At 29.5% G+C, this 288358-nt stretch overlaps 5 protein-coding genes across 10 annotated transcripts; 2 read left to right on the forward strand and 3 right to left on the reverse strand.

Annotated features, from left to right (window-relative positions):
• Nucleotides 1-617: 617 nt before the first annotated feature.
• Nucleotides 618-28564, reverse strand: LOC129955062 (nurim homolog). The gene is made up of 4 exons (XM_056068196.1): nt 28302-28564; nt 22539-22702; nt 10234-10404; nt 618-3942 (listed from the first exon to the last, which is right to left on the reverse strand). The coding sequence occupies exons 1-4, from the start codon at nt 28450-28452 to the stop codon at nt 3685-3687; spliced, it is 744 nt and encodes a 247-aa protein (XP_055924171.1). The 5' UTR covers nt 28453-28564; the 3' UTR covers nt 618-3684.
• A 264-nt stretch (nt 28565-28828) lies between these two features.
• LOC129954800 (U4/U6.U5 tri-snRNP-associated protein 2-like) lies at nt 28829-91481 on the forward strand. 2 transcript variants are annotated; one of them, XM_056068175.1, is made up of 14 exons: nt 28829-28993; nt 39502-39556; nt 42409-42503; nt 48369-48505; nt 48587-48683; nt 52609-52664; nt 60699-60924; nt 64066-64211; nt 68951-68996; nt 75405-75628; nt 78694-78755; nt 80892-81027; nt 88233-88319; nt 91343-91481. In XM_056068175.1, the coding sequence occupies exons 1-14, from the start codon at nt 28915-28917 to the stop codon at nt 91391-91393; spliced, it is 1497 nt and encodes a 498-aa protein (XP_055924150.1). In that variant the 5' UTR covers nt 28829-28914; the 3' UTR covers nt 91394-91481. The 2 variants fall into 2 exon arrangements, with proteins under 2 accessions (XP_055924150.1, XP_055924159.1); XM_056068184.1 differs by having other exon boundaries at nt 28895-28986.
• A 1591-nt stretch (nt 91482-93072) lies between these two features.
• Nucleotides 93073-159530, reverse strand: LOC129962708 (male-specific lethal 3 homolog). 3 transcript variants are annotated; one of them, XR_008783942.1, is made up of 12 exons: nt 159258-159530; nt 144509-144591; nt 141550-141645; nt 132390-132525; nt 131509-131601; nt 124091-124233; nt 122616-122756; nt 118443-118648; nt 110553-110951; nt 103459-103543; nt 99004-99134; nt 93073-93527 (listed from the first exon to the last, which is right to left on the reverse strand). XR_008783942.1 is itself a non-coding variant. In XM_056076657.1 (12 exons), exons 1-11 carry the CDS (start codon nt 159360-159362, stop codon nt 99065-99067), a joined length of 1557 nt encoding a protein of 518 aa, XP_055932632.1. In that variant the 5' UTR covers nt 159363-159530; the 3' UTR covers nt 93073-93527; nt 99016-99064. The 3 variants fall into 3 exon arrangements, 2 of the variants coding, with proteins under 2 accessions (XP_055932632.1, XP_055932619.1); XM_056076657.1 differs by having other exon boundaries at nt 99016-99134; XM_056076644.1 differs by having other exon boundaries at nt 99034-99134; nt 159258-159529.
• Nucleotides 159531-164526: 4996 nt separating this feature from the next.
• LOC129962281 (uncharacterized) lies at nt 164527-169032 on the reverse strand. Its single transcript, XM_056076030.1, has 2 exons — nt 168873-169032; nt 164527-165434 (listed from the first exon to the last, which is right to left on the reverse strand). The coding sequence occupies exons 1-2, from the start codon at nt 169030-169032 to the stop codon at nt 164527-164529; spliced, it is 1068 nt and encodes a 355-aa protein (XP_055932005.1).
• A 5200-nt stretch (nt 169033-174232) lies between these two features.
• LOC129963884 (kinesin heavy chain-like) lies at nt 174233-269711 on the forward strand. Of its 3 annotated transcripts, none has more exons than XR_008784038.1 (27): nt 174233-174459; nt 174539-174765; nt 185994-186081; nt 186945-187018; nt 190913-191017; nt 192626-192674; nt 195624-195679; nt 197049-197136; nt 217824-217948; nt 220850-220954; nt 226737-226885; nt 228539-228687; nt 230271-230533; nt 232110-232316; nt 234122-234367; nt 238431-238526; nt 238956-239073; nt 242225-242399; nt 247215-247316; nt 248703-248763; nt 248976-249155; nt 249920-250056; nt 252345-252424; nt 252520-252586; nt 258630-258665; nt 262539-262592; nt 267554-269711. XR_008784038.1 is itself a non-coding variant. In XM_056078481.1 (25 exons), exons 1-24 carry the CDS (start codon nt 174622-174624, stop codon nt 262564-262566), a joined length of 2892 nt encoding a protein of 963 aa, XP_055934456.1. In that variant the 5' UTR covers nt 174233-174621; the 3' UTR covers nt 262567-262592; nt 267554-269711. The 3 variants fall into 3 exon arrangements, 1 of the variants encoding a protein (XP_055934456.1); XR_008784039.1 differs by having other exon boundaries at nt 174543-174765; XM_056078481.1 differs by lacking the exon at nt 258630-258665 and having other exon boundaries at nt 174233-174765.
• Nucleotides 269712-288358: the final 18647 nt, after the last annotated feature.

Genomic DNA, 288358 nt, shown 5'->3' on the forward strand with positions numbered 1-288358 from the left:
TTCACAGAGCAAAGGATATGGATAAAAAATAATTTATTAGAACAATTATTGACATAAATTACATAAAATATAATTATTTACTTTATTTAGACTATTTTAACACATGTATTTCTGTTTGATTAGTGTACAATCCAGCAAAGAGGTTCATATACATAGAATTACTCTTGACTCATGAAGTTTAATGGGGATATATCAAGCAGTGACACCAAGTCGAGTAAGATCTGCCTTTGACAAGACAGTACGATAACCTCAAAGCCACACATGCGAATTTATTGGCATTGGATCGTCAGTCTTTATGCATGACATGTCGAGAGCAAAGCGACGTTAAAAGAATTTCTTTCAAATGAAAATCCTCAACATACCCACAACTTAATATGGAAGAAAATATTAGGTTAAGACCAGATTTCACCAAGGTAAAACTGAGAGAAGTTCAAAAATACAAGTAATGATAGATAAATTGTAAAATGAATATAGCAGATTGTTCCGAATAACGTATTAAATTAAGTACATCCATGATCTTCTTTACTTTTATTTAAATGACCAGTTCATATGGAGATAAAATTGAAAAATATACCTATGTAATCAGTATTTAATTCGTATCAAAATATTTTTTCAAAAAAAAAAAAAAAAAAAAAAAAAAAACCACGATTTTGCAAAAAACTACCGAGGTATGCTCGGTCTCTCCGGTACTAATTATTATTTCTACTTTTAGGAACAATCTAAATTTGGTTTAGAAAAATTCTTTAACACTTGATTTGATAAATTTCACTTCATTTAATGAACATGAGTTTAATTCTATTATTGTAAAATATCATTGAATCGTCAAGTTTAATGAAAAGTTTACAATCGTTTGTTTCGGCTATTGCGAAATTTAAATGATAATGTGAACATTTGTTTCCAATACCACTTTATTTGGGATTGAGCTCTTAATGCTCATTTTTCTAATATTTCTCGTAGTACCAATAGTACAAGGGGTGTTCAAAGGAAAAGGTACGAAACGTCGTAACATCGTAACCGCTAATATATTTGTCTATGCCGCTATGGGAGAACGTAGCAAGACATCTAGGGATGCGATTAGCGTCTCCGGCGTAGATCGGAGTCCACGCGGACGGCCGTATGCGCAGGAGAAAGTAGGGGCTCTTATAAAGAGCGCCCCTAATTGACGTGGCAGTGCATGTGAAGACAGGATGGCGTTCTCATTGTAAAATTCGACGATTGAGCAGCGCGGCGTTATTCTGACTGAGGAAGGTGTTACATCGGCCACTATTCATCGCCGGATGGTCATCGTATAAGGGGAAGACTGTGTGTCAGACAAGTCAGTGAGAAAAATGGAGTGTCCGTTTTCGGGCAGGACGCAAGAGTTTCGTTGATGATCCGAGACCAGGCCAGGAAAACAGTCACCACGGCCGATCTCATAGACAAGGTGGACGACCTAGTGAGAAGTGATCGGCGTGTCATATTGCGAATGTTGGCGGTGAAGGTGGATGTCAGCGTTGGAACAGGGTGGACAACTGTTTACGACAGGTTGCGTTATCGGAAAGTGAGCGCGCAATGGGTTCCAAAGCAGCTGACCGACCAGCACAAAGAAATGTGCATGGGTCTATCATTTCAACATTTGTTTCGGTATCATGAAGACCTCGCTTTCCTGGTGCGGATCGTCACATGTAATGAGAGCTGGTGCCGTCAATACGAGCCAGAGACAAAACCGGACAGCATGAAGTGGTAGCATACATCGTCACCTCCCACTAAAAACTTCAAAGCCGTGGCGTCAGCAGGCAAGGTGTTGCTCACCATCGTTTTCGATGGCTAAGGTCCGCTACTTGTTGAATTCCCCGAGCACAGAAGAAGCATTAACTCCAATACATACTGTGAGACACTTAAAACTACGCAGGTCCATCAAGAACAAAAGATCGGGGCTACTCACGGAAGGTGTGGTTCTGCTTCATGATAACGCGCGTCCACACATCGCCACGGTCACTTACGCGTAACTGGCCAAGTTCAATTGGAAGCAGCTCAACCCTCCACCCTACAGCTCGGACATGTCGCCCGGAAACTTTCAAGTGTTTGGTCCCCTGAAAAAACATCTGAAAGAGAAGTGCTTCAACTATGACGGCGAACTCAAGGACGTTGTGAATAACTATCTTGTCACGGTAGCAGGAATTCTGGAACAAGGAATCCTTCGGCTCCTTAATCAATGGGATCGTTGTGCTTAGGCCTATAGCGTCTACTTTGAATAAAGTCTTCATTTATACTCACAATGTCGTTTCGTACCTTTTCATTTGAACATCCTTGTATTACTGCAGATTACTACTACTACGACTGAGCTGATTTGAATTAATTATTGTGTGGAACCAAACTGTACTTGTTCGCTAAATCATCACACCTAAAATTAAAGGAATGCTTTTCGATTAAAAATTCGAAAATTAAAGGAATGCTTGGTACATTCAGTATTTCGTATCGTTCCTTCACTCATGCATTTTAGTTGCCTATTATCGAAGAAAAGGAAGCGTTATCTTAATAGGTGTTGGTTCCTTCCCTCCCTCTTTCTTACATACATACTTGAGAAGGGGTAAACAAAGCTTTATTAGTATGCGTTAGCTTTTTTTTTGGAGGGAGAGGGGAAGAGGAATGTTTTCTTTACATTTCTCAAGAAAATTAAGCACTTTTCTAAAGGCATTTCCCCGCCCAAATTAAGCACATTAAAAATAGTTTTCAAATTTAAGCACTTTTCATACATATCTTGTATAACCAATGGGCATATCTAATTCTCATTTTTCTATTAGATGAATCGTAATAAAGAGATGCGCTCTACAGACATTACAGAGCTCCCTTTGAAGGGCACATCTCGATTTTTAAAAAAATATTTTGCTGAGGAAATAATTAAAGTTTTCAGCAACCATTAATCACGGAGAACCAATAGGTCGCCAAAGGTGGCTAGTTAAAATACAATCTTCTCAAAACCTCAGGATCACAACTCCTCTTTTTTGGGTATAGTACGAGGGGTGCACGTTATTTAAATTCGTATAAGAGATTAGAATATGGGATTTAAATTTCTTAACAGAAAAACTAAAAATGCGATCTTTTCTAATATAACTCAGAGAACTATCCGCAAGGTATGAAGAAATTCTGTTCAAAACAGTTGAAGCACATTATACAAAGCAGTTACTATGTTCTAATAAAAATGCTAAATTATACTTAACATGAAACGAATGATGGTTGGAGGGGAGGGGGCAATAAAGAATCATAAAATTCTTATGTTAAAGGTTCTCAAAAAGAAACGAGATCAAAAATGGACCCAATATTGTAAGGAAATTTCAAATGCAGTATGGTAAAATAAAAATACTGTTATTACTCTGTGCTATTATTTTATTAGATTTTTCAAACATGAAATAATTATATGGCACTGTTCTATTTCCACCATGTTTCGATGATATCATTTTCGGCTAGTAATCAACTGGTTATAAACATTTAGTAAGAAAGACAACAGGCATTACACTACAGCCAATATTTGCAGGCACTTAACTATATGGATATCCATATCCTCATTTTGAAGCAATTTCATCACTCCATGTGAGGTCCCAACGGAATTCAAAAGATACTTCATATCTTTACGTTCCCAAACAATCAAATGTTGAGAAAAATTGGACCCAACAGAGCTCTACAGTGCATGCACGGACGTGTACATCAGCTGAGATCCCTCTCCTTGCGCTGGAGCATCCTCCGCTGATAACAGTAGTCCACGTCATCCACCCGAGTGCCCAGCAGCATATACAGGAGGAAAGCGTAAGCAAGCAGGAGCCGGTCCATTTGCATCAAGGGGTGGAAGAACAGCAGAACGACAAGAGCGGAGAAACTGGGGTGACGCATGTGGGAATACATGCGGCGCAGGCCTTCCGACTTCAAACTTAGCGGATCTGGCCAGCCCTGGAGACTGTAGATCACCTAGATAGAATTTAACAGCTTATTAATCTCAAAGAAAAGTAAGGACTCATTATTGCAATTATGTCTTTCACATTGAAAGTGGTAAAACATAAATGTGCTTTAAATTTTTATCGACAATTAGTCATTTTTGGCGACCCGTTGGTTCATCGAAATTATCGTTTGCTATTAATTCCAATTAAATTTCTGATGCATATCTTGACATTGATGCTTTCCTCCGTCTTTTTAAGCATAAAAAATACACTCACACTCATAGAAATTAAAATCAAGTATCGATTTATTTTTAAATAATTTAGAATATTTCATATTTTGATTCCACTAATTTTTTTTTTTTAGTCATCAGTTTTACAATAATGAATGTAATTGCACAAAAAAGTAATATCTAGCAGGTATTGCAAATTCTTCCACAGACGAGCACTTCTCCTTCCAACTTGCCTCAGCAGTATTGAATAGGCTCTTGCGAGCAGAAGAGACTGTCTGTTTGTAGCATTCAATTTATTACCATGTTGCAATATATATAAATTATAAATATTTTATTTAAAAGTAACTCACAAGTAATTTAATAATTAGGCTAAACTTTGATATACAGTCATTTGGCGCTTTGCGAGGTTGGCAATTTCTCGGTGGCGATTTGTTTGGGATTACACTGCCACATTTTTATTTTATATTTTACTACTGTTTGTTTATTGTATTTCTTATTTCCTGTTCATTTCCCTTGATTTCTCCCTGCTTCACAGCGAGTTCGCAAATTGTACAGACTAAGTCTATGACAAAGGATACCGACGTGCTCTGACTGGTTTAAGCCTTGGCATCTTTTTGTCTTTGCAAAACATTGCCATGCCGAAATATATTTTTATAAAAATAAATAAAATTTGTGAATCCCCCCCCCCGTATTTTTTATGGTTTTCATGTAATATTAATCTGGAACACATATATAGCAGAAAAGATCAAATTCTGAAACCTAAATTCAGGAAATATAAAAATTACAATTTATTAAAAATATTTTTTGTGTGTGTTTCTTCTTAATATTATTTTGATATAACTAAAAAAAATTAGCAACGAAATCACGTATTCCGTTAAAGTTTACATATTTATACGTTTTGGGCATTAAGTAATCATCTCCCCACATGTAGTTGATGGGAACTATCTGAATTCTTTTGTATGGATGTAGTAGACTATCTGAATTCTTTTTACTGGATTACTAATTTACTTCCTACTAATGCTAAAATATCGCCGTTAAGACGAATTTATTTCATTGAATTTAAAGTCAAGACCACAAATTTTATACAAGACTTAAAAAAAAAAAAAAAAAAAAACTAAATTGTTTTTATTAGTTAAACATTTTATGTCAGCTGAGATCACAAATAAATAATTTTTAAGGCCTTAATTTCATGATTGCTATTCAATGAATCTAATTAACAAAGCAGCAAATATGATTTTTTTTACTACTTTTATTATAATAAAAGTCTTATCTTAAAATTGATATAATTTTTTTAAAATAATTTTCATAGTTTATTTATTCTATACTAATTAAACTGTTAAGAATTGTGAATTACTCACTTTGTGATTTATAGTCGCTTTCTTTTGCTGCATCAAGATAAACATTTTATTATTTCGCATTGAAAAATATTTTAAGAGTAGTGCAATAAATATTGTATATATAATATATATATATATATATGTAATAATATAATAAATATGGTATTTTAGTAGATCTAAGAGACTGTAAACATATAAATTATCACTGGATATTCATAACTTAAATAAACAAAAAAGAAAAGGCGAGAAAAATATATGATTGAGGAAAATACGAGTGTCATGATTTAGTTCTTTTGAACTGAGTCAATAAAATGATGATTTAAACCTGTAAATTATTTTTACATACATTTTGCTTCGATATACATTACTTATTTCTTTTTCTATTGTACTGGTGAATCTCGTAAAATGAGTATTTGCATACCGAAGAATGGTTCATTTTAACAGAATAAATTATTTGTTTATGAATAATAATCTTGAACAGATATTAAAAATATTTTTATGATCATGTTCTTTAAAACTGTGCAAGTGAAAGTTAATTAGTTGATTTTATATATATTACACACACACACACACACACACACACACACACACACACACACACACACACACACACACACACACACACACACACACACACACACACACACACACACACACACATGCATTATATTCCATTTTTGTATATGTAATTTACAAAACATATTGAAATACTTTGCATATAAGAGATAGTCTCCGAATCTCTTATTATTGTTTTTCTCCCTTTTATTAAATTCTTTATAATTTCATAATAAATTGCTTTATATTTCAAAAAATGCTCGATCCTTGCTTAAAGAATATTTACATTGCCAAATTCTGTCAGATATGTCATAAGATAGGCCTTGCACTGGATGTTTTTATTCAGCTCTCAAAGATCAACACAAACTCGTATACCTCCTTGTTTTCTTACACTATAACCCTTTGGAGTACATCATCCAGAAGCTTTTTCTGTTGGATTTCGTCAGCTTCTTTTGAAAACCAGCTTTCAAAGGAATCCAGGGGTGTTTGTGGGACCCCAAAAAATCCCCTGAAACTTTTACGGACTTACTACCGACATTTTGGAGTTTCGAGAAGGGGGGGGGGAGAGAAATGAAAAATTACAATTATGAAGTATTGAATGACCTAATTATAAAAGTTCAATGAATTACTTTTTTTGCAAAATTAAGACCTTTGAACCCAGGTCACGTGATCGCACATCTGGTCGAACGAAGTCTCTCCCTTTTTTTTCTGCCGCGCCTACTTGCCGAAAAGAATCCAGAAGAGAATGTCCGAGAACCGGGGGAATGAGTCATAACTCGCAATAAGGAAAGAACAAAAAAGAAGTTTTTTCCCCCTTTTCACGCATTATCACTGCCTTTGGAGAAAGAAAGGAAAAGTTTTCACCACACACACTGACCTTGCGTTTTCTGCTTTCAAAGCAAACAAAATTACCCAGATCAAAATAAATAATTCATTATTATTCCTACTTCCTTTTGAACGACAATCCCCGGAATTTCCGGGTATCGAAGTTTAAAATCCCCGGAATTCCGGGGTTTCCCCGGAGCACAAACACCCCTGAAGGAATGTGTACTGTCCTAGGAGCATGACTGCAAAAGGTTTGACATTTTCTTTTAGTTTAATCTTGAAAGGTTTCTCAATTTTTCCAATTCCTGTGAAAGGTTAGGGAAATTCCAATTTTGCATTAAGTTTTAGTTTAATTTCATAGTTTGTGCCATTAATTTTATTTTTTAGAAGCTTTCCAATTCAAAAATCATTCATACATAAATACATGTATAAATTTCAAAATACATAAATATTTACTGCAAAATGTTGTATAACAAATTAGTATTAAATTGTTCCAGAACCTTTAATTTCCCCCCATCTAGATCAAAAAGTTGCTTATTAGATGTCTTTAATTTCTTATTGCACCAAATTGACCGGATATCTTCAGAGAAAGTACAGAAATATCAGTACCAATATTAATTTTGGATTAAGTGCAATATTTTCATTTCTTTTTTGAAGAATGGAAGCCTCACACTTTTTAGATATAATAACATGCTTTCGTCTATGACACATTGAATTTTACATTCAATCTGCATACTCTTGGAATAAAACCTTTTTTCCATGTATAAAAGACTGCCTTTTTGGTTGGGCATTGTTCTTTGGGATGCATTTTGCTATTTCCACACTATTTCTGTTTTGGAACAATTATCTCTATATTTACTAATATTTTATTCCCATTTCTATTTTTCCATATTTCTCTTATAGAACAGACATTCTGTTTATCTTTTTCGAAAATTTCTTGTCTGTTATTTTATTTGCAGAATTCGGCATCTTACTATCAGATAAATGGTTGCTGCTTTTTAATTGTTTCAGTTTGTCTGGGGATTTAATTGCTTTTGCCAGTGCGAGATTAGTCTCAAGCTATAATTTTCACTATACTCTTACCGTGTATGAAACAAGCAATATTACAAATAGCTTCATTGAGAAAATTTAATGGGAAAGTATAGTTCTGTGCTAAATTATAGAATGCAGTAGTATATTCTTCATCATCTTCTTGCATCTATTTGTTGAATTTATTATAGTCCCAAATTGAACATACTTCATATGCCAATATAAATTCAACATACAACAACAACTTCAGTTTTGTAGCAATAAAGCAATTTTTAAATTTGGCTTTAAGGATTTCGTAGGAGTCAACTTGTTCGCTTCAAATCGAAAGAGCTAAATATTTCTTCGAATTCTAATCCAAGCCTATATAAAAGAGAATCCATCTGTTTAGGATCCAAAGCCCATATCGAATTTTATCATGCAACAAATTCTTACTATACATGGGAAATATAGCTATGTTAGCTTTCCATTGTTGTCACGATTTTCAAGATAATTTTTATTTAAAATACAACAGGATGCGAGGTTAAATTTTATAAGAATTTTTATATATGATGAAGATAAAAGCACAGTGTCTGCGACTCAATACTTTATGTAATCGTAACAGAAGAACAAACTTGATGTATAATAATTACATATATTACAGAACTGCTTTACAATCTTCTTCCTGTTAAGACTTTTATAATAAAGGGTCAGCAGTGGAAACTACGACTGAGTATTTTGCTATGCACCAATTCAGAAGGGATTGAAAACATCATTGGTTCTTATAAAATCTTTAAGGGGGGGGGAAAAAATCTACAATTGCAAATTTCAAGTTATCATATGAGTTAGTTCATGTAACATTATTATTTTTTAAGTCATCATTTTATAATATATATATGATAATTTTTTTAAACTTTCATTTTCTATTTTTCTAGCTGGCAAACAAAGTTTGGGAGTTCAAACAATTTTAAGATGGGGAAAGAAAATAAAAGAAAAAACATTGTTTTTCTAAATATCAACGTTTGTGTAATCTGAACGTCTCGCGATTGTTTCAAACTGGTTAATGACCTAATTAATTAAGACAATTTGTAAGAATTCGGAGAAGGAATAATTTGGAAATCAAGTTGTAACTTTAGTTGGCGATAAATCACCAAATGAGACAACCTTCTGCATTATTTTCTAATAACTCTATGAGCGAAAAATCGATGCCTTAAAAGCGATAAATTTGTTGCCTGCGCAATTTGAGGCTTCAAAAACCTCAAACCAAAACAACATTTTCTCACACGATAAAAAAAAAAAGGTGTTTTAAGAATGTGTAAAGCTTTGTTACTGGAAAAGTCTCAAACAAAAAAAATTCTCAGATGACAAGACAATTTTTGAAAACTACTGTCACAAGTTAGCCAGACAAATGTGATCACAGAAACATAAGATTGCTTTGATTATTGATCAATACACCGTCCATATTGTAGATTTACAATCACAAAGTATACGAGTCGAATTTTCTCCAGCCAATTGCACAAGCAGAAGTTAACCTTGTGATTTGGGGATTATGATTACGACTGTTTAAACCAACTTCTAAAAAATACTAAGTATAAAATCTAAAGGCATTAAAAAGTTGATAAATGTATTAGAAACCCTTCATATCATTTTCAAATGGAAGAGAGTTGGGAGAAAATGCATCTCTCATAAAAGGAAGTTTTCAGATATTAAGATGATTATGAATTTGAGACTGGAAATTCTAATGAAAGGATAGAGTTCTTTCCCATTCCAGATGACTTTGAAGATTATGTAACTTGTGACATATACAAATGTCTTTATATTAGAAATTCCAAATCCCAATGATTCGATAGACACAGAATCGAATAATTTGGGTCTAATTACTCAAATTATTAATTAATTACCCCTTGAATCATTATTCAAGATAGATTGAGAAACATGAATTTTTGGTGCAAAAGAAGCCATTCATGTTCAGTGAATGTTCTTTTCTTTCCTTTTGCAAAAATTCATATGCATTAAAAATGCAACTGTTGATAAAAACAAGATGCAGAGTAAAATAAACAATCTCTTAAAAAATAAATAAAAATAAAAAACTTACATCCAAATCATATGAAGAAATAAATAAAAATTAGTTTTTAAAATATTGTCAATGTTCTGTTTTCGTCATACCCCGATTTAGTGTTTTCCCATATATATCCTTTGAATGACAAATTGTGGTTATCTGTATAGCTGTTTATTTAATAACTGTAAAGCAGAAATCGAATTGACTCTAGGTCCCCATGGAAAAGCCAACCAGTCCCATTTCCATTCCATCATGAGTTTCTGATAAGGCATAGATACTAATACATTACAAGAATATATCAAAAGAATTACCTGTCTGGCTCCCAACAATTCTGTGATGTCCATGACATAGCAGCCACCATATATGAAAAGCCATGCTATACAGTGGACAGCTGTAAAAATCCACCATGCAACAGGGTGAGCACTTGTTGAGACTTCCCACACCACCCATTCAGATGTGGGATGCCATAGTTGCATCAATACCTGGTAAAAATCATCAGATTTTAAAGCAATTTTATTGCTGGTGAAATCTAACATTATTAAATTCAGAGCATCAAACTTTTTGCATACAAGCAGATTAATATAGGGCATTTGAAAATTGCAACAATACGATTCACAATTAAAAAGCGTATTGTCAGAAGGGCAAAAAACTCACAAAACACAGACTTAATATTGTCATTATATGTTTTATCTTGAACTGCAAGTGAAAACATAAATCAAAGCACATCAATAATGATTTCTTTTCCCAGAAAATGACACATTTAATCCTCATTTTTATAATAATATCCCTCTTCCTGATTTTACAACATGAATATATCCAGAAGAAGCCATATTTATGATCAATTTATTGCATTCCAAAATATAGCTTGTGAGAATTTAAAAAGGAAGATATTTTATAAGGACATGCACATGGGGCTGCAAATGTACTGACTCAACAAAACACATATATGTTGACGGTAGTTAACTCTTCTGGTGCCTATTTATTTAAAACATTTTTTCATTTAGAACACATTAAGTATTTTGAGTATGTAAAGTCAGTAAATTTTATGCAAGAATTCAATTATTATTCATAATCTCTATTCTTATACAAGATATTGAGATAACTAAAAGCAATTAGTATTATAAAAAATAAACCAAATAACTGCATGATGTTCTGATATTCATAAATATACACAATAGGATTTAAAAAAACTTTTATTAGGAGAGAAAAAAAAAAAAAAAAAAACCGAGTACATTCATATAGCTAAAAAATTTTCTTGAAAAATTTAGATGAGAAAAACATGTTAATACCCTTTCTTTTATAATAAATACACATTTTTACTTAAAAGAATTTCCTCCTAACAGAGGTAGCTATAACAGTTGCTGTAATCTCACTGATTAGGATTTCATTTAACACAATAACTCTTGATTTCTCTTTATTTCATCTCTTTACTTTCCTATCTTATACAATCATCTCGTGCATAATTGACATTAATAAGCTTGTTATTAATAACGAAAAAGAAGTACAACAACTCCACAAGTTTCAAAGATCTTATATCGCTCTCAGAACAAATGACATACATCTGTATTTGAGTTGCATTCTGTTCAATGCCGAACATGTGTTTTGCTTTGGAATCTCCTCAGAACCGATTTTAGGAGCAAAATTATTTTTATTAGATGACATTATTAATCCATATTTTTATCAAGAGATTATTACAGCAGATAATTTCTTTGCAATTTCCTTTGGCAATAGCCTTTTCCTTGAACTTAATTATTTGTCACTTTTTTTTTTTTTTGCTAAAAGCTTCTGTTTTGTAGTTCCTTGCTGAATTCATGTTCACTTTATCTTTAAAATAGTTCTTTTTATTCATCTGAACTGCAGGTTTTCTTTTGAGACATAAATTCATACTTAGTTTGAATGGCATTAATTACTGCTATAAGGCGAGGACACAAGTTGGAAAATTGATTTCAGGATGGGATTTTGTTTGGAGTATACAGTTAGGATATTCATCATTAAATTTTTAAAGAGCAATAGTCAGCTAATCGAAGAAAACATACCACAACCTTTGAGCATTGCCTATATACTAGTAATCTGCAATCTTAGCTGAGTGTTGGGGCAACACAATTGATACAGCTTTAGTTTTCCAGCCACGAGGCCAGTGTTTTATTCTGGGCTTCTTTTTTAAATTTCTTTTTAAAAATTATTTCAAATTAATATTTTGCAGATACTCTTAAGTAAATACATTTTTCTTTTTTTATACATATGTATATATACACATGTTCACTAATCTAATCACTGAATTACAATTTAAATTTTTTAAAAATCAATCATAAACTTATATGCGTTTGTAAAAATATATAAAAATTATTTAAATTGTATTAATAATTTATAAACATTTCAATTAAATAAATAACTAGTTTTGATATTACTTATTTTAATTCCTAATATCACAAATTTTCAATTTAATGTTATTAATCTTTTTATGCAAAATAATGTTCATTTGCATGGTATTTGTATTACAATTACAATTAAATTTTTCAATATTAAAATATTTATAAATATAACTTTAAAGATGATAAATAATTGAAATATTATTTTAATCTTAAAATAGCAAAAATTTTTAATTTTCTGATTTTAATAAAGTTAGTTTTAGTTCTAACTCAAAGAAACCGTATTTATGTTAAAAATTAAAGAGAGCAGTTGATAATTTATTAAATATGTCAGCAAAAGTTCCATATATTAAAATCGAAAACAGATGTTAAGTTATCGAAAGTGCAGACAGATGGTCCAAAACTGTTAATAACATGACACTGTATGCAAATTTATTGTACTTTTATATCATGATAACATGTACCAAAAACTTTCTGACGAAAGACAAATATTTTTCAATGTGAATGAAATTTGTTATCCAAAAGATCCATTTAATGTTGCTTTAGAAAGCAATCATTAATCATCAATTGAGCAAAATATTTAAATGTGTTTTCTTTCCAATGATTCTCCAATAAATACCATAATAAAATCAGTAATAAAGTAAAAGAAATAATAAATGTAACGATGCTCAAAAGTAATACATTTCAAGAAATCTTGTGTAATTTTTTTTATGTTGTCAATAATTATAATTAATATTATCACCATTTAAATTATATTTATAATGATTTTTCTGCTGAAAAATTTAATTATATTTAAAGTATTAGATGAATGAACATTCATATTGGATCAAAAAAAAAAGTAACATATTTGATACTATGCATATATTATTAAAACTATATGTAACTTGATTTAAATAATTTTTTAAAAAACAAGTTTATGCCTATAAAAGTGAATAGCACATTAATTGAACTTACCGATAAATTGATAATTTAAATAATTTTGAACATTTAAAAAAAGCACATCTAAATTTATAATTATTCGTCATTTAAAAATTAAATTCTAATTCAAGAATTAGGATACTAAATGTATATTTTTTTGTATAAAAAATGAAAATCATATAAATTAAAATTATCTTTAAAATGTTAATTTAAGATATTTTTGAAAAAGAAAAAACACTGGAACAAACCCCCGGTCTTGCGGATGAAAACACTACCAATTGTGCTGTCAAGACAGTCAGCAATGGATTCAAATTACTAATATATTAGCTATGCTCAAAATTATATTATATATATATACCAAGAAATATATTTTCATAGGTAACATTCCTTGTGTTATATAGATTGTTGTAATACAGAAAACTTGTTTACTGATGCAAGACCCATTTAGGATTAAACTGCATTAAACTATGACAAGATTTAAACACTTACTTTAAGGCTTATTTAAAAATAATACAATTTGACAGGATCTATCAATATCAGTACAGTCTGCCAAAAAAAAAAAAAAAAAAAAAAAAAATAGTCGCAAGCTAAGTATGATTCAAAATCATTCTAATTGATAGAACAGATTTCACAAAGCAAAAACACACAATAGTACAATAAATTAACCAAAAACTTTAGCAATTGATATCCTTCAATAAACCAATGTATTGAAATATAAATTGGGAAACAACATTGTAATACCATTAACATTGCATGCATTATCAATATTAAAAGGATGTCGCTAGAGTCTATCAATGGTAATACTTACATGAAGTAGCTACGAATTGGCTTTATAATTCAGTCAAATATAGGGCAGAAGTGTGTAATTTTTCTTTGGCAGATAAATGTGTGTCAAGAATATATTACTAAACATGATCAGCAGGACAAGAGTTTTCTTTTACTTGGTAACTTTATTGATTCCATTAAAATATTTTTTTATCATTTAGAGCATTTTTTTTTAACTAAAAGTATCTGTCTGCTTCCAAATGATTTAGAAATTAGCTACTAGAAAATGATTAGATTGATCATCAAACGTATTTGATCACATCCGAGATGTATTTTCAGATATATTATTTTAAAATTACATAAAAGCATTTATACTTAAGTAATAAGTAACAGGAATCTTAAATTCTTTCAAACCTCATTAAAAACGCTAAATTATTAATTTCTACAGTTTCACTTCTTGAAGTATGGTATACTATTTTCGAAACTACAAAAAAAAACTAAAAGTGTAAATAAATGCTTTTTCGACATTCCTCATTTCAAAAAGAGTACATTCTATTTAATTCTGATCATGAAAAAGTATTCAAAGTTATTTATAAACCAAAATTTCTGCTTAATATCAAAAAATAAATGAGATTTTTGAAATGGGAATTTTTCACGTATTTTTCCTGCTGTTACATGCAGCGAAACCCATACTGTCTATAACAATATTTGCCTTTGGTCCTGGTGAAATTTGTATTTAACAAGCTTATTTGAATTTATATTTTGAATCAATATCCTACGAAAATAATTTTTTAGCCGGACCTGTCTACAATAATTTTTCTTCTCAAGAAAGCTGATAACAAAGATAACTTGTGCCTTTTCGTGGAAAATGACACTCAATCCTTTGAAATGCGAGATAACAAAAGAACAGTATTTACCTTTGTGTCTATCTGCGAATCTCTTGCAGTCAAAGGATGAGGGGAGGCAGAAAGAGTAATGACTGGAAAGTGCAGAGGTTTTTGTTGTCAGGGAATGTACATGCATACAGAACTGAGACTATAATTCCTTAAAATATCAATTCTTTGTAATTTCTCTTTTCTCCATTGTTGATCTAATCTATGTCAGTTGGATATGGATATCAAGTTTGCCTTTTGAGTTTATTTGTAAGGAAGCTTAGTCTATGGGAATCACCATTGTAAGAGAATTGTATGTTTACTATGTATACGGAACTTCTTTTACATGTGGAATTTGTCTAGCTTGTTTTACAAAGGGGATTGTGGAAGGAGGGGGGATCTTTCGAAATATAACTCTTCATTGCCTTTTTCATTCATAAATTAGATACCACTCATTTTGGTCTCTAATCTATAAATGGAAAAGGTATTTCTTCATAGATTAGATACCAAACCATTCATAGATTAGATTCCAACTTTTCTTGCAATTTGATTCAGGATGATGGTCTGGTTTAATTCCTTAATGGTCGTACTTGCGAGTTTCATAAGTTTGACCATTAATTGGTTAAACAGGACCATTAAAACTATAAACACTGAATTACTGCTTCTCAAAGTTGAAAGCTAAAATTAAATCATCTAAAGACATTATAATTTACTTCAAAAACTTCTCTTAATATAGAAACACTTCTATTGCTCCTTGGATTCATAATTATATTCATAAAACAGAGCATTTCCAAAGCAGAATAAATAACCTAATTAAGTTATGAAGGGGGAAAAAAACAAATTAAAGCATTAGGATTTGAAGAAGAGTTAAAAATAATTTTGAAAATTGATTGAGGACTAAAGAATACTGAATGCTGATAAGAACATGGGATCTTGTAGATGATGATAGCTACTTTTGAGAAAAAGAAATGATACTTTTGATACCCTGAAAAGAATTGGATAACAAACGAAAAACTAGTTATTTCTATCAGCTGTCAGATGAAACAATGCCCTTTTAGCAAGAAAACTATAAAGGCAGTAAGAACTTGAAATAGAGGAGAGTTTTATTAAGTACTAGAATTGGTAAATTGTAGCCATAGGGAGTAGAAACTACACAAAGCCATAAAGCTTTAAAAATGCCAAAAGTTACCAGTTGATTACAAGATTAATGAGAAAGCTTGAATGACAAAGGAAATCTTCACCATTGGCTACTTAATATTGATAAAAAGATTTAAAAAAAAGAAAAGGAAAGCTTATATTGTTACAGCTTTACGCCGATAGATGACATATCTGTCGAGTAAGAAGTTTTTGTTAATTCTTTTTTGTATCTTAACGTTTAGAGTGTGTAAGAACGATTCTGTGACCTAGACGTGGCACTCAATTGTGAGAGGTGTCCTAATCTGTAACAGTCTACCTGAAGGGGCAAAAAAAAAATATGCCAAAAATAAAATGGTGTTCACCAGAAAGAAATGAGTTTTATTTGAAGAGAATTACACATAACAATTGACAACTCCATATCTCATAACACTGCAATAGATTTGTAAAACATAAGTATTTTATATTCCATCAAACATTACATTGATACTTCAGCCATTAGATTTAGGCACCACTAAGTACTTTATGGGATACTATCAGAGATCAAGATAAGAGTGTTGTTAATAATTTGCATAAAAAGCTCCCAAATCTGTACGCAGCTCATGTAAAAAATAAACAAAGTCTTCCAAAATCAGAATTTTCCCGATATGCAATGCCATTTGCATCAAAATGTAAACAAATATGTGTCTATGTTGCCACAGTGCGTGTAATATAATGGTTAAGACACTGGCTTAGCAACTAGGAGACCCAAGTTTGATCCTGGGCTAGCATTTTTTTTCCAGATTAATTTTAAAAATTATAAACAGTTTTAATTAATCTGTCTTCTATTTCTTTATACAAAAATAACTATTTATTCTCCAAATTAGTGGAATATAATCTAAATTTTAAAAGAAAAATTATAAGTAAGAGTGTATTTTTTTTAAATATTCAGAATTACTTAATATGATATTAATTTTCAAATGGAAAAATAATTATATTTTCTCTTAATTTTCCCTAAATTATAATTTTAAAAAAGTTCAAGATGTAAAAGCATTTTCATTTTAAAAAAATATTTAAATAAAATTACAGATATCTTTAATTAATATGTAACTCATTTATCAATCAAAAATAAATGTTTAAAAACTTTTATTTTTAAGCAGGAAATATAATAACAAATATAACTTAAATTATGATAAATGTTACTTAAATTATTGGCATCATAAAAATATTTAATTAATTTTTTATTACATATAAGAAACAGAATGGTAATTATTGTAAAAACATTTCAAACAAAAAAGATATATTCTTTGGCAAAATTCATAAATAATGATTATCCCACAAGAGAAACCTTAAAAGAATTGATTAAAAAAAAATTCATTTACCTTAAAAAAAAAATTTGTTTTTCTTCAGAAAATCAGGCAGTGCACAAAGCATATCATATTGTTACGAAATTTCCCGGGGTTCATTTGGATAGTGGGAGTTATATGGTGTGAAGAACGCTCAATCACCAGGCGGCAGTAGAAAATAAAACAACGACGTTTATTTACACGAAGACACACAGGATAGCACAAAGACGACAACTATATACAGCACAGAAGACGATTATCTTCAGCCGAGACGAGCAGCGTACAAGACTTTCTACTGCAGACAGTAGCGCACAGCTTAGTTCAGTACTAGTTTCACTCCGTCGCTGCTCCGCTTATCCCTGGAAGGCCACTTCTTTACCGTCGATTCCGACTACTCAATTCACCACCACTTCTCTTGTTGAGAGGGATTACGGCTCATTGGGGCCGCAGGCCCCACCATCCGTAAATCTAATAAGAAATAAAACTTTGGGGTGAATAAAAATGTTCTTATTAGTTCAAGGTACTAATAGATGATGAGAGATTATTAAGATGACACCACAGGAGCGAGGCCAGGAGAAGGGAGCACTGGTTTTCGGGGTTCAGATTAGTAGCCAGGAGCCAATGAGGTGCAGGATACTGGGAGAAACTTGTCAGGACCAATCAGGAGACGGCGAGGTTAAGGGAGGCGTAACAGCGCTGCAAGAGAGAAGAGCTGGGTGATTATTCTAACAGAGCATTAATTAAGATGAGTTTCTTATCTTCTTTTGTCTTAGCCACTTTGATCTTTTTCGCTGCATTGAGAAGGCCAGGAAATTCCGCCAGCATAGACTTGATTTCTCTTAGTGAATCCAAGAGATCTTGAACAGGCATGTTTTCAGGGGTGGTTGGGTTTCCTTGTTTGGGTGGGTCAGGAGCGATCAATTGATGATTACTGAACTTGTTTTTTGCAGCATCTGCGTAGGATTTTCTTATCTCCGGATTAATTTTGATCACTGGGTAGGATTTGCATCCACACCAAGAGGCAAGGTGTCCAGCTTGGTGGCAGTTGATACAGACAGGTTCTTCTATCTTTTCTTTTATGTCACATCTATTTGTAGGGTGCTTGCCGTTGCATTTGATGCATCTGGGGGTGCATTTACAGTTTCTTGCACTATGATAAAAACCAGCACAGTTGTAGCACATCGTGGCTTTGTTTCTTTTTCTGTAGGTTTCAACTCTGATCTTTAGAAAAGCTACTGATTTCAGGTTGTAGATATATTGAACAGATTTAGTCCTTTTTCGTTCAACCATGAAAATTGGGTAGAGGGTTTTCTCACGATAATTTCTCAGCTGGGAGATTCTTAATGGGTGGAAGTTCCTTTCTCTAAGTTCTTCATTGATTACACTACTTTCCATGTTGACTGGGAGACCCTTGATGATGATTTTAAGTGGGCGGTCTTCAAAAGATTCAGAGAGAACATATTCTTGATTCTTTTCATCTAGGAGGGTGAGAATCTTATCTCTTTCATCTTTGGCATATGGCGAGATTTGGATATAGTTATTTCTGAAGGTGTTGATGGTTCTTGGGAATTGTCGGCAGATTTCTTGCAGTATAATGCTGTAGTTTTCAGATATTTTCAGATTGATGGCTGGGATTTTTGACTTTTGGGGATCTTCAGAGTGTGTGATTTCTTGCTTTTTATCGTCTTCCAATAGGGCGTATTTGTTCGCAGTCTCAATATCGGGTTTATTAGTTGTAGAGAGAGTTCTCTTCGCTGTTTTCCTTGGAGATACTGGTATGAAGTCGTTGACATTCATATCTTCATCGGGTTGTGTGGCATCTGTGTTCTTCTGTGGTGTTTTTTCGGGTGATGAGTCCACAGAAACAACGGATTTGGTGGTTGGTCTAGGAGCAGGCTGGTCTGGGTCATTCCTTGGTCCTTGATGTTGATTTACTGTCAAGATTCGGAGCTTTTCGTAGAGTTTATTAAGCTCTTGTTGGGCGTTTTTCTCCAGGGGGGCCAGTTCCCGGCTGTTGGGGTCCTTTCTTATTATATAGCGGACTTCTGTTACTTTCTTCTTCCCATAAAATATAGCATCTTTGCATCTCTTTATTTCGTTGCTTTTGGTAATTGGATTCAATTCACCACCACTCCCTGGCAGCTGCAGCTCCTTTTATAGGCCTCAGGAGGCGGGGCTAGGAGCCTCTGAACCAATTAGGAACGTTTTAGGCGTATGTCGGTTCCTAATGGACGGATCGGGAAAATTCTAGACGTTTCGGGTATAATCTATTTTGGCGCCAAAGTCGCCAAGCTCTGGGACCTCATATGGAACCAACTATGCTGGAAAGCCGCATCACAGATTCGTAACATTGTCCCCCTCCTAAGGACTGCACGTCCCGGGCAGTCCCACTTCAATCCAACAGCTGGCATAGGCTTCCGAATGACGTGATGATGATGCTTTAGGCGATTTCCGGTCTTTCGAGGATGACATCATTCACTAATTTGGCGGCGACTAACGATCCATCCGAACCTTCTCAATGCTTTTGACACGGACCTCTTCGTCGTTTCGGATGGTACACCCAGATTTGATTTCTCTTCTTAAAATGCAATGTGTCCCATGGAGCGAAACGCTGGATCGTAGTAGAGGCTTCCGGAATGAATTCTTGCCAGGCTGGTCGGTTGGTCACTTTAAACTTCTTCCATCGAACTAATCGTATATCAGGATGATACAACAGTGCCTTCTGAAGTCCACTTGAATGCCAGGTATTCACCTTCGTCGCCAAAGCTTCCGCGGGAATATCTCCACCTATTCCCGGCCCATTCTCGACACTTGAGAATTGTCCGCAGCTCTTCATACCGGATCTTCTGAAGAGGACATCTGCCTTTACGGGAAGGGCTCTTCTGCAACGACACAACTTGACCGGATATACAGGCGATTCCTTGGCACCTACTTGCACGACACTCCTTGGAGAATCCACAACAAAGCCGAATTCTTGGAGGAAATCGAGGCCGTGACAAGCAGCCACGCAGTCTTCTTCCGTGTCACTATGCCAGGAGATACCAAGAGGCTTGCAGAGAGGTAGTCCCTTCAATCTTTGGGACGAATCCAATCCAAACAGGGTCGCGTCAACTCTTGCATCCATAGGCATCGAGCACGGGTCGCCACCAATAGACCTGTCCGAAGAAAGTCCATCTTCTCCATCTCCAAGCGCTTGCACTTTCGGTTCCACTTCAGGGGACTCATTCGGAGAAGACTGTTTCAGTTCCGCAATTTTTTGACATTCTCCCTGTTCGCTCCTCTCTTCATTAAACCTCGGCTCATCCTCCGGATGGCTAAGCTCCCTTTCGGCGACACCGGTCTCCATTCGATCCTCAGTCTTTTCCTCCGCTTGGCTCTCACTGCTTCCTTCCATTTCTTCTGTGATAACTTGGATGTCTTCAGTTTTGTTAACTTTATCTTCTAAAATTTCTTTCCACGACGAAAGGTCTTTCTTCAATTCCCTCTTCATGGCTCCGTATCCGGTTTTCATTTCTTCCGTGAAGGCTTCCATTCCTTGCAAAAGTTTCTTTTGTCCGACTATCAGTTCTTCTTGTCCGGCTTTCAGTTCTTCCATAGATTTCTTCATCTCAGCCAACAGAGCCAGTAACTCACCATTGCCGCTATCGCCATCGTAGCCTGAGATCTCGTCTTCACCATACACTGTTGACCACTACCCCACTTCTGACACCAAATGTTACGAAATTTCTCGGGGTTCGTTTGGATAGTGGGAGTTATATGGTGTGAAGATCGCTCAATCACCAGGCGGCTTAGTTCAGTACTAGCTTCACTCCGTCGCTGCTCCGCTTATCTCTGGAAGGCCACTTCTTTACCGTCGATTCCGACTACTCAATTCACCACCACTCCCCGGCAGCTGCAGCTCTTTTTATAGGTCTCAGGAGGTGGGGCTAGGAGCCTCTCAACCAATCAGGAACGTTCGAGGCGTATTTCGGTTCCTAATGGACGGATCGGGAAAATTCGATGTTTTGGGTATAATTTATTTTGGCGCCAAAGTCGTTGTCAAGTTTATCGCCAAGCTCTGAGACCTCATATGGAACCAACTATGCTGGAAAGCCGCATCACAGACTCGTAACAATATGTTATTAAAAATTTTGAACCATCTGCCTATACATTCTATAACTTAAACACCTGCTTTCTACTTTTTTCCCCCCTTCATTACTAACATTTTGAATGTTTGTAGATATAATTTTATTTATTTCAGACCCAAAAAATTTAAAACTTAATGCTTTTAAGATAAAAATAGTATTTTGAAATATTTTTAAGTAAAATTATAATTATTTTAACACTTAAAAATTAAATTATAGTTATAATTCAAGAATAATATACATAAACATAATTATTTTTCTTTTAAAAAATAAGTTATAACTTATGTATTAAGAGAAAATACATTTATTTTTTAAAAATAATTTATAAAAATGAGTATTATATTAACTAAAAACATTTTTAAATTGTTAATTAAATTTCTTCTAAAAATTAAATTGTAATCTACAAATTAGGAAAATAAATATTTATTTTTCAATAAAAAATGAAAACATTAATTAAAACTGCTTGTAGATTAAATTAATTTGAAATAATTAAAAAAAAAAAAAAAGCAAAAAATGCTAGCTCAGGATTGAACATGGGTCTACTACTTTCTACGCTAGTGTCTTAACCGCTATAGTATTCGTACCTCGGCATCGGTGACACATTATTAGTATATAAGCTATGCAGAAAGTCTGTGGGCCATTTTTTATACTTATAATGTATACTACCTTCATACTAAATCTCATCTCAAACTGAATTTTCAACCTTGTTCCATCCCCTTGTAAGTAATAAGAATAGTAAGTAATAAAGAATGAAATTCTAAAATTTAAACTGCTATCATATAAAAAGTACCAAGAAAAGATTCTTTATTTAATATTATTGTTCTACAGTACAGTAAAAAACGAATAAAAATCCAACGGTGTGAAAGATTAATAGAAAAAGGTGACATTTGTTGTAAATAATGTCTCACTTTTTGAGGAATAATTATGTTTAAAAAGCATACCATTTAGAGATGTTTCAAATATAATGAGATGTAATATTTAGGAAGGAAGCAGAAGTCTGGTCATCTTATGCTACTATGAAATTTCCAGATTTATAGAGTAATTTGTATTTATTGTTGGTTAGTAAAGCCAAGGCATTTATCTGAATAAAATGAAGACAACCTGATTACCTGTAAAGCAAAACAAGAGCCCAAATTGTAAAGTAATCTCTCAAAAACTTGTAGACCTTTGCCATTCAAAAACTGTTTTACTGATTCATGGCTCTGGAGAGAATGTTGCAGTATGAAAAATCCTGCTAAGCATATGTTTGTCAGAATTTGAAGCCATAAGGATTCTAAAAACATATTTAAAAATAAAAATATAGTTGATGAAATATATAGTTTATTAGTAGGTATTTTAAGATTTTGACAGCATTTCAATAATAATAAAAACCACAACAAACAAAAATTTGTCATAACTTCAAACTATTAATGTAGTAAGCATATTCTCATAAATACATATAAAAGATATAAGATACATATTTTTAAATCTTATCATTATTGGAAAAAAAAAACAAAAACTGAGCATGTCTTGCTATATTTTTACAAAATTATTTTTTTAATTATTGAAAAAGATAATTAACTTTGTATCACTATTTCAGGTCAACAAATATATTTTTTATTACTAAATAGTCAGTTCATTACATAGTGGAGGACATTTTGTTGATAATGGCTTTCTCTCAATTATTCAAGCATTAGGTGCTAACTACATTTATCAACAACTGGAAATGTGGAATTTCTGAAGAAAATGAATGGTTCATGAAATTTTCAGAATTAGAATAATAACCATGTTTATAAAGCAATATTAATTATTTTTTACTCAGCATCGCAGTCAACTAAAAAAGCACAGGCAATTCAGCAAATAAAAATTAAAAAAAAAATTTTTTTTTTGCAATATAACATTTGACAACAAACAAAAATGAATAATTTTAATAATAAAATAAAAGCTTTATCTATAAAATATTTGCAGATAAATTTGAATTATTTGTTACTCAGATATATTAAAATGTCTGAAAAATGGTGCTTTCAAAGTTTCTACAGTGCCATAATTCCGTACAAACTTACTTAAAACTAAGAAGAACATCAGACTTGGAGGGGAAAAAACACAAGTAGCTTAAAAATACAAAACTTCTTAAAGAATAATAAATAAGCAATTCTAGTATCATATCAGAATAAAATGAAAGAAACTTAAAGGAATTTTTTAAACCATTTAATGTGTAGCATCCTATTTAGAGAACTACATTTAACTTCTGTTAACTTAATTAAATTCATTCCAAAGGTTTTTTTTTGCTTCACTTAAGAAATAGTTTGAAACAAGTACTTTTAAATTACTAAGCAATTTCAGCAAAATTTTGAAGTAAAAAAATATTTTAATATTTTGAAATTTATTTCGAAGTTAATTGATGGAATTCTAAAGCAATCAGGTGAAGGTGGTGAGGTCAATATTTTACTGCAATTTAACCATTTTTAAAAAGAATTTTAAATCAATTAAATAATTTTTCTAAAAAAATTAAAAATCTTTTTTTACTTCCTAACAGAATTTTATTTAAAAACACTAAATCAAAGTAAATGTTAACATAATTTGAAATAAATTTATTGCCTATATCAATCTTACATTGTGTATTAAAAAGTTAAATAGCATCAGTAAGTGCACTCATTAAATAAGATCACAGCAGACTTAGATATAAAACCATTAATTCATCATTAATCTTCCTTGAATTTGTAGTGACCAAAGAGAAAATAATGTTCTATACTCTATTTCACCCTAACTTGGCAGTATTGTAAAAGGCAGACAGTGTGACTCTCCGCGTTGAGAAAGAGTTCCCCATCAATTTTGACTTTAAAATAGCTAAAATGCTCAGATATTTATCAAATATCATAAATTACAGAAATCCTTTTTTTATCAGTATGTATTTAAAATTTTTCTCAAGTTGGAAGTGCTTATTTGTTAAGTATTTTGTAAATAAAGCAAACGAATAAAACCAAAAGAATGTCATAATGAATTTCACTTTGGCTAGAACCGGTCTTCAAGGTCAAATATTTGGCGCGCTTTTCTTGTATGTTTCCGCCAAATTTGCTTTATTCGCTTTGCAACCGTTATTATCATTACTCGTACTTTTTTAATTCTCGCTTTTTTTACCAGCTGATATTTTTGATACTGTTAATCATATTAGTAGTTATTAGTTTTGATTGTTGAATATTTATTCAATTCGTCATTTCTATTCACTTTTAATATGTCTGAAAAAGTATTATCACCGACTACGCTATAAGTACCTACAAGACAACAAAACAAACCAACAAAAAGTGCAGCACGCAGAAACATATTAAATGTTTATTCTTGATTCCAAGAAGAAAATCCTCAAGATTTTATCAATCAAATTGTCGATAAAGTTTCGCATCTTACAGGTGTTTCACAAAGAACAATTTTCCGTTTGAAAAAAAATAAAAAAAAAATAAATAAAAATAAAGGCATGAATAAAGAAATTAAAAATATGCTGATTTTACATTATCCTGTATTTGACGAAAAATCCATTCATTTTTTTCGTAGAAGTGAGATCCCAACATTAGATAAAGTTTTAAAAGATGTAAACGATAATACAGATATCTTTTCGAAAAACATTAGCCGAACTACACTTTACAGAATATGGAAAAACGATGAAACGAAATGAAATAACTTTAATGATTTATTAAAATAATGTATCAATAATATTGAACAAAATAAGGAAAAAATTAATTATCTGATTTAAAATGATAATATAATAAAGTTAATAAATATGTACTATTTGGCGAAAAATTTGCGGGATAAAGTTCCGCCAGCGATCTGCATTTCTAGTAACTTTATACTTTAAAGTAACCCAGTTCCCCTCGCAACGACTGTGATTCGGCATGCCTAGAATATACACTACTGCCAAGTTAGGGTAAAATAGAGTATAGCTAAAATTTTGTTTCAAAAATTTTTGATTAGCATTTTAAGTAATACTATTTTCAAACATCTAGATTTGCTTTTTCCTTCCCAAGAAAAAAATATAAATAAATTAGAATTCATAATAGTTTCTAATTGATTGTTTTGGATTATATGTAAACAGTATGCTTGTGCTACATAATCATGGAATGCTACAACTTTTAATCATTTGCAGTTGATTCGCCACAATCAGCTGTAACTTAATTTCCATACTGTGTATAATATCTACATAATTTAGATATTTTTCAAATCTGAATCATTTAATAATTAGTTAATAAATTACTTTTAAATTACAGATATTCTCTAAATAATTAAGACTTTCAAATACCAAATCCATTTTATCATCCGATTGAAAATCTGTGAATTTATTTTGATTGCCAGTGGAAAATTTGCATTTCAAATACAATTTCACTTTCCCTTTCTTTACTTTGAATGAAATAGACTTGCAAATCATAACTGAAATCAAGTTTTGATGTCTTGTCACATTATCAATAAGACTAATATTCTGTTTTCATTCATACTGGATCTTATGTAAATTTTAATCATCTTTAATACATGAAATCAAAATAAAAATTAACCCTTGCAATTCATAAATTTTAGAGAGCCATACAGGCCAATTTTTTTAAAAAGATGCATGTAAAAACTTAAATTTAAAAGATTTATTTAATTAGACAAATTAAAGAATTGGATTCAAAACAAACTGCATCAAAATTTATTGCAATACTTATTTCTTTTCTAGATATCTAGATTTTTTCAACATTAAAAATTATATAAGTTGGTAAATTTAAAGTTCTTTCACATAATAAAATTAATATAACTAATAAAATGGTCAAATCAGAATTTAAAAGTTAGCAAGCATTTAATAAAATAAAAGTAATAGGAAAATAATAACTTTAGCTAACTCTCTTTCCGAGTTTTTTCTGTAATTTACCAGATATGAAAAAAAGTGAAAGTATTTCTTATGTAAATTTCAATCAACTAAAAACAGAAATACTACTCTTTCTCCTGATTATTTGTCATTAAAAAACATCAAAAATCAGTTCCATAAAACTGTAAACATGATCAAACAAACATCATGAAATACATAATAAAAAAAAAGATGCAAATCTACTCGTTCAAAAGTTGCAATGTACAAGTTGTTGCACTTGTTTGCAAACTGACAACTAACAACTATCATAATATCAAATTAACAACAAGAGTTATTCTTGAATATCTTTTCATTTGCACAACAAATCATACTGATCTAAAATCTTATTTTTATAATGATCATTTTTTTTCATCTCTGAAATATGCATATTAACAAATGTTAGTAAAAAAAATAATTGATGGAAATAAGAGCAGCTCAGCTACAAAATATTTAACAGAGCTGACATCTTTCTTAATAAGAATTTGTTAATTTAAAAACAGGCATTTTTTGTTTATAATAAAAAATAAACTTTCCTAGTCTACATAAATGTTAAACTATCAGCATTCCAGAGTTTTAATATCCTCTTTTGTATGATATCCATTATATTAATTTTTAAATAATGTATTTCCTCTAAAAAATTAAAGAATAATATCACATCTTAAAAATCCAGATTTGAAAAATAAAAATTCATGACATATCTAGTTCATAAACAGACAAGCTTATGTTTAATATGCGAATTATATTTATTGAAAAGCAATATATGAGAAATTGAGACTGCATTACACAGAAATATTTCTTAAGAACAGAATATACTCAATGAAGAGCTAAATACAGGTCTTCAATCAGTTCAGAAAAATAATACAACCAAATTTAAAATACAGGTTACAACATATTCATAATATTAAACAGCATTATTTTTACATTATCTGTAAGTAACATAGTAAAAATATTTAATAACACTTTTATGCTGATAAAATAATCTTTATTCTTAATCTGTAAAATTTGTATGTTATTTAACAACACTCATTCATTTCAGTTCAGTTCATTTTAAATGTACTATAAGCATCACATGAAATGGAACCAAAGTAATCTTTACAGAACATCATTTTATGTAAAAGTTAATAGATATAGTTTCATTTTAAAAAAATACTCAGCCAGAATATTAACTGGACTTCATAAACTGTAGTTCACAGACCCCAAAGCAATTTGCTTAAAATAATACTGAAGTCAGATAAGTTTTAAACAGAATTTCAAATTTTATAATTTCTTTCCCTCTCTCTCTCTATATATATATATATGTGTGTGTGTGTGTGTGTATGTGTATAAATGAATATTCATTTGTTTGAAACATATATAATGTCTCGCCTTTTGACAGAAATGAACAAAATTTGGAAGAGTACAGAATGTACTTTTTATGTCTCTCTGCTATTGTTTCTAAATATACCAAACATAATTTTACACCATCTTAAAAATCTGCTTTTCTGTGATGTAAATTTCATTTCTATACACTTATTTCTTTAATTTTAATCAAAATTAATTTAAATACAATTTATAACAAAACCTTTTTATTATAGTTTTAATATAAATCAAATAATTGCTATTTAAATTCGGATTGAATTCTAAATTAAGAAGTTAAATACAAGAATTCAAAGATTGGACAATGTAAAATAGAGGCAGTATTTTCGGGTACAGAAGCAAGACAAAAATAATCTTTCATTTTTTGATTCATAATATTTACAGCTGAATCCATTTTCATCTACAATAATTAATGTTGCATTTACTTTTAACTTTCAATTTTGGAATTGAGATTATTATTTATTTCAGAATATAAAAATCATTAAAAAACAATTTCGGTACTTGGATATTTACAGATCCTAGTTTACCCCGAAGCTGTAAAAAAACAAGTAATATAATTTCAAACTGATCAAACTTTATAATAGATATTAATAAAACATATTTGAAACAAAGCACTAATAAAAATTTAAAAAGTTCTGAAATGTTCATGTTATAAGAAAATTAATATTACCCAAATTTCCAAGATATACAAACGGCGGGTATCGGTTCTGTTTCAATGGAGAATGAGAAGATAGAAATAAAACTAACTGACCTAATGTAAAAATACAACAACACAAAACAGTAATACACATTAAAATAGCCGTAGTATCTTTAAAAGACATGTCTGCAATTGTTTGCGTAAGTTTGCATTCCTGAAATTTGTATAAGACCACCCACAAAGTACGAAAGAGAAAGCCCGCCGATGAACATTCACGTTGATTGATTGATTGAAATGGAATGAGAATACGATTTTTGGCAACAAAGGTCGTTATCCCCTATACCAACTTCGTTTTCACTCATTTCTGTAGACAAGACAAACTGCAATTTTGAGTGTGTTTTTTTTTGCAATCGAGTATAGCAAGTTTCACTCAATCGTTCTCGAATGAAAATAGCTAGATCCACGCAGTACTTCTCCTGCCGAACATTTTCAGATAATAACAATTGGATCAGTTCGCTCACTTAGATCTGTTTGTTTCGACTCGTTCCTCCTCTGTACATTCACTATAACTGTGGGTTTCTTTCTCATCTGTTTTTGTTTGTATTAAGAGGCTCAATTTTTTAAACACTTCTAATTTGTATTAAGTATGTCTGAATCCGTCAGTGTTGAACCTTTGAAACGTAAATCTTTAGAAGAAATTGCTCCTGCTTCTAAAAAGGTTAATCGTAAGTTACTTGCAACATTTATATAATATATAGTACTTCGTTAAATATTTTGAAATGGACAAAACAATGCTTTGATTTAACTAAATTCTCAACAGAATTTTTTTATTTATTAGTGCTTTGTACACCGTTTGTTTATAATGGTTCGTTTAAAAGGAGTATACATGCGTAAATATTTGTAATCCGCTTATAATTCTTTCTTATTTTTTCTTGATTGACACACATTTTAGATGTTTGCTCATGAAATTGCTGTATTTCTTTTTCTTTAGATTCTTTAATTGCTGTTGTTGAGATTTCTTTTGGAGATTTTCAGCATAACGATCTTTCTGTATCATTAATCTTTCATAAGGCATGAATATATATATAATATAGTTTTTTTATGAAATCAAATGTTGATTACTTGTAGTCTCCTTGGGACCTTTAAAGTATGCAGATAAATGAGACATTCGTCTTCAGTTGCCCATCTGTACGTGCATATACTTGCGATTGTGTTTTAATAGATTGTCACATCAAAACTCACTTAAAAAACTTTCTTTCTCGTTTATATATTTTATACCATACCTTCAAAAAAAAAATTGTTTATAGATTAGTCAAACACACAGTCTCAGCTATTTAATTCATGTATTTTTTTTTTGCTTTTTAAACAGTTTGTTTTTATATGTTCATTGAGGTCAAAAATAGTGCTTACAATATTGAAAAATTTTTGAATTCATACATGTACACTTCAATAATGTCTGTAAACAAATATTCTACACTTTTATTCAATTTTTGGCTTTTCAAAGTAGCTACAGGTATATTTTTATTTAGTTTAAAAAGGAAATTACTTTCATTTTAATTTTTTCAAATTGTAGTTCATGATTTTAGATATATCTTAAAGAATGTCCCGTGCATCACATTAAAACTGCTATAAGTTTTACTAGCAGTACTAATTTTTTTTTCAGACAGAAATAATTTCTAATCTACTTTGTACTTTTAAGAAGAAAAAAAATTCTATTATGAAAACAAATTCACATTAATAATATTTCAAAATATAAGCATTTTAAATTTGTCCCGTGCATCACACATCCTTTCCTGTGCATTGTTCATGTTAAAATAAGTATTTAAAAAAGGGAAAAAATAAAAGACATTCAGAAATTTTTAGTGTTTACATATTTTTTTATGTTAAATGATAAAAAAAAAGGTTTTTAAAAAATACAATTTAATTGATTGTTGTTACAAAAACATACATCATCTGTCTTTAATATAAATCTGCAAAACTGTAGTATCCTTGTAAATTTACATTTTCAGGAGCTTTTATCTTTTATACTATGTTATTCTGTGTGTAGAACAGTTTGTCTTCATGTTTAGGCCATTTTCAATATGCACCATTTGTGCTCTTTGTCATCACAGATACTTCAGTTTCTGCACCTATAATTTGAATTACCAGTCCAGGGTATTCTTTACCATCATAATTTACCAAGATCCAGTTTCCTATCTCTATGTTGGTATCACTATGAGATTGTTCATGCATAATTGGGTTAGCTGCATTTAGGAAGAGGGATAGTCCATCATTTCGTGTGTATTTCATTCCGTGTCACTTTAAAATGTTCAAAATAGGCACAGCATTAATCCATACATCATTATTTCGTGGAATATTTCTTTCTTCAACAAATAAAACTTTTGTTGCAGGCATTAAAACTTTTACCAGGTAGTAAAAATCAGAAGCAGATTGTACAATGTCAGAAGATGTTTGCTCGCTCATAACTTTTTGACGAACAAGTGATTTTGCTCTTCCCCCTATACCGTCTACAACACCCTTCCCATGGAAAGTGGCAAAATATTTCCAGCTAAATTCTGGTATTTAAGGCTAAGTTCTTGTAGAAAAAGAGCCATAAATTTATTCTTGAATTCAGAGGATGGACCATCTGTCCAAATCACTTCTTCCAGTCGTTTATTTTCATCTGAATCGGGTTCCAGTTCAGAATAAAGCAACTGAACAAATGCTCTGACTGTATTTTTTTCTTTTTTGCATCGGAACAAATTAAAAATGTTGAGCAAATATCCTGAGAGAATGCAGCTGTTGTGAATAAAGTCACAGTTGTTTCTAGACCAAAGAGCGCTTTGAATTTCATTCTGATATTCACAGCTGTAATTCATAGTGAAGTCTAGCTGAAGAACTCTTACATTAGGGTTTCTTTTATTATTCTGAAATTCTTCATTTTGAATTCATCTAATATTTAAGTGGGAAGTAAACAAAGAAAATGTTTCTTTTAAGCTTGACACAACTTCACCAATGCAGCTTTCTTTCACGTTACATCTTAACTTGCCTCCTTCATTTTTCTCCCAATATTTCCATATAACTGTATTTTCATCTGGTTCACTGATTTCAATCTTTTCTCCATGAGAACAATCACTACAAAGACCTTGCCAACAGTGAGAATTCCTAGTATTATTACATAACACTTCATCCAAAAATGTTTCAGAGTCATATGTTATACATTATTAGTATCTCACCTGTCATATATTCTCTAAATATATTGAGAAATGTTATAAATCTCAGGTGTGTGCAAACAAATCACACTTGTCCCATGCATCACAGCCAAAAAATCAACATAAACTATTAATTAAATTTTATATTTACTTAATATTGAGTACCACATCAACCTACTGATTGTTCTTTCATTAAAATAAAATTATAGTCAGTAAATCCAAGAAACATCACAAATACATATTAATACCAGTACGATCAGAAATTCTGATTTTTTGTGAATCCCGTGCATCACGCATGCATTTTAATTTTTTTGTTTGCATAATTTTTAAATGTAGAAAAAAAATTGCATATCATTTTGAAGTGCAAGTTAAGGGCTTGTACCTCATAATTTTCAAAACATTGAATTACCTTAATTTCAGTAAAATTTATTGATTTAAACACATGTCACACATTAAACACATGTTATTGATTTAAACACATCAATAAATTTAAACACATAAAATTTATTGATTAAATGTCCCGTTCATCACGTAAGAATCGCCCTCATACTGTTTTAATAATTTAGTTAATACAATCTTTATTTGACTTGAAAGTGTATTTCTGGTAATTTTTTCTAGAAATGAGATATGATAACGAAGAAATGATAAACATTTACTGAAAAAACCATAAGTATTATAATTTTATTACTTAAGTAAAGGAAGAATTGAATGGGTTTACTAAATGAGCATGTTGCTAAAATACATTTGGTGGCAGTCAAAATACAATAAAAATCCTTTGAATTTTTTTTTTTTTTTTTTTTTTTTTTTTTTTTTTGCAAGGTTAACTTGTTGTGGGTGAAACATTGACAAAGACATTTGTGGTAGTAGAATTCTGGTTTATCATTTTTTATCACTTGAAAGTGAAAAAAAGGACCTGAGAGTGACTCTTTAAATTGATTCCACTAAAAGATATGCCAACCTTGTGAAAGCACCTAGAACAAACCAATAGAATTTATATAATACATCTGTACCATATCATGTCAATTCTCAGATGTAAATTTATATATTACATTTGTAGTTCTTCTTTATATTTAAATATTTTGAAATATAAAGAAGAAGAAATATTTATAGAAGAATCATATAAATGCAGAACTGATTGTCAGAATACTTTTATTCAAATTCATGTGAAAGTACTGAACTTTTATATTACTATATATATATTATAAAATTTCTATCATATAATTAAAGTTGCTTAATGCCATTTTTTTTGTTTATTTATCTATTAATTTTTTTATTTGTGTGGAAAAAATTTGCAATTTGGGAGATAATTGGGCTTAATAATAAAGCATAAAATAATTGTGCTTAACAAAGTATTTATATTTCTAAGTCATTTTTACACAAGGATGAATTGCTTTGCCTAATTCTTCTATATTAGCTTTTATTTCACTGTTTCTGTTATTTAATAAAATCTATTAGATTAATTCTAAATATTATGTCATTGAAATAGTTATTAAATTCTTATTAATTTAAACTTGTTTTGAAGCTGTAAGAATAAATTAAAATTATTTTTATTTTCTTCTACAAGCAATTTCATTGATTCTTAAAAAAAAAAAAAAAAAAAAAAAAAAAATCAAAACTAAGAATTTTGAAGGAATGGGAAGAAAATAAACTGTTTGTTTTTTCTCATTTTTGCTTAAAAATAGAACCCTCAAAGTATTAATTATCTTATTACTAACATATTATTAAACATTCTTTCATTGTATTCAATCACCAGTTTAAATAAATAAATACTTTATCTAAAATATCACTGCCAAAGCTGATTTTGTGATTCCAAACAATAAAGGCTGATGAAGCTTTTTTTCCCCCCGCTTCTTCTTCTTGTGCAGTTATTTTTTAATCTTGCATATTGTTGATGACTTATGTTAAATATTTTTGAAAATTTGATACACATATATTTTTTAACTATATGATTAATGCAATTACCTATATATATGAATGACTATATCACATTCATTTTTATGTTCTTTGACAACTGTAAACTGACTTGCTGTGTAACTAAGTAAATAATATATTTGTTTTTTAGTAAACCAAAATTATCTGAAATCTGAAAAATGTTTGCTTTTTTCTATTTATTATTTAAAACACGTAGTTGGATTCAACCGCTTATTCTGGAATGGTACTGTTGAGCCATTTTGATCCTTTCCATTCAAATTAAAATTCTTCCATTTCTAGGAGAGAGGCAACCTACTACTACATGCTATCTATAGATCTTGAGACATTTGAGGCCCATATACTATCTGCTGTTTTCAATTCAGTTGGTAATTTTCAAAATAGTGTGTATCAAAGTGACTCCATATTTGCTATAGAAGATGTAGGTTGTAGAAAATATCCAACTTTTCCTTCCAGTATTGGGTTCAAGGAATCAATTTTATTCATTATGTAACCTATATTACAATTAAGGATATATATTCTGCTGATTACATTTTTGATATAAATTTTTAATTGTTAAAATATATAAATTTAGAAGGTTTTGTCTCGGGAAAAAATACTGAAAAAGAGAATATGATCGATCCCTTTACAGCTTGAAGGGTTGTTATCTTTTGACCAACAGGATAACTGTTTGATAATTGACTTTCACTTACAAATTTTTATCAATATTTGTAAAATTTATATTCACTAATCTTTTCTCTTCAGTGAGCAGTTAAATTTTTTTAAAAAAAATTTTAATAAAAGATTTATTTCTCTTAGGAATTTGGCTATTTATTTAATATCTAGTTATGTGATGATTTTAATTTTGTTAATTTTTATATAATACAATAAAGCTTTTAGATTACATAATATGTTATTCTGCTACACTTAATGTTTTCTGTAATATCTGTGAGTGTTATTTCTTCTATCAAAATTTGAAAATTTATTTTTGAATTTGAAATACTTGAAGAACAGTTCTGGAAATAGGGTACTTGTGTATTAATTGCATGCTATCTGTGAGCATTAGTTATGAAAGTGTAATGTGCAATCTTTGATGATTAATCTTCAGTATGCAGTTAAAATACAAATAGATTGTATTTGCATTTTGTAAACATGCTTTTATATTAATATTATGTAGATGTCATTTCTTCATTACTATACCTTACCTATAAATTTATATTAAAAATTGTTATTCTTTGAATTTTATTTGTAAAATAAAAAAATAAAAAATACAGCCTCATAATAGTTTGTACTCAAATTTGTATGAAAACACATGTTCATATTTTAAGAAATAAAGATACTTTTTATTTAGTTAAAAATGTCGATGCTTCAGAATGAATTGATTATTAGAATAGTATAATAGAATTCTTGGATAATATGACCAACCCATGCTGTGTGGAAAACAGAGACAGTGCACAAATTGCAAAATGAATGACGTATGATTTTATTCCCAGTTAAAGAGTCAGTGAAATTGTCCTATTTTAGAATTCCTTTTGGATCATAGTGGATGGTATTTTTGAATCTAATGAACACATAGTTATTAAAAAAAATGCTCCTGTGTATTAACTTTATGCTATGAGTGAATTCATCAAATTTTGCTGATGAAAGGTTTTATTTGCATGCTATTTTCGATGATTAATTGCTAGCATCTTTCCATACTTGAAAAATCTATATGTTAAAGTAGCAAAAGAAAGTCTCAACCTTCTTTTTGTTCCCATAAATGCAATAATTATATAGTTAAATTCAACTCCAACCCATAACTTTTTGGTTCCAATTTAAGGTATTCTTGTACTAAAAATATTATCTAAAGAATTATTTGGAACTGAGCTAAATTTATTGATTTAATTGAGAAGTCTATGATTTCAAATAAGATAAAATTTGGCTCTGTGAAAAATGCCTTTTATTTATTTCTTCTGTAAACTATGTAATATTTCATGAATGGACATAGCAGTTTTGCAATTTCTTTCAGGTTTTGGATTTTTTTAATGGATATATTTAGAATGACTAAATTTTCTGCCAAAACTAAATTTTCCTTTAATAACAAGCACTAACTGTGTAAAATATTTTTATGATTTTTAGGAACTTATAATAAAAAAATTACTGAGACACAAACATCTGATAGGTAAAAGTAGAGAAATTCTTTAAGAAAAAAAGATACTAAATTATAGTTTATTTCTGTATCTTTACATATGTTATTTACTTTTTATTTAAATTGCCACTGTTAAATATCAACATTTTTTTTTTTTTTTTTTTTTGTTGCTTGATTAGAATATTTAATTTCAATTCAGTGAACATAAAATGTCATTCCGAAAATGTGTGTATTTATACAAATTTGCATTCATGTATTCTAAAATTAAATTCATGCCATTTTTATTGTTATTTAAAAGATGAGCATTTGGTATACTTGAGCTTTTATGATTTTAGATATCTCAAGTTAAATCTGCTTTATTTTAAATACTGAAGAAATGGTTAGTCATTTTTTTAATCTTTTGAACTCCCCATTTCTTGTTGCCATAATTAATGCACTCTGCTTCATTAAATGCAGAAGTTTTAACCATGAGATAAAAACAAAAAGCAATTTTATAATAATGAGTGCCACATTTTAATATAGATGGATGCAAGATAAATAATGATTGATTCTGTAAAAATTGTTATAGGATTGGTGGCAACCACAGCTATTATTTTTCTTGTGTAGCAAATGGGTTAAATTAGAAGTTAAAAAGAATGTTATTTGTCTGTGTTTAAAGAAAAGTAAAGTAAGAAACCTCCTGTCTGAATCATTATAGAATCTGTTTGAAAAATTTTTTCCTTTATTTTCTTCACAACATAAATATATTATATATGATATAATTTCAAATTAGTTATGGTCTTAAAATAATTTTCTAATTGATTTAACTCCATCTTCATTGTAATTTTAACTTCAGAATTGAAAATACTTTTAATTTTCCCTTGGAATCAAAACACTGAGGTCTGCAAATTTCTTCTGAAACTTTATGTGATCAAAATCCTTTCTCATGCTTATTCTTTTTTGCTTTTTGCTTATCTACTCAGTTTGTCTGTTTGCTTTTACCATGGCCTTGATAAAGAAATTTTGACAAAAGCTGAAAATTGGATTATATCTAGGAAATTCTAATAAAAAGCATTAAAACATTCATCTGTTTTGTTTTTTTTTTTTCAATTTAAATTTTGCATATATATAGGAGAGAAAAAATGACTGCCACGTTTATAAAAAAAAAATAATCAAAATGTTAACTGGAATATTTCATTATTTTGTAACACTTCAATTTTGTCTTTTATGTTTTTTTAAGTTTGCACAAGTTTCTGTACCTCACTAGCTGTGAAAAAAATTTGAATGTAACATCTTTCCTCTTTGAAATTTTGAAGAGAATATTCAAACATAAATAAAGGCTATATATATATATATAATATGTATGTATCCTGCTATATGTTCTTATTATTATCTAACAAAATTCTAAATAAAGCATTTTCATAAAAGGTATTATAGTATCAATATCAAATGCAAATATCAAAGTAAACATTAGTATTAAAGGTTGGCACTAGTACAGTAAGAGTTGGTACCAATATAAGAAGTTTATGTAGTAGTATCAAAATGTTATAGTAATCACCAGTAAATCATAAACTAAGTATCAGGTTTGGTATGTATCAGTGATCTTTGATTCATCAAAAGTGAATATTTATGTTTAAAAAAAAGAATTCAAATCTAGGAATCCAAATTGAATCTAGAACTTTGGAGTATAAAATTGTATGAAGAAACATCTTGAAAAATTTAGTGAACTCAATAGTCATAGGAATTAAATTTTAAAATTGTATTCACATAATAATTTTATTGTTGAAATTTATTAAAAAATGTCACCAATCTCTAGAGAGAAAAATACACCAATACACATTCCCAACTTTTCGTTTATGATAGGTAATATGGGTATCATAATCAATTATTTGCAATCTTTCTAGGGTATTAGCATTGGACTGGTGTCACTAGATAACATTCACACATCCACTGTTTTACCATCCTGATCATACTATCCTTGTCTGGAAAAAATGACTGAGAAGTTTTATTGTGGCTGTCTGTACAAATTAAAATTACATTTCCTTTTACAGTCTAGTCTTGTTTTTTAAAAGCAACTGTTTGCCGAAAGCTGCAACACTCATTTTTGCATCTTTGTTTCATACTTTCTCTTGGTCTTAAAACAATATATAATATATGTATTACAATTTGTTTTAAACCATATACATAATTTACACAAATATTTTGCAAGATCATAGAAAGAGAGCTTTGTATTCTGATACATAATTTAATGGACTATTATTCATCACTACTTCATATTCACATATAAAACACAGTTTGTGATAAATTAAAGAAGAATATCCTATGTTTTTTTTTTTTTCAATAAATCTTTAAGGATGACAAGTAATATTAATTCAATATTTCATACCATAGTGGAATTAAGATGGATTTGCAGATGGATGAATATACCAATGAATATGGTTCTACAAACTCCTCTTGAATTTTAATCTAATCTAATAATCTTAGAGAAATATTCAGTACATTGAGATTTTGCCATTGTCAGAATATATGAGAGATACCTGTCCTCTTTATGCAATAAATCTTTACGTAGCTGGAATCAAAACACTTTTGCTTAGAGATGGTATCAATTATAAATGTATAATCCAGAACACAAGTGAAATGGACATTGTAGCTGAATTAAATTCCCATATTTGAAAAATAGCTTAAATTTTGGTTTTATCTTGAGAAAGAGATTGAAAAGGAATTTTTAAATTTTGACTTTTGCTTTATATTACAGATGAAGACATAATAATGGAAAGAGTATTTCTTGATAACTGAAGACTATTTACAACAATCTAAATATTTAAAGCAATAAGGAAAACAAGTGAACTAGACCTAACCACTAGAGCAACTTTGAGTTATCAACCTCAATAACTGGGCTGATTTAGCTGATTTGACAATTTTGCCACTTTGAAGGATAGCTAATCAGAATGCTCTCTATATATTATGCAACTATAATTTTAAATATTAAACTTATAATATAGTTTTACTTATAATATTGTAATTATAGGTAAAAGTTTTTTTTATGCTTTTGTTGTGATAAAATGTTGATTGAACTGGCTAAATTAGTCTGGTTTATATTAATTGCCTTTTCTGGCTATAGTAATATTGTTAATAAAGTCATGTCGATAAATTTAATGAAGTACATCTTATAAAAACAAAAGAGAGTTCAAATTGAAATTAATATTGCTTTTTGGTAGAATATTCTGTTAGATTAACTATGCTTGCAAAGTGGGAAAATAATGGTAAATTCTTTCCCATTTTTGTGGTGCGAGATCTGTCTAAGTTTCATTCTGCAACTTCTGTTGAAAATAAAAGCCGAGGGGACAAATGACATTTGATAACTTATCTAGGTGTCATTAATTTTCATATGTAATAAAACATAGTGAAATAAGTACAGAAATTGTGTCTGGATGCTGATTCATTGGTTTTGCCAATTGCTGTATTATTTTAAGCATCATAATTTTTATATCCTGTCTCACTGCAGATCTAAATTTTATACCTTATGTCTGTTTATTATATGCTAAGTAGGCATAAAAAATTATCTAATTCTTAAAAAATAAATAAACCTCAAATGTTTTTATTTTTATATTTCAGTCTTCTTTTTATCTGGAGAAAAAAATGGTATTAATTCTGTAAACTGTTTTGATTTATTTTGACTGTGAATATGGTAACTCAACAAAATGCTTGAAGGATAGTAGCTTGACTTATTATGGAAATTATAGATTTCTCTTATCCTCTTTACTTATCTATGATGCATTATATGAAATATGCTGGATTTGGGATGCAGGAAAGAAAATGAAAGATAAAACATTTGCAGTTTTTATTTTAAAGAATGGAGAGAAAACTAAAGCTTTATTTTAAAAGAAAGAAATATTTTAAAATTTTGTTTTTCTGCAATCTAAAATTAAAATAGTCATTATTTTGTTATTCATTATATAATCAATCTTGGCCATATTTATTAAAGTTTCAGCACTTTTATATTGTTCATATATTTTTCTCTTTTTAGAAAATAATCCAAAAGATAAAAGCAGGAATTGTCCTTATTTAGATACTATCAACAGGTAATTTTTATTATAAGTTTACTTTTACTTTTATAGATTCTTCTACTTTTTATAATCATTTTTTTTAGTTACAAATAATATGAGGATGTATATTTAATACAATATAATATGAATAATAGTTTTTTTTTCCAATTTGTTAGCTATTGAAACTCTCAGCAATAGCTGATTACCAAATATTCACATTGAATAGTCGCTGTTATAATAATAAAATAGTACTATGATGATAATAATGGAATCCCAGCTGCTGAGTGTTATTTTTTTCAATGCGCAAATTGACTCTTAATCAAGCGTCTTTAATTTAAAAATTCTCAAAGATAAAAAAAAAAAAAAAAAAAAAAAACATTTTAAATGTGTGCAGGATGAAAAATCTGAAAAAAAAAAGGGGCACATTTTTTTTTTTTTTTTTTTTAATTTCATTTGTACAGCTAAAAAAACTGTGATGGTAAATTTAGGATTTTTGATTGTTGGAATCATTTTTCTAGTTTTCCTTTCAGGAAGAAATCTTTTTCACATTTCAGTAGTGGCCATAGATTAATGACATTGATTCTAATGCTTAAAGAAAATATTCTTTTTCTGGAAAAAAATATTTGCTTTTAGAAATAAGTATTAAGAGTACTCGAATAGAGGACTTTTGTTGTTGTGTAACCTTGTGGGCAATATCTTGTCTCATCATTTTTAAGAAAATAATCACTTTATCGCAAAAGTTAGAAAATTGATGCTTGGTTCCTTTTATAATAAAGAACCTTTGGAACAGTTAGAAAGAGTTGTATGTTCAATTATACAGCCATGTTTTGCTGTGCACAGGCCATTGAAAATGAATGCAAAAACAAATTTTTGAAAGGATGGTGCTACTCTAGGACCCTTTAGCACATCTGTTATATCTTGTGTACATATCATTAATTCTTCCTGGGTTCTTTTTGAAGTAGTTACATTTCGTAAAAAAAGAAACAAAACAAAAAAAAAAATCAAGAATTGCAATTCTAAGAATCACAATTTAAAAACATCAAGTTTTGCTTAAGCTGTGTTTATTTACTTAGTGGTCTCTATACTAGTTTGAAATGCATAATATGATTAATGTTTTATTAAATTAGATACCTCAAACAACACCTAGTTCACCAGGAATGTTATATTTGAATTTAAGTAAATTGTTTTTTATAACTTCATGTTTATGATTCCGTCAAAATGTCTGAGATTAAACTCGTCTTATTTTAATTATCTTGCATAAGTTCCACGTTCATTGCATACATGAACTTTTCTAATAGACACCGGTCAAATAATATCATGGTACTATTAAAAATGTAGTTATCTAATTCATCTGTCTTTTAAATTTTGCAATATTGGAACTTCACTTTTTCTATTATCTTATAAACAACTTTAGCTTTGAATAATGGAAGAAAAGCATGCAATTAAATATTTGAAATAATGAAAATAGTTTGAATTTCAAGGCAACAATGTAATTTATTGTTGGAAGGTAGACGGAAAAAATCATTTCAAAAATACTAAAATTCAGCAAAAATTTGCCAGACTGTTAAATTGGCATCATTAAAAAGAGAGTATTTTAAATTTCGAAATGATATAAAAATGCCCTTTTTTGTGATAACATTTTCAAAATTTATTATGGAACAGTGCCAAAACCCAACTTAATTAAATTAATAATTGAAGATTAAATTAATTGAATAGCTTTTAGGTTCATCTGCACACCCTCCAAGGTATGTATATGCCAAATTTGGTAGCTATAGCTCAAATGATCTGACTTGTTGAGCATCAGTACACACACACACTCATACTTTCATTTTTATTATTAAAATACATAAAGCTTATTTTAGAAATAAAATAGTTTGTATATAGTCTTTTTCTTCATATTTTACTCAAACATATAACAAATTAAGACATTCTAAGAGAGAAATTGGGAGATTTTAATGGATTTAATATTAATCAAAAGAGGTTTTAATAATCATTTTATTTATTTGTCTGAGCTACCATTTACAGCATTCCATTAAACCTTGTATAATACTTTTAAAATTATCAAAAAATTACAAAAGTTGCTTCAGCGAATTTTAAAAATTGTTTAGTCCAACTAACTTCCTAATTTTATTTTAAAATAAAACTGCAGATAATAATAATAATAATGAAAATGTTATTGTAGTATCTTATATAAAAGTATTTTCACATTAAAAATAGGTTTTTAAAAAAATTGTTTAAATGTATTGGTATTCTGTTAACTGCTAATATTAATGTTAACTACTGAATACATATATATTTCCTTTGATATAGTTTACACCACATGCTACCAGTAATTGATTTGATATGGAAATTTATAATTTTTTTTACAAATTCTTCAAATTTTGATTCTGAATACAAATATAAGGATTTTAGTGAATCTTTATTTAGATTTTTTTTGAAAAAAAGTTTATCAATGAAAATTATGCATTGATAGAAAAGGCTTCAAATGAACACTAGATAATAGCCATTATGCTTTTAAAAAAATTCAAAAATATTTAACATTTGTTTAGTACAAATTATTATAAACTATTTGTACTCAGACAATAATTTGAAAGGTATAAGAACTACATTTAAATGAAATAGAAATGGTATTCTTATATTTAATTTATGTGAAACATTTCTACATTTGAAGTTCTGATGTTGCACTAATTTTAATGGATATATAATATTGTATAATAACGTTGAAATTATATTTGAAAATATTTTTATTTTGAGGCATATCAACTAAAAATTTAAAATCAGTGATAGAAAATTTTGTGCATGAATAACATTATTTTTTTATTGCAAAAAAGAAATTATCAAAATGTAACAGAATTTTTTTTAACCCTAATATTTTATAATGATTTCAGGAATGTACTGGATTTTGATTTTGAAAAACTTTGTTCCGTCTCTATCTCTCGGATCAACGTATATGCTTGTTTAGTTTGTGGAAAATATTTTCAAGGTATATGTATTGTTTGTTTTTTTACTTTTTAAAAAAATTATTAAAACTTAATGAATAAACTAAAAATAATTTTCTTTTTACAATTTACAGTAGGGAAAAAATGTTCGATTTCAATTAAGTCGGGAACATTGAATAAAAGAATAAATAACACTTAACATTTATAAAAATTTTAAAACAATTTTTATGAAAATAGTGTTGTATTGTAAAGAAAGAATAACAAATCAAATTAATTAACCGATAAAGATTGCAATGATGTGTTGTAAAAAATGTTACAATTGGAAAAATAAAACATTAGCTGAGGTATAACATATACTTTGTGTGTGTCTAGATGTTATCACTTCAATTGAAATTGTTTTCTTTTTAATTTATCATCTAGAAAAGTAGTTATTACAGTAGACTTTTGATTTTTTTGCACAGCTAAAAAAATTGAACAGCTAAAAAATATTAAATTGTGTAAATTTGGTAGAAACTAAGCATGAAATTTAAGTTATTCTGAGTATTTCAAAATTGAATGAATTTTTAGTGTACTATTTATGATTTTATATTTCCTTTCTATTAAGTTAGACATTATAAAACTTATCTCAGAATGTATACAATATTCTCTTATATTAAGAAAACAGAAAATGCGAATAAAAACAAATTTTGGTATTAAACAAGGTTATTTGTTGGTATTGATGGGTAGAAAATGAACGTTTCTTAAATTCCAAAAAATTTTGCCTTCTCATTACATGGTTTGTGCCCTTCCATCAAATTAGGTTGGATAGTACAAAGTGTATTCAGTTTGTGAAAGCTACAAGTCTTTGTCAATTAGGACACCATCAAAATAACGAGCAATAAGAGCTTTTTATTTGTTTGTAAATTTTGCATTTGTTTGCAGTTAAGATAATATGTCTGATTATTATCTGATCCAAAGAGCTAAAATAAATTATTGGGACATTTTTTTTTTCATTTTTTATTTAATTATTCTGATCAATAATAGTGTCATCAAAATGGTAGTTAGCTGAAAAATTTTCAAATTTAATATTATTTATGCCTTGTTTTGAAGTAACCAGCTGGCGGTTTTGTAGTAATCTTACAATTTTGAACCATAGTCAGATGATGAGCTGGCATCTCTTCCCACAAAAACAGTGTGGAGCACTTATCAGATATAGCAGGCACCAGGGTACATATTTAATGGTATTTCAAGCCTTGAACTCCCTTTCCTTATTGTGAGGAGATCCAGGTTTAAAGAATTCATCTTACCATAAATTTTCATCAGCATCAAATGACCATTGGATTATGATCTGACAGTATGACAAAATCTAATCATCAAATTATTTTTAAAAAATGAAAAGAAAAAAAAATAATTTAATAATATATAATTTATTTAGTATATATATTTAAGAATTTAAATATTTAATAATATAAATAATAATTTTTTTAGATTTTTTTTTATTTTGTGTATTAAGTGCATCTTGATGTCTTTATCTATCTTTAATAGAGGTATTAATTCTTTGTGAGGTAGTACAACAATATCTGTCTTGCCTTTTTCAAGATTTTTTAAAAGTTTTTGTCATTTTACAGCTCAAACTTATTTTGATGGATATTTGAATGTTTTTTATGTATAAAAAATTACAGTACCTCTGAAAATTAATTAAAATATTTTTGAAATAGTCGTTATTCCTTATTATGTGATGCATAATTATACCTTCTCCAAAGATGGCATCATTGCTATGACTCCGAAGTTGTCTGGCACCTATGCCTTTATTTGTGTTTTCTTTTTTGTTGCGACCTTGAATGTTCGAGGTAAGAGGCAGAGAGAGCTGAAGCGATGCTATTGAATGCATGCAGAAATAAACAGATTTTGTTGAAATTCATTATCTGTTGAGAATCATTTGTGAAAATTTATAGAACCAACAAATAAAGTTAATCAATCCTTTTTGATAATCAGATTCTTTTTTTATTTGTAATGTAATCAGGGTTGTCATGGCAATGGGAAAATACAGGGAATTTTAAGTTATTTTTAATTCTTTTTTTTTTTTTCCTCCACATATAAAAAAATTCCCATCTTGGAACCAAAAATGAAACAACTGTATAATCGCAGAAACTCTCACCTTTTTTACTTGTTCCCCATTTTTTTCTGTATAGATTAATTTTGATTTCAGACACAGTTGTTCTCTTTCCATGAGGTTCTCGAATTGCAACTAATGAGGATCATGAGACTGCTGTAACTGCGTGAGAGAATAAAATATCTTTGGCTTATACTTATTCAGTGTAGATTAGAGATTTTTTTTAAACGATGAGCTTCTCAAAATCCATATTTAATACAGATATATAAAAATATGAATTTTGTCTTTGCTGAATGAGTTAGAAAAGTTTCATAAAAACACTTTTAAGAAAATAAATATGGGAAAACAGGTGCATATTAGTCATGCCAAAGGAGGAAAACCTACAAAATTGCATGCTAATTCAAAAAATCATAATTTATATTGGACTTCGTACATAAAAATACTGGAGAAGAGAACATGTAAAAGTCCGAAAATGAGCCGATTTCGAACTTTTTAGTGCAAGAACGAACATTTAAAGCTGTACTCTTATATGTTCAATGATAATGAAATAACCAAAAAGTGTACTTTAGGATGTTCAAAAATGTTCACTATTTGTTACAGATTAGCACCAATCCCTTAAAAAATCTTTAAAGAATAAAAAATTTGTAATATGCTTTGAACCGCATTTCACAAAAATACCAAATAGATTTTATTGTATGATGCTTATGTGAATAAATTAATACGATCTTCACTAGATATTGGAATACAATATTTTTAAAGCATACTACTGCTCAAGAATTGTTTGAGAATTTTAAAGACACTGTATCAAATTTGGACTACAGTTACTTTTGCAAATTAATATGTTTGGACCAAATGTAAATTAAAAAATTTTTTAACATTTCAAAGAAGTACTTCTGAGCGAAAATGACTAAAATTTTAGATCTAGGTACTTATGGACTACACATAATCCATTGAGCGTTTCAGTATGAACGTAAATCTACTGAATGGAAAGTAGATATTATTCTAAGAGCAATGTATAGAATATTTTTATTTTATTATTATGGCTAAAGAAATAGCTGATAATGACATAAATGAAGTAATAATCTTCTTTCTTGATATTTTTATGGAAAATAAAGTTTCTTTTAGCAAAGGAAATTGTTGAAATTCAAAGAATATAAAGCTAAAGCACTTTTTCAGCAAGCCAGAAATTTTTCATTACTATCAAAATCTAATGGCTAAGGAAAGTTTGTTATCAAGAAAATCAAACAAATTGGACACTTTTGAAAAAAACTTCTAAAATGAAAAAAATATTTTGTAACTTTCTCCTCCTCACCATGTAGTGATCTGAAATGTTAATGAAGTAATGATATAATAACTTTTCTTATTACTAGTTGTAGTGTAATGAAATAATTTCAGATATGCAATCAAATTGCTTTAATAAATTCTTACTAACAGAATGCATAAAAAACATTTTAAGTGATTTAGTTTCATTGTTGAAATACATTTATCAATTATTCAATGGTATTTTACATTGAAGAGCCAGAAAAACTGGTATAGTAGGTCATATGCAAATAATGGAGATGTTCAACCAATCAGCGTAACACGATGCGGTCGACAGTGCCATACATAAGACAACGAGTATCTGAGGAGGTTATTGCAATGATTCTTGCTGTTAAAATAGCATGTTATCGAACTTTAAATGATTTTCAGTGGGGACTAATCATCGGCGCATGAGAGATGGGGCACCACATTTTCGAAGTAGCTATGAAATTTGAATTTTCGTGCACGACCATTTCAAGGGTCTACTACGAATATCCGGTTTACGGTTAAACTTCAAATCTCCAACAGCGGTGCAGGAAAAAGACTGACAAAACAGGATCATCAACGGTTGAAAAGAATCGTTACACGAGATCGATGTTCGACACTTCCTCAAATTACTTCGGATTTGAATGCAGGCCCATCAACAAGTGTCAGCGTACGCACTGTGCAACGTATTTTAATTAATATGGGCTTTCACAACCACAGGCCATCTAGTGTACAATTGTTGGCTCAATGGTACAAAGCTCTACGCCTTGCCTGGACTTGCCAACACCATCATTGGACTCTTAATGATTAGAGAAACATTGTGTGGTCTGAAGAGTCATTTTTCCAATTGTAGCGGGAGGATGACCATATACGGATGGGGAGAAAACCCCATGGATCCCTCATGCCTACAAGGAACTGTTCAAGACGGTGGAGGCTCTGTGATGGCATGGGGTTTGTGCAGTTGGCATACAATGGGGCCGTTGATACGTCTAGACTCGACCATGACAGGTCAGTGGTACGTTAACATCTTTTTTGACCACCTGCATCCATTCATGTCCTATGTGCATTCCAAAGAACGTGAACAATTCCAACAGGATAATGCGCCATCCCACAGGTCTACAGTAGCTACCGAGTGGCTTGAGGAGTACTTTTCTGAATTTCGCTTCCTCTCTTGGCCACCTAATTCCCCTGGTATGAACATTGTCGAGTATATTTTGCAATGTGCTGTCCTTAGAGATCTCCACCACCTCGCAATCCCATGGGATTGTAGACTGCCTTGCAGTAATTGTGGTGTGAACGGTCTACAAAATATCTTCACAAATTAGTTGACTCTATGCCACACTGTGTAGCGACACTTTTGCATGCTCATGGGGGCTATACAGGATATTAGATTGGTGTACCAGTTTTTTTGGCACTTCAGTGTATATTTAAAATTGTATACTTACTTATTTAATATATAACTCGTTTATTTTGTTGCATGTAATTGTATAATCGAATTTTTTTTTTAATTCTTATTTTTCCCGGATAATATATTGAACCTGATAAAATATTGAACAATGAAACTGATGAATAGGTTCGAAAGCATGTAAAGAAATTCTTTTATATGGTGGAATAACTACCTGAAATAGAAATAAAAGTCAAAGAAGATTTATTGTTGATAATATTGATGTAACAGGTGACCATAGAGTTTCAAAAATTTCTGACGCTCAGTTGAATCACAGGATGAGGTTCTCCATATAAAAATAATAGAGGAAAATGAAGCCCATCTTGTGTTTTTACATCAAGTCATTACAAGCATAGGAAAACGTATCATTTCTCCAGAGATACTGGCAAAACAAAATCTCACAAAGAGGCTAATATCTTCAAAATTAAATGCTTCAACTGTAAGCAGAAGGATAATCACAAAGCAACACAGTACAATAGCTAAAGATATTCCACTAACAAGAAAAGAAAGACAAGATTCTAAACTAAAAAACATTAATCTGCTGATAGCTGGTAAGCACAAAATGGAATAGTTATTTGACCGATACACTGCTTGCATCTAGTCAAGAGGAGTGATGATACCCAACATTTTAGTAGAATGAATGCATATTCATCACCCCCCAAAACAGTGACAGTAACATGTAAATTTGGCTTACAATGGAACAGCAGATGTGAAAGGCTGTGGTTAACTAAGCCGATGTAAACAACAGCAGAATGATGAAAGGTTAGTGGAGTATGTTAGACTTTGATTGGGGCCTTCATTTACATCCCTTGGTATATGTTTATTTTTGTAATAGTAGAAAGATCTGTCAGTAGAATAAGCATGTGAAATGTGATCGTTAAGATGGGGATGGGTTAAGTAGAGTTAAATAAAATAGATCTTGGGCTTTTGCTTGATAATCAGATTTTTAATGTCATTTAGATTATCATAGAAGTTTTGAGATAGTTTAATAATAAATTCCTATATTAGTAGTATTTTGAGAGCTTGTTTTTTATTTCAACACTGCAATAATTCATAGAGTTTTATTTTCTAAAATTTCAACTCTTTCAGGACGAGGACCAAACACTCATGCTTATATGCACAGTGTCCAGGCAGGACACCATGTATTTCTTAATCTACAGACACTGCGATTCTACTGCATTCCTGACAATTATGAAATCATTGATTCCTCTCTTGACGATATCACGGTAATGCATTTTAAAATCGCAATTAGAAAATCAACCTTGAATGTTTGTTCTCTTTGTCATATTTGTGCTTGTGTTTTGCAGTATGTGCTGAAACCAACTTTTACTAAAGAAGAAATCGCTGCTCTGGACCAGAATGATAAACTCTCTCGAGCTTATAATGGAATGACATATATGCCAGGTAAAATCTATATAAAACTTTTATTTAGATATTGTTATGAGATGATAGATACTGCCTCAAAATATATCTTTGAACTTCATACATATACTTTCATTTACTGATATGCAGGTCTATATTCGAAAATGGTGTTTACAAGATTAGATAAATCAGTGACATTTAAGAGGGGAAGGGTATTTTTGTCTATGGTAAAAAATGCTTCTTAAAATTGCTAATATGTCATTTTAATTGAATTATGGAATGGTCTTTCAATCTATCTACAGCTGTATTTTTCGGAACCTCAGCCATCTTACGGTTGTATGGACATTTAAACTATTTAACCCAGAATCCAATATTTTGATTCTGACATTTCTGATATACTATTTTTAGTTGGATACCTCCCTTCTTTTTTAAAATCATATTTCCATTTTTAAAATACAATACAATAGAATATACTATTAGATTTTAACTATTCATGCCATTTTTAGTTCCTTGTTTAATTCTTAGTCTTAAAATTGAAATAAAATCATAAGTATTTTTTAGATTTTCAATTTTGGCACAATTTATCTTGTAACAGCAACTTGCCTTGAATAATAATGCACACATCCTGTTTTACACTTAAGTATTGCTATTTAGTTATCCTTTAATTCTTGAGAATTTTATTTAACAACCATTATATCATTTTCATAGTAATGGTCTACTTATTAATATCCTTACGAACCTTCTACATTTTAAGAGAAATTCCTAATCTGTGTGCCATGTCAATCAGTCAACAATTGATTGTTCAGTTCTGTGTCCTTTTATAAAGGATAATTATATGCAATAAATTACAAATAGAATATTACTGTACATTCATGTAAGTTTTAAGCAATTTAAATTGTTTCCTGTAGTTTATATTTTCTTGTATTTTGCATCATTATTCCTCTGGCCCTTTGAAATGTTTAAAAAAGGAGTAATATTGTATTACTATATTATTCCAAATATTAATATAGTGAAATAATTAAAATAGCATCAATAAATTTTCTGGGGAAAATTTATAAGAGTTATTTACAGTCCAAATCATAGTGATCCAGAAGTTTTAGAGATGTTTTGTGAAATCTTTAATTAATGAAGGGGAAAGGGAGAAACAGAAGCAAAATTTTGTACAAATTACAAAATTTGTATTGCATGAAATATATCAGTTAATGAAATATTATTGAATAAAATAGCAAAGCAATGTCATTAGATATTTACAAAATATTATCTATTTACAAAATATTATTTAAAAGATGAAACAAAAACTTACAAATATTATTTTCTGTTTTTCGTATGTTTGTGTTAAAATATTTTTAAAAATTCTTAAAAATGATTTTAAGTATCGTTTGATGGAAACTTGAAAATGCAAACCAATAGCATAGTGTTATTTATGTTTCTAGAGAATTAGCATCTTACTTTTATTTTTCAGCTGCTTCAAAATCTTTTTAATTTAAACTTGTTGTATTAATATTAATTGATAAACTAATCCAAAATTTATGATTCTGTTAAACAATATTCCACAAAAGTATTATTTAATTCTTTTATATGTACATTATATAAAAGAATTAATTTCACATTCTTATTTTCTCTTTTTATTGTTATTAATAATGGTTAACATAATATATATTCATACCTAAGAGGTCGAAAATGTCCATCTCAGAGTGATTTTTCTGAATTTTTAATTAATTCAAAATCAAGCGAAATTTCGATGTTTTTCCGCTATAACTTCCGAAAATATTACAGCACAAAATTGATTTTTTGCATCATATTGAAGTTTAAAAAGTTATCTTTTCAATGATACTAATGTTTTAATCTATAAATTAAATTTCCATTTTAATGAATTTTTAAAAATTAATTTAAGCATATTTTTTAACAATTCATTTTGCACAAAATAAAAAAAAAAAAAAAAAGATTAATCTGCATGAGCATGGCATTAGCTTTTATCAACATGTTGCCATCACATTTACAAAAGCTTTGATTAAAAAAATAAGTTAATTACTACTTCAAATTAAGATAGAAAAATGTAATTTTCAGCGTGTGACTGTAAATAGAATGAATAGGAAATAAGATATTTTCTAAAAAAATAAATGCAAGGTAAAGGTTTTCATGATCGTTTGCAATATCTATATTATTAATTCTATAAATCAGCTTCATTTAAGGTAAACATGATTTAATATGTATAGGATATCCATTTAAATCCAGGTGCAATGATTAATTTGTAAATCTTTAGTAATAGACTTGCATATTGTTTAGTACTGTTAGAATGATCTGAATGAAAATAAAATTTAACCTACAAGAGCATGCTAAGAATGTATTAATGCGCTTTCGTACTTTGACAAAAACTCAAACTGAATGATTAAAGTAACTCTTATTGCAAACTAAACTGAGGAAAGTGTGATGTTCAGCACTTGTTTAAATGAAAGCGTAATATTATGGAATAAATATAAAATGTGATATTTTCCACATAATTCCATGACAGCTGATTGAAAATTAGAGAAATATATAGTACAATGAACAAATTATCATAAGGCTTCTATAATAATATGAGTTATGTGACTATCGATATTTTAAGTTTAAATATATTTTGCTGAAGAAGTTGTTAAGAGAGCAAGATACATAATTATTTAATTGAAAATTTTAGAAAACTTTACTCCTAGTGAATCAGCTGACCGCCAAAGGTGGCTAGTTAGCAGTAAGGAACAATTGACTTCATCTTTGCGGTAATTATTAATTGTACACATCTCAACTCTGTATACTGCTAAGGTACTTTTGAGGAATGTAGAATAAAGATAGAAGAAACAGAAAAACCTTATTAAAAACTGTTGCAGGACCTTCAATTACTACAGCCTGAAAATGTACAGGAATGACTAGCATCATTCAATGAAATCCTTGTCGAAGAGTGCAATATTTTGCAGAAAGAAGAACTAGTGCCAGTGTTTAAACTGAACCAATATCAAATGGTGGTATACCTTCTTTAAAGAGCACCCTTCAGACTTTTTTAAAATGTGACTCTTTATAGTGCAAAGATTAAAAGTGCAATTAAACCTAAACACTAATATATTTTGGAATTGATATGATTTAAACATTACAAATAATTTTACAATGGCCATTATATATTGACTGCCCTTGCATATAGAGTGTTTTTTTTTTAAAAAAAAAACAGGTTAGAAAACTAATTTTATAAAATCAGTTCAAATATCTTATGCTAAACTTGTACGCATTATTTTCTCTATTCTAATTTTAATAATTCATATCAGATCCAGATAATAAACCAAAATGGTTGTTACTGTTGAACTTTCCATAGATTAGTGAAATGCAAATTAAAAGGAATTTCTATTTATATTATGCTTTTTAAAAATATAAAATATGTATAAATCCATCAAAAAGGTATATATATTTATATAGTAGAGGCTCTTATGTGTAAGAAAGTTAGAAGGGAAAAAAGAAAAAGCAAGGTTACCTAATGAGATGAAAGAAAGTAATCATTATATGTTGACTGCCCTTACATATAGATTGTGTAAAAAAAAGGGGGGGGGGGGGGGGTAGAAAACAAATTTTATAAAATCAGTTCAAATACCTTATCCCAAACTTGTGTGCATAATTTTCTCTATTCTAAATGGTTATTACTGTGGAAATTTTCATACATAAGTGAAATGCAAATTAAAAGGGACTTCTATTTATATTATGCTTTTAAAAGTATAAAATGTGTATAAATCCATTAAAAAGGAATATATATAATGGTAGAGGTTCTTATGTTAGGGAAGTAGGAAAGTTGGAGGGGAAAAAAAAAGGTTTAACTAATGAGATGAAAGAAAATGTGATTATTAAAATGTTATATCCTTTTATATGCTTTGTCCTTTTATATTCTTTTAAAATAAAAGGATTCAATTTACTTTTGCATTTCATTTCAATGTCTTCTTTTTTTTACTTTCAGGAATTGTTGGTTTGAACAATATAAAAGCTAATGATTACTGTAATGTGATTTTACAGGTAAGATTTTGGAATTGAATTAATTTTTTTTATATTGCAAAATACTTAAAATCGGTTTAAATAAATGCTTTTAATTTATTGATTCATAGAATTGATAAGTTTGCATAAATAAAATGAAGCTTTTTTAAAAAGTTTGTAATTTTATTTTAAGTTAAAACTGAAATATTTTTATGTTTGAAATAACAATTTTTATAGTGAAATAAATCATATTTTGAATGATTTTTAAAATTATATGAAGATTTGCATTAAATATTGCAGTAAATTTTTATCTTTATCTATACTCACAATAAAGCTCAATGTGTGTATGTGTTGGCGCTCTGCAGGCCAGATCGTTTAACCTACAGTTACCAAATTTGGCACATATGTGCCTTAGAGGGCGGAAATGTGCACTTTAGAACGATTTTTAAAATTTTTTAAATTAGAATTTTAATTAATTAAAAATTAAGCGAAAATTCGGTGGTTTTTTTCGAGATTACTTCTGAAAATATTATCGATAAAAAGAATTTTTACATCAAGTTAAATTTAAAAAAATTATCTTTTTAATAATGCCAACATTTTAACCCATAAATTAAGTTTTTTTTTTTTTTTTTTTTTTTGCACAAAATAAAATTAAAATTTAACCTGCACGAGCATGTTAGGCGTTCATGGAAAAAAAAAATAGCTTTTATCAATGAGTTGCCATTATATTGACAAAAGTTCAAATTAAAAAATAAAGTTAAATACTATCATCGATTCAATATTTACAGCGGAAACCTTGGCACTTTGTCAAGCTCTGGATAAACTTTCAGTTACAAAAAAAAATCTGCTTTTGTTGACAGACAGCTATTCGGCCCTTCAAGCTTTAAAATGCCTTACAATCAAATCTCTAAAAGTCATTCACAGGTTAGCTGGCAAAATTCAAGCCAGGAGAAAATTAAATCAGAGAATATGTTTGGTGTGGTCTCCAGGGCATTCACAGATACATTGGAATGAAAAGATGGACATACTCGCAAAAATGATCACGGAGTCGCACACATTGCTGGAGTGGATTGCTTCAGAGGATTTAATTTCTCATTATCAGGAAACCTCACTACAAAAAAAACGAATCATATTCTTAAAAATAGCGAATATCAAAATTTTATTAGTGATGTTCCCACCATGTTTTCCCTTAATCCATGGCTCAAAAATAGAAAAAAAAGATATCATAACTGCACGTCTTTTAACCCGGACACAGTTATCCTCACTGCCATGTTTGTAATTATGAGAATAAAACTGAACATATCATTTTTTTTTTTTTTTTTTTTTTTTTTTTTGTTTGTTTTGTTTCAAATACGCAACTCTTAGGTCAAATCTTTTTGCAAAGCTTAATATTGATCTCAATCTTGTTCTTCATTCAAAATGTTTATTCAAAAAGCGATTTCTAATAAGCAGTGTCTTCGGCATTCTTCTCTAATCTCTGAAGTCTTTTAACATCTATGAATGAACTCTTTTGGCATTAGGGGATAACGGTCTTTGTTGCCAAAAAATGCGCTCCATTGATCCAAATGAGATAAAATTTGAACTATAGATTATTAAGATGATGCGCTTTACATTTATTAAATAAGAAAAAATTAGTACAAAAATTCTTCGGTAAGTGGCGTTGTAATACACATAAGACCATTTTATATGGTTTATAATTTTTAAATAAAGTAAAATTAAAATTGCTCAATATGTCCTCCTTTATTTCCAACAATATGCTCTAATTGGTGAACTATATTTTCTATAGATGACCGGAGTGAGTCTACCGGAATAATAAGAATATGGCATCGAATTTGTCCTTCAGGTCTGATAGAGAGGATGGCCTTTGAATAGCCTTTGTCCTTCAAATAGCCCCACAACCAAAAAGTCGTAAGGGGTAATGTCCGGGAAGCGAAGAGGCCATGCTGTTGGGAAATAACGGCTGATAACTCGTGCTTCTGTGAAATGCTGTATTAACAATCGCTTTACACGACGATCAATATGAAGTGGTGTACCATCCTGCATGAAAATAAGGTCTTGAAAGCATCCATGTTGTAAAAGAGTTGGAATTACAAAATCCCTCAGCATATTATAGTACCGTTGTCCTGTGACGGTACATTTGAAGTTATCTTTTCAAAGAAATACGTCCCAACGATAAAAGTAGCTGTAAAACCACACAATACTTTCACTTTTTCAAGATACAAGGGTTGATCCTGGATAACATGAGTGTTTTCCTATGCCCAAATTCGACAGTTATGCATGTTATCTTAGCCAAAAGTGGTGCTCATCACTCCACAGAATGTTCCATGGCCTAGTTGTGTCAACCACCATTAGAGCAAGGAACTGAAGTGCAAAAGTTTAACTGACCTCTAAGTCCCCGTCCTGCAGCAAGTGTGCAGACTTGATTTTGTGTGGATAAAAATGCAAAATCTGCCGTACGATTTTTCATACAATTGAATACGGCATATCCAGAATACGGGAAACAACTGGCAAACTCACACTATTATGCGGCGACTGATTGCTAACTTCAACGAGCGAGGTCGCAACATTTTCGACACTGGAAGATGGGATATTTTTTTTTTTCGTCCTCTACCTGGAAGAATGCCATGTTGCCCAGTTTTTTCAAATTTCTGCATTATCTTGCATAGGGTACCGGGAGACATTCGACCTCTTCGTATTTGCTTCATACGACGAAATTCCTTTCGAACTGCAACGGAGTTTTGTTGGTTCTGGTAGAACAATTTAACCAGTAGCGCTTTTTCTTGCAACATAGGCATGACGAACAGAGAAGAAACTAACGTTCGTGCTGAATCCGTCTTCTTTTTATCCAAAGAAAAATGGTAATAGGCATGCGCTGTAACGCAAATTATGTTTCATATTTTCAATATATGCAAATAAATGCCATTTGTATTACAGCGCCATCTATTGGTAAATTTCTGTACTATTTTTTTTTTCATTAATAAATATAAAGCACGTCATCTGAATAATCTGTAGTTCAAATTTTATCTTATTTGGACCAATAGAACGCATTTTAGAGCCCTCTAAAGTGGGTAACTTATTCCAATGAAATCCACTTTTCCATAAATTTGATATTCCAGCTTTATTTACAAATAATAATAACACTTTCATCGTCAATTTTTTTTCTGAAGATTTTACTTGTGGTACCTTACCCATTAAGGTTTATCCAAGTTTCTACAACCGGAAAACCTGATGATAAGACTTTTCTTTTACCAGTCAAATTTTTCCCATGACATTAGCTCCAATAAAAATATTGATGATTTCCTAATTGTCACAATATCAGTTAGATTATTCCCGTTTCCTTCGATCTCTTTTAACCAGGGACCTTTAAAAACTGATTTAATATTTTCACAAATGGTAGACTAATCCAGAACTTTAAAATTATGGCTAAAATTGCCGTATACATTTCTTAATTTCACTTTATAGCAATTCTATTTGAACTCGTTAGTACTAACTTTATTATAAAGAGAATGCACTATTTTTTCCACAGTGTAAAGTTAGTATAATTTTTCTTCAGTTACACTTTTCAAAATATTAGACGTGCGATGTAGAATCAAAAAGTAACCTCACAATTTCCTGTTTACTATCAGATGTCAGTTGAGCTTTCAGTTTAATGAAATATATTTGTACTGTGTTTATTAAAATTGGTCATATTAACATCATTTTCTGCAGGTTTTTCTTTCTTTTTCCTCTTCATACATTTTTTTTTTCAAATCAAGGAGACTATACATCAAAAAGAATTATTTTTAAAGCATACCCTATACTTTAAAAATACTCGGCATTTCTTAACTACATGAAATGGAGAAAAACATGCAAAGCAGCATCGTTTTTCTTTGAATAGTATTTTGTCTCTCCAATAATTTCATTTTCTGAGCTTTAAAGCAATCTGAACTTGAGTGTTTGCTGTCACGTCTCTATTTGACATGGTCATTAATAAGCCTATAATTGTAAGTACTCTATTTCTCAAATTTTCCGAACTATATTGCTTCTTTTTCAAAGGTTTATACTCTTGGCCCTTTCCTAAACCAAACTGGTTTCAATCAAGCATTTCTTTCTTTCTCCTCCCTTTTTTTTCAGAAATTGCGTCAAATTATTCAACTTTTCTTTCATGTCAGTATTAGAAATCCAAGCCTTTAAAAAAATCAGCTGGGAAACAAGATTCAAAAGACTCAGATTTATCTTTGGTTATACCTAAAATTTCTAATGCATGCAATTAAGATTCGAATTTATAATACAGCAAAGTTAATGAACACTTTTCCTTAATTTGTTCAGAAATGATTAATTTTAGCTACTACCATATATTTCTATAAAAGCATCTTGCCAAACACTATTGCAAACTTAGACTTTTGATAGTTAGTGCCAGTTGATTGAAAACTCACTTCCCTTGCATCAGAACCAAAAACTGGAATGTATGTTTCAATTAAATATTGAAATTTATTTTCTAAGCCGCTATTCTCATTTTTATGAATCCATTCCAAACGACTTCAATGTGCAGGCAAATCTTTAATTTCATCGTCAAATTGTCTAAATTCCAATCTAGGCTACATAAACTTTCTCTTAGAATTATTTAAATCTGCAGTAGAATTAAAAGAAAAAATAATTCACTCTTATTTTTAGATTCTTTTTCAGCTTCAAATTTTAGCCTGTCAATTTTTGTTTTATCTTCTTTTTCAGCTTCTTGTAATTTTTGCTCTGAAAAAATATTTCCTAAAAGATCTTGTATTCTTTACTGTTCAAAATAAGATCCTTTAATCTTATTATTGTATTACTTGTTAATGCATCTCCAATTTCAGATGCAACATATATCGATTCTTCTTTTTTTAAATCTTTTACTGCTTGAAACATCTTGATTTTTCACAAATGTCCTGTCACAGAAGCTAAGATTAGTTATGCAGCTGATGTGAATTTTTAAATAATGTGTAATTTTTGTACTTTCTAAATTGAAAAATAATTCCAACAAAAATATATTTAAACTAATATATTACATTTTAGAATACAACTACTGGTTGCCATCAACAAAAAGAAACACCTAAAAATATTTTATAACTAATGTTGCCATCCTAAAAATGTATAAATAAAAATAATAATACGTTTTCAACGGAAATTTAAATTTGCTACAGTAAAAGTTTAAAATTATCTGAGATCTGTAATAAATAAGTGTTATTATTATACAATAAGTTGCTTGCTAATGCTTTCAGTATTTAGAAATAGTAGTAATGTAATAGAATGTGCCCATGATTACAAAAATAGTCCAATGGATAAATCATTTCTCTTAAATGTAAGTGAATTTGAAATTGTGTGATAGTGTTATTTCCCACATAATGATGGGGGAGAAGAACTTTTTTAAAAACTGAAATCAAAGTTTATCACATAATGCACCTCCTTAACAATTTGCAAAGTATACAAGCATAGCCAAATACTATATGTTCAGTTATAGTGCAGCTCTCCCTGTCCTTTTCAATGTAGAAATTCATTTGCTATTTAATTTTACCCATCTTATTTAATCCGTCAACAATTTAAAGCTTTTTTTTTTTTTTTTCCGTAGAGAGTTTTCAGTCTTTAGGGAAGAATTGTATGGGAGAGGAAATCTTAACCAATTTTGCTATAGATGGGGAAACACAAATTACATTTTATCATGTGAGAACATGATGTTGTTTTGGTTAAGGGGTTTTGAAACTCGAAGTCGCGTAGGCAATAAATAAAGCATAAACGGCAATTTTCATTTTCAAGTTTTGGAGCTCTCGTAAATTGGTTAATGATTTAAATTAATTAAGACAAATAATGACTTAAAAATAATAATGTTCTCGCGTAATAACTTGAAATTTGCGATCGTAGATTTCATTTTTTTTTTTTTTAATGTTTATTTCTCCTTGTAGATTGAGGGGAAGAGGGTTCTACAGCGGAGAAACAAAGTTTAAAATGTTTTTAACTTACAAAATCATTTTTCACAGGTGCAATATTTCGAATAAATATTCGAAAATATGATAACAATGAAAAAATTTATTAATATTATGCTATCAAATTTGGTTTGTAAATATTTAAAAGTATTCCCCCTTTATATGTATTTGTTTAACTTATCATTGCATGATTTTTTTAAAAATTATTATTCCATTGTTTCTGCATTAATCTCTCAAGAGTAAGCAGCGTAGGAGAAATAATTTAGATATTTAAGTTTTAATTATAGTTTTTATTTAAAATTAGCTGGTAAATAATTTTGGAAATATCGTTTGAAATTTGAAATAGTTAGCTTGTTTAATTAGGAATGATAGAAAGAGCGGCATTTATTCTCTTGTCGACAATGAATATATTCATTGAAACTGAATGATATATAAAGGAGAAGTATAAGAAATAAATAATATTTATTATATATATATTTTTTTCACTTTATTTTTCAAGTATTTTAAGGTAGACAATATTTTTTGTTTTTGTTTAACGTATTCAACTAAAAAAATATTCTTGGCTGTCCGGCTTGTGAGTGTACAACATACAACTAGCCACGTGAATAACGTGAATTTTCTAGATTCAATCCGCACTTGAAGTGATTGGCCTTGTCCCTTGTTCATGGTCATCAAGAATGCTAGTCGAATGGGGAATTGCGGCCTTTTGAAATCAAAAGGCATTTCGGTTGGAATAATGGGAATGCGTGGAATGAGCACATCTTCTTCATTCGACTTTCTGGTAAGAATAGTTACTTCGATTCTTGTTGTATGTTGCTCTTCTGATTTCGATGAGCGTGATTAGTTAGCACATAAATGTTGCGTTTCGATTTTTCCCTCATGTTGGGCTTGAGATTCTGAAGCACGTGAATTTGTAATTCATTCACAGCTTCGTTGCTCGCTTATCGTTTTTCGTCATCTGACCGCTGTACAAAATTACGAGGTCCGTCCCAAAATAGACCTGGTGTTGCTTCAGACGGGGCGTTAATATAACCAAACGAAACTCGCTTATCGTTTCTCGTTTATTTGACAAGCTTGAATTCGCTTATTTGCAAATGCTGTGCTGGTAGATCTACTAAGTGACGAACGTTTGGAGAAATGAGGCAAAGCTCATGAACATTTTATCCCTGGTCTTATATAACATGAGATATCGATAGGGAAAATATTTCTTGATGGTGCTTAAATACAATGAGATTTTGATAAGGATTTTTGCTACACGCGCCGACCCAAGCAGGGGAAACACAGGGATCTTTTTTAAAAGAATGTGTTTACTGGACAATTTTCTATCCCTTCACGCGGAGCGTGGGAACCGCTGACAAAAGCATTTTCACAGAACTTTTGTTGCATTAATTAAATAGAAAAGTGAAAATGGGATCAGGAAATAAGAGAATATTTTAGAATGAAGTTACCATTTGCTAAAGTAAGATAAAAATTTGAGAATTAATTTGGATTTAAATTAAAGTTTAAAATATCATTACATAATAATTTTATTTTGTTTGATATATGTGCGATTAATTTCGAATGACGTGTGCCGCTTACTGTTTGTCTTTTGTCAATTTTAAAATAATATTGAATATTAGAAACGCATGAAACAATTTATTTGTACATTTTATTGCATCCAAAATAAATGCTAATAGTTCTACTATCCTATAACTTTTGCACAAGTGCAAGCAATAACTTGGCAAAGTTTTATAGCGATATGTTAAATAGTATGGCAGCACATAAAATACAAACAAAAATTCAGTTTTATATATTAGATTAAATAAAAATTGGTAATTGATTAAATTCCTTTATTAAAAGTTTACTGACATCAGGCTAAAAAAATTGATTATTGGTATTAATAATTAAATTATTCAAAATTAATTTTTAAAAGTATAAAAATATAAATTATAGCTATTTTGAAATCTGTTATTATTTAATGTGGTGTTAGAAGTTACAGTATCCTTATGATTAGAATACATAGGCTGGTGCGACAAATACTATTCAAGTAGTAATCATAGCAATAATCACTCTGATTGATGATCAACTTCTGTAATTACAGAATTACAGAAGTTGATCATCAATTAATTACAATTTAATTACACTTTTTCTTGTCTTATTAAAGGCTCTGTCACATGTTCCGCCTCTCCGAAATTTTTTCTTGAGAGAGGAGAATTACATGTCCATAAAGAGACCGCCTGGAGACACTCTCTTCCTATTGGTACAGAGATTCGGTGAACTACTTCGTAAACTGTGGAATCCACGGAACTTCAAGGCCCATGTAAGTCCTCATGAGATGCTGCAGGCTGTTGTGCTTTGCAGTAAGAAGATGTTTCAGATCACAGAGCAAGGTAATTATTTCTGAAATGGGAAAATGTAAAAAAAGTAGATGTTTGAAAGCATTGAATTATAGTTTAGGGCAATTGAAATTGATGATAAATAAAATGCTTGAATTATTAGGGTTGCCACACCACCAGAAGAACCGGAAAAGCAAAGGAAATTTAAATATCGACTAAAAAAAACTGGGAAAATTCAGGGAAATTTGAAAATTTTCATTAAAACATGGAAAATACAAGAAATTTTAAGTTTCTTATTTACTTTTTTTTTTCCATCTAAAAACTGTCGACTGCATTCAAAAAGGTGATTGAGCATTTCCCAAATGTTTGCTGAAGTCCTTATAATGCTTAATTAAAACTGCATTGATTTACTTTTACTTTAAATCTGAGGTAAATATTCTGGGAACTGTTTAAATGTTTGTTTCATATGTAGAGTTTATTATTCAGGGCATTGATGTAGGAATTTAATTGTATTAAAATGAAATGTCGTATTTAGGACTATTTAACTACAATACATCTATTGAAACCCCCTCCATCTTTCGATTTCCCAGTGCAATAATTAATTGGTTTGTGTCAGTGCAGGTCATTTAAAATATTTTCTGATTACATATGGCTGCGACTTTTTTGGAAGCTAGGTGAACTAAACAGAATTCAAACACAAAGTAGGAGGAAGCATAAAGCCTTGTCTGAGTTTATAATTATTCTTCCATATATTTCTCCATGGTCTCATGGATAACATCCAAGCTGTTACCAGTTTCACTATTTTGTCGAGCATTTTCATAGAGAATTTTCCACATAATAATGGAATTGAAATTCATTTAAAGTTTCAGGCAAAAGAAGTATTAGGGCAGTCTTTGGCATATCCACCTAAAATGAAAATAGAAAAAAAGGCTAGTTATAAATTTCATAACTTGGCCATCCATTTTTGGTTCATTTTATATATTTAAATTTTAATCTAATTATGAACATTCAAATTTGCCATAATGTCCCATGCAAATCCAAGGTGGACACGATCGCTTCCGATCATTCTCCTAGGACTACGTATAAATTTCAACTCTACACCAGCTGAACTACTTTATGGCGAAAACATCAGACTACCATGTGATTTTTTTGAAAATACAAGATATGAACCTCAGTCTGAGTTTATCAGAACGCTAAAAAAACTCTTAAATAAACTAAGCCCTGCCCCTTTTACAAACCAATCAAAGAAAAAGCCATTCATTTTTCGAGACTTGAAAACTTGTTCACACCTCTTCGTAAAAACCGACAGCGTTCAACGTAGTCTTCAACCACCTTACCAAGGACCATATGAGGTGCTAAACAGAACTGACAAAAATGTCACCATCAAAATGAAGGATAAAGAAGTCAACGTGTCAATCGATAGAATAAAACCCTGTTTTTTGGATAACTCTGACGATGACGTAGCAATTTATCATGCCAATAGGGAAATTTCCCAAATAATGCAATAATTTCTTACGACCACATGTTTTGTCATTCGCTTCGCTTGGCAACTTGGTTCGCGTTTGGTTCACAATTGGCGACATTTGCGCCCGGCTAACGGAAAAATACCTAAAAATCTGTTCATTTTTTCCCTCTGTCTGTTGGTAAGATATTAATTTTAAACATGGATATTTCTTTCAAACAATGAAATTGAATTTTATTTCTATTGCTCATATGGATGCTTTCAGTGTAATGGAAATTCGGGCTCAGATGCAATTAAAACGGAATATTCAATGTTCTTGAAAATTTCTTTCCAGAAACGAATCAAATTTCTTACAAATTTCATATTTTTTATGTGTAAAATATCAATCGAATTTAGACATAGACTGTAATTTAACGGATGATTTTAAAATGTTACAAAAATTTTTAAAAGAAAAATACTATTACTGATGTTTAGAAAATATCTAAATCTTACACATCTAAACATGGAAAAAGACCTTTTACAGAAAATGTTAAATATCACCTGATATAATCATGATATATTAATCAAAATATATAATCCAAATAATTTTGCCACTGGAAATCTATTCATGATATCGAAAATAGGTGTTGCTGTAGGAAATTTCAAAGTTTGTACAACTTTAAAATATGTGGATTTTCTCTAATAATATTTTAAGCATATCATTTAGCATACATTGCTAGTTTTAAAACAGTATTTTTAGTTTTCATATATGATGACTGACAGCAGAGTAAAGCTGGGTGACTCACTTTTCTCCACCCATGGCTACTCAGTGGACTACATATAGGAGTTTTTGTATTTTAGGTACTATTTTTTGTAATTAGTTGTATATTTTTATCAACATTTCAATCTGACATGTTTGAAATTAAGGAGATTCTGTTGTTTCTTTATATATATTATGATGCATATAGCACAAATTGAAATTAAAGCATAATACAACAAAGTTTTTGATATTGAGGGTTCCATAAATTTAACATTTTGGTAACAGTTTTTCACATGAAATTTTTTCATAATTTATTTTTTATATCTTGTTTCATAGTTAGAATATGAAATTTCCAAAAGACATAACCTTTTCCAAGTGTTAGCAAGACTTGCTAAGCTTGTAGCTGTCTTTTACTTCCTTGGTGGATGTGAAGTGTCAATTTCGTATCCATCAATTATCAATTCATTTACCCATCTCCATCACTGTAATTTTTTTTCATATCAAATAAGCTCATTGATGTAACCATTGATATACAAACTTGACAAGGTGTAATTGAATCCATTTCTGGCATTCTTTCTGTTTATATATGATAAAAAGTAGACTAATTTATATCATTTTTTTTCTGAATTTTTATACTGCTTTATGAAATTGAATCCATTTCTGGCATTCTTTCTGTTTATATATGATAAAAAGTAGACTAGTTTATATTATTTTTTTCCGAATTTTTATACTGCTTTATGAAATTGAATCCATTTCTGGCATTCTTTCTGTTTATATATGATAAAAAGTAGACTAATTTATATTATTTTTTTTCTGAATTTTTATACTGCTTTATGAATGTGGAATATCCCAGCGACACAAGAAAAATAAGGAATTTTAGTTGAAGTATTTTGAAAGTGACACAGAATCTCACCTGATATCTTTGCTTCAAAATAATGACATGCTTTTGGTGTTTTTAATGCTTATTAAAATTGCAAGTTCTTTCTTTTCTCAGGGGACCCTATTGCATTTCTGTCTTGGTTCCTTAATAGCTTGCATTCTGCTCTGAATGGGACAAAGAAGCCAAACAGCAGCATAGTTTATAAAACTTTTCAAGGTGCTCTCAGGATATACACACGAACATTGTTGCCTATTGATGCAGTGAGTATTGGCTGATTTTAATTTTTCTTCTCTGAAGGTATCAGTGTGTTTACGCTTCTCATTATTAGAAGGGTTTTGTAGAAATTAAGTACAAACTGAGAGTTGAATAAAAATAGGGCTGAAATAGTTTGTAGTAGGCAAATTGCACAAATTTGTAAAAGTACAAAGTTTGTATCATGAAGAAAATTCGACAGAAAAAGTTGTTCTCCTTCCACAAATATATATATTTTTTCGATAACTCTCTATGTGTATATGCAAAGTGTTACATAAAATATTAGCACACTGTACCTTTTGAGAGTATTTATTTTTAATGGCCTATTTAGATGTCAATAACTTGTTGCTGTTGTGTGAAATTTAATTAATTAATATTTGAAAAAAAACTGTATTAACATCAAGTGTCATCTACCAGAAGTTTAAAAAAATGTATTTGAATTTGAGTGGATGAATAAAAGTATTTTATTAACGATTGAAAATTTGAACAAGATATATAAATATATATATATATAGGGAGTGTATGAACTAATAGTAGGAATTGAATAATAATAATAATTTTTATCAACATGTTACCATAATGCCATTAAAAGTTTTAGATATTAATTTTCACAGCAAATTAAACTGAGGAACGTTTTTAGCATGTATCTGTATAAATATGAAACAATAATATAAACATCTAGTAAAATAGATGCAAAAATAAGATTTCCGTGACTTTTAAAATACCTGATATATAATTCAATAAGCCAGAGTTATTTCAGGCACATTTGGTTTAATAGGATGATATTAGTATGAGTTATATGACTATCAAATTTGAAATTTAGAAACATTTTGCTAAAGAAGAAAAACATTTTGCTAATACCAACTTACATAAAATATTTTATTCAAAATTTTAGCGACCATTAATCCCGGCAAACCAACTGTTCGTCAAAAAATAACTAGTCTTTATTATAAATAAAGGTAACCATATTGATGTAAATCTAGACACGAATTGGGAGAAAGTTTCATTGGTATTACGTTTAACTTTTCAAGACAAAGTTTCGGTGACGGTTTATGCCCTTTCATTAGTGATTGATAATTTTTAAATTCTTCCTTATTTAGATTAACCAATAAATTTGACACTCTTTCTCCTAATAAAAGGGCCTTTAAAAGTCTTTTTTAAACTTCAGATGGTGGTGGAGATGGAATCATTCGTAGGTATTTTAAATGCTAATAATTTAACTGTTTTATCAGTTTCATCCAGTTGCTTTGTTCGTGGAATTTTATCACCATTCTGAATTGCACCCGAATTTTTCGAGGATAATTCCAATTCAAGACGGAAGTTTTTCAAAGGAATAATTTTTCTTTCTCCAGTTGTAAATTATATTCTTCTCTTTTTTCCTAACTTTTGTTTCTGCTTCTTTTCTATTCTCTTAGGTACGATGGCATCTAGTAATTCTTCCGCCAAATCTTCATTATAGCTTTTTAGCTATAGATATATATCCTCTGCCAAAAAAGACTGCTTTTTTGCTTTTAACGTGAAAGGGCATCTTTGAAACACAAATTCTAATCGGAAACGCAGTTTAAATCTCTGGAGAAATGTCTGCGATATTGTTATTGTCAAAAATGTAAAAATAATTTATATGGTCCATTGAATGTTATGACTAAGAAATAGATTTTAATAGTACAATTACCATATAAAAACTGATAGAAAAAACATCAGCATCTTTCATATGCTTTACTAATCAAATTCTTAATAATGATTTTTGAACAATGAATGAATGAATTTCTTAACAGTGAAGAATTTTTGCTACCCATTTTTTTTAAAAACAATAATATTTTATTTATTACACATCAAACTTATGAACAATGCTGCAAAACAGAGACTGTCTAAAAAAAAGGGGGGGGGGAGAAGCAAAAAAAAAAAAAAAAAAAAATCATATTATGTTAATCTACTTCCGTTTCCTTCATGGGATGGAAGTGAATTTTTTAAAATATATTCTCATCACAACTGAAAATGTACTATAAAAGCTAGGCATGAATCATAAGGACATTTGATTGTTGATAATATAATTTTTCTTTCTCACCGATCGAAATGAGACCCGCTTCCTTTGCTCTGCGACTCTCAGTCTTAGTGAGAGATTCTTCGTTTTCTGTTGGAATTTAATTTACTGATTTAATTACGAGAAGAAAACGAGAATCCACTAAGAAACATGAACCATTGTGAAAAAGTGCTGGGCATTTCAGACGAATTTTCGCTAATCATAGATTGCTAAGACCACTTCCTTCGGTAGTTGACCACAAGTAAATGGAATTTCGATGGCATATTTGAATCTTCGACCCACCGCTGCAACAATTTATCTTTTAATTATAACGTTTTTGTGAATGTGTGACCGGAGAAAAGGAATAGTGATTTTAATCGCAAGATTATTTATTTGCACATTTGGCCAATGGAGCACATCTCTATACCGCATATAAATACAAATGAATAAATAAATATCAGATGATCTTCGCCGCTCCTTACTCTCTCACTCCCTTCCTCTCTGCTTGGCCACTAGTTTTTTCACCGCCTTACAGGGCCTGTATTACACTGGTGTAAGAAATTAAGAGAATTTTCATATTTGATGTACGATCTCCAGAACTACTGGACAGATTTTAATAAAATTTGGTGTGAACATAGGTTGAAACAATGCAAACAAAATAAACATTCAACAGTTATAATAGACACACATGTTTGTGCGTAACACTCATGGAAGTCTGAAGGTCTGAAACAGCGGTTGCAGAATACACAAAAGAAATGGGTTAATAAGGGGTATGGTCCCCTCTTATAGCTATACACGCCTTGCAACGTGATGTCATACTGGAAATAAGGCAGTTTATCAGTACATGTGGTAATTGGTCCCACTCATTCACCAACGTTGTTTTCAGTTCCTGGATGGTTTTCGGAGGGGATTTACGAGTTGCAATTGCCCTCCCCAAAGCGTCCCAGACATGCTCTATAGAGTTGAGGTCTGGAGACCTTGCTGGCCAATCCATCCGGTGAATATCCTCACTCTCAAGAAATTCGTCGACCAGAAGAGCTCTATGTGGCCCCGCGTTATCGTCCATTAAGATGAACTCGGGGCCCACTGCACCCCGGAAAAGGCGAACATATTGCTCCAAGACCTTATCCCTATACTTCACAACAGTCACAGAGCCTCTGTCAAAAACGTGGATAGGTGTGCGGCCATCTAACATGATGCCTGCCCAGACCATTACACCGCCATAACTGTCGATTTCGCTGACATTGGAAGGTAGGTAGCGGGTCCCTGGCTCTCTCCATATGAAAATACGGCGAGAATCGGTGTTTAGGCTAAAACGGGACTCGTCGGTGAACAGAGCGGTTGCTCATTGCTCCCTACTCCAATCACTACGTTGCCTGCACCATGCTAATCGGACTCTCCTGTTCGTAGACGTGAGCGGGACGCAATCAGCCGGTCTTCTGGCAAACAATCCTCTCTCATTCAGTCTCTTGGAACAATTCACCATTGATACACGGGTTCCTGTGGCTGCATACAGGTCCCGAGAGAGCTGAGAAGCCGCAGCCCCACAGTTACGCCTCTCTAAAATGGATAAATGGCGATCTTCTCTGGCCGTCGTGGCTCTTTGACGACCTTTCCCAGACTTTCTCTCGATGGATCCAGTATCCTGGGATTGTTTCCATAGCTTACACACGATGCTGGGCGTTAAAGGAAACTCTCTGCATATCTGGACTTGTGATTGGCCTGCCTCTAACCTGCAAACAATTCACCACCTCATACCATCATCTAAACGTTGGTGGTTACTTATTTTTACTGTTCCGACCGATTGCTGCAAAATAACAGCAAGAAATTCGCTGATGTGTGCTAGCGAACGAAATTCGTCTTCCCTCCACGTGTTTATAAAGCCTGTTTTTCTGCTGGTTCCTCCTACACACACGTGTACGCTTACGTATTTGTCGTACAACATTTGCATTTTTATCTAGAAGCCGTGGTTTTTTTCTTCAGTTCAGTTCATTTCTTGCAATTCGCTAAAGTATGCAAATTCTCTTAATTTCTTACACCAGTGTATTTTATGCGTAGGCAGTCTGGTCAGTCCATCACTAGTTTAGAGTGCTACAATTTCTTTGTGTAGTGTTCCGATCTATCTTTTTCCGCTTTCGGAAATTGGGAGTAGAGAAAAATGTGCTGTGGGTGCTAAAAAGCGACAACTGGATACGAAGTATGCATTGGGAAAAATGATTGACGCATTTTAACGCAGAGGAGAGGTATTTACAATTGTATGATTCTTTTTGGTTGTTAGCCGCCGAGAGCTACAACGTTTTGCACCATCTTTGTGTTTATATCCATATCATGCCGTCTACATGTTAAGTATCCTCAATAAACTTGCTGTGAATACTGGAAGTTTTTATTTCGCAAATACTAGGCAACATCTTGTTTATAAAAATGATGAATTTATTGAAATTATTTTTAATGTGATTGAAGATTTACTAAAACTTATTTATTGTAAAATGAATCCTTAGTGATATTTTTAATTTAAAAATTGAAGAATTTTCCCTCTCATTTTCAAAATCAGGTTTTCTTAGTTCGAATTTTTAAATAAATTATATTTCCTTCCCCTGTTGCATGCTCCTACAAGCATTTTTAGCTGCATGAATGATGAACTTCGATTGTAAATTGTATAATGAAATCTCATTTTTGTTGTGTTTGGTTTGTGACATGAAAAAAAAAAAAAAATCCTTTCTTCTTCAGACAGAAGAGGAAAAGCAACAACTCTTGATGAATGAAGAATATCAAGGTAAGTTTTATCACCTTAATAAATATTTCTATATAAGGCACATGTAGAATGTGGAGCATTTGTATATGCAAAATGATAGACAATTTTCATGTCAGTTTGTATGCACTGAGTGTAAAAAAGTTGTTGAAACAGAATCTTTGTTTTTTTTGGTGCCAATAAGTTCTCACCAATCCCTCGTAAAAAAATACTTATGAAAATCGAATATAAGTTTTTAGAATTAGAAATTGTACCATGTTAAAACAGCTGATCATGTCTTTTTGATCACAATTAAACAAATATATATATATATATATCAAAGATCATTCAAATCATTTAAAATAGAGACACATACATGTTTTCTAACACATGATTTTTTAAAAAAATTACTGAATATAAATAAAAATTCTTCAAATCGTGTACTGATATAACTGTTGGGAAATTTTAAGAAAATGTATAATCCAATTTCTGCTTCCTACTTGATATATTCTGTCATCATCATTCACTGCAGTTTAAAGGGTACATAGCGTCCTGAAAAGTGCTTAAATTTGAACATCATTTTTAAGCATCTAAAAAGGGCTTAATTTTTTTAAAAAGGTCCTTAAACAGTGCTTAATTTTATCTAGAAATTCAGAGAAAACTTTTTGAGTGGTACCAGTGCGTATTAAGATGCAATTTAATATCTTTTTTCCCCACTCCCACTTTCTTCAATAATTTGCACTACTGTTTATTGAAATACCAAGAAGGCTATCCCCAAGGGGCAGTACAAAATGCGTATGACATACTTGTTGCAACTTCGAAAAGCATTCGTACTAAAGTAGGATTGGAGAAGTATTTGTTTTAGTTAAGTCTCATAAATGTATGTTTATTCTTTTTATGTATTGTTAAAGAAAATTCGCAGATTCATCCTGCAGATTCATTCGCAGATTCGCAGATTCATGGAATAGAAGCTGTTCTAAAAACAACCATAGTGAAGCTTTTTTTAGTTTGTTACACATTCGATCATTGTTCTTGTTAATATTTCGTTTTGGAACAATCTCTTGTACAACCACAAAGATTCTTACTCACTGTGATGTATAATTGTGTTAGTCAACTATCTGAAATATGAGTATGATAAAATTTTAATGTAAAGCTGTAATGTTGTCTGTTTTTATTTTTAGCTTCATGAATTTGTTTTCATTATTTATGAAAACAAGGACTTATTAAAGCATTTTACTTTTTTCATAAAATACATATTCTCATTTTTCTGTAATTTTTTTAAAAGTTAAAATAACATTATTATTATGCATATAGGTTTAAAAACAGGTTTTTATGAAATCATCAGGCCTTTTGAAAATAGCTTGTATTTAACTTCAGAAGTAAAAAGCGATAAGACAGTTTTCATATAACCTGACCATTTCTATGTTACTATTCTTTTCCATTTAAAAAGAGACTGAAAAACACATTTAAAATATAGCTTTGTCCGATCCTCAATTTCATGGCAGTTTTGCCAATCTTATGATGGTAGCCATTATGGGGTGTTTTAGTTCTTATTTTTATATGGCTGCAAATAAAATTACTAAATGTAGTGAATTAATGCAGAAGAAAATTTACACTTACTATCCCAGCCGTGTTGAGTCTTGTTTGTTGTTGTATTTATAAAAATGAAATATGAAATGTTTGGTCATGCTGTGCTTCTACATTAATATCAACATTTTCAGAATGATGTATCCATCTAAATGAATTGTTAATTTTAAGGAATGTTGAAAGAGATCAGAGATTTTTACTATTCATCTTATAAAAGTTGGCTTAGTTTTTTTGGTAGTGATAGTTTTTTTTTTTTTCATTTTTATGTTGTTGTCAAAATTAAGGGGGCGTCATTTGCTTTACAATAGAAGATGGTGTGCAAATATAGAAATAAATTTTAGAATTTAAAGAATGTACATTTTAAAAAGGAGTTCTTTTTAAATAAAAACTTTGCATAATTATAAAATATAAACCATCCTTTCTTTAGAAAAATGCAGGTTTACGTATGCATACATGTGCAAAGGTGTTTAATTTTTTTAAATCTAAAGTATTTAAAATATGCTTAAAAGTACTTATTTTTGCAGCAATTTCTTACTACACAGCCAGTTATGTCAACTGAATTATAATATTTAAATTTTAAATTGATGTTTGTGATGTGTGCTATAGTAATAAATTTATCATTTACTCTAAAAATGGATATTGAACTGTAATCTTGCTCATATGTTGCAGTCAAAATAAAATGGTAGCAGTTACTGGGATTGCTTTGAAATGCATAACAGTGTTTTGATTCTTTAAGGGTCAAAAACCAATAGCTAAAAAAGAATAGAAATCTAAGGAACGATCTAAGAAAAATTAAAATCATTGAGTGAAAGAAACAATTGAATATCACTGCCTGTTGCGCATGGATTCTCTTGTCGTCAAATGGGTAAATACCAAAAATTTAATTTGAGACAAAAACACGAAACAACATTGCTCCTGTGTTTCTTTAACAGGAATTCCTGTGAAAGAAAAATTTGGGTTTGTCAGTGCCAAACCAAAACTAAGCGAAGCGTCTAAATTATGTAGTGAAAGTAAAAATTTGAAGGACTTTTGTTATTTTGAATTGCATTAGAATTTTGTATAATTTAATTAAGAGTGATGATTTTGATATTTTTTAAAGATTTCATTTTGATTACTATTTCGAAAGTATTTATTTTTTTATTGTACATATATGAATAATTTAGTTTAGATTTTGAAAGGTCACTTTCATGTTTATTTTATTAATAAAGCACGCTAGTGTTGTATGAAAATGTAAGTACTTTCAAATCAGTAAGATATTGCAGGCCAGTGCAGTTACATTAACGAAAGAAATCTAAATATATCATCAATCTCTTAGCATGCCAGTGCATTGTGAAATTAAAATATTCCTACATCAGTACATATAAAATTTTTGTGGATATAAATATATCTTGAATGAAAAAAATTACATTGAGTTTTATTAGCTGTGTATATGTATGAATATTTTAACAAAATATTTGTGTATTACAAATGGGTTATACAAGAAAAGAATAATGCATCACATATGTTATAAGTATGTCAACGCTTATTGAAAATATTGGTTTGTTTGTTTTTACAAATGTATTTTCATAAAAGTGCTAACTTTATATAGCCATATAAAAAAAAATCACACTGACTTCATGGATTCCAATCATATAAATAATTCCTTTTTCAGTACAAGTAATGAATATTACAAGTTTTTATTATTATTACACATCCTCCAATAGCTACAGAATTCCCGTCGTTGCTACGAAAATTAGGTGAAAACCAGAGAGTTACGGTTGTGTGGTGAAAAGCTACAAAAAACGCCAGAAATACCCTCTTAGCAAATCATTAACAGCAATGCTGATGGTTAATAGAATAGATTTTTTAGCTTGGTTTAAAAAAGAAGAAAGGCAGAATCTTGTTCCTGTATGTTTTCAAAGGTCTTGTAGCGTGAATCCGCAATCTTCGACGAAGCGAGTAACAACTCAACTCCGGATTGAAACAACAACAACTTAAAAAAACTTGAAAAACGGAACAGCGTTGTGATCAGCAGCTGAAAAGATACTGAACTGTTTACTTTCGGAAATGCAGTCATTTAAACTTAATATGTATATAGAATAGCTTGTCTTGTCGTAGAAATAAATGTTATAGTTATTTTTTCAAGGAGAGTAGTTTTTTTCAATCACAGTAAAAGAACCCGTGTACCATAGGCGAGTACACGACAGGTCTTGTGACATGCACGGGACAGCGAAAACATGCTCAAAAATTTTGTGGTACCTAAATGCAACAGCGTCTATATCTTGATTCAATTACCTTTACGCAAGATGCAGCCCCACCGTGCTTTAGACTCTGTATACAACAGTTTCTTCGGTAACATTTTACTAATGATAGAGTAATTATTCGTGTGTTTCCGAAAACCTGATCATCTCGTTCTTCATATCTTAATCTTTGTAATTTTTGGTAATCTTTTTATCGAGAATGTCTGGTGACCGTGGCAGATTTGATTAACAGTATGATTCTACATGCGAGGAGCATCTCAATCGACCATCCGCAGTTAAACAAGCTATCCACAGAAGGCTTATTTTACATCTTGAAGAAAGGAACCGTGTTGAGCAGTTTCACCTGCATCGATAAGGTCCTTGTGAAGGAATGTTTGATACATTGGAATAAAATGTGCATTGTGTGTCTTTCCAGCATATTTTGTTTTGTACAGCATTGACTGTCGGTGCTTCTGGATCTAATTGGGAATTAAAGAGCCTCTTCAAGAAAGAAAGGCCCAAGAATAAATGTGGCTATGAATCCACACCAGACTATAACTTTCGATGATTGAAGTGGAATCTCTTGGAAGGTACAAGAGTTTTCCATGTCCCAAATACGACAGTTATGGGTGTTGACTGTTCCACTTCCAATGTGCTTCATCGCTCCATGGAATCTGCCATGGTCACGATGTATTCATTTCAACTCTAGCCAGAAATGTCAGTGCTAAGGTTGGTCATTTCTCCCAATCGGTGAGCAGCTACTTCTGATTGTAATGAATTTGTACGGGTAAAAATGCACCATTTTTCTCAATACGTTCCGCACTATACTGTAGGGAACTCCCATGTGCCGTAACACTGCACGTACACACTACTACAGCCTACAACGTTATCCATTGATTGTTCAACAATAGTGATGGCAATATCTTCAACGACATCTGAACAAGTCGATTTGCTTCCTCGACCCGGATGAACTCTTAAGATCTTCAATTTTCACGAATCGAGGGATCATTCTCCTGAGAGTTTGTGGAAGTAATGGTCCTTTGCGAAAATTCTTAAGTCGACAACTGCAGCATTTTAATTGTTTTCATAAAACAACTTCACAAGAAAAGCACATTCTAGCAGCGTGACAGCCATTGCTGATAGGAATGACATTTTCCCAATTTTAACCTCTCTCTCTTTTCCCAGAACAATAGCTGCAGATGAAGGGTTTATGCAAACTTTTGTGCTTATAGTGCGAAATTGCAGTTACAATGACAGTTTCAGTTTGTGATTATTTGTGTCTTTTCAGCATATTTTCTGTTGTGCAGGGCCACCTATCGGTGTTTCTGGATCTAATATTTTTTCCTCGTCATCCTTTCTCCATGTCTAGAATTTATGTTCAGTACTTTTGGAGTCTTTACACTGAGCATTTCGGTGTATAGAGAACTAAGAGTAGGGGTGTTTTAATTTTGGCGACTTTGTCACTCTTATATAAAACAATGTGATGTAAAACAAAGCGCATCTCCTTTTTTGTCAAAATCTATTGCATCTCATCGGACTGCACTGCACTTCTACCAATGTTTTTTCCAGTAATCGAAATTTGCCTCTTAATTCGTTTTCATTAAACATCTTTAAAGATCGAAGCTAATTTTCGTAATTGTTGAATATATTTTGTCAAAAATCAGTGATAAATGTTCAATGAGAAGGTTCACGTTGAAATAAGATTTTTTTTACTCTCCATCCAATTGACAGGAATTCATATTTTACAACACCACAATTACAAGAGAAAACAGTCAACATTACTTTGATTATTGAGGGACTTTGACGTGATCTTTCCGGTCTTGCTTTAACTTTCCATCGCCATTCACTTGATTGTTAAGCTGTTTCTATATCAAAAGCATAAATCGAAGTTTCATCAACTGTAATAATGCGTTTTTGAAAGAATTGCCTTAAGAAAGCATTGTTTTTGGAACAGATTTCATAGAAAACTCGAGAAACGACGTTTTGCAATTCTAAATAATCTTTTAAAATTGCTTCACAGGAACTTGTTCAGTATTGTGTCTTATTGTTTCTTACTGTCTCTTTCAGTAATGTCATTGTTATCACTATTAATCAAAGTGGATAGTCTATTAGAGCGCGGAACATCCACGTCGAATTCTCTTCCTTTTTTCAAACTTTCATACCAACTGTTATTTTTAATCAACAGTCGTCCGTAAAAACTTTTTGCCATACTATAAATGCTTTTGTGAGGCAATTTCGTTGCGGAAATGAAATTTAGCATATATTCTTTCTCAATAACATTCACCATTTCGGAAAATCAACAACTTAAAAATTTTTCTTGTTGAGAGCAAATTTTATTTTCAAATGATAAAATGAATTCTAAGTCTTGTCAGATGTTTTTAGAAGTCTAGTATATATTTCATAAATATGTGTAGACGATATCTAATGTGGATGTAATTTGAATGAAGTCGGAAGATGCATTTTTAATGAAGTTCTTTAATTACAGTGATCAAAAACTTTTAGCTATTTTTTGATCACTCCTTTTTTTTTAACCTGTTTTAATTTGAATGCGAATATTTAGCAGTATTCAAGAATTAGTCCGTGAAAATCTATTACTATTTTTTTTAAAATGTTCTTTTAAATTTCTCTTGTGTTTCTTTTTTCATAGAAAAAGTAGAAGATACGACTTTTCTGTACCTGACCTTGGATTTACCCCCTCCTCCACTATTCAAGGATGAGCTGACAGAAAACATCATCCCACAGGTCCCCCTGATTAACATCTTAGCCAAATTCAATGGCATCAGTGAGAAAGAGTACAAAACTTACAAGGACTCCAAAATGAAGAGATTTGAAATTACACGACTGCCACCTTACCTCATCCTTTTCATAAAGGTGAGTTATTTCTCATAGAAAAAGAGAAAGTATGGCGATTGTCAAATAAATGTTTTTAGATTTTAATAAATTTTCCTAAGTCTGAAGAAAAGAAACTTTTTGTGGAATCATGGTTCTATGAACACACAATTTAGTGATTGTCTGGAAAAAGTGCTTTATTTTTTGAAGAAATGCAAAATGAATTTTTAGACATTGAATACGATAGATCGAAAGCTTAGTCATAAAGTTTTGTTTCAAGGGAGAAAACCGATAAGAGGAAAGAAATCGGTGAGATCCAGGGATTTTAAGACATACCATTTTTCCGCGCCCTCTTCCTTCAACAGTGAATACTACCATGCACTGAATATTCCCAAAGAGGCAGTACGAAATGCGCCTAATTTGCGCTGGAAGAATAAATGGCGTCCCAGCCATAAAGCTTTTTTTTCTTTGTTTCTAATCTTTGCCAATTAAAGTAATTAGTACTTGGGCATGGTATTATATTTTCACTCTCTCAATTCATTTTTATAAAATGGCGTAATTGCACTAATGTTTTTGCAGCCGACCCATCTGGTGACCGCGTCGCATGGCTTTGCCCGTTTTGTGTATGCCCGGCAGCATCAGGAATTTTCTGCAAACTGCCGGTAAAATAAACAGATATCAAAAGACTGGCGAACCTGAGGACCAGAATAATCGTGTATCCGTTCCAAAAACCTGTGTCTTCCAGAATCGCTGCTCATCGTAATTTTAAAAAACATTATATTTTCAAGAATTTTATTATGGATCGGAATAGTGATAGTGTTTTTGAATCTATACGAAGAAGAACCTGTCATATGGAATCCACATCAATGCTATGAAGATAAGGTCCAGGCAATGGTTGGGTGCAATGTTTCAAAGACAGACATTCCCCTTCTTTTTTAAAGCGATTTGCGGAAGAGCATTTGCTATTGATGGTGATGACTGTTCTCAAGGACATTTTATTTAGGTTTGATGTATCAAATGTTTTTAATTTTGATGAAATTCGCTTATTTTACCGTCTTTACTTGATGAAGCTCTGTCATTTAAGATTGAAAAGTCCACTTCTGAAAAAGCGAGCAAACGCCGCCTCTCACTTCTGCTTGGAGTTAATATGATTGGAAATGAGAAACTGAAACCGTTTGTGATATGTAAGAGCAGAAAGCCACGCTGCTTTAAGAACCTTAAATCCTTTCCAATTGAATATGAAGCAAATTCAAATGGATGGCGGCAAATATTTGGGAACGACATATTCCAAAACTGGATTTTTAATTTTCGAGTCAGAAAAGAAATGTTGTCGCCAATGTGGACAGCTGAACGCCGACAATCAACCCGTAAATTTAACAGCGATCGAAGGGTTTTTCTTCCACCAAATACAAATGCACTTTAGCCTTTAGGTCATGAGGTAATGCGTGACTTTAAACGAAATTTAAAATAAAAATGCTTATGAAGAATTTGATAAAAGTATAGCATTGGAACAGAAATTTTAAAGTTTCTGTTTTAGACGCGATTAACTATGCACACCAAAGCTGGAGTTCCGTTTCATTTCCTATATGCATTCGCATCCGATGTTGTTCCCAACCTACCTTAATATTCTTTGTTAATCATTTACTGTAGTATCTTCATGTATATGTTGCTGTATAAATAAATGCTTTTGATGTTTTGCAATATTCGCTCGTAAATCTCCATCATAAGTATTTTACAATAATAATTTGTTTTCCTCATTGAAGAAGTCTCTTTGTTGAATTATGAAGTATCGAATTTTATTGCTAATATTTCCGCAAAAGATTTTTTATTTTTAAACATCATGAATACGGATTTATTAAATTTTTCATATGGACGCATATTATGGACAACATGAAATCTGCGTCATTGCTAATATTTTCATTTAACTTTTTTTATTTTGTTATCATTTAATATTCTCCATACAATCAACAATATACTCAGTAATTTAAAAATAATAATAAACTTAAGGAATTAAATTGTTTGCCACTGTCTTGTTTGAATTCTGTTGAATAGCCGTAAACCATTATTACCTGTTGTAGAATTTAGAAATCAAAAGGGATAAAACAAGAACTCATTTAAGTGTTAAAGACAAAATTGAAGTTTTTAACAAATATAAAAGTTTACTTAAAATGAGTCAGTACACCATTGCAGTGCAGTTATTATTATTATTTTTTATTTATTTATTTATTTATTTATTTTGTAAATTTTTAGAAACGATAAACTTTTTGGGAGTAAACATTTGTGTACATTTGTACTGTAAATATTTGTGGCTCCGACAGAAACAAATAAATTCTCCAATAAACGCCAAAAGGAGAGAAAGGTTCGAAACCTCGCACCATCGTTCAGCAAATTTTAAAAGTAATACAAGTACGAACAATGTGCAAGTGAATCATTAAGAATCATTGTTGGTAAACAATAATTAATAAATTTTTTAACTGACTTTTTTTCTTTTCATATAGGTATATTTGATGTAGTTGGTTTTACCCAATATTATTTGTTAATCGATATGATCTCGTCAAGTCGCATCTACTACTAAAGTATGAAGCTGTATTGGTCCTGATGCCGCAAACGAATTAATGAAGACTATAAATTGATATTATTGAATTTGGCACATTTATCTTCAAAATATGAAAATTGAACTAGGAGGAGGAGATGGAGGTCTAAAAGATCGCTTGAAATTTTCTATGATTTTTCTTTCAAGTGAGAAGGTTTGAGGAATTAGAAAACTGCAAATGCAGAATTTTAAAAAATCGCAGAATTGCAGTTAAGATCACCTGGCAAGTTAATTATTAACGGTTTCTTATCAGGTCTAATCTCATCATTTCTGCCCTTTCTTTTGCAAACAAATGTTTGTTTAGGTTACGTTTAGCACTGGAATATTTAAAAGCAGGACTGTCGTTTTATGCAACAGGGGAAAAAATCGGAAAAATGGATGAATGTTGGATGTCACTGTCTTTTCTCTAGTTACTGGATAGGCATTATTTTATGATTTGAGTTTATTATTGAATTAATGTATTTCAGTAAAATATTTTTACTGTGTATTTCTATAAGTATTCTTTCTTTTACAGAGATTCACAAAGAATACTTTTTTCATTGAAAAGAATAATACAATTGTGAACTTCCCCATCAAGTGAGTGAGAATTTTTCATAAATTCATTTATAGAACTTCTAAAAAGCAGTAATTATATATATATATATATATATATATATATATATATATATATATATATATATATATATATATATATATATATATATATATATATATATATATATATATATATATATATATATATATATACATTGAATAAGTTCACTCTTTGACTGGAAAATTTCTGTTAAATAAATAATCAAAGTTACAGTAGACTCTCAACTACCCAGTGCAATTTGGCAGAAGGTCTTATTGGATAATAAGAAAGCCAGTTTTCCTTTCCTTCCGTAATCTTATTATTAAAAATCCTCTTCTTAACTTTAAATCTGCTGGTGTTCATATTTTCTGGCTTTTTACTTCAGTAGTAATATTTTATAAATGTTAGTTATACAGGGTGTCTCAAAAGCCTTAACCGCAGCTTTTATTCCTGAAATATTGATCGTAGACATATACTGTAAATTACAAAGTTGCGTAAAAAAAGGTGCAAATTGCTATGAAATCGATTAAAGTTTTCAAGAGATTAAACTTTAAAAAATACAAAATTTAAATTTTTATACGGACCCTGTACAAAAAAAAAAAAAAAAAAAAAAATCCCAGTGAGTAAAATGTGCTGCATCTTCTAATAAAAATCATTTACGAAATTTCAGCATTTTTATCACAAAACGTCTGAAAGATATGAAACTACATAAATGCTGACATAAACCACGTTTCGATTCTTGGATATGAGTTCGCAAAGAGAAAAATATCATGTCAGATGTTCGTGTTTTAGGGGTCCTACATAAATTACCATAAAAATTAATGATTGAATAAATAAATAATAATTTTAATATTTATTCGTTCAAAAATATTAAAAATGTGTAAAAATAATAACTTAAAGGAAAGATTACATTAATGAAAGTTTACATAAGATTTTTTACAAGTTCACTGACTGTGCTATTTTTAAGTAATAGTACTAATTCTGTAATTCATGATATAAAATTTTAAAGTATTTTTCAGGAAACATAGATTTTAAAATTTATATTTAAAACTAAAGATATGAAGCATATTTAATTTTCTTATGATGCATTCCTGTGTCGCGTCATCTGCACTGAAGCTGTAAACATTTGCATTTTAATTTGTGATTGACCCTTCACTAACTTTGTTTTAACATATCTTTGAGAATTTTCATGATAAAATTCTGAAATTTTGTTCATGATCTTTTGAGAGGATGGGGCACATTTTACTCATTGAGAATTTTTTTGTGCAGGGTCCGTATAAAAAAAATTAGTTTATTTATTTTTTATCAGCATTTTCATATGCTATTGGACTTTAATCTTAGGGCATCAGTCTTATTCTCGTGATATTTTAGAAGACAAAATTGGATATGCTACTAAAAGGCAACATCCGACATTTAAAGGTTAAAACAAAATTGCATGTGAAAATTTTTTTTGGGGGGGGGCTAAAAAAATCAAAACCCGATTGTCAAAGATTTTAGGGAATAATTCGGCAATTAAACTTTTTTCCCCTCTTGTTGCTATTTTTCTCTAACGTCTATAAAGATATTTCAGATCCTAAGCGAGCACTGGAAAGGTTAAATGAAAAATCTTAATATTTTGCTAATGAACTTTCATTCATTAACAAAGAAAAAAAAAGGAAAAAAGGAAGGAAGAGAAACTTCTGTACATGGCAACCCTTGCATGTCTATAAAAAATTGTAATTAAATTATTTATACAAATTTTGTAAAATGACATAGCGAAACAATGTCCTGTAGTTTTCCTTAATGAAACTGCCTGAAAATAAGATTGTGAGCCACAGAATTAATTAAAATCATGTTAATTGGCAAAATTCTTTTTTTCCAGACTGTCTTTTTAACTTTCTGTTGAAATTATTTTAAAGTATTCTTTTATATATTTATGTACACTGGAATTCAAAATTATGTCATATTTTCTGGATTTTTGAAATGGAGCCATGCACTGACTTAAAATACTTATTTTTTAAAGCATTTTGTGAATTTCAATTTTCAAAATTCATAAAATCTTGCCTGAAAATTCATCTTGGGCTGCACACATTTTCATTCATTTCATTTCATTTCTTTCATGCCTGTTTGCAATAATTATTGTTTCTTCTGTTTTCCAGAAATGTAGATTTCTCCGAAATCTTCCAGCCAGAAGCGCACGAGAAGCAGGCCATCTACGATCTCATCGCCAATATAGTGCACGACGGAGAGCCCGGATCTGGGAAGGGTACTTACCGGACTCACATACTGCACAGGGTAAGATATTCTTTTCCTTTTGCTATTATTATATAAAAAGAATTTTTGCATCATATGAAAATAAAATTCAGATAAAGTATTTTTCTATGTTGTCGATTTATGTAATTATTACAGGTTTTAAAAGGTTTTTTTTCCCTCATTTGATATGCAGTACAAATTTTCATTGTTTTATCAAATTGCTTAGTTACGGTTTTTTATTCTTTATTTCTAAAATTGTTGTTAACAAAATCATCCTTCTTTTCTTTAAATATATCGTTTTTAAAATAAGTTTTACTGTTCTTTAAAATGGACATTATACACTTTTTAAGTTATGTTTTGCTATTCCAACACATTGAAAGAAGACATTTTTGCTTTAATTCATAATTCTTTTTCCCCCACCAACTTCATCTGTCTCTGACAATAAGGAATGATAGCCTTTGCTGCTAAAAATAACAATTTATCCATTTCAATAATAATAATAATAATTCAAATTGATATTCTTATATTGTGATTGTTTTACTTTTTAATTACAAACTTTTAGCTTTTTAATTTAACAATTGCATGTGTATATGGGAAAGATTCAGAAAATAAGCTCTGTTTGCAAGGAATAGAAGTGTTGTTTTTGTGTACTGTTGAATGGAATCGTATAGAAGACCATGTCAGAAATGATATTTGGTAAAAATCTTTCAGTAGCTAAACTTTAACATGATGTTTTATGAAACGTTCAGGATACTGAACCTCATTCATATGCCATCAGTGGTACCCAAGAAATTTTGAATTATCCTCTAAAGTTCAGATTTGGTGAAACACACAAAACTATGGATTTGGTCAAGCCATTTCAACAGTGATCGGTTACAAGTAAATTTTATTCCTCTGCGGCACTTTTTTCTGAACTTTGTAAAACATTATGACAAATCTCTTTCTTTGATCAGAAATATTGAATAATGTGATGTAATCAAAAACTTTGTAAAACGTTGTGACAAATGTCTCCCTTTGATCAGAAATATTGAATAATGTAATGTTGCCATTTTTTAATGTATGTAGTGAAAATTTTATATCTATCGATGTCTTATATTGATCAACTAGCCATCTTTGGCCAACAATTTGTAAACTGGGATTAGCGCTCATTAAAATTTTCAATTAAATATTTTGTGTAACTTGGTCTCTTAATAGCTTCTTCAGCAAAATATTTTTAAGCCTGAAATTTTGATAGTCATATAATTCATACTATTATAGAAGTCTTATGCCGTTATGTTTATTGTACTATCTATCTAATTTTCTGTTTGCTCCTGTAAAATTTGAACTTTCAGTGAAAGTGATTAAACTAAAATTAAAACAATTTTTTTTGTTTTGTTTGTTAAAACAAAATATATAATTTTAAAAAAAATATGAATGAAGAAAGCGAAATCATTCAGCATTAAATACTTATGTGCAACACAGGATATTTTTTTTTATAATGTATGCAATATTTCAAAGAATTATTTAATAAAAATTTCAGATTCATTATAAAATTCAGTTTTACTTTTAAAAGTATTTTAATGACTAAATTTTTTTATCAATAAAAATACTGTATACAGTCCTAAGGAATGAAATTCTGCAAAACATTCTTGACATTTGAGCCATATATATATATATATATAAACACATTTGTATATTCTGCTAACGAATCTGACTGAATTTCAAAATTACAATTTCAAAATCAATGTTTTCATAATCTTAAGCTAACTTTCGTAATCTTGAAACTCCAGGCGGTGATTGGCTTATTTTCTTTGAGACGATGATGGAGTAGTCTGAATTTTCCGTTTTTATAAGCTAATAATATTTAAATTTTTATAACTCATTTAGTTTTAATCACAATAAAGTGGATCTTCCTTTCTATTTATAACTATTCGTCTCTGGCGACCAGCTGGTTTGCTGAGAATATTGGTTGTATTTAATTTCCTTTAAATAGCATAAATATAATTTCATTTACATGGTTCCTCGAAATTATCAATTTTTAAAGCCATTTCATTTTAATTGTCTCTTATATATGCTCTGGCTATTGAGTACATGAATCTTTCCTAATGTAGACCAGTCTCATGACATCATGGTGCTTTTAAAAACTTGAATATCCAACTCATGTCTCTCCCATAATTCGTTATATTGTAACTTAATATTTTTATATGTCTCATAATCTACACAAATATTAAACAGAAACCTTGTTTAGTTTTCAAAAATGCAAAAAAAAGTTACTTGATCAAATAGTTGATGGAACTATAAAACGATTTGAACTTCAGGGAAACAGTGTAATCTATTGTTAAAAATTAATCAAAAAATATTTTCAAATGCAGCATAAATTCCCACAATTATTAAATTGATGTCATTAAATTTATATATATATTTTTTAAGCAGTGCAAAATTCATTTTTGTGTTGTAATGCCTTTGGAAGTTATCGCGGAAAAACACCAAAATTTTGCTTCATTTTTAATTAATTAAAATTTGAAAAAGATCGCACATCCCCGACTTCCAAGGTATATTATGTTCCAAATTTGGTAGCTATATTTCAAATTACAGCTGTTTCCTGTAGAGCGCTTGCACATTTATCTTTATTAGTAATATAGATAATATATGATAAAAGATATCCAAATATATGAAATTATTAAACCTTTTAGGTCCAGTTATTTGCAAACTGTTTTCAGTTTAATCAAATATTGACTAAAGTATTTAATTTTTTCTTCTTTTTTAGTTTATATTCCCTAATAGCTATTGTTTTTAAAGATATTTATGAAGCAATGAAATTGCAATAAATCTGAAATAAAGACAAAACAAATGATAAAGATAATTTAAAATGAAAAAATATGATAGTTCACTAAGTAGATTCCTATTAACCAAATTGTGAAAAAAACCATAACAACGCAACTGATCGAGGAAAAATATTTTGTAGCAAATAAAAGCAAATGATTTATGGTTTGAGGAAACAGTGAAATTAATTTACTTTCTTGCATTGTTGCTTCATTTAAAAATGAGACATGTCTGTTGTTAATCAAATAAAAAAATACTTTAAAAATTTGTTTAAAAAATTGGTGGTTATTTAAATTAATGTCATTGGAAAGATATTTGTTTTAAATTTTAAAATCAATTTAGAATTATTTTTCTACTGTAATGTATAAGGAATTTATTGCCAAAACATGTCAAAATTCAGCTGAATTTTTAAATAATGAAAGAAAATCCCTCCAAGGTGCACATTCCCACCTTCCAAGGCATATATGTTCCAAATTTGTTAGCTGTGGGTCAGATGATTAACGGAATAATTTTGTTCCTTTATTGATTGGTTTAGGTTTTTGCGACCTTTTCAGATCTTTACAGTTTCTTAGTGATCAGAATGAGGAAAAATAATTGTTTCTTTTTTTTGTCGAAATAAATTATCTTTATTTACCAACTAAGGGTGATGAACATTTTATGCGTCTATTTTAATATTTCAGGAACTGGCAGAAATTTATTTTCTCTATCCAATTAGTAAAAATTGCGAAATTTCTAAATTTAATCTTGCCGAAACATGCCGTGACTTATGTCTGCCAAATGAATGAACATTCAATATTGCGGCAAAGTTCGGGATCATAGGTTTAATTTAATTTGTGAAAAAGATTTTTTTTTTTTCCACAAGAGCCACATTTGGTTTAGCTGCTCCATGCAAATGGTAAAATATAAAATCAGGGATAAAATACAGATAATAAATAAATATAATGGATTATAAAAGTAGATAGAATTTAAAACTTCTGAAATGTGACAATGCATCAATAAAATTTCAGAATTTTAAAAGTCCAGTTAAAAAAAACACCCATCAATTTAAAGCAGAAGAATATGGGACCAAACTGGGCATTGTTGATCATGGTGGGCACAACTGATGACTGAGATGAAACAGGTATTACATACACTAAATATAAGTATAAAATTTAATAGCTTTTAAAAATGTAAAGATATTTGGGTGGTGTTTTTCATCCATCAAGTCCTGCAGAGTCAATGAAGTTGAATGAAAAAAGCGAATACGATAGGAGTCAAAATCAGGACATTCAATTAAAATGTTTCATAGCAAAATCCACATGACATGTGGGGCACTTCGGTACAGCTTCACCAAACAGAAGATGTCTGTGCGTGTATCGGGTATGTCCTCACCTATAGGGAGGCGTCAACCTCACCTATAGGGAGAGCAGACCACAATCCAATAATTGGCTTGATGGAATGCAGTTTATTTTGCGTCCGCAGGTTCCACGCTAATTGTCAAGTAAAAATAATATATTTCGTCAAGGATTTCTTAATATCGCTGTAAGGAAGTCTCTGAGACAAAAAATCTGTTGCTGATTTTGCTGCTGAATCTGCCATTTCATTTCCAGCAATGCCAGCATCACTCGACACCCAACAGAAAATTATCTGAAACCCATCATTTTGTAGGACACGCAAAGTTTACAAAATTTTAATTGCAATTGGATGCATCCGATTGTGATAGTGTGAAAGTGTTTCCAAAGAACTCGTGCTATCGGCAAATTGACGCTGAGTGGATAGTGAAATTTATTGGAGGGCAAACAAAATTACGACCAACTCAGCAGTAAAAACTGAGCAACAATTGTGAAGACGGAGGCTCAATGTATCAGACGGAAGTATAATTCCACAACCAACATGGTCGTCTGATTTTGAGCCATCCGTGAAAATTGGGGCAAAAGAAGAATACTGATAGCGATGGTGTAGAAACAGCTGTTGCAAGACAGTCGGTATAGTTGAAGATTTATCGAATCTCGAAAAGTGATTCAAAAAAGAAAATTGCGATTTATCCCAAGGTGGAAAGCAAAATAACAGCAATATTAGCAAGGCCCGAGTCATGTAGAATTTTTATTCTTTTATTGAATGGAAAGTTAGGAAATGGCAGGCATCATACAATCTACAAAAACCAACTGGCAATGTAATTTGACGCCGGTGTCCTGGCCTAGGGGTAGCGCGTCTTCCCCAAGATCTGGGCGTCCAGTGTTCGAATCGCGATTCGGGCATGGTTGTTCTTCCCCCTGTGTTCTATCTGTGAGGTGTGTAAATGTAAAAGAGCCCCCCCCCCGTAAAAAGAAAAGCTTTAATTTAAGAGCATGCAGAGGCTTTCATTTTGGTTTACGTTTCTGGGTTTCGTGAGATTCTGGAGCACAGTTTGTAGATGGTTCTGTATCAGAATCAGATGTTTCTGCAGGAAGCAAAAACATCTGATTTGCTTTTTGAGTAACAATCTGCACACAATTTTTACACGAACAGTTTTTCTGAAAGGAATTTTTTACAACTGATGGCACGGTGACACCAGGGAAAGGTGTTTGTGCCTGAATCCTTCTTTTCGCCTCTGATAAAAAGTGTGTTCTTTTGTTTCCAAAGTTAGAATTTCTTTTTCCAACCTCCGACGTGGACATGATCTAGAATTGATCGCATTTTGAATTTTGATCACATCTAGAATTAATCATTTTTTAGAATTGATCGCAATTGACGCATTTTTCAAGTGAGGTACACTGCTGACTATCATGTTCTTTCTCTGCACAACGGTTGCAGGTAGATGTCCCGCGGCAGGCGATCTTAGAGTGCCTAAAATGTTGGCAGTGAAAGCATTTCAGAGGGTTTGGTATAAATGGACACACGTTCAGTTTCATGTATCCTATTTTAACTGATTCTGCAATGTAGGTATTTGGAAAGTAAGAACAAAGTACTTTGTAGGAAGGAGTTGTCTATCCCGCCGAATAGAGATACGGCTTACATGTGTCACGCCTTCAGCTTTTAGTTTCTTTATAATTTCTTCAATTGATGTATGAAATAACTTTTCCAATGTTATAACACCTTTAGAAGAATTTAGAGATGTATGAATGCGTTCAGAAACAGGAATTGTAGCTAAAGCTTTCAGTTTGAGAATTTGATGAGATTGTTGTCAAGAATTAATTTCAACCAACAAATCTCCTGAATGAAGTTTGCAAATGGTATAAACTTCTCCAAGTGTTCCAAAAACGGCCTTTTCTACAAGGAACTGTGAAACCGTATGGAATGTCTCTTTATTTTCTGAAATTCTTTTGATCATAAAAAAAAATGATCATAATATTTTTCTGCAGTTTTTTTTTAATCTTGTATTACCCACTGAATGGAAAATTGAGTTTATGCCCCATATGATATTAAAAAAGATTCAGGCCGGACGGCACTGCCCATCACGGAGCCCAACAAGGGAAGGCAGCCGCCGGCTCTGGCCATTCCCAGCCTCGGCGATTACCTTGGTGCTAGCTGGAACCTATACGCTCCGAGTTACCCCTGGGGACTGTGACCACCCTTAACGCCAAGCCCAAGAAGAAGTAACTCCTTCGCTTGATCCCTATCAGATTAACCATTCTGGTGGTAAGCATCAGCCGATTGATACACCGGGGACCACAGTGCATCATCCGTCTAAAGGGTCGCCACGCACGGCAAACACGTGCGGGTATTTGCTGTCCATGAGAAGCAGGAAGCAAACAGCGGCGACAGCTTCTCATGGAGAGCTCCCTCGCCGACCCTCGAGGGAAGGAAGAATGAAAGCCAAAAGCAGAAGGCGGAAGGAAGGAGAATCGGGAAGGCAGGCCAGATCACTAGGCTATCTCGGGGTCATGAATCTTGTCACACCTGAAGAAGGTGTGCCTCTGAGGGGTTGAGATCATAGGTACAAAATCAAATTATTTTGTCGATTTGAAATGGAATAATCTACACGAAAAACTAAAAATCTATTAAAATATTTGTATGTAAATTGTAACGAAATAAACAGTCAAAACAGTGATTCTGAGCGATATCAAGAAAGTCGAACTGTTGTGCTCATTGCTGTCATCCACTTCGGCAAATAATGATGTGGAGAAAAAGTGACATTATAAACACATTGAGCCTGGAAGTGCTATTTTTAAACTTAGCATTATTAACCTTAATGCATGGTTCGCTTGCTATTGCTTAAATAATGACAATAAATGCCGCCTGCTTTGCATCTCATTCCAAATGAGTCTTCTTATGATTGAGAAGGAACAGTGGCGCTTTCTGGAGACTCGAGCTTAGTCGATTGACGAGAGTGGCTTTCGAATATACATAACTTTCACTTGAACATTATAACTTTTGTATTATTATTACTATTCTTGTTGTTCTATTCATCCTTTATAACCACCAACGATACCACTCTGACTTGGGCGAGGATGCCCCCACTAACTGAATTCTCTCTTCTTTTGCAGGGTTCTGGCAAGTGGTACGAGATGCAAGATCTGCATGTGACGGAAATTCTCCCTCCCATGATCACGCTGTCTGAGGCGTATATTCAGGTAATAATAAATTACTGGAACATCCTCAGTTCAACCAAAAATCTCTTAATGAAAATGTCTGTCTGTCAAATTGGATGCAATGAATAAGAAAGCACTTTTCCATTTTGTATTCTGAAGGCAAAGTGCGCCTACATGAAGCGTAAAGGATGACATCAACGAAACACAGTGTAATACGCTGACAAACTACGCAACATACCAGTAAAAAGCTTTTGTTGCTTACATTCTTACAGGTTGCAATTGGTTTCTTATAACAAGAAAAATTCTGCAAACTCTCATCGATCATGTTTATGTGTATAACGCTTTGCCTAGACAATCTTTTGAATTCGATGACTAGGGTCATTTTATTTGTATTTCAACGGCCGGAAATATATTGTAAAAGAGTGAAAATCTCAAATGAGTTTGCAGATGGCTAGTTCAAACGGAGGGGAATATTTCATTTCTTCATAACCTCCTTAAAATTGAAGATAAAAAAATTAATTAAATTAGGCAAATTAGCATCTCATTAGGGCCAACTACTTTTACGGTAAAAGTTTTTCAATAGCTATCATTGCTTAGAAGTTAGAGGCTGATGAATGATTTTCAGTCTTAACTTTAACCGTAAGCAGCATGATTTGTATTATTACATTAAAAAAAAAAGAAGCAATTACCTATGGCAAGCAATGTGTTCGTTAAATTATTTATTATACTATTAAACTTTTAATACTGAATTTCCCTTTTATTTGACAAGACTGAAAAGGATGAATTGAATTGAAATGAAAATTACTGCTCACTTACACCCTTCTGCAGTGATTCTGGTTACAAATAATAGAACTATTTTCCACATATTATTAAGAAGCACGCTGTTCGCTGATAAGTTGAAGCGAGATTATTTTATTATTCTCTTGGCGGGGACAAACAAATAATGACATTCATTTTTATCAGTCACTCTGTTTGTTACAATATTTAAATTGATCCCCTTTTTTTTATGTGGTTTAAAAATTTGAGAATTCTGCATTTTAATTTGAGAGCGAAGGCGAAATTAAATAGTTCATCTCCATTAAAAATGTGCCACAGGCTAAGTAACGAATTCCTTTAATAAATATCAGCAATAGATGGAAATTTAAATCAATATATGGAGACGGTCAATCAGGAAAGAATCGATTTTGAATCTTGATGACATAGGTCAGTTATATTTTGAAAGAAACAGAAGTTAGTTCTGAAACTATGACTGCAGCAATGGGAAGCAGCGAAGAACTGAAATTGAAACTGAAGTAGAGGAGCCTAGTGCATGATGAAATGCGCCACTTCATTTCATTTCTTGCTGAAGGCAATATCCTCTTACGACCATCGCAAGCATGATAATGACGTTTCGTTTCTAGAGCTGGACCTAATTTTAATTCGAATTTTATTCGTTTATCAACTTTTCGTTTGAACCAAAAACTTCCAGAAAAGAAACTTTTTTTTAATTATAGTTACCTGTGTATTAATCAACGATTATCTACAATTATGACAACAACAACATTTTTATAAAGCTACCGAAAATCACTTTGTAGCTCTAAATTAGACCGAAGTTGTATGCTACAGAGAATAGTAAAACTTACAATTAACTATCCATAAAGATTTGAATCTAGTTGTGCAAGAATTTGTTTAAAATTTTAAACTTGCATGTGTGGTTTTTCTTTTTCCCTTATCAAAGTGTAGCTTTGTGTGTGTGATAGGCAAAACAAAAATTACTCCCCCCCCCCCTCTCTCTCTCTCTCTCTCTAAAACGGCCGTCGCTTGCTTTTCATAGTTGCTATCATCTGAGATTGCTGTCAGCATTCTTTCGCACATTGGATTCAAAAAAATTATATTGCCCTTCAAGTTCAGGCGAAAAAAAATGACAAATAAGTGGCGCAATGACTGAGGGAGGGTCTAGATAGATGTCCCTTTCGCCATAGAGGCAAAACATTAATGTGTTTATGCCATATTGTTTGAAACCAAATATGATCGGAAGGTGCGAAAATATTTTATACTCTGGTGCCATTTATCCTCGCTACGCCGCTGATTGGCTGGGTGCAAAGGGGACCAAAGCTGGTTACACTAACTTTGAAGCAAGAGGAGAGGAACAGTAATAAAGACTACTAACGTTGTTCGTAAGTTAAGCTTTTAAAATCTTGTATTGATTTCATAAATAACTAATATCGGATTTTCATTTTTTAATCTATCATGTGAGAACATGATGTTGTTTCGGCTTGCGGTTTTTGAAACGATTTGAAGGCAACAAATTGTTGAAGCCCCAAAATAAGTAGGCACAAAATTAGCGGTTTATCCCTTTTTTTTTTTTATTATTATTTTGGAGTGGGCTTTCACAGTAGTTTTTCCATTATCCATCATTTGCTAATATAGTTTTATTTGGAGTCGGCTTTCACTGCGTAGCTTTTGAATTATCTATCGTCTGCTGTAGTAATTTTTCCCTTGGAAATCCCACTGTTAGTGCCTTACTCGCGCAACGTTTTTTTTTTTTTTTTTAATAAACTAAACAAGTTAAAATATTGTTTGTTGAATCGATAAAGATTGTTGGTTCAGGGATGATTTCAACTAATTAAAATAAGGTTATTAGAAAATATTGCAGAAGATTGTCACATTTGGTGATTTGTGATCAACTAAAGTTACAACTTGATTTCCAAATTATGCATTCTCTGAATTCTTATGAATTGTCTTAATTTAAGTCATTAATCAGTTTAAACCGGTTTGAAACAACGGGACTATCAGAATGCGCATGCGTCGATATATATATATATATATATATATATATATATATATATATATATATATAACTTTTTTTTTTTCATCTCAAAATCAGTCGAGCTCCAAAACTTTGTTTGCCAGCTAGAAAAATTGAAAATGAAAGTTTAAAAAATTATCATTATATATATAGAGAGAGAGGGGGGGAGGGATAGAGAAGTCTCGTGATTGTTTCAAACCTGTTTAAACTGGTTAATGACTTAAAAACTCTCACATGATAACTTAAAATTTGAGATAGCATTTTTTTCTCTTTTCAGATTTGGGAACGAAGGCCGACTGAAAAACTCCTGCAAAAGAATGGAAATTGAAAATCACGATCCATCATTGTAAATAATTATAATTTCATCTTTTTTAAAGTCATAATGAAAAATGACCTAATAAAGTGTTATCAAAGAATTTTTTTTCTATTTTATTTTGCAAAATGCTTTGCATTCATGTATTAACAATCAGTATAAAGTATGCAAATGTTTTTTGATCAGCCTGATATGTGACTGTCGATCTTGGAAGTAAATTTGTCTATGAAGTGGATCCTACCAGAGCGTTGTTAAAAAAGAATATGTAGATTGCTTCGATCAACGGGAAATAAGAAGACAGCAAGATGAATTTGGTGCGCCAAAAAGATATATCGAACAGGGGAACTTTAAAAACACTAACATCATCATATCTCATTAATATGTCATTTTGGAACACTAGTTTGAATGACCTTTACAGATGAATTAATATTGAATTACAGATTTTTAACTGTAATATATGTAATTAATTGTGTATGTAATGACGTTAGTCAATCGTGTAAAATCTAGTATGGTGAAATTTTAACTTGACGTCTTCAAAAAATAAAAATTTGAAAATTTTTATTTTTTGGACCAATTTCGCCAAATTTTAGTTTTTACCAAGGAAAAAAATTGCTAATTCTGGTACTTAAAATTTTCAAGGATTTTTTTTTGTAGAGGGGGGGGGGGTCATATTCTATTTTTTATATGGATTTTTTTTTTATAACGCTCATAAAAAAAAATTTCCCAATGAAATTTTTCATAATATATAAAGGTTAGTCCTGAGGAACTCTCAGCATAAAGCCATTGAAGAGTTAGGTGCATTCAAGTTGGGAAGTTATTTTTTTGGGCATTAGAGGCCTGCTAAGAATGGATTTGTCAAACTTTTTATCCGAAGATTATTTTAAAAATAAAAACAGAATTTTAATGTGTTTTCTTCATAACATCAAAGCATAATATCTCACGAAAATTATTTTAACACCGTTTTAAAGGTTAAAAAATATATAGCTTTTCTGTGATAAAAATTTTGTTTGAATGGATGTATTTCTCCTTTAATTTTAATAACTTTTGCAAAATTAGTTTTGGACACAGTTTGTAACAATGATTTTTATTATGATGAAATTCAAAATAAGATCATTGCTTCTTCGAATCGTTGAATCACATTATTTTGCAGCTGTTAAAGTTGTAATAAAAAGAAGAAAATGCTTTCTTTGCTTTAATTAAAAAAAAAAAATTGAAGCAGTGTGATATTTTTTAAACCAGCTGGGGTGTTCTTCCCAAAACTCTCTCATAAAGTTGTCATCATTGAGAATACCTTACATGGTATTGGCGTACAATATTTACGACATATTTTTTGGTATGAATTTGGCATTTTAATTGAATCTTTTTTGTCACCCTTACGGAGTTTTTTGGCGATTAATTCCTCGAGACGGTCCCCACCATTCAACATGTTGCATGCGCTAATAATATACAAAAACCGAATTTATGTTTTAGACACGTTTTTCTTAACCGATAGAAACCAAAGTGTGACCAAAATTGCATTAATAGTCACAAAATCTCATACCCTATTTGAAATATTTAAGTCATTCCGTTTTTATTACCTTTACATGTTTCTGATAGTACAGGCCGGCTTAATTTGATTTGAAGACAATATACTAAATTTCATCCGTCTAGAACAAGGTGGAATGTATAAAAATACAATAGCACAAAACATTAGATGAGAATAAACAAACGGAGAAAATCAAATTTTATTATGATGATAATAAAATAAAAGATTATATACATTAAAAAATGTATGAAATTTTTATGATGTAAATGAAACAGTTAGAGAGCAACTAATAGCACAATTTAAGCATAAGAAAAAGTGCCATCCTGATGTAATATTAATATCTAATGCTAAAGGTTATCTTCTGACTACTTATTATTAAGTTATTTCTGACAATTCGATTGCAGTGCTCCAAGAATTAGCATCCCCCCAAATCAACTAGTTATTAAAACATGTGTAGATAAAATTTTTCGATGGAAGCAAAATTGAAGATGCTCTCTATATGAAGAATGGTATGGTAATGTCCCTTTATAAAAAGATGGAAAAGGTCCGACCGAGATGCTTGGTTATCAAAATATTTATCTTGCAGATGCTCTTCTACATATGGATGTGCAGATGAACAATAGCCTGAAATGAAAAAAAAAAGATCAAATATAATACATCTGTAATCAAAAACGATTTTGAAAATTGATAGGAAATATCTTTCTTATTTCTTTTGTAAATGAAAAGAAAATAAACTATAGAATGAATGTGAATTTGTGAGCAAAGGAATGCAATAATAATGGCAGATAATAGACAGCATATAGAAAAAGTGTTGTTACATATTTTCATTAGCTGCCAACGATGTTTCATTCTATTTCTGAAAAAACACCAACGAATCATCATGTCCGATAAATTACCGATTTATAAAAAAATTTTCACTTTTATTATAAATTTTCTTGATTTTTTACAACTTTCCAGAGTTCCCTGATGATTTCCGGTCGGCCACCCTGAGAATCATCTCGAACTAAAGAGCTCTCCATGAAGGTTTTTTGGGTTCCCTAATCTTCCTTTCAACAAAAGGACGTTGAAAGCATTCTAGAAGTTGTATATATAGAAATAGCAGTAAAAGAAGTTGGAGGTGTTTTTTATTATTATTATTATTATGGCTGGCAGGTGAAAGTGATAAAAAATGATGTGGTAAACTTTGGTATCTGATTTTTTTCTAAGAACGTATGCAACTAATATGGTTTATCAGTGTAAATATCTTCCTTATATCACAAATTAATGCATTGTGAGTCACCAACTGATTGCCAGTATATGCCACTGTCAGAGCATCAAGCAGCAGCGTAGAAGAGATATTCAGCAGATAACATATCGAAGAACGAATAACACAGGAGCCCAACAACACAACATCAAAATCTTACAACAAATTAACTATTTGTATAGATCTTCTACTGTAAATTTTGCTTCTTAAAAAAATATAACAATTATCGTGCATGGCATAGCATCTTAAATCAAAGAATTGTCTATTTAATTTATGCAGATCGCAGTACCTTAATTACTCCTAATATTAATCTTGCATGCAAATTATAGCTTTGTGCAGTTTACTATGAATTCTGCTGCTTAAATCTGTCTCAATTACTCTTTCATTCCCACTCACTTTTATCGATTATTTAAATGGAGTGATACTAGTCAAGAATGCAGATTAAAGCATTGCATTTTCCTTATTGGCACCAAAATATTCAATGGCATATTCTGTTAAGACTCATTGAAATGTATCTCAATGAAATTTTAATGTCAGCTCAAGTTCTGATGATATAATAAAAGTATGAGGAAGATTATTATTTCCGACCACAAAGATTTTATGCATGTGTCTTATAACAGTACAAATGATCCATTCACTAGATCTTAATTTTTTTTAAAAAAATTGTAATGAAATAACTATTACAACAGAAAAAGCTGAACTACCTGCTTTTGAAATATATATCGTGTTTCTTAATGAAAACAAAATTGCAGATTAAGTGATAATACTACAGCTTCTCTACTTGATGACTATTATGTGAAGAGAAATCTTATATAATATAATGAAAAGGAGGGAATCGATGGATGAAATAAAAGGGCAAGAGAAATAATATTCTGCAAACAGAATCAAAGAGCAGAAATTGTCATTGTACACCAGGGGTTCACTGTATTTATTTTAATTTTTTTAAAAAGGAGATTTGTAATGCATCAAATGTCTTCAACATGGAGAGGATAGACACAAAGAAATACTGGGTTAAAAACCTCTCTAAATGAGTTTGAATCAAATCGTACATAAATAAACATGCCACTGGTTAAAAGAGTAGTTTTCAAGACTCATTTGCTGATAATAATTGGTTTCAAGTCTTACTGATGACAGTAATCTGTATTAGCCATTTATGTACAATATTTATTTAATATCTTAGGTGTCAACTCCAAATTTTGTAAAATCGTTCATATTGTGCTTCTAAATCGAACTGATATAACTCAGAACAAAATTTAGAACAAAAACTGCATTAAAAAAGTTATACAGTGTGAGTATCAAATTTTATCTTAAAAAACAAGCAGTTTATAAGCATTTTTTAAGGCAACTTTGAAAAAAAATTAAGGACTAATATTAACATGGTAGTTTTGATTATGGAACTAAGATGACAAAACAAAAAATAGAAACATTGAATACCACCAGTAACTTCTGCATATTTTTCATAAACATTAAAGCTAAGTTACTTAAAATGCTTGCTGCAAGTTTCTCATGAAAATATAACTCAAATACTTTCATTCCATATTTGACATATTTTACTTACATTAGTCTATATTAAGAAGAAAAAATATGAAATTGTTTCTTCATTAACATTTCAATTTTTTAATACAAAAAAAGGTTACGAACATAAGTAATAGAAATTTCACTATCACTTCCAACTGTTCAATTTTCTCAATGTCAAATATTTTTTGCAACTTCTTCGATTATTTATAAGTAAAAAGTCTCTGGTTTGATCAGCTTGTTAAGCAAGTACATTAACATTACATTCAATTTCAGCAATTTCTTTCTCTAAGAGAGATTTATTTTTTCATAAAGAGACTGACGAATCAGATTTTAATGTCTTATCTTTATGAATTGGCAACAATTTCTTTAGTTCTTTGTTCTTCCAAAAATAGGCGATATTTCAAATGGGCTGCTGATGCTGATATTCAATTCTTTAGTAATTTTTATTGAGTGGATTCCACCAGATTGTTTATATGATTATAGAATAAATGTTGTGAAAAATATAATACTTCAATCAAATTTTCCACCTCAATATTTTTATTAATAATGAATCCTCTTTCAATAAATGTCTGTCCATGGAAAAAAAATGAAAATAATTTTGAAAACCTTCCACAGTTTTCTAAACTAACTGCCTTAAAAAAAGAAAGATTAAAAAAGTCCTCTGACCTTATTTTCTGGCATTAAAATTCTTGAAATCGAGTAAGGATGGTTTGTTTACATTTTCCAAGAAATTTGATTACACTATTAGAACAGCATCACATTCAACTTCATCTATTTATCTTTTCTGATGCAAAAGAATTCATTTCATTTTCCCCCACACTTATTAGTTTTCTTTGCCATGCCTCTTACTAAAACATAATTTATTGAAGACTTTATTATGTTTGCCAACACTTTTACAACAAATTTCTGACAGCCATGCTTAAAAAAGCAGATATTTTTTACAGGATATTTCTTTTTTGAAATGTAAATTTTCCAATAATATATCTCCTCTTACACCTGCACTTACTTTATCATTTTCAAAATAGGATTCATTATCTGAAAATTTAAATTTACATGAGCTATTTACTGGTGAAATTTCAACTAAGAAATTTTCTTTTAAAACTTTTAAAAAATATATACAAACATTGTTTTACTAATTTATAAACATCAGATGCACAAAAAGGCAACAGTGGGCCATCACTCTGATACATTTGAAGAAACGGCTTATGCAACACATGTGAAAAAAAGGAACTTTAGAAGTATTAATTTATCTCTAGTAGCTTGGGGAAAAGTGAAAAATGACTTACAGGTAACTTTGGAAAGATTACTACTTTCAATTAATTTTACATAATTTATCACAGATTTCAAATGCACATTGGCTCACTGGTGCATTATGATTACAGAATTTAAGAGGTAATTTTTTAAGCTTGGAAGATTCCGAAATTTTTTGTCTTCGACTTTACAGTTGCTTCTCCCATATTAGAAATTCTTTGAAGCAACATGAAGATACCACTTTATATTTATTTTTGGAAGCCTTCGGCCATTTAATATGCGTTCAATATATTCACTTTTTTTTAAGTCCACAGTAAATTGAATACACATTTTCTCAGCATATTGTAAAAAAGACAAATAACTTTCACACAACAATTACATACAGTGGAAATGATTAAATAAATTATAGATAAAAATGTTAAAATATAATAAATATTCTCCAAAGAAGTAACCATGAAACAAAAGCTCAACAGTAAGATTAATCGCAGCTAAACCACCTTTGCATGCTATTTCCCGCCAAAAAGAAATTTTAAAAAAAAATCTGAAAAATCCATAAAATTATCCCTGAAAGAAACTTTTCATTTTTTATACCAATACAAGCAATAGAAGATAAAAAGAAAAGTTAGGTCAATGAAAGAAATATTTTTTTTCTCCATGTATGCATCATATTATTATCATAGGAGAAACTTTTTTCTGTCTTTGGACCCATTAATGGAAATGCAACAAGCAGCTCCTACTTTTTAATAAACAGCACTTTCCGTTGAAGGATGAGATAAAACAAAGAAAATTTACTCCGAAAATAAAACAAATCTAACAATAAGATAATCCAGAAAAAACAACTATCTTCAGAAAGAAAAATAAACACCTGTGTAAAAAGTAAGCATAAAAGTAAGACTCTTACATAAGGACCATAAAAAATAAGTAGTTTTTAATGACATCATGCACCCTGTTATAGAAATATTATAATATCTGTATAAAATTTCTTTAAATACGACGATGAATACATCAGATCCAAATAAAATGCACACTCAAATATTCTTCTCAAAGAGTCATGAATCATTCAATAGTGAAGTTTGCAATGAATGAGCTCCATGGTAAGATTTTTAGAAACTAGCAAATTGACAGTAAGTTGCATATGCAAACATTGCAGCATCAGAGTTAGTTAGTAGCAGTTATTGCAAACATCAGAATTGAATGACTGATAAAAATATTATAGTGCAGACCTTATTCTTTAGTTATATTTAAGAAACATATAGAAAAATTATATTTTTAAGTTTCCTATTGTTTACATATAGTATTTTGGAGTAATTAACTCTTCAAATCATTGAATACCGATTCAAATTTCGGAGGAAAAAATGCCCCCCCCCCAAACTAATGCACAATAATCTAGTCTTTGTAAAGAATATTTCTGGAAAAATTGTTGAATGTGCATGAAATGAATAGTTTTGCGATGATACAATGATTTTAATCATGGGTATTTCAAGACTAAACCAATCACTCTTTGTTATTTATACAAAAATGGGGGGGGGGACTACAGAAGGAACATTTGTAATGATACAGGGATTTTAATTTGCACATGACAGGACTAAGTCAGTCGCACTAATATTTATACAAAAAAATCTCTATACAAGGAAATTTCTGCTCCAGTTACAGTGAATTTAATTATAGGCATGCCATGATTAGGTCTTTGTTTTAGTTATTCATGCAAAAAAGAAGGAAAAATCGTTACACAAAGGTAATTTTCCAACAATGTAATGATTTGAATTAGGGACATGACATGACATGTCGTTTATGCAGGGGAAAGAAAGAATAAGAAAATCACTGCACAAGGAAAATTTTCAGCACAATTTTTATGGTAAAATGTTTTAAAAGTTGTGTTATATCTAGTTTACTCAATGATAGACTGCTATTTGCTGCCTTGTGGCAGATTTCTCTAAAGAAATTTGAAAGTTTATCCATTTAGAGTTACATGACTAATGCTATATTTTCATATAGGTGTATCATATATATTAAATAAAACTGAAAACACCACAAAAATTTTAATTTTGTGAATTAAAAGAACAAAGGTAATATTTAAAAAATTCTTACAAAACAATTTACATTTTCAGTAACAGATACCTGGTCATTTGACAACGTTGGAATATCCATATCAAAAGCTGTCAGAAGAATCAATGTAAGTAGCGGGATGAAATAAATCGCCCTTCCGATCAGCCACATACCTACGAATGTAAATTCATTTCTGTAAGTTTATATGATAGATAAAGATATGTTGAAAACAATGGTATAATTAGACAGCATTGGCCAAAGCTAATATTTAGATGGGATACTTAGAAAACTAACTTATCACTAATTATAAAAGTGTTTTTTAGATATAGATTTTTTTTATACTGTTAGTTAAATTTTAAAGATTTTTATAACTTAAAACAACCTTTACTTTTTGAAAATCAACAATATTTTCTTCTTTCTTTTTTTAAAAAAATAAATCACTTCTACAAAAATATCAAAAAATGTTTTAAGATTCAATGCCTGGTCAGTGACCATTCAATCTTTCTTGTGGCATAGAACTCATCTAATAGAATTTCATTCATTTGGAGATTAAACAATTAGTACTAAATATGATGACAGAGGAATGGTTTAAAATATTAAAGAATGCTATTTTGCACAGAACTGATTAACAAATTGACTTATTTTTCAATTCTAGAGGATAGAAAATAACAGTGACTGTAACGCAATGTAATTGTAATTCTTTGGGACGATATTCTTTACGACCATAGTCCCAAGCATTTTGTCCCTCCTACCAACTTACAACTGCATTCTCAATAACATAACAATATTAAATAATATTTGGGAAATATTAAACAATATTGTGAATACAGGGAAACACTGAATAAACAATATTTTACAATATGTAACAATATTCAAAATGCACTAAAATTTTTAAAAACATTGATATAGTAAAATCCTGGCACAAAAATCTTAGCTATTGATTAATAATTATTTGAATTTCATATTAATAAATATTGTACAATACTGGAAAACAATATTGAAAATACTACATTGAATAACACTATACAGTAATGCAAAATTTATATTGTAAATTTCATATTTCTCTAAGTTGTGATAACACTACTATGAATTAAGTATTTAATATATATAATATAATAAATTATTCTTTGTAAGTTTTTACTTTAAGTAATCATTGGATAAAATTTTTGATATCTTGTATTTAACTAATTTATTAATTTAAAATAAAATAAATGTCAATAAATGAAATTAAAAGAGTTAAGATAAAAACAATTAGCAACACAAAAAACTCAATTTCGAAGAATTTTTCATTCTACTTTTACTATAAATAGCCCATGCCTTAAATGTTCTTGAAATTTTCTGATTGTTTAATCAAACTATACAGAAAACTTTATCTTTTTCTTAACATTGAATGTTTAATTTTCATAAATTAAAAAATTTCAAAATAATAACAATTTTTTTATTTCCCATACATTTAAAATTCTCATATATTTAAAAGTTAATACATTTGAACCTAACTGCCATAATTTATTCTAATAAAAAAAATCTTAGTTTCAAATTGTTAGAAAATTACATTCTTAACTCGAAATTTTAAAATAGTTATTAAATTGAAAAACAATCTAAAATTAGATATGGAATCAAACACATAATTACAATAATTGACATTAGCATCTTAAGGAAATGTTTATTTGCTGGTTCTGTGAATAAGATTTCGCTTGCAAACCAAATGGCTATATGTCCGAATTTAGAGGCAAGTGAAAAAACAGAAACATAGTAAATTAAAATTAAATAATAATTAGAAATTTCACTGAAAAATTAAGGGTTTTGTTTTTCATACTCCACAAAGCAATTATAATTATTTTTAAGAATATTAATATCATTGTGAACTAATTTGGTATATACCAAGAAAACTATATTATATAATATCGAAGCCCAATATTAATAAAAAATCTCACATTTTACTTTGTTTCAATACTGTAAAATTAAGTTGTACAATAATGATTTTGCAACTTTACAAAATTACAGAATATTATGTGCTATTTGGGTTCATTGACTGAAAGTGAATCAACATTTTAGTGTGATATTTAAAGAATGTATAAATTTACAAATATAGGTTGGAATTTTTGCTAATAAAGAAAACATTCTACTTGAAATACTAAAAATGAATGATGTATTACTTATTTTCACATTATAGAGAAAAATTATACAATCCATATTATTTTTTTAATTCATCCTTCTCCAAAGAAAGAAAGAAACCCAGCTTCCCATCATAATGGTCTTATTTCTGAAGCATATTTTATAAAAAACTTTTTAAATAATTTATAACACTGCCAAATTCATAGTCATTGAAGGGAACTGATTTTCTATTTTTAAACAAGATTTTTTAATATACTGCAGCTTAATAAAGTTTTTTTACTGTTAACAAAAAATTCTATTTTTTTAAGTTTATTTTTGATTATTACATTAACCTGAAAAACCCCAAGCCTCAAGAAAATTAATATAGTAATAATTTATTGAATGAAAAAAAAATTTGTACATCATTCTGACTATCCAACTGGCAGAAGGAATTATTGGATTGACATCAAATTTAAAGAATGAATTGCTAAATAAAAATATATGAAAAAAGCCTTTAAAAAAAATCAAATCTAATATTGTAGGAAAACCAGTGAGCATCTCTTGCCTCAGTTTTCTCACACACTTCCACAATATGATTTGTTTTATGCTTTAGTATTGTGTGTAAATCAAACAGGAATTTCTCTTTTGACCAACTGGGTTCAAAATTTGATATAGGTCTATAATTCAGGTAATGTCAAATTTATTTATGTAAATCATATTTTAATTATCATTATTTGTTTATTATCACATACATATCAGTATATGGATCAACAAGTGGGAATCCTTTTAGAGGTAATTTATAGTAAAATGTAATGCAAATCTGCAATCTTGAAGAAAAAATTATAATGAGTGACCACATTCACATATAAGGGTCAGATAGATTTCTTGTAGATGGATTTCATTCAAAATATAAGAGAACTGTACAATTTTGGTTTAAAGATCATTAATTTTACTCATACCAAATTTCATCCATTTAATTCATTGAGTTATTGTTTCACAGAAAGATTGACAGAATTCCAAAAATGGTATATATATATATATATATACACAGGGTGTCCTACAAGATATGCAGCATCTAATTTGTACAGATTCGGATAGAGCCCGTCAAAACGAGTATTTTGATATGTAACATGTGGGGTCCCCGAATATAGCGTCGTAGTCTAATTACACTAAGAACGTTACTTACTAATCCGACTGTTTGTATTCCAAATTACGATGTATACGACGATTGCACAATATAGTAACTTCCCTAGGTGACTATGCAAATTCGCGGCAACCAATGAGAGGAAAAGCACATCTGCAAGTGAATATGCAAATTCCTGCAGCAACATATAAGGCTAGAATTCCTGTTTGATGAGAATGAGTCGCGTGTTATTCGCTAAAAAAAATTCTGTGTAATTGTGTATTCGTTGTGGTTCTGAAATGAGTAAATATTTGATTGAACGTGTTTTCATGGTTCTGATTTATCATGAATTGCAATCATACCACAGAGTGAGGAAGAAATTTGGCAATAATCGCAATATAAACGGCAGGACGATCAAAAGAACGTACCAAATTTTAAGGAAGTTTTGGACAATGTGCTAGCGAAAATGTGAAGGGAAAAAAGATATGTGCAAGAACAGAACCTAATATTCAGAAAGTGAAAGCTTTTGAATGACAGTGACATCCCATTCTTGCATTGCATAGACAGGATAACCAATTATTGGTTTATGCAAGACAGTGCTAAACCTCACCGCACTCTTCAAATTTCGATCTTTTAGATGAACATTTTCACGATAGACTGATCGAGTTGGATTCCATTACGAAACAAATAATGGTAGAGAATGGCCACCTTCCTCTCAGGAATTCAGTCCGTGCGACTTTTTTTTTTTTTTTTTTCTTATGGGGATGTTTGACAGATATAGTGTATCTTATACAGCCCTCAACATTGGATGACTTGAGAGCACCAATTGAAAACGAGGTCGCGGAAATTGGAACAGATGTTTCGCAGAAAACAATTGAGAACTTCGATTCCAAACTTCGGCATTTTATTTGCTCGAACAGCCGACATGTCTAAAATCTACTGTAAAAGTTCTCAATAAACATTTACTTTCGCTTGTGCTCATTTCTTTGAAGTTTTGTGTATTGATAATATATATATATATATATATATATATTATCAATACACAATATATTAAATATATTACAGTATTTTATTATTTACAATATTATGTATTTCATATATGAGAAGGGAAAATAAAAGGAATTATAGCTTTGAACACGTGTTTCCTTGTATTTTTAAAATAGCTAAATTTATAAATAAATATTGAAAATTATTTTAAACTGCATGAACTCTCTTCTCCTCTTTAACAAATTAATGATATGCACTTTTCCTTCACATCAAGTCCTGATAATTCAACTTACATTAGGAAATTCTCCAAAATGCACATCAAATTCTGCAACTTTTGAGTGGATAAGCTCATCTTAGAGATCATTTCTGGAAGTTTCACTAAAAGAAAAATAATGATATAGCATTCCACTGCTGAAAATTTTATAAAATAAAATAATGTCTGTATAATTAAATTTATTACAAAACATGATTATATAGTAAGTACTATATCAAGAATATATGCCAAAATAAAAAGGGGACTACAGCTCAAAATAAATACATAATTAAAATTGCTACTGGCACACTAATCCTGGGCAAACTAAAAAGGGAGTGAATATTAATGAAAGTGGATTTCATTAACATTCACTTTAAACTGTTTAAAACTGATCACTTTTACGGAGATATGAAAAGCATCTCTGATTATCTTAATATTTCAGATTTCAAAGGGGGGGGGAATCTGCAAAATATATTCAAAGTCCATAAAAAACTTCTGGGTAAAATAAAACACGGAATTCATGGCACATTATTAAATCTTAATATAAATAAAAATCATTATTTTCTATTTATGTATATATGTCTAGGTCTACTCTTAAACAACTGGGGGGGAGGGGGGATTTGAAATAAATTTGGTGCACTTCTTGTTTAAGACAAAAGAGAGAATACTGTCAAATTTTCAATGTTCAAAATTTAATTACTTAATTAATTAGAAATTAACCAAACTTTTGCCTTTTCCAAGTAATTTCAGGGGAAATTATCCCAGAAGAAATATTTTTAAATCATCTTAAAATTCATAATTTCACCATTTCAATGATATCAATTTCATTTCTGCACATTATCTCTTTCAACTGTTAATATTTTTTTAAATAAATGCATAAAAATAGATGTTAATATGGAACTACTCTACCACTAATTCTTTAAATTTGTCTTTTATATTAATACATGTTTTTTGCAATCTCTTGTTTTCAAATAGTGATTTAATAATGTCTAAAAACAGATATAATTCTATGAATTATTCAAATGTTCTGTCAAGAAAAGGAAACAGATTTTTGATGATACCAGTTACTTCAGGCAATGAAAATTTAACCAATATTTGGCTTTTTTATTTACATAGACTTTGGAGGAAAATATCCAGAAGAAAACTTACATAACAATTTCATATTTGAGCAATTTACTTTAAATATTATTAATTTTTTAGAAAGTTTATTGTAGATGATTTTTTGTATTGTATACTATAAAATAATTCTAAATTAAATAATGCAGGAAACAATGAGTAAGTTCATTAGTTTTACAATTTCATCATCATTTTCACATTAAAAGATTTTATGCCATATTATATTCTAATATAGAGTAAAATCCAGATTAAATTTTGGCAGCTGCCTAGTTGGAATTTGCATATATTTTTCTATTTTAATTTAGAACAAGAAAAAAAAAAAAAAAAAACGACTTATGAATTCTTAAAGTTGGTGAACCACTGTCTACCAAAGCATCATACTTATCTGTTTTATGCATAAATCACAAATTGAAGAAATATATCAAAGCATAGTATTCTTCTTTTTTTTTCTTTTTTTTTTTTTTTTTTTTTTTTGAGAAAGCATACATGATTAGTCTTCATAACAATTTCTTTAAATTTCTACATGAGGTATCACCATTTCAAAATTTAAACATCATTTTAAAATTTCCAATAGCCATTGATGAGTTTGAGCTCCATTTTTTAAAGTACAAAATAATGATATGAAAAAATGTGGCCCTATCATAAACGTAGCAGTAAAATTGCAACACACGGTTATTTCAGCTACATATAATGGAACTTTCTGAATAACATTAGGATTCTCTTTCGCCTTAATCTGACAGTTGTATGTATTCACTTATCCATTTAAACAAAACTGCACTTCATTGCTCTACAGAATATTTCAGGCCAAAAAGTCATTCACATTCATTTGTGCAAGAAAATATAGTACAATTGTTAGCCAACTTTCTATATCACCCTGTATTAGCTGTTCACCCTCTGAATCTTGTATGGGTAGTAGCGCAAGATGTGATCAGGGGTGTTTGTGGGACCCCAAAAAATCCCTTGAAACTTTTACGGACTTACTACCGACATTTTGGAGTTTCGAGAAGGGGGGGGGGAGAAATGAAAAATTACAATTATGAAGTATTGAACGACCTAATTATAAAAGTTCAATGAATTACTTTTTTTGCAAAATTAATAACCATAAATTTTCAAACATATAAACTACTACATTTTATGTAAATATTTTAAATTAAGTAAATTAATTCTTTAAAAAAAATTATCTAATTTCTGCTGCTTTTTTTTTATTTTCTGATGTTTGTGGGCTTGTCTTTCTTTTGTGGTGAACTTCATAATTGCAGGAAGGTTGACTTTTATTTTTCTCATTTACAGTTGAAGAAATTTCCTCGAGAACTGCACATGCAGAGGTAGAAGCAGTTTGCTTTTCTGCTAATGTAGAAGGTTTTTCAGAGACTTTTATAGGTGACTCATCTGAAATACATGTTTTTAAGTCCTCTTGATATGTTTTCCAACTTCTGTTCATATTCAGTAAGAGATCTTTGTGAATTGGATCAGTCATTGGATTTTTTGAGCCATATTTTTCACATGAGGTTTCTTTAGAAGCCATTAAATCATATTTAATAGTCTGCACTGCATCTAGGGAATCAATCTTAAGAGAGGTTCTATAGTCAGTGACAAGTGTATCCATTAAGTTGAATGCACTTTCCACTAATGGGCCATGGAAGCAGCTAAGGCAGGCTTTGACCAATTTAGCCAATGTAGGATACTTATAATCATTTGTGAAATCATCTTTTAAATTAAAAACTTTAGACCAATATTTATCAATTGTACACTTGACTTGATTTCCACTTTCATCAGATGTGTAGAGCATTTCTTTGGTGATATCAATATCACTCTGGTATAACCTTATTTCAGCTTCTACTTTTGACTTTTCATTATCACTAAAAATATGGGACATAAAAGATAATTTTTCAAAAGCTAATATTATACTGGTTTTACCGCTTAGCTCTGGATCTAATGCTGCAAAACTAATTAGATATGAATTTTTAAGGGGTAATTTCTGTTTCATATGCTGTGCTGTATTAGTATAAGCTTTCATCAGAGAAATTTGGAATTCTTTTGCTATTGGATGATTTTTTGATAATTTCTTCAGAAGAGTGGAAGCTTCTGCACCAGTAAATATTACTTTGCTAGGTAGATGGAATTCTGGATTTGTGACATCAACCTTTAATAAATCATTATAAGATGTGCACTCTATATTTTCTGGCTTCATAAAAAAAGAGAAAAATTTTGCCATCAATTTATAAATACTGGAATGTATTAAATGAAGCATTGGTTTTTTTGTTTCAAATAATTTAATATATGTGTTGAACTCTGGTAATACTGCTGAATATAATGCCATATGCAATAAAGTTTTGTTTTGCATAACAAATAACCCATTTAGTATTCTTTTTTTCCGAGCTAAAGCATCCTTTGTGAGTTGTTGGGAATGCAAGCAAGAATACACCCCTTCAACAATTTTTTTCTGAGCTGCAGAAATATTTCTTTTATTGTATACAGTTTCAACATAAGAAAAATAATCCAAGTAGTGAAAATAAAATGCAATAAGAGCATCCCACAGATCTTTGATTCTTTCTAAAACACATAAAATGTACACCCACCTATGGTCTGGTCTCTTCAAGAGCTTAAGTTTTTTAATGGCAAGGGATTCACAGATTTTGAAAAAATTTTCTCTTTTACTGCAGTTTTTCATATCAAAATAGATGTCATCAAACAAATCTATCTATCAAAACATGAAGCAAATTTTTTTGTACAGTTATTAGCTGTGTGACATGTGTCACCATCAATATCTAATAAGTGGGGTGCTTTGTTTGATCATAGTCTGGTTTCAACACCCTTTTTTTTCCATGCATGGTGTTACATGAGTCCATTAATACACTAATTAAGTTTGCCCATGGAATATTATTATCTTCAATAGTATTAACAACTGCTTTAAAAACAGCTTCTGAATTGCAAGATTCCATCTTTAGAGATGCAAAATGATGAACTACAACTTCATTTTGATTGTTGTCATAAAACTGCACCAATATTGCCAGTATACTTTCTTGAGCATTGCTAGTACTTTCATCCAAATTTAGAGAAAATGGAGTCTCCTTTAAAGTTTTAATGATATTTTCCTTAATAGTTTTTGCGAGCCCATATTTCATCTTATAACATGCAGTAGTCCTGGACATTTCCAACGAGTTTAGTGCCGTCTGATCGCGGCTCAACTGTTTGCAGAGTTCAATTAAATTGGGAGCTACATTGAAAGAAAGAGAATTCTCGGCGATAAACGAAGTTATTAATACCTCTTGGCGTGCTTTTCTTGTCACTATATCCAATGGCCGAGCATCAGTCTCCAGTAAGTCATCAGTATTTTTTGAATTAGCATAATTACTTAAAGTCATTGAATGTGTAATGCACTTTGAATATTTTATGTGGTCACAGTTTTAGAATGATTTGTGAAAGCCTTGAATCCTTCCCCACCATACTTCAGCAGTGAGTTACAAAAAACACAATATGCTTGTCCAGCAACATTTATTTCCTTGCACCATGTGCCGATGGTATCCCCATTACCATCTCTCCGTTCAATCCAATTCCACCTAAATGCATTCCGGACACCTTCTTCTAATTGTATAATATCACTATTTATATCGAGAAATTTCATAGTGAAATTTTCTTGCGTACATAAATAAAAAAAATATTTCAATAAACGAAACGAAAAATTTACACGTGCATCAATAAATGAAACGAAAATTTTACACAGCGGATAAAAAAAAGTTGCGAAGCGATCAATGACAAATAGCTAATACGGCGAAAATTCCCCCTTATCTACTTATTGGCGCCACGCCAGGAGAGATAAGACCTTTGAACTCAGAGTCACGTGATCGCACATCTGGTCGAACGAAGTCTCTCCCTTTTTTTTCTGCCACGCCTACTTACCGAAAAGAATCCAGAAGAGAATGTCCGAGAACCGGGGGAATGAGTCATAACTCGCAATAAGGAAAGAACAAAAAAGAAGTTTTTTCCCCCCTTTTCACGCATTATCACTGCCTTTGGAGAAAGAAAGGAAAAGTTTTCACTACACACACTGACCTTGCGTTTTCTGCTTTCAAAACAAACAAAATTACCCAGATCAAAATAAATAATTCATTATTATTCCTACTTCCTTTTGAACGACGATCCCCGGAATTTCCGGGTATCGAAGTTCAAAATCCCCGGAGCACAAACACCCCTGTGTGAAAATCAACATGTTAATTTCACTTGCAATAGCTGAATAGCAATACCTTCCAATGCCAGAAATGTCCCCTTCTTTTGGTCCACTGTCGGGAAAAATGTCGTTTCTTTTATTTATTTATTTTGTTGTGAATGTCACAATCCAACACTGGTCCACATTTGGCATTTTTCAAGAATTCTCAAAGAGCTGCAGCTGCGTTGCTGTTATTTTGATAAAATAATTTTACGGGAAAAGAAATTACCATTTTCCACAAAGCGTGAATTCTAATGCTTTTCAGAAAAAATAAACTCATCCAATATCAAAGGAATCACAGATACGTTTTGTCAGCTTTTTTTAAACTGTTAAGTTGATTTAAAACATATTGTAAGATTTCGAAGTTGTGTCATCAATACTATTCCTATGTAGTTCGTAAATGATTTTAATAAAAAATTATCTTTTTCAAGTGTTAGTTGAAATTTTGTAATTTGTTTTGTCTGAATTGATGGAAATTGAAAGAATGAATCTGCACAAAAATTATTTTTACCAACCGTGAAATAAATTTTCCTTTATTTTATTTTTTAGGAAAAAAATCTGCAAAAATCGCTTTTGATACTAGCACAGCACCACCTGTTAACAAAGATTTGAACCTATTTTTTTCGATTTTTCCAGAGAACATTATTTGTATTACATAGTAGGGAAATTTTATTTCGTTTGGAGTCATAGAGCTGGAACTGAAGCTTTCTGAACAGGCGAATTTTAATTATAACTATGTATAATCATTTATTTATTTATTATAATATTTAAATCCATCAGCAACTTAACACGGTCTTTCCTTATTAAATCCTCAGGAGAAATTCAGACAAATGCTTTCTGCATTTACACATGTGCACTAACAAAACATATTAATTTCTACAATATGATTTGTGAAGAAAATGCAGTTTCAGAGATATTATATGTAGAGTTTTAAACATTTCCAATCAGAAAAACTTATTTAGAGTCTGAAATTTGAAACGACTTAGAAATTAATGATGATAAAATACTGTGCTATAAAATCTTCCTTGTAAACAAATTCTAAAATAATATTCCTATATATGTAATTTTGGCAATTATGTAGCCAAAAGGAAGAGATTTTTAAAAATTAACTTTGATTTATTTTTCCATAGGAGTCATGATTTGTACACAGGGACAAAGGTGGCACCAGAACTCAAGAGCAAAGTATTTACAATGAAATTCTGATGGGAATTTCCCTGACAGGAAATCCCTTTAAATGAAATAAGGATTTTAATCCTTTTGTTCAAGGGATGGGAAATAGCAGCAGATAACATGTAAGAAATAATTAAATAAAAATGAGGGATTCAGATCAGGAAATAAGAGAACATTTTAGAATGATGCTATCATGGGCTAATTTAAGATACAAATTAGAAAATTAATTAGGATTTAAATAAAATTAAGAAATATCATTACATATATATGTATTTTTACCTCACACTTTCATGATTTTTTTAAAAATTCACTTGCATTTGCATAAATTTTTATTAAGGAATGCAATAAAAGTAATTATGGCAATTTATTTAATTTTAATAAATTAAACAAATTTGCGAAATTAGTTTAATTAAAATAAGTTAATTAGTTACTATGCAGCTACAAATTCCTCTTTAAAAGTTGCCAACATCATATCAAAAAATTAAGTTATTATTTATTGATTAATAACGAAATTATTCTTAATTAAGGAAGAAAATTGGAAACTATGACATATTGCTCTTAAAAGTTTAAGGATCTGCAATGTACAAGCTACGAAGGTTTTAGAGAGAGAAAAGAAGAAACTCTGTTACAAGGTGGATTACCCAGCAGCCGAAGGAGATGATGAGCGCCGTAAATGAGCGAGGGTGCAGCCGGGATCTGCTCGTAGAAATGCTGAGGCAGAATGCGCCATGAGAAGATCTCCTGCAGCAGGGTCATATCGTTGATCAAGACACACTGCTGACTTAATTTCGGGACGGAAGCTGTGGAGAGTCCAGAAGAATCGGTAGTGCTTGGGCAGCGAGAGGCAGAGAGACTCTTTTCCATTAAATCACTGCTTGTAGCCTGCTGCGTTGATTTCCGAGTGAGGCGCGTCTCGCTTGAGGGGCATGGTTTCATTTCAAGTGAATTCGTCACAACAGCCGATTCTTCTGCCGATGTGGATTGTTTTGGTTTATCACTTGATCGCAAGATTCGTGTGCTGGCCATTCTGGGCCTTCCTCCTGAGCCAGGGAAAGAAAAGAAAGAAAGAAACTGAAAAAAGCTATAATAAAACTAAAATAAGCAACAATCAATATACAGCACTTTAAAGTTTATAGAATGTTTTTTATTATTATTATTTTCAAACTTATTTAGCATTATTTAAAAATTTGCAAATATTTTTTTTTAACAGCAAAGATAAGTGTTAGACTGTTTCAATGCAGTTGAGCAAATATATACAAAAAAGGTCATGAAAAAAAATTGCAATCAAAATACTTAATGACTTTTCAACCAAAATAATAAGGAAAATTGTCTAAATAATATAAAATATACATGACATTTTTAATTTTTGTGAATATACCAAACTATAAAAGTTTTCCAATTTTTATCAAGGTTTAATGGATACCTGTTCCATCTGAAAACAGTCATTCGACAATTTTTTGATGCAATTATTAAGAAAGAGATTCACCAATTTTTTTCTTTTATTTCACAGAAAAAAAAATTAATAATGTTATTATAACAAGCAGAGGCAAATAGTAGAAAGATTTTTGAAAAAAATAATCGGCAAACAAGAATTGTAAGAAAAATATACTCTAATGTTCAACTTTTTTTAGGTACAAGGGCACTCTATTACATGTTTCCTGTTGTCATATTTACTATAAAAAGTGTCATTTTTGTTGAGTAATGTTATCTAATATATTACTACGATATTAATTTTTATGATATTCTTTTCAAAAGTTCTCTACAATAAAAAGTAAATTTAACTGAAAAAATTCGAAAATAGCACCGTAATGAGTGATACATCTATGCATATATATATATAGCACTGAGTGCGTGGCACAGCAATTTCTCTGATTACTTATTGCTGAATGACACGACAGTTGCACTTAATTCAATGTTTCACAAATTAATGAAAAATATCATTAGAAATGCTTTGAAGAGGGTTGCCCAAAACTCTATTCAATTAGAGGAAACAAGATGTAAAAGAAATCACGAAATAGATAATAAGGACAAAGTTTACTCAAGAGTGAAAATAGACTTAATCATCGTCAAATTGGTAATGAGTACGATTTAATTATGAAAGTTGATGACTTTCTCTTCCAAGCTTTTAACTCACAAAAATGGTTTATATATTATTTTAAAATGGGGAAAAGATTACCCTTTTACTGATAAGCATGTCATTTCAGTACAATTTTCTTTCTTTTTAATAAATTTTAAGAATTTAATAATATTTAATCTGTAAAATGCTTTTACTATTAAGATTAAATGCAAAATAATTTCATTCTCCAATCAAAACATTCAATCGTTTGCATATGCCAATGTTTAAAATAAAATATAAAAATTGCTTTCTTTGGACATTAAGACTGAAATAATGAACTTTTCATTTCTGTTTTTATTTTGTAATATCTACACAAGGGTGGAAAGAAAAAACGGACTTTTGATTTTTAATTTGGAATAGCGCGGAAAAGTTGCCTTTTGGTGTAGATAAAATAAATTATAAATATGAGCAATATTAGAGTACCTCTTGGGGTGCCACAAAAGCGTTAAAGTTTCATAAAATTGAAATTTTTGCTATATTTTAAAGTTTTTTTTACGAAATAATCAAATTTTGATTTTTAATTTGTAATAGCGTTGAAAAGATGTCTTTTGGTATAGATAAGATAAATAAAAGTTATAAAAAATATTAGAATACATCTTGTGGTTCTGCACGGACGTTAAATTTTCATAAAAACACACTTTTTGCAACTTTTTAAGATTTTTGCGAGCCTCGATTAGTAAATAAAAAGCTTTAAATAGGCGTTATAATATGAATAGAAAAATAAAAACAATTTTACTCTTGCATTGGTATGGCATTCAGGAAGCTGAGTCATCACTGAAGAGGTTATTGAGGGGAAGCGGAGTTATGTCTGCGTTTGGTGATGAGATCAAAGCTGGTGCCGAGTTCAGTTGAGTTTGAGTCCCCGCTCCGTCTGTTGTGTAATGATTAACGTAACTGATTTGTGAATTTATGCGTTTTGTGTACTTTGTAGTTAGTAAAAATGGCTCAATTTAAGTTAGTGAAGACAAGACAAATATCAGAATGCCCTATTTTTGGGAAATTGACTGATTTGCTTGGAAGTTGAACTGCCTACTTATGAATCTGTTATGAAGTACTATTGCTATATTAAACATAACCTCAAAATTGCTTCAGAGAAAGATCCTTCTGTAAGTAAAATATGTGACACTTTAATTCGCAAAATAGAACAAATAGGGTCAAGAGCTTCTATTCCCGTTATTTCCAGCAAAAGAATTTTACAAATGATAAAAGCTTATCATGCTAAATACAGGAATTTCTTAAAGTCTAAAAGCAGAAAAGGTTCAAATAAGTTTGATTCCAACCTCAGAAAATTTAGAGAAGCTAAACGTTCATTTGATATTGCTGCCAGTAAATGTGTAAATTTTAATACTTGCACTTGCATACAAGAAAACAAAGTACCAGTTATGGAACAAGAGTTTCTAAACGGTCAACGCTCTAACAGGAAAATGGTTATAGGTAACACTGATGTAGCTACCACAAGCGGTTTGAGGAAGAGAGAAGGAAGAAAAAGTAAACAACTACTGAGAATAGTTAAATTTAATCAAGAACGGGCAGAAATGGATATTGATTGACACAGCTGAAGACTAACAGTTTTGTTTAAGACAGCACACACAAGAAGAGACAGACCTACCAGATAAATCAAATAGACAAGAAGAGATAAAACTACCAGACCCTTCGAAACTGAACGAAGGGAAAAGCACAAATGCGTATTAAATTGCCATCTGTAGCTTCCGTTGCTGACCGTAAAGGAATATCAGATAGAGCTGCTGTAGCTATAGCTAATGCTGCTTTACAGGACTTGGGTGTAATCACAGACGAAGACAAAACCTATGTAATAGATGGGATGAAAATTAGAAGAGCAAGATCAACAAATCTAACAGTTCTCATTAAAGGCAATCGTTATACTCAGATAACCGAAAATAGAGGATTGTTTTTTGATGGGAGAATTGTAGTTATAACAATTGTTAAATAATAATTATAAGAAATAACAATTTTCAAGAAAAGAAAGATAGTAAGTTGTATAAAAAAGTTATTTCAGAAGTGTACGTTTCACTAATAGAGGAACCAAACTCAAAAGTTTTTAGGCCATGTAACACCTAAATTTGGCACCAGAAAAGACATAGCAGGCAGTATAATGGAATTTCTTAAAGGTAGAGAATATAACAAACAACTTTTTAACTTTACTGCTGTCGGATGTGATGGAACCATTGTAAACACTGGATATAATAATGGTGTGATTTCTTTGATGGAAAAGGAAATAGGAAGACCTTTACAATGGTTAATCTATTTGTTCCATTGTAATGAGCTAACATTGCGACATCTCTTTTGTCATTTAGATGGTAAAACGAAAGGACCCAATGAGTTTATAGTCGAAATATATCAGCAGCTAGAAAACTGTGCTAGTCTTCCAGTGGTTACCGTCTTGCCAATTGAAAATAACCTTCCTCTTCTGGAAGACAAAAATGATTTACGTACAGATCAAAAATATTTATTGGATATGTGTATCGCTGTATCAAGTGGAAATTGCTTACTAGTTTTAGCTTTAAGAAACTCTGAAAAACTTGCTCACTCCAGGTGGTTGACATTAGCCAATCGCTTGCTTCGATTGTATGTGGCAACTGAAAATCTTAAGATTCTGGCTGAGTACATTGTGAAAGTGTCTGTGTGGTTTAATATTAAGTTAAAACCATCATGTACATATGGTTCTAAACATCTGTTTAATCTTATCTCATATTCACGCTATCTCTTTGACGATCTCAAGAACGTTATAAACCCGATTATTCAAAGAAATGGGTACTTTGCTGCTCCAGAAAATAACCTTTTATCCATGCTAAGTGATGAACGTAAAATTCAAAGATAACTTGGTTTACAACGTGTTTTAAAAGTAAGAACAGAAAGTAGAGACATAGTTAGGAAGTAAACAGTTCCTAAGATAAACTTCGATGCAAAGGATTACATGGACATGATCTCATGGTCTAAAAGTGACGTAACTGACCATGACCACCCCCCTCTCCCCTATTAAAACATGTTTAATGTGACTCTCTCAAAGGCTTTATACTGAAGGCATCTGAAGTTGAACCAAATAATATAATGGATTATCGACTTTCTCTGGCTTCCTTGGCACATGCAAACTGCGGAACTGTAAAACTGGTGACCGAATTGGTTCAAAATGTCTGTGGTTCAATTGTAAGAGAAGGATAGATAAGATCAAAAATTGACTCACATGTGAATATGCCAAAATTTAATACAAAAAAAAAAAAAAAAAAACAGTTTAATGTTGCAATGAAGTAGAAGAAAAGATTTTGAACTGTAGCATTTGTAATCATTAAGGATACAAAAGTAAGAAACAAAATTTAACATTCATTATATTTTTTTGAAAACTGAAATCGAAAAAATAAATTTAAAGGCCCATTCTAAAATGTGTCAGTTTTTTCAATTTCTTTCCAATTTCAAGCTCTTTGCGGCACCTCAAGATGTTGCAATATTGTAACCAAATTTTCAAAAATTAAAAGCACAATGGACTCACAGGCTCCTTTGTAAGGATTTCAAGGCAAGCAAAAGCTCAAGTGTAAGTACAGCTATTCAGTAATTTCTCCAAAGATAATATTCAGATAATTTTCAGTCTGAATGTATAAATACCTATATTTTTAGCTTTCAATAGTGAATAGTGTTATTAGTAATAATTTGAATTGCTTCTTTCGTTTTCTCTTTTTTCGAATCTGAAGTCCTCCAGCAATAAAACCATACTTCAGCTTAAATTCATAGATTTTGTTTTTAATTTATTAATAAATTGAAAGATAGATTCGATAATAATCTTGAATGTCGCCATATAACTGCAGGCAAAACATGTTTGGCAATAACTTATGGCATTCTTAAAGTATAATTTTAATTATGTTTTAATATATTTTTTCTTGTTAAAAGTTAGTTTTATATGTTTAACAATGAAAATTTCAATCTGTTTTGATAAGAATTTGATTAATCTTTAAATTTTAATTAATCTTTAACTTAGTATCCTATAATTTTAATTGTAGTTATTGAATCAACTGTATAACCAAAATGTAAATTTATGTACAAACATGATAAGTTCATAAATTTTGAAAACATATATTAAAGCAAGCAAAATTATAATGCAGTAATTTTTTTTAACCTACGGACATTTATCTATACCTTAAAAACAATTATATATATAATTATATATATAGTTTAATCGTTTAGTTAATTCTAGACTTTCCCAGGTTCGTGAACTGCATTTTAGCAAAGAAGATGTTATAAGAAATATAGAATATTTTGATAAAGAAAGTGGCTATATTCTGATAATTTATTTTTATGCAGTTTGTTGTAAAGTATATGTAATAAAGTTAATTAGTGATGTTGTGTGCATCTTGTCATATAACATGTCTGTTTGCTATGTCCTTTCTGTATATACCTATCTAACTTACTTTGCATAAAATAATTTTATTGACATAGTGGAAGTTCATCCAAAAATTTAAAAATCCTTGACTTGCTTTTATTGTATAATTTTTTTTAATAAATTGACAAAAATCATTATATTTATGATATTTTTTATAAAATTTATGGAAAATTGTAATAACTGCATTCCAGAATATCTTTTATTAATTAGTTTTGCATCTTGTCAAAGTTTGCATACTTTATTTAAAAATGTTTTTAAATGAAATGATTTAAACTTTATTATTCATGCCTATTTAAAATTTATGAGAGAAGTTATATAGATATTGCACTTCAGAATGCATGCTCATTTTTTTAAAAAAAGGGAAAAGTAATATATATTAATTCACCAGAATAGTTTTAAATTAGAGTCTTGTAGCTACTTTCAAATGAATTTTATAGATATTTCATAATATAATTGCTAGAATAAAATTTTAAAAATCTTATTTGAATTTTAAGAACTATTATAAATGTAAAAATACTTTATATTTAATTGAACCAGTATTTTATAACAGCTAAATGATGTGTTTACTACAGAGAAAACATGACACTACATCGCTTTCCCCGTTAGGCTCTTGAGATCGTCGGACTTCCTTGGATGACTCATTCCAGCCGTCTGGAGGCTTTGTACTTTAAGAGGTGTTGGTTGTGTGCCGAGTCCTTGTGTTTATTGTAGAAGCAGCATCGAGTCCTGTGAGGAGTAGCCAGTAGTGTAGTAATGAGTCGGCAGTAGGATACGGCTAAAGCGAGGAGACAGTGGAGAATTTCAGCCGTTTGGAAAGACCATAAAGCAAAGCTCTGAAGATCCTCTCTCTGCTAAATTCTGTCTGGCCGCTTTGTGTGCTGTGGTCGATTACTATTTGTGGGCTACTATTTGCTGTAGTGTGCTGTCCTGTGTTCGTCGTGGCCGTGTATATTTGTCGTCTCTCTGTATTCGTCTCTTCGCGTATCATAAACGATGTCGTTGTTTTCTACTGTGATCTGCTTATAGTTTTCACCCCATACACCCACTACAACTGAACCCGGTGAATTTACGGGCTTAGTAATAGTTGAATTGGAATTGAAGTGAAGTTTCGTAACACTATTTAATTTGCGCACACAGTAATTTATACTAGATTCATTCAATTGCATTAAGGTTTTACATTAATATTAAATAACAAGATACAGTTTTCAAAAAATGCATTCCATATTAATCGTCTGCAGACTAAAAAACCAATAATCTGGGCATACAATCTGGTCGTCAAAGACGGTTAGATCAACAATGACATGTTGGAAAATAATTTTTACTTATTCAGAATCATCAACATAGAACCCTTAAGTAGATATAAATTTTCTTTACTTGAATATAATAGTATTTTATTTGAGAATAGAGGAAGGAGAAGTGGTGAGAGATAACTACCTAAGGATCTGTCTATTCATGAATATGTAAACACAATAACAAGAAAATTTACGAAAACTTGGATAAAAATAAAATTTGGTATGTGGATTTATTACCAAAATTGTAGATTTATATCAAATTCTGGACTCAATGAGCCAAAAAGAAAATGCTCAATTTACATACTAGTTTTTCATCAAGATATTATGAAGCACACAATATGCAATGTGATAAAATCAAAGAGAGAACAGCACTCTCAACAGTTTATTTTGTTTTCCTAAATGCTCTTACAGACACATATTAATTTTCTCTCTCATAAGCTACAAAAAATAATAATAATTTACAACCTTTTTTATACAATAATTATAATCAAAATATTTTAAAAAATATTAAGATCAAAGATAATGCCACCAGAATTAGTTACTGAATAGACTCAAAATCAGTAATGCACTGATGCTATCTGAACCCTTGAGAATATACTATCATAACAATAATTCTCATTGCACAAGCTTATCAATGAATACTGGTAATAGATCCAACACGCAAGTTTGGTGACAACTGGAACTTAGTAAATGTAATAGATCAAAGAGATATCACATTGCAATTCATCCTTACTTGCACGTTTTCTTTTAAAACACTTTTCTGCGGGCTGATGTGCTTCTGGACTGCTCCGAACCTCCGTCTTGACTACAGCTGAGGGAGATTTCAGATATCTGGATATTCGGCTTTTCTGCAGACATCCAGGAAAAGCCAAGTCGGACTTCAAAGCTGCTTCGTGATAAGTATCCACTTCAATTTTCACAGCTTTTTCGGGCAAGTCGCTAGATAGATTCAGATAAATTATTTCAAGCACTAAAATTTTAATTTATTCCCTTCATCCAACTTTAGTTGCCCAATCTGTGATGCCTTCTTTTCAAAGAAAAAAAAAAAAATGTGAAATCCATGATTTGTTTATCACGAAATTTATAAAACTTACAAAATTAAACTCACTGACATCACACTGCCAATTAAACCTTAAAGTACCAGTAGTCTATATCACCAAGTTTAACTGCTGATGGAACTATAAATTATTTCTATAAATTTTCATTTTCCTAACATTTTGTTTATACTCACAAATAATAATAATTTTTAAAAAAATCCTCTCACACCGATTTTGTTTAGAGTTCAAGAAAAAGGAAACCAAACCAAATACGACAATCTAATTTGTCATTTCAGCTGTGCATATATAGTTCTGAACTACACCTAAAACTTGAAAAGGAGATAGAAAACATCAGCAGGAATCGGAATCATAGAGCAAAGCAGGATCTCATATTCCGCCGCAAGCAAGCTCCCGGAGTTGTATCCGGTGGCTGAGTGAGGTGAACACGAATCGCTTCACCAACACCGAGTTGGCCGATATTCATTTCGTTTAGGCCTAGCTAAAGGAAATGGGCGCGCTGCTGTGTGACTGTATCATGAAAGATTTTCAATGAGGCGAATATCAAATCACCAAATGATGGCTCATGTGCAGCTGAAACAGCACGAACGTGGATCCTTCAGATTTCCGATGCAGGACACCAACACGAACGACCAACCTGAAAGAAGTCTGATGAAAGCTGTGCACCGAAACCCCGACCCCAATGTACGTGCTCTTGTCGCTGCAACAACTATATTCGCATCAAATGTGTGGTGCGTTTTGCTCAGCGAAGGCTTGCGTCTTTTTCATCTCCAAAAAATATGCAGTTACAAATACTGCAAGCGGAAGATTATATTGTGTTTGCAAGTGATTTATTGAAAAAAAAGCGTATCGGATTGGCACTTTCCACGTTCTGTTTTGTTCACTGATAAAGCGTCTTTTACACGTGAGAGGATATTCAATTCTCACAGACCATCCGCAGACCAGATGCTGCACAACACCACTTTAATGTTTATGTCTGGTCAGTCCATACGTCTTACCACCTCGAAAGAACGCTTACATGTGTTTCATCTTTCTTGAGGAAGTCCTTTCGAAATTGCTGGCGGATGTTTCTGCAAAAGGCTGACGTCAAAGTGGTGGAACATGATAGGACTCCAATTATGGAATTTCTGTACGTGTCCATTTGGACAAGATATTTGGAAATATAGACAGATTGAGCTTGGTGGCCTTTTAATATGGCCCCCAAGATCACCCAATTCATCGCCACTTACCTTTTATTTGTGGGATACCAGGAAGTCACTCCACAAATAAAAGAGAATGCCAGAAGATTCTGTAATGGACGTTGCTGCAAGAATCGTAATCGCTGTTACGATAAACGATAAATTCGATATGTTTGAAAATGTTCGCCAATCCATGCAGCATAGTTGGTCAATGAATACAGATCGGCGGAATACCTCCTCTGATGTTTCTAATTATAGTACTAAATTTTGTGTAATAAAGCTTTTCTGTATGCTTTGTCATTATGTTTATCACTTGATGGTGGCATTTAGAATCCGGCTTTCCTATGTGATTCAAATTCATATTGATGTTTTCTACTTCTCATCATTCCTGTATATATTAGAAGATGCATGATCAGCTATTTAAAATGTTTTTCATTTCATCTGTTTTAATTAGAAGATAAATAGTAAACTGAACAACTAAAGTTGGACAGAGGGAATATTATTTTTCAAATAAAAATCGAGATTGTTTGAGCCACAACAGTATTTCTATATCTAAAAAAAATCGATTTTCACCATAATTACCACAAGTGAATACTTTAAAGATCACGATGTAAAAAGATAAAGAAATTTTAAATGTGTGACTTTTTTACAATGTTTTTTATCTTCATTATTATTATTATTTTAAAAAACAATGGAAGTAAAAAAAAATGAATTATAGAGAATACATATCATTATTTATATTCTTATGAATACAAAAAATGCATATTTAAATAGAATTTTATTTTCGAAATTAGTATTTTATTTGCTGAATTTATTATTATTATTATCAGAAATACATATTAAAAATTCATTACTTTCTGATTAAACTCATTTATGCAATTTTTTTTTTAATATTAAAAAAAAGAGTTGGTGCCAAAGAAATCAACAAAGAAATTTATTTTTAAGAAATATAAATAATGATGATTTTTAAAATCCATTGATATTATTGTCCTAGTTGAAATTTTATACTTTTTTTGCAATCTTGATTTCAACATCCTTTATTCCATCAAACTTCTCTTTCATACTTAAAGCTTCTGATTCAAGAAAATTTAATTATAAATAATTAAATGATTAAAAGAAATAAACACTAAACTGAATTTAAAATAAAGATACCCCATCAAGCTATAAAATGGATTTGTAATAGTCACTAGTAAGTGTTCATTGATTTTTCATAAGCAATTTAAAGTCTTAATAGAAATTTTATTGCAGTAAGAATCACTTATCACATTTTTTTTCTTTTAAATCTACATTTCTTTTTACAAATGAAATCAATAGGTTGAATTCCTATCTGTAACAGGTATAATTTTTCAAGTGAAATTTTTTATTTAACATATAGAATTTTCATTCGATGAAATTGCTTTTCTACAAAAAATTCCAGATTCCTGAGAAAAGTCTGATACACAGAGATTTTCAATACATGGGAATCCAACGATATCATTTAATTATCTGGTAAACAAAATATATTATAAAGGATTAATGACATCAAAGAATTTAACCCTATCCTTTTGATGATCTTTAGAAATTGCACATTCCTGAATCTAAAAATAACACAGATTGATTGAAAATATGCTTATCCGAATGCAAAGTTTTCAAAACATAATGAAATTCGGTGTGTAGTCCTTATAAAAGAAAAAAAAAAAAATGCACACAAACACTGGCCCAAGCATGCCATGTATCTGATATATAAATTGAGGAAAGGAAAGTTGCTTATCTGGTGACTGTCTTCCAGAAAACCATACCTGAAAGGAGTTGGGCTTTTTATATCGGGGTGGGGGGGGGCGAGAATAGTTCCATAAATACCTTTTTAAATAATAGAAAGCCATCAAAGCTGAAAATCATAACAATAATAAGAGCTGGGCTTTACTCAGGCTATCTTTTCCCATCGTGCAGAAAACCATTTTCGATAATTATGCCGATAACTTGTTGTTTTGAAAAAAAGCAAACAAACATTTTCAACGAAAATTTTACAATATTACATATTATATATATATCTGTGTGTGTGTGTGTGTGTGCAATGAATTATATATGGTGGTTAATCTTTCTCTTCCACAGTCTGTTTTAGACTATCAGTGATTTTCATTAGTTGCCAGCGATGTTTCATTCTACTTATGAAAAAACACCAGCGAATCATCATGTTCGATAAAAATTACAGATTTATAAAAAAAATTCCCAATTTTATAAGAAATTTCGTCGACTTTTCCCGCCCTCCCAGAATTTCCTGACAATCCCCAGTCGGCTGTCCCCTGTGATTGATTAGTCCAAAACCTGGTAAATGTTCATAAATCTGATAGTAAAACTATTTGCTAAATATCATCCATGATGCTTATTATATTTCTGAATCATTGATAGCATGTAAGACACATTTTCAGAGATATTATCCAAATTTCCAAAGGGATATGCAATTGTAATATAAAGAACAAATTTCATGCTTGTTTTTTCTTTGAGCTGTTGTTTTCAAAGACAGACTTCATTATAAATTCTTCTTTCAGATTGAAGTAGATGCAAAAATTTGAAGATTTGTGTTCAGGTTTCCGATTTTTAGATGGTTAAAATACTTTTTTTTTTTTTAATAATGCATGTGAGAAATTTAACAATGGGAAAAAATTTTAATTCATTAATTTCTTATTTAATCACCTGAAGGAATCGAAGAGCGGGGAGAATCTCGTCCCATCTGTATAGTACTGTTTCTTCTCTTGGCGATACAATAACAAGTGAGGCAAAGTGAAGTCAAAATAGACACGAATGCCATCCATAACTTCCTTGCATAAGTTCAACCTACAAATACAAAGAAAGATATCAATCCTAATATTATGCAAATACAAAAATGGTACAAAGATGGAAAAAATCATACATTTCTTAGAGCAATTCATTTAAAACTGTTTTTTTCCCCTCTCTCTCTCTATTATCAGTATAGTCAGAGGTATTAGCAAATTCAAGCCAAGGATTAATGTAACTGAAATACTTGCTTGTTTGTTTACACAATGAAACAGCTGACATTTAATGTGTTAGGAACCATGAAGACATTAAAAAGTAATTTTCTTTTAGTCTAAAACTAATTGCATTAAATCCAGTAATTAAAGTAAATCACAAAAAAAAAATCTTTCTATACAAGCTTATATCTATAACAGCAGCATATTGTTTTATTCTTGTTTAACTTTAAATACTCAGTACGAATGAAAACGAGAGCTCTGTAGTAGTGGCTTTGTATGAAATCCCAGATAATTAATGTGTTAACCAACAGATGGCACGGCAGTATTCCTAGCTGCACATGCGTAGTTAAGGATTTCGTTTCAATATCTTCATTTCCTAAGAGTAGTTTCTGCAGTTTGATACTTGATAGTCTTTTTGACAAGCAGTCATCTAATTTCGTAGCGAAAGAAAGGGAGCATGCTCCACAAAATTATCACAGGATGAAAAGGGTGAGCCCACATTCCAGTAAAGTCAGCATTATGAGTCGAGACACATAGGCGCACGCTGTGACCAACAGTGCCTTACTGTGGAAGAGATAACATGGCAGAATTGCAGGGCCACCATAACGGATATTGTTGTTGATAAGCAAAGGAACTGTGCATCCACAAAAAACTAGGATGAGGCAAAGTTGGTTTTTATACTAAAGCCTGCCACTCCCTTCCACCATGATGGGATCAGTATTTCAATACGAATGGCAATTATTCATAGTTATAATATTTCACACAATTTGCAATTGTTACAATGCTATTACAAAAATGGCTTTACACATACGAGTAGTCTTTTTTTCATTAGGGCACACTATAACTTTGCATTTTCACTATTCTGTATCAGAAATAGAAAATTCTATAAATATAAATTGAAACAATTCGATACAATTCGTTTTATTGAAATGCAATCAAAGCTGCAAGACATCATCAGGCCCATACACGCAGATAGCAATCCAGATATGAAAATGGACAAATATATTGGTATAGAATATTCACTTATGATTTTATGATTCTGTTGTTGCTTCATATTATTCTACTCTAGATATTATTCAAAATTCAATATTCAGAACCAGATGAATTAATGTTGATATTAGAAATACATATATTATTAATACTTTAAATGCAAAACAGTAACCAAATATCTAAACTTACTTATTTTTTACATCATCTGGCATGATTTGTTTCCCATTTTTGGTATTCTTTGGCGGTGATGCACACAAGAGCTGTGCTGCTAAATGTTTCACATAATCTTCCAGGATTGCGATGACATTGGGCCGGCAAGGCAATTTCACTAACTAAAAACAAAAGAACCAGCCACTTTTTAATAATTAGGAATTATAAAAGGTACTTTTATTTACACACTTAGTTCTCAGTTTTCCATTATACTAAGTGCATCAAACCGTTTGAGCAAAACTTCAAGGGATAATAGAATTACACTTAAATAATTTTTTTTTTTTTTTTTTTTTTTTTTGTATTGAGACATGCTTCTGCAAATGGCTAGTTATAGATATGAAAGGAAACATAAATAGTTTTCTTACTGGATGCTTAACATCTGAGTCTAGACATTTTTATATGATAACTTAAAATTGTGTCCATCAAAAGCTATACATGGTGTACAATATCAAACGAATGCAGAGACATATCTATATAAAATGCATTTCTTCCCCTTTAATTGCAATTCTCATATTTCACATACTCTGATACTTTTCGCCTGAAAGAAAAATAGAAATTAAACCTACACCTATGAGAATAATTAAATTATTAAACAATAATTATAAAGACAGTTAATATTGAATACATATATGGTTAAAATATTACCATTTGAAACAGTATCTTAAAATATGATTGACAAGCCGAAATGCACTATACATGGTGTAAAATCATATATTTTGGTCCCTATTTAAGATCATCTTATTACTGGTGGCCCTTTTTCGTGATTATCTATGTTTTATATTTTTCTAATAGGCTTTCTTCAGCTCTTTTAAACTAGTTAAACCATTAATGTATCGAAAACTTAAGAGTGGCAAAGTTCTTTTTAAAGGTTACGCAAACATTATTGTAATACGTCCTTATGATGTTTTTTAGTTGAAAGAGCCATCTATATTTAATGTCAATTTTTCAATTATCTCTTACTAATAATAAAAAAGAATATTTACGTCTTTAGAGCAACTAAATTTCCCAAAGATATACCTTAGGAAGTGAAGCATGGAATTTTCACTGTGGAATAAGCACTTCAGATTTTTTTTTTAATTGAAATTTAAATAAGATTTTCATGATTTTTCGTGATAATTTCCAAAAATATTATTGCACAAAACTAATTTTTACACCATTTAAAATTCAATTATATATATATATCTAATATATAAAATTCTCGTGTCACAGTTTTCGTTGCCATACTCCTCCGAAACGGCTTGACCAATTTTGATGAAATTTTTTGTGCATATCCGGTATCTATGAGAATCGGCCAACATCTATTTTTCATCCCCCTAAATGTTAGGGGTAGTCAATTATTAATTAAAAACTAACTTTCCCGCCAAAAAAATCTTCCATTTTTCCCAACGCCAACTTTTCCGCCAAAAAAATCTTCCATTTTCCCCATCGCCAAATAAGTAAGGCATCAGTTGTTTTTTTCTCCCAACAGTAATTAGGCTAGGGTTAACATTTTTCGACGGATTATTTCAAACGATTCTGTTTATTTTCTTAATGTTTTATGCATTTAAAATTAAACATTGTTAATTAATCCATGTTTCAGATTCATTCTGAAGTACTTTTGAATTAAAATAACACAGAATAAAGGAAATTAAAAATGTCTAATCTGCATAGCGTTACCCCAACTGGCGTAGAAAAATTTACGCATTTGCGTTGACGTAACTGGCGAAGAAAATCCACGCATGCGCATTGTTCTGATTGTTGGCATGACAACCAACGGACGATTTAAATTATTTTTAGGTTAGTTGCATGCTTTTGTAAGTAAAATGTATTTATGTTAGTTATATATTTTTTGTATATGCTTATAGTTTTAAGTACATCGTTTTTTAAGTAGATTTTTTTAAACCTGTTTTCGACCGATTATTTTAAACGATTCATTTTATTTTCTTAGTGTTTGATGCATTTAAAATGAAACATTGTTAATGAATCGATCTGTTCATGATGAATCTGAGAAATTTTTGTTGACAAATTCTTGAGATATTACATAAATTAAGAAAGATATTCTTTAGTGACCATAAAGTTTAAACGCTCAGTGACTCTATTATCAGTAATCATATTATTAAAAAAAATGCTTTGTTTCAGTAAAAAATATTATATTAATTGCAGATTAATCATTTACACTGTAATTTAAAGCATAATTTCTACGAGGGGTAACAGAAAATTAGAGAGATATATATCACGCTATAACTGAAGGCCTTTATAATATTATGAGTGAATTATATGACTATCAAAATTTGAAGTTTTAAAATATTTTGCTGAAGAATCTATTAAAGTTGGAATTGCGTAAAATGTTTAATGGTACGACCGGAGTTTTATCCCCTGCTTGGCGAAATTTTTAAAAATCGCAAACAACGGCCTTGCGAAATGTTCAAAAGCAAAGAAGCAGATGTTCAATTATAGTGCATAATAAAGATTGCCAGCTTTGGTGCGTTATCGCAACTTGGCGAAGAAGGGGGTTAAACTCCGGTTAAACCTATTTAATTATTAAAATTTAAACGAACATTAAGATTGGCGAACCGGCTGGTCGCCAAAGGCGGCTAGTATATATATATATATATATATAATATTAATTCTTACAATTTAATTGTTGTGCATATTTCTCCTAGGTTTCAGCAATTTTTAAAAATATTTTTTTGTACAATTTTTAATCATAGATTATTCCATTGTTGAACTGAAATTTGAACAATTTTCATTGCTCAGTTAAATACATAATCGCTTGAGTTTCAGTCATTGTTGAAAGCTAAGGCAGAAGGATTTTGTTTAATATCTGTGTATTTTATTATTACTAATAATAACTGATGTATGTGTATGTGCATGCGTGTGGGTTAGCTTCAACGGAGTTGACCGTTTAGCCTAAAGAATATATATATATACTTTGTATGACGGGAATGTGCATCTTAGAGCATTTTTTAAAAATTGAAATTAGAAGTGAAGTTCATTAAAAACTAAGCGAAAATGTGGCATTCTCCCACAATAATTTTTGAAAATATTACAGTAGAAAAATAACTCTCACATATTCAAAAAATTATCTTTTCAATCATACATTTTTTTTTCCATTCAATTTTTGTTTTCTGTTTTTAATAATTTTTAAAAAATATTTTAATCTTGCAACGTTTTACATTTTGAAATGAAACTCCGGTCATTTTTATTATTTTTATTATCAACCTAAGTTTTTTTTAATTGTTAATGATGAAAATATGAAGTTACAAATTATTTTTCCATGTTGAGTAGATTTCAGAATTAGATATGCTTTTAATAAAACTTTTAAAATTTGGTTGCACTTACAAGCAAGGCTTAGCTTCAGAATCAAAAGATTTTAAATATGTCTACTCTTTCAATACTGCCACTTTTCCCTGTATTATAATAGGATCTGTAAAAATATAGGTTGAAAAATTGGGGAATGCATAGCAGAAAACCAGGCATCTAAAATAGCACAAGTTATATGTCTATTAAAATTTAAAGTTAAAAATTATTTTACTGTGGAAGGCATGATGTCACAGTTACACAAACTGTTTAATTGTAAAATTTTGCTTTATTTCAATTTTTAATTAGAAATTGAAATAGTCAATATACCTTAAAATAACAATTTTCACAAAAATTTCGAATTTCTTTATTATTTTGTATTAAAGTCAATACATTTACGATTCCAAAAATGATTTACGTTTGTTTCTGCGGTAGTTAAAAGCAAAGTTACCGGCAAAATTATAAATCAGAAGCGAAATTTTTTCAACTGATAACTAACAAGGGGAAGGTACGAGATTGAAAACTGAATTCGGGATGAGATTTTGTATAATGGTAATATAGATTTAGAATGTTCGTTCATGAAAATATTAAGGCTCAATAATGAGCCAATTTCAATGAAATAGCTCTGAAACTTTCAACAAAGCTTATACACTAATAACGTGTCACTGTGAACGAGCGCTCAAATAGTATAGGGGTTAGGGCTCTAGCATAGCATTAACGAGATACAGGTTCAGTCCTGCTCTCACATTTTTTGTTTCCTTTATAATTTATTTCAAAATAATTTAATAGTTTTATTTATTTTTTTTATGCAAAAATAAATATTTACTCTCCTAATTCTTGGATTATAAGTTAATTTTTAGAAAAAAATGTAATTATAAATACAAATGCATTTTTTAAAAATATTTAGAAAAAAAAGACTTGGGTCACTTTTATGATCTGTTTTTATAGAAGTTTTTTTTTATCTGTTTGAGATAATGTTATAAAGTATTTGATCATGTAAAATTAAAAGATGTTTTTAGTAAATAAAAGAAATAAAATTTTTACTTACAGAAGAAAAATAATCACTTTTAATTAATGCAAAAAAAGTAAAAAAAACTAAACATGATTTAAATCAACAAACTTAGCTACCGATGTTATGAAAAAGAAAGCATTGTTTTCGAAACCAGTTTGATGAGTTCTCAAAGAATAATAATTTAAAAACAAGAAAACAGAGAGAAAAAAAAAACTTTTAAGAAATGAAAATCAACAAGAAAAGCAATCAAGCAAAAGGTTGCACGACAATTTATGAGTATGCCATGAATTGCGATATGGCGCCAAAAAAGATATTCTTTCTCTTAGATTCTCCTTAAGTCACATGACTCATGTTGGGCACAATTGTTTCGATAAGAAAAAAGCGACTAGCTCCCTCCATTTATATATCAGCTCTATGGTTCGTATACACAATGAAAAGAACAGATATAAGGCTATTAAAATAACACAACTTTGATGAATGTCACAATCTGATGCTTAGCAATGTTTTGGGGGAGGGGAAATCACTAGCATTCAGTTATGCACAAGAAATTTCATAGGAAATAACAAAAACAATATTTCCCAGTAACTAGCTGTTACAGACAGCTAATTAACACTATAAGAGGAACTGCATATGTCTGTATGTATGTTTGCATATTACAGGTCGTTTGATTTAATTATCTCAAATTTAATACAAATATGCATTGGAGAATGGGAATGAATACAAAAAAAGAAACTTTTCTGAACTTCAATTAGGATTTTAATTAATAAAAAATTGAATGAAGTTTCAGTGGTTTTAGCAATAACTTTTGAAAATGTTATTGTGCGAAAACCTTTACATCATCTTAAAATTCAAAAACTCATCTTTTCAATACTATGTTCAGTTCGTGCTCTTTTACTTCCTGATTTCAAAAAATTTTCAAATTTTTTTTTTAACAAGCCGTTTCTAGTGACCAATTGGTTTGGCGGAATTAATGTTTGCTAATAATTCCAATTAAACAGTTTGTGTAACTTGGTCTTAATGGTTTCTTCAGAATTTTTTTTTTTAATTTCAAATTTTTATTGGTATATAACTCATACTATTCCAGGGTTCCCACTTTTAAACAAGAAAAGAATATACAGACTTTCCAAGGACTTTTTAAAGAAAATTCAAGGACTATAAAATCCCATACTTTTAGATATTGAAATACAAATGATAAAATATTTTCACTGTTAACATTCAAATGCATGATTGTTTCCTTGCATACTACCTCTTAATGTTTAAGATAGGTACATCAAGGATACTTGTTATGTTCATCTTTAATTAATAAGCTGAAATTTGAAACTCAAAGATAGTTTTGAGATCATAATCTAAACACCCTCAACATTAATTAAACATCATGCAGCAACTACTTGATGCTAAATTCACACAAAGGGTCTGATTTAGATGAACTTGACCTTTAGTTGAAGCAAAGTTCATTCAAAAAAATTTTCAGAAGAATTTCTAATCTTTGTTTTGCTTTTGCTGGATGAAGAGAAAAATCCAAATGGCTATAAAGCGAGAAATCTTTATTTACATTTAAATAGGTGAACTGGAAACAGTGTGTCGTTAAAATATTTCACATTTACATTTTAAATTACACTGTTCAAGTTCCAATGTCCTATTCTCTTCTCTTTTTCAAATAGATGCTTTTTGCAATTTTTGCTCCTTTTGATTTTTAATCCTTTAGTTTATCTGCAAAGTGTTTCATTTTTAAATGCTTTTCACTATTTTGAGATTGTATTTTTCGCATATCTATTTTTTCGGCAAACTTAAAGTGTGCATTTTTGTGCATATATAAGTTGTGTCATTCGAAAAATTCTCTACTCTAATACCTGTCCCCCCCCCCCTCAATTCAGCAGAAATCAAATGTCTTGCAACACAAATTTCTTTAAGTTTTTCAATTTCAATATTTTTATCTAAAAAAAAAATAATTAACTAGAGTCTAGACATGCAACTGTACCATCAAAATCTTAATTACTTTCCACAATTCTGTATAAGAATTTTGAATTTTTACAATATTTTGATGAAAACTTGTCAATTTCATTTCTGGATATTTCAAATGCCCAAATTTTAATGAATTGTATGTCATATCAATGAAAAAAAATTTCAATTTAATTAAAATAGAATAACATCCCCCCTCCCCCGCCCCTTATAGGCATTTGGGGGGGAGAACAGAAACAACAGCTTTCATCTTCTTATAGTAGGGCTTGTTTGGCTATCTCCTCGGATCTGAACAATCATACTTTTGGAAGTATATGCAAAAATGCCAAACTACTAGACTATTTAGATAGATTTTTAACTTCATTATAATTTCATAATTTTTATATATCAAGCTTGTTTTATGAATATATTTTATACATGAATATATTTCAACTAATAAAACTCAACAATAGAAAACAATTTTTCATAAATTTAATTTTTTTTTTTAATTTTTTTACAGTTAGATGTTTTTGAGTGATTTTATTCAAGTTAGTTATTTATAAATGATTCATATTTTAAATCATTTAAGCATAATAAGCCTGTAAGATTAACAAGATATTACGGGCTCTAAATTTAATGTTAGATTTAGCACTTTGTTTGCAATTTAGCAGTTATTTTGATATTTTTTACCTTTTATAAAAAGCAACTAACGGGAATTGAAATGTATGCATAAATTAAATTCATATTTTTCAGTCTTGCAAACAATAAAGACATATTTTTAAATATTGAAATTATAATTTCACAGCAAGAATGCTCCAGGTAAACAAGCTGGAAATCAAAAGTGCCTAGTTAGTGTTATAAAAAGTTATAATGCTTTTTTACAATTTATAACACTTATGAGTTTCATTTTCATTCAGAAGTTCCATGTTAAAATCACTTATACACGAAAATGCACAAATATAAACTCTCTCTCTAATCTACGAATATACACCCCATATTCAACAATATAATAATCCACAAATGTTTTTTTTTGTGTTTGTTTGTTTGTTTTCCCCATCCTACATTTGACTGAAAGAAAAACATTTCATGGGAATTTCTCTAATATTCCCCAAGTAATTAGATCCCTCAGAAAACTAATTTTTAATTTCATTAAAAAAAATTCATTCACCTTGTTTTTCTTTGTGACAGCAAGCCAGTCATCTTCCAGTACCTCTTTCAAAATTTCAGGAAGTTTGAGTATCACATCTTTTTCTGTGTCTTCCTAAAATCAGACAATTAATTTTAATATAAATAGAAAATTAATAGCTAACAATATAAATGATAATTAAAAAGTCATAAATTATTATAAATGTATTGAAATAGCAAAACAGTAATTTCACGAATTATGGCAGATGCAAATTCAACAAATTACATTTGCACAAAATAAGGTGCTTTGGGCTTTGAAATAACATCGAGAAAACAAAAATGGCTTTTAAAAGGACGGAAGCTAAAATTTGATACAGATTTAATTTTTGTGTGTGGGGGTGGGGGGGGGGGGGTGCAAGATGGCATATGAATTTTCATTTATTTAAATCATTGTGCTTTTAAATTACAGAATATACATAAACATTAATACACAGATGGTTAATCCATTGATTGATAGATCTAAATATAAATGTCTACATTTATGATGAAAAATAAGCATAGCTTTGATTCACAAAACCACATTTGTATTTTATATACTATTTATTTGCAATAATAATAATTATTATACACCAAAAATAACATTTTTTTTATATTTATAAGAATATATAATACACTACAGAGTTACAATATGCAAACACATGTTCAGAAAGTGAGGCGCAAGCACTGAAGGATAATTTTAAACACTTCACTGTTTATAGCTATAAATTTTTTGAGATCATTGATATTTATAGAAAAAATTTCCATTGTGATTATTTAGCAAGAAATTTTTCTAAGAACAAAATATAAGAAGACACAATTATTTGTACTTAATGTGATCTTACTTATTTGTATAAAATATGATCCTTTGAAAAATGACATGCATACCTCAGAAGATTCCGAATCAGATTCAGATGATGAGGAATCTGGATTTTCAGACTTTTCATTCCCACTGTCATTACATTGTTTCTTGTACAAAGTTTCTTTTAACAGTGGTGGCAATTTGCTCTTGCGTTTGCCTTTTCTATAAAATAGAGCCAGAGTTGCAAGAATGAATAAAACTAATAAAAATTCTATAATAATACAAATTTTAATAAGAATTTCAGAACAGCTATGTATTTATTTGTAATCTTTAACCATAATATAAACGAATAAAAATAAAGCATATTAATATATTGTATGCCTTACTAAATTATACATAAAAATAAAATTTTTGAAAGGATGAGGCAAGGATTTTAACAACTAAAATAAGATTTCACATTTAAGTTCAGTTTTTTCTCTCATACTGACACATTTATTACTAAAGAAAAAAAAAAGCCTTAATATCTTTAAACAACCATACATCATAATAAGCATTATATAACTTTTTTAATTCCCAAAATTTACTATTTTTTTTAACTGATAAATGTATGTGTACCATCAATTTCATGAAACAAAACAATCTGTACAAAATATGACTTCTCTCAGCATAGTATAAGATGTTCAAGAACCTGTAATAATAATTTCTTTTTGCATGGTAAAATAGTTTAAAAGAAGGTATAGTCTGAATAGAAAAAGATTTAGCAACTTTTTATTATCAACTGTTAAAAGTGCTAGTAAAAAAAAGTCTGTATTCTAATAAAAACGATCTAGTAATGAATAACTAGAAGTACTTTATATCATAAATGCCATTTAGTTTCAAATTATTAGCATTTGCAAAAAAAAAAAAAAAAAGTAATTCAAGTTTAACTAAAATGAAAACAAAACTAGAAAAATAAAGCTGATTCTTTAAAAACTATTTCAACATGACTCGCAAGATCTTAATTTATTCTTCATAAACAAAAGCAAGTTCCAGAACATAATGCATCATTTATTATTATCATTATTATTATAAGAGATTTTGATCAGGCAAGAAATTCTTCAGATCTGCTTTTTTCATATAATACTTTATTAATAAACACATTTAGATTATTAATGTTTTTTTAACTTATTAGATCGCCTTAACATTTAAAAAATTTAGAAAACAATGGTGTGTTTAGTTTAAATTTTTACGTTCAACCTGTAATTTTATCTTAATTTTTATTACAATGAATCAGAACAAGACATTCATACAAAATATCAAATTAAAATATGGTGCAAGAAATTCTACATAGTTTAATAATATCACAAGGAATTTTAAATATTACTTTATTACCTGAAAATAATTCAAAAATTTAATAAACAAAATGATTTACATTTTTTTTAAAAAAATAGGATTATTTGAAGGTTTGACATTGCAGATAAAATATTATAGGTTAAAACAATCCCTATCAATACTATATTTTTCACAGGTACAGCACACATCAACAAAATGTTAACTGCAAATACTGCAATTATGGATAAAAAGTTGTTTTTAGGTATTATAATTTTTTCTTCAATAGAAGTATCTTAATGAGCTTTAATATAGAAAGTAATTTCAAAAATTAAAAGAAAAGGAAAAAAATTAGAATAGGACTTATTTTAAATATATATAATGATAAACTTGGTTTGAAAAGACAATAATTTACTAAAAAAACTTTAAAAGTTGATTAACCGAAATTCAATTTTCAGATTAATTATGTTGAGGCAAAGTAAAAAAAGGTATTGAGAGTGTTTACCTACACCTTCTAATCAATAAGTTTTTAATCAATTAAATCACTCTGAATAATTCTATTAATCAAAAAGGAATATGAAATTAATCTCTATAATTTGCTATTTTAATGGTTGTTAATGCAAAATGTTTTTAATAAAAATTTGCATTTTGTTAATGGCTTTATTTTCAAATTTACGTTTTTAAACAATTGATTTTATATATCCAACAGCTGCATAGTGTTTAAATTTCTGAATAATAAATAAGATATAGACAAGTAATTCATTAACATTGGAAATTTGATTTTTAGCCACAAATTATTAAAAAAAAATACAATTTAATACTTGGAAGCATCAATAAATAATTGTCTCTAGCAAACTAAATCAAATTTATAGAAAGCCAGCACTCAACATAAAGATTAGCTTCTTGTGTTATAATGACATAATATGCATATCGCTATACATGATTTAGCAAATTAATTTATAGCACAAGAGGTTAAATAGAAATCAAAAGTATTGCATGAGGTTATTAGAATGAAAGAGATGTAAATCAAAAAAAAAAAAAAAAAGGTGCAGTTAAGCATGGATTTAATTCCTTTATTTAGCATGAAATACGTGGAATTCAATAGTTAGTAACTGTCCACTAGGAGCAGCATCAAAACTGTCTGCTGACCTGAACCGCAGTTGAGTTAAAATTGACAGTGGTGTAAGCCAACTGCCAAATCACTGATGGTTTGTTAACTATTAGCTGTAGTTATTGTAATCATTATTTTAAAGCTTTCCTGCATGTTTTTATTCACATTATTATACTTAAAAATAATAATTTAATACATTTAATTCATGAGGAAAAGTTGGATAAGTGTTGTAATGTTAATATTAATAAAAGGAAATAGGGGTTTTTTTAAATGTTTGCATTCACATTTTAATTTATTAAATTTTTAAGTTATGTTTCTTGAGTAATTAAAAATATTTATCAATAAAAAAATGGAATTTAAATCTAGGGCTATTAACAAGTTTGAACTTTTGAACAGTGATTCTAAGATTGAAGACAATTTTGATAAATCCTAATCACACAGTAGATAAGTCAAGTAGGCTTAAATTCAGTAACTGAAGTATAGTCAGCTATTCATCTACACAAGATTTTGAAAAATCTGACTATACTCAAGGCAGTCAAAAACCTATTGGATCTGTCTATAAGATCAAATTGTGAGAAAAACATAATAAATTCTGCAAATCAGAAACTAAAAAAAAGGAAGTGACTTCAAATCTCTGGTCAGTAATATGCAAACCATTACCATGAGAAAAAAATATTCTAATGTAACATCTAGCTACTAACTGAAATGCAATGAATACTTTTCAAAAGAAAAAAGAAAATTAATGTTTGAAAACTTCAGGAAAATAAGAAATTTTCTCCAATAGTATGAAATTAAAAAAAAAAAAAAAGGATTAAATTATTAACAGCAAGATAAAACAAATACTTTTTGAAATCAAAAAGAGTGTTTCTGAGTAGATACATAAAAATATTTCCTAAACACTTGGTGTTTTGGATGGGTTATTAAGGCGTTAAAAAAAATATTAGAAAGGAAGATCACAGGAGAGAAAAAACTTATGATAATACCCAGTTTATAACGGATAATATAAATTCATTACCATGTTATTATGATAGCCATTACAAATAGAAAAAAACATCCAAACAAAAAAATGTTTTTGGAATTTTTTAATATTTCAAGAATAGACACACTTTATGAAGAAGTAATTATTCTGGTAAAACCCCTGTCTAAAAGCAGTACTATAGGCATTAGATTAAGATCAAATTTAAAATACACTTATGCATGTACCATATGCAAAAGATACAACATTTTTTAACTTAAATACCGTAATTCAGAGTTAAGTGATTCTTAAAAGGTTAATTTGAAAATTAATTATGATTTGGATTTCAAAAAATGGCTTATCTAGTGACTACATTTAAAAAAAAAGATACAATGTCTGTAGAAGATAATCAAGAAACATAAGTTTCTTCTTGGCCACAAAAAGCTTGCCCATTTTTAATAATAACCATGAATAATGAATATCACACAAAAAGAATTATTATTACCATATCTAAAACTAGTAAAAAGAACTTGGTTACTTTCAAGTTCTAATGAAGCTCTAAAGAATCTCAAGATTTAGCTTCACATTTAATCAAACACTTAAAATTGAATGCCTGCCCCCCAGTACAGTAAAACATGTACTGGGGAATTAACTTCTGTTAAACTTGTTTCACAATGGAGACTTTTTTTTTTTCAGTGAGAAGTTATATATGCCTAAAGTGATAAATAAAATTGCTTTCCACTGGATCATTTTTTTTACAAAATATTTATCAGATATTTAGAAATTACATAAATCAAACATTACCAATTCCAAGGAATTAAACAAATTGAAATAATTATTTTGGGGCATGATATTTCTTGAGACAATGAGGCATATACAAAGAAACATTTCAATAGGGACACCAAAATCTCAATTCTTTTCTCAAACCATTTAAAAAACACAATTTGCACTGCATGGTTATATTTGTTCTTGAAGAATTAAGTGATATAATCATTGGTAAAATGTCTTTCAATTAAAGAGGAGAAGTTCTTTAGAAAATTTTGATGTGAAAGAAGTATATCTTGTATAAAAAAAAGATACAGAATGCAATCAAAAAATTATTAAAGGCCCTGCAAAAAAACTCTCCTGTTTCCAAAAACTTTTTTTTATCTATTTTTCATAAATATTTTTTTTTTTTTTTTTCATGATAGGCATAATTTGAAAATACATAACATGTAATAATGGTATAATTAAAATGTAAAGTACTCAAATGCACTATACAATATTTATTTTATAAATAATGTTATATTGGCATTTAAAATTAAACTGTGCATGTTTGAAGTGTAACCTAGTGTGAAGTTATATATTCACACTAGGTTTTCCTGTATAAAAAAGATACAATATCTACAGAATGCAATCAAGAAAATTGTTAAAGGCCCTACAAAAAACTCACCTATTTCTAAAGACTATTTTCTTTTTACTATTTTTCATAAATATTTTTTGTTTCCTTCATGATAGACATAATTTGAAAATACATAACATATAATAATGGTATAATTAAAATGTAAAGTACTCAAATGCACATGACAGAATATACAATATTTATTTTATAAATAATGTTATATTGGCATTTGAAATTAAACTGTGCATGTTTGAAGTATAACCTAGAGTGAAGTTATACATTCACACTAGGTTTTAATGGATAAGAGCAATATAATACATTATGCAATTCACATAAAAAATTTCATGACAAAAAATAACATCCATTGAAAAATTTTCCTGGTTAATATTAAATTCTTGATTAAGAGATTAAAGTAATGTAACTGATAATGAAATCATTAACTAATAGTTTTTCTGCCAAGATATTCTATTTTCTTTTCAATGCCTTGGACATAAGGTCTGTGGAAGTAGCTACAAAAGAATAAACTATGATTTTACTTAAACATTATTACAGCAACATGAAGACATGCTTCAGAGATGTGAACTGACCATAAGGAAATAAGAAAAGAAAAAAAAAGAAACCCAAAAATGCAAAAACAATACAAGAAAAAACATGCAAAAAGTATGAATTAAGTAGTCAGTATACAGACAAAAAAAACCTCAAGGCTACAGCTCAATTGGCTTTTTTACATCCATTTCAAAATATTTATAAAAGTAAGAAATTAATAGCATATGATATTATCAAAGATACTAAAAGAAGTATATTGCCCAGGACAAATTTAAATGCATATAGGATAAAAAAAAATAAGAGAGGAAAACTAGAATTTTATAGAAAATATATTATAGTAAACATTAAACATAAACAATATATTTTAGTAAATATTTCTTTAATGCTTAGTAAACTTTTGCAGCATGTTTTTGGCATGTTATTGTCGATTTTTTTACAGGTTTTTTACTGATTGACTCAATTGGCATTTCACAATTTACATTTTAGCACCAGTCACACTGATATAATAAGTATCATGTTGTGAATAGGAGTAAGATGTGGAAAAAAATTTTAAGGGACATTTTTTTTTCTTTCCAGATGACTACTTCTCTGCAATTTTGGTCAGCTAGCAATATATTTTCTTTGAAGCTTTCTTTGACATTAATTTTTCCCTTAGACTTGATTATTTGTCACAAACTCTTTTTTTTTTTTTTCTTCTTCTTCTTCTTTGAAATAGTATCAAGGATAGTAATGTTTTTATCATCCACTCTCGGACAGTCTTGAAATCAAATTGCAGTAAATTGGTAGCAAATTTGCAGGACAAATTGTGTCGTTACTTAAAATGGTCATCCAATCTTTGAAATCCCAGTTAAGGAGTAATTTCTTCTACTTCCTCTTTCAAAATGAGGTAATTTATATGAACGTTTATTACACGAATTTCATTGAACTATTGAAACAAGAAATTTTCCTATTCCTCAAAAGCTGACAATTTCAAAAAATTTGATTTGGGGCCAATTTCTTCATTTTTTCTAAATTTTGCTTCACAACATCTGCTTGCTTTAAATTAATTTACTAAGTGGATGATAGTATTACAAATTAGCAAAATCAGCCTTATCGTCATAGTAAACATCAATTTTTTCCAACAAAGAAAATCGCTTTCTTTTAGACAGCATTATTTCCACATCCAAATTTAACAAAAAGTCTCAAAATGATGTCAACTCGCAAGATCACAACAACTAAAAGCTATGGTATTAGCCAGCTGGAATTCTAACAGTCCATCCTTTGCTCAATAAAAGAAAAAAGAAAAAAAAAACAAAAAAAAACAAAACAGGAAGTGTGAAAGCCGAGATGCATGGCAACAGGTTCTCATCTTTGGACAAAGATAATGACAAATTTCACAGAGTTTTTCGAATTTATTTTAAAATGCAGGCTTTCTTCAATATTATAATGAATTGTAATGGGTAAATATCAAAATTACATATTTGCAAAAACTGCAATAATTCAGATTAATTATAATGGTTGTTCATCAGAATAAAGTTCACAAACCTATTATTGTTTCATAGAACTTAATCTATACTTATATAAAGCTCAATGTGTGTGTGAGTGTGTGTGTGTGTTGGCGCTCTACAGGCCAGACCATTCCATCTACAGATACCAAATTTGGTACATGTATACCTTGGAGGTCGGGAATGTGCGCCTGGGGTACCTTTTATTGAAATTTTAATTATTAATTAAAAACTAACTTTTCCGCCAAAAAATCTTCATTTTCCCCACCGCCAAATGAGTAAGGCTTCAGTTTTTTTTCCCACACTAAAGAGGCTAGGGTTAACATTTTTCGGCCGATTATTTCAAACGATTCTGTTTATTTTCTTAATTTTTGATGCATTTAAAATTAAACATTATTAATTAATCGATCTTTCAGATTCATTCTGAAGAATTAAAATAAAACAGAATAAAGGAAATTAAAAATTTCTAATCTGCATAGTGTTACCTCAACTGGCGTAGAAAAATTCACGCATTTGCGTTACCGTAACTGGCATTGAAAATTCAGGCATGCGCATTGTATTCTGATTGTTGTGACTGATTGCGGACTTGATTTAAATTATTTTTAGGTTAGTTGCATGCTTTTGTAATTAAATTGTATTTATGTTATACATTTTTTGTATATGCTTATAGTTTTTAAGTACATCGTTTTTTAAGTAGTTTTTTTTAAACCTGTTTTCAACCGATTATTTTAAACGATTCGTTTTATTTTCTTAGTGTTTGATGCATTTAAAATTAAACATTTTGAATTAATCAATCAGGTCATGATAAATCTGAGAAAATTTTGTTGACAAATTCTTGAAATATTACATAAATCAGGAAAGATATTCTTTAGTGCCCATAAAGTTTAAACGCTCAATGACTGTTTTCAGTAATCATATTACAAAAAAATACTTTGTTTCAGTAAAAAATATTATTATATTAATTGCAGATTAATCCTTTCCACTTTAATTTAAAGTATAAATTCTACGGGAGCTAACAGAAAATTAGAGAGATACATATTATGTTATGACTGAAGGCCTTTATAATATTATGAGTGAATTATATGACTATCAAAATTTGAAGTTTTAAAATATTTTGATGAAGAAGCTATTAAAGAAGGAATTGCATAAAATATTTAATTATTGAAATTTTAACGAACATTAATATTGGCGAACGGGCTGGTCGCCAATGGCGGCTGGTAAATAATAAAAATATAAAGATATTATGTTTGTTTTTATAACTAAATTACTCCATGTACTGTAATGGTATATCCCATTGTGGGTCAAATTGTTATAAAATACATAGGTATATAAAGTTGTTAATACTGTTGAATTAGATTTTATAAACATTTAGACAACGATATGTTTTTAATCTTTAACAAGTAAAGTAAATTTTAAAGAGTGTTTCATAAAAGCATTTATAATAGATTTAAAAAATAAATTGAGAAAAAAATATAACAAATAGCGCTGGTCTTTTCTATCAGTCAAATTTGGAGACTGGAATAAACAATCCTATTTCAAGAGTGTTGATCACCAATTTCATATAGTATTATAATGTCCGATTTTCAGAAACATTTAGTAAAAATAATATTTAAGACAGAAAAAAATATGAATTTGTAGAATATTACTATGCACAAGCATAACATGGTTCATGGAAATGCGTTTCTGCTTAACATCTGATTAAATGTTAATATCAATTTTAATTTTGATTACTTTTTCTGAAAAAACATAAAATTATATCTAAAATCATAGAATAATGCTTTTAAAATAGGATCCCCCCCCCCCAAATCATGCATTCGTTTGACAGAAAAATATTTATAGCCATTTTTCAACATTGTTTTTCAACGATGTCAATTTTTTTTAAATGCAAATATCAAATTAATATTTTTACTCTAATACCCTTTTTTAAATAACTTCATAGGGGTTCTAAAAATTTCACTCAAATGAAAAATAATAATAATAAACAATAATTTTCTATCTATTTTTCTTCTAATTTATTCTTTGGATAAATTTCGTAATGGCCTACAACTTCATAATATAAACTTTTCCTCTCGGATTAATAATTTTTGTTATTTAGATGAGAAAAACCAATGCTTCATTCTTCCTCCACCCATCCGATAACATATCCGGAAGCAAACTTAAAAGCATGTTTTAGATAATCAACTTAATGACTTAAACCAATAGCTGTTATGCTTTTTTCCACATTTTCATGATGATTCGTCTACACTATGTTCCGGATAAATTCTTGCAAAATAAATAATTATTGTTGTACAATTAACAGCAAAATATGGAAGTGATATTTTGTAAAGACTTGTAAGCAAGAAGAAAAAACTGTGATTGTGAAACTGTGAAATAGACATAATTGATTAGTAACTAAATAAATGGAATTATTTACATAACTTCACAAAAGGAATGTATTGACAAAGTTAATATAAATACTTGCATGGATAAAGCAGCTTCATTTGCCAGCTTTACTTGTAATTCTCGATTTTCTTCTGTGAATGGTAAAATAAATTCTTCTCTCACACATCGATCCCAGCTGTGAAGAAAACACAAGCAAACAATTTGAAACGTGAAATTTCACTTGAAAATAATTTGTGTAAACCAAGTTTCAAGAGGACTGACAACTGATTAAAATATTCATAAACATATTGTTTCAATCTTTTTAACATTAAAACTATATTTAATTCAGAAACAATGGTAGAACTGTTAAACAAATATAAAAACTTAATCAAACAATTAAGCTTGAATGAAAACATGCAAGCATCTACACTGCATTCCACTGGAGCCTCCAAGAAAGCGGCAAAATCATTTTAAGGACCTGGAACTCTAACCCTTTACGCGATTACGGCTCGAAAATAGACGATGGGCCACTTACTACTGTGATCATATAACAAACCAGCGTGACCTCTCGCATGATTTGGATTTCTTAAACTCTTTTGCATTTAAAATTCATCCAAATATTTCTAGTTTAACAATGGATTAAATAGAACAGAATGTGTATCATCTCTGACATTCATGTAAGTACTTAATATGTTTTGTTTCTCTTTATTAGCAGTATTTTCTAACTTTTCGATTGTAACTACACATTAGTATATGGACTCCAAAACAAATTCTGAGATTTCTGTCAAATTTTGAATGAAATCCACTCACAGAAAGTCTGGATGGTTTACTGTTTGATGACAAGTAAATTCAATAACCCCAAAATGTAAAGAAAAGGTAAATAAAATTCAGCACACATGTTTAATATCTAAAATATACATTCTTATAATATTTGAACCAAATCTATTAAAGGGTTGATCCTCAATTGATCTGTACTTTCGCATGTATTAAACACAATAACTCATAAACGAAATGGCCTAAATTAATGAAATTCAGAATGTCATTATGTGATTACGACTGTAGTTCTGGATCAAATTTTGATTTCATTCAGTTGCCAAAGCCATTCAAAATACATATTCATATGACAGATTCAATAAAAATATTAGTTTCACACTAAACATCTATATTTTGTAATTATTATTTAGTAATGCCATGCAAGGTATTTGTAGGCTTATTCAAAAACAAACTTTATGCGGGTAGAGGGAGATAAGACTTTAATCGGAAAGTATGCAAGAATGTTTTTAAAAAAACACTTGCATACTTTTTTTAATTTTTTGTTTTGCTTGTCTTTTTCTCATAAAAAAATAAAAAGTAATCTTCTAAAAGTTAAAAAAAACAAAACAGCAGTTTAAACATTTATCCACAGCAGAATATTTTTTTTTTTTTTTCTCAAGCCAGAATTAGTAAAAAAAAAAGGGGGGGAGATAATTAATGCTTGTTAAAAAAATGAAGATACAACAATTCTTCATGCAAACAAATATAAAAACAATTCTTAAATATCCAGTTATTTTAATTTTCCTTTTTTATTTTTCCACTAGAGATCCATAACTTTTTATAAATGTGAGCAAAGAATAAAAAAGTATTTGAGAAAATTTAGTTTCAATTGAAATTTCTCATTAAAACAATTAAAAATTAGTAATTATTTGGTAAAAAATTTTTCATACAAAGCTTTCAAAACTTAACAAAATAAATATAACTATTAGTTTATATTATTTATTCTTAAGTAATTGAAAAAAATAATTTTAAAAATACAAATTTTTTATGCAGATATACATCACAACTCATAGTGCCTTTGTAAATTGTTGACATCTAAAAGATGGAGCTTTATTATCCTGATTTTTAAAAAGAAATGAGATGAACAGAAGTCATTAGACAGAAAAAAAAAATCCATTGGTATTACCTAACAAACAATCTAAATAAATGAATGTCAGCAATATTAAAATAAGAAAGTAAATTTAATTCTAAGATAAAATTCTAAAATTAAATTAAATAAAATTCTAACAATAAAAATCATAGAAATGATTTTGCATATTTATTTTTCTTTGCAACAAAGATATTTCATGTAAAGCTGCAGAGATAATAGCAATTGAAACAAATAACTGATATGAAAGACATGTTAAAAAATGGCATAATGGATTTAGAAAAATTGGTATAAACAATGCAATTAGAACTTAAATTCTGAAAGAAAAAAAAAACAATTTAAAAAAAGAAAATTAATTTCTCCAGCCATACTAGTCAAGTAATCAATTTTTATCAAAATTTGCAAAATGAAAAAAACATAAAAAGTTGCAAACTAGAAGTATGTCAGCAAAGAAGGAACATTTCCCTCTTTTTGCTACCATACATGTGCAAAGCAAATCTTTGAATTTGATATAAAAGCAATTTATTAAAAATATTTATTTTTTTTTAATTTTCAGGGATTTTTATTTTAAAATACAAGAGAAATGTTTCTGTTGTTGCTGTAAAAGAAATATGAAAATGAAAGTAAACTATCAGATGCAGGAATTTTATTTTGAATTACTAAAAAGAAAACTTACTATATTCTAAAAGATTTCTCAAAGTTCAGTAAATTATATGAAACATTTAAAAAAAATTTAATTAAAAAGATAACTGTTTAATCTACTTATAATTTTTTTCCCCTACAATCATCAGAAATGTTCCTATGGATAACTGCATGTGGAAAATTCAAATACAAAACATTAAACAAAAACTTTCCAGCATTTAAATTTTAATATCTTGGCTTCGAAGTACGTTGATTAAGTGTAAAAATCTTCTGGACACAACACACACACAAATACATTTAATAATTTATAGATAGTACTCCCATTGAAATAATGCATAAATTATCAGTGGTAATGAACTTTTATTTTCAATCAAACCACAAGAATAGTCCTAAATTTATATTTGTTTCATTATGATACGAAATTTTTTTAAATTCTGTTTGCATATTTAAATTTGCTTATTTTTTGCCATGGAATACACAATTAAACTAATGATCATCAAAATGCACGTCAATTCACCTGCTATTCCATCCAAAAAAATGAATGAGATATTCAGGAACTTTTCTTCCACGTTCATCTCGACTAACGACCAGATCCAAAACCTAAAACAAAATGTGTACATTAAGCCTCTAATGCTCTGTGTGATGATAGTCAAAGTCAAAATTTGCTCATCAATTAAAAAAGAAAAGTTTTGGTCACATTTTACATCTAAATATCAACCAATAATTGTAACTATATTATATAAATTAATTTTTAATAATTTTTGCAGTAGAAAGGAAGAATACACTTAAAAAGCAACAATTGTATTCCAATATATAATGCCCACCAACTACTTGGTAGATATGTAAAAGAAATTGTAAACTCATATTTTTCTAATCATGAAAAAAAAATGATATTGCAAAAAAAGTAATCTATTGCAAAAAAAAAAAAAAAAAAAAAAAAAAGGAGTCAAATTATTTTTTTTAATACAAATGCTACACGGAACAAAATGTTAAATCGATGATTACATTAAAAGTTTGAATTCAGCTGAAGGCACATTCATGGAATCTTTAATTCCAATGATGATGATGATGTCGTGTCCGCGCTACAACGGAAAGGGGGGGGGCTGCAGTAGCTTCTGAGGAATCCCTGAGCACCCGAGTGAAGAAGTCTCAGCTCATATGAAAATGACATTCACACACTCGCTTGCACAACACCTTTTTACAGGGGGCTCTTTCACACACCTCACAGGGTTACCAGGACTCGAACCCAGGACGCCCAAATCACGGGGAAGACGCGCTACTCCTAGGTCATGACGCCGGTTTTGATTCCAATATTCTTCTTTTATTAAAAACTTCTTGAAATTTCTCTAAATCTACTGTGGTTTCTTCAATGTACAGTACGTTTCAATTTCATGTACAGTCTAGAAGAACAATGGAATGCAGGGGGGGAAAATGCAGCGATATATTTTTTAACTAGGGAACAGAAAAGCTTCATCTTGTGCTGGCAGCAGCCGAAGTTAAAAAATCGTCTAGCAAGTAATCCCTATGAGTATTGAAAATGACAATTCTAATTCATAGTTGTATCCGTAGCTGAAATACAACTTATTTGCAAAAAAAATATTGATATCTTACAGGCAATTTCTGTTTGTTTGGTTTTGTTAGAATAGCAAAAAAAAAAAAAAAATCAGAAGTAATGGCCTAATGATTCAGAATCAAGATGATCATGTGCATGTATATGTTTCAAAAATAATGGTACTAAAGGTTTATAGATTAAATAACGTGAAAAGTAACATTAATACATGATTTAAAAAATAAACAATAATGTATGAATAGATTTGGTTATATTTTCCATTTTAGAAAGGATTTTATAACTAAATGAATTATCTGTTGCGTATCTAAATCTAAGAAATATTCCAAAGGCTCATTCTAGAGGTTATATCACTTTCATACTAATTTATTTTCAGTCATTTTCACTTTATATTTCTATAATAAAGGTGTTGAAAAAGGTATTGCCAATTCATGAAATGCTCAAAAAAAGTTAAATTAATTCATAAATAAAATTCTATATATAAAGCATATGCCAATTATCACTTTAATTTACTTGAAGAAGACAACAGGAGTGTAATAAGTATTAACAAAGAGAATAGAATATGGCATTGAATATTGTAAAAAAATTTTATTTATGCTCCGCTTGCTTGACCTGCTACAATTCACATGTCACGCTATTTTATTTTTTCAAGCACGTTACAAATATTCAACAAGAAAAGATAAGAATCATGCCATACATGAATGTTAATGAAGGTAACTCAGTCATTTTCATGAATACACACTTTGCAAAGTCTACAGAATCGAGCCTGTGGTCCACTGATAAAAAGAAATCAAAGTGTGTTGTCGTTGTGTTGTGAATTATGGCACTTTACAAGTCCGCTGACATTATCTGTCAGCGATTTAAGCCGAGTGAGCGTCTCTTGTTTTCTAAGTATCGCCAACTAGGGCCAAGAGTACGACTTAGCTACTTCATGCGTCAGATTCGATTGCACAACCCCTTTTTACAGGGGGGCACATTCATACACCTCACAGATAGAACACAAAAGAACAACCATACCCGCACCGGGACTCGAACCCGGAAAGAGGTATATCATCGGGTATAGATCACGAAGTAGCAGCATTTCTGAAACTGCTACTTTCATGAAATGTTCGTGTAAAATTGTAATGAATGACTACAATAACTGGAAGATTCAAGAGGGTGTGCTTGCTGTTTGGGCATGCACACTACGGAACACTATGAACTATCAATGGCAGGGATGAGTGCCGCTTGAGCCATTAATGACAGAGTGAAATCCACTAAAAAAAATTTTTCTATTGAAACTTTCTATGATTATCAAATATTTATAAATTGTAATGAAGGATCAATTATATAGATATGATTAATCTATTAAAGAATGATAAAACAATCACCTGTTTCTAAATTGTCCCCCTCTTCAATCTTATTAAAAATTTATTGCTGAACACTTATTCAACCTATGTGCCCCATACCAATTTTTTTAATGACAATTATGCTACTGACGACATCATGAGTCAAGAGGTACAGTTCACCAAAAATTTATCCAGGCACTTCTTATTACTCAACAGCTAAATTCAAGACAAGCAAGTCTTCCAACTTCAAAATATGTCCTCTTTCAAAAAAAGCAATCTAAATTCACACACGTCACCATCGTATTATATATATATATATATATATATATATATATATATATATATATATATATATATATATATATATACAGGGTGTTGCCGAATTCGACCGACAAATTCAGAGGGGTGATAGTAGGCATCAAGAGGATAAAGAATCACCATACAACATGGGGTCCCAAACGTCGTTTAGGGGGTGAAAATCGCAAAAATATAGGGAGTCGGAGAACTGTTGGAAACTGTAAAAAATTAATAAAGGAATAACAAATGTTGTTTCAACTTTGAATTTTTTTAAGTGAAAGCACATTCTGAAAGGCTATTTTTCATGTAAGTAACATGTCGATTTGTTGAACCAGGGGGTCGTAAGTTATTAAAAATGAAAAAGTAGCTTAGAACCCTTATCTGCAAAAGTATTAAAACATTTAAAAAAAAAAATATCAACTTGAAAATATAAGGAATTTTATACTCTTTAATATGATATAAGTCTGTAGTGTGAAAACAGAAAAGGTTATAAGATACTTAAAAAAAAAAAAAAAATGTTTGCCGAGAAACATCGCTGCAATATCGGCATCGATGTTTACAGAAGGTATTGCAAAATTCTACTGAAAAATTCTGAGGAGTGATAGTAAGCATCAAGGCGATAAGAATTTCCCAAGAAATATAAAGTCGCAAGCGACGATAAAAATTTATTTGGTGGAATACAGATACAGCACAGACATTTTAACATAATAAAGGAGACGATGAGAAACTTTTATAAAAATTGCTCAAACTTGCGGCCGCGAAGGTCATTACACAACCGACGTTTAAAGGACCGCCGGACGCGCTCAAACATACCAGGTGTGCCTGCGATTTCTCCAGCAGCGACGACGATCCGTGCTATGAGATCTTCCACTGTATCCAAAGGTGTCTGATGAACAAGAGATTTCATGTGGCCCCAGAAGAAGAAATCCAAGGGATTAAGGTCCGGGGAACGTGGAGGCCAATCAACAGGTCCGCCGCGTCCAATCCACCTCCCAGGACATGTATCATCTAGTTAGTTACTCACAGAATTCGAAAAATGCGCTGGTGCGCCATCGTGCATTAACCACATGTTCTGGCGTGCAATGGCCGGTATTCCCTGCAGTAAATCCGGAAGGACGTGCTGCAAGAAAACAAGGTAATTTGCGCCACTGAGGCGTTCGGGCATAACATACGGTCCCAACAGATGATCTCGGAGAATTCCTGCCCAGATGTTAATACTAAATTTATGCTGCACGTTTGACGAGATAGTGATATGAAGATATTCGGAAGACCAAATATGTGCATTGTGCGTGTTGAAGACGCCTTCTCTAGTAAAGCAGGCTTCATCTGAGAATAAAATTTTTGTAGGAAAGAGTGCATCTTCCTGTGTGGCACCAAGCAACCAGCGTTCGAATTCCATTCGACGTGGGAAATCGTCATAGCATAGGACTTGGACTTTCTGCAAGTGGAAGGGGTACATGTTTTCAGCATGCATGACTTTCCACACCATTTCGTGCCGAATACCCAATTCAGCTGCAATTGTCGATGTCGATGTCGAGTGCTTGTCGATGGGGTATCGGCAAAGCGCTGCAAAACTCCGTTTTCTGTTTCAGGTGTGCGCACACTTCGTTCTTGACAAGCATTTGGTCTAGTTATTTTGAAGGATCCTGTCTCCCGCAACCATCGCTCAATATTTGCAAAGGTGCTGTGGCGTGGACAACGCCTACTTGGATATTGCTCTTGGTATATTCTTTGTGCTAGGCGTCCATTACCATCCGCTCGGCCGTAAATTAAATGCATATCCGCATATTCGTCATTTGTGAAATCTGACATGTTGTTTGCGAATGAAACTTATCGACTATCAATTCTGCACTGCTTCTTAATGAATACAAGCTGCTTTTATACTCCTCGAACCATCAATTCAGCAACGCTCGCTGCTTTTATATTCCTAGAAAGCATGGAAAATTTACATACGAGGAAGCTTCTTCTTCTCGACTACCTTGTCCCAAATCCTAGCATTCATTGGGCCATTCTCTTCGCCAAGCTAATTGTCTCTTCGATGTCTGTTTTTGTGATTTTCACAGAATAAACGTCTCTTGCGACCCTAGGTTTTATGATAATCTTTCATCTCTTTAATGCCTACTATCACTTCTCTAAATTTATCTTTCGAATTTGACAACACCCTCTGAAAACATAGGTGTCGATGTTGCAGCGATATTTCTCGGCAAACATTTTAATTTTTCTTGAATATCTTAAAATCTCCTCAGTTTTCACACTACAAACTTATATCATATTAAAGAGTATAAAATTCCTTATATTTTCAAGCTTTTATTTTTCTTAAAGTTTTAATATTTTTGCAGATAAGGGTTCTAAACTATTTTTTCGTTTTAAATAATTTACGACTCCCTGGTTCATCAAACGGCATGTTACTAACATGAAAAATAGCCTCTAAGAATGTGCTTTCACTTAAAAAAAATTCATAGTTGAAACAACATTTGTTATTCCTTTATTAATTTTTGTTTATTAATTTTTTATTAATTTTTTACAGTTTCCAACAGTCCTCCGACTCTCTATATTTTTGCGATTTTCACCCCCTAAACGACGTTTGGGGGTGAAAATCGCAACGACGCAACGAAAATCTAAACGACGACATGGGGGTGACCCCATGTTGTATGGTGATTCTTTATCCTCTTGATGCCTATTATCACCCCTCTGAATTTGTCGGTCGAATTCGGCAACACCCTGTATATATATGCATAATCTTCAAAATTTCCAAATGCAATTTTTTTTCCGTCATTTTGCGCAATGAGAGATTTTAAGACATAAAATTTTAGACAAATTGTTTCAAAAGAACGGATGTGTACAAGAAAAAAAAAGATTTACGGGCCTTTTAATATATGCAAACTTAGCAAATAGATTATTCTATAACTATTTTCCTTCATTCAAAATTTCATTTCAGTAATTAATATGATTTGCTTTTAAAAAGTTGCTGGTGTTTTTTATGCTTCCTTAAGGAGCAATGAAAATAGTAAATAAGAATTTGAATTGCATGCTTTTATTTGCCTATTTAATTACAATTAAATAAATAAATAATAGTCAAAAAGTATTTTAGAAGCATATTCGTTAAAATTATCAAGAACTCTGTAAAAGTTTCATATTGCTAAAACTTACAGAAATTAAAAAAGATTTTAAGACAGCTGAAATGTAAATGATAATTGGTTTTTAAAAACATTCCTCCATAATTGAAATATAAATAGATCTGCACTTTCAAGTTTCAACTAAATGATACTTTAAATCATTTTTAAGCATAATTTCTTTTTACCAGAAACAATATTAAGTAAGTACAATTAAATTACTGAAACATTTTCAAAATTTTCTTTCCTTTCTTTAAAAATATATTTTGTCAAAATCTAGCGACAATCTATTATCCAATTAGAAGGAGTTTTTTTTTTTTTTTTTTAATTCTATAATGTTTAGTTCATATATACATTTAACAAAGTGTAAATTTATGCTTAACACAAAAATTGACTTCTGCGCTTTTTACATTAATTTAAGACCTCAAACATCATTTCTGCAAATATAATTATTGAAACAAAACAACCGTCTGAAATCTACGTAGAATACATATATCAACTTTCTCCTCAAAAGAGACAGTGTTAGAAAGGAAGAAATGGGGACTATTGCCTCCTGTCGATAACCGCCCCCCCCGTCGGTGAGAAAACGAGAATTTTATTGGAAAAATCTCCATTACTTCGGTACGGTTGCGACGAACTGGGCATCAACAAATATGACAATATAAAAACTACCTTAAAGTTAATATATTATAATATATATATATATATCCTAGTAATTGCTTGAGTCGGCAGAATGTCTATATTTGTCAAAACAGTTAAAGGGTGGCATGTCAATAAGATGTCGTATTTTGCCGATTCATTTCGGTTTGTCCTTTAAGAAATCAATGCGACAGATGTCGACCATATCAAAATGCACATAGTTTTAGACATCTGATTTAAATTCGTTCATTCAAATTATAATTTGTCTTACTTCTGGCAATAAAACCAGCAAGATGATAGTCGAAAAAAATGTTGCATTTTGCTGATAATTTTTGGTCTGCCCACTAAAAACTGGACGCGACTGATGTCGATGACGTTAGGTTCGCAGATTTTCAGATATTTGATTCAGAGATCGTTCATTCGATTTCAAAAGAAAAGGAAAAAAAAGGAAAGGAAAATAAATAAATATAAGATGTCGAATTTTTGCAGATTATTTTTTATCGTTCTGCTAGATATCATGATTTATAAAAAAAAATAATAATAAGTTTTTATTTTCATCCATTATTTCGATCCCCTATCGGTGAAATTATTACAAAAAGTTAAGCATTTCTTTAATACATGAATAGGAGATAAGGTTCTTTTCCCTGATTCAGAAATCACTGAATAGTTCGGAAAAGAATCGTCATTTTATTCATCCAAATGTTACTTCTTCGGTAATGAATTTGCAAGATTTTTTCTAATCTATTATGATGATTTTATCAAGAAAATTCTCTGACTAAAATCTGGTTAAAGTAAATTAAATAAAACCCAAGAAATTACTGCCGACACACTTTTGAAATATGCATGCTAAGAAGAGCGGCTTTGTTGTTGCCAAATTAAGTGAATCCACTATAAATCACTGAGATAAGTAAATTGTTAATTAGGTTTGTTTAGCAGTAGGTAAAATATCTTTTTTGCAATCTAAATTTATTAAGCTGCAATTATTTCATTGGTGAAATTTGATCAACTGCAATTGACGACAAATTAAATATATATATATACTAGCCGCCTTTGGCGACCAGCTTTTTCGCCAATCTTAATATTCGTTAAAATTTTAATAATTAAATATTTTATGCAATTCTTACTTTAATAGCTTCTTCATCAAAATATATTAAAACTTCAAATTTTGATAGTCATATAATTCACTCATAATATTATAAATGCCTTCAGTCATAACGTAATATGTATCTCTCTAATTTTCTGTTAGCTCCCGTAGAATTTATAACTTTATTTAAAGTGGAAAGGATTAATCTGCAATTAATATAATAATATTTTTTACTGAAACAAAGTATTTTTTTGTAATATGATTACTGAAAACAGTCACTGAGCGTTTAAACTTTATGGGCACTAAAGAATATCTTTCCTGATTTATGTAATATCTCAAGAATTTGTCAACAAAATTTTCTCAGATTCATCATGAGCAGATCGATTAACTAACAATGTTTAATTTTAAATGCATCAAACACTAAGAAAATAAAACAAATCGTTTAAAATAATCGGTTGAAAACAGGTTAAAAAAATTACTTAAAAAACGATGTACTTAAAACTATAAGCATATACAAAAAATATATAACTAACACAAATACAATTTAATTACAAAAGCATACAACGAACCTAAAAATATTTTAAGTCAAGTCCGCATCCGTTGATAATAGCTGTCAACAATCAGAACACAATGCGCATGTGTGAATTTTCATAGCCAGATACGGTAACGCAAATGCGTGATTTTTCTACGCCAGTTGGGGTAACGCTATGCAGATTAAAAATTTTAAATTTCCTTAATTCTGTTTTATTTTAATTCAAAATTACTTCAGAATGAATCTGAAAGATCGATTAATTAGCAATGTTTAATTTTAAATGCATCAAACATTTAGAAAATAGACAGAATCGTTTGAAATAATCGGTCGAAAAATGTTAAGCCTAGCCTCATTAGCGTGGAGAAAAAACTGAAGCCTTAATCATTTGGCGGTGGGGAAAATGAAAGGATTTTTTTGGCGCGGTAAAGTTAGTTTTTAATTAATAATTACAAATTCAAAAAATATAAGTATATATATATATATATATATATTGCGTACAGTACCCTTTTAACTACACTAAAAAAAAAAAAGCAAGCTTTTCCAAGCTTGTACTAAATTTGTTAAATGAATTAGAGCCTAAATTTTTCAGATTCTATATACTTAATATTATAAGTATGGAATGGGGAAATGTAATTTTAGCCCCTTCTCCAATTTTTCGTTCTATTACTCTTCATTACAAAAACTATATAATTAATTGTAAATGCCTTAAAATTTTGAATAGATTTTGAATAATAATGTCTAAATAAAATAATGATTAAAATAGTTATTCATAGAATATTCACATATTCTATGAATAATATTCATATATAACACATTTAAAAAAAAAACAATACATGCAATGAAGGGCGAAAAACCTTTTTTTTTGGGGGGGAGGGGGGATATTAACAAGCAGTTGCTTCGAAGGGAATAAAATATTTAACAATAAGAACAAGTCCTTAAAAATGAAAATAGTGAAGTTAAAATTCAAGATTTTACCGTTTTTCAACAAAATGCATTAGTTTTAAGTTTTTAGTTTAAGTTGGTTTTTACTTATTTACACATATATAAATAAGTAAACAGGAAATCTAATTTTTAAGAAATTCATTTTTCACGTGTGCATTTTTCATATCATACTAAGCAATAAGTAAATGAATTAGTTAGTACATATATTTACAAAACATTTTCTCCGGCCAACATCATCGTATTTTTCCCGCCATTTATCTATACAGTAGACCAAATAGTTGTCAATTTTTGTTCGTGCACATGAGCTTATTTGCTTCAGATTTTAGAAATATTGTTCACTTTCAAGAAAATTAGCTAATCAAGAAAACTTCTTATGAATTTTTAAATTTAGTTACTTTACTTTACATATGTTATCGTTATCTAAGATTAGGCATTTATAAATTACTATATTTCTGTTCGATTAATTAATTTTTCCAATTATAGAAGCATTTTATAAGTATTAAAAAAGATCCAGAAGATTAAGCATCCTGTTAAATTCAAACCAAATTCAAAGTAGTAAAAAACGTATTCTTCATCAAAGTCCAATTAAATATTTCTATGATTCCAGTTAAAGAGATTTAGTGTTACAATCTGTGTTTATATATATATATATATATATATATATATATATATATATATATATATATATATATATATATATATATATATATATATATATATATATATATATATATATATATATATATACTAAGATCTAGAATGTAATATAACCATATATTTTTTTCAAGAAATCTGTGTGCAATTAAATCTTAAGATTCCCATTAAAAATGGTCTCAATTTTTTGATGGTCAAAGATTCAAATCAAATCAAAGAAATCAAAATCTCAATAAAAAAAATTAAGAAAAACATTTTTTTTTACAAATAACTTATTAAATTTTTAACAATGAGAGAAAAATTAGGATCAGTATTTAAATAACAGAAAATTAAGATGCTGAAGAATTTCAATGAGCTAATTAATGATTAACTGGCTTTAATTAAATTCGAATTATTTATTATAAGTTATGTTGAAATCAAACTAGAATCATTAGAAAAACTATGCCTGCCCCCCAATCAGATTAATGTTGCCCTCCTGTCGGAAAACTTCTGCCGCCGTCTTTATCCATCCTGCTTTTGCATTTACCTCAAAAATAAAAATGGTTGTTTCCCATTGCATTTTAGTGACTTTTTTATCCCTATTACAGGGGTGTTTGTGGGACCCCAAAAAATCCCCTGAAACTTTTACGGACTTACTACCGACATTTTGGAGTTTCGAGAAGGGGGGGGGGGAGAAATGAAAAATTACAATTATGAAGTATTGAATGACCTAATTATAAAAGTTCAATGAATTACTTTTTTTGCAAAATTAAGACCTTTGAACCCAGGTCACGTGATCGCACATCTGGTCGAACGAAGTCTCTCCCTTTTTTTTCTGCCGCGCCTACTTGCCGAAAAGAATCCAGAAGAGAATGTCCGAGAACCGGGGGAATGAGTCATAACTCGCAATAAGGAAAGAACAAAAAAGAAGTTTTTTCCCCCTTTTCACGCATTATCACTGCCTTTGGAGAAAGAAAGGAAAAGTTTTCACCACACACACTGACCTTGCGTTTTCTGCTTTCAAAGCAAACAAAATTACCCAGATCAAAATAAATAATTCATTATTATTCCTACTTCCTTTTGAACGACGATCCCCGGAATTTCCGGGTATCGAAGTTCAAAATCCCCGGAATTCCGGGGTTTCCCCGGAGCACAAACACCCCTGCTATTAGTTAGCATTCCTCCTAAAGAATGGAAAGTCCTTTTGTTCTGTAAGTTTTTGGTTATTACTACATATCAAAATACACTTAACAGAAATGTATAAAATTTGTCACAAAAATAATTTAGACCTTGTTCCTTCAATCAGCATCAAAATTTTAGCGAGTTTCTATTCAAAAAGTTTTAATTTATAAATTTAGTAATTAATAAAAAATATATTTTTTTAAAAGTCTATTTTTTTATCTTTCTTATTGAGTATTATAATACAAAATAAGATTTATGTCAAAAATTCCTTATATTTATATATTTTTTTAAAAAAATGGAAATCTCATGTACTGTCTGAAATTGAAAATTTCCATTTTTTTTTGTAATTCCCAAACTATTTATTCAAAATTAAAAATGTTATACATATTGGATCTATTTTAAACAGAGAGTTTGGATACATATTCTAAATTAATTGATGCTATTTTAAAAATTGTGTTTATTTAAATCTAAATATGAAGTTGACACCTTAGAGAAAAAAAAATATCTCATATACTTATAAAGAACATGTTTCTACAACAAAAGACATTTACAGCTTTATTATGCAATAACTTGCTTCAGAATAATAAGCAATATCTAGATACTTTTTTTTATAGTCAGTACATTATGAAATTGCATTAAAAGATTAATTGTCTTAATGTCAAAACTGTTGATCAGGAAACCATTTTTATAATGTTATGGAAGATGTATATCTTTCCACAATTTACAACACTATTATATGGACTTAAAATCTTCAATAAGCCACATGGTTGCAACACCACAAAAAAATCAGTGCAATATGAAAACAAATTATTTATGTCAAATGTTTCAAATGAAGAGACTGGACAAATGCCTTTTCACAACACAGATGCCATGTAAAAAGAATTGGCATTTCACACACAATGCATTTATTGCATTGGCTGTTGCCCCATTTTCAGTTAAATCAAGTTTAAATTTCCATACAATACTTCAAACTCTGCTAACCAAAACAAAAAATTCTTTTCCACAATGATAATTTAATTCAATTTGTGTACACATGAATTTCAAAGTGGCTCTTTATTGTTATAATTTGATATAATTTATTTTTGATTTGTAATTATATATGATGATATATAATTACAATATAATTGCCTGACTTGTTATAATTTGTGTAAACAATCAAATTTAATAACTAATGTTTTTCATTACTTTTCTTTTTTGCCTAAAAAATTTCTGTTGAAAAGAACATGAATTGCTTAGCGCTCAAAAAATTCAGCCTGCCTAAAATGAATTGAACATTACAAATTCAGTTTCTAAACAATGGTCAATATCAATTAACATTTTAAGTGTTTGGAAACTATCTAAATGTATTAATATTACCTGAATATAAAGAAATTTATTATTCTAACCAAATTTCCTACACTTGTTTATTTTTTACCAAAATTATTAAACAAAGCTATTCCAACCACCTTAAAGAGAAAAGATTTAACAATTTTTTATGAATATAAAATTTATATGCTTTAAAAGAAAGTGTGAAGCTGAAATTTTCCTTTCTAAAAAAAATTCTTCTCTTTGAAAAATTTTAATCACAAATAAGGCAAATTATATTATACTAATAAAACAATATTTTACAATTGTATGATATTAAGTAGTAAATATTTCATTTAAAAACTTTTTTCCAATTATACCTCGTGTCATTTTGCATCAAGCTGACAAAAAAAAATTATTTGACATACATGATCTTGGATTTAGAATGCATTTTAAATACTTAGTCTTTTCAAAAATTTGAGTAACTACATATTTTTGTTAAGTTTATTTTGCTTATTTAATCTTGTATGGTTTAGGTTTTACAGTGGGAAAAATTTTAATTTTTCCCACTGCAAAACCTAAAAAAGTTTTTTTTAAGAAAATTTTAAAATTATTGTTCTCTTTTGTTACCAGTACACTAGAAAGGCTTAAAACTTTTTGTTTTTCAGTTTTATATTTCTGAAACACTGTCTCCAACAAAATGATAAAAATGTAACACATTTCATTCAAAATATTTGAAATTTTTTCTGTTATCTCTTAAATATTAATCTAATAAAATTTAGGATGAATTTGCAACAAAAATTTTTAATAAAAAAAAAGTAAAAACATCCAAAATTTAAAAAAAAAAATGCACAAATTTTTGTTGATTTTTTTAAAAATTATTAAATATATCAAAAACTGGATCCTCAAGTTTACTAAGTTAATTAGGAAGGTTCATCAAAAATATCTGGGAGCAAGTATTGAAAACCAAATCGAAAGAAGCATTTTTCAAAAAAGCTATTTTTAATAAAGTTCCAAAAAATTTCAAAGTTTCTAATTTTTTGAACCTGGAAAATATTTTTTAAATCTTGACTTCTGCACTGTTTATATCCAACCAATGCATTTATTGCATTGGCTGTTGCCCCATTTTCAGTTAAATCAAGTTTAAATTTCCATACAATACTTCAAACTCTGCTAACCAAAACAAAAAATTCTTTTCCACAATGATAATTTAATTCAATTTGTGTACACATGAATTTCAAAGTGGCTCTTACAAAGTGGCAACCAATACAAAATAAAGCAAATTTTATCTAAATTAATGAAAGGAGATTTTAATGGTCGTCTAAAGGAAGGAAATAAGTTGATTTATAAAGAGTATATTTCTATAAACAGATGAAGAAAATAAATGAAATGAAAATAATATAGAAGATAGCATATACATAAAAAAGATATGTTGATCATATTGACCTAATTCAAGAATCAGCAAAGTGTGGCTGCTCTTTTAATATGCGATACAGATATCAAAATAAAATATTAACTTAAGCAACAAAAAAAAAATCTAAAAATATTTCATGACAGTTGTTTATATACTTTATACATCAAGACATTCTTATGCGATTTCCATTGAAACTCTCTGCCAATGAGAAAATTCATTTTATACGATAGACTTATTTATTGCATCTGCAACTTGATTCATGAAATATTATATAGTTTCGGGGGGGGGGGGGGGGAGTAAAAAAAAACACTCACTATTTAGAAGTGAATTAATTGATTTCAATGCAGTGATTACAGATTGAACAGAATTTCCTGTTTATTTAATATGCCCCAAAAATATCTAATCACAAAACAAAAAGTTCAAATATTAAAATGTACACTGAAAATAAACCTGAAGCACTTGAAAAAAGTTATTCAGAAAGAAACAGAAGAGTAGTAAATCTCATTGTAAAATCAACCTAAGTTGTCACATTTCCAAAATATATCAAATTAAATATTTATATAACTGTAAATTTGATTACATTCCAAGGAATAATGAAGTACAAAAAAGCAATTTATGAATAAGAATTTTGAAAATATTTCATTACACTCTTCAACAATAAAATACTTTTCATAAAATTTCAAAAATAAAACCAAAATAATTTTTAAAATAATATCATTGCCTCCCAAAACTGTAAGACAGGACAGTAAAGGCAGGTGGAATATGCAACTAGTCAACAGGTTATGAATTTAAAGTCAATCTTTGGATTTTCTATCTCCTGTATTGGAGTCTTGCAGTGTGAAAGGCATTTCACAAATTGTATCCATAACTATATTATTTTGAAGGATTTCAGGAAGAGCCACTTGATAATCAACATTCAGAAGTTTCAGATAGAATCTGCTGTTAACAATTTTTTTTGTAAAGTAAAAATATTAATATAAATAAAATAGTTTCACAATCATGTCCTTAGACGCATTTTTTCATCTCTCAAATGCTGAAAATCAACTCTTTGAGACAATAATAGCATTTTCCTTTGATCATTATGTAAGCAAGCATCTGTTGATATTCAAACAGCGGCGGGAAAAAAATTTTGATGAAATTTTATTGTTAAAATAGGATGTATTATACCAAATAGTAACCACTTGAAAGTAAAATTTACTTAAATCCTCATTAATCCGAAACAAATAATCAATAGTATTTTCATACTCTTACTTTGGATTCATAAAGCACTTTGGCTTTGGTAGGATCTGGCTCGTAGCACAAAACCTTTTCCCCAGCAGCAAATTTAAACTTTACTCCTCTTGTGGCAACTCCCATTATTATCACTTTTTAAATATCAAGACAAATGCGATGAGAAATTAATTGACAGTAATTTTATAATCTACTCTATTTACTATTTCCAATATAAATCTCATGAAGAGAATAATGTTATTGACAGAATCTCCGGCGATTCCTTACAAGATATAAGTGATGCGTCGTTCTTTCTGAATCGGACTGCTGTGTCGATACGATAAAAGAAACGATAGGTGCCGGAACCGACTTATGTGACCGGTCCACAAAGCTGCGGTACGGGAACGTGGTGAATAAAGAGACGGAAGAACCTTTGAAGAAAGAGAGATGAGTCGCACGTAATTTTGTTGTTATAGTGATGACGAAAAGAGAATAAGCATCATGCCTTGCCCAATCGGATACCAATTTTTTTGCTAAATTTCTTCGAATGGATAGTCTTCACTAAGTATCCACTGTTTTCAAAATGAAGTCTGGTGCAGGCAAAAGCCTGCTTAAAGGTAACAAACAAAAAAAAAAAAAAAAATCAGCCAGATTATTAGTTTCTTCAATGAATCTAAATGGGCTAATGTTTTAATTTGTGCCAAATATTGTATGTTTTTGATATTTCTCGCAAAAATTGTTAAAATTATAAGAAAAAATCTCGTTATTTTATGAGGCGTATCTGTTGTCCTCGCATTTTGATGATTATGATATAATTATCATTGGTTTCTCTTAAATTATAACTAATTCAAATAGCTATATTTTTAATTTTTCAACTATAGAACAAAAAAATTTTAAAAAAAATCACCATCATAAACTGTTTCTCGGATTTCTTTTTTGTAAATATATATTTTTTAAATATAAGAATAATCTGAAAAATTGTATTTTTCAGATTATTCTCGGATTTATAAATTTTCTGCAGTTATTTTGCACCATTTTCCTTTTTCCCAGTGGGCTATGACTAATAATTTAATTCTACCCACTATGATTTCTCATTTAAAAGTAGCCCTTAAGTTTCAATTTATCCAATTGATTTCTACTTTTTTAAAGTTAAATCCCCATCTTTCTCATCGTTTGATTTAATGGCATTGTGCAAAATGATTCAAAAATTCTCTTTCCCTCTTAGTTGTTTGGTATCAGAATTTTTATGATTAACCTTCCATTAACAGCCAATTTATGTTATTGCCACTCCCTTAATTTTGGCCCTTCAGAGTCGTAAAGGAAAGGCAATGGGCCTCAGTCTTATTAGACCAATTTTTTCTTAGAGACAGTTGTTGAGTCAGCAGAGAATAAAGCAAGTTTACTGCTGAGAAAAAAAAATTTGAAAAAATGAGTTGATTTTCTTTTATTTATTTATTTTGCTTTTGTTGTATTAAACCGGCACATCAAACACTGGTAGTCCCTCAAATCAATTGACTCGCACACCTTATTTTTTGTATTCATTTAATTATTTCAATCAACTTTACATTCGTTTATATAATTTATTTAATTCAAAGAATAAATTACATAGCATAAAATATAAATTATATATATATATATTTAATTATTTCAATCAACTATACATTCGTCTATATAATTTATTTAATTCAAAGAATTAATTATTATAAAGGAAATTAATTATTAATTAAGAAATGAATTAGTTACACAACCCATGCACACAATAAAAAATAATTAAAAAGCAGAAAATGCATTGGTATTTAAATTAAATTTTTCATGTTAAATAAATCATACAAAAAAATCATGATATTTAATGATGATTATTTTTCTTATGGTAATATATAAAGAAAATTTAAATTACAATTACATAACCTATTTATAAACAATAAAGATGAATGCATCTGTTTTTTGCTACTTTCCAGGACATACCGTCAAAAAAATGTTTTTAAAGGGAATAGGTTTCCAATGTCCTCAATCACGCTTCTGTGACAGTTATTAAACAATCCGCGCGTAACGTTTTTGTAACGATTGTTAATTACAATTTTCCATTCGTGAGATTAGCCATTAGAGACGACACGCAGCCAATGACTTCACGGATCCGGAATCGTAGTAAAAACCGGCTGCGATTCCGGAACTACGCTTCAAATCGGAAGTCCAGATCGGATATTTAAATGGAATCATTGCCTAAAATTACTTTATTAATTATTGAAATTTTAACAATTTAATAATTAATTAAAGTAATGATTCTATTAATTAATTTCATCTGCCCAAATTTGGATTAAAATTAATAAAAATAGTATTAATTAACAATTTTTACAAAAATGGTTTATATTTTGTTCTTGTACTTTTAATTATGAAATTTCATGAGTTATTTGCCCCACTTTTCGGTATTTCGATATAGGCATGCAATGTCTTTGTACTGTTCTAATTGATTTTCGGTGCGGTCTCTCCATGAATTTGTTTATCTTTTCTAGGGACAATTTGCTCACTGAAGTGTTTAATGGTAAAATGGCAATTTTAATTAAACTGCCTTTCCTTATTAGCTCCGTGTTTTAGAAAATGTCTTATTCATCATCAAGAAACCTTAAACAACCTCTTCCAATTTTTAGGGATTTGGTGTCAATATACAAAAGTTTTAACTTGTTAATAATTTTATTGATATAATTTTATTTTCACTGATTTGTCTACCAACTCAACTATCATTAAAATTAAAGCAAAATTAGTTTATTTTCTATATTTTAACTCTATTTGCCATAAGTGCATTTGACCTGTTCGGTCAAACGCTGGAATCTTAGCGCAAACGTCGCAGGTTCAAGCCTTCCAGGATAAGGAATGCTTTTTTTTTTTATTTTTGCCCCTGTAGACATTATAATTATTCATTTTAAGTTTCAGATAATCTTTTAAAAATGTTATCATAAAATATATTTTATTCGGCTTTATTCTTGTTACTGAACTTTACATTGTACAAACATAAAGTAATAAAGTAATTAACTTAAATCCTTTCAAACGAGTTTCCAAAGCAGAAAGTGTAAGTATTCGTTTCATTACATTCTAATGAATAAAAATTAAATGGAAAGAGAATGCAAAATATAAGTCAATCAGATTTTTTAATTATGTATGGTACTAACGAATAATGCTATCAATTTATAAATCTTCGTTCATTACATTTCTAGTATTTATTTTTATATATTTAAAAATTTCATAGTAATTTTTAAATTAATTTTCCACTTGTTGGCGCATTTTAAACTTGTACACCAAAAAATCGTTATTACTTAAAAAATACGGACTCATTATTTTACCTAAATCTAGTAATATTTATTCGATTCTATCAAATTTATTTATTTTATTTTATTAAAATTTTAACAGAAGATAAATTTTTCTCTTCAGAATTTCTAGTTTAGAAAGGAAAAGAAACCATTATGCTGAATATTTTTCATTGACTAAAACAGTTATATATATATATATATATGCGACCCCCCCTGTCGGCGAGAGATTGAGAGTTTCGTCGGCAAAATTTTTACTACTTCAAAATGGTTGTGGAAAAGCACACATTCTCGAATATGAAAATTTAAAAACCATCTTAAAATTAATATGTTGTAAACAATTAAGTAGTTGTTAAAGCGGTTTGATTATGTTTGGTAAAATAATCAATAGGGTGGCAGGTCAATAAGGTGCCGCATTTTGAGGACGATTTTTGATCGCCTGACTATGAACGCAATTTGATAGATGTAGAAGTTAAATTCGCACATTTTCAGGCTTTTGATTGAAATGTCGTTCATCAAGCTTCTAATTAGCATTACTTTTGGCAGTATATCCGACAGGGTGAATAAGTTATCTCACTCTGCCGACTATGAACTGAATACGATGGAAGTTCGCTAATTTTCAGACATCTTGTGTAAATGTTCATTCGGCTAATAATTTGCATTACTTTTGGCAGAATAACCGACAACGTGTCAAGTGAGTAAGAAGTCACATTTTTGCCGATTTATATTTGTCTTTCGGCTAAGATGTTATCATAAGTTATGAGAAAAAAATTTTTTATCGAGTACTTCGATTATTTGCAAGTGGAATTATTAAGGAAAAATACTTTTATATTTCACAAGATATAGGGCCGGCGTCCTGGCATAGGGGTAGCGCCTCTTCCCGTGACGTGGGCGTCCTGGGTTCGAGTCCCAGATCGGGCATGGTTGTTCTTCATCTGTTCTACCTGTGAGATGTGTGAATGTGCCCCCCTCTAAAAAGGGGATGTACAAGCGAATGTGATGCGCGAGTAGCTAAAACATACTCTTGGCCCTAGTTATACTCTGTTTCACCCTAACTTGGCAGTAGTGAATATTCTACGCATGCCGAATCGCAGTCGTTGTCAAGGGAACTGGGTTACTTTAAAATACAAAGTTACAAGAAATGTAGATCGCTAGGCGAAACTTTATCGCCCAAATTTTTCGCCAAATAATAAATATTTATTTACTTTATTAGATTGTCATTTTAAATCAGAATTAATTCTTACCTTATTTTCATTATTTTGTTCAATATTATTGGTTCGTAACTTTACTGATTTATTAAAATAATTTCATTTTAAGTTTATACTTATTTATACGCGATTGAATGACTATTAAAATCCCACATAATTGAAAGCAATGCATAAGTGAGAGTGGCTAAAGTTTTTATTTCTTGACTGAATATTCAATATCAAGAAGTTGATTTTTCAGAGATTGAAGTTTAGAACTGTTAAACAAAATATAATAATGGTTTTGAGTAATAAGCCTTGCATTAATAACAATGTATGACATTATTTGCGATGAAACAATATGCAGTGCTTAATAAAAAGTAACGTTAAACTGAGATTTTTTTCAAAATGTTTTACGGTTTTCTCAATAAAGTCTAAAAATTAACAAAAGGAAGAAATTTTTAAAAATTTAAATTTTCGAATTAATACAATAATTAACGTATTTATATTAATAATAAATAATTTTGCATATTATATATATATATATATATAAATATATATATATATATATTCATGAAAATCAAATTTAAAAATCAAACATTATTAATTTAATCCAGAAAATCAAGTATTTACAAATATATAAATACGCTAAATATTCAGAATATCGTAAATTATTGTATTATAAAAATCGTAAAATATTAAAATTCGAAGTAATTGAGAATATCAAGAGAAATAAATTATTTTATGGGGAAAAAAAAACATACTTACTAAAGTTATTCAGAACATTTAAAAAATATATTAATTATAATATAAATTATAAATGAGACATCAAAAATCATCAGCACTCATTAGTTCTGCCTCACTGTCACTTGAATCACTGTTCATGGAAATTATTAAATTTTGGTTTTCGCATACTTCCTCTACAAGTCCGTCAATTTCCCACATTTCTTTCTCTTTTGTTGTTACATGGTTAATGCATTTTTTCCAATTGTCAATTGTTACTTTTTGTATTGCTTGGATTACGAGCTCCTTTACATCATTAAGCTTAAAAGTTTTATTTTCGCGTGCAACATGTCCTTTAATTTGACTCCAAATCATCTCGATAGGATTTAACTCGCTGTGGTAAGGTGGCAATCTCAAAATTGTATGTCCATATTTTTCTGCAATAGTTTCTACTCGATATATATCATAAAAATGTTTCACTTCAGAAACTTTCTGCAAAAGTTCGATTTTAATCATGTCTTTATCCCATGAAATATGCTTTTGGGATAACCATTCTTGAATAGACTTTTTAGTCCAAGAACTTGTAGGAATTTTCTCCATTTTTACAGAATGATAAGAAGCATTGTCCATTACGATTACGCTGTTTTTCTTCAGTTTAGGAAGAACACTTTCTAGCCATTTTTCAAAATGATCACCATTCATCTCGTCATGATAGTCACCAGTTTTTTTCCTAATAAAAATCTCAGCTGCATCACGGACGAAACCTTCTTCGCTTCCAATATGTGTAATAATGAGTCTCCTTCCTTTTCCTTTTGGTGCCGACAAACCTACTGTTAAATTTGAAGAGGAGACTTCGTAGCTACTTTTAATTTTAGTATCTTGCCATACTCGACTCTGAGAATGGCCTTCATTTACCCATGTCTCATCAAGATAATAAATGGGCGTGTTTTGTTTCTTATAATGAGCAATTTTTCTCAAATAATTCCTCCGCCACAAAATAATATCTTGTCTCTCTAGGAGTAACGCTTGTGTTTTTCTTTTTTCAAAAGAAAATCCCAAGTCTTTCAATATTCTGTAAAGCGTTGTTCTGCTGATGTTTTTCGAAAAGATATCTCTATCATCGTTCACAACTTTTAACACTTTATCTAATGTTGGGATCTCATTTCTACGAAAAAATGCATGAATTTTTCGTCGAATGCAGGATAAGGTAAAGTCATCATATTTTATAAGTCTTGATTGTTTACCTTCTAAGCCTGGTCGCTTCTTTCCAGGGGTACTTAAAGGACTGGATGCCTTTTTTTCTTTTTTCAAACGGAAAACTGTTCTTTGTGAAACGCCCGTAAGATGCGAAACTTTGTCAACGATTTGATTGATAGAGTCTTGAGGGTTTTCTTCTCGGAGTCGAGAATAAACATTTAATATGTTTCTACGTGCTGCACTTTTTATTGGTTTCCCTCGTCTTGAAGGTGTATAGAGAGTAGTCGGTGATAACACTTTTTCAGACATTTTAGAAATGACGACTTGAATAAATATCAACAATCGAAAATGAATGTGATTAACAAGATCAAAAAATATCAGTTAATTAAAAAGCGAGAGCAAAAAAAGTACGTGTGATGATAATAACGGTGAGAACTAAATGAATAGCTGGCGAGGGCGTACAAGAGAAGCGCGCCAAATATTTGACCTTGGAGACCGGTTCTACAAAGTGGAATTCATTATGTCAATCTTTTGGTTTTATTCGTTCGCTTTATTTACAAAATATTTAACAGATAAGCACTTCTAACTTGAGAATAATTTTAAATACATGCTGATAAAAAAAACGATATCTGTAATTTATGATATAATTTGATAAATTTCAGCGCATTTTAGTTGTTTTAAAGTCAAAATGGATGGGGAACTCTTTCCCAGCGCGGAGCGTCACATTTTCTACCTTTTACAATACTGCCAAGTTGGGGTGAAACAGAGTATAGCGCTACTAAAACAAGAGACGCTCCCTTGGCTCAAAATCGCTAACTTGGTCAGCGAACTTGTCCATGTCAAGTGCCATTATAAACATGAATAGGACGATAGTTTTCTCTAATTCGGAATTCAATGAATCATTTTATGAGATTTTAGATTATAAAATGAATCATTTTTTTTTATCTAATTGTTATTTCTTCGGTGATGAATTGGTAAATTTATTTTATTTTACTTCACTGAGAATTCTCTGATTAAAATCTAGTTTATGGTTAAACTAAATTTAATAAACACTCTTTTCTCTCGATACTCTTGTGTTTTATGCATTCTAAGAAGAGTTAGGTGGCTGTAACCAGGTTATGTGAATTCATTATAAATTACTGGAATAAGTAAATTTTATTATAGTAAATTATTTAACAGTAAAATATCTTTTTTATGCAATCTAATTTACTAGCTACAATTATTAAAGAAATATTACCGACTGAAAATGACGACAAAAAATAAATATATATGTTATGGTAGCTTTTTAGCTACGCTAAGAGCTTATCCAAGTATGTACTAAATTTGTTAAATAAATTACCATCTAAATTCTTAAGATTCTGCATTCAGTATTATAACTATGTAATCGGAAAAAGTATTTTTAAAAAACTTCTTTTACATTTTTTAATAAATATTCTTTACAGTAAAATCTATATAATTTCTGGTGCTTCTAAATTTTTAATAGACTTTAAATAAAGATATCTTGATAAAATGATAATGTCTTGATTAAAATATTTTTCATAGAATATTCGTATATGATATATTAATAACTTGACATACGAATTTACTTAACTGGTACATCTTATTAAGGACAATTATTATTATTTTAATTCCTAAAATAATATAAAGTCATTTGAGGCACTGATGAGTTTTCAAGTGATTTTTGCATTTTAAATTACTCAATACTTTCACTTAATTGTAGATTAAAAATTTAGTAATTCGATGCGCGATCCAAACTCGTCATTGTATACGAAGTGGTTAAGAAAAACCAATGCATGCAACTGAGGGGATAAAAATAATTTTTTTAGAGGTATATTAGCTTGCAATAGCTTCGAGGGAAACAAGTACTTAACCACAAGAACACGTGCTTAAAAATGAAGATAGAGGAGTTCATATTCTAGATCTAAATGTTTTTTAATAAAAAGCTTTGTCTTTTAAAGTCTGATAGTTTCTTAGCATATACATAATACATGGGACACCTAATGCTTAAGCCGCTCATTTTTCACACGTACATTTTTTAATCTTACATAAAATAGTTAAGTTTGTACATATTTTTACAAAATATCTTTCCAAACTTTCTTAAGAAACATCATTGTATCTTTTCAGCATTCTATATCGTTCGTGTCCGAATTATATTAAATTTTTGTTGTATGCGGTCGCTTATTCGCCTCGGTTTCGAAATATATCTGAATTCCCTCTCGTTGTTGCAATTCTTATAAAAATTATTTTAGGTAGGAGACTATACAAAGGAGGGGGAAAAAAATCTGTTTATTAAACATGCTGGATTTCTAAAAAATTTCTTTTATAAAACTTTTTGAATATAATTTCTACATTCATTTTAAATAGCTTCCATGATGAGAACATGTATTTGTTTAATTTACAATGACACCGCATTCTACCTCAGCCTGTGTTTCTATCTATATACTGCAATCTAGAATAAATATAATTGTATTTTTTCCAAAATTAGATCTTAGTGCAAATAAATCTCAAGAATCTCATAAAAATATAGATTCAAATATTGACAATTTTTTAAAGGTCAGTAAAAAAAAAAAAAAAAAAAAAAAACTGAGAACATTTTTTTTGAAAATATCTTTGTAAATTTTTATCAATGAAAGAAAGGTCAGTATATCAATAAAAAAGAAGCTAAAAAATACTTAATATCCTTTACTTAAATGTAAAAATTAATTATTATAAGTTATTTTCTAACCAAATTAGGGAAATTGTGATTGCCCCCCTGTCGGATATGTCTTGCCCCCCCGTCGGCAAGACTCTACCGCCGCCTCTGCTTGGTTAAATGAAAATGACCCTGGATGAAGCCATGCACCCATTTCTGTATCCTTTCTTCTGTTCCTCGAAGTCTCCTGGGGGGGGGGCGGAAAGAAAGAGAATGGAGAAAAAGCGGCAGTCCCACGATCGGGCGCACACGCCGGGAAGGAAAAACGTGTGGAGAGGGGGGGGTCGATTGCCTCCTTCCTCTCAGCAGGCGGCAAAAAAAAAGATGGGGGGGGTGAAAAAAAGCGATGGTACGTTTTCCCATATCTCTTTATTCTTTCGATCTTGCGGGGGTGCTCTAAGATGGGGAGGTCATTGCCCTTCCAATCCCGCATGGGGAGAGGGGGTGCGCCCCACCTCTCCCCCTTTCATGATAAAAGAGAGCATGAAACTTGCAAGAGACACTCAATTCTCTTTCTCCAGGGCGTTCCCTATCTTTCGGTCCACCCTAGAAGAGAGATTACGCCGTCTTCCTGGGGAACGATTGGGAAGATCTTCCCTTTTCTCTTTTTTCTCTCTCTCGCTCTGCACGGCGAGCAAACAAAGGGTCGAAGGCGATGAAGAATCTTTTGGGCCGGCAAGGCCCGGGGGAGATTTGGTGAACAGGCTATTTCTCTCAAACATGTTCAGAGAACGCCCGAAGGAAGCAGGCCACCTCGGCCCCTTATATTTTGGGTTATAAAAAATATTTCTCTTTTACATGCTTGCCCTCTCTTCTTGCAGCATGCGAGAGAAAAGGAAGTAAAGGGGTGATCGAAGGGTCGTGTGTGGGAGTAGGACAACGGGCGCAGGGGCGGAAGTACCATCTCATCCACTTGAACCGGCTGAGGAGGAAGAAGATATAGCCCAATGTGGCGAAAAGAAAAGAGACTGACTAAATGCTGGGGAGGATGGGGAGAATTGCCATCCAGGGGAAGGAACTGTCGCGGGGGACGCCTCGACTACGGAGGATCTGGTGGTGGAGAGACGCAGGGTAAGATAAGGAAAAATTTCTCCACATCCTCCCCAGTTTGCGCCCCGGGCCCTTTGCGTTCTTGTGATTTCGCAGAGGCCGAAGAGAGAGAAGACATGGGGGGGGATCTCCGTCTACCTCTTTCCATCGTCTTTTACGTTCCTGCCCTTTGTCCACACCGCCCGTCGCTTTGGATTGGGCTCTACCTGAATGCGGGTGGGGGAGAATTCCGTTCTCTCCTCCCGTAGAAGTTTGGAGAGGGGGATGCCAGCTGTTTTTTCCTTCCCTCGACGGCAAAGAGTTGAAAAGAGAGGCGGGCACCCCCTCTCCAATGATGCCCATCCTCCTCTGAGAGCGCCTCTTGTAGACCCCCCTCAATCTCTCACATCTCCACACACGATACGACGCTTCTTTTGCCGGCATATATATATATATATAATTTCGGCAATACATTTGTCTAAAAAACATATTTAATTGATTAAAGTTTCAAGATCACATGTTAATATTAGCACGAGAAGAACCATTTCAAATGTGAGATGCTGATATATTATAACTGCCAGAATTTCGAATGCAAACGTACATGCTTTCTGTCGTACAGGTGCCGGATGTTAGTTTGTGGGGTGGAGTTCCCTGTCTGTTGTATTTGCTCAATTAGTACAGGGACGGCTAACGCTGCTTGGAAATGATGCTGGAGCTGTCTTCCAGTGATGTACCATGAGTATTCGATTGGAGAAACATCTGGCGATCTAATAGCCAAGGTAATATGTTGAAACTCTATACAGCATGTTGAGTTACAACGGCTATACGAGGGGGAGCATTGTCCTGTTGAATCCCCCTCCCCCTTATTGAATGCTGTTCCTGAAGGGCAACATAACAGGTTGAATTTTCAGACCGACGTACAAATTAGCATTCAGGATACATAGGATAACCATGAACCTGTTATCATACGAAATTGTTCCCCACACGATGACACCAGGTGTAGGTCCAGTGTGTCTAGGCTGCAGACAGGTTGCAGGTGCCCACCTGTTCTCCTTATACCCAACACACATACACCAAATTCGTAATCATCGACGATTTCACTCCCAAATCAATCACACATATTTAAAATACTGAATCACTATTCAAAAGATGCATAGCCTTCTCCATCTCGACGGCGCATGTTTTGGCCCATTATTGCTCATTTTTTAGATAACACAATCACGTATAAATCAAACACAAAATCGTGATCTGTATCACTTGATTTTATTTTCAACACTCACAGGAATACACTAAAGGGTTATATCATTTGGCCACTTGATGACGTTAAAAATTAGTTAGGCGGAGTGTTCTGCTAACTTATTGGCGCCAATACCTATCATATTGTAGATATCTTATTTATTTGTTGCTTTGTGAATTATATTGTCAAAAGTAGTGCAAGTTATAAGAAGAATGAACGACATATGAATCAGATATCTGAAAATAAATGAATTTAATGTCTTCGACATCCATTGCAGTCAGTCTATCAAAAATTATTTGCAAAATAAAGCCTCTTATTGACCTACCACCTTCTCGATTATTTTGCTTTGCAAACCGCTTTAACCGTTACTTGGATATTTCGACAGTTATATTAACTTTAAGGTACTTTTTAAACAAATATGTTCGATAATGCTAATTTCTCTACAACTATCCTGACGTGGTGAAGACTTTTGCCTAGAAAACTCTGCCGCCTGAGGGGGGGGGGCTAATTGCCTCCCTATTACACCACCATTGTTTACAAGCAAAATTTGAATTATTTTAAATAATTTTCTTCCTATGTTCTCGCATTTTCTGCAAATTTTTTTTACAAATATATTATGAGATACAGATGTATAATCCACGATTTTTTGAATAACAAATAATTTTGCTATTGTTATTTTTAAATATTTGCTCCAAATATCTGTTATTTCAATCATATTATTAATTAAAAATTATTAATTAGTATGAAATATAAAATTTATTATTTGTAATTAATACCTAATTTACTAATTTAATTAACGTGTGATTGAATTAATTTATCTATTTCAGCTTACTTCTTAAATTTGATTTTTTTGAAAACTATTTATTTAATCTCTTTATTGGTGTAAACCATTTTCTGAAAAATTGGAAATAAATATAAATGTCATTTCTTCAAAATGTTTACTTTAGTTCTATATTCTACAAATAGATGGCGCCAGCAGTAACCGGAATATATACAATAAAAGTCATGTCACAAGCAATTAAAAATAATTTTCATGGAATAGTGCATCGTCAAATGCGAATATCGGAAAGTCAAGGTCACTCCCATGAAGTGGAGGGGCGACTTCGCACTTTCCAGTGAAGTTACCGCTTCGATAAATTTCAGTGATATGCAATTCATTGATACCATAATTCCACGAATAACCGGTCCGTTGACTTCAGTAGATAAGGAACTTCCCCTATGCTTGATTGAACTCTTGTTCGAGAGCTTGGACAGAACGTAGCGATTGTTATTTTCTATAGTGATCCAAGACCTATAATCGGAATTTTACCAGTAAGATCGTATCAAGGATTTGAATCACACTCTTCTTTGAAAAGTATTGATCACTGGTATTTGTGATTTTTTGATATTGTTTACGTACTAACCGCTCGTAAAATATTCGTCATCCCTATTCTGAGAATTGTTTTTCGTCAATCTATATAAGTGCATGTTTTCCTTGCCTTCGTTTCAATAAATCGCCTTTTAGTCAAAACATTCTGAATTTCTTTACTTAGAAATTATACTTTCAAAGAGAAAACTCTTTGGAATCGACATTCACCATGCAACCTTCCAATTCATCGATTATTGAAGGGAAGAAGTATGAGAAAAATATTCCTACAATGAAGCTTATTTGTCAAGGTCAAATTCCCTTCTTTTACTCTGTGATACTGCAATTCTTCCAAACCCCTTCTACTTTTCTACGCGAGTTCGCAAATTGTACAGACTAACTCTATGGCAAAGGATACCGACGTGCTCTGATTGGTTTAAGCCTTGGCATCTTTTTGTCAATGTTTTGCACTCATAATAGTGTAGTTATCGCTTATTTGGCTCAAACCTTGGAAAACTGTGCCAAACTGTTTCCGATCTTTGTTGATATTCTTGAATCAATCCATTCCTAAAACATGTGTTACAGAAATGCAAGAAATAAGTATTCAAAAGAAATGTATAAACTATTTATATATTTATAAAACTTAATATTAAGTTAATAACAAATATCATGATTAATACTTAGATTGTTAATAACTATATGAATCTAAATATCTTAACAAATATAGCACATTTGCAGATAGACATCTTATGGTAATAATTTGAATACGAAATTAATAAATAAATATCTCCTTATTTTATTTTGCATGAATATTCAATAAGAATTATAATGATTTCTATTCCGTTTAATGCCGTCTAAATATCTTACTAAATACAGTATATTTGCATATAAATATTTTATGCTAATGATTTTAACGTGAAAATATAATTAAAAAAATTGGCCGATCATTTCCCGTAAAATAAAAGCTTAATTTTCAAGTCTTATTTTAATAATACTTCACAGAAAAATTGCTGCCTGTGCTAATTTTTTATTTACAAGATCTGAAATACGAAAACTACCTCTATTCTCATCAATCTCAATTATTTTATAATTGTATTTCTCTGGAAGATTTAATTCCTCCATTTTGAAAAATGGCAGGCAAAAAAATACGTAGAAACCAAACAATGCAACAATTACAGCATAGAAAATCTGTGCGAAAGAAATCGACCAATCAGAGCACGTCGGTATCCTTTGCCATAGAGTTAGTCTGTACAAATTGCGAACTCGCCTTTTCTACCACCTTCTTGCTGACAAACCGCAACCGAGAATGCAGGATTCCCCCACTCCCGATGGTTCTCGAATGAAAATAGCTGGTTTCACAAAGTCGTTTACGAACGAATGACATTTTCAGAATATGGCGAACTGAATCATTGCGTTCACTTAGATGATCCGTTCGTTCACGAACTACTTATCTCTATTATCAGAATTTCTTTTTCATGCCGGTACGAGAAAAGGTAAATATATTCTTTCATTAACTAAATTATTAATTCTTTTCTATATTAATTTTTATTTTCTATATCTATTATATTCTTTTATTACCTATTTATTAATTCTTCCATTTTAAACAAGGATTAAAGAGTATCGATGCTATCTAAAGTAACAGAATTACCGTAAAAAGATCAAAATTATTCATGCAACTCCTTTCTCTGTCCATCAATTTTCGGAAAAGAAAGGAAGGGGGAGGAAGGAAGAGAATTGATCAGAGCCTAATATTCGCATCTCCAAAAATACCCTCCACTTCACTCTCAACGAGCATCCAGAACGATGGCAAAATAACTGCATATTTTCCATCATTGTTCCCTATGACTGAAATAAAAACGAGTGGATCTTTCAACTGAACTAGTTTTCCTATCTCTACTTTCTACTAATTTCTGAGGTTTCATAAAAAAGTGAATATATTTTTCAATAATTAATCATCGAATTTCGCATGCTAATAGCCTCTTTCATAAATGTTTGCCTCTGGCAAGCAATTAATGTTTAAATACCTTTTTTAATAATTAAAAGTTAAATACATTTCAAAATTTATATGTAACTGTCATTGTTTTGTCATTTTTTGCTTTAATGACGAACATTTTTAATTTTTCATTAAAAATTATGAATATTTCTTTAAATGGACATTTAAATATATTTAAACTTAAAAAGAATACTGTAAATGAAAAAATAACAAGAAGTTCTATCTGAAGTAATTTCAGTTTCATATGAACATTATTTGGTGTTATTAGTACTTGAATAGCATAAAGCGCAATTGATCGCGTGACCGTGACCATGTTCATTGGGGCAGATAGAAAATGGCTGTCTGTATAGCTTAGGGATTGTTGTTATTGTATCTTTAAAAATTATCCTAAGCATTTTTTTTAACTTATTAGGTTTTTTTTTTACTCTTCAAGAAAAATTTTAGATATTAAAATTTTATTTTAATCGAAAAACTTCTAATGTTCCTTCTTATATGCCTGTGCATATGAAAATTTCGAAATTTTTTGAATGTGTTGGTGTTCCTGGGTAAAAAGTTGTCCTCTTGTCACTTCTTTTTCTTTTTTCTTTTTATTCTTTTGAATGTATTAGATTGTCATCTTTGCAGATAGTTATTTGTATAAATCATCTGAACGAGCAACATAGAAATTCGTTTCCACTAAAACAAAAAAGAAAATTAAAATCGCCGCAATGAACTTGCCACACGAACCCCCAGCTGAAGACAGCATTAAAGTCGTCTGCCGTTTTCGGCCTTTAAACGATGCTGAAGAAAAGGCTGGAAGTAAATTCATTGCTAAATTCCCACCTGGTACAGAGGAATGTCTTTCCTTTACGGTAAGTCAAAATTAAAATTCTTTTTGGCAGCAAAATCCGTGGGTGTTATCATTGCCACATCATATATGTAATGACAATAAATATCGAATTTAGCAACCAACTTTTAAACGCAAATACTCAGTGACTTTATTTAACTCTTACAAGAATAAGGCAACTATTCTTATCATATATTAGGTATTTTAAAGTATAAAATGTAAGCCTTCTTATTGTATACAAATTTATGAAAATTTTAAGAAGTAATGTCTCTTTATATTTATTAAAGCCTTTGAAAAGTATTTACTAATACTAGTAAAAGCAGGTTTAGAGAAATTATTTGTCATGAATTAATTATGATTTAGTACTTTACATGAAGGAATGACAGCCTTTTCTGCTAAAAATCCCAATTTCTCCATTTCAATAATAATGATTGTACTTTGTATAACAATTATTAGAATCATTCATTTTGTATGATTTGTATCATCATTACCCTCTTTATATCATTGATAACCTTTTATTTATATTTGTAACATTTACTTTTTGCATGACTTAAAGTAGTGACATTTCATATCATAATTCTTGGAGTTTTGTAACTATGTACTAGGTAGTAATTCATTTCTTTATTATCAAAATTTTAATATTACAACTATACATAATTTAATACTTTGTAAGTGAAAACAAAATGAATTAGTTTTACCTTATGCTGTTCTAGTTTTGTGTCATATTTTAACAATTATTAAGTTTTATAATTTAACTCTGAATATAAGTTTTATATATAATATAAGTATATATAAGTTTTATTTATAAGCTTCTTTTCTTACTACTATATATGTGTATGTATTGCAGATTTTTTACTTCATATGTAATATGTGCAGTAAAATGTAATATGTGTTCATTTAGTTTTACTTCTTAAAAAATTTTCTTCGAGGGAAAAATGTTTAAAAATGGGAATGCCTTTATTTTATTTTGGTATATCCTCTGAAAATTGAAAACTGAAAAGGCAATTGTGTCGGATTATCAGCGGTTTTAAATAGCATGCTTAAAAATATCTAAATTAGTGTTAAAATTCATGTACCAAAATAAGTTCGAGATGTTGCAGTCTTTATAAACAAGCCACTCCTGCTTTGTAGCTAGATATTGTGAAAGTCTTTGAATATTTTCTTCTGCATTGTATTTTCTTCAGTAATTTAAAAATTTATTGCTTTGCTGTTATTATTTAGTGTTTTTTTAAATTATTAATTGTACTTCAATATTTGCAGCTTTGTGTGTAAATGCTGTAATTAGATACATTTTAATTGAGTGTTTGCTGTATTTAGTAATTTCCCATGGGAAAACCATGAAAATACTGAGAATTTAAAAATTATCTTAAAAAAAAGAGAGAGAGAAGCGTAAGAGAATAGAATAAATTCTTCTGATAGGAAGAGCAGTATTCAATTTGTGAAGGCATCATGGTGGTATTTAGTTGCTCACATTCGAGTTTATTGAATGATTTGTTCAGTATTTGAGAAAATGTGATCTCATTCAGTGTAGATTAGATTTTTTTTTTAAACAATGAGCTGCTCAAAATTTATGTTTAATACAGATAGGACGGATACAAATTTGAATACTAATTTCGTTGAATGGATTTGACAAGTCCCGCAAAATCCGTTAGCTGCGTACTGCTCTCTTTGTGAGAAAATAATAAGCATAAGTAATATGGAAGAACAGGCACTTATTGGTCATGTCAAAAGAAAAGAAAATTGCGTGCTAGTTTAAAAAAGTCATAATTGTTATTGGAAGTATCTAAAAGGAATATAAGGGTCATTTTTAAAATTCGGTGCCATTTGGAAATTGAAAAGACAAAAATAAAAAATTTTTAAATTTTAAAATTTTTTTTAATATTATTAAACAGACATTATTTCTGTATATTACTTGAATATTTTTGATACATTTTTTTCTTTTATATATTTTTAATTGATGTTTTTTTGGTCAGATATGATGAAAATTGTCATGTCTGTTACCGGACATTTTTCTTGTAATTTTTGTATTTCAGTTCAGTGTACAATAATGTAAAGCTATATTTAATATAAGTATAGAGTCATTTTACCCATATAATAAAGACTTTTGAATAAAAAAATATTTCTTATGGTATTTTTATACTTTTGTTTGTCATGTCTGTTACTAATATAGAATTCTTACAAGGATTTTTTTAATATAAAATACTATAAAAAACAATTAATGCAAAATGTCTGTCATTCTTATATATACTAGGCAGAGTCAATTAATATGTAACTCTAATTGTAGCAATATTATGTCAATTTAAACTTTTTAAGGAAAATTTTGAAATGGTAACAGACATGACACCAAGTAACAGACGTGACACTGAGTAACAGACATGACATAAATTCAGGAGCCAAATTTTGATGTAAAGCTTGAAAGGTAGAATTAAGCTAAAATGTGTTTCTCTTTTAGTACATAACTTTTTACTATAAAATAAAAAATAAAAAAACAAATATGTATAGATTATTTGAAATTCACAGATACAGAATTGGAACATGTGTACACATTTTATTTTTTAGTATTTTCTTGAGTTACAATGCTATTTATTCAACATCATATTTAGAGAGATCCACATCAAACATCAAATATTGTAATTGGCGAAAAGAGCATCCAGTTAGATTTGGATTTGGAAGTTTCATTACAATATCCTCTGCTTCAATATTATATTCTTTATCATCCTCTCAAAAAAACTTTGCATGATTCCTGACTTTTTTTAAATACTTAACTGTAAAATTGTTGTCCTGGATGTCGATTATTTCTGAAACGAAATATTTTATCAATCGTTTACCCTCCAATTTTACAAGTACGAAGCTTTCTTCTTGAATATCTTGTTGAAAATTGTTGGATAAAGGAGAAGAAAAAGATTTACAATTATTTTCTGCGTTATTTATTGTCATGGCTGTGCTTTCTTGTTCATTTTCTTTTAATGCAAATACATTAACTATAAAACAGTCACAGACATTTTTCTGTCTGCAGAAACAGCTTAAATCCCTAAAAAACATTGAGTCGTTCCCAAAAGAAAAAATTTGATGTACGCTCATCGTTCCTTTTAAAACCGGAATATCAGATGGAATTATTTTTTGAAACATTTCTACCTCTGTTTCACAGATATAATGAAGCTGAATGTTTGTTTTATTTATTAAAACATTAAACAGAGTTTTTTCATCGGGTATATCTGTCCCCTGTGCAACTATTTTGTCAGCAGCTCTCTTAATGGCCCCCCCTATTCCATCAGCAGCACCCTTGCCGTGACCAGCCTCAAAAAAAGACCATGATCCATACTTATAACCATTATTTGCTATATGCTCATTCAAAAGGAAGAAATTTTTCTTCTGCCGATATTGTGTGGTAGGGCCATCAGAAAAAAAATGGATAATTTCAACTTTGGGGGAAATTCTCTTAAGCTCGTTGAATATTGGCTGAAGGTGAGCCCAAATTGCTGCAGGACCATGGTCGTAACATTCGGAAATTGTGCAGAACGAAATTGGTTCATGCTGGTTTCTTAGATATAAAACGAAAGTATGCAGAGTTGCCTGCTTTCTCGATCCTCCGAAAAGAAATGCCTGCACTTCTGTAGCATGTTTGCACACGTAATTTTCAGAAATAAAGTTTAATAAAGCAAATGATTTGATAACATTGCAAACATTAATCAATTCAGTAAATACAATGTGATAATAAAAAACAAAGAAGATAAGAGAAAAAATGAAAACTGTAACAAATATGCGCTTTTAAAAAGTAAGAACTTACATTTATTCCTTCCCCCATCCACCCTTAAAAAATTCTTCCTAAAACATCAACTAAATTTTAAACAAAACAAACCCAAAAATTGAATCATATTTCAAATCTTGAAGCATGTCAAGTCTGTTACCAAAATTGTCATGTCTGTTACTATATAGAGTAACAGACATGAATTGTCATGTCTGTTACTATATAGAGTAACAGACATGACCAGTAACAGACATGACATTTCAAAGTACAAAAATTAAGGAAACTAAATAATTCCATAAAAACATGAAAATAAATTTTAATTAAAATTAAAAACCTAAAAATCTAAATTAATCAGTTGAATAAATTAATAAATAAATATATTTTATACAAAATATTAAGGTAACAGACATGACATGCAATAAAAATACTTAACACAAAAAGGCTTCAGCTTCTTCAATCAAACATCAAACATTCAAGATGGCTGCTTGCACTTCTTTCTTAGAACATGTTTCACTGGTATACAAGTGTTGTCATTTCAAAATTTCAATCTTGTTGCTTAAAATGTTGAAAATATTGTATGGTAACAGACATGACTTAATGTCTGGACAGCTGTATTTAATTGGTAAAAATCATCTATTCTTCTTAAAAGGTTATTAAAACCTTCTTTATAACATAATTACAAGTATATTTCACAATAAAAAAATATGTCAGAATAAAAATTTTAATTTTTGGAAAGTAATGCAGCAAAAAACATTTTGAGTTTTATGATTTGGACAGCTGAATTTTTGTTTCCTCTCAACTTCTTTATTAGAAAAAAAATAAAAAAATCAGATGAATTATTTTAATTTTATTGTTTCTCCACTGGAAATTGCCTGCTAAAAAGCATGGTAAAAAGAAAAATCATTTAAACTTTATAACATCTTGCAAAAAAAATGTGTTTCACATGGACAACAAATGGTGCCGAATTTTGAAAATGACCCATAAAGGATATGTCAAATCCAAAAATGTTGAATTTGATGTCCGAAAATGAGCCAATTTGAACTTTTGGTAAAATTGTAGTTCAGTGTGCCCCTTGCTGCAGTAAGGATGCCAAGTCGCTAATAAAAATAATGGACAAAATAAACAAGCACTTCTGGGAATCAGTTACAGTTACCACTTTCTGCATTAAAATTATGATCTTTACCAATAAGTGTTGTTTTATCGGAGATTTTTTTTTTTTAACGTTTGGTATCACTATTGCTGCTTATCTTAACAATTTTGAAATAAAGAAGTTTTTTTAAACTGTGTGTTATCTGTTGTTTAGATAGATTCATCATTCCAAAGAACAGTTTTCCACAGTCCAATAACGTTAAGCTCTGCACCATTGCAATCGATGTTTCGCATTCTGTGGAGTGATGTTCAGCTTGTGCGCGGCTGCACGACCATGGAATCCCAAGTTTTTTAACTCTCGATGAACAGTCCTGCTGTTAACTCTAATGCTTGATGAGCTTTGGAACTCCTGAAAAATTTCCATCTAATGAGGACTTGCCATTTTGTTTCACTATCCTTTTCAGAGTTCGGCGGCTGCGTTCACCAAGTTTTTTGGGCTTGCCAATTTGTTTTTCTGCAGTTTCACTGCCTCAATGTTTCCACTTCACTTACATCATTTACAGTGGATTTAGCATCTGTAGAATATCCACAATTTCACGAACTGATTTCTCGCAAAGGTGGCTTTCCACTATACTGCCACAATCAAATGCACTAAGTTCCTTTGACTTACTCATTGCCTCACAAACGCATAAATACAACCTGACAAACCACTAGTTGCGCTTTTATAGCTTTTTATTACACATTAAATTGCATTGCTCTTCAGAACCACTTTTTCCGTATATTTTTGACCAGATAGTGTAGTATGGTAATTGATGATTTTATGTTTCGGAAAATCGCATATACTTAAAAAAAATAATTATAAATTTTGAAAAGTTTCAAGTGTATTTAGCAATGAACATTTTACTTTATATTAGAATATAAACAACCTTTTATATAAATTATGAAATAATTACAATTAATTATAAAAATTATGATTAATTATACAACTGTTAATTATACTAACATTAAATTAGACAATTACCTCGCTTTGTTCCAGATAATTTCATATTAATTACTTACATAAATTTAAAACAAATGAAATGAAGACAATTTTTGTTTGTCTTGCATGATTCCGTTTTAGATTTCTTAATTTTCTTTCTTCTGCAGTCATTAGACATACAATAATTATTTAGTTTTTTTCTATTTGATTTGCATTATTCTTTGCATACATATGACAGGAATATCAGATATTTTCTATATTCTGGGTATTCAAATGATTTCCAGTTTAGTGAGTTATTTTTTGAATTTGTTTTCAAAAATTAAATGTAATAATACTAAATATTACCAATTTGGTGTTAGGCGTGTTAATGTAAGGAACTTGAATTAATTTCTACCTATGTGAAATGAACTGTTACTATAGTAACCTGTTTCTTTAGTGACCGCCATAAACATAGACATTTGTCTGGAATTGTTCTCATAGTGGACACGCCGTAATTTCTATGGCTTGCCAATGGGTATTGATGTTTATATCTTTAAAACTATTATGTTACAAAAAGGATTTTTGTATAACCTTAAGAGACACAAAAAAAATTATATTTTAATGATACCAATTCCATTTCTGTACAATTCCCCCCCCCCCCCCCCTTGATTTTAATATTTTGTATATAAAGTGCAACAGTGTTTTTAAATGTTATGGTAGAATTGAAACACATCCATCAAAACATTAAATCATATACTTTTAACTCCATAGTTGGGTTTTCATTCATATCTTTTAGCTATATCAAATTACAAAATGATTTTTTTTAAAAATCTATTTCATATTAAACATTTAACAAGCTAAAAAAAATTTGTAATTTGGGCAAACAAGCTTTTCGTTATAAATGGCTAGTTACTTAGAATTTCCAATTTATTGGTAAAATTTGAATAAAAAATATTTTTAATATTAACAATATTTTTGATTCAAATTTTTACAATATTAGAAATATTAGCTTTATTATTATTACTAAATTGCTAATATTAGAAAGTATTGTCCAAATTTCTATAATGTGAGGATCAAGATCGAAAGATTGTGTAGATAATAGTGGAAGACAGTGTAAAATAATTTCCATTTTAATTATGATTGTAAAACTTAAATACATAATATTGCATTTTTATAAAAATTGCACTGAATATTTAAATACTTACCTTCTAAACCTTAAATGCAAACCTTCTAGACCATTAATTGGACTTCTACATGTGACAAATTGTCAAAAAAGCATTCAAGTTTAATGCAGCTTAGTCTAGCCATTACAGTTGTCATAAATTGTTCTAATTTGAATTCAGAGTATTCCTTTTTCTTTTAAAATGGTGCTGAATGGATTTGATATCTGGTTTCATTCAAAACTTATTTTACTTTATGTTTAGTTTTCATATGCTGGTATATTTCTTAAATAATTTGTTTTGAAACAAATTATTCCTTTTTCTTTTAAAATAGTGCTGAATGGATTTGGTATCTGTTTTCATTCAAAACTTATTTTAGTTTATTTTTAGTTTTCATATGCTTGTATATTTCTTAAATAATTTGTTCTGAAATTCAAATAATTAATGAGAAGGTTTTAATTCTGAACTAGTACCTTTTGAACTTAGTTGCATTTTGTGAAAACAAAATTTTACCTCTTCTCTTTCGATTATATATGTAATATTATTCAACAGAAGAAGGTTACCAATGCATGACTTTCAAAAAGATCCCCCCCCCCAAAAAAAAAATACTATTTAACCTACATAATATTGCCTTCATTTGAAATAAGAACTGCAAAAAATAATTCTTGCATTGATAAATAGATAACTAAGATTAGTTTGGTTAAATGGAATGTTTCCCATCATTTATTAGCACTTTTTTACTTTTCTTTTTCACAAATTATGTTTCTTTGAATTATATTTTTGCTTTTGTCTAACTTTTTGTAACAAGAATTTTTATTGGAATGGGATTTCACACAATATAATCTCTTCATTAAATACTTGGGCTAAATGATTTTCCACTTTAATGTTATGATTAAAAAAAAAGAAATGCATGATTTTTTTGGATTATAAACTGTAACTTTAGTAAACTCTAAAATAAATAAAATTCTTTACTAGTTGTATATTATTAAATTTTGTAGCAATGTGATAAGTTATCATGTAGGAACTTTAAATAATATTTTTTATAAACATGGTAACTAATATTTTTTACTGGTTTGCTTGGATTTATATTTGCTGACATTTTCAATTATATACTTTATAATTGTCTTCAGAAAAAAAAAAAAAGATATGCTGCCAATTTTGATTGTTATAAAATTTGTACTATTATAGTAGCCTTATGCCATTTTGTTCATCATATTTCGGATCTTTCGAATTTTCTTTCAGCTTTCATAAAATTTGAACTTTAAATTGAAACAGGTTATGTTAATATGAAAACATTTTTTGAGGCATATTAAAACATATTAAAAGCATATATTGAGGCATCAAGCATATTAAAAAAAATATATATATTAAACAAAATTGCTTGGCATTAAAGTCTTGTATATAGGATAATTTTCATAATTTATACAAAATCTCATAGAATTATTCATTAAAAATTTCTCTGATTCATCATAAAAATTGAGGTTTTAGCTGTACGTTCAAAAGAATTTAAGTGATGTAAATAATTTTTTGTTTCAGTAATAAATACTTTAAAATATTATACAGTTTATCTTTTATACAGTCCTTTGATTCTAAGGAATCGTATTCTACAAAATATTCTCGACACTCTAACTTTTAAATTATTGTTATTATTTTTTTTTTTTTTAGTTTTTATCTTCTGCAGTCAAATCTGACCAAATTATAAAGTGTTGAATATTACAATTTTAGAATAATATACATTTTCATATGTTTAGATCAATCAGATTTGGGAAAACTCTGGGCACAGATTGGCATAACTTCTTAAAAATTGCACAATCAGATAATTGAAAGAATTAACATGGTTTGAACTCCCGCAACAATGTAATCTATTTTTTGAAACAAGCTGCCCCTCCCCCAAATGCCAAAATTCAGTGCAGATATACACAACTTTGAAGTTAATAGCATGAAAAAGATAAATTTTTGAATTTTGAGATGATGCGATATATATATATTTTTTTGCAATATTTCCAAAAATTATCATTTTATTTAAAATTTCAAAAAATCACTCGGATGTACACATTTTCTATATCCAAGATATGCAGTACTAAATTGGTAGCTGTAGGTCAAATGGTCTGGCTTGTAGAGTGCCAACACACATACACTGACACACCTTTTATTATTAATATAGATTTCCATTTTGCATTTAACTGTAGCATTGTCTTTTTAACTTTTGGATATTTTTCTGTTATTTATTAAAACTAGAAATTCTTGAATCATTTTTATCTCAGATATTTAATCCCAATGGGTTAAAAAATGCATTTTTATTTAATTTTGGAATTGTTAGCGCTTTACTTACCATTTCAAAAATAAGATGTATTTAGATAATTTTTTATTATCTGATTATTTCTATGCATGGCATTATCCTGTTTTCAGTTTTTTGACTGTTTTTTTTTGTTAAGTCATATAATAATTGCCATCTAGGAAAGCTTTATCATTTTAAAGTTGCAAATAAAATTTTTCAGATAGTTAAATAGGAGGATTTAATGCAGTAGAAAATTTGCATTTCCTATTCCGGCTATGTGAAATCTTATACATTGTTGCTTCTATGAAAGTAAAATTCAGCTCATTTATTGGCTCATCAAATATCTCCTATCGTGATATATAGGAGTTTAGTGGGAAGTCGTCAGAGGAAAAATACTTAGTAAAAATGGAAATTTAGATTTTTTTTGAAATACTAAAATGATGCTGTTTTATTATCGGTTCTACTGACTAAACTTGTCAAATCCTTGTCCTATTCCTGATAGAATAGTACCAGCATTTAAGCTTATTGATGATTTGGGGCCTCAGTGGAATAGTAGGGTAAGGAGATACACCCTAAGTTACTTATTCAATTGCTTAAATATTGTCAAAACAATATTAATTCTTAGAATATACTTTTGATTTTTAATTTTGAAATCATAGGTATTGACCACTATCTTCATATTGAGAATTCCTTTAATAATTCCAGATTTCTGATTCCAACAATTGCAGTGACTGATCAATAATAGCTAATTGTGATTATTTGAAATAATCGGGAATAAAATTTAAATGTCATCGATATGAATTTGAAATCGGAGTATTTGGCATTAGACAGTAAATTTCCTGTTCTGTTGTCAATTTCGACGTTAAATTGATTGAGAAAAGAGAACAGAAAATGTATCGTGAATAATTGTAGATCAAGTCCCACATTGACTTTCTTGTAAAATTTTTTATTGAAGTAAAGCCTGGCAAAATGTTTGTATTGTAAGACTTTGATTTTTGTTTTTAATTTTTATACATTTAATCCTTTAAGTAAATGAATTTTAACCCTACTCCTTTGAAAACATAAATAGATTAACTTAATGCTCAGCAGTTTTTCTTTATAAAACTAAATGTCCTATAAGTGAAATATAAGCCATTTTTAAGGGGATTGAGCTTCTTAAGGTAAATTTAAAATAATTTGTAACAGATTTTAACTAATCTGCCCTTTAAGTAATGCATTTAATTTTCTTTAAATTGAAAAGAAAAAATAAGATTTTTTTTTGTGTAAATATTTTATATTACTGTATTGTTTTCTTTAGAAGATAAATAAATGTGCATGCAATTCTAATTTAATTTTATTAATGTTTATTACCCACTTTTTCTCAATATAAGAAATTGCTGGTTAAATTTAAAGATTTTTTTAATTTCAAACTGATATAGATGAACATGGATGTTGTGCTCCCCCCCCTCCTGCAATGCCTGTTATTAATATTGAAATATGATTATTTGTTGCATTAAATTGTATTTGTCCCACCTGCAAATAATATTTTTATGCATGTTTTATGCTTATAAAGATGACATTTTGTAATCTATTTTTCACTCATTTCTGAATGTGATAGAATTTTAAATTTTTGTTCAAATTGTGTATTTTTAATGACCGCACAATTTTTAAATATTTTTGGAACTTTATCAGTTAACAAATTATATTTAAATCTATTGACTGATGATAAATTTAATAAGATTTTAATTTCACACAAGTGGATGACCTGGTATTGAGCCTATGAAAAAATTCATTTCAAGACTCCTTAATATTTATTACAAATTCTAAATTCATGACTAACAAATAAAAAAAATAGTGAAGGGAGGGGGGTGGGGAACTGCTTTCAATGCATTATTAAGTAAATTTATTATCTGGATTCTCCTAATCTATTTTATCTGTAAATTGAAGTTAATGATATTACTTATTATGTTGTTAAAATAAATAAATGGTTATTTAGTATTGATAGAAATTTGAAAATGTTTATTTTTATGTTTATTTGCAGGGTAAACTTTATATGTATGATAAAATATTTAAACCTAATGCTACACAAGAAAAAGTATATAGTGAAGCAGCAAAGGCTATAGTTAAAGGTAAGATTAATTTTATATTTATTGAAAATTTAATTCTTTCATAAATGGCTTAATTATTCCATATTTTAGTCTCCTGAGCTAATGTATAAATTTTCAGAGAAGTGAAAAAGGACTTATAAAGAGTATTATATGCGAGAACTTTTTCTTCTCGGAAGAGTAACTGATGCTGCTATTTGAATTTTTTTACAAGCTCTATCAGTGTCTAGTTTCATTTTTCAACAAAAGGCTATGAATGTTTCTGCAGGTAAAATTCCTGGAACTCTGATATTATCTGAAGGGGGAAAAAGGAGGGGGGGGGAGAGGGAGGAACCCTAAGCTTATTAAGTACTTTATCAATTCGTATTGCAAGACTAAATCTCATAATGACTGTAACAAAATTTTTAACAAGAATGTAAATAATTTTTATTCAAAATTAAACCAGAAAGAAGTAGAAAGAAAAATGTAACTCATACAGTTTAGGTCCAAACAAGGATTATCTGATTAAATGATTAAACTGCTGCTGCAGGAAAAATGCAAGAGATACAATTATAAATGTTATAATCACATTACATAATCAAATGATTTTTCTTTTGCTATAAATAAAAGAACTCTTGTCAAAAATAAATTTCATTTGAGTCAATGGAGTGTTAAATGAGTGGACTTGATTTTTATCAATCTGAAGGGAACAATATACTCTAATTACCTAAATACATTTGGCAATTGCATAGAATGAGAGGTTTGTATGCGTTTTGACCTCATGTTTGAATTTTGTACAAGCTGTAACTTTAGATTTTTTATTGGAATAATATTTTTTTTATTACTTATATAATATGTAGTAACTTATCTAAAGATACATCTGAAGCTAATAAATTAATATTTTCCAGATGTTCTCATGGGCTACAATGGAACAATATTTGCATATGGACAGACATCTAGTGGAAAAACACATACTATGGAGGTATGATTCTATGGAGAATCATATTTTAATTAGAATTAATCATATTAAAATCAGAAAAATAATTTCCAGTTTTCCAATGTTTTTTATATAATTTCACTGTGTGTTTGATTAATTTTTGAAAATTTTATTTTTATGTTAAAATTTTTCTCTCTTATAGTAATTTTATGCAATTTTAAGTACAAGAAGCAATAGAGAAATATTATTTAGAAAATCCTGCTGGTTCCAACCAAATTTCTTGCTTTTCCACATCATAGTTAAAATGTATTTAATTTATTCTTTCCCATTTTTTTTTATTATTTTTTTTATTTATAGGATACTTATGTTTGTCTTCTGTAACTAAGTTAGACCCATTCTGTTCCTTTTTAAAAAAAATTTATCTCAGAAAAAACGAGTTTAAATTTTCTAAACCATAAACAATTTTCAAACTGAATGATAAGGGAAAATCCTGGAAAAATCAGGAAATGTGACTTATTTCTACAGAAATTTCTGGATTTCAGCATTTTCAGAATTGGATTTTATTATTTTTGAGATTGATTAATTTTCTTTAAACATTTCTACAAAAGTTTTATTATTTCAAGAACTTTCTGTTTAAATTTATTTTATTATTAAGTTAATTATACTTAATTTGCTTCTCAGTTTTTGATTAATTTTCTTTAAACATTTCTACAAAAGTTTTATTATTTCAAGAACTTTCTGTTTAAATTTATTTTATTATTAAATTAATTATACTTAATTTGCTTCTCAGTTTTTTTTTTTATATTAGGAACAATTTATTATTTCATTAAATTCAGCCTTCCCCCTTTTTTTGCACCAATCTAGTTTTGTGTTTTAAACTTTGTTTTAGTAAGTGTTTCAGTAAAATATTTTCTATGGATATAAAACTCTTGTATGTTCTATTCATAGTGCTATGCATTTTGCTGTCTAGATCTCTAAATAATACTGTTGTGATGTATAAAATCAGATGCATTAAAAAAATGTACACCATTGCTTGATTTTGAAATTAAACCTTAATATGCAAAATTAAAATTAACTGCAAAATTAAAATTTTTTTCTTTATATACGTTATGTGGAAACTTATTCAGCATGGAAAAAAAACAAGCCAAAGCTTCATATTGTAAAATATGCTCAAAATGTTTTTTTTTAACGAGAAAAAAATTATGTAAAAAAAAAAAAAAAAAAATTGGTACTGTTGAAAAAGTAAAATTTTTTGGGGAATATTTTTGAAAATTATTATGAAAAGATGTCAGGATTTTCCTTCTTATTAATAAAATTTTAATAATAAACATTTTAATTGAAATTAAAAAGACAACACATACATTCATCTTAATTATTAGTTAGAGATATATGTTCATCAGTATATTGTTTAAAACATTATTTATTACTTATTATTGAATATTATTATCTAAATATTAAACAAATTAGAAAAGTTGGATTTTGTTAAAAACTTTCCTTTATCCTAATATCTTGCGTAATTTATGGTGGAGTAAATTCTGCTTGTAATGATCACTGAATCCAAGTCAAAGTGATCATCACATCCGAGTGATTAAAACAGCTGAAATACCTTCAAAATAAAAACAACTCTATTGAAATACAAATATGCTAGAATAAAAATAAAAATTAAATTGCATATCGTGACATCATTTGTATTTTTCTTTTCTTTTTTTTTATTTTAAAAATTAATACAATGTATAAAGTTTAAAAGGAAAAAAAAAATTATACATATTTGTTTCAACTTTTTTAGAAGTTACTGATAATAATTTTTTTTTGAGTCATCATCATTTATTGGATAACTTTTTCATTAATATTGCACATTGAAAAATTTATCGTGTTATTGGAATGATCTTAAAGTCCTCATTCTGACTTTATTATTATCTACTCATACATCTGTTCTCCCTTTACATTTTGAGAAATTGTTTCATTAGCATATGTTCCATATCCTCATTTTGCAGACTTTGCTTCTGTTTACACATCAAATTTTCATTCTTCCAGATTACTGATTCAGTAATACTCTTACATTTCACCAATTAATTAAACAGTCGAATTAATTAGGAAAGCCCCATTTCAGGAATTAAAATTTTTTTTTTTGCAACATACCCGCATTTTCCTGTTAACTTAGCCTGGGAAGTTCATTGCATTCTTTCAGAAGATTGCTTCTTTTGTTCTTGCTCAATATGCAATGTTTGCTAGTTGTGAAATTGACAATGCTCTCGGGGTTTAGCTCATTGAATTGAAAGAGCTTGAACATTGCAGAGGTTGAAGGAAAGAATTTATTTAGGTAGTGATAGTAGGTAATGATCTAAAGAAAAAAATGCCTTTTTGCCTTTGACCTTACTGCTGGTTTAGTACTGAGCATGGAAAAATATTATAAATTTGAATTTTTTTGACGGATTAAAGAAATTTCAAAGTATTAGATTAACATTTCCCTTCAACATTTTTATTATTCGATGCATCTTCAAAATTTCCTCTATATTAAACAAAATGATTGCGAGTTTTAAAATAATAAAAAATGCAAGAAATGAATTTAAATCTGTTATTTAATATATTATAGGTACATATTTCTATTGTAATTTAGACTTCCGTCCAAATAACGAAAGTTATATTTTTCTTACATGTTTTGATATATATGAAATCTATTACTGCACACGTGTGCATGCACTCAAACAATCACACAAAATCGTTCATTTCCCCCGTTTTTTAAATTATATCTTTCACTTTTTTAAAAATTTATACTCTTTAAATTTATATATATAATATATTTCTTTTTGCATTAAAAATTATGATGAAAAGAAGTTTTTCATTGTTCTTTGCATTACATAAGTTAAGCATTTTGCCAACATGCAAGCATTTTTTTAATTATCATTTATGGTCAAAATTTAATGTAGATTTGTTGCTAATGAATATTTTTTAAAATTATTTTTATATAGTTTTCTTGTTTGTTTAAAAGCCTATGCTATTATTGCTAATATTTTCATGTTTTTCATTTTATGTTTGTAAAGGATATTTTTCATCGGTAGTTTTTTTTTGTTATTGCTCAGTTTTAATTTTGATGTTAGTAAACAGTTTGAGTAAATAATACTCCACTAGAAAAAAATAAAAAGATTATTTTATTTTTAAGAACTTATTCAACGAGTGTTTTTTTGTACTACATCTTAATGCGAACTAATCTGTGATGAACAGTTTTGAGATGATTGGTGGGCTAAAAGTATATCTAGATGGGTTCACCTTTTACAGTGCTGTGCATTTTTATTAATATATTTGCAAAAGATGGATAAATGTTTACAAAAATATAACTATTCTGAAATTTAATGCCTTTTTTTTTCTTTCTGAGCATTAATTTTAGTTAGAAAAAAAATTGAACTATATTACACACACTATTGCGGGCATACTGTTCAATAAATTAAGGGAAAAAAAATGAAGTGTTATAATTCTGAAAATTTTAAATGAATCAGAAAAAAATTAGGAAAGTTTTTTGAGACACCTGGAAAAATTGGGCAGCATCATATAGCAGAAAAGATGGCCTCACTGATTTTATAAAATATATATACATGCTGTGAAAAAAAATGATTTAATTTATAATATTGTAACATCATAATTTTTTGAATTAAACCATGAATATATTATTCATGAAACGGTGTTCTTTCATTATAATCAAGGGCCTAGTTTTTCTTCTAGATTGGTTAAAAATGTCCTCAAACAATGGCAATTAAAATAGCGCTGTCAAATTAAAAAAAAATAATCATAAATTATCTTTTGTATGTATTGTATTAAGAGTAAGCTGCTGAGAATAGTATAAATATTGTTATGCTTGTTAACATAAGTTTTTAGCTGATTTTGTAAATATTTAATGCTTGACATTTTGACTGTTATCTATACCTAATGCTTTTCTTATATTAGGGTGTTTTAGGTGATCCTGTTCATCAGGGAATTATTCCTCGAATTGTTAATGATATTTTTAATCATATTTATTCCATGGATGAAAACATAGAGTTCCATATCAAAGTAAGTGAAGGAATCTTTTTGGCTCACTTCATACTGTTTGATATTTAAAAAGAGAATTTGTAACTATTTTTTTAAATGATGTTATTAAATTTTAGTCAACACTGAGATGAAGGAACAAGAGATATCATTATAGTTGGGTTAAGGTCTTTTTATGTTTTTGTCAGACTTTTTTCTGATATTTGGTTAACTGAATTATACCAAATAATTGTTCCTATAACCTTTTGCCGAAATATAGGATTTTTTTTTTTGTATTTATAAATATTTTATTTATTTGCTTATGTATTTCATTTTCTTTCATGTGTTCGAAATTGAGTATGAATACATTGATTGCTATTAATATAAAATGAAATAATGTATTTCATTTTTATTATTAATAAAATATATTAAATTATAAAAATTAATCTTTTTATTAATATATATAAATGAATAATTAAGAAGTTAATCTTTCAACTGTGCTTGCTTTGCTAGGTATACTAAGAGCACTGTTTGATTTAATGCAATTAGTGTTAAAATAAGAAACATATTTGATTGATTTGCTACTGATGTTTTAAATTAAAATTAGCACAGGTTAACATTTATTAGGCTTGTAAAGGGTCTTTTTCTAGATTAAAAAAAAAAAAATGAAAAGGCAAATATTCAAATAAAGCTAACAAAGAAGTTATGGAAGCACAAAATAAATAAATAAATAAATGAATAAATAAATAACTAAAAAAAGCTACCTTTGCCCTGTTGAAATATCTGGGTTGATCTGACCAGGCTCACATGACAATAAATTGGGCACTAAGATGAATGCAAAAAGATGGTCCCCATTACTCTGCAGCCCCTACATTTTTCTCCTGCAAAACAGTATGATTGCTTATTGGCATGGATTTAAATCAATCCCCACCAATGTACAAATCTGGGTGTCTGAGAACTTTTTTTTTTTTTTTATTTATATGGTAGTTTGTTATCCCCATATCTCAGCTCTCCACTAAGGAAAGAGAGACAAATAAGAGTTTCAAGATGTCAGTCAATACAGAATAAGATTTATTGGCTCTAAAAGCCCCTTTTTATAAAATGAAGGTAAATTAACAGATAAATAAAATTTAGAAAATCGCAAAAGTGTGAAAAGAGTGATATATATAGTATTTTGAGTAACATATTTTTAAGTATGTAACTAATCAGTAAGTTGAGGTGTCTGATGATGTTCTAAAATAGATATAAATTTATAAAATAATATAATTTATATGTTCTGAGCTATCTTTTAAAACTTACTTCTGCCAGCATATTGAGATTAGAAACAAATTACTTCTCCTTTTTCTTGAAAGCTTGTCAAAATTTTATCATTTGCAAGTTAAATTTATAGATCCATAGGAGAAGTTTTGATATAGAGGCTGAAATAAAATATTAAATTATTTCAATTTTTGGTGTAAATGTTTTATTTTTGTCTATTTCATTTTACTCAAATGAATATTATCTTAAGGAATTGGCACTTATTTGCTTAAAAATTTTTTACTTTCTTCATATACTATTTTAGCAAAATATTTTGTTTGTTTAATACTAATTCAATCAAACAATTTTAATTATTTGCTGTATAATCTGAATAAGCAATTTCTTCTTTCCCAACAGGTATCCTATTTTGAAATTTATTTAGATAAAATTCGGGATCTCCTTGATGGTAAGGAATTATTTATAATTATTTTTATTCGCCTATTATTTGTGTTCATACATTAATAATATTTTTCACAAGCATCAACTTAAAAATTTTGAATTAGAATGGGCTTCACTTTTATAAAAAATTATTATTATACGAAATAAATTGCTTTTAATAAGCTTAATTAATAATACATAATCTATTCAAATAATAAAAAAAGCTGTGGGTAGGTAGGTGTTGATCCATGTATTTGTGCTCCTACAGGCCAGACTATTTGATCTAGAATGACCAAATTTGATATAAATAGATGTTAAAAAAATGCACCTTAAATCCATTGCTTTGAGATTTTAATTAATTAGAGGCTAAACAAGAATTTGGCATTTATCAATCATAATTTCTAAACATTTTTTGTTAGTTTAGGATTAGCAAGCATTTTGCCTCCTTTTATGAAGCATCCCCTAAGCATTTTCTCCTTTTTATTTTCATGATGTTCTTTTAATTATCATGCATTTTCTCCTTCATTTGGACACTTTTTAAAAAAGGATTTTTGTAAGTTTCATTGTTGCTGATATATATGGATTAAATGCATCTATCTGTATATCGTTACGAATGTGCAATGTTGCTTCCCATCACAGTTAGTTTCATTGTAAGAAAATTTTATGCTTAGCTTTGATGGATGTTGAACAGATGATGGATCCATGACCCTCGGGCTTGTCGACCATTTGATGACTTTCATGCTATTTTGGCAACAAAATAGAAGATCTCAGGATTTTCAGAAATGTTGGCAATTAGACCAAAGGAGGCATATTCTAGTGCCCATTCTAGAACTTTCTATGGTTTGTCTCAGAAGCTGTAAAAGGCCAGCAGATCAAGCCGGAGTCAGTTAAATCAGTTGAGCAAAGCGAAGTGTTGAGCAAATCAAACGATTAGTGAGTTGAGGATAGAGTTGTGTGCCAAGTCTTGAAGTAGCATTGCATCGTATGCTGAGTAGCTAGTCATATTATCAAATTAATAATGAGTTGGCAGTTGAGTACAGCTAAAGCGAGGAGACTTTGAAGAATAGCAGACATTTGGAGGGACATGAATATTTGGGTGATATCTTTCTCCCTACTGTGCTTTATTTGACCTCTTTGAGTTCTTGTGGTTGCTTACTATCAGTTTGCTTCTAATGTGTTACTGTTTGTTGTTTAGTAGTATTGTTCTTGAGTACACATGGCTGTATTTTGTCATTTGTGTATTCATATTTTTATGTTGAATAAATGTATTTATTTTTTATTGAGATTATTGGATTATTTCACTATACAAAACACCCATTGATTTTGAGGAATATCGTGGAGAATTTTCCATAAAAAATTGTCAGAAGTGGGGTAGTGATTTTGTAGTATGTGGTGTTGATGAAATTCCAAATTGAAATGGCTGAGAACATTTTGGTTTTGTAGTATGTGGTGTTGATAAAATTTCAAATTGAAATGACAGAGAGCATTTATTTGATTTCTTATCTATGGGACTTAAAAAAAATGCAGGATGATATATTAGTTGGACAAGAAAAAAATGCAAGAGGGTGGTGAAAGTATTCATAAAAAGACCTAAAGATGTTCAAGGAACGTAAGGAAATGCTCAAGTTGCAGAAGGAGAGATAGAAAAAGTTGGTGAAAGCTTGCAAGCAAACCAGCTTGTGACCATCTTATGGAGCAAAAGCTGTCTTTGAATAAAGTCCCTAAAAAAGAACTGGAAGCCGCCACAATTAGTGTTGGGAGAATCGGACTTCACTTGTCTGGATCTGTTTGTGGCATCCTGTGTTTGATGTCGATAGATGATGTATGGAAATTTTTTTCACTTTTGGCTGAAAATCATATATATATTTATTTATATATTCTCATAAATTTCGATAGGTTATATATTCATCAGGAATTCAGTGTTTCCATTACATCTTCTTTAAAATGTCATTCTTCCTCCTGTACTTTCAAATATTTAAAGGAAAACATGTCAAAATAACACAATATTATGCTTTTTACCTAAAAGCATTTTCTTTTTTTCAGGATCATTTGCAAACAAATTTAAATTTTACAGATGAGATGTATTTTTAACAAAACAATATATATTTGGAAAATACAGAAAGTTATATGCTTATGTATGTGATTTTGTTATTTGCTGGTACTTTGACAAGATTTGATTGAGATGCAGGTTTTAATAATATGAAAGACATTTAATTTCTTTCCCATCAAGTGTAAAATGTGTGATCAAAATAGCTGCTTGGTGCTTAAATGTTTATCTTAAAAACCTCATGATGATTTCATGAGTCACAAGCATATTATCCTACTTATTATTGGTATATAATTATAAATATGACAACAGCATAGTTTATTATTTGACATATAATCTAGAATTTTTATTCAATTCATAATAAAAAGTTTTTCAAAATCATGATGCATTTAGTGAAGTCAGTCTCAACTTTGTCTGTCATTATGTATTTATATGATAATACAAATAAACAGACTCTTCTGAGGATATTTTTATATGCTTGCATTCGTATTGTTTTGTCTTCCCCCCACAAATATGAACCTGTTATTAATGTTAATATAATGAGCAGGATTTATGTAACTTTATATAAAACATACTCAAAATTTAATTACCTTTATATTTGCAATATTAAAAATGATTCTTCTGATTTGACTTTGGGTATTTTTAAAAGTTTGAATAATTAAGAGCTATTATTATATAAACTAAAGAAGAAAGCTATGTCAATTAAATTTCATGGACTTTTCTCAGTATTCTATCAGCTATTAACTGATGAATTTTAAAATTAAGGAAAACTAAAAAAAGTAATCCTAATAATATTTTTAACAGTTTGATGGCTGAAGAGTATCATTTTAAAGTAGTAAAAAAAAGTTTCAATTTAACTAAAATTTAGTGTTATTTCTTTCACTTTTGATTTCAATAATCTTATTATATAAAATATTTTTCTTTTTGCAGTTTCTAAAACCAATTTGTCTGTTCATGAAGACAAAAACAGAGTACCTTATGTTAAGGTAGGTATGGTCTCTGTGTTCAGTGTTTAATGTTTCTATATATTATATCCCTTTAATATTTGTTGCATTTTATGTACAATTCATTTTGTTAAAAAATGATATTTAGTCCTCTTTTGGATACGCTACCTATATGCTTTAAACTCAATGGTATTCCGCATTTTATGCTTATTTTTCAGTTTACAAAGTCGTATTGTAATTTTTATAATCATCTTGTAAAAATTAGAGCTGCTTATAAAATTAGAAAATAAATTTATAATATTTATAATCAGATGCAGTATATTTATTTTTGTATTACTCGAATTAAAGCAATTTTTCAAAATATATAAGTAACAAAGAAAATAAAGTAACCTTAAGTTTGATTTTATGAAAATTTTAGTTTCATCTTTGATTGCTACTAATTTGTGATTATTTCAAACAATCAGCTTTGGTAATTTAAAAAAAAGCTTGTATAGCAGTAAAAGTTTTAAAGAATAAAATTGGAAGCATTAAAAAAGTTTGGAATCTAAAGTAAAAAAAAAATTCTTACCTGGATTTGTAGTCTTCATTAATAACATTTTGAAAATCCCTTTTGGATTTTGTATGACTGTGCTTTAAACTTGAGTAAGCATCAAAGATGTAAATTTTATCTTTTTTCCTTGGTGTTTTAACAAGGGTGATATGCTTTTCAATGGAGAATATTCACTTCAGAACAAACATAGTTTTATGCAGTTGAAATTGAATAGCAGGTATTCTGTTTTAGATTTTTAAATTTTTTTTTTTTTTAATTTTCTATCAGCAATAATTTAGCTGTCTTGTAAAGAATGACTTGACTCCCCCCTCCAATTTTTATTGACAATATAGGAAAATTTGCTATTTATACTGTTGGGGGGAACACTAGGAAAAAAAATCTATTTTTTTATTTTATTATTACATTCTTAAGATTATTTTGTCATTGTAGTTAACTCTGCATTTGATTGTTAAAAAAAATGATATTTTCTGGCTTTTTTTGTATCTAAATTTGTAATGGCTTCAATTTTAGTCAAAAATTTTCATTTCTAGAAAAAATTATATTCTCCCAAGTCAAATAGATTTATATTAAATGATTATTATAGCATGCAATATAAAATAAACAAATAAATTTTTTAAAAAGTTGCAAATTTAAATATGGCAGTTTATCAGATTACCATCACCAGCAGCAAGCATTCAGTAATCCTCACTTCTTAAAAGTCTATGGAGATAGCTAAATTAACTGATGACAAACAGCAATTAATTTCAAGAACAAATATAAAATATTCCAAAATAAATAATAGAGAAATTACCTGTGTCTAACAGAGGGTTAGAATATGAAGATGCACCAAAGAATGAAAATTTGAATTTCTTGTATATGTAGGGTGCAACTGAGAGATTTGTGACAAGCCCAGAGGAAGTAATGGAAGTCATTGATGAGGGTAAAGCAAATCGTCACATTGCTGTAACAAGTAAGTTCTGATTTTGCCATTGTTTTATCTTTCTGAATGAGAGAAATTTTTGAATTTCAGTACAGTCATTTATTCCTCAAGTTATATAAAACAGGACTTGCATGAATCCATAGTTATGTAATAAATTTATAAATGCTGAAAACAGCTGAAGGAAGCACAAATTCAGGAACAATTCATGAGTTTAAAGACCATAACTTATGTGGTGTGAGGAGTCATATATCATTGAATTCTTAAATATTTAAATTTGTTGTTTAATTATCCCTAAAATAAAAATGCAAAATGGAAATAAATGTTAAAAAAAAAAAAAAAGTCAAGACCTTTTTTTCTTAAGTTATGTCCCAGAATAATATAATCTAATAAGGTTATATTATTCTGGGATTGTTATATTATTCTTCAGAATAATATAACAGATATAATATGCAGAATATAAATAAGGCTCTAAATGTAAACTATTCTTTTAAATAATCAACAGATAAACATAAATAAGTAGACTTAATATGTAAAGCATCATAAGATTAAATGTTTAATATAATATATCTCATTGTTATAAATATACATACTGATGTGTTTTTAATCAGTAAGTTTTCATAACATATTTAAATAACTTGCATCAAAGTCAAATTGTATTCGTTATTTTATCAATTCCAGAAGCCATTAATTTCTTTGTTATAAAATTTCTCTAGTCTAAAAGTGTTTAGTTGTTGTTTTTAAACCTAAATTAAAAATTTTTTCTCTTCAACAGTCATGTTTCTGAATTTTAATTAGTGAGCCAGTGTAATGGAATGTATGCTTTTATTACAAAAAATCTGATTATGTATTCTGATTTCTGGTTTAAAAAAAATTTGTTCGGAAATGTTAACATGTGAACAGACTTTTAGAATTCAAAGGACTATAGCTATTAATATTTTTGTTCTTCAAAAATTAATGAGTAGAAAGGCTTTCAAATTCTGATGCGAGTAAAAAAAATAATAAACAAAAACCTTCCATATAAAAATAATTCATTAGTTTTAAAGATATGAGTTGAAATTTTAAAATGCTTAGAATACTGTCATTTTCAATCTTTTTGAAATAGATTTATAATTTAAAAAGAAATGTATAATTTGAGAAAAATTGCTTAAAACAAAAATGAAAATGATTTTTGAATATTCTTTTGATTAATAATTTTAAAATGTTTCATTGATTTCTTCTCGAAATGATAATTATGTAAAAAGCAAGGAAGATTTGAAGAATTGTTTCTGCAAACAGATTTAAATGTGCTAATTTTCGAATTAAATTGTTTCTAGCTTATTGGATTTATGGATTGAAGAAAGTTCCAATATGTATTTGATCTATAAAATAGTAGTGAAATACAATTTTTAAAATGTTAGTTAAAAGGAATACAAGTTAATACAGCTAAAATATGTTATTAAAAATGTGAATGAATAAAGTATATGAAATATGAATGAATGAAAAAATTAATAAATCTATGAATATATTAAATACTGCCATATTTCAGTACATTGTTATTTTTAAAAATTAAATAGAAACATAAAGATTTGTATACCCATTTGTAATTTTTTTTCTAAAAAAAGAAGTACTTCCATATTAACTATCATTCCATTGTGAAATATCAGGATTAACTATATACCATTGGTAAACATAGGTTGCTATTAACTGCAAAATCTTTAGTAATTAAATTCTGCTATGTGGTTTATATGCAAGTACCTAAAAAAAGCAATTGAATATAAAAACTATAAAAAAAAATGTCATGATCGATGTTAATATTCATTTAGTTGAAAACTTTGTCCTGAAAATTATGTTTCACATATAAATTTTCAAAAAAATCCCATTATTATCATTATTTAATTACTGAAAAAATACTTCTGATGGAGTGTGTTCAATAAAGAATGGTCACAATTTTTTGAAAGTGATTAACATGCATAGATTGATAAGCTAAAAATAAATTTTATGATTACGACATTATAGCTATGACTTTGATAGCCTGCTAAATACTTTATTTCATTTTTACCAATACCAAAACAGTTTGTGATACTATTGAAATTCTGTTTTCACCTTAAAAAATTGTCTACTAAAACTTTGTGATTCAACAGGAAATTTATTGAGTTAAATTTATTGACACCTTTAGTTTATAACCCTGCTTTAACAACATATTTATTTTTTTCACAAATTAAAACATACACTCGTACACTTTGGGACTATATATTTTTGGTTATCAAAGGCAGTGTTAACAGTTGCAGATGCAATTTCGAAGGACCTGTCACCTTTCAAAGCTCTTTCAATGAATTCCAATATTTGTTAGAAGATTGTAACATATCAATGTAATATCAGGGTGGCCAGTTGACCAGGAATCTCCAGGGAATTCTGGGCTATCGGTACAAATCAGGGAAATTTATTATAAAACTTGAATTTTTTTTTATAAATCAGTAATTTTTATTGACCATAATTCTCTTAAATTTTTTCCATAAGTAGAATGAAACATCATTGGCAACTAATGAAAATCAAACTTTTATTGATTGTCTAAAATAGATGGAAGCCCAGCTTCTGTTACTGTTATGATTTTCAGCTTTAATGGGTCTCTTTTTTTAATATAATATGGAACTTAAAAAAAAATTAAGAGAAGGCAGTATTTTTAAAATTTTGATGTATATGATGTTGTTTGCCACAGAAATTTATAAAATTCATTCATACTATCTTTTTTTGAAATCTGTACCTCTGAATATTTTATGCAATAAAAAATAATAAGAAGAAAAAATGGATAAGGATCAATTTTTATTGAGTCATTCAACTCAATGCATCCAGTCAGTGAGCTAAAAGTCAGTTCAATTTTGATTTCATTGAAGAATTCTTTTAAAATTTGTGTTTGTAAATGATTTTTTTTATTAGTAAAATTATTGTTCAATTCTGTTGGTGTGTTGATAAACAGAATGATAGGGGGAGATCTTACTGGAAGGGAACAGATTATTTCATTTAAGCATTCCACCAATGTGCATGTACTTTTGTACTGCATTTTTTTTTTTTTTAAATAAATTTGATAAACTGTTCTGAGATATGACTGATTGGCTAAAAGTCGGTCTAGATGGGCATGCATCTTCTAGCATTGGTTAATATATTTACAAAAAAAAAAAAAAAAAAGGAAGAGTTATACATAATTGAAGCTTATCTGAAATTCAATAACTGAAAATGATATTTTTTCCCTAAGAATTAAATTTTATTTCTCAGTGATTTTATTAAAAACTAAAACAGTTTTTCAAAATAATTTATGAACATATTGTGAAATAATTAAAGAGAATAAAATAAAGTGACATTGTTCTGAAGATATTAGAAATACCTGAAAAATGTTACAGAAATTTCTTAAAAATCCTGGAAGTGTCAGGGGAAAGTCAAAGAAATTCAAACAGCAGAAATGCTGGCCACTGTGAATTTAATTGTATTCAGAACTGTATTAAGTTGTAAAATTCTGGCAACAGCTTATAGTTTAGTGCAACTATGCTTGTATAAATTAATGTATATATTTTTCATGGAATAAAATGTTTATTGTTAACTGTTGTATTCAATTTGAACTGTCGCATTGAATCATTTCAGAGAACAGTACATAGTGTCAGAAGATTTTGAGTCAGCGTAGCCTAACAGAGGTATTTCATTACATCTTTTAAAACAAGGAATTAGTTTTGATCTCAATCTGTTGCGAGTCTAAGGAAATGGATATTTTTAATCTGCCTGATAAATTAAGATTTACAACTGGAAAAGTGTCTAGAGAATTGGAAAAGTAGTACCAGAAGTTTGAACATTTTATGGTTGCTTAAAGCTAGATGTAATAAAATTGCCATATTGCTAAATTTGGTTTGTGAAGGATTTTTCCATATTTAACAAATTTAGTTTTGTTATTCACTTTTCAAACCTTCAAATTTGAAAGAGTTGCAAGCAAAGAAAGCTTTTTTGAAAGTTGGGAGTTAATTATAGAAGTACCACATTCCTCGCCAGAGTATCGTTTTTGAGTGACACAGATTTTTTTCTTGTTCCCAACAAGATAGACAATCTTGACAGTATTCTGCTTGTAATTCTTGATAAGACTTTAAAAGAGCATCTATTTCAAAAACTGCATTTCACTGTTAAAAAAGCAACATCATTTATTCGATTAGTAAAAATGTTAAAAGCTGATATGGATGTAGTGAAACAGGTGATGTACAATGCTTCTGCTCCGTTCAAATCGTTCATCACAAACCAAATTTAGCAATGTGGCAATTTTATTGCATCTAGCTTTACATTTTTTTCTGTTGCAACATAAAATGTTCAGACTTCTGGTACCACTTTTTCCAATTTTCTAGACACTTTTCCAGTGATGTACCAGCTAACTGCTTCTAACTGTACACTTGTAAATTTTTCTAAGAGTGTTGCTTTTAATTGTAAAAAATGTGGAAGGAATCGCAGGATGATCTAATATCCAACCTTTAATAAACTCTAATATTTGCAAATGTCATCTTACTATGAAGAATCGTCTTACTATAATGTGTCATTTTAATATAAATTTGTTTTGCATTGAAAAATGAATTATGTTAAAGATTTGCTAATGAAATTGGTTTTGATTGAATTAATTTATTCATACCTAGCCTGTGCATAGATCTCTATATCTTCTGATAATGAAGAATGTGAAAAATACTGGTGTGAAGATGTATACATTAATAGTAATGATTTTATTAATTTTAAGCTCAATGCAGGTTCAGGGACTAGTATATTAGCCTTATCTTTATTTGAGAATATGTAATTGTTTAAAATCTGCAATTTTTGTAAAACAAATATGATGTTGATATCTTATTGTAATTCATAGTTGAAACCTGAGCGTGAGGCAAATTTTTTATGTTTAATTGAAAAGTGCAAAAATGTGAAATTGCATTTTATTTTTGTGAATGTGGATTCTAAATAATTTTGGCCCTAAAGTCATGTGTAATTTTAAAATGGATTCAGTGAATAGACCATGTTACAGTGCCAGATAAAATCATAATTAAAATATGAAAAAAAAATTCTGAAGGGTTGGGTGAATTTCCAGGTCAGCCCTATCATGTAGTATTGGGGGGGGGAAATGTAGATCCTTTTAGAAAACCCTAAGCAATCCTAAAGCACTTATAAGAAATGTTAAATGATCTAGAATATAAAGTAGATACATCAACTAATTAGTTGAACAGTTTGGTTATTGTAAAAAAAAAAAAAAAAAAATTGTAAATTACACATATGCTTAGATCCAAGAAATAATAAAACTATTAAATGAGAACATTATATAATACCTTATAGTAATGAAATTATTAGCCAGTTAGAGGGTAAAAAGTTTTTCAATATTGGATTTAAAAGAGGATTTTTGGCGATTTTCTTTGATGAATTTTGTACCTTTAATTCTCTGTTTGGTAGTATAAATTTAATAGTTTCCATTTGGGATTGCTTCTGTCTCTGAGGTTTTTCAGAAGCAAAACCAAAATTATTTGGAGATATTGAAGGAGTGCAAATTTATTTTTATAATTTAGTAATTGCTAGAACAACTAAAGAGGATTGTGACAGAAAATTACTGCAGGTATATAAAATGATGTAACAATGCAAGTTAAAGTAAATAATGTTGAATTTAACCCTGAAAAGTTTCAATTTTGAGTCATTGAGATTGAATATGTAGGGTTATTAATTTTTGAAGCAGGAATTTAGGTAGATCAATCTCATATGATAGCAATAAATGAATTAGACAAGCCAATGCACAAATCAAATGTAGAAAGACTTCTGGGCATAGTAAATTTTGTATCAAAATGAATTCTAATTGTATAAAAAATAACAGCTCCATTAAGTAAACTATTAAAAAGTAATATTGATTTTATTTGGGCATGGGAACAATATGAAGCTTTCAGAAATATTAAAAAACTGATAAATTCAGCCGCTGTCTTAAAAATTTTTAATGATGCAAAAGAAATAATTATACAGTATGATAATGCGAATGATAGATTCCCTATATCTTTGGCTTTCAGAAGTCTTATGGAATGCGAAAAAATTTATGCTCGAATTGAGAAGGAATTGTTGGAAATTATTTTTGCGTTTGAAAAAATCACAATTTTGTACAAGGACACAAGGTAATAGTTCAAAGTGATCAAAAGCTTTTGATCTTAATTACAAAATAGCTGATTAGTAAATTTTCTTCATTGAATATTAAAATTATTGAAGTAAGAATTTACTATCGAGTACTTGCTAGGTAAAGATATGTATTTTGCAGGTACATTGTCAAGTACTTAATGATTCATAAGTGTTACTATGCATTCAGTTGCAGAATATCTTTCAATAAGTGCTTCAAGAATTAATCAATTTCAAAAGGCACTAAAAGATTGGGAGGATTTTCGAATTACTGTATGAAGGGTTGGCCAGAGAGAAAACAAATTCCTGCAAATTTAAGAGAGTTTACCAAAAACTCCAAAATGATCGGTAACTTGTTGAAGATCTTTTATTTTTAAATGATAAAACAGTTCTCCTTACAGCATTAAGGTTGGAAATGTTGCCTTTAATACATGAAGCTCATCTAGGCATAGAAAACTGCAAAAGCAGAGCAAGAGAGAGAATGCATTGGTCAGGAATGTCACATTATATAGAAATCTTGTAGAATATGCCATATTTCGAATAACCCAGGTAAATGAGCCATTGTTATCTCATAGTATTTCTGATAGGCCTTTTCAGAAAATAGGAATAGAAATTATCTTGTTCTTATAATTTTACAAAATAGATTGAAGAAGAAAATGATAAAATTATGAGGGAAGTAATACAAGTACTTGAATTAATAATTATTTGATTTGGGGTGACTGAAATTATAATTGGTCATAACAATCTCTTTAATAGTTATGAATTCAAGAAATTTCCAGAACAATGTATTGAAATTTCTTTCATTAGTGTATATAATTCGAGAAACAATGGAATGGCAGTAAAAGCCGTGGGGATTGATAAGACACTGTCTAAGAAAGCACATGAGGACAATAAGACACATTGAAACCTTGATTGAATGTAGAAATACTCCTAATTATCCCCTGTTCAGCTCATGTTTAATCATAAAATGATGACTAAATTGCCTATAAGTGGTAAATATGTGGGAATGTTTAAGGATGTCATTCCAAAATTAAAGGAATAACAAACAAAGCGCAAGTTTTATTTCTCTTAACAAAAACTTTTAACTCGGGTTTTTGACTTTCCTGTTAAGATTAGTGATCATTTGGAATATTCTGTATATCATGTAAATAATGATAATTTATATAATAACAAACATATGCATAATTATTTAAATAAGCAACAAGGTTATCGAACTAGATATAGGCATATTTGTAAAATTTCTGCACATTTAAATTAGTTTTCCCAACTGAACTGTATATATGCAATAGGTGAGATGTGACATATTAGTGCAATATAATTGTAATCAGAACTAAATTAAGTAGTAAACAGCTGGCAACAGCTTATAGTTGAGTTGCATGTGACACCATGCTATTTAAATTAATGTATATATTTTTCATGAAATAAAATGTTGTATTCAGTTTAAACTGTCATGCTCAGCAATTTCAGAGAACAATACAAATTCTAAAAGGAAGGCAGGATAAATTTATTGTAAGTATTTTGAAAAAAACCTATGAACTTTGATGGATAAATACAGGTAATTATTTTTTACTAAATTATTCATTTTTTTAAAAATTGAACAATTTACTTTTATTTCATATAAACTCTTTAAAAAAATGTAAAATTGCTAAATTTTTCTAAATTTAATTTTATGTATTGAAAATAAGAAGACAGCTTTAAATTAATCTTCAATGCCTTTTTATGAATAAGATAAATATAAACTACTTTTTTTGTTTATTGTTTCTTGATTTTCTCCCCATAAATGAACATGGAAATAAAAAAATCGTAGCTGTGGATTCAATTTTAGACATATGTTTTAATTGTATCATTTTGTCCATATCATAAGAACTACTGAACGGTTCAAAGTTTAGTAATCACATCTTCAAATGAAATGTAAAAAGTGAAGAAAATAGAAAAATGATCTGTTTGCTATTTACATATCAGGATGCATAGCATCATTTAAAGTCCTTAAAAACTACTTATTTTTAATGGTTCTTATAAATGAGCTTAAAAGTTCCTTGAGGGGAAAAAAAAATAATTAAATTTTACCATATTAGAATCATGCCAGATCTTCACGATTATGATTGCATTTTCTTTGCAATGCCTGATCTTTTATCTCTAAAGAAGTCTCTTTAAAAAAGTAAAGGGTTTTATTTCTGTAAATAGTAGTTCAGTATTTCAGTAAAAAGTAAAGGGTTTCTCTCTAAGTAAGAGGTTTTATTTCAGTTAAGTGAAATACTGATAATAAGGAAAGAAATGTATTTCTTTCATTTATATACTTGATTTTTCTCTCGCCTCTTTATGCCTAGTTTCGATAGGGAGAAAATCGTTTTATTTTAGATATAATTTTATGTAGTCATGTAAAATCCCATAAGGTAGTTTTAACAATGACTTCAGAAAGTTGTCTGTTTTCTTATGAGAGCTGTTTTATTTTTGAACATCTGTTATTAATATTTTAACATTATTCAGTAAATCACCAATCATAATTTATTTAAATATTTTTACTAAGAAAATTTTTTAATGATATGCCAGGAAATATGCGTTCAATTCATTGTGGACTTTCAAAAGTGCATACAATGAATGGTTCAACGCTCCCAAAAATAAAAATATACCAAAATGTTCTTGGTGCTCCAGAGTTACTTATAGGTCATTACTTATTACTCTTGTTCAAGATGTAAAAATTAAATCAATTTCATTAACATTTCTTTTTTACTTTCTCATATATGAAGGTTTATAGAAAAAAATTTAGTAATTATCAAAAAATTCTAGCTCAAAATTTTACCCTATCTCCATAGTTGAGATCTCTGACAAACCAAGGTTTTTAATTCTCTATCTGTCTATAAACATGGCAAGTAAAAAAAAACTGCCAGTTAGAACAGTATTGGTATTTTATCTTAACACCATATTTTAAGATTTCTATCAAATTTTGAACAAAATCTATCTATATTAAGTTTTTCATCTGCCGATCAAGGTGCAAAGGAAAATGATATTTTAAGTGCCAAGGTCTATATTGGTAAAATTTGGTTTTAGTAAATGTAATGTGGTTTTGGTAAATGTTGCACAGATTTAACTTCTGATGTACGTATCAATAACAACTTTTAAGCCGAATCCTTCAACAAGTTGATCATCTGTCAGTCTGTATATTAATGTGCATATGTCATTATTCAGACACATCAAATTAGATAAGTGAAATTTGGTAAATATTTTAGTTAACAAAATCGTTGTTCTGTGCTATTTAGTCTGCCAACTTATGCATACTTAGTTTTCTCTACAATACTGCATAGCACAAGCATTCATGTGTGGTTTATGAAGATAAAAATTTATCTGTTCATGGCTTCACATTTTTGCCCAATATCCCTAGTTTTTGTTAGTGAGGAAAAGGTGATAACACTTTAATTGGAGAATAAGTCATTATTTAAAATATTTCTACTGCTATCTCATGAGTTGCAGAACAATGATTATATATATATTTAAAGTTTTGAAAGAATAGCTACTTGGGTGAAATTATTTTGTCACTAAATACCTAATGTTCAGTTTGATTTTTCTAATAATATATTATGATCTGCAATCGATAAAGTCAGTGCAGCTGTGAGAGAGAACAAATTAATAAAAGCTTCACATTCTAGAAAAGAAATAAACAATAAAGTTATATGCTTTTCAAGCAAGCTTGTCAATAGCTTGTTTTAAAAATGTTAGAATGCATTATGAATAAATCTCTAGTAAATTATGCATCTATGAAAAAACATTGTCTTGGTAGAAAAAAGTCTTGTAAATGTAAAAACAAACAAGCAAAAAACATGCTCAGCATTGCTCTTACATTAGAAAGATGAAGATCATATTGCATTTTCGTGGTGTGTATAGATCATAATAGGATAATTTTTGCGGGAGTTATAATTTTAATGTTAGGAAAATGAATTTGGATGAAACATTTTTTTTTAATCATTGAAGGCAGCAAATTTTCAACACAATGGAATTTGAATAATTATTTTAATTATTTCTCGTGAATGAGCTTCTGATGAGAGCAGAATCGCCACTAAACCGGGAGAACAAAAACACAGGAAACTTAAAAATCGTCTAAAAAAAGGCAGGGAAAATGCAAAGAAATTAAAAATTTTAATAAAAACAGGGAAAATGCCAGGAATTTTAAATTTCTGATCCCCTCCATCCAAATTGTGCCGATCTCTAACGATTGCAAGCATTAAAAAACATAGTCACTGTTCCTAAAAAGGAAACAATACCATTTGCGTAATGCGGTAACGCGCCCCTTTTCTGCTCCCTCCTCTTTATTTCTGTACAGATCAATCCAATTTCGATTTGCTAGACAGTTGTTCTTTTTCCATGAGATTCCTGAATTGCAGCTAATGAGCTTGCACGAGACTTCTGTGACTGCGTGATAAAGATAATTTTATTTTTTCTATATGTAAATACAAAACTTCTTTTAATATGCTATTTCGGGTAATGTTAATTTGTTTCTTTCTTTGCTTTATCCACTCCTTTAAACCATATTCCATTATATGCGAATTCGCACATTTCCTCGTGTCTTGAATAAACCTACAGGAAAAACATGGGATTTTTTTTTTTTTTTTTTTTTTTTTTTACAGATTTGAGTGGCAACCCTGTGAGAGATTCACCATTGATATAAATAATTGATAAAGGAAATGTAAATGAAATATTTTATTTCACAATGTATTAAGCCTATGACCATATAAATCAGTTAGGCAGAATCCACTATGTAAATGCTACTATATAATATAAAGAATTGCGAATATCATCATTGGCCAATTCAAAATAGCACATATTTTTTGAAAAACCAGTGGCTAAAAAATAGATGCCAATAATATAATAAAATAAGCTGATTTCTTGATGTCTGTGCAGAAAATGAAATTTCTTTTAGGAAAAGAAATTTAGAAATCTTAATATATATGTTACGGTCAAAGCCCGAAATCGGCCAGATCGCGAATTGGCCGGCCAATTCGCGATCTGGCCAACGTTGCTGTAAACTTACCGGCCAATGTCCGATCTTTTCTTGATTTCGGGCTTTGGCCGGCCAATTCGCGAAATGGCTGGGGACGATCGGCCAAAGTAGAAAGAAAGGAATCAAGAGCACATTGTTTTACACCCTGCTAAAAATGAAGTATTTAAAAATGAGTACTTCTGTGTACTGTTTTTTTTTTTTTTTTTTTTTTTTTTAAAGTGCAACTGTTTCAGAAACGAGTTCAAATATAAGTGACACCTCTGAGTTAAAAATAAGCTTGTAATATATAAAAATATGATCTCGTGTTATTCTGTTCTCATATTAAAGCCATAATAGAAATTATACAGTGAACGTGTATACTTTTACAACGTGATAGCGTGAAGATTATATTTGCGCCCATCAAAATGAAATAATTATATCTTGAGCAAAGGCGTTGCGTATCATGTATGAATACAAAGGCAAATTGAGTATTCAGTTTTCAATTACCTTTAAGGGTGATCCTTAGTCTTTTTCTGCTCCATGGACCTAATGTTAAAGATCCCAGATCACATTGTCTCCCGAAATGTCGCTTCAAAAAATATGAAATTTTTTACAAAGGCAAATAACAAAAATAAGGGCTAATTAAAACAAATATGAAGGACAAATAGTTCTGTTATTAATATCATTTAAAGACATTTCTTTGTTGGCCCCATCTGTCGAATTTCACCTACAACATGTCCTTATTTATATTTTATACATGAATGTCATTATATTTATTTACCACTAGTCGCCTTTGGCGACCAGCCGGTTCACCAGTATTAATGATCTCTAAAATTTTCAATTAATGTAAATTGCTCTCTTAGTAGCTTTTTCTGCAAAATATTTTTGAGCTTCATATTTTGGTAGTTATATGATTCAGTCGTACTTTTATGTAGGCATAAACAGTTCTGTTTCATTGTACTACTTTCCCTAATGTTCTGTCAGTATCCATAAAACTTCTACTTTAAACTAAAGTGGAAATGTTAAACTGCAATCAATATAAAAGCTATTTATATTAAAGCTAACCATGTCTTTTTTTTAAATATGAAAATTGAAATCGGAGTCGTTCAGGAGTGAAATCTGACCGATTTATGAAGTTTTTATGCATCATTTTTATAATCACAGGCCAATCACTGTCTAGAAACACTGCAGAGGATTAGCGTATCTTCATTGAGACAGTCGGTGAAGTGGTCTAAAATCGCCAGTTTTTATAGAAGTGTGATATTGAAATTTCATAAATCAGTCAGTTTTAGTGATTGATTTAGTTGGTTGGAGTTCAACAATTTTTATTAAAAGTATTGGTGTCTCAAGAATATTTTGTTTAATATGATTCAAAGGGTAGATGACCTATGTAAAAATTTAAAATTCCTGATTCATCGGAGCATTTATTGACTAAAGTTATATTAAATATAATTATTTAGTTAATTTAGACCATTTTGTTAGCAAATGTATGCCCCAAATTAGCTGATGGTAGCTGATTAGAATGATTATCCTAAGTATATTAAACTATGTTTGCCTTAAATTAAATTGTTTTATTGAATTAATAATATAGGTATTGTCAAAGCTCATAGAAAACTTTTCTTTTACATTTACTTTCATTTACATCTTTTACATTTACTTTACTTTAGAAACATGTACTTTTCAGAAAATATCTTATTTCCTCTTTTTTTTTCCATTTTATACAGACACCTGCAGAAAATTACAATTTTATTTATTAAATTTGCAATAATAGTTGATTTATTTTTTAATTTAAACTTCTATCAATGTGATGGCAGCACGTTGATAAAAGATATTTTTTTTTTAATTTGACGTGCTCGTGCAGATTAAATTTTAGCATAATTTAATCTAAGCATAATTTATAAATTAAATTTTAAGCTTTAATTTAAAAAAAGCTTTAATTTGATGCAAAAATCGTTTTGTGCTGTAATATTTTTTGGTTATAGCGATAAAATGCAGAAATTACGTTTAATTTTTAATTAAAATTCTAATTAAAAATTTTAAAAAATCGCTACAGGGTGTCCATTTCCGACCTCCAAGGTATATATATATGCCAAATTTGATAACTGTTTGTCAAACGGTTTGGACTGTAGAGCGCCAACACACACACACACACACACACATACACACACGCGCGCGCGCACAAACATACATTGAGCTGTATTTATAAGTATAGATTATCACATTGGGCTTTGGCCAAGGATGCCCGGCCACTTCTCGAAATGGCCAGCCAAAGTAGAAAATACAACATTAATTGCAAGTATTTCGGACTTTGGCCAAACCTCTTGGCCAGTTCGCGAATTGGCCGGCCAATTCGCGAACTGGCCGTATTTCGGGCTTTGGCCGTAACATATATAAATTACGTGTCACGTTGTTTGTCCGCGATGGACTCCTAAACTACTTAACCGATTTTAATCAAATTTGAACACCGTGTGCAGTTTGATCTAACTTAAAAGATAGGATAGCCCTTTTTTGAATTTTTAATTAGAATTTTAATTATTAATTAAAAACTAACTTTCCCGCCAAAAAATCTTTTCATTTTCCCCACCGCCAAATGAGTACGGCTTCAGTTTTTTCCCCCCAACAGTCATGAGGCTAGGCTTAAGATTTTTCGGCTGATTATTTGAAACGATTCTATTTATTTTCTTAATGTTTGATGCATTTAAAATTAAACATTGCTAATTAATCGATCTTTCAGATTCATTCTTAAGTACTTTTGAATTAAAATAAAACAGAATAAAAGAAATTAAAAATTTCTAATCTGCATAGCGTTACCCCAACTGGCGTAGAAAAACTCACGCATTTGTGTTCCGTAACTGGCGTTGAAAATTCACGCATGCGCATTGTGTTCTGATTGTTGACATGACAACCATTATCAACGGATGATTTAAATTTTTAGGTTAGTTGCATGTTTTTGTAATTAAATTGTATTTATGTTAGTTATATATTTTTTGTATACGCTTATAGTTTTAAGTACATCGTTTTTTAAGTAGTTTTTTTTAACCTGTTTTCAAAAGATTATTTTAAACGATTCGTTTTATTTTCTTAGTGTTTGATGCATTTAAAATTAAACATCGTTAATTAATCGTTCTGGTCATGATGAATCTGAGAATATTTTGTTGACAAATTCTTGAAATATTACATAAATTAGGAAAGATATTCTTTAGTGCCCATAAAGTTTAAACGCTCAGTGACTGTTTTCAGTAATCATATTACAAAAAAGTACTTTGTTTCAGTAAAAAATATTATTATGTTAATTGCTGATTAATCCTTTCCACTTTAATTTATAGTATAAATTCTACGGGAACTAACAGAAAATGAGAGAGATACATATTACGTTATGACTGATGGCGTTTATAATATGAGTGAATTATATATCAAAATTTGAAGTTTTAAAATATTTTGATGAAGAAGCTATTAAAGAAGGATTTGCATAAAATATTTAATTATTGAAATTTTAACGAATATTAAGATTGACGAACGGGCTGGTCGCCAAAGGCGGCTAGTTGAATATAAAGCTAACACACTTATTGAACAAAACAAAGTTTTCATTACTATTAAAATCAAATGAGTTGTGAAAAGCTATTAGTGAAAAAATTAAACAATTTCAAAAAGATTGTAAAAAAAAAAAAAGGCTGAAAAGAAACAAATTTTTATGTACACATATAACAAAATTAGCATGGTATTTATATCCAAGCTTTGCTTATTTATATTTGTAGCATTCTTTTTTTTTTTTTCAGGGAATGAAGTGATCGTGAAATTGTGGTTTAGTAATTTTTCTGTATAATAGGTTGACTGTAATGTAATGAAATGATTTTAACTGTGTAATAAAAGTGCTATTGTAAAAATGTTCTAAGAAAACTTACATAAAAAAACATTATAAATAATTTAATTTGTGTTAATTCTAATTTTTTTCTAAATATACTTAAAAAGTGCAGATAAAGTGCCTATTTTTTAAGATAATATTTGTTTAGGCACCCTTATAGTTAAATCAAGCCCTAGATCACTTTTTTGTGTGTGTATATCTCTGGTTATTTTGATTCAAATTATTTAAAAATTGCTGTAAAAAATGTTAAATGTGAGGAATTGTTTAAAAAAATAAAAACCTAAGATAGTTCTAGGAAAATATATTTGAAAACGGGGGAAAAACAATGTGACTCACGAGTATTAAAAAAAAGATGCGGCAATAAATTTAAATGCCCGATTTTATAGATTGCTGACAATAAATACTGTTTAGATATTTCTTTGATACTCAATACAATATGTTAATTAACGCCCCCCTCCCCCACCCGCTTTTTAAAAGCAATAAAAAAATTTGCAATGACAATTTTAAAATATTTAATACCTACAATAAATAATCTATGTAAACAAATAGTAAATAATTTTAGTAAATATAGTATTAAATACCGTTTTTTAAAAGCTAAACATTGTAGATTTGAATATTTATGGCTACATTTAGTGATACATGTAAATGTATAAATAATTTTAATAAATAGAGCAGTAATTAGTATAATTGAAAAAAGTAATAATTTGACCCAAGTAAGAGGACTCAAATATTTTTCTTTTAGCTTTCAGATTTGAAATATTAGGTTTTAAGGTAAATGAACTGAAAATTTTTGTATTCAATCATATCTCTAAAATCTTCAGAATTCAAAATAAAGTTTTCTTAAGAAAAATTAGAATAGAAATTAAGCTGCTTTTAAACTGAATATCGGAAATGGAAGTTGATCCAGTTGTGCCAACGCTTCAGAGTTAAGGTAACGCTCATGAGACTTTTTTCTTTTTTTCTTTTTTCCATTCATTCTTTCTTCAATAATGTCCATTGCAGTATATTGAAATACTAGGAAGCTGTCCGGAACGAGCAGTACGAAATATGAATTATGCCATACTTGTTGCTGCTCGAAAAGTGTTCGATTATTTATTATTATTTCTCAAACACTGAACAAATTTTTAATGTTTGAGATGAAGAATTTATTAAAGTTATGCCTAGTTAGTGTATGTTTAACCCTTTATGTATTGTTATAGATGAATACGCAGATTGGACCAATCAACGGAAAACACAAATACAGCAGGATGAATTTGTTGCGCCTAAGAGATATATCGAACATGGTAGAAGCTGCCTTAAAAACACTTGCAGTGAAGCCTGTTTAGTACATTACACATTCGGTCATCATTCTCTTAAACATGTTGGTTTGGAGCAATTCTTTGAACGGCTTATTAGATTGATTTTAATATACTATACTGAAATGTAATTAATTGCGGTATGTAATTCTGTTAGTCGATCGCGTAAAATCTGGTATGGTGAGGTTTTAACTGGAAGCCATAAGTTCTCAGTGATCGTGATTTCTTTCATGGTGCACTTTTTAAATGACTTTTATCCATTTGAAAATTATTATTTGATGGACTAAACTCGCCGGATTTTAGCTTTTACCAAGGATAAAAAATGCTACTTCTGGCATTTAAAATTTTTAACGAAATAAAAAAAGTTCTTCAGAACTTCCATTCTTCAGGATTTAGACACTATAATTTTATAAGGATTTTTCCTTTTTCTTTTTTTATAGCTCGCCCTCTATAAAAATCCCTCCCACCCCAATGAAATCTCCCTTTACATCTGAAGGTTTGACCTGATTGAGAGATCAATACGCAACATAAACTATTGAAGTTAAGAACATGCAATTTGGAAAGTTACTTCTTAAGTATTAGAGGCCCACTAAGAACGAATATTTCAAAATTTTAGAAGTTCAATTTAAAAAATAAAAACAGAATTTTAATTCTTTATCGTTCTAACATCAAAGCATCTTCACATACAAATTATTTTTATATCATTTTAAAAGTTAAAAAACAACAACATTCCAATTGTTTTGTTTGAATGAATGCATTTTCCCCCTTCAGTTTTAGTTATTTTTATAAAACTAGTTTTGAACATAATTTATAACAAAGATTTTTATTATAATGAAACTCAAAACAATAACACCGATTCTTTAAATTTAACTAAAATTTTCAAATTGTTCATTGAATGATTTTATTCAATTTTATATTCAAAACATTTATTTTTCAGGGTCCAGATTCTATCATTCTATAATGATTGTTTTTTCCTCCCCTTTTTATAATTCTTATAGTAATTTTGTTCCCAAAGAAATCTCTGTTCACGTATAAAGATTGGTCAAGAATGGCAGAGCGCAGCATAAAACATTTAAGTTAGGAGAATGAAATTTAAGAAGTTATTTTTTAGGATATTATAAGCCGACTAAACACGCATTTTTCAAAATTTTAGTTAAAAAAATAATAACCGAATTTTAACATGTTTTCACCATAACATAGCGCACAAAAATTATTTTAATGCCGTTCTTAAAGGCTTAAAAAATAGCTTTTCAATGATAAAAGTTTTGTTTGAATGTATACTTTTTTTTTGTTTAATAATTTTTGAAAAATTAGTTTTGGGATGCAATTTGTAACAATGATTTTTACTATGATGGAGTTCAAAACAATGTTATTGCTTCGAATCATCTTGTTGCATTATTTTAACGTGGCTTAAGTCATGATTAAAAAAAAAAAAAAAAAAAAAAAAAACGCTCTCTTTGCTTTTTATATATAAAAAACAAATTATGGACTGCTGCTTATTCAATGAACTGCTTTATAAAAAATGTAAAGCAGTTCATTGAATAATATTCTTTATTTGATGAGTTTTATTAAATTTTGAGGCAATGTGGTTTATTTTCTCATGCTGACTTAATAAAATATTAATAAAAAACAATTGAACTAACATTTTTTTTTAATTTTCATTTTGTTTCTAACTACAGGCTCTTTATTAATTTTACGAATTAGTTTTCTTATTTATGGAATCTAGAAGTTGTTACAACATTTTTATTCCTTTGTAAAATATATAATCACCTTTTTTTTTTGAAATTTTTTAAAGCTAAAGTAAGAATTTTTATATATATATCAGTTAAAAAACCAGTTTTTGTTAAATTTTCGGAATACAAAAATGTTCGGAAAATGGTCATTACTATACATCAGAAGTAAGAAGCGATGCGATATTTTTACAGTCTTACCATTTCTGAAAGCTACTATTCTTTTCTATTAAAAAAATGATTGAAGAAATTCATTTAGAACATATCATTGTACTGTAGTCAATTTCATGGCAGCTCCATGAAACTGATGGCTCAAAAATCTGCACAAGTTGAGAAATTGATGCCCAAATATCTAATTTGACAAAAATGAATAAATAATAATTTAAAAAAAATCTTGCTTTGTAATGTTTTTTTGTTTAGTTATTAAATGATTTGTATAATCATAACAAAAATGGTTTGAGTTTTATTTCGTCCGAGTCCGTAATTTTGTGCGACTTGCAATTAAAGAGTATTATAGTTAAAATATCTTCTTCTCTTAATATGTAAATTTTATCTTCTAAAATATAGATAATAAAAAATGATAAATTGTTTTTCTTCTGTATGTAACCTTCTTTTAATATGCTATTATTTTGAATAATGTTAACTTGTTGCTTCTATTCCTTGCTTTTTCCACTCCTTAAAACTATATTCCATTATAACTAGCACATGAGTGCTATTCGCACATTTCTTCATATCTTGAATATTCCAGTATTGAGTGGCAACCCTGCTTATAAGACTGCACCGAAAATTTCTAAATATAGCAAGCTGGTACAGGAGGAAATTTACTTTTTCTATCCCAGCTATGTCGAACCTTATTTGTTATATAACAATATATATATATATATATATATATATATATATATATATATATATATATATATATAAATCCAATACAAAAGATTTGGTATGCTATGCTTTTACATCAATGTTGACATTTTCAGAAATGATTTATCTAACTAAATACACTGCTGGTTTGTTAATTTCAGCCACAGTCTTATAAGAATAATTATCAGTCTTCAGCTGCAATCTTATAAGAGAAATATTGAAAAAAAAAATAATAATAATCTCGTAATTTTAATACTAATCTTATAAAAGTTGACTTAATTTTTTGGTATTTATACATTTTTTTTTGTCAAAAACCAAAAAGACATAATTTGTTTTACAATAGAAGATGTTGTACAGAAATAAAAAAAATTAAAAAATACAGATTTAAAATTAATTTCAAAAAATTTCAATAAAAACTATGCATTATTATAAAATATTTTTTTAAAAATACACAAGTTTACATATGTGTGCATGTACGAAGGTGTTTAATTTTTCGTTTTTTTTGTTTAAGGTGCTTAAAAACTGCTTAAAAGTACATAATTTTTGCAGCAATTTCTCATTATGCACCACATTTCTCTTCATTGATTTAAGTATTTATATGGTTTAATGAATATGTGATAATGAAGCCATAGAAATTTTTATTTTGCAGAATTTAAACTACATTAACCTTTTTCACTTTATTATCATTAAGCTTTTCTACTTTAAAATGCTATCCCTTTGAAAGCAATTCTCATTTTTATTATGATTGTTCCAAACATCTCTAAAAATTCTCCAAAATTAGGCATTTATTTGCCCTTTTGTTTCTCATATTATTGTTGCTTTAACATATTGTATTTCAGGAATATGAAAAGGTAATGCTAAACTTGGTGTTTAGGGAAGGGGATTTAGTTGAATGATAAAGTTAAGAATAAAACTTCGTGGATAATCAGTGCCAGATATGTAAGACATAGCAGTGGTTTTTGGACACTTTTTTTTTTTTCATCACAAATGCATATTTATAAATATGACAGTAAATGATTTTCTGATATTCAATCTATCAGCAATCAACTAGGCGATGAATTGGCAAACAAAAGCAGCTGGAGATTGCATATGCTTAATCTTTCAACAATATAAGTTCAACATTCACTATGGCCTTGCATCATTCTTGCTGTTTTCATGGCCCTATCTGAAGTACTTGATCCTTAAGAAAAGTTCTGTTTTCTTGAGAAAATATTTTCTTAAGTAGCTGTGATGGTTCATAAATTTTCGTTTTAATTAATTTAATAGAATTTTTACCATCATGTCTCTTCAGAATGTTTATGTTTAGCCTTTATTTTCAAGACTTGATTAGTGTCTTTAATAAGAACACAAATAAACAAAAAAAGTCCACTTTTAATCATTAAGTTTGCCTTGAGAGTTTGAAAGTTATCAGCGCTCAGCAAATATTTAGCCAATAGAGTGTGCAAGAGGAACTTCATCTGAGGGACATAATAAGAGGAGATCAATTTGCTTATTAATTGGATATACACCATATTTCATCTTAAGTTCAGTGCATTAGAATGAATAGTTCTCGATTTATTTATTCAGTTTTAACTCTTTTGACCTAACTTTTTTATGATTAAAATTTTAATTCCCATATAAAAATTGTTCTTCCTGTGATAATCCATGTTAAAGTAGGATTTATTTACCCAAAAGGAGTGAAGTTTTTTTTCTAAAAAGTATATGCCCTTTATAAAAGGATTAAAAAATTTTTTTAAGTATTTTTAAATTAAAGGTTTATTACATTATTACTGTGGGAATTTAAATTGTATTGTATTGGTTTGATTTATAAAGCTGTTCTGACACAATACTATAATTCTGGCATTTTCTTGTTTTAATCTTTGCAGACATGAATGAACACAGCTCTCGAAGTCACAGTGTTTTCCTCATCAATGTGAAACAAGAAAATTTAGAAAATCAAAAGAAACTTAGTGGGAAATTGTACTTAGTAGATTTAGCTGGCAGTGAAAAGGTAAATAATTGTTGAAAGCATTTCTGTATATTATTGATATCCCTGTTATAAAACTGTTTCCTTTCTTTTATGTGGATGAGGATGAGTTTGGGTTTAATGTAGCTTTTCTATAAGCAAAACTAACTGTGCAGTGATTCTCATAATATGATAAACTATCTGTGCAGTTTCTGTAAGTGGAATGGTTTATATGTATACTTGTGAGTATTTTGTTATAACTAGGTAACTTTTATATATTTATAACTACATAACTAAAATAATTTTGATTGTATTTTAACCAAAGAGATTCAGACTAGACGAATTATTGTCTTATTAAAATAGACATTTTTTTATTTAAAATTTCTTTGACCATTTTTATTTTATAGAAGATGAAGGTCTGCTATTTATTTATCAATTGTTATTCAGTTAGGCCTCGGATATATGTTGGAAAACTATCAGCAGTTAGATTTTCTGTCATTATTATTATTATTATTCACTAATTTAAACCTTAATGTAGTTTGGTAAATGAAATTTACTGAAAGATTTTTTAAAATTAAAGAATGGACATATAATAAGAATGAAATATATAGGTAGAAGACAAGAACAAACAAAACAGTGCAGTAAAGAAACTTCAATTATAAAAAGTTGATTAAATGTCAATATAAAACAAAATAAAAGTAAAGTTTTCATTTAATAAACTTGTATGCTTCCTTTATTCAAAAATTCCTATTTGTGTTCCTCTATATAAAGATTTTTCTCCTAACACAAGTTTCATGTGTTAAAAATATATTTGTAGTGATAAATTATTTATGAAGATGTTATTAATTACTGTAATCTGTAAGTTATTAAATACCAAGATATTTTTAATGAACATTTTGCAACATAGTACATTGGATGTCCTTTTTCATTTAAATTTAATTATTTCTTCAAAGACTGAAGCAAAGAAGATATGCGTAAATCCCCCCCCCCCCCCGCGCCATGTTTAGGTTTGTTTCTAATACAGGACGTGTATTGCCGTTTTCCCACTAACTCCCTTCTCTTACCAATCTTAGAAAAACATTTTAATGCAAACAATTAATTAAAAAAAACGTTGTCTAAAGTAAAGATGTTGATTAGTGTCTGTCCCATTTTTTTTTTTTTTTTTTACAAATTATTATTTTGAATTTTATTTTTATTGATTTTTGAATTTTTATGTAAAAAAAGTGTTATTTTTTTCTCTTTTATTTGAGTATATATTTTGTGCAATGTAAATTGTTTGTTAACATATCTTTAATTCTTTATTGTTGCGTTTATCTGCTATCATTGTTCACCTAAAAAGTAGAAAACAGAAATTTAAATTTTCTTACTAAAATTTTCTTTAGTCAACTTTATATGTTTTATTTATTTTTTAACATTTTATTTTTACTAAAATGCTTTTTGCTAGCCATATACAGAGTGTTGCCGAATTTGAAATGCAAATTCAGAGAAGTGATAGTAGTCATCAAGAGATAAGAAATCACTATACAATATGATCTCCCAAACGACGTTTAGTAAGTGAAAAACCCAAAATGTAAGGATTCCGAATAAAAAATTAATAAAAAAGTTACAGATAATGTTTCAATTATGATTTTTTTTTTTTAAGTAGACGCACATTCTTAAAAAGTTTTTGCATGTAGATAACATGCTGATTTGATGATCCAGAGTCTCAAGCTTACAGAATCTAGATTTTCAAAATTTCAGTGAGAAGTTTAATTAAAAAATAAAAACATAATGTTAACATCAGTTATAACAAAAATTGTACAAAAATTATTTTTACATAGTAAACTTTAAAGCAGTCTAACAAGATATTTCACTTGAGTGCTTTAAATTTTAAAGGAAAGCAAATTAATGTTTTACTCCAGAGACAGTTAAGGCACTAAAATGCATTAACTGTCATTTTTAATTTTTATTCTAACTGCAGAGCTGTTGTCTTTATAACTTTGTTAAGTAATTTGTTTCCATTTTTTATGGAAACTAGGAATTGTGAAATCGTTTTCATTTCTTTGTAAAATATGTAATTGCTTTTTTTGTTGTTTTTTAAAAGTTGAAACAAGAAGCTTCAGCTTCTGGCTGTTTTGCCAATCTTATGATGGTAGCCATCCTGGAATGCTTTAGCTCTTAATTTTATAAAAGCAAAATTTTATGCAAATGAAATTTTCTAGATTTGCTAATATGGTGTGTTAGCACAGGAGAAAATTTGTATTTTCCATCCCAATCTTGTTAAATTTTTATTGTTGTATATATATAAATATCAAGTTCAAAATTTTTGCTCATGCTATGCTTCTACAACAATGGTAACATTTTCAGAAATGATCTGTCCATCCAAATTAACTGGTAATTTGTTAATTTTAAAGAAATGTAAAAAAAAAATCCAAATTGTTAGTGTTAATTTTATGACTTAATTTTTTGTAATAGAGTTTGGGAATTTTTTTTTCACTTTTATCTTTTTATCTAAATTAAAAATTTGTTTTACAATAAAAGATGTCATGTTTTAAATAATACGAAAATTTAAGAAAATTCCCTAAAAATCATGCATTATTATAAAAAAAACATCCTTTGCTTAGAAAATACGCAGACTTTGTATGCATGAATGTAAAAAGATGTTTTTTGCTAAGGTGTTTAAAAAGTGCTGAATTTTTACAACAATTTCTCACTATGTACCCTTAGACATTATATAATTCATAATAAAATGTTTACAATATTTTTATTCTTGAATTTCTTTTTTCTGTAATCATTTATTAAAGTTTATAAAACATGTTTTGTCAAATAAACAATAAACTTTTGATGTATCTGGAGTTTTAGTATAAATCTGCCCATACACTTTATTGGATGGTTGGGAGTCTATTCTATTTACTTGTGAAGTATTTAATTTTTTAATTTCTTTTATTATTTTCATTTTATTTTTAGGTTAGTAAAACTGGTGCTGAAGGCATGGTTCTGGATGAAGCTAAAAATATTAACAAATCACTTTCTGCTTTAGGAAATGTCATATCTGCTCTAGCTGATGGCAATGTAAGTAAATCTTTTTTAAATGCCATATTTTATCTGTGTGCTCTTTGTACAACTATTAATGTTCAAATTCATGTTGAATAATTTTTTTATTGATTATTATTTTTATTAAAACCTTTGAATTATTACATCTAGAGATTCATTTAAAATTGACATTGGTTTTTAAATTAACACGTTTATGGACAGTATAATCTTGGTAGGCACTACTAAATTTCATACATTGCTATAGGCTAAGCATCACAACGAATAATTCTGTGATATGACAGAATGGATTAAGCCGTCTACGTCATAAGACTTATGTATATAGGCTATAATGATATGACACTATGTCAGTTTATGTATATAGGCTATAATGGTGTATGATATAGTCTATATAGGCATATGCCTATATCCGCACTGTCGTATTTTTGGTGCAATATACTCTGCGTTTTTCTTATACGCCTTTAGACGACAGTAGTTTGTGTAAGGTAAAATAAAAAAAAGTTTTATTTTACCCTACCAGTTTTTTTATTTTAACCTACCAAACAAGTTACCAATCAATACTTTTATTTATTATATAATCAACAGAATATCTTACAGATACTTGTGCTCTTGTTCTGTCTAATCATAATAATGGTGCAAATTTTAAAATTATTAAACAATTAGCATTATTTAGTAATCAGTCTTTGTACTTTAAGAATGAACTATCAATCATAATTAATTCTAATAAATTTATATGAATATTTTATTATCAATTCTTCAAACTCTCATGGTAAGCCTCAATCAGGAAGGGCATAATGGAGGCTTATCTGGACGGCCTTTACAGCAATAGTTTGTTTCTTTTTGATTGTTTTGTTTGGTACAAACCCTGCAATTTAGGAAGGCAAATTTTTTTGATGTTCCAGATCGAGCTGGCATTTGCACTGACCAATGAATACTGGTGTAATTTTCAGTTACAGAAACATTTTCTGGCTGAGGAGCAGATGATGTACTAGGTTGAAATAATCTGTTATCATTAATCCTACTTTTATTGACGATATCCTTTCCTTTTAGATTTCCATCAAGTCCAATCATGACCTTGATTCATTCATCTCAGTACTTTATGTAATGGTATATGTGGGCATTGTGTTTTTTATATTGTGTGAGTTGGTAGAATTCATTCCAGCCCATAATATCCAACAAATTAAATAGTCCCTTTTTATACCATGTGATGTTTTTTCGGGCACATGAATAGTAGGATACCATTTTATCGCAGGGATAAATGTCGGACATATATTTAAACTTCTGCAGGTTTCAATCATAGTTTGCCAAATCTATTCCTCACTTTTACAATCGAAGGATGTGCCTTAATAATAATCATTAGAAATGGACGTTTATCCTTCCATTTTGAGATGTACACTTTATGCTTGCGTACCCATACATGTTCACTTTTTTTCAGCCTTTTTGTTTATAATGTGTTTTGGATTATCTTTGCAATTTGAATGCAATGGGCCGGTGCTATGAGTTTTCAAGTCGATCAATTGCTGTGACAACTTTACAGAATTATAGAAATTGTGCTTGAAAAGACGATGTCCTCAGAGCAAGTATGAGCACATTAATCTCATGATCAGATTTTCTGTCTTAGAATGAGCTACATTCTGTTATATTTCATTCTTTCCTGAGTATATTTTTATATTTAGCACTTAGCCGTCGTGGGTAGTAAGTTCGTAGAATTTGCCATAGCGAGCTTTCTCCATATGTTGATGGAAGTGTAAACCACCTGAAACAAAAGAAGCAACTCATCCAATGACAGTTCTTCACCAGCATTATGCATTTTACAAAAGTTAAGAGTCAGCATAGTAGTATATTTGACGGCCTTGTTTTCTTCTTTTGCAGCTAATTCCGAAACACAAATGCGACATAAAAATTGCTCATACCTTCTTCCTGGCATGATATGACTAAATATGAGATGATAGAATAAGGAATTTGATGGTGAAAATACTCTGCTTTGCATTGGACATTTCATGTGCCTTTGAGAATTGCAAGACCAAGAGATTTCTAAACAATTAGTTTCATGAAGTACAGCTTTGCAGCTGTCTCTTATGAAGTCTGTTACTGTTGCATAAGTTGTTTCCATAATTGTTTATACAATTTACCAGATATTCTAAGTAATTTTGTGGGAACATAAGATAAAAAAAATCATTAACTTGGGTTATATCTTCAATATTCTCGGTTATTCCACTCTGAGAGGTATCAAAATTGAAATCTGGTATTTCGATTACTGTTTGAGACTATGATTCCTCTATAACAGCTGTCTCTGATGTCCTAGGACTGAGACTGGTCAGATGTGACTGATCTAAAGTATTTTGGTATTCATTTAGGTGTGCTTCCTCATTTATAAGATCACTAGTCACTAATGCAACTGGTACTTGTGTTGAATCTATGGCATGGGAATTAGAATATTGACTATTCATAATATTTTCACAGTGCTCATGTTCAGTGCTGTCTTCAGTCTTTGTGTTGTCATCACCTGTACTACTAAGTGAAGAAGATGTGGACTCGTCAGACAATACAACAATTGTACTCTGTTATACTGTCTGTTTGTGACGATGCTTGAACTGCATCTTCAGAATTTGGAAGATTCATTGCCAGATGGCTTATAATTTTACAAGATGATCCATACTCACCATCATCAGCAAAGAGGTCTTGATTTGACTCGGGTATAAACTCTGCATCGAATAGTTCTTAAATCCATTTTTGTTCATTTTCATAAGAATCTCGTAATGCCATCTGCAAAAAGTGAACATTGAATACAATGCAACAAAATTATGTTCAAAATATGCATTAGATAAAATAATTTCACTTATTTACTATTCGACGAGACTTCTAAATAATAAACTAGTGTTTTTTTTAAAAACCAAATAAAGCAGTATATATACATAAAACAAATACTGTTTACTATTTAGAAAACAATTACATTCGAAAACGTGTTGCAACATGTAACCGTACTGCCGCGGTGCAAAACCCAACTGATCATATGTAAATACAATGCCCGCAGGGTACTGTCATATCATTTTCATGAGCTTGACATCTGGGGGCATTACTGTCTATCAACATGTTAAGACTGTTAGGAATAAATTTTACCTTTGTTAAGTTTTGTATTTTCTTATGATGTGTTTGGTAAATTGCTTGCCACTTTGCTCAACGACTGAAAAACTGTATCAACAAACTTTAAATTTTGCAACTTATTTAATTTTTGGCGAGTTGAAAGTAAGAATTGTTGTAAGATCAAGAAATGAATTAAGGGGGTGGGGTGGCAGGAAATATGTTTTTATTTGAAAAATCTTTATCATTCTTTTGCAAAATCCAAATTCACTGAATTTTTGTTTTAATCAGGTTTATGAATTATGAATTTGCATTCAATTGTTTACAAAGATTTAGGCAGAATGACTAAAATATATGAGATTTAAGGAAGATAAATTTAATTGCACATTATTCTAATTTTAAATGCAATAATTGCAGATCATTGTAAATCGTTAATTATATTTACACTAATTGTAACACCTTAAACAATGTTATTTGTTATACATGTTTTAACCATAATAAAAAACTGAATATCATTATATAGTAAAATGCACAATTAGAGGTAGCAGTAATTACCACTTAAATAATTCATGTACACATCACATTGCAAATCTAACCAAAAAATAAAAATCTTTCATTTTAGCACTCCAAAACATTAAGAGAATAAAATCTTAATGCCAATAAAGCTATAAAAGCATGTTTTGCCTTTTCATGGCTGTAAGGTCAAAAATTATTCTTCAATATAAATAGTGATATCTGAGAATTAATAATCTATCTGATTATGGGAAAAGTATAATAGAAAAATTTGATGAAAAAATAAAACAGGTGCAATTTTTATTTCAAAAATAGAAATTTGCGAAACATATAAAAAAGTTTAAAAAATTAGTTAAAATTAGGGGTGGGGGTCCGCTTTATTACTATATTAAAATGTATTCAACACTAAATTTTTTCTAATACCATTTATATAATTTTATTGTTAAATGCTTAATGTTTAATAAATTTTTATAAGTTATTATAGAAAATATTTTATACAATTCTGCGAGTTAAAGAGTAAATTTTATTGTTAAAAAGGTATGTGATCTGAATAATTGCTGCACCTGTTATGAGGCATACACAGAATTGCCATGGCACATGGAAAACTGGAAAAACACAGGGAATTTTAAAATCAACTAATAAAACAGGAAAAATACAGGGAATTTTATGTTTCTTGGTTATTTTTCCCCCATCTAAATAATGCTGATTTCTAAAGATTGCAAGAATAAAAGATAGTGGTCATCGCTTCCGAAAACGCAACATTACCATTGGCGATTGTGTACTGTGGAAACTTTCCTCTTTCCTATTCTCTCTTCTTTTTTTTTCTTTTTCTTTATAGATTAGTCTATTTTTGATTTATTCAACAGTTGTTCTTTTTCATTGAGATTCCTGAATTGCAGTTAATGAGTATGCGTGAGACTTCTGTAATTGTGTGAAAGATTAGAATACATTTCTCTGGCAGGAATAGCAACATTCAATCTGAAACATTCATTGTTAGCGGCATTTGAAAAATTGTAATATTATACAGAGTAGATTAATGAATTTTTTAAAATAGTTAGCTGTTCAAAATCCATATTTAATACAAATTGGATGAATAAAAAAAATCAATCCTGATTTTGCTGAAAGGGTTTGAGAAGTCCCGCAAAATCCATTTGTTGCTAACTCCTTTCTTTGTAAGAAAATAATAAGCTGAAGTAATATGAGAAAACAGGTGCTTATTAGTCATGCCAAAAAAAGCGAAACAAAATTGTGTGTCAGTTTAAAAAAAAGTCATAATTAATAATAAACTTTGTATCATAAAGAATGAAGGAGAAAGTGATATGTCAAGTCTAAAAACATCAACCTTAATGTTCGAAAATAAACTGATTTCGAACTTTTTAGTTCAAGAACAATCATTTAAAGCTGAATTTTTATAAGTATTAAAGCTTGTTGTGTCAGATTCGTCTTTTAATGCTTACAATGATATATCTGAAATTTTTTCACATATGTTCACTGAAAGTGAAATAGCTAAAAGATGTGTATTAGGCTGTACAACTTATTTGTTAAGGATTAGCTCCATGAAACTGATGGCTGCAAAAGTTGCAGAAATTGATGTCCAAATACATGAATTGGCAGTAAATGAATGAATAAATAAATAAATAAAATCTTGCTTTGTAATGCTTTTTAGTTAAATAATCATTAAATGATTTGCATCATGATAACAAAAATGTTTCGTGTTTTATTTTATTCGAGTCCTTAATTTTGTGTGACTTGCAATTTAAGAATTCATGAGAGGTAATATATCCCTCTGTCTTTGAATATGTAAATTTTGTCTTTGCTAAATTCTAGATAATAAATAAAGAGGAATTGTTTTTTTGTATCTAAATTTCAAAATTCTTTTAATATGCTATTATTTCAAATAATGTGGAATTGTAATTTTCTTTCTTTGCTTTTTCCACTCCTTAAATAATATTGCATTATAACTAGCATGTGGATGTTGCTTTCGCATTTCCTCACATCTTAAATATACTTACAGGGCGAAAAAAAAAGGGATTTTTTTTCTAGGTTTGAATGGCAACATTGATACAGAACTGTGTTTAATGCTCTTTCAATTTTAGTTATTTTGTGATTTTTGAAAACAGAAAACAATAATTATCTGTATCTTGGTGTAAAGTTTTTAACCCATCTACACTGAACCGTAAATCTAACATTGCATTTTATTTTTCTCCAGAAAAGTCACATCCCTTACAGAGACAGTAAGCTGACTCGTATATTACAAGAGAGCTTGGGAGGCAATTCTCGTACAACCATTATCATCTGTTGTTCCCCAGCATCTTACAATGAATCGGAAACCAAATCCACACTTGAATTTGGCCGAAGGTAGGTCCCCCCTTTTTTCCCCTCTTCTGCTTTGAGAGAAAGAGATGTCAAGTTAGTTTCAAAGTGTAATAATTTTAAATAATAATTAATTTTTTTTTTGGTTATAGTTGTCAAAATTAAAATGCATGATTTTTTTTTTTTTACGAGAAGTGATTGTGAAAATGTATTAACATTTGACACTAATGACTGAAAGTTTTCTTAAATGTGTATGCTTGTTTGGATCATAAATTGTGATTCTTATATATTTACTATTCCAAATTTTTTACGTAATCAAATCCAAAAAATGCAGTAATTTTTTTTTTTAATATTTTAGAATTAATGTTGCATTTAAGAATTAATTATATAAATTATGTTATGCCAGTAGTAATATAAAATATACTTAAATATTGATAACAAATATTGTGCAGACTATGAAATATTGTTCTCTGTGAAACAAGATGTCTCTAAAGTTTTTTAGTCAGAAAATCGCTAGATGGCTTGCCATGAAAAACAAGATTAGAAGAAAAAGGAAAATTTGTTTTTAAAACTGGAATTTTTTATTTTGATGATTCTTACTGGACATGACATCTTTTCCTTAAAAGTTGAAGGATACATTATTGGCAATCAAAGAAAATCAGTCATTTACTAATTATGGTCAGAAATGGAAGCCACCCACATTTCTATAAATTCCAGGTGGCATGATAATTATATTTAAATTTCTGAACCATATTTAAGAATTTTTTTCAGCCCTGAAACATAATTGTCATATCTCTAGTTTATGGTGGATCACCTGATTGTTATTTATCATACTTCTGTGTTATATAGGTTTCTCAATATATTATTTAAAGAAACTTCACTGTGATTTTGTGAAAAATGTATGTCATTATAATTTGTTAAAACTTCATTTTTAGATCAAATCATGATTGAAGTCTGGTTTTGCGCTCTTTAAATATTTGGAATTGCAGTGAAAAACAAAAATTAACCCTTTTAGGCCAGACGTGCTTGGAAAGAAATGCTCCACATGATGGGAGCTGGCAAATGCTGGTTATCTATTCAGCCTGAAGCATTTTCTTCTATTAAACCACCAAACATGCTTTATATTTTGTAAAAAGTACCATTTGAATAGAAATAAAACTATTTTTAAATTAACACATTTTCAATAATAATAAAATTATTATTTGAAATATTTAATAGGTTTGGCTTTCACACAAGTAATGCAAATGTAACTTTCTTATAGTTATTTTACCATTGATTCATATGGTTTTATCAAATATGCATTTTATTGATCATAAAGGCAGTCTCAATCTATTTTGCAAATCTTGACTTATTGGACTTACTTAACCAAGACGGTCAAAGCAAGGCAGGGAGGTTACTGATATTATCTAATTACATGATGGATACTATATTCATATCAAATCATACTTTTTGCTTTGCTAATAAAATGATTTAAAAACAATTCATTGTATTTATATTTTTAAATTGTTTGAAATTATGGTGAATTTATATTTGGTGTTGCTTTCTAGATCTTTGAAATAGAAGTCTCACATTGTGAAGAACTAGCTTTTAAAATAGAATCAAATATATTTTAAAGTTCAAGTAATTTTGGTACTTCCATAAGATTAGTAAATTAGCTGTAATTAAACTATTTAAAATGTGTTTTTTTTTTACTATTAGAGCTAAGACTATCAAGAACACAGTTACAGTGAATGAAGAATTGACAGCAGAAGAATGGAAGCGGCGATGGGAGAAAGAAAAGGAAAAGGTTGCCAAACTTAAAGGGCAGTTATCTAGGGCAGAAGCAGAACTTAATAGATGGAGAAATGGTAACTATGTGAAATCAGATAATGAATATAATTTAATGCTGTACCTTCTTTTTGGAAATGAAAGAGAAAATAATGACAATTGTCAAATATGCCAAGTTTTAACAGGATTAAATAGTAATTTTGAAATTTAGTAAGAATAAAATAGAAGAAATAAATATTCAACATGTATAATGATCTGATAATTCGATTTTGAATGAATCCAATGGTATAAATAGGAAGTGGTGTCTCCATAAATTAAGAGGTGAATAAATAAAATCTTTAAATATAAGGAGAGAGGGGGGGGAGATTTGCCACTGTCTGAATAATAATTAATGATTTTATTTTTCTGTTTTAGATTTAAATTATCATTAACAGGGTGTGTACCCTAAAAAAATTTACAGTGAAACCTCTTTAGTCTGTTACACATTAGATTATTGTTCTCATCAATGTTTCGTATATGAGTAATCTTTTGAACAACATATTAGAAGGATTTTCTGTTTGTAGTTTGTAATTATGTTAATCGATTGCATAAAATTCAAGTAGGATGAAATTTTAACATTATATTATATAACATTATATATTATTTTTTTGGATTGATTTTGACATCTTTTTTGTTTTTTTATGTATAAAAGATTTGTTTGATCTGGTACTTAAAGTTTCAAAAAAGATTTTACAAGAAAAAAAAAATTCAAAACTTTTATTTTTTAAGGTTTAGATTCTATCATTTTTTAATTTTAGATTCTATCATTTTTTAATGATTCTGTTTTCTTTTTTGTACTTCTTACAGATATTTTTTTAAGTTTGTTTTTTGTACTTCTTACAGATATTTTTTTAAGTTTGTTTCCCATTGAAATCTCTCTATACTTAGGTTTGTACTGATTGACAGTGCAACGTGCATTTAACACATTTAATTTAATTTACAAATAACGCATTTAATTTAAAATGTTCGAAACAATCTACTATATTACAGTATTCATTTTACAGTTTATCTATCATTCATTACTTATATTTTTTAACCTACATTCATTTTAACCATGGTGTAATTCGATCTGAGATGACATTGTCAGCATGAAAGCAGACAGTAAAAGGCTCTAATAGTTATATATATATTTTTAAATTGCTTTTTTTTAAAGGAAAGACATTTATATAGATAAATATGAAAAGTAAAAATATTAAATATAAATACAATACATATTTAATTTTAAAAATTAGCCATAACAACTTTTTACCAGTTCTAATGTTAAATCTTAAAATGAATTGTTAGATAAGTGAGTGGCAGAATGATTCTGCAAAAGTGCGAATAATGAAGATTATATTTTGAATTTAATCATTCATAATTTTAATTTAAATTGCAATGATTGCATAGTGTTTAATGAGTTCATAATTACATATTTAAACTAATTGTAGCACTTATAAACTTACAAAAGATTTCTGAGAACACTTAATTAGTTTTAGATATTCTTATTTCATTTTCTCATTATAGTTAGTGAGTATGAAGACCAGGATAAAGTAATCCTACTACTTAATACATATTAAATATTGGTTTTTACTTTCAAATTTAATATCTGAGCTATTAATTAATCCTAATTAAAACATCTTTTCAGGTGAATCTGTTCCCCAAGATGAGCAACTACTTACAAAAGATCTCGAAGCAAGTACTTTGTCATTGAGTGATACATCTTCAGTGACCAACATTCCTGCCACAATCACTCAGGTATCAGCTGAACCCGTAGGCAATGATGAAAGAGTGAAATTCGAGGAAGAGCGAATCCGATTGTATGCACAGTTAGACGAGAAGGATGATGAAATCGATCGACAAAGCCAACTCATTGAGAAACTGAAAGAGCAAATGCTTGAACAAGAAGAGGTTAGTTGCTAAAAATGAATCAAACCATGGTGATAAATTTTTTAAGCTCAGTTATTTCAATGGTGTAAATAAATTTCAACAAAATGTCAAAAAGTGATTTCTTAACTTTTCAACATATGCATTCATTTTTAGAACATTAACACACATGAAGCCATTTTGCATCTCAAATTGATAAACAATTCATCCTTTAAATTAAATAAATATGTTGTTGATAATATATCACTTATAAATTACATTTCAGATAAAAATACATTTTTTGACAAAGATGAGGAAAATTTTGCTTGTCTCTATTTTTTCATAAATTTTTCTGTAAACGTTATTCTTATTTCATTTTTATAAAATTACCATTTATAACATTTTTGTCACTATAAAAATGAGTTTATTTCATATTTTCTGGTATAATGTGAAACCTGCCTGATATGTTACTATAATGTTTATTTCCTATTACTTCATTTTCCTTTAAACATCTTGGTTTGTGACGATTACTACAGAAACAGATTACCATACAAGGAGTCCATTTCAACTAAGTAGAAGTCCATTCAAGTTTTATTATGTTTGCATGCTTAGTACTAAATTTGTTTTCTTGAAAATACTAAGTTTCCTTGCCATATGTATTTAAAGAACAACACAAAGTAAATGGAAAATTAAATAATTATTTGTATGTATTGTAATCGTGTCATTAAGAAATCTAAAGTAGTAGTGACAAAAAAAAAAGACTTTAACATAGTATGCTCTCGCTGAAAATTATGATCTGCTGGTTAAATCCAGCAGTTTAAATACTGCCATCTATTATTTAAAACAAATTAATAGGTTAAGTGCCTAAACCTATTTTTTTCCATTAATAATTGAATTTAACAATTTTTAGAAGTGGGCCAATTTAAGTGTTCCATGTCATGGGGCATTGCATTGCAAAGCGTCATGAGACTAGAAAAAAAATTTAGAAATAACAAAATACAATTAAGTTGAATAAAAAAAATGGGTGGTAAAATTTAAAAGTGGCAGACTAAGTGATTATAAAAACACATAAAACAGCAGCAAAGGCAAGAAAATTTACTATCAAGGGCTCTTTTGTTGCCTCTATTTGCAAATAATAATAAAAAAAAACTTCTATCATATATCTCTTATTTGAAATTGATCATTCCTATCAAAATTTATTCCTATAATGACTAACATAAACTTAGATATGTGGTGTAGAGGTGGCCTATGGTGAAAGATAATATTCACTAAGTAAATACATCTAATTGTTTTCTGCATGAAAAGGGGTTTGAATAAATTTACAAGTCCATTTTTACATTTTATTTTAAGAATATTTAACATTTTCTTTGAGCTTGCAACTATTTTGTAGAAATATATTGAAGCATTTGATATTATGAATTTGTCCAATATTCCCCTAAAATTCAATATCTTTAAATCAAAGTTTGAAATTCAGATTTGGAATTTAGTGCAATTATTTAGACAATTGTTTATAAATGTTAATTTTTTAATGTATTCTAAAATTAATGGAATTTCAGGAAACTTTGATGAACAGATATTTATTTTCTCATTGATTTTTTTTTTTTTTTTTTTTTTACTTCAGTTGATTGCTTCTATCCGCCGAGATTATGAACTTGTCCAGCAAGAAATGACTCGCATTCAGCAGGAGAACGAATCTGCGAAAGAGGAAGTGAAGGAGGTTCTTCAGGCATTAGAAGAACTTGCAGTCAATTATGATCAGAAATCCCAAGAGGTAGAGACCAAAAATCGTGAATTTGAACAGCTGAGTGAGGAGCACAGCCAGAAATTGGTAATCAATTTTAATTTGACACTTGTGCATTGTCTCTTATGTTTTCATTTTGCAAAAAATATTTATGTGATTGTTATAAGTTCTCAATATCTGTGGGGGGATTTGATACCTTTCTACTCATTCTTATATTAAACAGAAGTATTCTAATTGATAAAAATTTGAATTTTGGAATTCCTTATGTCTAAAATAAGACAATTTTGGAATTATATCTACTCTGTCATGGTAACTGTACAGCATGACATGCTAGGTGGTTGAAATTTGACATATGGTTTTATCATTAGATTTGTAGATCTGTGTCAAATTTTGGGTCACATCCATTATTTGTCTGTCTTTTTATTTTATTGCTAGTCATACAAATTCAGTATATGATCTTGATAGAAAAATTGCAGATTTTTATCAAATTTTGAATTTAATTAGCAAAGTGAAAGAATATATTATGAAATTTAACACTGAATGTGCCTGTTTATTTAAGCATACAAAATTTTTTAGGCGAGAACATTTTTCAATGTATTTTCAGTATATATATGAAACTTTTCACCCTCTGTTAATTTTTTAAAATGGTTTCATGGTTATATGGGTATGTAATAAATAAAATTGAATATTCATTATTTTTATATTTTTTCGAATTCATAAAGAAATTTTCCATTTGCTACAAATGTTTTGAAAATCGAAGGAATTAATTTTTGTGAGGGGGAGGATATGTATTATAATCTTTAGAATCTACTGGCAGGTAGATATGCATTTTGTCAGTTTTTTCAGATATATTCAGATAGTTCTCCTAAAAAATATTCTGCTTACATTAATTAAATACGGAAATAGAAGTCCACATACAAAATTTTTTTAAAAATTCAATTTTTATAAATTTATTTTAATTGATGTTTTAAGAATGAATTATCATTCCCAATTTATTTGTGTCAATGATAAGGTATTAATTTTCTAAGAAAACAGAAATAAGTCATGTTATATTGTTATTTTCATTATATTGATGATTATATTTTTCATATTATGTGATGAAATATATGGAGGAATCTTCCCCATTATTTCCAATACTGCAAATGGATAAAGTAAAAACTTGTGAATAATATTCTCCCTTATTCTGTAAATGGATAAAGTTTAGATATGCAATTGCAATCTAAGGATAGTTTAGCTTTGCATTGAGTTACTTAATGTGTTTATAAAAAAAAAAAATCTTTGAGACCTAATCACATTTATTTTCTTAAAGAAATAAAAATATAAAATGAAAAAGAAATGATTATAAATCATAATTGCTTACAATGAAATACACCATAACTGATTTTAACATGGGGGAAATGTCATTAATTGTATAATTTGTAATATTTCATTTACAAATAATCCTGCAAGAATTTTTAATTACAGTTCCGTTGCTATTGCTAAATTCAAACATAGTTTTTGAAAACTTAAGATAATTATCAAATAAAGCAAGAAAAACGATTGAAGGTGCAAATGAGACTAGAAAGCTTTCTGACCTAATATTGCTTTCTATAAAACAACTATGCAAAAACTAAAGTGAGATAATTAATAAAGTTACCATATTAAAACAAAGAAAGTAATTATTTTTTAAAATTAATTTTAATGTGTTGTAAACTTAATATTATAATAATATTATTTAGATACAAAATATGTTCTTTCCTTATAATAAAAATGGAATATTTTGGTTTATTTATTCATTAAAAAAATATTAGCAACCTGTTTGTCTAAATTCCAAAAGGTTTCCTTAAGTATATGTAAATGCAATCTGGTTGTGTAAGAAATTTTCACAGATACTAATAATGCCTTGTTTTCAGGCCAGCCTAAATAACACTGTGAATGAGTTACAGCAACTTCGTGAGACTACCCTCCACCAGAAGAAGCGTATGACAGAGATGCTCACAAACCTCCTTAAAGACTTGGGGGAAATTGGAATTGTACTTGGGGGAGGTCTGGGTGACACACGAGCTACTGGTGATCTCTCTGGAAAAGTGGATGAAGAATTCACTGTTGTCAGATTGTACATCAGTAAAATGAAGTCAGAGGTCAAGGCTTTGTCACAAGTAAGAATCTTGAATCTGCTCTGATCAAATTGTGTTTATGATTAATGGAAATCTTGAAAGCATCCTCACTTCCACGAAAAATCTTTGCTTTCTTTTTAGCCATTACTATTAAATGTCCCATATTAGTTTTACAATTTATCAGCATTAACACATGTATTCTTCTTTCTTTTATTCTGCTACGTCTCAAAATTACTTTTTTATTTTTAATTGTATAAGAATGGGGTTTTGCATGTATTGTTTATATTGTGTGTAACAAAAATAAGTTGGTGTATTTTACTAAGACTTCATCAAAATGTCCTTCAAATTATTTTCATCATTAAGATTTTAGTTCTTAGAAGTCATTATTAAATCAAGAAAAGAATATACTAGAGGTGTCTCAATTATTTAAACAGTCATTTGCAATTTCTACTGGAAATTTTCATGATATTCCAAACCCATTTGACATAAAACAATTAACACAATTTACAATACAATTGTATGAGTAATTGTTAAAATGAAGATTCTTGCAACTATAAGCATTGCATTTTGAGAAATCAGAATGATTCTTGTCCCTTGATAAAAAATGATTGATGTTAACATTTTATAATTTCTCTTTAACCTTAAAGCATATTAAGATAACTAAAAGAGCATGTTTCTTTCTTTCTTTCTTTATTGATTTGAAGGATGATTCTAAATATTGATATTAACCATCTCTACAATTGCCAGAAAATGACTGCATACAAATGCACAATAAACATTCAAGAGCCAATAAAAGTGCACTATAGTGACTATTTTTATTTAAGGTATTTCTTGAAAATTTTTTTAATAATAATGTAAAATGACACAAAGAGTTATTAGAAAAAGTTTGCATACGGGTACAAATTAAAAGGATATTTGCAAACTAGCCTCCATGAACTTGTATGAAATCAACTGCATTTATTTTTTGTTACTTATTCATTTGTCACTTATTATGTTCAGTTACTCATTCATTATATTTAACTCTGATGACAATACAACAAATAGAATAAAAAACATCATTTTGTTGATATGATGCAAATTACAAATAAGTATTTTATTTTGTTTTATAAAGTAAATTTAAAATTGTATTTTGAAAATTTTTGAAAGATAGAGTAGTATTGTGTTTGACTTTAAATGGATTCGAAAGGTAAAAAGATTATTTTGACTGAAAGGAAAATCATCTTATGACTAAGGAATGAAAATAAAACACTTCAAGCAATTGGAAAGATAGTTAGAAGAATTTATTCTTTCAGAAGCACCAATTTTAACCTTTATTATTAGTTAATTGAACAAGCAATTATAGCAATTTATGATCTTAAATTCTGGTGAAGTTTCCAAATTATAGAGGTTTAATTTCGGTTTTAGAAAGTGACATTTCAATTTATTTTTGATTAATCATTAAAAATTCTCTTTCAACCCTTTTTGTATATTTCAGTATTATATATATTTAAAAAAAATCTTCTTTCTAATGCAGCCCAATAGATCAACATGTTATATCACACTTCTGAGAGGCCTTACATGGAATAACATTATTTCCGTGTTTGCAAAATGGAAGTACTATAATGTCAAAAATTCTACATTGGAATTTTCACCATGTTTTTGATGCCATCCTTCCTGAAAAGCAAATATCTGATGAGTTGAAAAATAAGCAATGTAACCTCACATACTAAAATTATGGATTTCTATTTAAATCTTTAATGAAATCTATCAAAGGGAAGTTTATCTACTTTTCTGCATGTGAACACATGGTCAATGTTTTTAAATTTGCTTTGTGATTTTATCTCCAGAATTTTTTTATTATTTGTACAAAATTTTTGCAACTCCACTAATATGGGAAGAAGTGTCTGTTAAAGATTGCATATCGATATCCAGATTTTTTGAAAAACTCAATTTAGAGAGATTTATAGAAAAAGTACATATATTATTTATCGTACATATATTAATATAAATTCTAATAATTTTGTTTGACAATTTGAAATGTTTTCTGTATAATTGTTATTTTGAAAAAATTGAGGGATATCCGATATCCCAAGTCACATGTCAGCATTGATTTTTTTTCCATGAGAAAAAGCTGCCATTAACTCCACCACCCCCATTTTTATAGATGTATAGCCCTTTTCTCTTTCATTCTACCTCTGGACTAACATGATACCAATTCCAAAGCTAATGGTGTATGTGGGAGCTATTTTGTCAAAATAACTTGATATGGCTCAGAATTAAAAGCTGATTTTAGATGGTTGAAAATCTTCTTTTATGGTTGAATCTGCACAGACTTCAAATTGTTCTTTAACTGTTTGAGCGCTAAAGAAGTATGTCTTCAGCACTCTTTTCTTATTATCTTGCATGTGTTCTAAAAGTGTGGAATAAAATGCATATTTATTTATGCTTTTGGAGAATAATAGAAATGTTTGTATTTAACTCTAATTATTATATAAAAAGTAATTTTTATCAACAAAAATATTTTTTTTAATCCTCACTTATTACAAGATAATTTTGCTGTACAAATTTCCAATTCCATTGCTATTTTTTTTATTGCTTACCTACCTTATTTACAGTTGCAAGTGATGTAAGCAATAAAACCACCTGCAATTTTTCTGAAGAAAATTTTTTACTCTTTGTAGTGTAACTATTCCTTCTCTATAACAGTAATGCTCAAAGTAGATTGTAGTCTTATTAAAAACTACAATTAATATGAATATAACTGCTCTCAATTAAATTAATTAATAGCAGTGCGATCACACCTTCTATGAATCTTTGGCATTATATCAGAGAAGCTTCACCTCTCTCCAGTAATTAGGGAATATGTCAGAATGTTTCAGGTGACACATCTCATCAGCTTCTTTTTCTATCGTACCATGTCTTACAAAAACAAAAACACACATTTTATTTATTAATATTCAAAGTTATTTTAAAATACTAGATGTTAAATATTGTCCTACATTATAATTTGGAATTAATTTAATATAAAGATGCTAGAATTAATATATTTTCCCATTTTTCTGATATCTTTTCATTGAATTAGGAATTATCTGACATTATGCTTATATTTTCATTAAGCATTTTTTTTTTTTTTAGTGCTTTACTTTTCTTAGTATTAGAAATGTGTCAATGTTATTGCCAATGTTTTTTTGGGATTTATTCTTAATATTTTATTCTTCTTCTTCTTAAAGCAAATTGCTTTAGATAATATTAAATACATTTAACTTAAATTTATTCTATATGTTATACAAGTTCATATTTCTTTTTTTTTTGTGTTCTTTAAAAAAAATATTTTAGAAAAGAAATGTCAATTTTTTTTCTTAAATAATTTGATATACTGATTATTTCAGAAACATGAAACCCTCATTTTCTGGTGGTTTTACCCTGCAGAAGTGATATACATTAAATAAGTGCATTCAATAGTTCTTTGTTAGTTCTTGTCTTTTGTTGGATGATTTGTATTCTGCATTTGTTATTTTCCTCGTGTAATTTTGATCTGCGTTATTTTAATTCAAAACTTTTGTATTTATCATTTATTTGACTGATTGAATTTTGAAGTGTATCTGTGGTAGTTACGTTTCTTAATTCTAATTAATAAAAATTTATTGTATTGTTAAATAAAATGTAAATATTTCTTCTATCTTTCATCTCATCTGATTTTGCTAAAGTCAGCCTTCTGCCAAATTTATGATTTCGTGTGGAGGGTTTCTGTGTTTGAGAATAGAGTATATGAAACAGATGAAAATTTATAAAATTCATTCATTCCATTTTTTTTATCCAAATAATTTTTTATGCAATAAAAAGAGAAATTTAGTGAAAAGAGCCAAATTTTCACTTTTTCTCTATGATACAAAAGGATTAAACATTCTGCCAATGTGAAGGCAGAAGGTTAATATGGTTGGTAGGCTAAAGGCAATTAATTGAATTTGCCAATTATGTTTACATATTATGTATAATCCTTTTGTATCATATAATAATATATAATAATTAATAAGCATAGTATGTATGTATGTGTGATCTTAGATTATTAGAGAACATCTAGTCATCAAAACCACTTGTGTTTATAAGTACATTTTACTTTTTATAGCGTTGTAGTCAGCTAGAGAGTTTTCAGATTGATAGCAATAGAAAAGTAGAGAGTTACGAAAAAGATCTTGCTGAGTGTCGTCTTCTTATTAGTCAAGTGAGTAGTTTTCTGATACATTTTATTTGGAATTAGGAACTAAATTTGTTCTAAACTCAAATTTGAAATAAATGCTGTACACAATAAACAAAGCATATGTAAGATAATTGAAATTATATTGCTTTAATATCCAATAATTTTGCAGAATCGTGAATATGAGGTTATGTCTATTCAGTTGAAATAAAATTAAATAAAACCAATATTCCTGGTAAAATATTCTTGGTGGTGTTTGTTTAAGGCGAGTATATGCAATATATTTCCAAAATGTGAAATTGTAACAAAAAAGTATGAAATTAAGTATATCTGCTGTCTGTAGCATCCTTAAATAATATAAATTTTCGTCAATAATTTTTGTATTGAGTTCATTAGCATTTAGTTAATGAAAATTTTAAAAAATCTGTGAATGTATTGATTAAAATATATTTCCAGTATGAAGCGAAGATGAAGTCTCTGCAAGAGACGATCCGAGACAATGAAAATAAAAAGCGAAGTTTGGAGGAAGAGGTGGATGCTTTGACAGAAGAATGTGCTAAACTGAAATCTGCAAGTGTGTATTGCCACATGGTTTTTTTTAAAGGAGAATTTTGTATATAGCAAGCACTATAAGTATATATGTATTCAAATTAAACTACGATATTTTCAAAATTTAATCATCAATTAATTGAATACTTAATTAAAAGTTTGGATCCTTTTTCCATTTATTAATGAAGGCAAGAAAAAAATTGATTTCAATATTCCAAAATAAAAAGTTTTTAAAAAATTTAATTATTGTACTAAGTAATAAAACATTATCGAAAATCTAGTTGTCAAAAAAATAAAAGTGTGTGGTGCTGAAAACAGGGATAAAGCAACAATGAATATCTTAAGAAAGAAAATCAATTGAATATTAATATGTTGTGAATTGGATAAAAATGTAAGTTAACTTGAAATTTTTTTAACAGTGCTTCACACTTTTACATTTTGATTATGAGCCCCCATTTCTTTTATAACCTGAATAGAATAGCCAACATTTGATATCTGAATGTAAATGTATTTTGATTTTTAGATATAATTTTTTTTAAAAACAATTCCTTCTACTCTGCATTTTTTGTGATCATAAATGAAAGTGAATAATTATTTGAAGCCCTGTGTCTATATAAGAGCTTTATTGCTGTACAATATATTCATTTGAAAAAACAATTAAAAAAATGTTAACTTAAAATTTTTTTTTTTTAATTTGCTTTTATGGCTTTCCCTATCTATATTTATAAAATGCTATTGTATATAATACATAAATCACACTGATTACTTATTGTCGAATGGCAACAACCAACTTTGAACAAAGCATCTTACAAATTTTAAATTGTTTCATTGAATGATCGTATGGTTTCATTGAATCCAATATTTCATTTAGCTAATTAATATTATTAGAAATTTTTCTGAACTTTTTCTCTATATCACATTACATTAAGTCACATGAAAGAAAATATAAAAGAAATAGGTTTTAAACAAAATTTAATAGAGCTCAAAAATATGCTTAACCCTTGCCATATTATAATCTTCATGATTTGCTTACAGAAATTGATGCTCATGTTGTCATTTTTAGTCATATAAAATAAAACAATGAAATGTTTTTTTAATGCAATCCATATTAATCATGGTGTTGTTGTTTCTGATCCCAGGTGGTATAGCTGCACTATACCACCTTCATGAAACAAAAGATCACTAAAAAGTCTAAAAATAAAAGCAGATTCCTTTTAATCTTAAAAATAGTAATATTCAAACATTTAAGAATATGATTGGGGTTAGGCTTGTTCTGCCTTGCACCAAGGACATTCAGCTGAGATCTTCCGGCCATGTTGGAAGGTAAGGGGTTTGGTGTGTCTACACAAAAAGCGAGCGAGAGCTGTTTGCTGTTCCTAGAAATATCGATACGGTGACACCAACCAGGACTTTTATCAAAGTACTAAGGGTTGAGCAGATGGGACCCTCCAAAGCACCTCCATCTTTTTGATAAAGGAAATTTCAAAATAGGTTAGAGTTGGGTCACCATGAAATATATCAGCTTTGGCTGTCTTGGTAAGTGTAGAATAGAATGCTCTGCAGAGAGTTTGGCAATAAGGTCTAAGATATTCATGCTAGTCTTGTCCCCACTTACGTCCAATGAGAATAGTGCTGTATAGGGGCACGACAGTCCGTTTTAAATCCAAATGTCCCTGAAGACAAGTTCAGTGGATGTGTCGATATATTGAAGCCCTTTCTTATAAATTGCAATAAGTTCGGACCTGAAAACAGAACAGTTGTCAGGATTTCTAATCAAAATATCAGTAGCTCTTTCAGGAGTCTCTATGTGCATGCCGCTACCAGAAATGCCACCATCTCCTTTAATCAATAATCATTGCAAGCATGAAAAGTCAATAATTTTTGGGGAACAAACTAGTCGTTAAAAGGAGCAATTATTATTATTATTTATTAAAAATGTATAGTTATTTATTAATGTATTATTTTTGCAACTTTTTGGGAATTAGAAAGAAATCTTTGCTGCTGTTTTTTATTTGAAAATTGTTATGGTGGATGTATTCATTTTCAGAACCAGTTTTTTTTTTTTAAATTTTTTAATTTCTTCAACTATTGTAGCCCCATCAGTTACAATTTAGCGAAATTAGCTCAGGGTTGCCACACCACCAGGAAAACAGAGGGAACAAATAAAAAAATTCCCACCTCTGGTTTTAGCTCCTCACTGTGCTTCCTCCAAATTGTCATGCTTTCCCAAAAAATTCCATATTTCAACATATCACGTCCAGGGTACACCACAATATACAGTAGGTGCATGACAATTCCATTAATGAAGCAGGAGTTGATTTTTTTATGGAATTTTAAATACATATATGGACACGGACATTTTAAACTACAACACAAGCACAACATAATACATAGACAAGAGAATACATGTTGCCGCTTCAGCATCACTGTTACATTCAGTTAGGGAAGACACATTTTCCCTTTTTTCCACCAGAGGGAATTAAAATCTAACATACATATATCATTATTAGATAATATATCATTAAATAATAGGTGATATCCACCTCATTATTATGATTGTGCATTTTATAAAGTATATAGTAGCTGTCTAGCTTGATTATCTTAAACCATCTGAAAGACAAATACTTTTAAGTGAAGACATGAAATGCTAATGTTTTGTAGTAGGCTGGAATTAAAGTTTTAGAAATTTTGATATTTTCATTTCATCTTCATACTGTGCTTGCAGAATATAACATATTATGGATATTGGCTGTGAAATATTTTCTCAGCTCCCTTACTTATTAAATCTCTCCTGTGATGATTTACAATTAAAATTTTTTTTTTTCTGGTGAAATAATGGTGTGTGAAATAAGATGTCAATTCCCCAGATAACATTGGTTCTTTGATATGGAAATTAAAAAAAAAAAAAAAAAACCTACCTTCTTTTATCATGTTGACTATTTCACTTTGACTATAGTACAATTGACTATTATGCTTGGTATAATCCAAGGCAAGAAAATTAATTAACGATAAAGTATTTTATTTTTCTGCATCCTGTATTCTTATAAATGACAAACAAGTTTTATTTTTAAGGTAATTTATATTTATGAATGGCTAAGGAAATGTTTCTACCATGTCTAATTTTTGTTTTTCTACAAGACTTCTATTTTATTTAAAATTGGTTATATTCATTGCAGAAGAGATGCACATTATGGCTTCCCGAGAGAAAGAAAAAGAGAAGGATAGTGCAGAAAAAATGAAAGAAGCTCTTGAGCAACAAATTGAGAAACATCGAGAAGCACACCAGAAACAGTTAGCACAACTTAGGGATGAGATTGCAGAGAAGCAAGCTCATATCGACCAGCTTAAGGAGTGAGTAGTAATTCATAGAGTAAATTATTATATATATACCTTTGTGAAACAATTTTTTTTTTTTTTTTTTTTTTTGAATTTCTCAAAATCCACAATTGTTTCTTCTGCTTATTCATGTGTAATTTAGGCAGGTGAGATTAAAGTGGCAGATACTAATGACTTGTTTTCAAGTAATTTAACTAATTCCTTAAGCTTTGAAATAATTCAGTTCAAATCAAATTATTTAAAAAATGTTAAGTCAAAGGTTTTTTTCAGTCAGTTGAATTTTTATTTTACAATAGAATTTATTTACAAAGACATTGCCATAAAAATTGAACTAAATAAATGAAAGAAAAAAATTACAAAAGTTTTAGTGCATCTGTTTGCATACTTCGTTTACAGTAAACTCCTACCCTAGACACTATAATCAAACAGATAAATTTCGGTATTCAAAACAAAAACATCAAATACATTTCAAAGTAAATTACAATTAACAGGATAGGATAAAAGAATTTTTTGTAATCAAATATTCATAAATGACAAAGGTACTTCTGCAGTTTTACCACTTCTTGCAGTCAAAGTTTCATCATGATTGGTATTGATATAATTTTTGCAGTTAATAATAGTATTTTTCTTTATTATTTCTGTCCACTATATATCTTATCTTCAAAGAATCAATCCGTTTAGCAGGAAGTATATCTTCACCAATTGATATTTTGAAATTGCACTACTTTGAGTCACTACATTTTTATTTGCATAAATTTCAAGAACTTAAGTCATTGTCCAGAGTAAAATCTTTTTAGCATCTTCTTCCATTAAGATCATATCTCCAGATTTTAATAATTTTTCGACTTTTGTAATAATTTCCCTTTTTATGTGGTTGCAATAAAACCCATAAATATGTATGAGGAAACCTTTTTCTTAAATGTTTTCTGATGTTCTGTTGACACTTTCAACGCCTTGTAATATCAATGCTATCAAGTTTATCGAAATCCGGTATTCTCACCGTAAAAATATCTTATACATTCATCGATAGAGTGTGAGGGATGAGATCGTTAGAATCTTTTGATGAAGATGAACAAGGCCTTGAATTTATGTTATATTAGGCCTTGTGATGACTGTTACACAATCATATAGGATATTGACCATCTCTTCATAACACAAACAGGCATTCACTAAAATTCTTCAAAGAAGTTTCTTGCCATCTGTACTATTTGCTCTCAAAAGCCACCCCATCAAGGAACAAGTGAGGGGAGTTAAGACAGCTCATTATTCTTTGGATAGAAGTTTTTTGCTGGTAAATTCTATTTGAATCTCGATTTTCATTTTTCCACCTAGGAAATTTCAATTATTTCCAATTTTTTTTAGAAATTCTTCTTGATATCTGACATTAAACCAATTTTTTTTCCCTTGAAATTTTAAAATTACATATATCTTTTCTAACGATTTGGTTCTTTCAATGATAAATTACCTCTTGAATTGCAGGAAGCATCAAAGACTGATTGGACATTTGTTATGGAATTGGGATTAAATTCTCCTCATTTGGAAAGATAATAATACTTAGAACCTTCAAAAGACTCTCTAAAACCTTCTTATAGTCATTTTTTAGAAACGGGATCATAGGCTTCAAAATGATTATTTTTAAGTAGCTTCTTGCTAGGATAAATGAGTCTTTTTCCAGTCATAAGTGAAAAGATATGTGGAAAACTTTTTGTCAACATCAAATTTTGGCTTTCTCATATACTCCAAATTTCCTTTGGAAAGGTTCTTAGCATAATCAGCTACTAATAACAACTTTATCAGTAGTGAATTTTGCCAATGTCAATGAGTTGGATACCTTTATTCTGTAATTCCATGTCCATGAACCTTCTTGTATGCAAGAAATGTGTTCACACATAAGCTGTTGGTCTAGAATTTGCACATTAAAAGAATTATTTTTTCTTTAAGTTACTCACTGAGGATTTATAGCATTTATGTTGCTTCATGAAATTAACACCACCAAACATCATAAGTGTTAAATTTTCATTTTATTCTATTGAAGTTTTCATTTGGTTAATTATAGATTTTAGATTATATAACCTCTGAAATCCTGTATCAAATAATTCTCTAACAATTTTTCTCTTCTCACTAACCTAAATTTGTACAAATAATTTTTGCAAAAAGGTTTCTGATTGATTTTGATTTGCTAACATTACATTTTCACCTAGGTGAGTTCTCTGTAGTGCAAGTATTTGGTAACTTCAAGACACATTATATATCCATGAAACAACCAATGTTTTTTCTTACATATCAAAAATTGGACATTGGTCTTACTTATTCAAGAATTGTGCCCGACCTTTAAAACATAATAAACAAGCCTTAAATTTCATACTTTTTTTTTTTTTTCCCCTTTCAAAAGACATTTGTTGATCTTTAAAACAGATTTGAGGACTGTGAGCTTTACCTGGAATATATGCGACTTCTAATTTTTGGCTCCCTAAATTATATCATTAGCCATCAGAAAGTACATTGTGACTTTTTAATTTTTGTTTTTGATTCAAAGATTCATTTAATTTCAATCCAGATTTTTCTAAAGGAGTCCTTTCTTCTCCTCTCATTGAAAAAAACATTGATAACTCTGATAATTTATTGCTATAACAGTTTTTGTTCTCTTCATTATTAATCGCCTGATTTTATAATCAGATTCTTAATGGCCGAACATGATTCTGCTGGCAAAAACAGCATTACAGCATATTTCACAGTGGTTATCTCAATTGATTTTAGTGATCTTGAATGCAACTTCAGTTTATCATAAAGTGGTATGAATTATAAAACTGAGCCATTTGCTCATATCTTCGACAAATTTTTCCAAATTTAATTTTGGGTAGTTTTATTGATTACACTACTTGAAATAATATTGTTGACATTGTGAATGTTATTAAGGCCATGACTGGAAGCAAGTTCAGATCTTCTTTCAACAGTTTTGTCACTGTTAATTTTCTTTCTATACTGACAACTTTAGATTAATAAATTATGATTTTTTTTCCATTATTCTCTTCACATGCAAGTAATTCATAATCATATTCAGTTTTATCTGTCATTAGAGCATTAACCTATGGATCAAATGCTTTAAAAATCTTTCTTGGTATTCAATAAAATTCTCAAGAGATGAGCTTAAATTTTCTATACGATCTTCAATTAAATCGGAAGAAAATACGGTTTCAAATTTATTGAAGATTGTAGTGGCTTTTCCACATAGAGAATAAAATTTCTTTTTAAATTTTCCTACTTAGTCTGAGATTGATATTAAAAATAAAATTCAATATGTTATTGCCCAAATGATGGCTCAATTCCCTCTAACTGCTCCAAAACAATCAGGTCAGGATCTCTACATCATTTGTGTTAGAGGGTAATTATTCATGGTTTTGTTGTACTTTTTTTTCAAGCATGCAAATTTTCAAATATTGATATTATTTATTATTTATAATTCAAACACAACTCTGAAATAGATGGAAGAGTACATGTATCAGACTGTTTTGCCTTTCAAACAATTTACATGATTACTATTAATTTTGAATAAAACTGTGGTGCATCTTTACTCTCCTATAATTTACGTAACTCACAAAATTATGTTAATTAAACAGTATTTAATGTACATTTTGTTGCAATAAAATTGTAACAAAATTTATCATTATTAATGGCTTTATGTGATAATATGTTAAGTGATTCACCAAAATTATACAGCTAGAGCTGAACATAATTTAATGTGTTTAATGATAGGGTTTTATTTATCTTAACTCCAACTTAAATGAAATAACATATTAATGCATAAATATTGCTAAAAAGTCTTTGAGTGAATTTGTCTAGAAAATGATTTTATGTAGCTAAAATTGCTTTATTTGTTGAATAGTTTCAAGTAGATATGAGTGTATGTATGAGTAGTAAAAATTTACTTTTTAAAAATGATGCATGTTTGAAAAGGATTGCAGAAAAATATGTATATAGAATAAAACTTTTGGAAAATGAATTTTGAATGAAGGAGATCTTTATCATTTTTTATAATTTATTTATTTTTACTTTCTAATACTTGAAGTGTTTTTATCATTAAAAATTCAAAATCAAAATATTTATGAATTTTCATACTTGACATCCTTTTGACATATGAATTTTCATTTTTATGAATCACATTTTCACATTTCCTACCTCTTCAAATTCTAACCAAAACATTTTTGAAATGGGACTGTCTTTCTGTGAATATATTCCCAAAACACAACAAACTGAAAAGATGAAATTTATATGTCTTAAAACAATTGATGTAAATTTTTCTGTCAAATTTTAAATTAAATTCGTCAATGGAAAGTTTATCTGTGCATATAATTATAATCTATGTATTTGTTTATTATCATAAAGAAGGATTTCAATATATCACCATGAAATCAAAATTGTAGATCAGTATCAAATTTTGGACCCAATTAGTCAAGCAGAAGCGATTCAAAGAGTACGCTTGATTTATTTGATGATGCTAATTGTAAAATGCACCATATAATGGATATGCGTGAAAAAGTTGAAACTTGAGCATTCCATTCTGTCAGCAAAAAGGAATTTTTGCAAATAAATTTTGGAAAAAGTATATTTTTGCTTTTATTTTTTTTATACAATAACTTTTTGTTAATAAAACCAAATTTTTTCAAAGCTCTTGGTAAAATTATTTATTTTTAACTTGTTTTTTGGCTTTTAATTGTATTCTTTTCATAGTTCTAAAACAAAATTACATCCAGATTTCTCTCTTATTTTAAAATTGTAAGAGGTACCATTATGAAAGATATTTACTTTGGTCATTTCTCTTTTTTTTTTCAGTGTTAACCAAAAACTCTCATTGGCCCAAGAGCGGCTTCAGCTTGATTATGACAAGTTGAAGCAGGATGATCAGGAAAAAACACAGAAATTGCAAGAGCTTATGTAAGTATTTCAACTTATAAGTATCTAACTGGTTTAACAGAGTTCAGCCTCTAAGATTATAACTGGAGATGTTACCCATAATGGATGGAAGTTAATTTTTTTTTTTTTTTTTTTTTTTTTTTTAGCCTTTAAATGTTAGGCTATTACTTGAGAGGAAAAGTGTAAAATAAAAATATTGTAGATACTATAAAAGTTTATAACAACTTAATTAAATTATGTGTAAATTTAAAATAAGTAAAAGTTTGAAGAAATATTTTTAATTTGAAAGAAATTTTTGAAGTTCTGTTTAAGTATCATTATATGGAACAGAATAATTAGCAAAAATTTCTTTAAAAATTTTATTTAAAAGTTACTAGTAATAAAAGTTCTATCTCCTTTTTATTCTTTATCCAGTAACATTTCTGGGTGCTGAATTTGGAGCCATTGTTTGGAAACTTTTAAATTTGGCCAACTCAGTATCTTAAGCCAATACAACTGCTGTTATATATTTTATACTCATTTCGCTATTTTTCATGACAATTGGATTTGACTATGAAGATATGAAATAGAATTCTTCATGAATAAAGTTTATGTATAATATCAAACATGTTTCAGAATAATATACATAATTTAAAGATAATTCAAAGTTAAAAGTGAAGAATGTGAAAGTTAATGAAAACCCTGTCATTTCTATTAAGTCATTCTGAAAAAAAATCAGTATGCTATAATAAGGAAGCAAAATTGTAAGCTAATACCATAATTTTTTAATCATAGAAAGATAATAGTAAGGAAGACGAAGGCTTGGAAATGAAGGAATTGTTGAAAGATGTATTTATCTTATTAATTTTGATGTTGAAACCTATATTACGATTGCCACTAACCTTTTTTAAAGAAAAAAAAAAATCTCAGTTTTAATAAAAATGCCTTATTTCTTTTGAGAAGGACTGAGAAAAAAAAGGGGGGGGATGCTATCTTCATGCCTACGTTTCAATGGGAAAAGAAGAATTAGAAATAAAAATAATAGAAGCAATATAATGAAAATGAGTTAAATTTCTTGCTTTAATAAAAAATATTACAAAAAATGCATAAATTTTTTTGTGCATTTTTAGAGAAAAATGTATGATAATTAAATTGCTTTTATTAATAATATATATATTTTTAATTGCGGGTTAGCAGACAGATAATTTTAAACTTATAATGTGACAGAAAAATGTCACCATTTTACTTAATTTTTATCAATTGAAATTTAAAAAATATTAATTATAAGGTATGCATTCTTTATCCTAGTAAAGTAAGTTTGTCTCTTAGATTTGATATTTCTAGTTAAAAAAAAATCTGCCCTGTAACTAATAAACATTCCAATTCCACATTCTCTTTTATTGATGGTAATTTTTTTCTTTTTTTTAGGTTAATGAGTGATCGGCGAGAACAAGCTCGACAAGATCTTAAAGGGCTGGAGGAAACTGTTGTAAGTTGAAAGTAACTTCTTGAATATTATTGACTTAATTTATTTTCATTTGAAATTTTGAATGTTCGCTGTTATTTGGGTTACTTCCTTCTCAATCATCTTGATCATTTTTTTAATTTCCCATTTAGTTATATTTCAAATGTATACAACATTGATATGTAAATTTATAATATTTCATCATTGATACTCAGTAATAAATTTTGTTTTTTCAGGCAAAAGAACTTCAAACTTTACATAATTTACGTAAGTTGTTTGTTCAAGACTTACAAAGTCGTGTGAAGAAGTCGGCCATTGGGGATGACAGTGAGGACAATGGGGGCAGTTTGGCTCAAAAACAAAAAATCTCTTTCCTAGAGAACAATCTGGATCAACTCACTAAAGTCCACAAGCAGGTTTGTTTACTTTATTTTGTAAATAGCAAATTGATTTTCAAATTTTATATTTTATCCTTGAAAACAAACAATACCAATATTTTTTGTGCTGGCTATCTAAATATTTTACAGAAACAGATATATTGTTCTGATAAAAACCTGATGTATAAAATATGTTCTAATTAGTTGTTGGTGTTTTTGGTTATTTTTTAGGGGGGATGAAAAAGTTGAAAAAGCTTTTTATTTCTAATGAAGAATTCAATTTTATTATTCCACTTGATTGTTTCTTCTTTATCACTGACAGAGTGAAAATATAGAAATCATTATAATGATGTTTTATACTTACCAAAAAAAGCCTATTAGAAGTTGTCTGTCTATGAACTTAATATAAAAATTGATAAATATATTTATTGATATATTTATAAACAATACTATAAGAAATATATGAAAGCCTATCCAAAAATTTTACTGTTTTAAAAATCGTATTTTGTTTAAATCCACATTTATTGAAGAACCTTGTTTCTTCTTTTTATTAAATCTATGAAGTTTTTATTCCTTTAATAGTACAGTAATGCTGTTTGTGCATTTCCTCTTATATTGCATATAGATTTCCTCTTATATGAAAAGCATAGGGAATTTTTATCCCAAATATAAGGGACAGCCCTAATGGTAGGAATGAAAAAAATGATAGATCTGAAATCAAAACTTTTTAATAATTATGATGTTGATTGTTTTTAGTATGTATCACTGAATAATTTTTTTGAGTCCTATATTCCTTTGATTAGTTGGTGCGAGATAATGCAGACTTGCGATGCGAGCTTCCAAAGCTTGAGAAAAGGCTTCGTGCTACCATGGAACGTGTCAAGGCCTTGGAGCAGGCTCTCAAAGAGGCCAAGGAGAGTGCTATGAGAGACCGGAAAAGGTATTTAAAAAAAGTTTTCACGTTTTAGTAGTTTCAAACATCGTTTTCCCTAGCGAATTTTTAAAGTACTACAAAAGTGTAAATAACAGTAACTCCTTTTTCTTTTTCCATCTATAGGTTATTTGATTGGCCTTTTCCAGTTTTCATGTTCATTTGAAAATAATATAATTTGCATTTTATATATTTAGATATTTAAAGTTTCATAGATAAAATGTTTATAAGATTTGAGAAATTGCAGAGGAAAAAAACACCTCTGCAAAGTATATAAAAACAAATTTTGTGGATTAGTTGAGATAGAAGATTAAAGATAATATTTGAATTTTGTATTGATATGATGTTTCTTTTGGTCTTCTGGTTTAAATAATTAAGACACATTTTTTATGTCTTTGTACATTCTGCCACATATTAATTCAGGGACCCAGAGGTTATAAAAAGGTTCTAAATATAAAAATTCTTTTAGAGATCTCTAAAAAGGCCATAATTTTCTTTTATAGGCCTTTTTTTCTGAGAGCTGATTAATCTTTCCCCTCACATCAGTCTCAGAATAAAAATTTATAAAAATGAAAGTTGATTTAAATCAAGTACATAATCAACATCATTATCAGACACTGAACATAATGCTTTAAAATCATTTTCTGCAAGGTACTTGTATCCAGATTTCAAGAAACTTTGTCCTACATGCTTAAATAAAATGTTTATTACAAAATGGTTATAGAACTGTGAAGTCAGGGAATTTTATCAATCTAGAAAACTCTAAAAAATTCATAAAAAAAAATATTTAAAAATGAAAAAAAATTATGGATTCGCGTCAGCATGCATATTTTGTATCAAGCATGCGCAAGATCTGCGATTTTGCACTGTGATTTCTCTGCATCCGAGGCCTAATGCCACAAAAATTATCGTAGCAACAGCAATGAAGGACAAATTTCTTTCATGGGTGCTGCAACTTTTTTCAATTTCATTATAAGAAGAGGGAGAAGTTTATGAGTATTTAACAGCAACCTTATTGTTTGTTTGGAGAATGTTTGTTCTAAATGTTTTCAGTTATGGCAGTCGTTATAGAAACAGGTTTTGATAAGGAAGATCCAAATAGAAAAAATCTGACAAAAGTCGGGGGTTATTTTTTTCTTAGTGTCAATATGAGCCAACAAAATAACTGTTGGTCGCTTGTCTTTTCGCTTTAGCTGCACTAGCACAAGGTTGCTATGCCACCAATAGAACCGGGAAAATACTGGAAATTTAAAAGTCTGTATCAAAAATAAATAATAATAAAAAAAAAATGGGAAAAGACAAAGAATTTTTAAGTTTCTTAGTTACTTTTCCTCCCATCACCCGCTAAAGATTGCAAGAATAAATTTTCATAATCATAGCTCCCAAAAAAGAAGCAATACCATTCGTGATTATGTAATGCAGAAACTCACTCTTTTTTTACTCCCCCCCCCCTTTTCTCTACAGTTCAGTCCAGTTTCGATTTGCAAGACAGTTGTTCTTTTTCCATGACTTTCCAAAATTACAGCTAATGAGCATGTACAACACTTCTGTAAAAGTTTGAAAGAATAGAATAAATTTCTCTGGCAGGAACATTCTATCTGTGAAAGCAGCACTGTGGTGTTGATTTAACGATACTTGAGTTTATTGAATGGTTTGATTTATTATTTGGGAAATTGTCAGCTTATTCAAAGTAGATTAGAGTTTTTTTTTTAAACAACAAGCTGCTTTGAATTTGTATTTAATATGAATTCGATGGACTGTGCGTGCGTGTGTGTGTGTGTGTTTATCATATCTCTCTTGAATAAACCTGTAATAACGTGTTCTTTAAAAAAAAAAAAACTTTGTCTGGATGAGTACACATCTTCTAGTATATTATGCATGTTGATCAGTTTGTTTGCTAAAAGTAGGGAGATGTTTATAAAAATATTTATCTGAAACTTGATGATTAAAAATGGTTTCTCCTGAACATTAAATTCTTATTTTATATTGATTTTAATCAAAAATAATACAACACTATTTGTTATATACTTTCAAGAATGTACTGTACAATACAAAACAGGAAGGAAATTAAGCAAAATCATTCTGGGGAATTTAGATACTTCTGGGAAAAACACTGGGAAATTTTTTAAAAAAAAAACCTGACAGTCACAGGGAAATTCTAACCACCCTGACTAATATTAGTATTATATAACTTGAGAAATAATTTACTTTGTATGTAATATTTTTAGAAGTGTGCTTAGTAAAAATAAAAGATTTAGGATTAATAAAAAGTCTCTTAATTACTGTTTATTGAACAGATATCAACATGAAGTTGATCGTATCAAGGAAGCGGTGAGACAGAAAAATCTGGCCAGAAGGGGCAACATGGCTCATATTGGTAATTATAAGCTTATTTTTCACTTGTATGATGCCATTTGTTTTTATTCTCCTCTTTTCCTCTTGGATTGATTTTATTGAATTATCTCTTTTCAGCTAAACCCATCAGGGCTGGTCAGCCACACAGTGGAAGTGGAAATCCTGGAATTAGGCCTACTAGCATGTGAGTATTTATTGCAGATTTAAAAAAGTCATTTAAAAAAACTTCCTATGATTTCATTATTTGAATTTTAAAGAGAGATCATATTTGTTAATTCATAAACTAATATAAACTTAACTCAGTTTATGTTTTCTTTCCTTTGTTTATTGCAAATAGAAACTTGTGCATCTTGAAATCTTTTGAGGTTGATTGCTCCAGATTTCTTACATTCTCAGGTTCTCAAATTTTGTTTAAATGACATAGTTACTATTTTCTATTCCTTGAACATTGAGTGCTGACAATAAACTTCAAAAATTTTGCATAATAAATTTTGAAAAATCTTGTTAAGAAAGCTTCTTTTGAATAGCTTTACATTCTATGAACATTTTCATCAATTATGCATTAACAAACATCAAGTTTTAGTATTTCAAAAGATAAGTGAAAAGCAGATTTTGTATCAACTATTCATGTAAATATTCTCTTTATATATATATATATATATATATATATATATATATATATATATATATATATATACACAAAAGTATTAGAATCAAGTTAATAGGAAAAACAAAAATCAAATAAAAATTAAACCAAAAAAATTATTAAAAAAATATTAAAAAAAGAATCCGGCCTGAAGACTTTTTCAAGGGTCACCCTCAGGCAGGGATTCAAATAAAGGGATTTTTTCTGTGAGGACATACAGACATTGTCTAATAATGATCCCTCGTGACCCGAAAATCCCCTGAAATTATGCTCAAGAGATATACCATTTTAACAGAAAGGAAATACAAAATAACAAATTAGAAAAATAACCACAACAAAGTACAAATACAATAACAAAAATAACAAAAACAGCATTAAAATTAAAATTAAAAACGAAAAGGCCAGGACATACCATCCAACAGTTAAAGTTTCCTTGACTGTTGGATGGTATGTCCTGGCCTTTTCGTTTTTAATTTTAATTTTAATGCTGTTTTTGTTATTTTTGTTATTGTATTTGTACTTTGTTGTGGTTATTTTTCTAATTTGTTATTTTGTATTTCCTTTCTGTTAAAATGGTATATCTCTTGAGCATAATTTCAGGGGATTTTCGGGTCACGAGGGATCATTATTAGACAATGTCTGTATGTCCTCACAGAAAAAATCCCTTTATTTGAATCCCTGCCTGAGGGTGACCCTTGAAAAAGTCTTCAGGCTGGATTCTTTTTTTAATATTTTTTTAATAATTTTTTTGGTTTAATTTTTATTTGATTTTTGTTTTTCCTATTAACTTGATTCTAATACTTTTGTATCAATTCATCTGTGTTTTAGAAGTAGCTGCAATTGCGCTCTCTAAATACTATGAAGTTCCTTTTTGGTTTTAGTTTAAATAGGTAATAAATTTTAGTTGTGATTTCGAAACTGTTTTGTTTCGTTTTCATTTTAGTTTCGTTTTCAAACTTTTTCTTATTTTAGATTGGTTACTTATATATATATATATATATATATATATATATATATATATATATATATATATATATATAGGACAACCATAAAAGTATGTTAGAAATTGGTACATATTTCTTGCATAATATTATTTTTGTTTCATAATATAATGTATCTACACATTTATTATAATAATACTCTAAATTATTTATTTATACCACTATATTTTCATAGATTTTACAAGTGTGATTATTTCATACTTATTTTATCATAAATAATAATCACAAAAACAAAAGCTGGGACAGTCTGCATATTAATTTATCTACAGATTTTATTATCAGGAAAGCTCAAAAAGCATTATAGCATTTTCTTGAAACAGTACTGAACATGTAAGTAAAAATATATTGATTTCATTTCAAATGCTATTATAGACCAGTATAAATCAAATAAAGATTTGTTTCCCTGTTTACAAAAAATGCTATAATTCTTTTTGTTCCCTCTATTGATTTCATCCCTGATAAATAGTGTGTTGTATTTATTTACCTTTTATTTTAGCTTATTGATTAATGACTCATTAAAACAGCATTCCTTGAATCACAATACATTTGTACTGCTTGTGTTTTGTATTTTCTCTCCTTTTTATTCATACATTTTTCTGTTTCCACATTTTTCTTTTTTACTTTTTTTATTCTTGTATTTTTACTATGATTTTCTCTTTTATATTTATATTGTGTGTGTAATACAGCCATTGACATCTTTACCTTGAGCCTGGATTTGCCCCATTAAAAAAAAAAAATTCTCAGTTGCATCAGTGAAATTTAGGGGTCAAGGATAATCACAAATATCCATGTTATATATATGTTATTTATGTGGTACCAAAAACAGAAGGGGTGAAAGATGATAATTAATTAGATGGAACATTGTGTATCAGTGAAGAAAAATTCTATAAATTTAATCAGAAATTGCTATTATATAGACTTTATTGGGATTCTCATAAACCAGGTCTTTAAGTTTTTTTTTTAATGCGTTAGATAAGTCAGGTTTTTAAAAATCTTTTAGATAATTTATTTTTTCAAGTAGTCAATTTATATACTAATTAATTCAACTTGCTGGCTGTATTGCTTGACCAAACAAAAAAAAGTTAGAAATTATAAGATTACTAATTTTTTTTAGTTACTGTTTTTAACCCTCAATTTTTCACAAATTGTGCATTCTAAAAGAATACATGACTCTTAAATACAGTTAAAATTTATAACATTCTAAATAAAAGCAAATTTATTGTATTTATTTGCAGATTAATATATTTTTATGACACTATTATGTTGATTCTTAAAATAAAAATACTTTCTTCAAAATGAATTGTTTATATTAAAGAACATTTATTAAAACTTTTCAATTTTAATAAAGTTTTAATAAATGTGATGTAATATACAGACTATGAAAACACATAAACTATGATGATTTATTAGTTTAACTGCTTTATTAAAAACATGACTCATCACAAACTTATCCTTAGGGGGGTTTTTATTTGAATAAATATGATAATACTTTATTTTTATTTATTTGGATATATTCGGGTAATTTTAATTCATAATGTCTTATATGATTTTGAATCAAAATTTAAAAGTTTGTCCTTTATTTTTAATTAAAAATGGCATGAATGGGAACTATTTGTCAGGAAAAAAAAGAATCAAAATTGTCTTGTAAATCTAAGAAAATAATAGTAAATAAAGCAATTTTTTCTTCACCATGTTTCAATTGACATTGTTGACGACATGTAAAAAATATTGATTTATATTTTATATCAACATTTAATTCGTTTATTTACACCATTACTTAGAAGTTTTCATTGGTTCTTATGGAAGATTTCTGCAATGAAAAAAGTTCAAGTTTTGACCACTAGATGGCACTTTTTAAAAACTCCTTATGCAAAATAGCCAAACCTATAAAGAGACTTGCAGTTAGAGCCAGAAAATCATTCTGCATGCCTTTGTCATTGTTAATCATGCCATTGCAGAAAATAAATCGAGCTTTACTGGTAGAATTGTTTTATCAAAATGGCATCAATAGTTTAGCTGCACTACATTAATATCATCATTCCAATGAATTGTGAAAAGGGCCCATGTTGAAGAATGATTTGAAGTAAAGGATTATGAAATTTGAAGAGCCTGGGTGTGCTGCCAGGAAGAGGGTGGAAACTGGTTGTGAATGAAACTGTCGCTACTGCTGTGGTTGAAAGAGTCTCCAGTACCAGTTCTTCTTCATGTAGTGCTCAATCGGTGTCATGTGAGTTGGAGATTCCGTGGTCCACAGTACAAAAAAATTTTGGGATCCATTTTCAAATGGTAGCTATATAAGATCCATGGGGTGCAAATGCTGCAACCAAAGAAGATGCAAGAACTCCAAACAATCTAGGAATTTGATTGCCGATTTTTGTCGAGAATGGAAGTTGATGACTCATAGCCTTGGCAAATTCTGTTGTCAAATGAAGCACACTTTTCTTTAGATGGAGCTGTGAATAATCAAAATTGTAGCATATGGGGTTTTTCATCTCCCAGTGTCCTGTACTAACAACCACTGCATTCTGATTACATGACTGCATGGCTTCGATTTACTGCTGATTTTATTCTGTGGCTGTTTCTCTTTGAAACTCTCACTCTTCAAGGTCTGAAATGTGCTCTGTCATGAGTGCACAGTACAGTGAGCTTCTTCAGCAACAAGTTATTCCTGCTTTATAGGAATGATAATGCTTGCAAATCACTGTCTTCATGCAAGATGGAAAAACACACCACATTGGAAGCCAAATCAAAGAATTGCTTTGTGCTAACTTTGGTGGAAATCATGCAATATCCAGAGCTTTTCTGGATCCCTGGCTTCCTCATTTACCTGACTTAAATTCCTGTGGTTTGTGGTTGAGAGGATTCCTAAAAGACAGTGTTTATGGAGGAGGAATTAGGACTTTACCTGAGTTGAAAGTCAGCACTACACTTCATGATGCTGATGATGTATATACCAAGTTTCATCAAAATCCGAAAGGCAGAACACATTTTAGAGGGGTCTGAATAGGGTCGCTTTAATTATAACCACCCTGTATGTGTGTGTGTGTATATATATATATGATATGAATAAATTAAGCTTAAAGATGAGTTTAAAAGCTCAAATAAGTTTAGTTCACAGTTATTTTAGTTTTCTTATCAATACAATTTACCTAGAAGAGGAGCACTCTGAGAATAATTTAGCCTTTGTGGTCTCAAGTTGTCAAAATCCGTCACTATATGAAACACCAATTGAGTTGTGTAAGATAATATAATGTGTGTAAAATAATATGCCACAAAGGTCTATTGGCTATTAATGTTTGCTAAAATATGCTAGTAGGATATTTACAATAAAATACTGGCTTTCCTCTCATATTTTTTGCCCTATGCATTTATATTTAAATTTTTCCTAAAGTATCTCTGGGAAAACCATGTACTGTTAATTTCTTACTTACATAAATATTTCGGAATGAATATAAAATCCAGTTGAGCTGTAGTTTTGATAATTTTTTTCTTTATATTCACTATTTAATTCATACTTTTTGCATGTGTTTCCTTTTGTGCATTATTTCATAGTCCTTTCTTTGGTTTGCTCTTTTTTGCCATTTGGTCGATCAATCCCTGAGGAAATAATTATGTAATTAATTAAGATTTTAAAGGAATGTAAATGTATTGTATTTATCCTAATTATGTATTATGGGCACCTAAAAATTTTTTTTTTAGGTGCCCATAATACATAATTAGGATACCATTATTACACTTTCCACCATTTGCCAATTAAAACATTAAGGCTCATTATTAATTAAATTATTATTTTTAAATAAATTTTTATGCATTGTACAATAAATGAAGAAACATTCACTAATTATAATAAATTTAAAATGCAGGATGGCCATAAAATAACTCCCAGTTTGGTGGCATCTATAGCTAAAACAAATGAAAGGAATGAAACCACATTTCATATGCTGACTGTGGAAAGCATAGGAAGATAAATTCTGCAGGAAAAAAAAAAAAAAAAAGTTTCCTATAAGAGAAATATTGTTGCTGTCACGCTCGAACAAGGAAATTTGCATATTGAGATGGATTATATACAATTCCTAGTGCGAGTTGATATCAGTACTGTGCATTCCTTATAAAAAGGGAAGAGTAAATGACCTGTTAGCAAATCATTCTTGAATATTGATATGTTCTTGACTGTTGTTCACGATCGACTGCAAGATTTACTTTCAATTATGTATCCCTAATAAGATGCAACTACAAAATTAAAAAGATACTCTTAAAATCATAACAACCATGAGTTAATGATAACAAATTTAGCAGCTATCAACAAATTAATCAAACCCTTCTTCTCACAAATGATAACCACAGTGGCTCTCATTGGGAACTCTATGGGTAATTTCTGTGGGGAAGGACATATATGGGTAATTTCTGTGGGGAAGGACATAATTCCAGTTTATTTTCGTGCTATTTTCTGATACTATTCCCAGTTGTTTTGATTTGTAAATTTAAGATAGTAGTTTGGTTTAAAAAATTTTTTTTTTATTTATTTGTAGCAATATTCTAAAACAAAAATTGATTTCCTTTCTTTTTTTTTCCCTCTCTAGAAACAGTGGAGGTGAGTTTTTAAAACGTGATCACTGGTAAGACAAATGCTCTTAAAATTTTTTTAAATGCCTGAAATATGTGCCAATAGAGTTAATCAATCATTCCTTCTTTCTGATTCTGGGATTTAATTTTTAAGCTTAGATATCTTTATATGTTTTTCTTAAATTTTCCTAATCAATATTGAAACCTTTAATCAAGTATAATAAGGAAGCACTTTAATGCATTTTTATTTGTGTTAGGATAACTTTATCCTGTTAAGCTAAATCCAGAAGGTTGAATTTTATTTAATTAAATGTCTCCTTTAACTGATATTCTATATTACTAATCAACAACTTCAATCATTAAATAAAAAAGTGGTATATATTTGCATTATTTCTTGCAGTATAAATATGCCATTTAAATGTATACAATATGTGTTGGTGTTTCTACCCATTTTCAATGAAATGAATTTATTTAAATCTTCAATTCATTCATCAGTTTTTTAAAAATCTTTTTAAATTTAATTCAGTGAAGACATAATTCTTATAATTGATTAATTTAAACTATCAAATAACTATATGGGATATTTGTTTAAAATGTTATTTAAGTTGAACTGGCCGTGACCATACCTAAACTTATTCCAAGGATTTAGACATTAATCTGTCATAAATTTCAGCAGTCAAAATTTTATTCTTGTAGAGAATAGTTATAAGGTAGACTTTTCATGTTTGGGTGCATTTGTGGATAAAACAAACCAATAGTCCTGTTAATATTTTAAAGTATCACTTTAAAATTTTGGAAAGCTTGGGAAAATGAAATCTTTACACACAATACCCCCTCGCTCCCCAAAAAATGGTACTTTAAGTCACTAGTAGAAGCAAAAATTGATTCAAAAACTGTTTATTCAATATTAGCAAAATAAGTAATTCTAAATTTTGATTGTTAAGTTACATGCAATTTGTACAAATGAATTTGATTTAATTGAAATTATTAGATTTTTATTTCTATTTTGCAATGTGTTATTCTCCTACATGTATAGCTAATTGTATCTGGCAGTGATATCAACTCTGTATCTGGTATCAGCTATTGATTCTGAGTTATTATTCATATATGCTGTTATTCAATGTTTTAACTAAATAGACGTTTTATCAAATCAGCATTAATCAAGAATCATTTATTTAAAATTAACTGCCACTCTGATCAGATGGTTCACTCATCATATAAATTGCTTTAATTTAGTTACATCAACTGACTTGAATGTAATAATGTAAATTATTTCATTTTAGGTCAAAGCATTAATTGATACAAAAGGAACTTTGACGGAAATTAGGACAATTTCTATTTTCTTATGAGATGTACATACAATTTAATGTATATGTATATACAATACTTTAGAATATTATTTGATTCAGAGGCAGGAGTTGTATTACTGTATAGCTCAAGGTAAAAGTGCCTCTACCATACAGAACTGTTTTGAATGCTTCAGCATAATATGTCTTGGCAGTTAGGTACAAAGAAATGGTAGATTGACTTCCTGTTATTGATTATGTGGCCACATTCCGCCTTTGTATGAAATTTCTTCAAGTTTTGCATTAAGGAAAAAGATTTTTGAAGTTTTCTGGTATATCTTGATTATTCTTTTTGATGATTAAATACTTGCAGAATTTCTAAGAGTTATAGACTTAAAATGATATCTATGCTTTATAACTTACTGGATGCCCATCCATATAATTTTTGTTGGAGAACAGGATTTTTACTGGGCCACTTAGAAATTAGATTTAGAATGTTTGTGTCTTGACCAAATAAAATGTTAAATAGTTATATAGAAGAAGAAATCATTAAAAATGCAGTTCAATTTAACAAAAGAATTTTTTTTAATAGAAACATATTTTGTGTGTGTGTATAAATATGGGACGGTTATTATAAAAAAAAAAAAATTATCCTGATATATATGATCCCTTAGTGAACATACTGTTTGAAGGATAAATTTTTTAATGTAGGTATTATATTGTGCATGCTCAAGATTGTAAAATTAGTCCAACTAATTTTACAAAGTTAAAGTTGCAAAGGACAAAAGTCTCAAAGTTAAAGTTACAAGGGCAAAATCCAAAAACCTTGGTCATTACACTAAAAAATAAAATTCTGTGTCTATATTTTTAGCAGTAAAAAAGCCTAGTTAGAAATAAAGGAGAGGGGGAGAGACTGACAAAAGTTAAACACCATAGTAAAAGAGCAATTTTATGATTGACAAATTTTTTATGTGTTTTTTCTCGCACACAAAGATGATCTTATATAGGTATATAGAATATAAAACTGTAACAATTACTATATGATGGGGAATGTATTGAATCTCATGCTAAATAATACACCTGATGTTTGCACTTGGATTACAGGTATCCCTTGGACAGAAATTCACAAAAATATGAATAAAATGGCTGCGGATTATTCTGTTCTTGCATTCACGGGAAATCCTACACGTGTAACAGTTCCATCATGTATCCACATCAGACAAAACATTTCATGGCTGTGTTGCAGTGATGCAATTGGTCAACATTGATTCATTACAAGCACTCATGTTTCATTGAACTATTCACTCATACTTGTTCAGAGGACTTAGGCAATTATATATATATATATATATATATATATGAATCAAGGATAAAGAGTCTTGTTATCCTGTATTACACAGTCACTTTTTCATATGCAGTTCTTCAAATTAACATTACAGTCATTGAGAAGTATATCTTGTCTATTGACTGTGCATGTATATTGACTAAATCCAATTATAGTAGGTGTTAAATAGTATCCTGACTAACTAAAGTTGGCACACATGTATGTGAAGGACAAAGCATAGAATTTTATAGACAGGAGATTTTGGTAGCTTAACATGATATTCACCAATTCCCTGTTATATTTCTGGAACTACCTTGACAGTGTCCAGAATGAGTTTGATCATATGTGCAATTGGTTTCTTCAGATTGGTGAATTGGAACCCATAACCATTCATTTCTGTGGTAGACAGACAATACTTTTGTGCATTTAAGTAATGAAATTTTACTATTTCACTGCATTGTTTGAGGTATTTTGTTCAAGCTAGGTGACTAGAAGCAAGCACTCAGATCACAGTACCTTTATATTGGTCAAGGTAGTGTCCAGCATCAGAACTGAAAATCTGCATGCCTTCATAATTTTTTTCCAATTTCAGCTGAGATTCAATTTGTATATTCAGAGCAGAACATATGGGGTGATCTGTGAGGTCACTGGTAAAGCACCTTATGAGACATATTTGTAAAAAGTGGCAAAATGCCATCAGTTGTGGTAACTATACCATTTTCCATAACATATATACCGAAAATTGGTTACTGATTTTTATTTATCCAGGTTTGTTTTGAATTCTTGCCATTCCTTTAACTTACAGAAGATTTCTTATGGGAAGACTATCTTTTGCAGTAACCACAATTTGAGAGAAATTTCTGTATGCTTGAGAGTATCTTTTATTTGATTTGTTGTTGTAAAGAGAAAGAGCTGAATTTGTGATTATCCCCCAGCATCAAACGTTGCAATAAAAATATATTGATACCTTCGAAACTAGGAGTTGTGGCACCTTATTGAATTGCTTCCATGAGAATTGTATTTTGGCACTAATTCTCCCTTAAATCTCTGGGCAGAAGCAGTTGGCTTTTGATTTGGCAGTATTTTTTTTTATTGCTTTTCTTTCTTTACATAAGAATTAAACTCAATCAAATTATTAGTTTTAATGTAAGATATTTCTAAATTGAGAAAATTGTTTTATGTTCATCTTGTATTTTAGTGCTGTTGTTTTGGTCACAATGACATTTCATCACAATGGACACTCTTAAAGGATGTATTTAAAAATGTTCTATTTGAAGGTTTCTGTTTCTTCTTATTAAAAATTTTCTATCCTCTAGATCCCACAGCAATCAAAGGAGGTCGTAAAGCTGTTTCTCCAATCAAAAATTCAAGTAGGTAAAACATTTGTTTCTCTGATGATGATGAAATTTTGTATTAAGTTATCAAAGAAATTCTTTCTTCATTTAGTGGAAATACCATGGATTCAAAAATGTTTTAATTGCAATTCATGTAATAGCTATACTCCAAGACTAATGCTTTAGAAATTCTTAGTGCTATTGAATAGTGCACTAAGAATTTCTAAATAAAGACATTTTGGATATTTTATACATGTTTTTGTCACTTAACAAATATTACCATAATGTGAAAATGAGTTGACAAGAATAAAACATCATCCCCTTGTGTTGTATGTCATTTTTTTAAATATATTTTCCTCATATTGAAAAATTTCATGTATTATACAAACTATCAGTGAAAACGTATTGTGAAATATTCGAGATTGCCTATTTCAATAAAACAAAAATGCATGCAACTGAATAGATTATATTCATAATTTTCATTAGGCAGAAGGAAGGTTTTGTTGAAGATTTCTAGGCAATTAATTCTTTATTAGTTAAACTACATAGGCAGATTGGCTTTGATTCTGCTAAGAATGTTACTTATTTGTTTTTAGCATAAAATTTTTTGCTTGTTTATTTTATAAGATAATTTTTTGATCATAAATATTGTTTTACATTTTGTCTATTTTATGTAAAAGATATTTAACATATTTTTATCCCAAGCGCTTGCATATTGGTAAAACATATTCAATTAAAACGTATTTCAAAAACCTACTGTAAACCAGTCAATACACAAAAAATATGCAATCGCAACAGCTTCTTCACTCTTTGTTTTTTAAATAGTATTAGAAGAAAGTGAAAATTCTTCCACTTTCTTTGAAGCCATAGAGGAAGTATTGCTACAAATTATATCTAAACATAATTTTTTTAAATGAAAAATAATGTAAATTATCATCACTGGAATTATATATAATGTCCAGTGAGGCTCTATGCATGCAAACAAAAACTATGCTGTGTTTGAATATTTTACTGCCAATTTTCAGATGCGGAAACATCAAGAGAGTTTATTTAATAGAAATAAGAGTGAAATGAAAGAAAAAGTGTCTAATGGGGCAGCAGTCATGATCTAAGAATTTTGGAAAGGCACTAATTTTATTCCATGTCATTCCTTTGCGGAATTAAATTGGCGGTGGGGAGAGCCATATTTTAGATCAAATTTCAGTAATGAGAGGAATGCCTGAAAATTGCATTCTTTTCTTTTTTGCCTCTCGTTTCATCCGAATATCTGGAATTGAGTGGTGCAACTACTACCGATTTCGAACTTAAAAGAATAATTATTTAAATAAAAAAAATTAATATACCAAGTGTTTAAAACAATTTAAAAGTTAAATAATTTCTAATAACTCTATACTGATTGTCCCAAAATTTGTTATTGTAAATTTTAATTTTTTATTTAAATAATTTTCAGCTTTTGCATATAAAATTTTCCCATCTGTTTTAAACTTAACTTCTCAATGAGCTACATGCTACTTACAATTTGTACCAAATAGACAAGAAAGCGAGTTGATGTTACATTGTCATCCAGTTCTGAGTTATGTTTGAAGTTTCAAACGTATTCTGAAGTTAGCTTAACATTGATTGCAAAATTTGTACTGAAGCAGACAAGACGAATTAATAAAAACCTGTTTAAAAGACTGTTGCCTCTGTATGAAGATAGCTGTTTTAATTTCACAATCTTTTTAACATTCCTGTGTTTTTGTTAATTATTTCGATTTCTTATTATTTAGGTTTTGTAGAGGCCTGATTATCAAATGGATAGAGTAGGTAATTGCCAATGGACCCCCAAGAAAGAATTTTTGTGTCAGTAGGACATTTTGAAAATATTCCCCTTAAAATCAAAATCTAAATTTCAGAATATTTACTTAAAGATTTATTTCAAGTTTACGAATTCGCTTGAAGATCAATGGAATCTTGTTTATTTAGGTGATTGACTCAGAATTTTCCCTGCTGTCATTAAAAGAAAAAAATGCTTATGCAATTTGCGAGTTTAGGATTTATCGCTTTTACAAGAAATCTTAACAGAGAAAAAGGAGCAACATTGATCTTATGCCAAGGAGAGATTTCTGCATATTTTTTCTTGTCTGTCCTCATTTATGTAACCAGTGGCTCATATGTTCGCTGTTGCTCAGGATTAAAATATGTTCACATGTAATATATTTAATGTAAAACTTTTTCATAAAATATTATAGTACACAAAATCTTTTTATCGTCTGAAATATTTTTAATTAAAGGGAAAAGAGTAACTAAATCAGATGATTTTTAAAACCCCATAAAATACAGAGGAATGTAGTAAAATTAGTTCCATATTATCATGTGAGGACATGATGTTGTTTTGGTTAGGGGGTTTTGAAGCTGGAAGTTGCATAAGCTATGAATATTGAAGCTCGAAATCGCGTAGGCAACGAATGTCGAAACTCGAAATCGCGTAGGCAATGAATAAAGCATAAATGGCAATTTTCAACATCTTTTAATCGTATATATGTTTTACCTGCTTTTACCAGTATTGCATTATTATTATGTATGCTTCTTTGACAGCAGATGTGTTTTTAAAAGGTTGACATAGAACTATGACATCAAAGCTGCTTTTTCATCTCAAAATCGATCGAGCTCCAAAACTTTGTTTGCCAGCTAGAAAAATTGAAAATGAAAGTTTAAAAAAATTATCTTTATATATATAGAGAGAGAGGGGGGGGGGATAGAGAACTCTCGTGATTGTTTCAAACCAGTTTAAACTGGTTAATGACTTAAATTAATTAAGAAAAATAATAATGTTCTCAGATGATAACTTGAAATTTGCAATCGTAGAGTTCATTTAAATTTTTTATTTAGAATTTTGGCTGATTTTCAGAAAGAATAAACATTGGAATTTAAAAAAACTTTTTATAAATTTAGAAAATATTTGATCTGAGTTTGATGATGAATTAAAAATTTTTAAATACATTGGCTTAGTTACAATAAATTCATTTATCAAAATAAATGAAGAAAAGTATAATGGATACAATGTACTCTCATCTATACAATGGTTTCTCATAAATTGATGTAGTATATAAAATGGCACAGTCAACTTTCCTGAATGTAATAACGAAGATGAAAATTCACAGTTTATGCTTTATGATCACAGATACAAAGTTTTTCAAAATTGATGCTCCTGAAAAATTGTTATCGATTGTCAATAAATCAATAACACCTGAACTGTTGTTCATTCTCAGCTTCGAAAATCTTCTGCGCATGTTTAAAGAGGCGGTCATTTTGGCTAAACATCGTGGAAGAGAAAGATCAAAGAAGTCTATAATTAGGTTTAGTAATTAAGTGAACTCAGATTATCGCAGAATTAGGTGGCATAGTAACTGCTCATTTTTCTGTGTATCACCCCTTATCAAAGTGCAGTTGTTGAAATGTGTTAAGTCTCACTATCTTAAAATGAACAGTAGCTATTCTTAAAATGAACAGTAGCTATTCTTAAAATGAACAGTAGCTATTCTTAAAATGAACAGTAGCTATTATGGACAATGAATATAAATTAGAAAAAAAAAATAATTTTCAGAAATTTTAATTGAATTTATGCTTTAAAAAATCGAAGAAAATTTCAATATGAAATTGTACTAATAATATATAAATTAAAATATAAAATGTTTTATAAAATAATGCTTTTTTATTTAATTTTAAAATATCCTATACTTTAATTTAACAGTATTTAAAATATGTTTAAAAAGTTATAACTTTTTTTTACAATTTTGATTAAGTTGAAAGCACATTCAGTATAATGTTAAACCTAATAGATAAAAGATTAGGAAAAATGAATATCAAAATATGTTCTATGATTCAGACTGTAAAATGCAAAGTGATGGGAAAAGGGTTGAATATGTTAATATGGAGCTGGGGTTGAATAAATATGTTAAGAGAGAAAAGATTTTTTGAATGATGCTATTGATAGAAACTTGTGCAAAAAATTTAAATCATTGAGAAAAGCTATAAAGAGCAATTTTAGATAAATAAATAATAATAATAACAACATTCAAATTTTGAAAGTGAAGGAAAGCAATAGACTGGATGATAAAAGAATTCTTGAACTTTTGACACAAACAGTAAAAATAATAATAATGTATAAGTAAATAAAGTTTTTATATAACCATATTTTCTTAGTGAGATATATAATTTGCTTAGTTTTTATTTTTGTATTTTAACAAAACTTTTTAAGTCATTCATTTTTCGTGCATTAACTTTCATTGACATTATAATTTTGTAATGTTTTTAAAATCAAGTTTTTTTATATTAGTTTATTTTATTGGGCAATTAATATAACTTATTTTACTTCTCAATGTTTGATTGGCACAATTTGTTATTTATGAAATTCAGCTTTTGTTTTATTCCATGTCTGAGTACACAATACTGTTTGCCATTTCATATCAATATTTCATTCTTTAATTATTAATAGTAAAAAAAAAAAAAAAAAAAAAAAAAAAAAAAATGTTGCAGCAAAAGAGGACTATATTATCAACTTCATTTATTTTTCTGGAGGGTTTTTTTTTTTTAAATTAGAGAAGATATTATAATAATAAAATTGCAATTGTGAAAGTATTGTTTTTTTAAGTCAATGCACAAAAACTGAGGATAACAATAATAATAATGTTAAGTGAATATTTTAAATATTTGGTTAAATAGTGAAATATGTTTCTTTTTCATTTGAACTCAAAGATGATTTTATCAGATTGTATAAAAATACCTTTAATAATTTGCTAAAATTAGAAAGAATTTGATAGGCTATAAAATTGGTATTCTCAGAAGTTCCTTAAGAAGCAAGAAAATTTCCCTTAATTGTTTAATAAAAATTAAAATAACAGCTTCAAAATTCACATTTTCACTATCTGAAGTCTATTTCTTCTAATGTGAGAATCTTGCATTAGAGACCCTGTGCTCCCGTCTGCATGATTGAACTTTTATTTATTATTTTATAGATGAAAGTTAATATCTTGTCAATCTGAGAGGGATGGACTTCTCTGGAGGGTGCTTCTGATTTGCTTCCATCTGTCCAGGGATCATCAGTCTTCTTCAACTCAGCTGCACTCGGACAGTATTTATTCATGTACATAAAGAAAAAAAAATTTCCTACTAACAGCAAACCAGTTCCCGGTTTTAATATTTATTTGGTTTATCATACTTAAGTTTGTATTTTTTAAACAAATTTAGATATTTATATTAAAAGAAATCTGAGCATACATGAAAAATATTGTTGGCAAATGCTGTAAAGCTGTTAGAATCTGTGATCTGGCATTGTAATTATTAAATATTTTCTCTTTATTTACTATGTGATTATGAAAAATGTATTATTCAATCTAGATTTTATTTATTTGGGTTGTTTTTATAAATTATTTTACTTGGTTTTATCTAAATTAATTTAATCTATGCAAGCAAGCAAGAAATAGGGAATGGGAGAAATCAGAAAGTGAATGCCTGTGCATAATTTTTTATACTGAAAGATTCTATTATTTAAATTTGTAGTAGCTCATTTTGTTTAAAATTTATCTTTTACAAAGTTTTAATTGGAGGTCCTAGGGAATCATTTATAATAATCCTATAAAATACACATTTATAATTTTATTTTAAAATTTTGTATTTATCTTGTTTCTAACTTACGTGTTCAAGTGCGTAAATTTCAGCCATTTGCAAATATTACTAATGTTAAATTCAACCCCCCCCCACACACACACATACACTGCTAAACTCAAAAGAAATATCTCATCTTTTCAATGGTGGTTTTAACATTCTTTATGAGTTACTAAATCTTAATTTATAAACAAATGAGGTAAGATTGATTGGTAATATGCTGCTAAAAAAAAAAAAAAAAAAAAAACTTAAATCTGATTTTTTTTTTTTCAGAAATTAATAAAGTAGTTTGTCTCCATCTATGAAATGTGGGATACTACAATTTGATATCAGTTTGAAATAAGGCTTCATTTAAAGAATTTTTGAAAAAAAAAATGTTTTGAATATTTTGAAAGTAACAAAAAAAATGGAATATTTCTCAGCATGTTTTATCCTTTCAGTGGTACACACAGTTTCCTTTTTAAAAATGATATTAGTGAACATATCCATAAAGATGATTTCTAGTAGATATGTTTTCTTTATAAGATTTTTTTAATAATTGATCATCAAAAGACTGCCATTTAGTTATAAAAAAATACTTTAAAAAAGTAGTTTTGAAAGAAAACCACCAACCATCGATTTAAATTAAAAGAATTTAGAATGATTTTGAGTAATTAATTTAAAGATGCAATGAATGATTGGCAACCACAACTGATATGGATGTATACTGCTTTATTATGTCTACATTTCTAAGTAGATATTTATCCTGGAGTTTATATGAGGACCGTAGAAAATGTTTCCATATATCATTTTATAAAATGCAGTATAAAAAAACTTTTTTTAACTGCTTACAACTTGAAGATTTTTTGTCTTTTCTATAGTAAAAAGGGAACTGTTTTATGAAATAACACCTTGATGTATTTGTAATGTTTGTTTCCTGGTGGCTTAAATGAGTAATACAATATTTTTTATGTTAAAAGAAAGTTTAAATAATTGGTGAGGGCCTTATAAAAACTAATTTTCTCCAATAGCACTGGCATGCAATGCTACATACAACAAAGAATGTTTTGCAGCTCTATTTGTGATATATTATAGGGACAGAAACCCTGGATTTAAAAATTAACTTATTTTTCCAGTTGCTTTCTTAGTTTAAATGCAATCATTATTTTGTAATATTTAATGTCTGTGTTTTTGTAGTGTTTGATATAATTTTTAATAAATCTCTCTGCTTCCTAAGTACAAGGTTTATTTTTTATTTGAATATTCTTTATGCTTTTAAAAGAGGTTACTTCTGCATTTTATTATAAAAAATGCCTTAGAAAATCCAATGAAATGGCATAAATTTGACCAAAGAAATCATGACATTCTGTGATTTTTGTTTCCCCTTGATTGAAAGAACTGCTTCATTCTATCTGTGCCTTTTGAAAATCAGTCTTTTTATTTCTCTGTGTATAAATCTTTTTTAGATAAATATTGATGAATTATATTTGTATTCATCGGCTATCTTCAATAAATTATTTCTGACTGCTCTATGTATCTTTTTATTAATGTACATTCATATACATACAAATTAATTCACTAACTGACATCAAATTCTCTGCTTTTTGAAATATTTACAGTTCCCACTATCCTTGAAAACTACTTCAAATTATTATCCTCATAATGGGAGTCTCTAAAAAACACTTTTAAAAAAAATAGGCCATAGGAAGGACAACTACCAAAGAATCCTCAGCAGAAGTAGCTGTTGAAAGATTGCCATTTATATTATTTTCACACTACTCAGAGATAGAACTGAAATAGTTTCTGAAATCTGTGGAAAATTATTCACAAAGCTCTTGCTAGGAGATATCAAACTTTTCATACATACATTTCTTTTCAATTTCCTCATGTGGATCAACAAATAGGTATTACTTAATTTCATTTAGCATTTCTTCATTCATTGACGTAAATGTATGCAGCTGCTAATTATTATAGCTCCTAATGGATTCATACTTTGTATGAAAAATAGTAGGAAGTTGAAACCAACTTTTATGGGCCATTCCAAAGCCAAAAGATAATTTGAGAATTCTGTGGAAAAATTAGTTATTATTTGGGAATTTTTTTAACTTATTGAATGATGAAATGCGAAAACAGTCTTTGCCATTATTATTATTATTTTGTAGGTTGCATGTTGCCGATTCCTTTTAATGAAGTAAAATCGTATCCATATGAGAAAAGGCTTCTTTTTTATTCGCTAGAGAAGGAGGAACGGCCTAAAATTTTCAGAGGGTAGGAAGCTTTAAAAAAATATTTTGCGTAACATCATCAAAAGTGCTTAAAATTGAAAACCAATTTTCAGCATATTAAAAGTGCTTGCTTAATGTTCTTAAAAATGTTTAACATGTTCGAAGTTTTTTTTCCCCCCTTGTTCCCTCAGGCGTTGAATGCGATACAATGAAAACGTAATCATAATTTACCGGATATATCTAGAAAGATAATCTGGCGAAAATGAAGAATTTGCGAAAGAAATCCATGTGTTTCAACACTAATTTTCTCACTTCCATTGAGGCTGTTTGAGAATTTTGACTTAACCTTCAAGTGGATCAGCTTCGGGCGCCTGCGGGAGACAGATATGTTAATGAGATTCTGAATGTGGTTATTCCTGATTTTATAGAGGAACTTCCTCTAATACTTCCACATGTTTGATTTCAACATGATGGATCTCCAGCTCACCATACTACAAATGCGAAACACTGGTTAAATAACGAGTTTTCAGATAAGTGGATTAGCTTGCGCGGTCCAGTTGAATTTCCCCCTAGATCACCTGATTTAACGCCTTTGGATTTTTGTGTGTGTGTGGAGTCGTTTACGTACAGCGGTTTATTTGTCGCCTCCCTTAAATAATTGCAACAACGCATTTTAGAGGGTTGTCGTGACATCGCCGAACAAGATCTTGATATAGAGTGCACAGAAGTGTCATCAAACGAATGTATATCTGTATTGGCATGGATGGAAAACATTTTGAACAAGTTACGTAATCTTTCCGTAAAGTTATTATTTCTGCAAATTTTTAATACTTTTGAACCAAAAAATAGCAAAATTATTTGTGTGTTCAATCATTACTTTCTTTTTTAATTTGTGTACGACCCCTAAAGCACGAATATTATACATAATTTTTTCCCTTTGCGAACTCGTACCCAGGCATCGAAAAGTGGTTTAAGTCAGCATTTATGTAGTTTCATATCTTTGAGACTTTTTGTGAAAAAATGCTGAAATTTTGTACATGACCGTATTAGAGGATGAGGCACATTTTACTCGCTGGGAAATTGAAATTTTGCAATTTATTAAGTTGAATCCCCTGAAAATTTTAATCGATTTCATAACATTTTGCAGTTTTTTTTACGCAACTTTGTAATTTACAGTATTTGTCTTATGATCAATATTTAACGAATAAAGGACGCGGTCTAGGTTTTTGAAACAAAATATTTTTTCACAGTGCTAATATACTATTAAGATTCTGATAGGGATTTCCGACACATGTCAATCACAAGCAAAGGAAAGATAGGGATCTTTTTAAAAAAAGAATTCGTTTAGATCAGCAATTTTTATTCTTTCACTCGGAGCGTGGGAACCGCTGACTAAAGCATTTTACAAAGCTTCTCTTGAATTAATTAAATAGAAAAAGTGGAATGCGACCAGGAAATAAGAGAATATTTTAGAATGAAGCTACTATGGGCTAAATTAAGATAAAACTTGTGAATTAATTTAAATTTAAATTAGAGTTTAAAATGTCATTACAATCCCCCTACCCCACTGCAAGACGTAGAAGTGCGTCAGGTCCCTTTAACATACAACCATACCCTACAGCAGAGGTAGCGAACCTTTATGGATCAACGTGCCATTGTTTCTAAAGAGATGTTCAATGAGGTATATGCGTGCCGTCAAATGGTTTTGATTTGTGATTATCAGGAAGATAATAAAACTAAATACTAACAACTCAAAACTCTTTATTTACTACGAAAAGATATATTTTGTACTGTATAGTAGTAAAGTTTTTAGTTATACGTGTCATTCAATTAAAGTAACATTAGTGTGACTTCTGCTGTTGCAGATTGGTTGACAACTTATATTAGGATTTCAAGATGTTACTTTTAGCAGAATGCATGCTGAATTGGAGTCATCTGCGAAATGGTTTCTAAGCGAGTCTTTAATATTATTCATCTCTGAAAATAATGATCGAGGCAGAAGTAGATAAAAAATTCCAGGCTTCTAAAATTTCGTTACTGGCATTTTTACTTATATTCCTTATTAATCTTTCTGTTTAAGCTTTTTCTTGTTTCAATACATTTTTGATTCCGTTTTGAATTAGACTGAAAATCAGTCAGTTACTTTTCAAATTCTTTCATTCCTAATCGAATCGGAATAATTTCAGTTAGCAAATGAAGTCACATCAGGGTGCGTAATAAACTTGCGCGTTTCCGATCATTCCTTTAACTGAGAAAATCTCGCTGAAAATTCTTTGATTGAAGAATCAATTACGGAAATAAATTCTTCAATAACTTTTTTCATCTGGTTTCTCATCTACTTCTAAATTTTTGATATTTTTTTTTTTCAAGTTTGGGAAGTACTTGTAGTTTCTTGTAATAATATCGTTTCTGAAAACATGCAGCTTAGCATCAAAAGTGCGAATGAGACCCATCATGACGATAATTGTTTTATTTGTGCCTTTAAGCTTTATGTTCAATTCATTGAAATGTTGGCATACGTCTGTAAAAAACAAAACAGCAACATAAACATTAAAACATAACATCCAACAACTGTAGGTATTTGCGCATGATTTTGCTGAAACAGTATGATTTCTTCTAAGCAATCAACAAATGTTTGAAGTATATTCACTCGGCTCAACCAGTGAACATTATTATACCATTAAGCCATTACATACCGAATTGACTTCATTAAACGAAGCAACAAATTTTCGCTTATTTAAAGCCTGCGATGATATGAGGTTGGCTATTTTTGTGATTAACACCATTACATTATCAAGAGATGTTAAACCATTCTTAGCACACAATGATAGGAAATGGGAATATGCGCACCGCGACCGATCACTCGTATTTGTTCGTAATACTTCATAGCGAACTTTGTTATTTTGAACCAAAATGCAAATCGTTTTGATATTGTGTCGCGTGCTATCAATGGCACGCGTGCCACTAGTTCGCCATCCCTGCCCTACAGTGATGTCTGAGTAAGAGGTTAAAAGTATATTGAAAGTGATACCCAAGTTTCCCTTACCTTTACATTAATGCAGAAATCTCATTTATCATTTTATATCAGAAATATACAAAAGACCTAAGAATTATACTTGTGAAAATCTCATGTAAATCTGAATAATCATCAACAACAAAATATTAAAAATTTAAATGATATTATGCACTAAGTTATTTTGACTATTTGTCTGGAAAATTCAATTGATGAACTTAATTTAATGAAGACAGTCTGTGGTATACTTGCCTATGTTATTCTTTAAATGCTAAGAAGTCTGACTCAACAAGATTATTAAATTAGAAATGAAATATTAAATTATTAAATCTAATATCAATATTGTTATGATTTCAACCAAATGAAATATCAATATAATTATGATTTCAAATAAAATATTTAGAACTGAAAATAATAAACATAAGACAAAAAAACTTCATATAAATAATTTGAAAATGAAAATAATAATTGCATGATTCAAACTTGGAACTAAAAATAATTAGAAAATTGAATGTTTTCATAAAAAATACTTGAAACTAAAAATAATAAAGGTGAGATTCAAAGATTTCAGACATATTTTGTAAAAATAAGTATTTTGACACAGTGATAATAGACAGTAGCTTAATAACTGTCAGAGGTATAACAATTTCCCCTGAGGTATTTACTACATTATTCTAACTATCCTGTGCCATTATGCAGTATATAAAAACCTTGACCCGTTACTTTTTTTCACTCACAAAGTCTGTATCCATATTAAACCATAAAAGTATTCTGGACACAATAAATACCAGAGTATAGTTTAATTACAATCAAAGGTGTATTTCCTCTGAGGTACTCACTAAATTTCTCTGGTATCATGTGCCATGGCCTTTATTTATCTATTCTTTTATTTAAAGATAAGTTTAATTTATTCAGGGAAATCATCTTTCTTAATTTTAATAGCATATAAATAAATGCCAAATTCAACACACTTTAATATTATGCATGAATTTTAAATAATAGATTTGAAAATAAAAATTGAAACTCAATATTTTAAATAATAATATGAAAAGAATACTTGCAATTTTTTTGTAATTGAAAAATGAAATTCAAAATAAAATCAAAAGCACAAAATATAAATCTTGACTTTCACCCGTTTAATCAGTTGATGGAGGCTTTAAAAAAACACTAATCACTTTTTGATGATTCACAAAAATCCAATTTTGGGCACTGAACTTGAGAGTAAAGCAGGCGATTATTATTTTTGATGATAATGTAGCAGACAAATCACATCTTCGAAACTGGATAAATCAATTTTGCACAGGAGAGGAGCAGGAACTTTCTTGAAGGTATAAGGAGCACGCACATGAAGATATGGAGTACAAACACAAGGGCAGAGCAGGAACGTCTGATGATGTCTCAGGTTACGGAAGGCAGCGAGATAAGCAGCAGGGTAATTCAACGGGAACTGGACGATAGAGGATATTGCATCGGCTGCGTGGAACGACGTGGCCGGAGAAGGAAACCATCAGTTGAAGTGGACTTTCAGCATCACGCTAGACAGCTTGACCGAGCCAATACGGAACCATTTTCGGAGCACGGCGAGCTGAGGAGGCACAATGCAACGTCGAAGCCTGACCCACGGATTTAATTTTAATTCTTTTAATTAATGTAACAATTTTGCACAGCTAAATCCTGTCGACTCTTTAAAATGTAAGCATACAATTTTTTGAAAGGAGATGGCTGTTTCGAAGACAGTGAAGACATTTTGCATTTTAAAATTCGCTTTAATCCATCGCGGGAAGGCATATTTATTTACAAGAGGCGCGGACAAAGCACGTCCACTCACAGCAACAAATTAGGCAAGAGAAGAAGAAAAAGACAGAAATAAATTATTCCTGGTCTTATGTAACATGAGACATCGATAGGGAAAATAGTTTTTCACAGTGCTAATATACTATTTAGATTCTGATAGCGATTTCCGACACTTGTCATTCACAAGCAAGGGAAACACAAGGATTTTTTTTAAAAAAGAATTTGTTTAGATCGGCAATTTTTATTCTTTCACTCAGAGCGTGAAAACCGCTGATTAAGGCATTTTACAAAGCTTGAATTAATTAAATAGAAAAAGTGGAATGCGATCAGGAAATAAAAGAATATTTTAGAGGGAAGTTACTATGAGCTAAATTAATAAAATTAATATAAAACCTTGGGAATTAATTTGAATTTCAATTAGAGTTTAAAATATCATTATATATATATATATATATATGTAATAGATTTTCGAATCCTGTCGGCTTAATAATTTGTAACATTATTTTGGTTGAAGCAGAGTGCAGGTTTGAAGACATAGACGAGACGTTGCATTTTTAATTCTCCTTAATATCCATTCCAGTAAAGCAATTTATTAACAAGACGCAGCGTGGCACAAAAACAGAAGTAAGAAAGAAAGCAAAAAGGGACGAACAGATGATCACTAGCTTTATATAACATAGGATTTCCGGCCACGTGTCGATGGAATGACATTTGAGGAGGGCAACGTATCAAATGAAGTATCACTTTCATTTAATACGTAGTACTGATGGCGCATTAGTTTTACAGAGGAATTAATTAAACCGAAAGTGGAATTGGATCACGAAATAAGAGAATATTTTAGAATGAAGTTACGATGGGCTAAATTAAAATCTTGGACATTAATGTGGATTAAATTAAAAATATAAAATACCATTACACACACACACACACACACACACACACACACACACACACACACACACACACTGAAATTTAATCTTAATTTAGCCCCATGTTAACTTCATTCTAAAATGTTCTGTTGTTTTCTGATCCGATTCCCCCCTTTTTTTATTTAATCAATTCTACATGCACTTTAGAAACTGATGGCTTCTGTATTTCCACATGCTCTGAGTGAAGGGATTAATGCTTATAACGTTCTTTTAAAGATACCTAAAATCCCCGTTATTACTAAGTCTACACGTATAAATCCCTATCAAAATCTCATAGTAAAATCACTGAAGGGAAAAATGTCTGTGCTTTTCGCTCTTGTGGCACGATATAGACTGACGCATCTTTTATAACCGTTTGTTTCTTGCTTCCCGCGATGAAATAAATCGATATATATACATTCCTAAGCTTTTTTTTTTTTACTTCAGATTTTAAATCTAATTTATTTTACTTTAAGCATACACAAATGAAGGACTACATAAGTCATTTTATAAAAAAAAAGAAAAAAAAGAAGAAAAGAAAAGAAATGTGTTTTAAAACTGGGGCAAAAAAAAAAAAAAAAATCATATCCGAGACGTGCACAGACGTATCCATAATGTCCAATCTTTTTCAAAGCATTAAAATATACATAATGAAAAGCTGTATCATAGTTCTAAATGCGGAATTAAAAATATTGTCATTACAATGCTAATCAACATTGTTTTATGTTGATTTTACAATATAGTTCTTATAATATTCTTTAACACTGTTCAATATTGTATTTACCAAATAGTTTACACGTTATTATACAATATTCGGCTTTGAAATAAAAAATTGCCCCAGTGAATTTTTTGAAATAAAATCCCAAATAAATTGATTTATTAAGCAAAAACCAATAAACTAAGGTTGAAATCTTACGTTTATAATAATTTTAAAAATTTAGGGTTATCTGTAATATTATTTGATATTGTATAATATTGTTGATTCGGTATTCGCAGCATTGTTTAATATTTCCGAAATGTTATACTATATTGTAGTGCTACTATGGAGCAGCACACAAAGTGTCCAGATAGAATTCAGCAGGAAGAAATGATCCATGCACTATTCACTAAGATCACTCGAAACCCCTGCTCTTTTTAACTGTACCCAACTACCGACTCACTATCATATGACGGGTTATTCAACACACGACTCAGTGCTGACCTCATTACTTGTCTCCAAGACTCGGCGAACAGCTCAATTCACAATGCACTAAACGCTGAGAACTCCATTCGGCACTTGCGCTTCGCTGGACTGATCCAACTAATACGTCACTGACTCACAAGGGGTTGAAAATTCAGTTTGGGATGAAATTTTCTATAATTGAAGTATGCATTTAGAATGTTTATTCATGAAAATATCAAAGCGCAACAACCAACGAGTTTCGAGAAAATGACCCTCAAACTTTCAGCATGGTTTATATTTTAATAAAGTGCCGCCATTGCCGAGATCCGAATAGTAAGCGCTGACATAGCATTTATGAGATCCGAGATCAGTCTTCAACGATATTTTTTGCTTTCTTTTTAAATCATTCCAAATTAATTTAACAATTTACAAACAGTTTTAATTAATGTTTTTCATTTTTTTAAACAGAAATAAATATTTATTCCTTTACTTCATGGGTTATAATTTAATTTTAAGAAGAAAAATAATTATAAATATGAATGCGTTTTTTGTATATATATTCAGAATTAGCAATTTAAAGACGGTTTCAATTAATATAATACTTATTTTTGCGTGGAAAAATAAATGTATTTTTAATACCTGAATTATATATATATATATATATATATATATATATATATATATATATATAAATTAAAGATATGAACTCGTTTTTCTTTCAAAAATTATTTAAATAAAATTACACAGTTTTAATTAATATGTAACTCTTTTATCAATCAAAAATAAAGGTTCTTTCATTTAATACTTGAATCATAATTTTATTTTTAAGTAGGAAAAAGTAATTACAAACCATAGAGCTGATATATAAATGGAGGAAGCTAGTTGCGTGTTTCTAGTCTAAACAAGTGTACGCAACACGAGCAATGTGACTTCGGAGAAATCTGGTCTTTTTTGGCGTCATATCGCAAATCTTGGCATACTCAAAAACTGCCGCGCAACATTTTACTTCCCGGCAATGGTTCCGGTCTTTTTTCATTTCCGGTTAACATTTCCAAAATAATTTATGTATATATATATTCATTCTTTGAAAACTAAGCAAACTGGTTTCGAAAATAATGGTTTCTTTTTTACATCAGTAGCCGAGTTTGCTGATTTAAATTATGTTTACTTTTTTACTTTGTTTTTGTGCATTAATTAAAAGTGAATATTTTTCTTCTTTAAGTAAACATTTTATTTCTTTTCTTTACCTAAAAATATCTTTTAAATTTACATTACATGTTCAAATACTTTTATCATTATCTCATACAGATAAAAAAAAAAAAAAAAAAAAAAAACAACTTTTTATAAAAGCAGATTATAAAAGTGACCGAAGTCTTTTTTCCCCCCCTGAATTTTCTGAATAATATTTATTTTTGCATAAAAAAATGAAAAATATATTAATTAAAACGGTTAAATTATTTTGAAATAATTTAGAGAAAAAAAAACACTAACCCAACATTGAACCCAGGTATCCCGAATGCTACGCCAGTGCCCTAACCACTACACTACTCGTGCGCTTGTTCAGCTGACACTTTATTAGTATATAAGCTAATTTGAAAGTTTTAAGATTGACTATTGAACACACAGTAAAGAACTTGGCATCTCAATCCCACAGCAATTTGGCTTCACGGAGAAACTCTCCACCACTCATCAATTATTCCGCATGATAGAATTTCTTCATGAAGGCAGGAAAAACAAAAAAACCAACAGCAGCCATATTCTTGGACATAGCAAAAGCATTCGATAAAGTTTGGATCCCAGGTCTAATACATAAATTAATTGCTTACAATTTCCCCAAAACAATAGTTGACATAATTAAATCTTACCTCACGGACCGATATTTCACAGTGCAAGTTAACCAGACGGACTCAACAAAAAGAAAACTCAGAGCCGGGGTACCCCAAGGCGGAATTCTGGCACCTGTCATATTCCTACTCTATCTGAATGACATACCCCAACAAAAAGACATCATGATAAGTCTCTATGCAGATGATACTGCAATTCTCTCCCAAGGCAAAAACCTTCAGCAAGCAATCATCCCCCTTCAAAATTACATTAATAATCTCGAAAATTGGCTAACCCGCTGGAAAATAAAACTCAACGTGGACAAAACAGAGGCAATTTTATTCTTCAAGAAAAATAATAACTGGCCCAAAATCCAAATATACAACACTGAAATCAGCTGGCAAAACGAGGTCAAATACCTGGGAATAACACTAGATAAAAACTAAAATTACAAAACGTACATAAATAAAACAAGAGAAAAATTTAATTTGGCTTTCAGAATCCAATACCCGCTAATTTGCAGAAATTCAGGTCTCTCAATAAACAATAAAGTCCTCATTTACCTAGCATATCTAAGACCAATACTTATTTATGCACGTCCGATCTGGGCTGCTACGGCGAAAACAAACCTCCAAAAAATAGTCGCACTGGAAAACAAAACATTAAGGATGATAGTCAGGGCCAGATGGTTCATCAGAAATGCGGAAATCATTAAAGCTCTGAACATCCCCCCAATCAAACAATTCATCCTCAAACAAGCCCAAAACTTCTATGGAAACATCATAAATATAGACAACCCCACCCTAAGTAACCTACCGACATATGATATAAACGACACCTGCAACAAACGCAGACCTCGCTGTGCCTTGCAATTTAAATTGCAGACAAATAATACATAACTCTTTTTTTTTGCCCCACACACAAGAAAACAATACTTCCAAACTAAAATAAACCATGTATGATGCACTGTAATTACTAAGGTCAGTTTCATATCACTCCAAAGTTAACCATTTTTAGATTCACGGATGGTGGGGCCTGCGGCCCCAATGAGCCGTAATCCTTCTCAACAATTCAGATTGACTATTGAGTCTTAATATTTTCATTAATAATCATTCTAAATGTATACTATCATTATACAAAATCTCAATCCGAACTCAGTTTTAAACCTCGTGCCTTCTTGTTAATATCAGTTTTAAATATTTCACTTCTGGTTTATAGTGTTGGTGGTAACTTTGCTTCTAACTACCGCAGAAACAAAATTAAATCATTTTTTGGAATCTTAAATGTGTTGATTTAATACAAAATAATAAGGAAATTCAAAATTTTTTACGAAAATGGTGATTTTAGGGTATGTACATATCGCAAGTTATTAATAAATGTTAACATTCAGACAAAATTTACAAAAATGCTATCTGTAAAGATAGCATTTCTTTCTTTGATAGTTTATCTTTAGAATATCCACTAGTTTCTTTTTAGATCTTAATTACAATTTATAAAAACATGCAATTACTGTGAGCACATTTATGAAATTTTTCTATATAACATTTTCAATAAAACATACGTTTTAGTTTCACTGTTTCATTCACAATGATGATTTAATATCTTTCACGGTATAATACGATTCGAATATTTATGGTAAAAAAGAAACAACTGATAAAGTGAAGAATAGTGTGCCTCCGAGTTAGTCGCTAATATGGCAACCCATCGGAACGCTCTAACGCTGCCTTGTTTATTAGTTTTTGCAATGGTTGAGTTGTACATGAATTACAACTATATTATGAAAAATGTTAAATTAAAAATGTTAAAAAAATATCGATTAAATATTTTAATTTTGTTCTTTATTTAATTAAAAGCTTATTAAATAAAGAAAGTTAAGCTTATAATTAAAAGTTATTTTCTTTCTTTTTTTTAATGTGAATACGAACAGAAAATATTTATTCTTTTGCAATTTTTAATTGACAGTATGCGCTTTAAAAAATCGTCTGAATTCTTAATTTACGAAATCGTCTGCTTTCTTACTTTAAAAGACAGCTGCAATGGAATTCTTCGCAGTTCTCATAATTCTTTTGGTGTTCTAACGGTTGGTTCCCTTCATAATTTGTATATATTTGTATATATTATATATAACAAATATATATAATTTGTATATATATATATATATTTTACGAGTTGATGAAGTTAGGAAAGGATGCTTGTTTGAAATTTTGTATGGAGAATGGTTTGATATCGAACCGGCAGAATGGATGAAGGGTGAGTGGAATATATTTTTTTAAGAGTTGATGAGGTTCGGAAAAGGAAAAGGATGTTTGTTTGAAATTTCGTATGGCGAATGTCCTGATTGTTTCTTTCTCCGTTCTTTCTTTTCTTTTGGTTATGTATTGTTCCTGTTATCCACAGAGTCCTTATGTTCAATGTGCTAGCGAAGCTACTAGGTTCCCGCTCCCGCTGCTATCGAAGCCGTAGGATGTTTTTTTAAGTTAAAAAATCTGCCCGATGCCTAGTCTGAAAAAAAAAATACTTATCAATAGAAAGTCCTAATTATATGGCGGGAAATGGTAACCGTCACTGTACCGCGGAAGTATTTGTTTATTTTGTCCGCCATCTTTATTGGCGACTTGGCATTGTTGGCGCAGCAAGGGGCACACTAAAATTCACTTTTACCGAAACAACATATTGGAAATAATAAGGAACTTTATTTGCACTAAAATAAATACACAATTATTAATCGATCAATAATGTTTATGTAAACACTTGTATTAGCAAGAAAAATCACGCCAAGTTGAAGCCAAGCACTTGCAACACATTCGAGATTAAAATAAAGCAAGTAACAAAATATAATGCAGTTACATAAGTTTAAATGAAGCTTAATAACAAATTAAATAAGTTTAATACAATAATTAAACCAAACTGTGAAATATTATTCAGTTATAACACCACAATCACTGAGTGATGGAGGTTACGAAATTTTAAATTGACTTAAAATGATGTAAACAGAATATGTTTTTTGTACATACCTGTGAAATGATACAGGACTATCCTTAGAAGCTTTTTCTTTGCATCCAATTGCACAGCAATAGTTAAACATGGCTTAAATAAGTTTTAAAATTCATCAGTTAAAAGCGAGAAAAAATCTGCCATTGAAATATAATGGGGAACGGAGAATGCGGTTACAGTGAACACAAATTCTGTCCCAAAGTCACGTGATTTTATCTTGACCTACACCTAAAGTAGGGTTGCAATTCCTCTATCAGTATCTCAGTTCTATGTTACAAACATAACATAAATAATGATAAATATTAATAAAATTACTGATATCATCGTATTTCCTTAATGCTTTATTACATAGCAGAAACAGAAGGATATTTATTTTAAAAACATTTTAAACGAGATAGATATATTTTGATACCTTACACAATTGATAAGAAATATTATCTGCAAGAGAAACCTTAAAGAAGTCGATTAGAAAATTTTTAAAATTTTCTTTCATAAAATATTTTTTTTTCTTCGGATAATCGGGCAGAGTACAAAGCATACCTTATAATGTTAGCAAATTTTGAACCATCTGTCTGTGCATTCCATAACTCAGCAACTGTTTTCTATTTTTTTCTTTTTGACTGAATGTTTGTTGATATAATTTTATTAATTTCAACTGCCCCCTTTAATTACCGATATAAATATAGATATTTGAAATAAAACAAAAATGTTCATTATTAAAATCCAAAAATTAAAAACTTTTAGTGATTTTAAGCTAATAATAGTTATTTAAATTACTTTTTTATATTTCAAATTATATTTATAATTATTTTAACACTTGAAAATTAAATTATAACTATAATTCAAGAAAGTATGAATCAACATAATTATTTTTCTTTTATAAAATAAGTTATAATTCATGCATTAAGAGAAAATACTTTTATTTTTCCATACAAAAATGAGTATCATATTAATTGAAACCGTCTTTAAATTGCTAATTCTGAATATATATAAAAAAACGCATTCATATTTATAATTATTTTTCTTCTGAAAATTAAATTATAATCCAGGAAGTGAAGGAATAAATATTTATTTCTGCATAAAAAAAATGAAAAACATATTAATTAAAACTGTTTCTAATTTTTAAGTTAATTTGGAACAATTTAAGAAAAAAAAATAAAAACTAGGACCAAACGCGGGTCTCGCGAATACTAGGCCAGTGTTTTATCCATTCTACTATTGAGATCTCGGCAACGGCGACAGTATATAAGTTATACTGAAATTTTGAAGGTCATTTTCTCGAAATTGTCTGGTTATTGCGCTTTAATATTTCCATGAATGAACCTTCTAAATGTACCATTATACTAAATCTCATCCCGAAGTCAATTTTCAGCCTCGTGCCCTCATCTTGTCAGCACACACTAACAATACGACTCACTTAGGCTTGGACAGCCGGGATTTTATAACTTCTGGGGCAGGCAGAGAAGGACCTCGAAGATTCAAGCATAATTCGTCTTCTATTGGTTCAATTGACAAAATTCTAGAAAATTCTATTATCATCCATTTTGCGGTCAAAGTCGCCATACCCAGGGGTTATTGATCCGATAGCCGCTCAGCACCCAATAGAACTATCTTTCCTACGATGAAATTAACTGTGCTGAGAAGCAACAATTCAAACTCATAACAATATTGTTACAAATCTGTAATGTTGCTTCCCAATACAGTTAGTTCAATCATCGGAAAAACCGTTTTACCGGAAAGCTCTGGAAAACCGTTCAGCTCTGTTGGGTGCTAATCGGCTGCCAAGTCAGTGATCTCAGTGCTTGGAGACCATTTGGCGAAAAAGTAGATAATAATGGAAACTTCCAAAATTTTAGCGAATCACCCAGTAGGAACAGAGATATGCCTTATTGTTCCAAAACCTTCTCTACCCACCTGCGGGAACTATGAAAGGCAGGCAGTCTCCAGCCGAAGACAGTCGTGAGACGAGTCGTAATCGTGGAAAATCAACGGCTAGATCAGTCAATAGTTGGATCAGTCCGGTGAAGCGCAAGCGTTGTATGGAGCTCTCGCATTTGTGAATTGAGTTGTGTGCAGTTCCCTGATGTTTATTATAAAAGCAGCATCGAGTCGTGTGTGGAGTAGCCAGTCGTGTAGTAGTGTGTTGACAGTTGGATACAGCTAAAGAGAGGAGATAGTAGAGAATTGCAGCCGTTTGGAGAGATCGTGGAATGAAGCTACGCAGATTCCCTCCTACTGCTGAATTCTGTTTCAACGCATTGTGTTTTCTGTGGTAGTTTTTACTAACGATTATAACTTGTGGGCTATTGTTTGTTGCAATGTGCAGCTGTGTATTGTATGTGTACTCTCGGGGTATTCTTATCTTTTTGTTAATAAAAGACGTCGTTCGTTATTAAAGGTCTGTTTCTACATCGAGTAACAAATCGGAAAAGAGCCCGTAACAAAATATTCCAGTAATAATGCTTGTCATAGGGAAAATCAATCGACATATTTTCTTAAAAATCTATCTTGAAAATCTCAAAGAATATGTAAACTAAAGAAAGAAAATTTTGACTTTATGTATTTTATTATAGCACTATTACATGAAATATTCCTAAAGTGTATAATTTTTATGAAAAAGTTAGGTTTATCATTTGTACAGTACGTAAAAACAAATATCATCGGTATTCTTCGCATTCTGTTTTCAAACGAGATTTTCATTGCATTTGAAACTTGAAGCGGTTTATCGTATGAAGAATATTACACCGAGTGCAGCAGTAGGAATATCTGGAATGGTGGATAGATCGATACGGTCTATGCTTTATCGATCGTTGCTTCGTTGGTCTCCAGTTTGAGTCCAGGCAACCGACAAAGAGTTTTATATATTTTTTTTCTATTATTATTTTTATTCTTTATTATTTAAATACATATTATACAGTTACCACGAATTCGACCAATTTTCCTACTTCATAAAAGACAATTTGACGTCAAAATATCTATAAATTTATTTGAAATTTTGAGTGTCGTGAATTTGCACATGTGCGAAGATCATCCATATTCTTAGCATTGTGTTTTTAGACGAGATTTTCATCGCATTCAAAATGAAGTGGTTAATTATATTAAGAATCTTAGACCGTATCCTTGCAGTAGGAATAGAACGACACGGCCCTTCCCACAGCTTTTTACTGGTACGCAGTTGGAGTCTGGAAGCCAATGAATAATTTTTGTATATAAATTTTTTTCTTTAAATTTTGTCATTATTGTTTATTATGAATTAGGCCAATTTCCTACTTAATAAAAGACAATTTGACGATAAAACATTTATAAATTTAACTGAAATTTCAAGTGCCGACTTCTTGCACATGCGCAGAAATCATACGTATTCTTAGCATTGTGGTTTCAGACGAGATTTCATTCGGATTTAAAACTTGAAGTGGTTAATCGTATAAATAATCTTACATCATGGCGCTGCAGTAGTAATGTATGGTCTGGTGGATAGAACGATACGGTGTTTTCCCCTGCTTTTTCCTCGTTCTCAGATGGAGTCTCGAAGTCGACGAATAATTTAGATATTTTTTTTCTATTTTTATTTTTTTCTTTATTTTTTAAATACTAATTATATAGTTACTACGAATTCGACCAATTTCCCTACTTCATAAAAGAAAATTTAATTCAAAATATCTATAAATTTAATCGAAATTTTAAGTGTCGAGATCTCGCACATGCACAGAGATCGTCTGTATTCTTAGCATTGTGCTTTCAGACGAGATTTCCATCGCTCGCATTTGAAACTTGAAGTGGTCAGTTGTATTAAGAATCACTGGCCGGGGGGCGCTGCAGTAGGAATGTATGTCCTGGAGGTTGGAACGACATGGTGCCTTATGCTGGTTTTTGCTGGCCTCCAGTTCGATTCTGGAATCCAACGAATAATTTTTATACATTTTAATTTCTATTTTTGTTTTTTTCTTTATTATTTAAATACTAATTTTACAATTATAACGAATTCGATCAATTTTTCTAGTTCATAAGAAAAAATGAGGTCAAAACATCTACAAATTTAATTGAAATTTTAAGTGTCGAAACTTTGCACATGTGCTGAGATCATCCGCATTCTTAGCTTTGTGTTTTCAGACGAGATTTCCATCGCATTCGGGACTTCAAGTATAATAAGTCAAGTAATTGTATAAATACTCTTACACTGTGCTGCTGCAGTAGGAATGTGAGGCCTGCTGTGTAGAACGATACGCAGCATACCGCTGCTTTTTGCTGGTATCCAGTTCGAGTCTAGAAGCCGTCGAAAAATTAGTTCTTTTTTTTTTCTTCGATATTTTTTTTTAAAATTTTTTCATTATTATTTAATACTAATTTTATAGATTTTACGAATTATACATATTTTCCTCCTTCATAACAGAAATTTTAACATTAAAACATCTATAAATATAATTGCAAATTTGTGTTGACATGATGCACATGCGCAGAGATCATCCATATTCTTAGTATTGAGTTTTCAAACGAGATTTCCATCGCATTTGAAACTTCAAGTGGTTAATCGAATGAACAATCTTAAACCGTGGCGCTGCAGTTGGAATGTGCGGCCTGGTGGATAGAACGATATGGTGTTTTCTGATGCCAGTTGCTGGCCATCAGTCCGAGATTGGAAGCAGACGAATATTTTTTTTCTACATTTTTGTTCTATTTTTAAAATTTTTCATTATTATTTAAATACTTATTTTACAGCTATTTAGAATTCGACCCATTTTCATACTTCCAAAAATAAAATTTGATGTCAAAATATCTATAAATTTAATTGAAATGTTAAGCGTCGATGTCACGCACATGCGCAGAGATCATCCGTGTGCTTAGCATTGTGCATTTAGAACTAGATTTCCCTCACATTTTAAACTTGGTTATTGGTGTCAAGATTCTTAGAGTGCTGCTCTGTCCGAGGTCAGCGAGGCCTGATGTACTGAACGGCTTAACGCGTAACATTCGTTTTTGGTTCTCTTAAGTTCGAGTCTGGAAGCCGTTCATTAATTATTTTTATATTTATTTTTTTTAATTATTTTTCTCCGCACATACTCTATAGATAATAGGAATTCGAAAAATATTTAAACTTCCAAAAATATAATATTAAATGTCAAAATATCTATAAATTTAATTGAAATTTTAAGCGTCGATGTCTCGGACATGCGCAGAGATCATCCGTATGCTTAGCATTGTCAATTTAGAACTAGATTTCACTCACATTTTAAACTTGGTTATTGGTGTCAAGATTCTTGGACTGCTGCTCTGTCCGAGGTGAGCGAGGCCTGGTGTACTGAATGGCTTATAGCGTAACATTCCTTTTTGGTTGTCTTAAGTTCGAGTCTGGAAGCCGTTGATTATTTATTTTTATATTTATGTTTTTTAGTTACTTTTCTCCACACTTATTCTATAGATATGAGGAATTTGAAAAGTATATATACTTCCAGAAATATAATTTTAGTGATTGGATTTTGAAGCGTTAAGAAAATAAACGTTCATAGATGGCGCTAGGCAACTAGCGCGAGTGTAATTAAAGGAGTGATGTCATTCGAGTGTTGGCTCTTGAAGGAGAAAGAGTTACTGAGCAGAGTAACTCGAACGAATCTTCAATAAATTTGTTAAGTTTTCTATTCACCTATTTTTTCAAAGCACTCACGAACCAGCCACTATATTTGGCGCAGTCGTCACGATTGAGAATCGAGTGCTATTTTTGACGAACTTGAAATCGAACTTTATTCGATAAAGGTGTGTACTTTCGGTATCGATATGGCCTTCCTAGGCAGTGCGAAAAAGGAAGATTTGGAGTTGTTGGCGGAAGAGCTGGGTGAAACTGTTTCATTAGAGATGAAAATTGTGGACTTCGGGAAGTGAAAATTACGAGGAAGAGTTTGTGAAGAAACAAATGATAGTTATCATAGAGGATAGAAAAGAGAGAGAAGATCAAAAACGAAAGCAAGAAGAACAAAAACGAAAGCAAGAAGAACGAGAATTTGAAGAAAGAAAAATTAAAGAAGAGTGGGAATTGCAGGAGAAAAAGGCACAAGAAGAACGAGAATTCGAACTTGAGAAACTGAAGTTGCAATATTCCAGTGTACCCGTGGATGTCGAATTACCGACTCCTAAAATAGAACTCAGGCACGTGATGCAGAAATTCGATGAAAAGAACAGTGATATCAGTTTATATTTGCGTTGTTCGAGAGGCAAGCCGAGTGGGCTCAAATAAAACGAGAAGATTACGTGTCGCATCTAATAGG

Source organism: Argiope bruennichi, chromosome 1 (assembly GCF_947563725.1).
Source record: "Argiope bruennichi chromosome 1, qqArgBrue1.1, whole genome shotgun sequence".
Classification (NCBI taxonomy): Eukaryota; Metazoa; Arthropoda; class Arachnida; order Araneae; family Araneidae; genus Argiope; species Argiope bruennichi.

What these genes read in the sequence shown, in the direction of transcription:
- LOC129955062 (XM_056068196.1), bottom strand. Translation starts at nt 28,452, where the DNA reads ATGTCTTTTAAAGATACTACGGCTATTTTAATGTGTATTACTGTTTTG. An exon ending in TGTATATCTTGGAAATTTGG is followed by an intron (nt 22,703 to 28,301) that starts GTAATATTAATT and finishes ATATGTTTTTAG; the next exon opens with AATCCTTATGGCTTCAAATT. An exon ending in GCTCTTGTTTTGCTTTACAG is followed by an intron (nt 10,405 to 22,538) that starts GTAATCAGGTTG and finishes GATTTTTACCAG; the next exon opens with GTATTGATGCAACTATGGCA.
- LOC129954800 (XM_056068175.1), top strand. Translation starts at nt 28,915, where the DNA reads ATGTCTGAATCCGTCAGTGTTGAACCTTTGAAACGTAAATCTTTAGAA. An exon ending in TGCTTCTAAAAAGGTTAATC is followed by an intron (nt 28,994 to 39,501) that starts GTAAGTTACTTG and finishes TTCTCTTTTTAG; the next exon opens with AAAATAATCCAAAAGATAAA. An exon ending in ACTGTAATGTGATTTTACAG is followed by an intron (nt 52,665 to 60,698) that starts GTAAGATTTTGG and finishes GTCTTATTAAAG; the next exon opens with GCTCTGTCACATGTTCCGCC.
- LOC129962708 (XM_056076657.1), bottom strand. Translation starts at nt 159,362, where the DNA reads ATGGGAGTTGCCACAAGAGGAGTAAAGTTTAAATTTGCTGCTGGGGAA. An exon ending in CTGTCACAAAGAAAAACAAG is followed by an intron (nt 124,234 to 131,508) that starts GTGAATGAATTT and finishes TTTTGTTTTTAG; the next exon opens with TTAGTGAAATTGCCTTGCCG. An exon ending in ATTTTGGAGAATTTCCTAAT is followed by an intron (nt 99,135 to 103,458) that starts GTAAGTTGAATT and finishes TTACATTCGTAG; the next exon opens with GTATGTGGCTGATCGGAAGG.
- LOC129962281 (XM_056076030.1), bottom strand. Translation starts at nt 169,032, where the DNA reads ATGTTTGAGAGAAATAGCCTGTTCACCAAATCTCCCCCGGGCCTTGCC. An exon ending in TCGTTCCCCAGGAAGACGGC is followed by an intron (nt 165,435 to 168,872) that starts GTAATCTCTCTT and finishes CGTTACTCCTAG; the next exon opens with AGAGACAAGATATTATTTTG.
- LOC129963884 (XM_056078481.1), top strand. Translation starts at nt 174,622, where the DNA reads ATGAACTTGCCACACGAACCCCCAGCTGAAGACAGCATTAAAGTCGTC. An exon ending in GAAAAACACATACTATGGAG is followed by an intron (nt 187,019 to 190,912) that starts GTATGATTCTAT and finishes TTCTTATATTAG; the next exon opens with GGTGTTTTAGGTGATCCTGT. An exon ending in GGAATTAGGCCTACTAGCAT is followed by an intron (nt 252,587 to 262,538) that starts GTGAGTATTTAT and finishes TCTATCCTCTAG; the next exon opens with ATCCCACAGCAATCAAAGGA.